Here is a 262,730-nt window from a genome sequence, read left to right as displayed (position 1 = left end):
TTTTCAAGAAATATTAGGGCACGTTTCTCAAAAAGCATAATTGTAACACACAAAATAATGCTATTTCATTGTACCATGGGTCATTATCTTCATGATTGTACATAATAAACTAATGAACATTGTCATGCGATTTATGACCAATTTTGTCAAAAAATTTGACTAGGCTTCTACCTTAAAGGGCGGTGGTCGTCGCGCAGCGCGTACTCGAATTTCATGTAAATAAACAATGTATTTTACACGCTATGAGTCCCATATCGAACAGGACGCGGCACGACGACTGCCGCTCTTTAAGAGCCTGCAACTTGAACCGTTTACGCAACATACTCCACAGATGATTCAAAATAAACACCACTTCCTAACAAATTCTTCAGAACAGAATTAGTACTTTGCGTAATTCGTTGCGAAATGCTTAAACTCATATTACGTAACTTACCATGGAAGTCATCGACATACAATGTTGCAAAAGATTGACTAATACTAATGTTAGATTTATTTATTTGTTTGTTTATTTCTTTTATTTATTTATTTATGGGTTGTTGCAGAGAACACCAGAAATGTTACATTTGAAATGACAGTAATCGATGCCAGGATCTCAACAATATGCCAACACACTGTGCCTTCTATAACCCATGGCTTGGTACGCCCCGATACCTATAATATCCACATTCATGATTACACTCAATGAATGCATGTTTTCGCAACGTTTCTGGTAATTCCGCATCAAGTGAATTACAAACCATTGGTGCGCATTCGCCACCCAATATCACGATGTGACTAGAAGCGAGAAATATCATAGACCTTAGACCTCTTTCTAAGGTCTATGGTAATATTAACATACGTATATGAGTCGTTACACTATATCTAACCGTGTGACATTTCCCTCAAATATGTCTGTTTTTTTCCAATATACGACAATTCGACGAATTCTGAAGTAAACATATCAGTTGAATCTGGCTTGATTGTTATCTAATACCTGCAGTGACTACCTGTATGACTTCTGCATGTCCAGCTGAGCATAGAATCACTACACACCGGAAATAATTCTGAACAGGATAACGCATCAGACCAAAGGTTGTAGCTGAGGTACGACCGGAAGATACTACTCAGACGTGTTTTATACAGAATTTTCTACTTCAAAAAGTATCCTTTGATAATAAAAATAACTTCGAGCTGCGGGTGCGGTTGGGGGGGGGGGTGATCGGAACGTTTTCCTCAAGTGTTTTTATGTGTAAGTTTCTCCATGGTATAACTAAAATACATTCAAGCTTATGTTGAATTTATGATTTTACGTGTTCCCATAAATATTATAGGTTTACATGGCAGAATTTTATCGATGCAGAACGATTGCTCCTCCTCCCCAAATTATAGGCGACGTAGATCGCAGTTCGACCCGGTTCGTTAACGCCCTTGAACGGGATTTCTCGTCGGTTTAACAGACGGTTGAGACAATGGAAGTGCTCAGTCATATCTCGCCTCGAGCCGGCTTCAGCTGAGCGCGTTTACACAGCCGTGATTGCTGACCAAGCTGTCGTGTAAACGAGGTAATAGTATTAAAACACAAATCCTACAGCACGGGTCTGATCAGAATCGCCTGGGTTGTTACGAAATTGTCCAAGAAACCTTGAAAACGCGTGCCTTGAATAAAAACAAACCATGACCATGAATACTGAACGAAAAAATGGCGGGTCGGGTAATAACCGTATGGAAAGGCGAATTATATAAGTAAGAATGATTAGAAGCTAAGACATTATTGGCATGAATGTTATTTTAAAGTACACGTGTCACCATTTGGACGTCTTAAAACGTAAGTACGCAGCTGTGTCTCATTATCCCGAACATTTCGCTAACACAGCGAGATCATCATAACAAAATTGTGTTTATTTTATTGGTTCTCTTTAAATTCATAATAATTGTAAAAGAAAAATCAGGTTACCGTTGTATGTATCACTGATAGTGTGTTGAGAGTATAAAACCAACACTCATACACTCCACTCTCACAATACACCCCACTCCGTCCTTCAAACCAGTCGTGTTCAGCTCTAGAAAAAGTCGCAGAACGACTTTACCCACAATTCCCGGTCAACAAACTCGTCCTTCCTCGGCGTCGACCTACATAATCTCACATTTCCCTTTGAGTTCTAAATATGTCTCACGTCAGATGCAAAGACGCAGTTTGGGAAGCGATGACGTAAATGGGTTCATTATCATAAGCACACTTCGAAATACGTATTTTCCGTTATGGGCATTATACACGCACATATCAATATCTCATAACTGGCGAATTGAATGTGCATATATATCTCAAGACTCACGTCACCGTGACGTCACTGCAAATGAGCCGATAGCCGTGACGCAATCATCATTATTGATGACGTTGGTTCATTGAATATTCATATATTATAGTCAATTGATGACTTCCTGCGTAGACAATAGAAAGTAATTTTATATTACGCACTCATTCTTGAGCTGAATTCATTTAAACGACCATAGGACTAATAGAACGAGAATCGAATTTCATCAATTGCCATGGTAATGTGTAGAAAATTTCAACTACCGCATAAATTACGCGGTAATGCTGAAAAATTAGGTCACGAAAAAACATAAATGATATTGAGAGGGGTTTGGGTATTTCAATGAATATTGGGAAGACGTTGAATCTATGGTAGGCCCCAAGAAATTTATAATCAAAATAAGGCGTATAGATATCACCCGAACACTGTTGTCCATAGCAACAACAGACGATCATTACCAAAGATGAGTGATATCGCATCATATGGCAGAAGAACCCATCGGTTTGTAGGCTGATACACCAGTTTTTAATACACGTATTATGAAATAATATTCACATTCAGTCGTTTGGCCAAGCTCAATTTGTTGTATGTAAGTATGTATGGTGTCAATGAAACATTATTTATTTATTTATTTATTTATTTATTTATTTATTTATTTATTTATTTATTTATTTATTTATTTATTTATTTATTTATTTATTTATTTATTTATTTATTTATTTATTTATTTATTTATTTATTTATTTATTTATTTATTTATTTATTTATTTATTCGGTTAACATCTGGACTAAAGTCTCTCCGCAAAGACATACAAAACATACAGACATTAAAGCATGAACTACAATATTGAAATACACTACCTATGTATAAAAAAATACTTAATAATAACCTTTTTAAAATTCTATCGAATGTATGATGACTAGGGTATGATTTAGAACGTTCGTTATATATATACAATGCCTATGCCCATACCCCTGCATTGTGTGGTCTTGTTACAGTATAATGTATAATACCTGCTATTAACATCATATTGGCGTTACCAAGAAAGTACTCTTTTCACCATCATCATTTATCATCTAATCCATGGAACACATCTTCCTCACTTTTAGATGGAGGGATGATTGGCCCGAGAGATTGGGATTAGGGACAGACGGGCGGTTGGGTGAATTTACCGCGACGTAATATTGAACATTGCTTCCAACATTTATAGTTTATCAAAATGTAGCTGTAGCGTTTTTTGAAAGTAACCGAGAACAATGCATTGTAAATTGAGATACCACGCCCTCTAGTGGCTTAGCGCGCGCGTGACGTGCGATACACGCTATTTACATTGTCCATAATGTTTTTGATCTGTGCACCCCGCCAATATTACGAAGTACTGTTTTTCATAGATGGGCTGTATTTTAATTGATGAAATTAACAAAAGACTTGTCAATTTGAAAGGCATTACTCACAACAATCTACGTAGGAATGGTGCCATTTTTTAAATAGTACATTTGTATACATATCATATAATTTATTATAACATTCAGTCTCGTTCAACGATTCGCAGCACAAAATATCGCGGGATTTCATAGATACGGTTCAAAGCCGGCATTTCCGTTCAAACAGGTAATGAATGTTATGTGAAATTTGTGTATTCAGACGCGGCTCAGCAAATAGAGAAATAAAACGCTCACCATCACCATGACGCCCCGGGGGGGGGGGCTCTCCCCTTCACACACCCTTGCAGGCGTTTAATTTGACGTGACAAATGCGAGACTTGATGGTCCGAAAAGATATACCAACAAGTACCGACAGCACCTTCAATATGAAGGGAAAGCAATGCCCGTAGCTGTTTCGAAGCCACGGTTCCATCGTAAAAAAAATCTAATTCATTTGTATTAACGCTCGTCAAATAAGACGCGGAATTGGATTAGCGAGGTGTTCAAAAAAGACAGCGGGTTTTCGATTATTTGCATGGCCGTTATCGGTAATCAAATGCATGTTCGACATCTCCCGTTTCAGCGAGTCAAGTATACGTAGAACATGTCACCAGTACGCGACTAGCTGCTCCAATAAGTAGCTTAATGCGGAGTGACATCTGAAAACAACGTGTTTTCAACAGCGGCCACATCAGATAAAATCACAGTCGATTTAGTTCAAGATTAGAATGAATTCCGCCAAATTGCTTCTGTTCTCATTTGTCTTATTTCTAATTTAAATTAGAGAGAAACGTTGTAATGCAAGTAGATTCCGTTCACATCAGAAATCTACAAGAAAGAAATGAATTTGTCGTCTTCTACATACATCTAATGTCAGATGAGGGTCAGCTCCCCGAGTCTGATCACTCTGATTTTATTATATCCCTGCGCCACGTTAGGGTAATTTTAAAGAAACGAACTAACGTACGACGAGTACGACGTCAAATCTGGATTACATGTAGATGAAAACACAATATTATGGCTTTCCCGATTTCACGGTGATTGAACTTAAACATGGCTGTTTGTATAAGGTATATAGGATGCAGTGTCGTTTTCACCAATAATTTGTATTCTCTCAAATGTTTGGTCTAAAGTAAAAAAAGGTACGATAACCAAATTTGTCAACTTCAACTCTTTGTTTTAGACTTGGTTGAAAAATTGCCGCCCGTTAGGTTCGACTATGGCCGTGCCCCAGTGCTTCTATTGAAATTACAGGAAATTTTGTCTTTGGAGGTTCTTCAAATTTTATTGGTAAAATTGGTAGGGTTGGTAAAAAAATATAATTAAAAAAGTTCTTATGCAACTCAATAGGGCTACACCAACAAGCTAAGAATAGTCTTTCTTCCTTCAGTAGTATTTCAACTATTAGTAAACTCAATTTGTTGTTTAGAATATGAAATTGACACAGAAAATAGATTGAAATATTAGAAATGATGGTCAATGAATGAACAAATCACAGAAATGTGGAATGTTGTATTGTTCATGTACTTTACCAATAAAAAATCATTAAACATAAAAAACTTTGTCCAAAAAACCTTTTACACGTCTACGGCTAAGAATGATTATAGCGAATAAGTTCAATATACTTTCGAAACCAATATGAAACGGAATGAATCTTTATCGCTCTTCATGTTTCCCAAACCCCGAGACTACCTTCTGAAGATATCTACTATTCACTAAAATCCCGATACTGCTTTGAATTCACGCGAGACTATGTAGTGAATTTGTTGTCCAGTTGATCGTTGCGGACTCGACCAAACTGCAATATGCGACTCGATACGCAAGGGTCCGGGGGAAAGAGAGTGTACACTACATTTACAGACTCGTTCCTCATCCTATGTACTCGTTGGCAAGAAACGAGTTTTACTGGGTTCAGAGCAAGTGGCATTATACATTGCGCATCCCAACTGCGCAATTGCGTCATTTCTGCAGGTCATGTAAGACTGCATTATGGGTAATTTACAGACATCATGCGTGGCAGGTGTGCTCTGTAAAACACACACACACACACACACAATTTCCCTATGCCTCGTGTCGCTCTCAGTCACTAAATTTTATTCATTCCTAGCGAATAATGTTTCACATCATCGTTATAAATTGTCCCAGTTATATACGTAAAATGTGTGTTTTCTTGTTTCAACTCCATAGACCAATCACACTGTACATATCACTACAAAAATAGCCAAAATACAGCATTTTACCTGTATATTAATAAACACCTAGGCCAGGACATGTTCGAATCGTCATGCCAACATGAATTTTGAACGTCGCGTGTTGCCTTGAGTGCCAATGTTTGATCGGAGTCAGTGAGCAGCTACATACAAGATTGTGCCTGATTGGCTACTGCAATGTCTTGAAATAAACCAATCATAACACGTGCACGTGGAACGTCACGTGCTGGTGTCCAGTTGACGCCATTTGCAAATTGTATAGAGTGTTTTGCATGATCTTTCTGGGTGTCTGATTCTGAGATATAGAATCAGACAGAGAGATGAAACGTACGCACTACACTGGCTCTGAACACCCCTTGTGGTCGACGGCGAGGGAGAAAGAAAAACGTATTGAAGGAGTGTAGGACACATTTAATTCCTCAATTTTAGACAACAATCGTTATAAGAATACTCGTCTCCGAGAACACCGTGACAGGCTACATTACTTAATTATCGAAACACTCAACGCGCGTTAGTAAGTAGCCTGTAATGGAAAAGCGGCCCTATTGTAAATCAGACCATAACCTGTAGCATGTTATGGCCTTGAATGGAACCATTACAAAAAATAATACGGTATTTCACGTAAATCCTAAGACAAGTTTTTATTTCAGTAACGTATTAAGTGTTAATTACTCATGGCTACCGGGATATGTATTTCCCAGACAGATTCATATCGAAGGCATGTAAGCCGTGGTTCGTATAGCAGCGATGACTTAGATTCGAAGATGAACTACATAAATTAATTAAATCTCTCTGTGGCGGCTTATTTAGATATTCTACGGATGTAGTGAGACAAAATCAGATTACGTAACAAGTGAGATTATCTCGCAGAAAATTTATAATCCCTGCAAATCACATGACCATCGTTCTATAGATTAATTTTATAAAATTTCCCGCAACCCCCTCTCTCCATGACAATCCGTTGCGACACGATATTTACGTTACCACGACGTGAAGCACTTTTTATTTTTCATTACATCAAAACCCAGTAGAAAATAGAAACAAGGCATCACCAAGCGTATCTTCTTAGCTGAAACCGTGACCCCTGTTGGTTTGTTTTTATATTTCTACATGAACACTCCTTTCTAGGAACGTTTGTACACCGTGATTACATTTTGCATACCTAATAACCCTCCAGTAGATGAGATGCATTAGTTTATTTCTGTGAAGACATGGAGTACTAATGGAAATGTTGACTCCAACGGTGTCAACACAGATCATGCTTTCATGCACTACCATCTCCAAGTTGTTGTTTTTTTTTACGAGAAAACAATCACATCTATGTTTTCGACTTGTGTTATATAATTGCATTATTTTATTGCATTTTAAATACAGAGGGACTATATTTTGCGCCTATTTTAATTGATTCTTCTTCTCTATCATACTATATATATGAGTACACGTCATCTGGTATATAGTCTATGTATTCTCTCCTTCTCTATCATACTATATCTATGAGTACACGTCATCTGGTATATAGTCTATCCGTATGTTGTTTTAATTATCGTATAAATTATGGCATATTATCACATTTCAATGCAAACATTGTAAGAGGAAAAATAACGAAGTCTACGTATGTGCAGTTTCTTGCTAATTTAACGTAGATTTTGCGTACTCGGTTCAGTAGCTCATTTTCTCCTAGCTGTTCGTAAAATGATCGCTGTGAGGTTGGTGCATGCATGTCACGTCGTTACTCGAACAGATAGAATTAGTACTGACCAAGTAATTTTATCAATAAATACGCTATTTACTTATTTATTTTTGACGCATTGATGACGAAATTAACATATATTCAAGGAAAATGACGCTGGATGATACATGACCTTGTACTTTCAAGTAGCTTTTTATTGCAAGCTAATAAGCTGATTCAAAATCAGTGCGCAATAACGCAGCGCCAACTTCTCTCAGCTGAAGCTATTTTCTCGACTGTACACGTCCACTGGGCGTTTATGTTTCAATTTAACTTGGATTATTTATGTGTGCTGGGTTACAACATTTCAAATTTAAAATCGGGGCAGGGGAAATAGAAAGACAATTTTATTATTTACATTTCCCACGGCTTTTTCATTTTGCAGTCGTCGTGATTTATTGTTTTTAACTCCAGTTTTACGGGAACCCCTTACTCCTTGTGGAAGAAAAAAACTGCATATGTCGACATTGAGAAACTACTAGTATATTATGAAAGTAGACAACATTGAACATTCATGCGATATTTATTACTTTTTGTTCAGCTTCACTGTCGGGCGAACTTCGTCGATTGATAATTCTGTAAAATCTGTTTACCCTTTCAACGCTAACTCTTGTCACTTTCCTCTAAATAAACCTGTGATTACGTTTTCCATATTAACCCAAAGTGACCCACCCCTGCAATCATATACAAATATATAACATAGCTCCTTGACGAGATATACAGTATGCATGTTCAACGGCAGATTTCGATTGTACAGGTGTTTTCAGCGTTGACTACGCCCTCTGTGCATCCATGGTTACACAACTAGGGCCTCGGAAAGTCAATCAGGATTTTTGGTACCTGGATGTAATTATGCATATGTTTTTCGAGTCCTGGATTCTTCAATCTTCAATACTAGTCGTAGCTCTTTGGCGATAACAGAATTGCCAACCAATGCCTTAATGTGATTACTACGCTACAAATGAGTGCAAAACAAAATAATTGTAATTTATCAGTATTTAAAATCTGGGTCTGAAAATGTTCGAGTCATGATGCTAATTCGTAGTCGTTATCATTAAAAACATCCCTGGATTGCAAGTCACTTATATACGGTTGTCATGGTAACCCCATGGAATGCACATTGACAACGTGCCGTTGTCAGCAGAATTGTCAAGGTTTTATATCAGGATTAAATCCACAGTACCTATCGGCAATTTAATTTGTTGTTGATTCGGATTTTTTAAAATGCTAGTCGTACTATGAGAATTTGGGTGGACAATAGTCACGGTTCTTCTTCAGTGTGGTCAAACATTTTGAGTTTTACTTTGATTATGGTATCCGTGGATCGATTATATCGATCTTGGGCGCCAGTGAAATCGAAAAATAACATCCCTCGTTTTCACCTTGCAGGGCCACTCCGGGCTGCGAACATGATTCAGTATAAATATAGATTTTCCATCACAATGGATCCGCCATAAGTATACATATATATTTATTACGGGAATTAGGGTTGACCAAACAAGAGCTTCTTCAAAATGCATTTCTTTTGCACAAAACGGTGAGCGTCATGGGTGTTCAATACAAAACGGCGGCGTCATGGGTGTTCAATACAAATCGGTTGAAGTGAGTGAACAAATTACCCAGACACTGAGATGGATGTTAAAACTAATGCTGAAATGGTGTCTTCCTTTACTTTCTTTCTATAATATTTTGGTTTTTAGCCTGAAATGAATAAAAGATGTAACACACCTAGAAACAACCTTGTTTGGAATTAGACAATCTCAGAAATTAATACAAAGATGTAACACACCTAGAAACAACCCTTTTGGAATTAGACAATCACAGAAATTAATACAAAGAAGTAACACACCTAGAAACAACCGTGTTTGGAATTAGACAATCACAGAAACTAATACAAAGATGTAACACACCTAGAAACAACCCTGTTTGGAATTAGTCAATCACAGAAATTAATACAAAGATGTAACACACCTACAAACAACCCTGTTTGGAATTAGACAATCACAGAAATTAATACAAAGATGTAACACACCTACAAACAACCCTGTTTGGAATTAGACAATCACAGAAATTAATACAAAGATGTAACACACCTACAAACAACCCTGTTTGGAATTAGACAATCACAGAAATTAATACAAAGATGTAACACACCTAGAAACAACCCTGTTTGGAATTAGACAATCACAGATATTAATACAAAGATGTAACACACCTACAAACAACCCTGTTTGGAATTAGACAATCACAGAAATTAATACAAAGATGTAACACACCTAGAAACAACCCTGTTTGGAATTAGACAATCACAGAAATTAATACAAAGATGTAACACACCTAGAAACAACCCTGTTTGGAATTAGACAATCACAGAAACTAATACAAAGATGTAACACACCTAGAAACAACCCTGTTTGAAATTAGACAATCACAGAAATTAATACAAAGATGTAACACACCTAGAAACAACCCTGTTTGGAATTAGTCAATCACAGAAATTAATACAAAGATGTAACATACCTAGAAACAACCCTGTTTGGAATTAGACTATCACAGAAATTAATACAAAGATGTAACACACCTAGAAACAACCCTGTTTGGAATTAGTCAATCACAGAAATTAATACAAAGATGTAACACACCTAGAAACAACCCTGTTTGGAATTAGACTATCACAGAAATTAATACAAAGATGTAACACACCTAGAAACAACCCTGTTTGGAATTAGACAATCACAGAAACTAATACAAAGATGTATTGCATCTATAAACAACCCTGTTTGGAATTAGTCAATCACAGAAATTAATACAAAGATGTAACATACCTAGAAACAACCCTGTTTGGAATTAGACTATCACAGAAATTAATACAAAGATGTAACACACCTAGAAACAACCCTGTTTGGAATTAGTCAATCACAGAAATTAATACAAAGATGAAACATACCTAGAAACAACCCTGTTTGGAATTAGACTATCACAGAAATTAATACAAAGATGTAACACACCTAGAAACAACCCTGTTTGGAATTAGTCAATCACAGAAATTAATACAAAGATGTAACACACCTAGAAACAACCCTGTTTGGAATTAGACAATCACAGAAATTAATACAAAGATGTAACACACCTAGAAACAACCCTGTTTGGAATTAGTCAATCACAGAAATTAATACAAAGATGTAACACACCTAGAAACAACCCTGTTTGGAATTAGTCAATCACAGAAATTAATACAAAGATGTAACACACCTAGAAACAACCCTGTTTGGAATTAGACAATCACAGAAATTAATACAAAGATGTAACACACCTAGAAACAACCCTGTTTGGAATTAGTCAATCACAGAAATTAATACAAAGATGTAACACACCTAGAAACAACCCTGTTTGGAATTAGTCAATCACAGAAATTAATACAAAGATGTAACACACCTAGAAACAACCCTGTTTGGAATTAGACAATCACAGAAATTAATACAAAGATGTAACACACCTAGAAACAACCCTGTTTGGAATTAGACAATCACAGAAACTAATACAAAGATGTAACACACCTAGAAACAACCCTGTTTGGAATTAGTCAATCACAGAAATTAATACAAAGATGTAACACACCTAGAAACAACCCTGTTTGGAATTAGTCAATCACAGAAATTAATACAAAGATGTAACACACCTAGAAACAACCCTGTTTGGAATTAGTCAATCACAGAAATTAATACAAAGATGTAACACACCTAGAAACAACCCTGTTTGAAATTAGACAATCACAGAAATTAATACAAAGATGTAACACACCTAGAAACAACCCTGTTTGGAATTAGTCAATCACAGAAATTAATACAAAGATGTAACATACCTAGAAACAACCCTGTTTGGAATTAGACTATCACAGAAATTAATACAAAGATGTAACACACCTAGAAACAACCCTGTTTGGAATTAGTCAATCACAGAAATTAATACAAAGATGTAACACACCTAGAAACAACCCTGTTTGGAATTAGACAATCACAGAAATTAATACAAAGATGTAACACACCTAGAAACAACCCTGTTTGGAATTAGACAATCACAGAAACGAATACAAAGATGTAACACACCTAGAAACAACCCTGTTTGGAATTAGACAATCACAGAAACTAATACAAAGATGTAACACACCTAGAAACAACCCTGTTTGGAATTAGACAATCACAGAAATTAATACAAAGATGTAACACACCTAGAAACAACCCTGTTTGGAATTAGTCAATCACAGAAATTAATACAAAGATGTAACACACCTAGAAACAACCCTGTTTGGAATTAGTCAATCACAGAAATTAATGCAAAGATGTAACACACCTAGAAACAACCCTGTTTGAAATTAGACAATCACAGAAATTAATACAAAGATGTAACACACCTAGAAACAACCCTATTTGGAATTAGTCAATCACAGAAATTAATACAAAGATGTAACATACCTAGAAACAACCCTGTTTGGAATTAGACTATCACAGAAATTAATACAAAGATGTAACACACCTAGAAACAACCCTGTTTGGAATTAGTCAATCACAGAAATTAATACAAAGATGTAACACACCTAGAAACAACCCTGTTTGGAATTAGACTATCACAGAAATTAATACAAAGATGTAACACACCTAGAAACAACCCTGTTTGGAATTAGACAATCACAGAAATTAATACAAAGATGTAACACACCTAGAAACAACCCTGTTTGGAATTAGACAATCACAGAAATTAATACAAAGATGTAACACACCTAGAAACAACCCTGTTTGGAATTAGACAATCACAGAAATTAATACAAAGATGTAACACACCTAGAAACAACCCTGTTTGGAATTAGACAATCACAGAAATTAATACAAAGATGTAACACACCTAGAAACAACCCTGTTTGGAATTAGTCAATCACAGAAATTAATACAAAGATGTAACACACCTAGAAACAACCCTGTTTGGAATTAGACAATCACAGAAATTAATACAAAGATGTAACACACCTAGAAACAACCCTGTTTGGAATTAGTCAATCACAGAAATTAATACAAAGGTGTAACACACCTAGAAACAACCCTGTTTGGAATTAGACAATCACAGAAATTAATACAAAGATGTAACACACCTAGAAACAACCCTGTTTGGAATTAGACAATCACAGAAATTAATACAAAGATGTAACACACCTAGAAACAACCATGTTTGGAATTAGACAATCACAGAAATTAATACAAAGATGTAACACACCTAGAAACAACCCTGTTTGGAATTAGACAATCACAGAAATTAATACAAAGATGTAACACACCTAGAAACAACCCTGTTTGGAATTAGACAATCACAGAAATTAATACAAAGAAGTAACACACCTAGAAACAACCCTGTTTGGAATTAGACAATCACAGAAACTAATACAAAGATGTAACACACCTAGAAACAACCCTGTTTGGAATTAGACAATCACAGAAATTAATACAAAGATGTAACACACCTAGAAACAACCCTGTTTGGAATTAGACAATCACAGAAATTAATACAAAGATGTAACACACCTAGAAACAACCCTGTCTGGAATTAGACAATCACAGAAATTAATACAAAGAAGTAACACACCTAGAAACAACCCTGTTTGGAATTAGACAATCACAGAAATTAATGCAAAGGTGTAACACACCTAGAACAACCCTGTTTGGAATTAGACAATCACAGAAACTAATACAAAGATGTAACACACCTAGAAACAACCCTGTTTAGAATTAGACCATCACAGACATTAATACAAATATGTAACACACCTAGAAACAACCCTGTTTGGAATTAGACAATCACAGAAACTAATACAAAGATGTAACACACCTAGAAACAACCCTGTTTGGAATTAGTCAATCACAGAAATTAATACAAAGATGTAACACACCTAGAAACAATCCTGTTTGGAATTAGTCAATCACAGAAATTAATACAAAGATGTAACACACCTAGAAACCACCCTGTTTGGAATTAGTCAATCACAGAAATTAATACAAAGATATAACACACCTAGAAACAACCCTGTTTGGAATTAGACTATCACAGAAATTAATACAAAGATGTAACACACCTAGAAACAATCCTGTTTGGAATTAGTCAATCACAGAAATTAATACAAAGATGTAACACACCTAGAAACCACCCTGTTTGGAATTAGTCAATCACAGAAATTAATACAAAGATATAACACACCTAGAAACAACCCTGTTTGGAATTAGACAATCACAGAAATTAATACAAAGATGTAACACACCTAGAAACAATCCTGTTTGGAATTAGTCAATCACAGAAATTAATACAAAGATGTAACACACCTAGAAACCACCCTGTTTGGAATTAGTCAATCACAGAAATTAATACAAAGATATAACACACCTAGAAACAACCCTGTTTGGAATTAGACTATCACAGAAATTAATACAAAGATGTAACACACCTAGAAACAACCCTGTTTGAAATTAGACAATCACAGAAATTAATACAAAGATGTAACACACCTAGAAACAACCCTGTTTGGAATTAGTCAATCACAGAAATTAATACAAAGATGTAACACACCTAGAAACCACCCTGTTTGGAATTAGTCAATCACAGAAATTAATACAAAGATATAACACACCTAGAAACAACCCTGTTTGGAATTAGACTATCACAGAAATTAATACAAAGATGTAACACACCTAGAAACAACCCTGTTTGAAATTAGACAATCACAGAAATTAATACAAAGATGTAACACACCTAGAAACAATCCTGTTTGGAATTAGACTATCACAGAAATTAATACAAAGATGTAACACACCTAGAAACAACCCTGTTTGGAATTAGTCAATCACAGAAATTAATACAAAAATGTAACACACCTAGAAACAACCCTGTTTGGAATTAGACTATCACAGAAATTAATACAAAGATGTAACACACCTAGAAACAACCCTGTTTGGAATTAGACAATCACAGAAAATAATACAAAGATGTAACACACCTAGAAACAACCATGTTTGGAATTAGACAATCACAGAAATTAATACAAAGATGTAACACACCTAGAAACAACCCTGTTTGGAATTAGACAATCACAGAAATTAATACAAAGATGTAACACACCTAGAAACAACCCTGTTTGGAATTAGTCAATCACAGAAATTAATACAAAGATGTAACACACCTAGAAACAACCCTGTTTGGAATTAGACAATCACAGAAATTAATACAAAGATGTAACACACCTAGAAACAACCCTGTTTGGAATTAGACAATCACAGAAATTAATACAAAGATGTAACACACCTAGAAACAACCCTGTTTGGAATTAGACAATCACAGAAATTAATACAAAGAAGTAACACACCTAGAAACAACCCTGTTTGGAATTAGACAATCACATAAATTAATACAAAGGTGTAACACACCTAGAACAACCCTGTTTGGAATTAGACAATCACAGAAACTAATACAAAGATGTAACACACCTAGAAACAACCCTGTTTAGAATTAGACCATCACAGACATTAATACAAAGATGTAACACACCTAGAAACAACCCTGTTTGGAATTAGACAATCACAGAAATTAATACAAAGATGTAACACACCTAGAAACAACCCTGTTTGGAATTAGACAATCACAGAAATTAATACAAAGATGTAACACACCTAGAAACAACCCTGTCTGGAATTAGACAATCACAGAAATTAATACAAAGAAGTAACACACCTAGAAACAACCCTGTTTGGAATTAGTCAATCACAGAAATTAATACAAAGATGTAACACACCTAGAAACCACCCTGTTTGGAATTAGTCAATCACAGAAATTAATACAAAGATATAACACACCTAGAAACAACCCTGTTTGGAATTAGACTATCACAGAAATTAATACAAAGATGTAACACACCTAGAAACAACCCTGTTTGAAATTAGACAATCACAGAAATTAATACAAAGATGTAACACACCTAGAAACAACCCTGTTTGGAATTAGTCAATCACAGAAATTAATACAAAGATGTAACACACCTAGAAACCACCCTGTTTGGAATTAGTCAATCACAGAAATTAATACAAAGATATAACACACCTAGAAACAACCCTGTTTGGAATTAGACTATCACAGAAATTAATACAAAGATGTAACACACCTAGAAACAACCCTGTTTGAAATTAGACAATCACAGAAATTAATACAAAGATGTAACACACCTAGAAACAATCCTGTTTGGAATTAGACTATCACAGAAATTAATACAAAGATGTAACACACCTAGAAACAACCCTGTTTGGAATTAGTCAATCACAGAAATTAATACAAAAATGTAACACACCTAGAAACAACCCTGTTTGGAATTAGACTATCACAGAAATTAATACAAAGATGTAACACACCTAGAAACAACCCTGTTTGGAATTAGACAATCACAGAAAATAATACAGAGATGTAACACACCTAGAAACAACCATGTTTGGAATTAGACAATCACAGAAATTAATACAAAGATGTAACACACCTAGAAACAACCCTGTTTGGAATTAGACAATCACAGAAATTAATACAAAGATGTAACACACCTAGAAACAACCCTGTTTGGAATTAGTCAATCACAGAAATTAATACAAAGATGTAACACACCTAGAAACAACCCTGTTTGGAATTAGACAATCACAGAAATTAATACAAAGATGTAACACACCTAGAAACAACCCTGTTTGGAATTAGACAATCACAGAAATTAATACAAAGATGTAACACACCTAGAAACAACCCTGTTTGGAATTAGACAATCACAGAAATTAATACAAAGAAGTAACACACCTAGAAACAACCCTGTTTGGAATTAGACAATCACAGAAATTAATACAAAGGTGTAACACACCTAGAACAACCCTGTTTGGAATTAGACAATCACAGAAACTAATACAAAGATGTAACACACCTAGAAACAACCCTGTTTAGAATTAGACCATCACAGACATTAATACAAAGATGTAACACACCTAGAAACAACCCTGTTTGGAATTAGACAATCACAGAAATTAATACAAAGATGTAACACACCTAGAAACAACCCTGTTTGGAATTAGACAATCACAGAAATTAATACAAAGATGTAACACACCTAGAAACAACCCTGTCTGGAATTAGACAATCACAGAAATTAATACAAAGAAGTAACACACCTAGAAACAACCCTGTTTGGAATTAGACAATCACAGAAATTAATGCAAAGGTGTAACACACCTAGAACAACCCTGTTTGGAATTAGACAATCACAGAAACTAATACAAAGATGTAACACACCTAGAAACAACCCTGTTTAGAATTAGACCATCACAGACATTAATACAAAGATGTAACACACCTAGAAACAACCCTGTTTGGAATTAGACAATCACAGAAACTAATACAAAGATGTAACACACCTAGAAACAACCCTGTTAGGAATTAGTCAATCACAGAAATTAATACAAAGATGTAACACACCTAGAAACAATCCTGTTTGGAATTAGTCAATCACAGAAATTAATACAAAGATGTAACACACCTAGAAACCACCCTGTTTGGAATTAGTCAATCACAGAAATTAATACAAAGATATAACACACCTAGAAACAACCCTGTTTGGAATTAGACTATCACAGAAATTAATACAAAGATGTAACACACCTAGAAACAATCCTGTTTGGAATTAGTCAATCACAGAAATTAATACAAAGATGTAACACACCTAGAAACCACCCTGTTTGGAATTAGTCAATCACAGAAATTAATACAAAGATATAACACACCTAGAAACAACCCTGTTTGGAATTAAACAATCACAGAAATTAATACAAAGATGTAACACACCTAGAAACAATCCTGTTTGGAATTAGTCAATCACAGAAATTAATACAAAGATGTAACACACTTAGAAACCACCCTGTTTGGAATTAGTCAATCACAGAAATTAATACAAAGATATAACACACCTAGAAACAACCCTGTTTGGAATTAGACTATCACAGAAATTAATACAAAGATGTAACACACCTAGAAACAACCCTGTTTGAAATTAGACAATCACAGAAATTAATACAAAGATGTAACACACCTAGAAACAACCCTGTTTGGAATTAGTCAATCACAGAAATTAATACAAAGATGTAACACACCTAGAAACCACCCTGTTTGGAATTAGTCAATCACAGAAATTAATACAAAGATATAACACACCTAGAAACAACCCTGTTTGGAATTAGACTATCACAGAAATTAATACAAAGATGTAACACACCTAGAAACAACCCTGTTTGAAATTAGACAATCACAGAAATTAATACAAAGATGTAACACACCTAGAAACAATCCTGTTTGGAATTAGACTATCACAGAAATTAATACAAAGAAGTAACACACCTAGAAACAACCATGTTTGGAATTAGACAATCACAGAAATTAATACAAAGATGTAACACACCTAGAAACAACCCTGTTTGGAATTAGACAATCACAGAAATTAATACAAAGATGTAACACACCTAGAAACAACCCTGTTTGGAATTAGACAATCACAGAAATTAATACAAAGATGTAACACACCTAGAAACAACCCTGTTTGGAATTAGACAATCACAGAAATTAATACAAAGATGTAACACACCTAGAAACAACCCTGTTTGGAATTAGACAATCACAGAAATTAATACAAAGAAGTAACACACCTAGAAACAACCCTGTTTGGAATTAGACAATCACAGATATTAATACAAAGGTGTAACACACCTAGAACAACCCTGTTTGGAATTAGACAATCACAGAAACTAATACAAAGATGTAACACACCTAGAAACAACCCTGTTTAGAATTAGACCATCACAGATATTAATACAAAGATGTAACACACCTAGAAACAACCCTGTTTGGAATTAGACAATCACAGAAACTAATACAAAGATGTAACACACCTAGAAACAACCCTGTTTGGAATTAGTCAATCACAGAAATTAATACAAAGATGTAACACACCTAGAAACCACCCTGTTTGGAATTAGTCAATCACAGAAATTAATACAAAGATGTAACACACCTAGAAACAACCCTGTTTGGAATTAGACAATCACAGAAATTAATACAAAGAAGTAACACACCTAGAAACAACCCTGTTTGGAATTAGACAATCACAGATATTAATACAAAGGTGTAACACACCTAGAACAACCCTGTTTGGAATTAGACAATCACAGAAACTAATACAAAGATGTAACACACCTAGAAACAACCCTGTTTGGAATTAGACAATCACAGAAATTAATACAAAGATGTAACACACCTAGAAACAACCCTGTTTGGAATTAGACAATCACAGAAATTAATACAAAGATGTAACACACCTAGAAACAACCCTGTCTGGAATTAGACAATCACAGAAATTAATACAAAGAAGTAACACACCTAGAAACAACCCTGTTTGGAATTAGACAATCACAGAAATTAATGCAAAGGTGTAACACACCTAGAACAACCCTGTTTGGAATTAGACAATCACAGAAACTAATACAAAGATGTAACACACCTAGAAACAACCCTGTTTAGAATTAGACCATCACAGACATTAATACAAAGATGTAACACACCTAGAAACAACCCTGTTTGGAATTAGACAATCACAGAAACTAATACAAAGATGTAACACACCTAGAAACAACCCTGTTAGGAATTAGTCAATCACAGAAATTAATACAAAGATGTAACACACCTAGAAACAATCCTGTTTGGAATTAGTCAATCACAGAAATTAATACAAAGATGTAACACACCTAGAAACCACCCTGTTTGGAATTAGTCAATCACAGAAATTAATACAAAGATATAACACACCTAGAAACAACCCTGTTTGGAATTAGACTATCACAGAAATTAATACAAAGATGTAACACACCTAGAAACAATCCTGTTTGGAATTAGTCAATCACAGAAATTAATACAAAGATGTAACACACCTAGAAACCACCCTGTTTGGAATTAGTCAATCACAGAAATTAATACAAAGATATAACACACCTAGAAACAACCCTGTTTGGAATTAGACAATCACAGAAATTAATACAAAGATGTAACACACCTAGAAACAATCCTGTTTGGAATTAGTCAATCACAGAAATTAATACAAAGATGTAACACACTTAGAAACCACCCTGTTTGGAATTAGTCAATCACAGAAATTAATACAAAGATATAACACACCTAGAAACAACCCTGTTTGGAATTAGACTATCACAGAAATTAATACAAAGATGTAACACACCTAGAAACAACCCTGTTTGAAATTAGACAATCACAGAAATTAATACAAAGATGTAACACACCTAGAAACAACCCTGTTTGGAATTAGTCAATCACAGAAATTAATACAAAGATGTAACACACCTAGAAACCACCCTGTTTGGAATTAGTCAATCACAGAAATTAATACAAAGATATAACACACCTAGAAACAACCCTGTTTGGAATTAGACTATCACAGAAATTAATACAAAGATGTAACACACCTAGAAACAACCCTGTTTGAAATTAGACAATCACAGAAATTAATACAAAGATGTAACACACCTAGAAACAATCCTGTTTGGAATTAGACTATCACAGAAATTAATACAAAGAAGTAACACACCTAGAAACAACCATGTTTGGAATTAGACAATCACAGAAATTAATACAAAGATGTAACACACCTAGAAACAACCCTGTTTGGAATTAGACAATCACAGAAATTAATACAAAGATGTAACACACCTAGAAACAACCCTGTTTGGAATTAGACAATCACAGAAATTAATACAAAGATGTAACACACCTAGAAACAACCCTGTTTGGAATTAGACAATCACAGAAATTAATACAAAGATGTAACACACCTAGAAACAACCCTGTTTGGAATTAGACAATCACAGAAATTAATACAAAGAAGTAACACACCTAGAAACAACCCTGTTTGGAATTAGACAATCACAGATATTAATACAAAGGTGTAACACACCTAGAACAACCCTGTTTGGAATTAGACAATCACAGAAACTAATACAAAGATGTAACACACCTAGAAACAACCCTGTTTAGAATTAGACCATCACAGATATTAATACAAAGATGTAACACACCTAGAAACAACCCTGTTTGGAATTAGACAATCACAGAAACTAATACAAAGATGTAACACACCTAGAAACAACCCTGTTTGGAATTAGTCAATCACAGAAATTAATACAAAGATGTAACACACCTAGAAACCACCCTGTTTGGAATTAGTCAATCACAGAAATTAATACAAAGATGTAACACACCTAGAAACAACCCTGTTTGGAATTAGACAATCACAGAAATTAATACAAAGAAGTAACACACCTAGAAACAACCCTGTTTGGAATTAGACAATCACAGATATTAATACAAAGGTGTAACACACCTAGAACAACCCTGTTTGGAATTAGACAATCACAGAAACTAATACAAAGATGTAACACACCTAGAAACAACCCTGTTTAGAATTAGACCATCACAGATATTAATACAAAGATGTAACACACCTAGAAACAACCCTGTTTGGAATTAGACAATCACAGAAACTAATACAAAGATGTAACACACCTAGAAACAACCCTGTTTGGAATTAGTCAATCACAGAAATTAATACAAAGATGTAACACACCTAGAAACCACCCTGTTTGGAATTAGTCAATCACAGAAATTAATACAAAGATATAACACACCTAGAAACAACCCTGTTTGGAATTAGACTATCACAGAAATTAATACAAAGATGTAACACACCTAGAAACAACCCTGTTTGAAATTAGACAATCACAGAAATTAATACAAAGATGTAACACACCTAGAAACAACCATGTTTGGAATTAGTCAATCACAGAAATTAATACAAAGATGTAACACACCTAGAAACAACCATGTTTGGAATTAGTCAATCACAGAAATTAATACAAAGATGTAACACACCTAGAAACAACCCTGTTTGGAATTAGACAATCACAGAAATTAATACAAAGATGTAACACACCTAGAAACAACCATGTTTGGAATTAGACAATCACAGAAATTAATACAAAGATGTAACACACCTACAAACAACCCTGTTTGGAATTAGACAATCACAGAAATTAATACAAAGATGTAACACACCTAGAAACAACCCTGTTTGGAATTAGACAATCACAGAAACTAATACAAAGATGTAACACACCTAGAAACAACCCTGTTTGAAATTAGACAATCACAGAAACTAATACAAAGATGTAACACACTTAGAAACAACCCTGTTTGGAATTAGACAATCACAGAAATTAATACAAAGATGTAACACACCTAGAAACAACCCAGTTTGAAATTAGACAATCACAGAAACTAATACAAAGATGTAACACACCTAGAAACAACCCTGTTTGAAATTAGACAATCACAGAAACTAATACAAAGATGTAACACACCTAGAAACAACCCTGTTTGAAATTAGACAATCACAGAAACTAATACAAAGATGTAACACACCTAGAAACAACCCTGTTTGGAATTAGACAATCACAGAAATTAATACAAAGATGTAACACACCTAGAAACAACCCTATTTGGAATTAGACAATCACAGAAATTAATACAAAGATGTAACACACCTAGAAACAACCCTGTTTGGAATTAGTCAATCACAGAAATTAATACAAAGATGTAACACACCTAGAAACAACCATGTTTGGAATTAGACAATCACAGAAATTAATACAAAGATGTAACACACCTAGAAACAACCCTGTTTGGAATTAGACAATCACAGAAATTAATACAAAGGTGTAACACACCTAGAAACAACCCTGTTTGAAATTAGACAATTACAGAAACTAATACAAAGATGTAACACACCTAGAAACAACCCTGTTTGGAATTAGACAATCACAGAAATTAATACAAAGATGTAACACACCTAGAAACAACCCTGTTTGGAATTAGTCAATCACAGAAATTAATACAAAGATGTAACACACCTAGAAACAACCCTGTTTGGAATTAGACTATCACAGAAATTAATACAAAGATGTAACACACCTAGAAACAACCCTGTTTGGAATTAGACAATCACAGAAATTAATACAAAGATGTAACACACCTAGAAACAACCATGTTTGGAATTAGACAATCACAGAAATTAATACAAAGATGTAACACACCTACAAACAACCCTGTTTGGAATTAGACAATCACAGAAATTAATACAAAGATGTAACACACCTAGAAACAACCATGTTTGGAATTAGACAATCACAGAAATTAATACAAAGATGTAACACACCTAGAAACAACCCTGTTTGGAATTAGACAATCACAGAAATTAATACAAAGATGTAACACACCTAGAAACAACCCTGTTTGGAATTAGACAATCACAGAAATTAATACAAAGATGTAACACACCTAGAAACAACCCTGTTTGGAATTAGACAATCACAGAAATTAATACAAAGATGTAACACACCTAGAAACAACCCTGTTTGGAATTAGACAATCACAGAAATTAATACAAAGATGTAACACACCTACAAACAACCCTGTTTGGAATTAGACAATCACAGAAATTAATACAAAGATGTAACACACATAGAAACAACCATGTTTGGAATTAGACAATCACAGAAATTAATACAAAGATGTAACACACCTAGAAACAACCCTGTTTGGAATTAGACAATCACAGAAATTAATACAAAGATGTAACACACCTAGAAACAACCCTGTTTGGAATTAGTCAATCACAGAAATTAATACAAAGATGTAACACACCTAGAAACAACCATGTTTGGAATTAGACAATCACAGAAATTAATACAAAGATGTAACACACCTAGAAACAACCCTGTTTGGAATTAGACAATCACAGAAATTAATACAAAGATGTAACACACCTAGAAACAACCATGTTTGGAATTAGTCAATCACAGAAATTAATACAAAGATGTAACACACCTAGAAACAACCATGTTTGGAATTAGACAATCACAGAAATTAATACAAAGATGTAACACACTTAGAAACAACCCTGTTTGGAATTAGACTATCACAGAAATTAATACAAAGATGTAACACACCTAGAAACAACCCTGTTTGAAATTAGACAATCACAGAAATTAATACAAAGATGTAACACACCTAGAAACAACCCTGTTTGGAATTAGTCAATCACAGAAATTAATACAAAGATGTAACACACCTAGAAACAACCCTGTTTGGAATTAGACTATCACAGAAATTAATACAAAGATGTAACACACCTAGAAACAACCCTGTTTGGAATTAGTCAATCACAGAAATTAATACAAAGATGTAACACACCTAGAAACAACCCTGTTTGGAATTAGACTATCACAGAAATTAATACAAAGATGTAACACACCTAGAAACAACCCTGTTTGGAATTAGACAATCACAGAAAATAATACAAAGATGTAACACACCTAGAAACAACCATGTTTGGAATTAGACAATCACAGAAATTAATACAAAGATGTAACACACCTAGAAACAACCCTGTTTGGAATTAGACAATCACAGAAATTAATACAAAGATGTAACACACCTAGAAACAACCCTGTTTGGAATTAGTCAATCACAGAAATTAATACAAAGATGTAACACACCTAGAAACAACCCTGTTTGGAAGTAGACAATCACAGAAATTAATACAAAGATGTAACACACCTAGAAACAACCCTGTTTGGAATTAGACAATCACAGAAATTAATACAAAGATGTAACACACCTAGAAACAACCCTGTTTGGAATTAGACAATCACAGAAATTAATACAAAGAAGTAACACACCTAGAAACAACCCTGTTTGGAATTAGACAATCACAGAAATTAATACAAAGGTGTAACACACCTAGAACAACCCTGTTTGGAATTAGACAATCACAGAAACTAATACAAAGATGTAACACACCTAGAAACAACCCTGTTTAGAATTAGACCATCACAGATATTAATACAAAGATGTAACACACCTAGAAACAACCCTGTTTGGAATTAGACAATCACAGAAACTAATACAAAGATGTAACACACCTAGAAACAACCCTGTTTGGAATTAGTCAATCACAGAAATTAATACAAAGATGTAACACACCTAGAAACCACCCTGTTTGGAATTAGTCAATCACAGAAATTAATACAAAGATATAACACACCTAGAAACAACCCTGTTTGGAATTAGACTATCACAGAAATTAATACAAAGATGTAACACACCTAGAAACAACCCTGTTTGAAAATAGACAATCACAGAAATTAATACAAAGATGTAACACACCTAGAAACAACCATGTTTGGAATTAGTCAATCACAGAAATTAATACAAAGATGTAACACACCTAGAAACAACCATGTTTGGAATTAGTCAATCACAGAAATTAATACAAAGATGTAACACACCTAGAAACAACCCTGTTTGGAATTAGACAATCACAGAAATTAATACAAAGATGTAACACACCTAGAAACAACCATGTTTGGAATTAGACAATCACAGAAATTAATACAAAGATGTAACACACCTACAAACAACCCTGTTTGGAATTAGACAATCACAGAAATTAATACAAAGATGTAACACACCTAGAAACAACCATGTTTGGAATTAGACAATCACAGAAATTAATACAAAGATGTAACACACCTAGAAACAACCCTGTTTGGAATTAGACAATCACAGAAACTAATACAAAGATGTAACACACCTAGAAACAACCCTGTTTGAAATTAGACAATCACAGAAACTAATACAAAGATGTAACACACTTAGAAACAACCCTGTTTGGAATTAGACAATCACAGAAATTAATACAAAGATGTAACACACCTAGAAACAACCCAGTTTGAAATTAGACAATCACAGAAACTAATACAAAGATGTAACACACCTAGAAACAACCCTGTTTGACATTAGACAATCACAGAAACTAATACAAAGATGTAACACACCTAGAAACAACCCTGTTTGAAATTAGACAATCACAGAAACTAATACAAAGATGTAACACACCTAGAAACAACCCTGTTTGGAATTAGACAATCACAGAAATTAATACAAAGATGTAACACACCTAGAAACAACCCTATTTGGAATTAGACAATCACAGAAATTAATACAAAGATGTAACACACCTAGAAACAACCCTGTTTGGAATTAGTCAATCACAGAAATTAATACAAAGATGTAACACACCTAGAAACAACCATGTTTGGAATTAGACAATCACAGAAATTAATACAAAGATGTAACACACCTAGAAACAACCCTGTTTGGAATTAGACAATCACAGAAATTAATACAAAGGTGTAACACACCTAGAAACAACCCTGTTTGAAATTAGACAATTACAGAAACTAATACAAAGATGTAACACACCTAGAAACAACCCTGTTTGGAATTAGACAATCACAGAAATTAATACAAAGATGTAACACACCTAGAAACAACCCTGTTTGGAATTAGTCAATCACAGAAATTAATACAAAGATGTAACACACCTAGAAACAACCCTGTTTGGAATTAGACTATCACAGAAATTAATACAAAGATGTAACACACCTAGAAACAACCCTGTTTGGAATTAGACAATCACAGAAATTAATACAAAGATGTAACACACCTAGAAACAACCATGTTTGGAATTAGACAATCACAGAAATTAATACAAAGATGTAACACACCTACAAACAACCCTGTTTGGAATTAGACAATCACAGAAATTAATACAAAGATGTAACACACCTAGAAACAACCATGTTTGGAATTAGACAATCACAGAAATTAATACAAAGATGTAACACACCTAGAAACAACCCTGTTTGGAATTAGACAATCACAGAAATTAATACAAAGATGTAACACACCTAGAAACAACCCTGTTTGGAATTAGACAATCACAGAAATTAATACAAAGATGTAACACACCTAGAAACAACCCTGTTTGGAATTAGACAATCACAGAAATTAATACAAAGATGTAACACACCTAGAAACAACCCTATTTGGAATTAGACAATCACAGAAATTAATACAAAGATGTAACACACCTAGAAACAACCCTGTTTGGAATTAGTCAATCACAGAAATTAATACAAAGATGTAACACACCTAGAAACAACCATGTTTGGAATTAGACAATCACAGAAATTAATACAAAGATGTAACACACCTAGAAACAACCCTGTTTGGAATTAGACAATCACAGAAATTAATACAAAGGTGTAACACACCTAGAAACAACCCTGTTTGAAATTAGACAATTACAGAAACTAATACAAAGATGTAACACACCTAGAAACAACCCTGTTTGGAATTAGACAATCACAGAAATTAATACAAAGATGTAACACACCTAGAAACAACCCTGTTTGGAATTAGACAATCACAGAAATTAATACAAAGATGTAACACACCTAGAAACAACCATGTTTGGAATTAGACAATCACAGAAATTAATACAAAGATGTAACACACCTAGAAACAACCCTGTTTGGAATTAGACAATCACAGAAATTAATACAAAGATGTAACACACCTAGAAACAACCATGTTTGGAATTAGTCAATCACAGAAATTAATACAAAGATGTAACACACCTAGAAACAACCATGTTTGGAATTAGACAATCACAGAAATTAATACAAAGATGTAACACACCTAGAAACAACCCTGTTTGGAATTAGACTATCACAGAAATTAATACAAAGATGTAACACACCTAGAAACAACCCTGTTTGAAATTAGACAATCACAGAAATTAATACAAAGATGTAACACACCTAGAAACAACCCTGTTTGGAATTAGACAATCACAGAAATTAATACAAAGATGTAACACACCTAGAAACAACCCTGTTTGGAATTAGACAATCACAGAAATTAATACAAAGATGTAACACACCTAGAAACAACCCTGTTTGGAATTAGACAATCACAGAAATTAATACAAAGATGTAACACACCTAGAAACAACCCTGTTTGGAATTAGTCAATCACAGAAATTAATACAAAGATGTAACACACCTAGAAACCACCCTGTTTGGAATTAGACAATCACAGAAAATAATACAAAGATGTAACACACCTAGAAACAACCATGTTTGAAATTAGACAATCACAGAAACTAATACAAAGATGTAACACACCTAGAAACAACCCTGTTTGGAATTAGACAATCAGAGAAATTAATACAAAGATGTAACACACCTAGAAACAACCCTGTTTGGAATTAGACAATCACAGAAACTAATACAAAGATGTATTGCATCTATAAACAACCCTGTTTGAAATTAGACAATCACAGAAATTAATACAAAGATGTAACACACCTAGAAACAACCATGTTTGGAATTAGACAATCACAGAAATTAATACAAAGATGTAACACACCTACAAACAACCCTGTTTGGAATTAGACAATCACAGAAATTAATACAAAGATGTAACACACCTAGAAACAACCATGTTTGGAATTAGACAATCACAGAAATTAATACAAAGATGTAACACACCTAGAAACAACCCTGTTTGGAATTAGACAATCACAGAAATTAATACAAAGATGTAACACACCTAGAAACAACCCTGTTTGGAATTAGACAATCACAGAAATTAATACAAAGATGTAACACACCTAGAAACAACCCTGTTTGGAATTAGACAATCACAGAAATTAATACAAAGATGTAACACACCTAGAAACAACCCTGTTTGGAATTAGACAATCACAGAAATTAATACAAAGATGTAACACACCTACAAACAACCCTGTTTGGAATTAGACAATCACAGAAATTAATACAAAGATGTAACACACCTAGAAACAACCATGTTTGGAATTAGACAATCACAGAAATTAATACAAAGATGTAACACACCTAGAAACAACCCTGTTTGGAATTAGACAATCACAGAAATTAATACAAAGATGTAACACACCTAGAAACAACCCTGTTTGGAATTAGTCAATCACAGAAATTAATACAAAGATGTAACACACCTAGAAACAACCATGTTTGGAATTAGACAATCACAGAAATTAATACAAAGATGTAACACACCTAGAAACAACCCTGTTTGGAATTAGACAATCACAGAAATTAATACAAAGATGTAACACACCTAGAAACAACCATGTTTGGAATTAGACAATCACAGAAAATAATACAAAGATGTAACACACCTAGAAACAACCATGTTTGGAATTAGACAATCACAGAAATTAATACAAAGATGTAACACACCTAGAAACAACCCTGTTTGGAATTAGACAATCACAGAAATTAATACAAAGATGTAACACACCTAGAAACAACCCTGTTTGGAATTAGTCAATCACAGAAATTAATACAAAGATGTAACACACCTAGAAACAACCCTGTTTGGAATTAGACAATCACAGAAATTAATACAAAGATGTAACACACCTAGAAACAACCCTGTTTGGAATTAGACAATCACAGAAATTAATACAAAGATGTAACACACCTAGAAACAACCCTGTTTGGAATTAGACAATCACAGAAATTAATACAAAGAAGTAACACACCTAGAAACAACCCTGTTTGGAATTAGACAATCACAGAAATTAATACAAAGGTGTAACACACCTAGAACAACCCTGTTTGGAATTAGACAATCACAGAAACTAATACAAAGATGTAACACACCTAGAAACAACCCTGTTTAGAATTAGACCATCACAGATATTAATACAAAGATGTAACACACCTAGAAACAACCCTGTTTGGAATTAGACAATCACAGAAACTAATACAAAGATGTAACACACCTAGAAACAACCCTGTTTGGAATTAGTCAATCACAGAAATTAATACAAAGATGTAACACACCTAGAAACCACCCTGTTTGGAATTAGTCAATCACAGAAATTAATACAAAGATATAACACACCTAGAAACAACCCTGTTTGGAATTAGACTATCACAGAAATTAATACAAAGATGTAACACACCTAGAAACAACCCTGTTTGAAAATAGACAATCACAGAAATTAATACAAAGATGTAACACACCTAGAAACAACCATGTTTGGAATTAGTCAATCACAGAAATTAATACAAAGATGTAACACACCTAGAAACAACCATGTTTGGAATTAGTCAATCACAGAAATTAATACAAAGATGTAACACACCTAGAAACAACCCTGTTTGGAATTAGACAATCACAGAAATTAATACAAAGATGTAACACACCTAGAAACAACCATGTTTGGAATTAGACAATCACAGAAATTAATACAAAGATGTAACACACCTACAAACAACCCTGTTTGGAATTAGACAATCACAGAAATTAATACAAAGATGTAACACACCTAGAAACAACCATGTTTGGAATTATACAATCACAGAAATTAATACAAAGATGTAACACACCTAGAAACAACCCTGTTTGGAATTAGACAATCACAGAAACTAATACAAAGATGTAACACACCTAGAAACAACCCTGTTTGAAATTAGACAATCACAGAAACTAATACAAAGATGTAACACACTTAGAAACAACCCTGTTTGGAATTAGACAATCACAGAAATTAATACAAAGATGTAACACACCTAGAAACAACCCAGTTTGAAATTAGACAATCACAGAAACTAATACAAAGATGTAACACACCTAGAAACAACCCTGTTTGAAATTAGACAATCACAGAAACTAATACAAAGATGTAACACACCTAGAAACAACCCTGTTTGAAATTAGACAATCACAGAAACTAATACAAAGATGTAACACACCTAGAAACAACCCTGTTTGGAATTAGACAATCACAGAAATTAATACAAAGATGTAACACACCTAGAAACAACCCTATTTGGAATTAGACAATCACAGAAATTAATACAAAGATGTAACACACCTAGAAACAACCCTGTTTGGAATTAGTCAATCACAGAAATTAATACAAAGATGTAACACACCTAGAAACAACCATGTTTGGAATTAGACAATCACAGAAATTAATACAAAGATGTAACACACCTAGAAACAACCCTGTTTGGAATTAGACAATCACAGAAATTAATACAAAGGTGTAACACACCTAGAAACAACCCTGTTTGAAATTAGACAATTACAGAAACTAATACAAAGATGTAACACACCTAGAAACAACCCTGTTTGGAATTAGACAATCACAGAAATTAATACAAAGATGTAACACACCTAGAAACAACCCTGTTTGGAATTAGTCAATCACAGAAATTAATACAAAGATGTAACACACCTAGAAACAACCCTGTTTGGAATTAGACTATCACAGAAATTAATACAAAGATGTAACACACCTAGAAACAACCCTGTTTGGAATTAGACAATCACAGAAATTAATACAAAGATGTAACACACCTAGAAACAACCATGTTTGGAATTAGACAATCACAGAAATTAATACAAAGATGTAACACACCTACAAACAACCCTGTTTTGGAATTAGACAATCACAGAAATTAATACAAAGATGTAACACACCTAGAAACAACCATGTTTGGAATTAGACAATCACAGAAATTAATACAAAGATGTAACACACCTAGAAACAACCCTGTTTGGAATTAGACAATCACAGAAATTAATACAAAGATGTAACACACCTAGAAACAACCCTGTTTGGAATTAGACAATCACAGAAATTAATACAAAGATGTAACACACCTAGAAACAACCCTGTTTGGAATTAGACAATCACAGAAATTAATACAAAGATGTAACACACCTAGAAACAACCCTATTTTGAATTAGACAATCACAGAAATTAATACAAAGATGTAACACACCTAGAAACAACCCTGTTTGGAATTAGTCAATCACAGAAATTAATACAAAGATGTAACACACCTAGAAACAACCATGTTTGGAATTAGACAACCACAGAAATTAATACAAAGATGTAACACACCTAGAAACAACCCTGTTTGGAATTAGACAATCACAGAAATTAATACAAAGGTGTAACACACCTAGAAACAACCCTGTTTGAAATTAGACAATTACAGAAACTAATACAAAGATGTAACACACCTAGAAACAACCCTGTTTGGAATTAGACAATCATAGAAATTAATACAAAGATGTAACACACCTAGAAACAACCCTGTTTGGAATTAGTCAATCACAGAAATTAATACAAAGATGTAACACACCTAGAAACAACCATGTTTGGAATTAGACAATCACAGAAATTAATACAAAGATGTAACACACCTAGAAACAACCCTGTTTGGAATTAGACAATCACAGAAATTAATACAAAGATGTAACACACCTAGAAACAACCATGTTTGGAATTAGTCAATCACAGAAATTAATACAAAGATGTAACACACCTAGAAACAACCATGTTTGGAATTAGACAATCACAGAAATTAATACAAAGATGTAACACACTTAGAAACAACCCTGTTTGGAATTAGACTATCACAGAAATTAATACAAAGATGTAACACACCTAGAAACAACCCTGTTTGAAATTAGACAATCACAGAAATTAATACAAAGATGTAACACACCTAGAAACAACCCTGTTTGGAATTAGTCAATCACAGAAATTAATACAAAGATGTAACACACCTAGAAACAACCCTGTTTGGAATTAGACTATCACAGAAATTAATACAAAGATGTAACACACCTAGAAACAACCCTGTTTGGAATTAGACAATCACAGAAATTAATACAAAGATGTAACACACCTAGAAACAACCCTGTTTGGAATTAGACAATCACAGAAATTAATACAAAGATGTAACACACCTAGAAACAACCCTGTTTGGAATTAGACAATCACAGAAATTAATACAAAGATGTAACACACCTAGAAACAACCCTATTTTGAATTAGACAATCACAGAAATTAATACAAAGATGTAACACACCTAGAAACAACCCTGTTTGGAATTAGTCAATCACAGAAATTAATACAAAGATGTAACACACCTAGAAACAACCATGTTTGGAATTAGACAACCACAGAAATTAATACAAAGATGTAACACACCTAGAAACAACCCTGTTTGGAATTAGACAATCACAGAAATTAATACAAAGGTGTAACACACCTAGAAACAACCCTGTTTGAAATTAGACAATTACAGAAACTAATACAAAGATGTAACACACCTAGAAACAACCCTGTTTGGAATTAGACAATCATAGAAATTAATACAAAGATGTAACACACCTAGAAACAACCCTGTTTGGAATTAGTCAATCACAGAAATTAATACAAAGATGTAACACACCTAGAAACAACCATGTTTGGAATTAGACAATCACAGAAATTAATACAAAGATGTAACACACCTAGAAACAACCCTGTTTGGAATTAGACAATCACAGAAATTAATACAAAGATGTAACACACCTAGAAACAACCATGTTTGGAATTAGTCAATCACAGAAATTAATACAAAGATGTAACACACCTAGAAACAACCATGTTTGGAATTAGACAATCACAGAAATTAATACAAAGATGTAACACACTTAGAAACAACCCTGTTTGGAATTAGACTATCACAGAAATTAATACAAAGATGTAACACACCTAGAAACAACCCTGTTTGAAATTAGACAATCACAGAAATTAATACAAAGATGTAACACACCTAGAAACAACCCTGTTTGGAATTAGTCAATCACAGAAATTAATACAAAGATGTAACACACCTAGAAACAACCCTGTTTGGAATTAGACTATCACAGAAATTAATACAAAGATGTAACACACCTAGAAACAACCCTGTTTGGAATTAGTCAATCACAGAAATTAATACAAAGATGTAACACACCTAGAAACAACCCTGTTTGGAATTAGACTATCACAGAAATTAATACAAAGATGTAACACACCTAGAAACAACCCTGTTTGGAATTAGACAATCACAGAAATTAATACAAAGATGTAACACACCTAGAAACAACCCTGTTTGGAATTAGACAATCACAGAAATTAATACAAAGATGTAACACACCTAGAAACAACCCTGTTTGGAATTAGACAATCACAGAAATTAATACAAAGATGTAACACACCTAGAAACAACCCTGTTTGGAATTAGACAATCACAGAAATTAATACAAAGATGTAACACACCTAGAAACAACCCTGTTTGGAATTAGTCAATCACAGAAATTAATACAAAGATGTAACACACCTAGAAACAACCCTGTTTGGAATTAGACAATCACAGAAAATAATACAAAGATGTAACACACCTAGAAACAACCATGTTTGAAATTAGACAATCACAGAAACTAATACAAAGATGTAACACACCTAGAAACAACCCTGTTTGGAATTAGACAATCAGAGAAATTAATACAAAGATGTAACACACCTAGAAACAACCCTGTTTGGAATTAGACAATCACAGAAACTAATACAAAGATGTATTGCATCTATAAACAACCCTGTTTGAAATTAGACAATCACAGAAATTAATACAAAGATGTAACACACCTAGAAACAACCCTGTTTGAAATTAGACAATCACAGAAACTAATACAAAGATGTAACAAACCTAGAAACAACCCTGTTTGAAATTAGACAATCACAGAAACTAATACAAAGATGTAACACACTTAGAAACAACCCTGTTTGGAATTAGACAATCACAGAAATTAATACAAAGATGTAACACACCTAGAAACAACCCTGTTTGGAATTAGACAATCACAGAAACTAATACAAAGATGTATTGCATCTATAAACAACCCTGTTTGAAATTAGACAATCACAGAAATTAATACAAAGATGTAACACACCTAGAAACAACCCTGTTTGGAATTAGACAATCACAGAAACTAATACAAAGATGTATTGCATCTATAAACAACCCTGTTTGAAATTAGACAATCACAGAAATTAATACAAAGATGTAACACACCTAGAAACAACCCTGTTTGGAATTAGACAATCACAGAAATTAATACAAAGATGTAACACACCTAGAAACAACCCTGCTTGGAATTAGACAATCACAGAAATTAATACAAAGATGTAACACACCTAGAAACAACCCTGTTTGAAATTAGACAATCACAGAAACTAATACAAAGATGTAACACACCTAGAAACAACCCTGTTTGAAATTAGACAATCACAGAAACTAATACAAAGATGTAACACACCTAGAAACAACCCTGTTTGGAATTAGACAATCACAGAAACTAATACAAAGATGTATTGCATCTATAAACAACCCTGTTTGAAATTAGACAATCACAGAAATTAATACAAAGATGTAACACACCTAGAAACAACCCTGTTTGGAATTAGACAATCACAGAAATTAATACAAAGATGTAACACACCTAGAAACAACCCTGCTTGGAATTAGACAATCACAGAAATTAATACAAAGATGTAACACACCTAGAAACAACCCTGTTTGAAATTAGACAATCACAGAAACTAATACAAAGATGTAACACACCTAGAAACAACCCTGTTTGAAATTAGACAATCACAGAAACTAATACAAAGATGTAACACACCTAGAAACAACCCTGTTTGGAATTAGACAATCACAGAAATTAATACAAAGATGTAACACACCTAGAAACAACCCTATTTGGAATTAGACAATCACAGAAATTAATACAAAGGTGTAACACACCTAGAAACAACCCTGTTTGAAACTAGACAATCCACAGAAACTAATACAAAGATGTAACACACCTAGAAACAACCCTGTTTGAAATTAGACAATCACAGAAACTAATACAAAGATGTAACACACCTAGAAACAACCCTGTTTGGAATTAGACAATCACAGAAATTAATACAAAGATGTAACACACCTAGAAACAACCCTGTTTGGAATTAGACAATCACAGAAATTAATACAAAGGTGTAACACACCTAGAAACAACCCTGTTTGGAATTAGACAATCACAGAAACTAATACAAAGATGTAACACACCTAGAAACAACCCTGTTTGGAATTAGACAATCACAGAAATTAATACAAAGATGTAACACACCTAGAAACAACCCTGTTTGGAATTAGACAATCACAGAAATTAATACAAAGGTGTAACACACCTAAAAACAACCCTGTTTGAAATTAGACAATCACATAAACTAATACAAAGATGTAACACACCTAGAAACAACCATGTTTGGAATTAGACAATCACAGAAATTAATACAAAGATGTAACACACCTAGAAACAACCCTGTTTGGAATTAGACAATCACAGAAATTAATACAAAGGTGTAACACACCTAAAAACAACCCTGTTTGAAATTAGACAATCACAGAAACTAATACAAAGATGTAACACACCTAGAAACAACCATGTTTGGAATTAGACAATCACAGAAACTAATACAAAGATGTAACACACCTAGAAACAACCCTGTTTGGAATTAGTCAATCACAGAAATTAATACAAAGGTGTAACACACCTAGAAACAACCCTGTTTGAAATTAGACAATCACAGAAATTAATACAAAGATGTAACACACCTAGAAACAACCCTGTTTGGAATTAGACAGTCACAGAAATTAATACAAAGATGTAACACACCTAGAAACAACCCTGTCTGGAATTAGACAATCGCATAAATTAATACAATGGTGTAACACATCTAGAAACAACTCTGTTTGAATTTAGACAATCACAGAAACTAATACAAAGATGTAACACACCTAGAACTTGGAAGATAAAGGAAAAACTGTTAAAGTTCAACTATCTGCTGAATTATTTGAAAGTATTTAACATATGTAGCTAAATGAACCACGAACAGTCAGCTGTTACGCGGTCACAGTGTTCGAGTTAGCGTTGAGGGAACTCGGCTGACGTTTTGGCAGTGGCAAACAATTAGGAGGAAGACACGTGATAGAAAATATAACAGACGGGTGTTCACCAGAAACAAATTTTAAAAGAAACGGTTCGCATCGAATTTTGATTAATTAACAAGATCGCATTATTAACACCAGTAGGAAATTTGTGGACTCGATGACGCCTTAATATGATGAAAACACGATCATAGCCGATCAAAGCCGAATCAACAAAAATGACTGGCAATGTTCGGCTGTTTTCAAACAACTTCTAACCCGGATATCTTGTGATTATTGCACATAGTGCATGGCGTATACTACTACATAAGTCACCGGATACAAACGAAGTATATCCGATAACATAACTTATAAACTTTAAAATGTCTCCGTGTTTTTAAAATCATCTAGAAGCTGCTAGTACTATATATAGTTTCCTCTGACACTTTCGGGTTGCAAAGATAATAGATTCGCTTTGATCAACTCATGTCGCGTACGTCGCTTTGTACATGCTACAGCTACCTTTCTATCGTTCAGAAATATTTGTTGAAAAGAAAATTTGCAAGCTAAACACCAAAGGGACAATTGCGTACAAGATGTTGCAGGAAAAAATATGGCACTGTCAAGAACAAATAAAATTGAGCACCTAAAGTAGGAATACCAACCTAATAAATATGATGAGGCGTCGTGACTTCAAAGCAGATCTCCATAATTCAAAGGTTTATTCTACTGTTCACAAACCGGTTGACTCATTGGCTTTGAGTGTAACATTATGCAAAGCAAAATAAAAACGTTCTTTATATATATATAGTCCGAAGTTAAATTTGTTCGTGGCCTTTCTCCTCCGTTTTTATCACATCGCATTATTGTCATATCACATGGTGAACTGAAAAATAAATTTTCAAAAGTATTATGTAATCATAAGGTACACATTTCATGGATAGAATTATATGAATTATATCTCCCATGGATTCCTTCAGGTTCTGAGATTATATGACTTAGATAACTAAACTAAAACCCAATATACGTGACATATTGTGACTTCTGGTTGTCAACTGCGAATAAAATAGCGAGATACTTTCCAGTAATGCACTGTAAGTTGTGTATTGATCATTGCACAATAGTTTAGACATTTAATGATAATTTAGTCAGTTGGTTACCCGGACGTTGCGCATATTAGCTAAAGATTAAAACCTTGGAAACACATTCTCTGGCAATCATAATTATTTTAAATGCAGACAGTTGACATTTTTGTTCAAAAACATTAAGAGATGTTATATGGTAAATTATTACTGTTATGTAGGGCAATACCGTCACGAGAGTGTGACAGGATGCATGACGTGTATGTTTTTTGGGTTATAATTATAAAATAGAATGCGATCTCAAAAAATATATTTATAAAGAATACTAGTATTATCACGAAGTAGTTAGGAAACTTATTTATATGAGAGGTACTGTCGAATTAATTATACGCTTCCATATCCTGAACAAGATGAAATAAATTTATAATTACCTGCTAAATAAAGAAGTTTCTTGTTTTCACCGTGACCTAACTATTGATTTCAACAAATGAAAATTGAAACCAAGTTAGTACGGCCATTTATATATAATTATACATGACTATGTTGTATCAATCTGATTAAAATATCAAGTAGGTATAGGCTCCATATTTTATTGTTATTTGTTTTTATTAATTATGTGGGGGGTTTACAGTTAGATAACTCAATATTAAGAAATAATCCCCAAAAACCTAATAACGGTAAATAAAACCAAAACAATAGTCACACATTAACAAATGTGGCAATAACAAAAATTAAAATAATAAAATAAAATACAAATTGAATCAGACTTGTGTTTGTATATATTTCTCATGTTCAATGTGTTTTTATTAGATTTTAGTGTCATTCTTGTATAAATTGACGCTTATTCTACACCAAAAGCACACGGTAACGATATAGATATGACATGACCCGGAAGTAAAGGATCGCCGCTACTGCATAACGGCAATTCAACAAAATGGGATCTAATTACCGTTCCTCCAAACACGCGTCTGACACATGCTTTTAAATAGTATAGATATTTCCTGTGTAGTTATTATTCAGTAGATATTATAAATAATTGCAATATTGCAAAATGTTCTTCTCTCCTAGGCTTCAGTGGTTTTTTTACTGTGATAAAAATCAAATGATAGTCAGAGCCTTCGTATATACAAAAGTTATATACAAGTCACGAATCTTGTCTTAGGTTTGTTTGTTAGTTATTTACTTCCTTGATGCCTTTATCTTGAATGATTTCAAGTTTAAGTTGCCATTCGTATACAGCCGAGAAAAAAACACAATGTACATTATACAACGCTATATGAACGTTGAGCCCATTGCATTATTGCTGTACTTATATCTAGTCATGGTTGTGTCAATTAATTAAATAAATAAATTATTTTCATGAATTCGAGACTACGAATACAATGCTACCCCCCCCCCACCCCACCCCGTCCTGCACACTGTCCAGCCCTAGATACAAAAACTAAGTTCATATATGAATACATTAATGAGCGGATACTACTAGATAAACACTATATATACAAGTACCATGGATTCACTTGTAATCCATACAGACACACACTGATACCGTCCATCACCGTGCTGGGGTCCGTTCATTTAAACTACATTAAAAATGACCTTACGCCATGGATTATTGTGTAGAATCCGAGTGCTAATAGCTAGCGAGAATACGTGTGACCTTTTCGGTAAATAATTTAGCAGAATTAAATTTAAAAAACTATAAATATTAAATTCAGGCGTTCTAGAAAAATCATTGAGAGCAGGATTGCAAATATCTGCAATCTGTTTCGAAATAGAATTTGCATGTTTTAAATAAACATATTGTCGAATATAATTTCATTAAAATTACAAATACATGCGAAATAGGTTCTTGCATGTTGGAAATCGCCATGAATACTGACCGAATGTATTCGTTTTAAGCGGATATGTTTAGCTTACTAGACGAACCAAAATAATATCGACTGCTTTGGGCACAATGGGCTGTCTATATAAGGGAATCAGTAAGCAAATTAGACAGTGACGTCAGTCAGTTGTCCATATTTACCATTAACGTCAGTTGTATCGAATCTGTTTTTGTAAAACGTTTTGTTATTGGAGTGCTTTGAGTACCGTGACGTCAATGGGTGACGTACGCATATAAAAACATGGCGCGAATCGGGGGGAGTTTAGTCGTCTGCGAACACGTAATACGGAACGGGTACCTACGCGACAGAGTCTATTTGGACCGTTTTTATGGTCGTCTGAGGGCTGTTTTTGCCGTTTCCATGTAGGAGTATCATTGGACTTAAAAGTATTGAAGATGACGAAAGCCAGTGCAAAGCGTCAGTCAGTGGGGTCATGCCGTATTTATGCCAGTTGTGTTATAGAACATGTACGTAGATGCCGTTTACTATTGTGTTATCATACGTAGTTGCGGAATACTGTTTTGTCTCCGATTGGGGAGTCGCCCCTTCTTTTTATTTTACTCCACCATTCAGCCAGGTACCATTGTGTCATCGGTTCAACAACCTACAATTTATCGACAACGGGTCTTGTTTTCGGGCAGGTTGGCGAAATAACTCCACATTCTAGCCGGTATTCGAGGCCGGCATTGAATTATTTTAATTTGATTGTACATCTGATTCCTTACGCAGTGGGTTGTTTGGGATATGCATGTGTAATCTACAGTCGTTATGGTGAACTATTTATCCCATGAAATAGTTAGAAAGTTTGAATACGCCCGGGATAAAAACAAAACAATTCAACTTTTTCAGGTTCAACTTCAATATGCTATAAAGCGTTTTACCGGGATTTGATGCGATATAAAAAGATTCTTAATATGTTCACCCTTGTTAAACCACAAACTAACGCAATCGATTTTCTGTTTTCATACAGGTGTTTCCCAGTGACTTTATTTTACATTTCCTTATGATAGTTTATGATAAAGAAACTAGTCTTCATCTTTTGGGTATTCCAACCCAACATATTGGTACAAATACTCTTTCTGATTTTGGTTCAAGAGATTCTTGTGGTGTCGATTCTATTTCAGGTTCAAGACAAGAAGACCAATCTTCAAATTGATGATTGGTCGTGTTGTCTAAAGTATATATGTAAGGTTTGTTTTGTGGGGTGGTACATTCGTATCAACATCTCTAAACTTATCACTTCTTTTCCTTCATTCGATAGGTTACCAAAGCGAGTTGACACTTCGACAAATATGAAAACGCGATAACCAAATAGAATATCGATGCTTGACGGACTATCTTTTCCAGAGAGAATGGCGAAGAAAGAAGATGTGTAATATGCTTCGATGACGTGAGGGAACAGACACATCCCATGAAATAGAATAACACAGAGCGAGGAATACATTGACTCAAAGGTAAATTCAAAAAATGATTTGAGCGAAAAGTCGCCTTTATAGATAAACAGAGCACGTATGAAACTGTGTTATAACTATGTTTGGAATATTGTGGGACTTAAACCAAGACTATAGATTATATATATATATTAGTTTTATCGGTTAATAAAACAGAATCTCCATTTTAAACAGACTATTGCCTAGTGTTGTAATTACAAGCGCTTTCTTATGAACGGGAAGGTCCATAGGTCGATTATGTTGGTAAAAGACGTGGTCATCTAAATATATTGAAAAAATAGGTCAAAATAAGCCAGTTTCCATCATTTATTTTGAAATTAGAAATACATATGAAAAACTACGAAAACAACTTATGTATTTTCGCTCGTACAACGTATACGTGCATGGTTCCAATGCGTAGAGTCTGTGACGTAGAATGACGCACATCTACTGTCATAGCAACTATCTGATCTCGTAGCAACAGAGAACAAGCGATGCATTACATTTGAATCAATGCTGTGTATATTGACAGTCGTTGCTCGTCAGGTGGCACCTACAGAGTGTGAAATACAAAAGAAATTGAGCTAGACAACTCCTAATATGGGTATATTAAATTTGCATCCCATGACGCACATGGAAAGACCGGCACACATTAAATCATGACAACATCTTGATGCATTTCGCGATAGCTGTCGTCAGTGTGTTGCCATGGCAAAATGAGACATACCATTTTAATTATGGGGTGTTATCTTGCTTCTAATGCGAAAAGCTGAGACCCTACTGAAAATAATGCCCCGTTCTAAGTCTGCAAATATATTACTGTTTATATTATGTTGTATGCCGGGCCATAGTGTGATTCAACCGAACTATTTTGAAATTACCGCTATGATATATGGGATAGATATATATGATATGAAATGTCGACTAGGGCACTTATATGGTGAGATTGAGATCCCTGCCAAGTCTATTCGTTTTCCTTGCATGCACGAACCTCGAAAACGCACAGTAGGCAATGAGTATTAATTTCGGTCTGGTTTGACTTATCATGCTGCGTATCATAGCTTTGTCTTCCTTTTATCCCCGACTTTCACCGGCTTTCTTTGATGGCCATTGGCACCTCGTTAACTGGGTCAGAAGACAATACATTAGAGCTGAACAGGAATGTAACCATAGCAACAAATTGTGATTGAAAAACTAATTTTCAATGACGTCGCTATCACGTGACAGGTGAACAAGTTCAACTCAAATGACATCAAAGTTGATCATGCGAATATACGTTGCAAAACCCGAACAAGTTACTCATTGGACCCCTAAATTATTTGCATTTCATTGATGAGGTGACGGTAATGCGGAAAAGTAAGCTTTTTGAAATTCATATGGGAAGGGGAACTTCCCATTGTACAAAATGGAAAACTACTATCATCCTGGTAACTTAATAAATTGTGTATTTGTTTTAAATGTTTCAACAATAGTAGTATCTGTGATATTAAGCAATCTTGCCTTAGAACTTGAATCCAGTGTAAAATGCCAATTGTGATAATTTTGCATTACATATTGGGGCTCTTGTATATAAGTTCAAATTTATCCGGTGACCCCCTAATAATGAAAGTACCCTCAATCCTCAATTCGGCTCGTAGTACCTCCTAGTTTTTGTTTAACGACATAGTAAAAAATCACATAAGCTGTATGTAATAAAAACAAAAACAAAATTACAAATATAAAAATAAAATGTATGAAATAAATAACACACGCCGTACAATAATCAGGTTTTAAACAGATATACTCGTTGTGTAGTTCAAAGAGCCCCTCCCCCTAAAAAATCTCACAGGCTGCTCTGACTGTTACAGGACCCTTTATATTTCTGCCATTTATTATGTGTTATTATAACTACTAGGTAAAGATAGACAGATAGTGATAAATCTTCTACTGTCGAGGAAATGTCACAAAAGATCACTGAAATGTCCATCGTGATTATAATTATACTAGTAATAATAATTTAGAAAATACCGACTGAGTATAGTGCTGTGGTGAAAATCCTGAATAAATTCATGAGCCACAGTGTGTGGCGCATCCCAGTGCCCATAGTGATTAGGAAATTTAGACGGAATAAGTTATTTCTGGGAAGAAAGTGCAGATTTTAGTTTGTTACGGCTTTCGAAGGTGATATCAATTGATTGTATGCATGCCATCCACGCTTCTATAAACAAGGCAATAATACTATCAAGGTTTGATACACGGTTGCCATAGATTATTAATTGACGTTAATGCGCATGCTCAGTCGATATGCTTGCACACGATTCTTACTTCAAAAAGTCTGATAATAATGCTTAATAACAACACGTGACTCACGAATAAAAAAAATCAATTCGCTGAAAATAGACATTTAGTTGTATTTTCAAATATGGTCGACATGAGAGCGTCGTCGTTTGTGGGTTTTCGCATATGGTGTTCAACTTATAGCCGTGCTTCATCAATATGGACGCGGGTAGAAAATGGGAATTGTTATTTAGGTGAAATACATAATGTGATATTCTGGTTATATCACTATCTGATATGTCAACACGTTTACAACTGACGCAAACTGTCTACTTGCATATAACATTAATTTGTTTAACCTCTGCAACACGTTCCACACGAGTCTTACAAATCCGAGAAAAAGATTCCTAGATAGGTGGGGATTATTTGAATTAGTATTGATTAGCACTACTGTAGTCACCATGTCACACACATGTGTACACACGTGCAGGTCTCCCATTGAAGCTATCAATTTAATTACATTGTATTCAATTTAATTTTAATTAAACTCACTGATAATTAACTTGCAATATATTGCGTTATAATTGAGTTTAATTAACTTGAATTAAACGAAGTAGAAATAAATTTAACCTAGTTGTATTTAGGGTTTCAAGAAAAGGATAAGATAGAATACTGTATATACCGACCTATCATTTTATATTACCCTAATATACACAAACGTATAAAATTCAAATTCAACATGTGCTTCACTTAAATTGGTGATTTCATTGAAATGGTCCAGACACTACATAGCGATACATACGACATTTTATAAAGCTGTACATTATGTTTTCTTCATTTTTGTAGGAATGCTGTAAACAAATATGAAAGTGGTACAAAAAACAACGTAGAAATATAAAGGTAAATCTATTTCAGTGTTCGTATAGTCAGTACCGTTTTGTATTCAGTGTGTTATTTTCTTAGCACAACGTGACTAGCAATCACTACACACGTGACTAGCATGCACTGCACAGCAGGTGAGCGAATAGTAACGAGATCCATATATAATTTTGTATTTTTCCTAGTTTCGGACGGTTCAACCATATGACCACTTGGATTTAATACATCACTAGTGACCGACAAGTGTGAACGCGTGGAACGTAGACATGAACATTCAGTGGGTGAGATGTGCGTCTGAAGTCCGAGTGAAATGAGAAACGAGGCGTAGGACGCTATAATCAGCATGTCTATATACATACAGTAAACTCACCTGCTACTCACGATGTCTCGGCAAATAGGATTGCAGGAACTCCGACCAACTTCGACACCAAGATCATCAAAAGAGGGAGTTCTGAACTGAAATGCTGTAAATATTGGAAGTGTGGACAACAAAAGTATTGTAAATCTATAATCTGCGCACTATTATAATTGTGTGATTCTGCGCATACGTCACATTGCTTTTGTCGTCACGATGAAGCCGCCTGAAACTCAGTTACCTGCACAGCGCACGCGCACACCCATCACTCTGTTTTTCATAAAGAACTACTGGATGTCGGTTCAGTTGTCATGGCTACCAAGGGAAGAATTATTTTCGAGATGCTATCGCACGTTGCAGTGATTTCCAGGAGACATAAATCATGACGTGCAAATTCTACACGCATTTACAATCGATATAAGTACTAACAATTAGTAAAAAAACAGAAAACAAACATTACGTTCGGTGCTTACGTAATTCACAACGAGTTATGCAACGTTCGGGGGCGTAGCATCCCTATCTTAGTAAGAACAGTCGTCATATGACGTGGGCGGGCGACAATTTTACAAATGACATGTGATACTCCCTTATTACTAATATAAGACATGAAAAGTGCGTGGTCGGTTTCGCTAACGGCCTTAACTTTTGAAGCAAGCAATTTAAATCGTGCTTGGCAATATATATATGTATGTATGTATGTATGTATGTATGTATGTATACATGAAATGAAACACAGTTTTGTGACCCCATCCCCCTCCACCGCCAACCGATGAAGAGGTGTAAGTCAGTAGTGCGCCCTCAGAACATCGAAACTTTTCAAAAACGCTCTTAAAAAAGACAATCTGATTCAGTTCAGCATCCAATAAGTGTTGTAGGAGTATATATTGTTATTGTCCGGTAAATGAATTTCTTTTTAAGGCGTACACATTTGGAGCATAATTATGTAAATGGCCCAGGCATTCAAATATGAACGTCGATTTTCGATACCTGAAACGTTCAAGTGTGTTCCGAGCATGCGGTGGTTATTTGAGAATACATTGTACGGCTTTGCTGTCACTGTTCTAATTGACAGTCAATATATTATGGGATGTGAGTGATTGGTATATATATTACATTGCACAAACTCCTTCCGATTTGTAATATCAACAGAAAACCGTGACTGATATATGTTTTAATCAACATAAGACAAACGAAATGTGTCATTAGTGGATCACTAATATTTGCGTTTAGATTATTCAAGTATGAAATAAACAATTAATATTTTATGTCAACATGATAAGGATTCATTTGTCTTATCATTAGTTGTTTACTAAGTATCAAATTACATGTAAATTGAAAACACTCTGGGCATGTTTTCCCAGTTGAAACCCCAAAAATATGATATAATTTACAATTTATCAAATTTCAAAGATTCGAAATTATTTTGGCAACAGAAGACACTATTTATGTAAGATCATTTCGTCAGTCGGTATAACAACGTGTCTGCGCAGAACGCGAATATTTGTCCAGATTGTAATCATACTTAAGAAATATAGATTTACAAAATATATTTTCTCCCAAAAATCAGTAAGAATATATTGCGCACAAATAACCAAGTGTATTTTTCGGCCAGCGGATCTTATTTTGTCGGTAAAAGCATACGTCAGCAGGTGAGGCAAATTAACACAGGCGGGAAATAGCGTTGGAGAAAAAAAACGTGTCATTTAAGACAGAATATCGAACGGAGGAAATATTGTTATAGGGGGACTTGCAGCGTTAAAATGTTTGAATGTATAAATATCGGTTTTGATCAATATGGAAACGCACTTAAAAACGACTGCTTGAAAACAACAAGACGGCATCAATCGAAGACTGGGACTTGTTTACATCTGCCGCGGTTAGCACGGATTGCAATGCTGTCAGCCCACTCATTGCGGCGTTCCATTATCGATCGTCGTACGCTGATAATATGTTCTTATTCTAGGTCAATGCTGAGTCAGTTTAAAATATAAGAGTCAAATTGAACAAGGTTGTACTTGCGTCCATCTTTACATTGCTACAGTGTCTAATATTTAAATCCAATATCGACAACACTGCGTTATGGTACCGTTCATTTTAATAACTCTAATATAATGCACTGTATGTATAAGTATCATTTGCCAACTGATGTAAAATATTATGTGTCACAATGGGGTTTGTTTCAACCACTGCACGAGTAATTAACGTTGATACTAATGTAAATAAACGGACAAGTCGTCCCTTGCTTAAAGTGGGACGAGGTTATCTCAGGCCAAGGCCACTGTGTAGTGATTTCAATGAGGCTATTGCAAACGCGAAGGGCAGTAATATGAATTTAACGAGGAATCAACATCAAATTTCAATCGGGCACAAAACAGATGTAAAAATAAAAACGTGCATTTGTTTGTCAGTCCGCAAGTTGAAGAATAAATTCATTATGTTTGTCAAATCGTTTTCCTTTCTGTGTTATTTCTGTATTTTTTTTTAAGAATGTTGAATGTTACGCGTGGCGGCTACTGTCATATGCTGAGTGGAGCTCGCGTGGCATCTCCGCTAACGTAACAGAATTCCAGGCGGTGATGTTCACACATCATTAGTTGTTATTTAATGAATATTTGACCCCGACTATTTATTTAATGGTTTACGTGCGGTTTGCGTTTACTTTCTGCTCGAGTATATTTGCCCCAGTCGGCCCATTACAACTGAACTTTGTGGACCCACCTCTTTAACCGCAATGTGTGCTGACAAAAATAAACAGTCCCAAAATATCGGCAATCGTTACTATATTTGGTCATGTATGGGTGAAATATTATAAAACGTCGACGGTTGAGCCAGAATTAGACCATTCAGCATATAATAATAATGTATCAACGCATAGAAACGATATATTTGGCCGTTCAGTGTACGTAGTTGGAGATTAGTTAACGCGTAATGTATTAAAAACATGGCGCACTACTCGACAATACGAGCCTTAATCGGGTCGCCGATCAGGTTACGAATCCGTCACTAGGATTGGCCGATGGTGTCCGGTGACGTCATAATCACATGTTAATAGAATGTTAATGCGTTCTTTATTTGTTCTCTGCTACCGAATAAATTACTAGCATTGTCGTGAATTGCACGCTGTGACGTCACCGGTTTGACTAGGTACACTTCTGACGACACTCGAATGGTCACCAACCGTGCTGATATCAATTAGATTCCGGCGCCCTGATTGGCCCATGCTAATTTCCCGGAATGTATGACGAAAATGTAGATTTCAGTGACGTATGGGGCTCGTTCGAAACACCCGTCAAGGGAAATACACAAATACGATGGGGCGCTCCAATTTACCCCAGTTAAGCCACTCGGCATTTGCAGTAAAACTCGTGTCTCCCTCGATGCGGCATTTGTGGAGAGAGCTTGAGGTGGATTTGGCTCAGGGTTTCAAAGGAAATTTCTCTTGTTATTCCGTGAAAGTGGAACGTCGACCAGAAGCTGTTCGCGGTAGGGCCTTATCTATTTATATATATGGTTGTATCATGCACTAGGGCTGAACATAGGCGTACAATCAGCACGCTTTGGTATCGCACCCTGTTTTGTTGTTACACACAAGGGGCATATGAACCTAGGAACACGAGTGCATCTTAAGGAAAGACAGAGCTTAGACGAAATCGACGGTGCGACTTCACGAACACCGAGAACTACACGGTAAGGCTTTGAGCTGTACCATTCAGCTGATTGTTCCCTATATTCCGCGCTATATTAGGCTGTCCTTATGCTATTTAAATTAAACTTCACAGCAACAAGCTTGAGGGGGTCTAACTAACTAACAATGTCATAATTCAACAGTGCGTTCACAATGATGTTGATCCGAATGTTGAATAAATACATAGATTTGGCGAAACCGTTGCTAAATTAATCAATTAATTAACTTTGTTGGTATATTAAACTCCTTTGGTTCATACATCACCCCGCTGTGACGTATCGATAACAAAAGTACGTGCCTTACATGTGCCAATTTATAAATTTACTCGTTGTCCGGTGCTGTATTTATTTTTTAACAATACAAATCGGAATGATAAGTGACCTACCACTATAGGTTAACTTGACTGCATGCGATGTGGTAGGTACACACGTGCCCCGTTCACAGCACACGCTGTGGATACGACGCCAGTCAAGTGTGTGGTGACCCAGTGATATGTGTTTAAGACCTGTTCGTATAGTTATTTATAATTACAGGATTGACTCGTCAAATCATGAACACAATATGCGAGCGTTACGTTATGCTGACGAATTAAAAATATATTTGTTGTGACGAAAACCAAATAGTTGGCTCCCATGACAATAAATCAATTTATAAAAATTCGAAAACAAATCGTAAAATGTTATTCTACATATCAATGCATGTTTATAGGCGATTAGTTTCCAACAAAATTCAATTACTACTACTACTAATAATAATAATAATAAAATATTGTTGTTATAATTATATTATATTATTATATTTATTATTATTACAACGCTCACAAACGATATGTTGATGGTGTGGTACACTGTCGATAAAATGCAGCTACGAGGAACGTACTGATTCGTTGTTAGTCACGTGTAAGCATTACTCAGTTACATTATAAACATCATTAATGTCGTTGATGCTGCTGTTGTTGTTGCCATTGTTGTCAGCTCATTTGGTTCTGTTGACAAAGACAAAACTCAAGATAAAACGACCTCATTTGAAATGCTTATCAAGGTTTCTCTTTTCACCCCTCCTATATTCGACGTGCAGTATCATCTACCTTAAAGACCATCAGTGTTCTGATACGACCCAATCTGATATCAGGAAACCTTACTCTCCTTCCGTACACGTGTTATGCATAAGGTGTGATAACAGGAACTATCAAACAGAAAAATCTTATCGTTTTCCATGATTTCGACAGCTCATTTTCCAAGCCACGCGCCTGTGAGGAAACCTAACGCGGTTTTCTTTATCTCTCGACAGCCGCTAATTCTAAGTTCGCGTGTGTTAGTTGGTCTACAAGATAACTTGTTGACCTTCCCATTGCACACGTGTCGTCCGCGATATGCCCGACTGTATAAACGCGCACACTGAATTGTTGCTCACATCCGTGTGTGTGTTTAAACGGTGATATACCTGCGTAGGTCATGTAAAGTAAAGGACAGTGGTGAGTAGACAAAAACGCGCTTTATAAATACGTTTTTATATACGAGTATATATATCTAATGTTCATTGCTTGTCCCATGTCCCTCAAAAAGTGTTTATAATCTGATAATCGAAACTCCATGTTAAGATCGTCGACTCGGAAATCAGTTTTAATAAGATTTTCCGCGAAATTGTTTCCTAAAAAAAAAGACAAGTACTGCGTGTGAATATTTTGAAGTGTTCTGGATTTCCACGGATTTGTACTCCTCAATCTAGATTGCGTTCTCAGTCTCGTAAATTCTCTCTCTTTACACTTTATGGCTGGCATGACGCAAACTTTTACTTCTTTTTAAAGATTTTACTCCGGTTGCGCCGGGAAATAAACTATAAACTGCCTTTCAAAGTGACGGGGCGGTGGTCGACCTTTTACTGTACTATTACTGCAAAGATCTAAGACAAACCAGACCGTCTGGACAGGAAAACGACTCTTTGTATCGCTCTGATAATCTTCATTATTCAGACTGATGTGTCCATCTCTGGCCTGACCTCACATGCCTTAGCTCAAAACAGACATGGTTGATGACAGTAAACATAATCCACACCAACAGCCCACGTCCAAGTCAAAATGTTTACAAGCCAGTACAACCAGGGAACGACTAGAATTGAATGATAGTTTCAAGTGAGTTACTTTCCGCAGAAATGTCATGATGAAAATATAAGAAATGCTGTAACCGAATTGGTCTAATATTCATATTGTCCTCTCAGTAAATATTGTTATATACCATATCATACTTTTTTTTAGAGAAAATGTTGGTATATCATTCAGGAAATGCGCCAATGACGGCGATTATATTAGACCCATACCTCTTTTGAAATCGCGCGTGGTGACGCGAAATGACAATATTTCATGTGCTACATGCTACTTGAGTATCAAAATAGCTTACCGTTTTGAATGTTTTTTCCATTTCGTTAGAAATTGTCATCAAAGCAGCAATGTTTTGTTCTACTAAACAACTGTTAACTGTTGTCCAATATCGTAATTCATAGTTCCATACCAACACACACGTAGTCTGGTAAAACGTGTTCTACAAATGTCTCAAGAATTACAACTAAGAACGCATGCACACTTTGGTAACCTTCGGTCACTGTATGTCCGAAACACAAGGTTTGATTTTTGTGGGAACAGGAAAAGATGTCAGCCCGTGGCACAACTTAAATAACATTTTACCAACAAGTACGCGTTAATGTTGTTATACGAAGCAATTGCAACAGCCTCTGGCTATGTATATATCTTGACCTATTAAACGTTCTAAAAGTTAACGCGCGCCAGGCTGTGGAGATACTTCCATGCAAACCACGATGATTTTATGTATTTTAAAACGATTTGGGCGGATTTAATTGAATTTAGCAAGAATTACCTGTGAGAAAAGAGCGCAATTGCAGCCTATTAATAATTCCATACCTACGTCAGTTGGATTTCGAACAAAACGTGTCATCTTCTAAACTCAAGGCGCATCCTCTAGAAAAAGTGTGTGAGTAGGAGGAGGAAAATGATTGGGGACCAAAACTGGGATGTGGAATGCTTTTGTTCAGCAAATAAGATTTATTCGTGCCCTCGCGTGTGTTGATGCCTGCCAAGCTTTTCTTTCTTGCAAGGTTTCTGACTCTATAACGTAAAGCAATTCAACGTGGTGCGTGATTTAGGCCGTTCCGTCACGGTGCAACGCGGACATATGTTCTTTTCTCCTGTGCGTACGAAGTGGTGCGAGTAATCAACGTCATCGAAATTAGTATGCTTGGATGTAGATGTGACAGAATGAAAGATGGCACTTTGTGTTCTAGTCGATGAACACGGCAAAACATATTCACACATGGACGAATTCGTCGTTGAATAAATCTAAGCCTCTTTCATCAAATTTCAGGCAATGTTTCCTGTCTTGTTTTCTCATCGATTGATTGGCGCTGACAACAAATCCCAACCAGCTGACACTGGCAATGTAAAACAGTATATCGCGTTATTTACTGATCCACAAATACGAATAAATATTCGGGCAATACATGTGTTATACATTCAAAAAAAAAAACTTTAACAAGTTGGCGTATCGGAGAAATCTCCAAACCTAGTATTATATACCACACTTTGATCCTAGACGCACTTTTAAATTCATTTCTTACCGGAAAAATCATATCTCTCAGAAGTAAAAGAAAAAAAGAATGATTTTAATTGCGCCCAATAGTCCACATATTGCGAAGATAATGCGTTTTATCCGGGTGCCTGGCTATTAAACGGCGGCACGTTGTTTGAAATGTGCAAGGAGAGGTGAAGTGAGGAAACAAACACCGGTGTATCGTTTAATCATGCCATGATGTCGGTTTCCTCGGCTCTGACAGATACCTGAGTGTCAGATCGCCTCCTTGCCTATTTTTTAAGTGAGAGGAGCTTGAAATCGGGGCAAATACACTGTAATTTCCGTCAATTTTGCCAGTTTGCACAGGTGTACAGTCCTCATGGAAGTGTTAATAGCAGCGTTTCTTACCATCTCAGAGCCTCTGGTGTTGGATGTGAGTTTAGCTGTTTTCCATGTATTGGGTCCCATCCGATGCCAACGGCGAGCATCTTCGCACGTTCCCCTGAAAACGACATGAAAATACGATTTCAACGAGATACGTCACTTAGATAAGGCTGTAGGTTTGTTTTAGCTGTCACTTTAAACATCTGCATATTTTACTTACTGAGCTCGCATATCACATTCTCGACTCCGGTCATGTGAAAAGTGTGTGGCATGGGGGATTTATTTTTATTTTTGAAATTTGTTGTAGTTGTTTAGTTATTCGCATAATTCACTGACCATTACTTTAACGCCGGGATAGCGAGGCAATTAAGATGAAATTTGATTTGTTGTGCAAAGAAATCACAGCTTGATGCGGAATGATCTATTTATAACGAAAAAAGAATAGACGAGGCACAGTGTACGCCCTTCGTCGGATGGTAGTAAATTCATAGCATACGTGAAATTACAATAATAGGAAAATTTGACATAAGGACTGAAGAGCAAAGTCAGATTTGATTTTATCAGGTTTGTTAAGTGTTGTATCGTCCACACGTACGTACGGACCCTGTGCAACATTTTGATGCGCAGTCAAGATAACAATACGCTTTATACTATTCATCTAAGATATTATTTATACCGAGGGGTGGTGTGCTCTGGTATTATTTCGATAAACTGAACAATCCCAACGAGACGCGCGATCATTGTTGTTTTCCAATTCGAACGTTTGGGGAGCGGATTTGCGTGTCAAAAGGGGGAATTGTTATGGGTAATGGCTGGGTTCCCGCTAGTGCTCCCTCACTGTTGCTACACCTGATCCCCCTATCTCTGAATGGAACACTCCACAGATGACCAGAGGGACCGTCGCTTAGTGGCTATTATGGTAATCACTGAGTACGAGTTTTTTCTGACTTACGCAGTCTTGCCGTACTGTGCGTAGTAGAAAGAAAGTGATGACGTAGTTCACCGGCCTTTTTTATCTACGTTGTTATTATTATATGTATCTAAAATGCCGGTCGTCAATTCACCGGCACTCTGACGTACTGTTCGTTTGCCCTTATATAGCAATTTTCTCACGTCGTTCGAATCCTTTGACGCAATCGCGGTTAAGACTAATTTCAAGTGACCGCCGCGCGTACAGTAATATTAAATATCTACTTCGTATTTACGTATGTAAGCCGCCGCTACGTACATGGGTAGCTTGTCACGTGTACACCATAACCGTCAGCGTGACTCCCCAGAGAAAAAAGTAAATCGAGCAAAACATTACATTTGCTATACTTTAACGCGATTAGCGCCTGAATCTATGGCGAATGCGCAGTACTGTGTTCTATCATATATGATTCTCGCATTACGGTGTACACCAAGCAGATTTGAAACACTATTTTGCTATCGTGTTCTTTAGGACCTATACTCATACCCCAACACACTGTGTAGTATTTTACGTTGACTTGTATGCCTTTTAATTCGGGCATGTTTTAATAACAGATCGTACTGGTAATTGTGATGTAGTTTTGCTTTAGACGTATTGAGTTTGTTTTCTTTTAAACACTGTCGACCTACTTCCGGATATTGACCTCTGACACAACTCTCGTCTTAGCCGAATAATGATTAACTGATATGAATACCAACAGAACTTATTTCTAGTCTACCGTCACTTCACACTCGGTGTAGAGATTTATAAGTTTAAAAGTCTTGTTGTAATTTCTATACTCGTCTTCGCTAATTAGGTGTGTTCCTGATCTTCGTGCTGTTTAAGACTTAAGTCTGTTGTTTCGGTATGAATCCGGGGCATTCGAAGTATGAGAGGAATTTGGCAAAAACAAATCCGGTACTCGAGTAACTCATTTGATGCGTAACACGCGTCAGAGGAAGACATTTTTAAACAGCATAAAGCGTAAATCTAAACAACAGAGCTTGTTTAGAGAGAGTATCGCGAGCACTGTCTTTTTGGGAGCCGGGAGCAAGACAAATTGTTTGTTTTTTTCATCTCGTACTTTATTAGTTTTGTGTAAACAAATATTGTTTTTACTAGCACCGGTACTTGACTGTAAGTTTAGCTAATTTTATTCGTACCTGACAGTGGAATATTGAACTTTTAAAAATTCGATAATTGTTTTAGCTCAAACGAAATGTAGCGAATTTAAGTACTTTCTCTACTATATAGTAGTCCAATAAAAATACTAATAACGGACAGTTGACGAAATATACAAGTCTATTTCTATCACATCCAAAATACGCCCCTTTTTGAAATGATATAGAATCCCGTGTGAGAAGTGGAGCATGTCGGTGTCCTGGTAATTGAGTATCTCGTGTAGAATCACATTATGGTATAGTCTAATTGAGATTCTTTTCTGTATGCGCAGGGATATCCTGGCTTTAACTATAGCTTTTTGCGTTATACCATTCATCACGTAGGTAGCATCTAATCAGAATCATCACATGCTGTGAACTGTGCTGAACACGGCAGCTACTCACTACATCCTTTCCCCGACGTCCGCCATGTTGTTGTTTCGTAGCACTGCGTTCGAAGCATTTGCCAGAACGTGAAAACGAGATGGGTTGTATAAAATAAATACAAGCAAGTGAGAGAAATTCACCGACACCGCCAATTTTCAACCCCTCTTTTTCTTGCCTCATCACATCCCCGTTTCGGGAATTACAGTGAACCAGTTTAAAGCGAGCCACTGACGTAGGCACATCGCTATAAAATGGTTAATTTTAGTCTCACTGACGCACATAGTACGCTATATATACCAACCTACGCACTTGCTCGGTTGTGATGATGTCAGAGCTGCAAAGCAGGATAAAAATAGGAGCTAATGGCCGACGCTGATTGGTCATCGATCGACTTGCCTAGTTAATATTCAAATGAGTTGACACAATGAATGGGAAACGCTGAGATCGTGGTCGTCATCAGTTGAGGATACGTAGGCTAGTACTTTAGACGTTGGTTTATTTCGCTCGTGTATGCAGACACGACCCAGCTTTCTGCGCCTCTGCAGTGGACTGACAACGAGTGCGTTTGTTATTATTTGTCCCTTCCTATATGTTTGGTATATGTGTATGGGTTGTAACGTACAGCCCGTGTTTCTTTCCCACTTATATATGTAAAAGTTAACCTTGCTCGCCGCATCTCATATACTTAGGCGCATGGTATCTCTGTTTTCAACACCTGTTTGAGTTTTTCTTTTAGTTCCACCGTGTTAGGTCTCTTAACTTTAATTTTCATGTAATATTTTTTGCAAGCAGCTTTCGCGGTTGTTTGTATGTTTGTTCATCGTTACATGTTTGCTTCATGATTGTGAGTAAGATTTAACTGTTGGCATAACCAGTGCATTTAAGTTTCTGAATATCTGTTTTACTCATTATCGTTATTTTCTTTTCTTTCACCAGGAACGGTCAACATTTCGACGGAACCATCAGCTCGGTGCAGCTCTGTTGGCAGCTCAGTGAGCAGCCCCGCACAGCCAAGCACTTCTCAGTCAGCTAGCGTAGCCACAGCAACTTACACGGAGGAAACAGGCCTGGTGGGATCTAGGACGCCCTCTAACGACGATACTCGTTCTATGCCGACTTTGCCTTCAAGCACTGATACTATGGCAACCGCTATGGAGTACGGTTACCAGGGCAGTTATATGACTGGCATGCTACCAAGTTTCCAAGACACATACGGTGAATCATTCACTTTCCGTAATACGGAGTTTGCTGAACCCCATACGGGATATGGTGAATTTTTCAGTTCTAGTTCTCCGTATGAGCACGCCGAACAATGCCACGAAGACACACCTTTCGAGTTGCCATCAATGCATGATGTGACGCCATGTGCTGTTTACAGTTATAAACCATCTTCTCAAACTTCGCCTCCAACACCAGCACAACAACAAAGTGGAGGGTATGGGTACAGTCCGAAGCCAAGTCAATCGCCTCCTCCAACGACGCCGTCTTACGGCCAACAATCTGGATTCCAGTTCAGCCCTAAGCCCAATCCACACAGTCCGCCCAGTTCACAGTCATACGCACATCAACCAAGTTATTCGTACAGTCCGGAGCCGACATCGCAAAGCACAACAGCGGGAACTGCATCGTATGCGAGCACTAGTCAACAGAGTTACCCGTATAGTCCTAAGACGAATACGCACAGTCCACCGTCGACGCCGACAGCGTACGCTAGTGGGAATCCACAGAGCGGCTTCCACTTCGCACCAATAACAAAGCAAGAGTCGTCCTCTCCATTCAGCAGTCAACAAGGTCCACAAGCACAAAATAGACTTCAGCACAGTCCGATCACGCCAACGTCTACGTCGTACGGCGGCTACGGAGGTCTGGAGTCACATGGTAGTCACGTGGACCCGTATGAGGCTGAGAACCAGGAATGCCATTGGAGCGACCGAGCGAGTCAGGGAGATATAGAGCATCGTATTCATGGATCGCGAACTCCTGAGTCTCACTCAGGTTACATACATATCGACATGAAACTTGGACAATATAGCCCGTCTGGGTGTTATCCTATTCACAGCCCTCTTCAGGGATCTCCATCACCGGGAATGTCCATGCATTTAGCAGGACAGCCTACATTTCATGGAACTTTTACCATGGCGAGTACATTAGCACCAATGCACCACGGCACAATGAAAGATATCACACCACTGCCATCCACCTCTCAACGGAATTCTCCCGGACAAGAAGGTACATGTGCCGTATGTGGAGACAGCGCTGCTTGCCAACACTACGGTGTTCGTACTTGCGAAGGATGTAAAGGTTTCTTCAAGGTAAGCTCATTTTATTTTATTTTAATTTCTCTCATCCACAATAGTTCAGAATTAGCGTAATACTTTCCCTGTTAATAATTATTTTCCAACTTTTGCACGTAATACGTCGTCGATTATCCACATTACAATTTTAGCACAGGCCTAAATCATATCTCATTTTCTCTCTGAACAGCGTACTGTACAAAAACACGCAAAATATGTCTGTCTTGCGAATAAAAATTGTCCTGTCGACAAAAGAAGAAGGAATCGTTGTCAGTTCTGTCGATTTCAAAAGTGTCTGGCTTCTGGAATGGTGAAAGAAGGTAAATATCGAGTTGGTGATATTCTTCCAATGGAGATTTTCTATACTTGTGTAAACCTATTTTTTCTCGTGTTTTTTGCGAGAAATTGACTAAAAATCTACAAATGATATATTTTAATCGTCTTTATTATGTTTACAGTTGTACGCACAGATGAGCTAAAGGGCAGACGAGGTCGATTACCATCAAAACCACGAAGTCCTCAGGAGAGCTCTCCGCCGTCGCCTCCTGTCAGTCTTATAACTGCACTGGTCCGGGCACATGTCGACGCTTCACCAGGCAAACCTAATCTGAATTACACACAGGTAATTTAACAATATTAAGCTTTCACGAAATCAGCGTTGTTATATGTGACAGGGAATGTGATGTGTGCGCGTGAGTGTTTTGCATAAAAAACAAAGTAAACCATTGTTCTTGATGAGGGCGCTATTTTCTTTTTACTAGAAATTGAGATAGATACTGTAAAATACTTTTTAGCTGGAATTAATTAAAAGACTTTTGGGTGTTTGTATTTTCACTGATTTCTTATGAGTTGAATGTAAAATATAGGAAAAAAGGTATATTTGCTGGATTTTATTTTCATGGAATAAAATAAAAGTATTTTACAGTATTATGTTTTAAACACTGTTTCTTATCCAAATAATAATTTGTCCTCATTTACTTTCAGTTTGAGATGCCTGACACTAGCAGTGAATCCAAACTGGATGACAAGGAACAACTGCAACAATTCTATGACAATCTAGTGCAGTCTATTGATGTGATCAAATCCTGGACACAAAAGATTCCCGGTTGGAGTGAGATTTGTGAGGAAGACCAAGAGCTGTTATTCCAATCTGCCTGTTTAGAATTGTTTGTTCTTCGACTAGCTTACAGGTCAGTTATATTTATTTATTTATTTATTTGTTTGTTTGTTTGTTTATTTGTTTATTACATGTGTTTGTTATTTTATTACATGTGTTTGTTATTTTATTACATGTGTTTGTTATTTTATTACATGTGTTTTGTTATGTTTGGATATATTTTGAAATATGCATAAATAATTATACATACCTGTTTAGTGAATCCTTATTTGTATATTATTGTGAGTAATCAAATACCCAACAACTAAACATTATTGCTTTTGTTTACAGATGTAGCCCTAGCGATGACCGCCTTGCATTCTGTAATGGTGTAGTTTTACATAAACAACAATGTGCTCGTGGATTCGGAGAATGGTTAGACCAAGTGGTCAACTTTGCTGAAACCATGCATGGAATGGATGTTGACATATCAGCATTTGCTTGTCTCTCTGCATTAGTCCTTGTTACAGGTGAGTTTTGCCAATCTTATTTAGGGATTACATGTCAGGGGCGAATACAGGATTTTTTTATGGGGGAGGTCCAAACTTTAAAATCTAAGTTAATGATTTTTTTTATATTATACAAAAACAAATTGAATAAATTTGAGGGGTCCGGACCCCAAGAACCCCCCCTCTAGATCCACCACTGCATGTACATTAAACAAATTTCTAAATAAAAGCTATTGCAAGTATAATTGACACTTTCTTAAAATGGACTCCTGCAGCAGAAATGAACCAGTTTGTCCACAATTACCTAGAAATAACTTAAAATATACACTAAAGATTTATGGAATACAAGGGTTATTAAGAAATGTTATTAGCTTGCATTAGTTTCCAATTATACATGTTGGATTTACATTTAATTAAATATATATAAGTATAATGTCATCTCATTAACTTTATTCTAATAATTTGGTTGTACATCATTTTAACCGCTTACATTTTTCTTGTCCGTCTTTCAGAACGTCATGGTTTAAGAGAGCCACACAAAGTTGCAGATATCCAGAATAAAATCATCGGATCCCTGCGTGACCATATCACTTACAATCCAGTGGCACATAATCGTCATAATTATCTGTCAAAACTTCTACTCAAAATTCCAGACTTGCGAACCCTGAGCAAACAGGGTCTCCAGCGTCTTTACTATCTGAAATTGGAAGGAGCTGTGCCAGCACCCTCTATAGTTGAGAGGATGTTTGCTCCTCACTTACCATACTAAGTGTAATATTGCTACATATAAGGTACGCCATTAACCCAAACTATCACTTGGAGAACTTGACGACTGCGTACCATCTTTAGTCAGTGTCTTCATATCCAACTTGCCTTGCCTGAAGTTTTTTTTAAATAAATCAGAATTTTTGACATTCTGATGTGATTTTTTTCCATAACTGTTTCCATGACAACATTTTTTACCTCTTTCTCTTTTGTTTTTTCTCCTGAATTTTTTCATAAGAATCGTGATTTTACTGTGAGTTTGGTGTCCTATTGTTTATACAAGTTTGAATTTTATACTTTAATTGAAACACACTGAAGTACAATTTCTATGTATTTTGTCTTAAGCCAACATTGTCTGTCACCATGGTAATCACTTAAGAATACCAATGTTATATTCAAAGCCACTGCCATTTTTTGAATGTAAACTGTCCTGTGCTGCACTTGTACTTTAGTTCAAACCAATGTATACTTTTTTTCCTGTGTGCAATATACATTATGGGCATTTGCCAAAATTTCACAAAATATTGGTTAAAAAGTGAAACTATTAAGTAGAAATTTTGATGTTGCACCTGTCTTGTCATGGAGTGGGTGTGTTTTGATTAATATTTGTATCACCCATCAGAAGTATAAAACTATTGTGTTTAAATTATTATAGTTGTGTACATTATAATTATGTAAATGTTTTTAACAAGAAACGCCTGCACAAATTGTGCTAAAAAGCAGCAAACGTCATGACGACATTCATAACAATTTTGAAAAGATTACTATGACTCAGAGCAGTTTGAATTGTATTCTTCATATGCTAATGAGCTGCAACATATGCTAATGAGCTGCAATAAGCTAGCATGGTTTAATCTCGATGAGGTATACTCAATAATGACAACAATTGTATGCTAATCAACACAGCCATTAAATTGAAGTCGGTGCTTGTCGTTTCATTTTTATTTATTTATTTTTAAAACGTTCTATTTTTTTCTTTTGCGTTAATTAGCTAGAACATTGTAAAATGCAAATGATGTTTGACTGCCCTATTTAACTGGTGACAACTGGGGGTTAGACTCCCTATCTTCAGGAAAAATCACATTTTGATAATGGGTGGATGAATGAACATTCTAAGGAATAATGTATAACTAAATTGCTTGATTTATTGATTATATCTTAGGGGGTTGTGTAGGAAAGGCACTCCCTAGCTTCAGGGAGAATTCACATTTTGAGAATATCAGGCTCCTTAACTAAGTTGAGGGTATATTTTCTGGTGGACTATGTATGCCAAGCATATTGAAGAATAAGGTTTTTGAGAATGTTTAGTATTTTTTTACGAAAGGAAAACCATTACAGTTTTTATACAATTTACAAATTATAGTGAATACATGCTTTGTCAATTTTACACAAAATTTTTAAAGTGATCTTTCCTTCTAAATCGTGAAATTGTGGCTCACCTTCAGAAGCTTAAGGAGTCCGTTTTTGTAAAGTTCTTGTTGTTTATGACTTTTCACTTTTACACGTCTATGTGGTGTATTTTCATACTGTTCAAAAAATTGGACGAAATCTTGTGAATTTTGTACAAATATTTTTTTTGTTTCTTCACTTTTTTTTACTTTTTTATAAAACCATCTCAAGTGGTGTGAAGTCGTGGTAATGTCGTAAACGTTATTACATTTTGACAAGTTTTTAAAAGTTTGACATTCACTGTCTATATTGGTTTCAACTTATATGTTAAACACTTATGTATGTTTCATATTTTTACTGATTTTGTTTTCTTAAAAAATCTTTAAGTTTGTCTTGATTTCAAATATTTGGATATATAATGTCGAAATGTGATTGTGTTGTTAATGTCAATGTCAAAAATATTAGTCCAAGACTACCAATCGGAATCTTTTGATTGGTCAATTGAATATTATGTTAATTTAATTTTTAATCATCTTACGAAATTGTGTCCATATTTGTTTGTCGTTGATTGGTGCTATGTTAACAGTTATTTCCTGTCTCTATTTTCAAAGTGGTTCTTTACATGTGGTTTTCTATCTTATATTCCTGATTGATTTTGCAGGGCTTTTATTTCATATGTGGCAATATTTCATTTTTTATGAAACAGTGACGAATAAAAAATCATCAGCATCTACTGAATGGTTATTGTGTTTCTCTCCCGAACCTATGAATAGCTTAATGATTGCCATAGAGGGCGATATATCATTCTAGTAAAAAATATCAAAGAAAGCTTAGGGTATTGGAGGCATGAATTAAAAATTAGGAATAATGTATTTACAATATATTCACAGCTAACACATGTGCTTCTAATAGAGCAAATATAGCATTTAACAATATATAACTGCAAGCAATGATCAAGTAGCTATGGTTTAACAATATATGACAATATATGATGACTTGATATTTTGTTCATATATCTATAGCATATAAAATTATAGCACCAGTTGCATGTTGCAACTGCAGTTGCAGTTTTGCATACTATTGGGATCACATGACCATATATAGTCATCTGAAACATTAGTCATATCACATTGATCTCAACCAAAAACTAATCAGGTTTGCACATTACCCCAGAGCATTAATGTGCCATGTTTCAATAAAATCTGTTAAATGGTTCTTGAGATACAAGTGAAAATGCTTAACTTTTGCTCAATACTATGTAGATTAGGTCATTGATAGGCATTATCATCAAGGTACTAAGTTTCATTGTAATGTGATGATTAATACTTGAGATGTCAGTGGAAAAACTGTAAATTGATTAAACATTATGCAAATGAGGTTATTAATATGCATGAATTTTTAACCAAAACTATTCAACTCTGCGCATTGTCCCAGAGCGTCTATATACCAAGTTTCATAAAAATTCGATAAGTGGTTCTTTAGATATCAGTGGAACAGTCAAGGAACAGCTAAAAATTGGCTAATTATTATGCAAATTGGTCCATTAATTTGCATGGATTTAAACCAAAATAAAATCTGCGCCTTAGTGCAGAGCATCTATGCACCAAGTTCCATCGAAACCCAACATATGGTTCTTGAGATATCAGTGTAACAGACGGCCACACACATACATACACATAAAGACAGGCACACTAAGTACAAAGACCCCCATCGAGTGATTTGCACACGGGAGTCAAAAGTAATAAGTGCTAAAAACCAAGCATACACCTAATAGGTTAAGGCCACACTGAAATTCCACCTGAAGATCAACTCTATACCACCATAATGGTGTAATAATACGCTGAGGCGCCATCACGATTGATACTTTCTGGTACAAATTATTGCATAACATCAAATACAATCAAGTTTCTGGTATTAAACTGTGGCTTAAAATCCTCTTATTCAACCAGGAATGCATGATGTTATATGTTGAGGGCGTATTATTGATACAAATTCAGGTTGCATGTCATATCCTCGGGGGCGGAGCTACGTCACGGACGTTCTACGTTGCTAAGACGCGCACCACTGTACCACGTATTTCTATGGGCTTTGTGCGCGCTGCTGTGGAACGCCGGTGGAGCCGGTGAAAACTCGAGAAAACAACACAAACTCAACTTTGAAGTAATCCTGAACAACCAAATTCATATATTTTACACACGTAGGGCTAATCTTGTTACACTGTTCAGGGAACTCTCAACAACCATTGCAAAGTACCGTTTTCTGCGAGTTTTTCGTCTTTGTTTTCACCGCGAGGGTTGCCAGGCGGTAGAAAATGCCTGGATGTCCGCCCCCCGAGGATACTCTCAGACTACTAAAGAACAGACTAGCAATGCATATTGCTATAGGAGTAAATTGGGGATTACAACTGTAATTCCTCGGCAGACCTTGCTGGTAGTTTACCCGAAGATTTCCGAAAGCACCCGCATTTACCTGCTTCGTGTGTTTTTGTAGTGTGTCACAAGGTAAATTATACGGTGAAGTACTATGGTGTGGTAGAATCGCCAAACGTAATACAGAAACGCAATGTCCAAAATAAAGTACAGTCACCGACCTTGTGGTTGGGTTCTTTACCCCCAAAATACACAATGTAAATAATGCGTAGATATAATATTGGTATATGAGCATACACAGTAATGCCAGGGTAGAACTTTGGGATAGAACACGTACACCCGCAACAAACATGAACGCACTTCAAGAAACACAAGTATATGTGGTCAACGAAATATTTAATATAGAATAAGCTCAAATAGTATTTTTTAATGCAAATCATCAAGTTTGATCACAAATAATTAAAGCAACAATTACATTATCATTTAAACACAAATAACCATGGTTAATGCCCTAAACAACATAATCAGTACATAATCTGAAAATACCATTCTAGTGCCGAACGCACAGGCGCATAATTTCAGATCTAACCTAAATGAAATCTGCGAGTGTTGAACTGTCTATTGTTGTCTTTTCTGTTTAAATCGGTCATTTTTTAGATGAGGTACGACATTTTAAATTTTTCCTACTTTCGTCTACGATATTTATGAATACATACATAATGACAACATTTTTAATTATATTTCTCATAATTTAGACTTTTCCAAGAACTTGTAGATTTTTGTTATAAAGGTCAAATAGCGGTGTTGGCGTTGACAGTGTTCCTCTGTGTGGACGCTTCGTAGGATGCGTTTGAAAACCTGATATGCTCCCGCAACTAAGTGATTGAAATCATTTAATATTCAATAGGAAGCTGATATTTTAATGGAGCATAAATGTCAATTATCTTTATTCTCGTTTTCTGTATTATTACAGAAACATGGAGAATAAACATATAAATAACTTTCATATGTTTTGTCGCATTTGTGGAGAGTGTTTAACCAAGAAAAAAAGAAAATAACTACTAAACTACGACCCAACTAATACTACTTCCTGTGTACACATCTTAGTAATACAATCTTGCTTTATTTGATGAAAAAGTAATGAATATCGCGTTATTACGTTATAGTCGCGTTAGTTCGATCGGGTTTTATTAGGTTAAAAAGTTAAAACCAAAACATACGTGGCAGGCACCTGACTAAAGGAAAAGTCGCATTGCTAGTCTGTACTTTCGTAGATATACCTAAGAATGCATGGTGTCTTGTGTTGAGGGCGCCCTGTTAATCTGGTAACAATTTAGGTAAAATATCATATAACATATAAATACATACTAGTATACCATTGACCCTGAAAAAGATATACTTCTCAATATACCCAGGAATTAATTGTATACGCTTTTTAATTTAATTTAAGTTGAGATCATTATGTTTATACCAAATGTAGAATGTACCACTGTGACGGAAACACATGCCTATCTGGCCATCCTGCTCACCATAGCAACAGCGTTACGTATATTATTTGTGATATCATCGCAAGTAGGTGTCTTGTTTAAAGCGCGGTGGTTGTCGCGCTACGCGTGTGCGACATTTGTGTTGATAAACATTGATTTTCCCACAATCCAATGCGCTCTTCAAATGGAAATCACAAGTATAAGGTTTGGCATGGGCACAGCACTAATTACCGCCGGTGACTCCTTCGATACCTTCCAATCACCTAAAAATACCTAATTAAAGCTTGGAAACGTCTTAGTTTGTACTTGTTGATCTGCGCAACAGTCAAAGTCGCCATCTTTGTTTATATGAGACCCATATATCTCGCACATGCGTGGCGCGACGACTACTGCCTCAAGTACGTGTAAACTTCTCAAGTACGGGTAAACTTTGCAAAAATGGGTAATGTCTAACTTGTGAAGATGCATCTGAACAGGCCTGGGACATGTATGTTGAGTTCTGACAGTGATAGTAATGCAATGTAGTTACATAAGATTGTAAATGTGCTAATTTATATGGGACACTGACACATCACGCGCGCTCTTTGACCCTTGACCTCTCGGTAAGATTTAAAAATATCATATTCACGATTTGAGGCGTTTGAAAAAGCACACCTTCAAATTGGCCGGCGAAGATGGTGAGAAGGGGAAGGAATGATCGTTCTCGTACAGATGGCCTTATGTCAGCTATACATTTGCCTATCTTGTAATATATATTTATTTCTATTTAACATATTCATTAGGCCCCAGATTTTTTTTCAAAAATAAGTATACACGCAAAACAGAGACTTGTATTTGTGTGGTCTCTCTCAAGACATCGCACGGGCACTGTTATCTCTAGGACTGAGAACACGAATACAACAGAGAATTTGAAAACAATATTTCATTTCGATCATAATAGTGTGAATAATAGAAAGTATTTCTAGGAAAAGTTGCTATTATCATATAATTTCCCATATGTATTGGTTAATATCAGACAAATCTTCAATCTGTCAATGGCATGTAAATATACCGCAGGTCACCACACCTTATCTATTCATGGTGTGTATAAATGCTTCGCTTGAATGGAAGCACCGCTTGGGTCACATGACTTATAGATGCACTGAGAGAACATCCAAATTGTAGTTCCCTTTACTCCTTATTATTCTGTGTTTTTATGAGCCATGCTGCCCCGCGTGCTTGCACAGTTTAACTTAATCAAAATTTAAAATGCTCGAAGAATTGACAGGGCAAATGTGGTTTAACCGCGATAAGGCCCGGTCCCATTCATATATTATCCGACGTATACTGTTAAACAATTTATTCTCATATCATTTAATTTCATTATTTTGAAGTTTTCAGCATATTCACTGTTTTTTAAGTTAAGTTAATTTAGCGATTATATTTATCATTGAAAATAGCAAAATTACTATATTTCTTAGCATACATTACCCTCAGATGGTAATTGTTGAGTAATAAAGTTATTATTATTATAACACCCAATGAATAATTGAAGTATTTACAGTAGTGCGTCGCAATAAAGGTTTGTTTGATCAAGTGAAGTTATCGTTTTATTCTCTGTAATACATGGTAATACCAGAGCACAATAGAAAAGATAAACGATACAACCGTGGCAGTTTATAACTGGCGCATATAACATACATATGCCACGTATAGTGTCAGTGCCTACCAGTGGAACAAACAAACAACAGCAAATAAACATTAATAGATTGTAAAGGCACAATCGGCAACTATTCAAATTTTAGTTAACAAAAAACAAACAAATAAAACAGTTCTATACCAAAGCGTCATAAACCTGTAGAAAGGGAAAAGTTGTTATATTCAAAAGTTTGAATGCAGACAATCCTTGATGACCACCGTTCTGCATCACATTTCACGATAATTGCCTCTAGTCGTCTTTTGTTGCTTCGTGTAAGTACGCGATAAGGTCTATTCTGTCTTGCTTTGATGGCAATGGTTTGAAAAACGTCTTGGTCCCAGGTACGTAGTTCCCTGGATCGGCCAAGTACTCATCCAGGGTCTGATCGGTCCATGTGATATCTTTCTCCGTCCACCGATCGAGGTCACGATAGGTGAAACCTTCCAACTCCCCAGCTTTGCGATTGAATAGATTCTGCAAATTCGGTCCGAATTTGTGTTCGCCTCCCTTTTCTATAGTATGACAGTGTTCACATTCTCGAACGAAGACGTCTCGACCTCTCTGGGGGTCGGACGGTCCCACGACTTCGTCTTTCTTTGATAGGCTATCTTGTTGGTATTTCGATATTTCAGTCTTTGCCTTGTTTTTTAACTTGTCCAGCTCTGCTGTTGCCTCCGGTACGGATGATGGCTTCTGTCCCATATTGACGTATTGCGTGATTAAATGCAGAATAAACAACGCACTGCGATTACACAGTCCCGGTCATGTCATTCACTACAAACGATTTACGGGCGTCGATTCACAAACAGGACGCGCTATTATGATGACCTCCAGTGACCCCAGTATTGAAGAACCTCTAAGCCAGTGTAGCTGACCAAAACATTCCCTCCAACTAACTAAAAAACAAACAAAAAGGAGTTACAACATCGTATAATAGAATATAATTTAAGTAAAATAGATAAAGAATTTCCTCCATAATTAAATCTGTCAAAATACGTAATTTTGCTAACTTGTAGACATTTCTGTTATAACTTAGAGAGTACAATCCCACAATGCAATATTCCGCGGACAGGCAGACAGACGAGAATAACTTCCGTGTTTACGTTGGTTTTAGTGATGGATGTTTTTTATTGTGTTAATACATAGATCGATACGTGCTCTTGGATCCACTGGTATTTCTGATCAAAATTATGGAATACCAGATATAGAAAATGAGTGGCGAATGAGTGAAAGGTTAGGTAACGAAAGTCGTTCGCGGAAGTTGATATCTGCATCAGGTCATAATTCATTTATTTACGTGTGTGACATCTTACATGCATGTCTATGATACAATTATACTGTATCGGCAACATTTAATTCGTGTGCCATGGCAACGTTTGAATCACTTGGCAGCCTCAGATCACTGACTGTAGAAGATATGCCGAAACAACCGATAAAACGACTGGAACATGCCATCCGAATGTTTACAAAAGTGGCGATTCCCACCGATCTACAGAGGTTGTCTCAACATAAAACTAATATTGAGAAGGTAGGTATTCTTCTATAGTGATTTTCTTTCTACATTATTTAAGAAATAATATAAGTATAAATTGGTAAAATGAAAATACCAACATGTCACGTGATGAACAACGTAAAATGATGACGTACTGATGTGTTGCAGGTGTCACCTAGCTACGTCACATGTTGAAGGGGATGGTATAAAATTTATAAACAGTTGTTTTCACAATTAAAATCCCTACGCCATCTACATTATAAAGTTTAATTTTGCAGGTCATAAATATTTGTAACGCTCATAACATTCAGCATTTTATCTTAGTCCCACGTCTAGCGGGTCTAGCGGGGCTGCATGTTAGCCCTGCGTACAGTGCTGTGTGTACGGGGACGCGTTCGGTTGATAGATGTCCCCACCACAGCCCTGCGTACAGTGCTGTGTGTACGGGGACGCGTTCAGTTGATAGATGTCCCCACCACAGCCCTGCGTACAGTGCTGTGTGTACGGGGACGCGTTCAGTTGATAGATGTCCCCACCACAGCCCTGCGTACCTCCATAGACAAAGTTCGGGAGCGCACCGTAATTGGTGCGCAAGTTAAAAATAAGTAGTTTCCCAGCCGAAATCGGTTGAAATGACGATAGTTATCCGTAACAACCATTACAAAGTTATCTGAAACTGAAATGTCTTTAAATAACAACTAGTAAAGACGGACAAATTGTAAACGCGTAGGTACCGGAGGAATTATCCACCAAACGCCGCCATTTTTAATTTCATTCACGCGAGAGAATACGTTTGTTTTTAGGGCAAAGTAGCCGATTTCATCCACAATTGGACTTCGAACTGGGAGTTCTGGATATATCCGGTAATCGATCATTATTTTTGGTACCTGGGCATGTTATTTCATTAAAAAGTTATATTTTTCAAAGTCCCAGACTTTGTCTATGGAGGTACGCAGGGCTGTGGTGGGGACATCTACCAACCGAACGCGTCCCCATACACACAGCACTGTACGCAGGGCTAGGCTGCATGTATATACTGACCACCCCACACAGTCCTATGAAGGACTATAGATTTTGTTGCACAGATTTTAGAAATTAAGAGAGGGTGGTTTTAACTAATGCCAAGGCAAATAGATTTTCCAAAATGGTGAAGTTTTTTACTAAAATATTTGACAGCTTACACTTTATGCAGGTTTAATTAATTCATCAACAATTGGTGATTGGCCCACACTTTTAGGGTCCATACCCCTCTTACTGTACACATGCCTTCAGTCATATCTGAATGTGATACTGTGACCACACACTTATTAGTCCCTGTTTGGAAGCAGTCTGAAAACGGGGACTTATGGATTGTCCTCTGTGCATACAGCCGTGCATCTATGTTGTTGTGTGTGTGTGCGTGCATCTATGTGCACCTACTGGTATATCATAGACATTCCTTGACCGATTACATTCAAACATCACACATACACCATACTTAATATTATACAAATGTATATATGCACATCAATTTGTTTCATGATCTGATTCAAGATGGCCGAATAGCGGCTATTTTTGTATTGAAAATCAAAATCAAGCATTTCTTGACTTGACATTATGGGACCTTGATGCATGTCATTTTGATTTTTAGACTGGATTAAAATGGCTGACTGGCGGCCATTGTGTTTTAATGAATGTGGTTCTAGTGCCATATCTCTGACATGCTTTGACTGATGTTCAAATTTTATATATTCATTATACATCATGTCATAGATATATAGAATATTGATTTGACGATCCGATTCTGATTGTGTTTTAATTAATGCTGCGCCGGAGCAATATCTCGTACTATATTAGAATAAACAAAATTATTTAACTTAGATTTGGTAACTTACAGTTGTTAAAATTAAAATATTTGCTGAATGGATGACATTGAACTACTGTAAAAACTTGCCCAGTGATTGAATCAGTGATTATAGTCACATTTGAATGCCATCCACATTTCATCATTTGCTGTCAGAAAGTGACATTTTCGTCAAAACAAAATCACTTACTATGGTTCATGGCCACAAAAAAAAAACAACAGATTACAAATATGACTAAATACAAGTTTTATCTCTGCAGAAAAGATTCACAGTTTTATAGGGCAAATGGGTAAATTCAGTGATTGCATTAATTCTTCTTCGTTAGAGAGGGACCTTACTTGAATACAAAAAGGGGTACCTTTTGTTCACAGATTATATTATATAAGGCCGAGCTGCAAGAAATACAATTTTCTATCAGTCACCACAGATAAGGCTACGTAATTCTTAGTGAAATCCCAGTACATGTATACACCTTCTTTACCAGTTTTAAAAAGAAACTTATATTGCTACATTGGGTGAAACAAAGAATAACTTGTAATGAATTTGTGCTCTTTACTTCCAATTATTTAATCAAATGGTAAATTTCTGGTTTATTTCAGTACCAAAGATCACAACAATGGAGTAAGTTGAATACAGAACACATTAATGCAAGTAGAACTGTACAGGTATGTTTGTCAATCCTTTAAAACTATCCGATACTAAATGTTGTAGTTGGTGATCATGTGTTGGGGTAGGGGCAGTTATATTGTTTTGACACTGTATTTGTATTGGAAATTCCACAAGTTCAAGCACACTATTGTTTATCACCAGGCAACCTAGCCTAAAGTGTTAATTTTTGACTTCATATATCAAGACAAACTAGAGAAAATTATTAGAGGTGTTCAGCCTTGTTTTCAAACTCCAGCAAGTGCCTGTATTAGAAACGGCGGCTTCTATTAAAATGGTACAATGCCATAGAGGGAATGTGGCTTCTATTAAAATGGTACAATGCCATAGAGGGAATGTGGCTTCTATTAAAATGGTACAATGCCATAGAGGGAATGTGGCTTCTATTAAAATGGTACAATGCCATAGAGGGAATGTGGCTTCTATTAAAATGGTACAATGCCATAGAGGGAATGTGGCTTCTATTAAAATGGTACAATGCCATAGAGGGAATGTGGCTTCTATTAAAATGGTACAATGCCATAGAGGGAATGTGGCTTCTATTAGAGCACCTACACATATGAGAAATAGTGAACTTTTGGTTCTCAATTATTCAAAAAGAATGGGTGCGGCTTCTATTAGGTATACAGCTTTTAATACAGATTTTATGGTAGCTGCTTTGGCTACCATGCTGTTGTTCACAAAACCCAGATGAAAAATATGGTGACAAACATTCAAGAAATTGTTGATTATTTGGCCATTTATTATTTAGGTAATTGATTGGTTATATATGGTGGAAAGAAATTATATGTAGTTATAAGATGGGTTCTGGTTGGCTGTCATGATTTATTAAGACATTCTGAAGATGAATATTGATTTTTTCTAACATGATGCTTTACGGAAATAATGCCCAAAATGTTTTTCTCCCAAAATATTGTTTGTACAGGACAAATGAAACAAATGTTGCTGACATGTGTCCAATTCAATAAACATGTAGCCCTTAAAATTGTGTTAAATTTTTATGTCCATATTTAATTATTTGAATGTATGTGAATGACCATATATAGTATGGTACTTGTATAGTACACGTTTATAATATGTGTAAACAAACATTGTACTTTAAATGTGATATGTATGTTGCATAGGACCCATATCATATTTGATGCGCTGTGATGACCACCAACTGTTGGCTTTAACATGTATTCTGTTTCCATAGCAACTGAAAGCTAATGTGCGAGAGATGGAGAAGACACGAAACCAGATTCGTGATGAGGACTTGGATGAATTTGACAGAAGAGTACAAGACATAAAAGAGGAAGCCATTAGTGCTATATTAGGCTTTATAGATTTACATGCAGTTGATGAAACTCCATTGAGTTATATAGAAAATGTAGATCAAAAGAGTTTAGAAGACCACAAAATAAACGGTGAGAATGTTATTTTGAATATGATTTGGATTTTCTACTTGTAGGTTTTAGTGACCTATGATATTTTTGTATGCATGCTGTAAACCACTTTAAGTTCGCGAGACATGATTATTCAGTATCATCGAATTTCATGAAATTTTGTCTTTCTAATAGTACAAATTAAAAGGTTTATATTATGTTATACAGTTTTGTTCATATCTGTAATACAGATCTGATTAAATTATCCTTCAAATGTCAGATAAATGCTGGGTTTGAAAGACTGACAATCTTGCATTTACTTGTTTGAATGAGACAGTGATCGTGCACATCATGAACTGACTCTGACAAGGTTCACAAACTGCTGACATAATCAGACACAATATCTCACAAAAACATAAGCTGGGTTGAGACAGTGATCGTGCATATCATGAACTGACTCTGACAAGGTTCACAAACTGCTGACATAATCAGACACAATATCTCACAAAAACATAAGCTGGGTTGAGACAGTGATCGTGCATATCATGAACTGACTCTGACAAGGTTCACAAACTGCTGACATAATCAGACACAATATCTCACAAAAACATAAGCTGGGTTGAGACAGTGATCGTGCACATCATGAACTGACTCTGACAAGGTTCACAAACTGCTGACATAATCAGACACAATATCTCACAAAAACATAAGCTGGGTTGAGACAGTGATCGTGCATATCATGAACTGACTCTGACAAGGTTCACAAACTGCTGACATAATCAGACACAATATCTCACAAAAACATAAGCTGGGTTGAGACAGTGATCGTGCACATCATGAACTGACTCTGACAAGGTTCACAAACTGCTGACATAATCAGACACAATATCTCACAAAAACATAAGCTGGGTTGAGACAGTGATCGTGCACATCATGAACTGACTCTGACAAGGTTCACAAACTGCTGACATAATCAGACACAATATCTCACAAAAACATAAGCTGGGTTGAGATTAAAAATTAAATTGACCTGTCTGTTGAACAGGATGTAAAATAAAAGTGGCTAGTTAAAATGATGATCTACCTGTCCTTGGCAAAATAAATTATTTCAAATAAAATTGACATTTTTGGTTTATCATCATTTCTTAAAAACTTTGATAGTAACAATATAGGGCTACTCAATTTGGTCAGTTAGTCAAAACTTGATATGTTTAATCACCTGTCCACGGGGCAGGTAATTTGTACATTTACCTGTCCCAGCTAAAATCCTGTCTGGGACAAGTGGACATGCCTTAATTTTTATCCCTGCTAAAAGGCTAAAAGTAATTTGTTTGATTTTAATATAGTGGTATTTACCGTAGTTGAAGAAAACATCAATGCAAACAACATAATGACCTCTAAAGAAAAAGTTCCACAAATGTAGGAGAATGCAATTTACAGTTTTTTTTATATAACTTTTCATTCTCTAGATATTCAAATTTTCATCAGTATTATGTAGTCACCCATCTTGCTTCTCAAGCAAAGGATTATGGGTAAAGTATGACATCATAGAATCTGTTGTCAGAAATTGAGGAAATGATTTCATCTGTAACATGAGAAATACTGATGCGAATTAGTTCAAATTTTTGTTGTGCATATTACTCATGTATATAATTATAGTAATGGAAATTAGAATATTACAAATACACATAAAGTGAAGATATTGCTAAAAACGTTAAAAAAATAAAAATCGATATTTTAGTCGTGAAATATAGAATGACACTTTTTTGTCCCCTTTTTGTGGTCAACATGTAATATATCACATATATAACCTACTCACATTGGTAAATTGTATACAATATAAGGAAATTTGGGCATTTGGTAGAAAAACATAAAAATAAATATTTTCAGTTCTGTTTTCATGACAACTATTTTATAAACATGGATGGCACCAGAACATGTACATGTATGCTACCAATTTCTGAACTTACAGCCAATTTGAAGTTCAACTTTTGAAGTTTTGGATGAAATCATTTTCTCAATTTCTGACAACTGATTCTTTGATGTCACACTTTACCCATAATCCTTTGCTTGAAAATCAAGATGGGTGACTACATAATACTGATGAGAAGTTGAATATCTAGAGAATGAAAAGTGATATAAAAAAACTGTAAATTGCATTCTTCTACATTTGCTGAGCTTTTTCTTTAGAGGTCATTATGTTGTTTGTATTGTTATTTCCTTTAAAGTGCTCTTTTATATACTAGTACATGTATTTAAATACTGAAAAAGTGTTTTCACTTTAGCCAGATTTCCATTTTACACAGCCCATCTGCATACTGTCATTTTACAGCCCCACTGTCGGCAAAACATTTTGAAGCTTTATTATTTTTTAAAAAATAATTCCTAATTTTGAATGTAATTTTTCACAGGTCTTGACCAAATTTCGAGAAAAAATATGAAAGGAATTATATGTGTCTGTTTCGTTGTTTGTGTTTGAAAGATTGAGCAGGTTCTTTTTTGTTTAATTTTGTAGATGTCAGGGACAATGATAGAGAGAATTATCAGATGCCAATGTCATTAGATTCACATGATCCACAACAATTACAGAAACAAGTTCAACTACACATGGACCAGACAAATGCCAAAGAATCTTGGGATAATTTAAAAGATAATTTAGTTGAATTGAATACCATGATACATGATTTCTCAGCTATGGTGCATGTAAGTACTGACTTACCAACAATACAGTAAAACCACTATGCTAGCAGTGATTGCTATCACATCAGATGTGTGTTGTAGTCAATTGCTTTCTACCTATGCATGCCAATTCTTTAATTGTCACACTATGAATTTTCAAGATTGCTTCAAAGGGAAATTTTGTGGACAAAAAGAAAGTAACCATGGCTGTGACTTTAAAAAAAAATTCTTACTGTATCTATCCTTGTAATATCCTCATAATATTACTCTGGATGTGTATCTTCCATACTTATGCTTGTTTATAATTGTCCGTTCTACAGGACCAGCAGGAGCAGGTGGACAGCATTGTAGATAATGTGGAGGAAGCACAAAGTAATGTACAACAAGGAGTATTAGATATTGGCAAGGTTTGTATCAAACACAATAATTACACTTTCTAAACAAGAAGCCTGTCAGCTGTTATCAATGCACATTTCAATAAAAGAACTGAAGATACCATCAGAAAATGAACAATATGTATAGTATTAAAGCAATCAGACTTGCTGTTTTAAAAAAAAAATTGGAAATATAATTTGTTATCAACAATATTAGATTAGGTTATTAAATTAGATAATTGAAGAACAAAATCATCACGAAATGAACAAATCTGAGAGAGGTCTACCTGTAGTAGAACACTAAACACAAGATGCATAAATTAGAACACTAAACACAAGATACATAAATTAGAACACTAAACACAAGATAAATAAATTAGAACACTAAACAAAAGATACATAAATTAGAACACTAAACACAAGATAAATAAATTAGAACACTAAACAAAAGATACATAAATAGAACACTAAACACAAGATGTGTAAATTAGAACACTAAATACAACATGCATAAATTAGAACACTAAACATAAGGTGCATAAATTAGAACACTAAACACAAGATGCATAAATTAGAACACTAAACATCAGATGCATAAATTAGTACACTAAACATCAGATGCATAAATTAGAACACTAAACACAAGATGCATAAATTAGAACACTAAACACAAGATACATAAATTAGAACACTAAACATCAGATGCATAAATTAGAACACTAAACACAAGATGCATAAATTAGAACACTAAACATAAGGTGCATGAATTAGAACACTAAACATCAGATACATAAATTAGAACACTAAACATAAGGTGCATAAATCAGAACACTGAACATCAGATGCATAAATTAGAACACGAAACATCAGATGCATAAATTAGAACACTAAACACAAGATGCATAAATTAGAACACTAAACACAAGATGCATAAATTAGAACACTAAACACAAGATGCATAAATTAGAACACTAAACATCAGATGCATAAATTAGAACACTAAACACAAGATGCATAAATTAGAACTCTAAACACAAGATACATAAATTAGAACACTAAACATCAGATGCATAAATTAGAACACTAAACATAAGGTGCATAAATTAGAACACTAAACACAAGATACATAAATTAGAACACTAAACACAAGATGTATACATTTGAACACTAAACATCAGATGCATAAATTAGAACACTAAACACAAGATGCATAAATTAGAACACTAAACACAAGATGCATAAATTAGAACACTAAACACAAGATGCATGAATTAGAACACAAAACATAAGGTGTATAAATTAGAACACTAAACATCAGATGCATAAATTAGAACACGAAACTACAGATGCATAAATTAGAACACGAAACACAAGAAGCATAAGTTAGAACACTAAACACAAGATGCATAAATTAGAACACTAAACATCATATGCATAAATTAGAACACTAAACATCAGATGCATAAATTAGAACACTAAACATCAGATGCATAAATTAGAACACTAAACATAAGATACATAAATAAGAACACTAAACATAAGATCCATAAATTAGAACACTAAACATAAGGTGCATAAATTAGAACACTAAACACAAGATACATATTAAATTAGAACACTAAACACAAGATGCATAAATTAGAACACTAAACATAAGATGCATAAATAAGAACACTAAACATCAGATGCATAAATTAGAACACTAAACTAAATGTGCATACATAAGAACACTAAACATCAGATGCATAAATTAGAACACTAATCATAAGATACATAAATTAGAACACTAAACTAAATGTGCATAAATAAGAACACTAAACATCAGATGCATAAATTAGAACACTAAACTAAATGTGCATAAATAAGAACACTAAACATCAGATGCATAAATTAGAACACTAAACTAAATGTGCATAAATAAGAACACTAAACATCAGATGCATAAATTAGAACACTAAACATCAGATGCATAAATTAGAACACTAAACACAAGATGCATAAATTAGAAAACTAAACATCAGATGCATAAATTAGAACACTAAACACAAGATGCATAAATTAGAACACTAAACACAAGATACATAAATTAGAACACTAAACATCAGATGCATAAATTAGAACACTAAACATAAGGTGCATAAATTAGAACACTAAACACAAGATACATAAATTAGAACACTAAACATAAGGTGCATAAATTAGAACACTAAACACAAGATACATAAATTAGAACACTAAACTCAAGATGCATAAATTAGAACACTAAACATCAGATGTGTAAATTAGAACACTAAACATCAGATGCATAAATTAGAACACTAAACCAAGATGCATAAATTAGAACACTAAACACAAGATGCATAAACTAGAACACTATACATCAGATGCATAAATTAGAACACTAAACACAAGATGCATAAATTAGAACACTAAACACAAGATACATAAATTAGAACACTAAACATCAGATGCATAAATTAGAACACTAAACATAAGGTGCATAAATTAGAACACTAAACACAAGATACATAAATTAGAACACTAAACACAAGATGTATAAATTAGAACACTAAACATCAGATGCATAAATTAGAACACTAAACACAAGATGCATAAATTAGAACACTAAACATCAGATGCATAAATTAGAACACTAAACATCAGATGCATAAATTAGAACACTAAACACAACATACATTAATTAGAACACTAAACATCAGATGCATAAATTAGAACACTAAACATAAGGTGCATAAATTAGAACACTAAACACAAGATACAAATTAGAACACTAAACTCAAGATGCATAAATTAGAACACTAAACATCAGATGCATAAATTAGAACACTAAACATCAGATGCATAAATTAGAACACTAAACACAAGACGCATAAATTAGAACACTAAACATAAAGTGCATAAATTAGAACACTAAACACAAGATACATAAATTAGAACACTAAACACAAGATACATAAATTAGAACACTAAACATAAGGTGCATAAATTAGAACACTAAACATCAGATGCATAAATTAGAACACTAAACACAAGATGCATAAATTAGAACACTAAACATAAGGTGCATAAATTAGAACACTAAACACAAGATACATAAATTAGAACACTAAACACAAGATGCATAAATTAGAACACTAAACATAAGGTGCATAAATTAGAACACTAAACATCAGATGCATAAATTAGAACACTAAACAGAAGGTGCATAAATTAGAACACTGAACACAAGATACATAAATTAGAACACTAAACACAAGATGCATAAATTAGAACACTAAACATAAGGTGCATAAATTAGAACACTAAACGCAAGATACATAAATTAGAACACTAAACACAAGATGCATAAATTAGAACACTAAACATAAGGTGCATAAATTATAACACTAAACACAAGATACATAAATTAGAACACTAAACACAAGATACATAAATTAGAACACTAAACATCAGATGCATAAATTAGAACACTAAACACAAGACGCATAAATTAGAACACTAAACATAAGGTGCATAAATTAGAACACTAAACACAAGATACATAAATTAGAACACTAAACACAAGATACATAAATTAGAACACTAAACATAAGGTGCATAAATTAGAACACTAAACATCAGATGCATAAATTAGAACACTAAACACAAGATGCATAAATTAGAACACTAAACATAAGGTGCATAAATTAGAACACTAAACACAAGATACATAAATTAGAACACTAAACACAAGATGCATAAATTAGAACACTAAACATAAGGTGCATAAATTATAACACTAAACACAAGATACATAAATTAGAACACTAAACACAAGATACATAAATTATAACACTAAACATCAGATGCATAAATTAGAACAATAAACATAAGATACATAAATAAGAACACTAAACATAAGATCCATAAATTAGAACACTAAACATAAGGTGCATAAATTATAACACTAAACATAAGGTGCATAAATTAGAACACTAAACACAAGATACATAAATTAGAACACTAAACATCAGATGCATAAATTAGAACACTAAACATCAGATGCATAAATTAGAACACTAAACATAAGTGTATAAATTAGAACACTGAACACAAGATACATAAATTAGAACACTAAACACAAGATACATAAAATAGAACACTAAACACAAGATACATAAATTAGAACACTAAACATCAGATGCATAAATTAGAACACTAAACACAAGATGCATAAATTATAACACTAAACATCAGATGCATAAATTAGAACACTAAACACAAGATGCATAAATTAGAACACTAAACACAAGATACATAAAAAAGAACACTAAACATCAGATGCATAAATTAGAACACTAAACATCAGATGCATAAATTAGAACACTAAACATCAGATGCATAAATTAGAACACTAAACATCAGATGCATAAATTAGAACACTAAACACAAGATGCATAAATTAGAACACTAAACACAAGATGCATAAATTAGAACACTAAACATCAGATGCATAAATTAGAACACTAAACACAAGATGCATAAATTAGAACACTGAACACAAGATACATAAATTAGAACACTAAACACAAGATACATAAAATAGAACACTAAACACAAGATACATAAATTAGAACACTAAACACAAGATACATAAATTAGAACACTAAACATAAGGTGCATAAATTAGAACACTAAACATCAGATGCATAAATTAGAACACTAAACACAAGATGCATAAATTATAACACTAAACATCAGATGCATAAATTAGAACACTAAACACAAGATGCATAAATTAGAACACTAAACACAAGATACATAAATAAGAACACTAAACATCAGATGCATAAATTAGAACACTAAACATCAGATGCATAAATTAGAACACTAAACACAAGATGCATAAATTATAACACTAAACATAAGGTGCATAAATCATAACACTGAACACAAGATACATAAATTAGAACACTAAACATAAGATGCATAAATTAGAACACTAAACATAAGGTGCATAAATCAGAACACTAAACACAAGATGCATAAATAAGAACACTAAACATCAGATGCATAAATTAGAACACTAAACATCAGATGCATAAATTAGAACACTGAACACAAGATACATAAATTAGAACACTAAACACAAGATGCATAAATTAGAACACTAAACACAAGATGCATAAATTAGAACACTGAACACAAGATACATAAAATAGAACACTAAACACAAGATGCATAAATTAGAACACTAAACACAAGATACATAAAATAGAACACTAAACACAAGATGCATAAATTAGAACACTAAACACAAGATACATAAAATAGAACACTAAACACAAGATGCATAAATTAGAACACTGAACACAAGATACATAAAATAGAACACTAAACACAAGATGCATAAATTAGAACACTGAACACAAGATACATAAAATAGAACACTAAACACAAGATGCATAAATTAGAACACTAAACACAAGATACATAAAATAGAACACTAAACACAAGATACATAAATTAGAACACTAAACACAAGATACATAAAATAGAACACTAAACACAAGATGCATAAATTAGAACACTAAACATCAGATGCATAAATTAGAACACTAAACACAAGATGCATAAATTATAACACTAAACATCAGATGCATAAATTAGAACACTAAACACAAGATGCATAAATTAGAACACTAAACACAAGATACATAAATAAGAACACTAAACATCAGATGCATAAATTAGAACACTAAACATCAGATGCATAAATTAGAACACTAAACACAAGATGCATAAATTATAACACTAAACATAAGGTGCATAAATAAGAACACTAAACATAAGGTACATAAATTAGAACACTAAACATCAGATGCATAAATTAGAACACTAAGCACAAGATGCATAAATTATAACACTAAACATAAGGTGCATAAATCATAACACTGAACACAAGATACATAAATTAGAACACTAAACATAAGATGCATAAATTAGAACACTAAACATAAGGTGCATAAATCAGAACACTAAACACAAGATGCATAAATAAGAACACTAAACATCAGATGCATAAATTAGAACACTAAACACAAGATGCATAAATTAGAACACTAAACACAAGATACATAAATTAGAACACTAAACACAAGATGCATAAATAAGAACACTAAACATCAGATGCATAAATTAGAACACTAAACATCAGATGCATAAATTAGAACACTGAACACAAGATACATAAATTAGAACACTAAACACAAGATGCATAAATTAGAACACTAAACACAAGATGCATAAATTAGAACACTGAACACAAGATACATAAAATAGAACACTAAACACAAGATGCATAAATTAGAACACTAAACACAAGATACATAAAATAGAACACTAAACACAAGATGCATAAATTAGAACACTAAACACAAGATACATAAAATAGAACACTAAACACAAGATGCATAAATTAGAACACTGAACACAAGATACATAAAATAGAACACTAAACACAAGATGCATAAATTAGAACACTGAACACAAGATACATAAAATAGAACACTAAACACAAGATGCATAAATTAGAACACTAAACACAAGATACATAAAATAGAACACTAAACACAAGATACATAAATTAGAACACTAAACACAAGATACATAAAATAGAACACTAAACACAAGATGCATAAATTAGAACACTAAACATCAGATGCATAAATTAGAACACTAAACACAAGATGCATAAATTATAACACTAAACATCAGATGCATAAATTAGAACACTAAACACAAGATGCATAAATTATAACACTAAACATAAGGTGCATAAATAAGAACACTAAACATAAGGTACATAAATTAGAACACTAAACATCAGATGCATAAATTAGAACACTAAGCACAAGATGCATAAATTATAACACTAAACATAAGGTGCATAAATCATAACACTGAACACAAGATACATAAATTAGAACACTAAACATAAGATGCATAAATTAGAACACTAAACATAAGGTGCATAAATCAGAACACTAAACACAAGATGCATAAATAAGAACACTAAACATCAGATGCATAAATTAGAACACTAAACACAAGATGCATAAATTAGAACACTAAACACAAGATACATAAATTAGAACACTAAACACAAGATACATAAATTAGAACACTAAACACAAGATGCATAAATTAGAACACTAAACACAAGATGCATAAATTAGAACACTAAACACAAGATGCATAAATTAGAACACTAAACACAAGATACATAAATTAGAACACTAAACACAAGATGCATAAATTAGAACACTAAACACAAGATACATACTCACCTCACCACTGAAGGCAGATATCATTTATAGCATTATTATTTTAGTCGTATTGAGTAATTTCTTATATTTTTTCATAATGACAGACTACACAAATGAACACAGTTGTCGCTTTGATTTCACCTATTTATATATTTCATTTATCACAGAAGCGCCACACCACTTGAAAGTATGATTTGTAGGATATGATAGGTCCTAGCTTGTCTAAATCACACATGCATATTGTGGTTGTTTTCAGGCTGCCAAATATAAAGCATTGATGTTTCCTGTTGCTGGTGCTATGCTAGGTGGGGTTGTTGGAGGACCCATTGGTTTAGTGGCGGGTGCTAAAATTGGGCTGGCTGCTGCAGTCGGAGGTGGTGTTATAGGTTTCACTAGTGGAAAGATAATTAAAAACCGTCAGGACAGAGCTAATGATATTGAACTTCAGAACCTGTCAACGAAGCAGTGGAAATCAGCGCCAGATTTGAGCACTGAAGATTTATTAAAGGACACTGACTAAGGTTTACTTTACAGTATACCCAGTAAATGCTAAGAGTGCATTCATTTTAATTGTTCAAAGCAGTCTGCCACTATTTTAACTGTTCAAAGTTTTTCAATTCATCATGTTACAATAAAAAAACTTATGTGAATATAGTGTCAAATGTTACCCGCGCTAGTAAGAGCGCCATCTATAGACCTTATCAATGAAGTCTTTTGTTTTCTGTTTTAAAGTGCACAAACTGTTCTCTCCACACAATAATTTACAAACTCTTACCAGAGTATCCATTTTGTTTTTTAACTTTGCATTGGTATGCGTGTGTGTGTTTCTGTATTGTAACTTTATCTGAAAGATGGATGGGAGGGCTCAAATTACTGTAAAATACTTTATTTTAGCTGGAATTAATTTTCCAGGTGAAAATAAATGTATTTATAGTATTCTTAAATGCAATATTATCCTCCTCTGATTTGCTGTTTTATATGTCTTTGTGTAAAAATTGATCTTATTTGTATAAAATATATAAGTGTTGTATAATTACTCATCTATTTTAGGTATAGTAAATATCAATCAGTTGCTGTCACAAATAACCCATGGTTTACAGCGAGTGTTACATGTGTTTTAGTGATTTTTGTCTCAGCAGCACCAACAACTCTGTAATGTACATGCGATTATACAGTAAAACCTGTCTATATCTTTTATCAACACCAGTTCCTCTTGTGTTGATAAAAGATATAGTAGGGCTGATTGTAATTGTCAGTAAAAAGTATGCGGACAAGATATAGCTGGAAAATGGACTTTTCTATTCAAATACAATAGTTATTAAAACTAATTTCTTTCAGTGAATGTACTTATATCAAGACAATCTAGTAAACAAGTATTGTGGTGTCATGTAAAGCCAAATTGAAGTTCAGTCTGTCTTTGCTACATTTTTTTTGATCCCTGAGCAATTATATCCATATTTCTGTCAAGTTTTTCAACTTTCTGAAAGTACATGTTTATAAAAGAATAGACGTAAAACATAAATGGCTGCAGAGATCTTGTTGGGAGTGAAGAGTCACAACTTGTTTTTGACTCAGAGTTCCATTCTGTCTTGTCATAGTTAGTGTTCGGTTACATTGACCTATGTTATTTAGTGAACACAAGGTTGAAAGAAAATGAAACAATATTTGAGACAAAAACAAATCCTGTGTCCCTTTCGTTCTTGGCAGCCATTTGAATCTAAGGTCTATTTGCATCAAAATATGAATACACAATATGTGCTACAAATAAATTGTGAATATTATCAAATATTAGTTATTACCCATTTTCCTGCACCTTGCGAGATCTTGTGCAATTCCCCAAATTAATGGGTCACAGATCATGTTCTACATGGATTGCAAAGTGATCACCATTTTAGCAATTAGTTTTAAACGACAAACTGCATAGTTATGTTCATGAAAGGGGGTATATTGTTCAGCATGGTTACCTTCCTATTGGAAGTAGAGATTCAATTTCCAGCCCAGACTGGCTGTCCAGAATGCCTTTAACTGTTTTAGTTTGTAATAGTGTGAGGTGGACCTTGAACTCACTATACCCATTATATACTGCCGTCCAATCATACACATGACAAGTAATGAGGTAATCACTGAACCAAACACTTGCATCAAATAACCCTTTTGTTAAAGGCCCAGGTATACTATAAATATGCTCCTAAACAATAGGGATTATTTCCTTGCTTGTCACGCTGTAGTAAACAGCTCCAGCCAAGCTCTGGTAAAAATGAGTTTTCTCGAACTTACAGGTCGATTATGTCGTGCCAAAGTGGATGCATGTGACTATGAATATCACAGTAGTGACTGTGTGTAGTATTTATGTCAATAGTGTACAAGCTGAGATTTTTACGGATAAAAGTAAAAAACACGAACCGAGGAAAGGGACGCACTAATAATCTTGAATAATTAACTACTTTCAATCAAGGTCACGTGACGTTGGACCGCTGAAACAGGATGCATCATAGGCTATGCAAGTGATTAACAACACTCATTAGCATAGCCACACCTCCAGTTCACACTTGCCCGGGGCAAGTGAATTGGGCCTTTAAAGCGAGAGGGTCATCACCTGCGCACATGTAAGAATAGAGTTCCAAGCGGTAACACACTAAAAACACAAAGGCTCATAGGTAGACGCTTGATTGTAAACACAAATGATTATATATATTCCTGCAAGAACCGGATGCAGGTAGTACATATATGCAAATATCTAACAATTTATTTTCATACCGAGACCAAGCACTGCCCCCTCCAAGTTACTTACCAGAGGAGCCGCAGTTTTGCTTCGGCTAGGGATTGGAACATATTTCAAACAATACTTTGGTTTAAATGTAAAAGGTTTTAATCTGATAATTAGCAGATAAATTTACATTACGCATCAAATTATTTGCCATTGATAGCAAAAAAAATGCTAGGATTATGATTAAATAATCTTTGTTATTGTAAATAAAGAATTTATACAGAGAAAACTTTTCAGTCATAGTACTCCCGCCAAGGTCACACACAAGATAATGCATATTAGCATTAATCCAAGTGAAACACGAGTAATATTCAGGAAACACTTTATACAATATAACTATCGTATAAATCAATAAATCATAGTAATTTGTATCATTGACAAACACATAAGTGCTACTAATTCAATGAAAGCTTGATATGGGTGTTCTACTGAAAAGAAACAATGTACATTAACACACCATCTTACCATTGGTGCCATTTGAATAGAGACAAGAGTATTAAAACAGAAAAGTGGGGTAATTAAAATAAATGAAAGCAAAGCTTTTGAAAAACCTATGAATTATATTGTAGATAAATGTCTTTACAGCAGGTAGTGTGCTGGTCTTGTCACAATTCGAAACTTGACATATTATATTAGCTGAACCACCATGTCAAACTTAAATAGTCCAAATATAAGGTTTATTTGCACTACGGAGTCGTGCTGGTATCCTTTGAAACACGGTAGGTGAAATAATCTATGAAGTATAGTTCCATTCCATAAGATACATGTATCCTTGTGTACAAGTAAGTTTTAATATATATATATACATTATTGGAAAAAGTGAAAGTGAAACCCAGGAAAAAAAATTTAACCTGCAAGTCAACAGGTGTAAAATATCAGGTTGAAAGCTTGGTACAAATGTTTAAAGACCTTTGAGAATATCATTAAGTTTTAAGTGTTTTATTAATGCTGAATCAATTGCGTACATCCATACCACTGCAAGTGAGGAAACTCTGCTATACTAAATCTGACCTGACAGGCCATATGAACACAGTTACCAACAATTCTATACCATATTTGCGATATTAGAAGCACATAAGCTAACATACATATCATAGGTGTGTTTTTAGCCAAAATAACTTGTATTTTAACATACAGTACTCAATGAACGTAATTTACGTTTGAGTGTGCTTTTAATAGAGCAAATACAGTAATATTTGAAATGCTTGAGCAGTGATGAAACACAAAGAGGATATACAATTAATGCATAACTGCAGGTGAATGACCCACAACATGGTAGGTATGAACACAGTACATGAGAAAACAATGACATCAGCAAGACTTGTGTTTAAAATGATTTCGTCAACATTGGCTAGTTTCAAGTAAACAATGTTGTCCACTTGTTGCATGGAAAACCAATTTAAAAAACAATGTGAAGCAATGACTAGCACTTTAATTCAAATGCTGAAATCAACACGATGGTACTCACTAGACTAGAAATCTTACATCGCCATTCAAAGGTTAGAGGTAAATCATGTGATTGATTATAGCCAATGGTAATGCATCAAATTCAATGAACCACCAATCATCTTAGATTAAATTTGTCAATACCAGATATACACATAATGTACAATAAACTTGCTGCAGAAGAAACTACAAATAATGAATATTCTCACTCAGGGCTGAAAAAGGCTGCCTAGGTACAAGACAAGTCTTAAATGACTACCTAGGCCAACTGAGAATGGCACCTGATATATTGATAACAATATTACAATAACAATCATTTGAATGTTGGGTTTAAACCATAATTACAAAATATCTTTTCATAAATCACCAAATATTGCTATACCTACCAACTATTTTATGTTTACTTATTAGAAGTGCAAACGCTCAGGCAAGTGACAAAGGTATGGTTAAAATATAAAATATTCAAATTTTAATGATCCTGTATACAATACCAGAAAATACAATAGTTGTGTTATATGTGCTTCTTTTAGAAATGCACTTCTAATGAAGTAGATGTGATATATGGAATTAATCCATTATAATTTATAATTATCGGTAATGTTAGTAATATTGGGGTGGGGGGGTGGGGTGGGGTGTGGGTGGCTGGATACAAGGCTTGATGGCAGTTGGCAGGTACACAAATGCAATACATCGCTGATAATGATATCAAAATATTTGCACCAGTAATTGTTTTTTTTTTATAAAAGACTCAATCCCTTTTCTAAATACTAATATATTTAAAATCTTGAAAAACTTGAATTGCTTCGGCTACCTTAAGAAATCTATTCACATCTTTTTTTTTTTTTTGGAAACCTACAAAAAAATCATTCAAAGGTCTTTTATTGTGTATACATAAATAAAGAAAGGAAAGTATATTCAACCATACAGACAAGGCATGAGTTGAAAAATCACCCAGTTTCAAGATAAAATTGTCTTAGTACTGTAGAATACTTTATTTTCACTTGGAATTAATTTTTGCTATTTTCGCTGAAGGGATGATTCTGTGAAAATAAAATCCAGCGAATATACTTTTTTTTCCTATATTTCACATTAAACTCATCAACAATCAGCGAAAATAAATTCCAGCGCAAATAAAGTATTCCACAGTATATAGAAATAATATGGGGAAAATTGGTATATTGGCCTTTGATGTCTCTGTGAATTTCAAGCTTTGTACAAAACTTGTACAACAGCTTCTACACACTACTTCCATTTATTACTGATAAGTAAACAGTAGAATGAAGTGAACACCTGGAAAGGCCACAATAGTTGTTGTTTACAGATCAGACATGCTGCATTAGCGATTGTCTTGAAAGACCAAATTAGTTAATTATCATAAATCAGAAGAATCGACCATCCTACCCTGTATGATAAATTTTGAGGATCATTTCACAGACCCGTGACTTTATTAGCACACCTAGGGTGTGTTCAGAAGCACAAAATCTTTTTAAACCTTCTCACATTTTTTTTATGCTGGTAAGTCACCTCATTAGCATTACTAGCGAGCGCCAGTAAAAACTGGATCATTTGAAAAGAAGATTATTGGGCACTTCCAAATACTCTACCCTTATACATTTGTATTACCCCAGGTATACCAGTACAGATGACCATGATTAAACCTTATCTAGTCAAGTCAATGTAAAATTACATAGGACTGGCAGGATTAGGGTTAATACATGTACTTGTACTACGACAGAGAACGCAAAGAGACTACCGGTAGTAACCTTTGTAATTACAGCATTTCTCAATACTTCAAGGTTATGCAAGTCACAGTAATTTTCAAAAGAAAAGAAAATAGAGCAGTTGAATTATCTTGTTCTCTTTAATTTGACACTGCCATGAATCTTTACAATTCATCCCTGAGTATAGTGTAGCGATTTTCACTTGGCTTGAGCTTTACAAACGAACTTTCTGGCGGCACTGAAGGTTCTTCCTTCTTTACTTCTTTAGTGGTGGTCTTATCAGGAAGGCCCACTCCTCCTTGTATGACAGGAGACTTAGTCGGGTCCGGACCATGATGAAATTCTCGATGAAGTTTTCCAGAATGCAAATCAGCAATAAACTGTTTTAACTTGCCAGATACGCTACAAGAAATGGTTTAATCATTAAACGATAAGCAAGACTAACATATCAGGTGGTAGTCTGCTGTCTCTGTTGGTTAGGTAATCAAGACCTTACAGGCAAATGAGACAACAAACAAAATTTCACATGAATCTGAGGTTCTGCCTTTTTACTTGATTGATTTGAAAACTGGCCATCCCAAAACATCTGAAGCAGAATTGTGTCATAGTACACTTCTTAAGCTGTGGAAATGTTCAGTAATTCAGAGATATGTTCAGCTGGCACCACCCAGCATTCTGATTGGTTAATAACCAAGTTGACCTAATAACAGTTTCAATGAATGTTCCCCTTTTTCAAAAATTAAATGCATGTATGCCTAAGAAATAGTTGATGAAATGTTAAAATATTTTTGGGACAAACATGGCAACCAGTTGATAGAATCAAAAAACAAATCAATCATAGCATTATGTCCTGCTTTTGTGTCAACTTTAAAATGGTGTGGGCATGTCAGAAATTATGTTGGAATGGACAGATGGACAGACTGACAGAATTCAAGTCACTGTTTTGGATTACATCAAATTTGTTTAAAAATCGAAAATACTGTAAAACATGTCTTTTTCACGAGCATGTCAAATTTAGTGAGAGAACTGATTCGCTAATTCAAGATGTCGCTAATGACTTTATTATAAATTCAAAATGGCCAAGGTTTGGGGGATTTGTATACAGTAATCCGGAACATAAAAATATGGGGCGCTTCCTCATAACAGTTTTTCTTTGTTTTTATGGAGGTGATAACTGCGCATTTGTTTTGGCACCCGACAGACATGTATTGTGAAAACAGGAAATAACAATGACAGATTCGCTAAATCAACATTTCGCTATTACATCATTTTACAGTTGCTTTTTCAACATGTTTTACAGTAATTCCATGTGAAAATAACATTTAGAGTGATGTAGAAATACTGAATACATACCCAAGCTGTGTGATGTCTGGAAACAGGTACATATGTTTAAAACTGTCAATTGATAATAAAGGAAGGTCTTTCACTGTTTTACCGAGATGATGTAGCGGGTGAGTGAACTTTGACCCATCAGCTGTCAAGAAATTGACGCTACCTGCAGAAATAAACCATCTGTTAGTTCCAGTTCACATTCAATAGTTGTTAGAAATTTGATTTGATCAGAATATAGATGCTAATAATAACAATAATATTTAGACATAGAAATTCCAAACAAACTGCAGTTGAGTCAAAGCACAATGCAAAATTTGATATGCTGAAAGAGCTGGTCTCTGATTGGTCTGACTGTAAGGCGCAAGTATTGAGTAGCCAATCAAGCACAATTTTGAAAGTAACTTTGCATTAAATAAAAAACTGTGCCAAGTTATTTTCTATGACTGGATTTTTTAAAACTATTAAAATGGCGACCAGAGTGGGTTAAAACTTTCAGTGGGAAATCCTCAATTTGTACGAGTTCTTTTTCATTTATTTGAAGAAACTATTCGATTAGTGCAATGTAAAAATAATAGTGATTTGGCATTTCCTCTAATTACTTGCATGAATCTTTAAAAGCTTTCATAGTTCCACCAAATGACCAAACATGAACAAAGAAATCATACCTTTCTCATGTATAAGCTCCCTTGCCACAACCTGGTTGAAAGTTTGTATTATCTCAACATCATCCGGTTTGTGGAATAAAATAACAAATGGTAAGCCTTCCTCAGTCAATTCCTGAAAACATAGAAATAAATATTTTAACCTTGTTTTTACCACAAATTCATATAAAAATATGGGCTCAGCAAATCTCATTGTTTGATGCTTAGTATTATTTCATTACTACATGTATGTGCAAAAAATGTTGTACATACTTTGTTATGTTTGCACTGTTATTTTTCATTTAATGAATGTTTAATGAAGATATAAAGTTTGCTGTGCACACATTTCAATTATTCATGGCCCCTTGTACAACTGTTTATGACCAACTGTTGCAAAATATCTAACTCTTTGAAGCCAACATTTTTCCTGATAAAATAATGATTTTACACCAAATAGACTAATTTCCTATAGTTTACATGTCAAAATTGTGGAAGAATGTAAAAAAAAATATTATATTTCATGAAAAGTGCCAAAAATTTGACTAATTAGTTGTTAGGTTCCCTTTTTACAATCACTACATTTATCCATTACAACACAACTTGATGTACATTATGTCAAGAAAGAATTACTAGATTGCCAGGATGTCATATTTGCTCTATCAGAAGTACCGGGTACATCTAAAGAAGAATCAATTGTCTACCAGATCATTATATATAATTAACGGTATATATAATTGATTATGGCCATAAACACACCTCTGTCATGCACTACGAAGTGGAGCAAATACAGCATCTGCTTTTTTTTGGCCTTTTCAAGACTTTAACAAAAATCCTTATATTTTAGATATGAGAGCCATTTTGTTATTTTTTCCTTGAAAATTAAAATAATGATTTTTTTACTGCAAAAGTACATGACACTACAGGTACATGTAAAGCCAGAGGGTAAAATTCAAAGAAACCTGGCAATAAGTTTTAATGAAATGAAAGTTGAGTACAGATAATGCTTGAGTACTGCTACTGGTACAGAGAGGAAAGAAAGATCTTTTTCTGAACACTAGAGGGCACTATGATAGGTTAAAAAATTCAACTTACCTCCCCATTTTCAAACGTAATTTCCCTGACTAAGGGAACACACTTGTCATATGACCAGGTAAGAAGCAAGTCAAAATTGGTAAGTGAACCAAGATACAACATATCTTGGTCTTTTGTCTGAAATAAATGCAAACATTTTGGAAAAATCAGTAGATCATTTGTAGAATACTTGATCTTCACTTGGAATTAATTTTCGCTATTTTCGCTGAAGGAATGAATCAGTGAATATAAAATCCAGCGAATATAACTTTTTTCCTATATTTTACATTCAACTTGTCAAAAATTAGTGAAAATAAATTCCATACAAAACACCAAAAAAGTCTATTCAGCAAAAATTAATTCCAGCTAAAATAAAGTATTTTACAGTATTATATATATGGTAAGTAGTTTTACTTTAAATTTGTATTAAACAAAGAAAAAGTTTATTTAGAGCCCTATAACGACAATATTGATTGTACTTACTCTAGGTGGCCTGAACATAATATTATTACCAGCTGTCATCTCAGGACGAAATGCATCACTGAAAAACATGGAATAACATGGCCACAACATTTTAGAATTATAATAGATATGTGTACTTTAACCCTAATATTTTCAGGTCCATGTAATTTCACATTGAGACACATTTTAAACAAAACTTCCTTTCAAACTTGGGTAATTTTGTCAAAAACCACATTCACAAAATATTCTCCTTGAATCATTCAATCAAGAAACCTCTTGATGTAAATTTGATATAATATGTTTATAGACTATTCTCAATGACATGATAATTGATATCATAAATAAGTATAAAATCCTTTAAAATAACAAGTATACACGAGATAGACTTACCCAATACCAGCATAGAAAACACAATCATCTCGAAGTGAGCTGGCAACTTTTTTGAATGTCACATAATCAGCTGAAGTTTCAGAGTTGAAAAAAGCAATAACATTTCTTTTCTTTTCCTGGAAAACAAAACAAAACAGCTTACATTTATAAAACAAAAAACGGGTTATATAAATGAAAATATCTTACTAAATCAAGATCACACAATTGTGAGCAGTGTTCATAGTGACTAGGGTGTATGATGAACTCATCAAAACAGGGAAACTTGGTACTAATACAAATTATTATTGCCAAAAATATTAATATATTGCTCATTTTGCAAGAAAACTCCCTGTGAGGAACTTGTGCATTTATTCTGGCATGGCGTTTGAATAGAATATGTGATGTCATCAACACTTGTGCTCGGTTATAATCTCTTGCCAAATATGCTACTGGTAATTTCCCCCAGAAAGGATTTGTACAGTACTAACTACTATATCCTTGCTTGCTGTTTATAACCTCTAACAAGAACAGCAGCAGCATAAACTGAGCAAGTATATAACCACAACAACCACATTTGCTTTCATGAGAACATAGAAAGCCATGGTAAATATGCATAGCAAACCAACATGTTGAATATCACATTCTTGTGTGTTGATGTGGCATTGACCAAATACCGGTAATTTAAGCAACGAGATAAATTGTTCCCAAGATGTCATGTGCCTTCAATAGTCATGAAAATGGAACCAACAAAATTTTACACTGCCTCTAGTTTTTGATACATTTTTTTTAAAGTTTTCCAACAATAAATATTGAAAAGAGCTGACTATAAATAGAACTATTGTGTGGATGCATTCTCGCCGCCAGAGTTTATTTCCGCTTCGAGACTCAATGAAATGTGTAGGCTTGCCGTAAAAAGGCCGAGGCGAGGCCGTGGTGTACGACGATGTGTGGATGGTGTCTGAAGTTGAACTTGTGCTCGAAGGTTAAAAGAAAATTTTGCAGAAAAAAAAAAAGAGATAGATCCATTGTCACACAGACAGCACATGAAAAGAACTATTTTATTCGTACCAGCGGAAAGGTTGGCTACCTGGAGCTTCAACAAGCAATTGTCATACAAGCAGCCACTAGCAATAAGCAAAAGGTGTCTGATATAGTGGTGATCTGTTTTCTTTGATATTGTATATTAAATTTTATCAAAATTCAAAGGCGATTGATGCATACCATTATATCTAGTTTTGTACAAAAATTAAACAAAATTGGGCAGAGACTGAAAAATAGTAAATCATATTCTGGTGAATGAAAATGGCTGCCGGTCAGAAGGGATAGACCTCTGAACAAAATCATGTCAACCAGGGATGAATCAATCATGTCTGTCAAAGCAAAGTACTGACAAAACACAGAATTAAAATCTATTTAAAATTCATACTTTTATTAATATGGATACAGAATGTGCATAGAAAATGGAAAATAACTCCAGGGTAACAATTGATCGCAGAAATTGTCAATATTCATTGGTTTCTATGGTGATAGTATTCCATCACATCAAGAGATTTTGCACAATGACAAAAGCCCTACCATATTATTAACATAAATCCAGATTTCAGATTTCTAGAGTGAACCAACTTGTAAGCCAGAAAATCTCCATATATACATACAGCTATTTACAATTTCAAAGGGCATCAACAAGACATTTAGGTAGAGGTGGGTGACATCTAGACAACAGTAGACTTTAGAAGTTTCATTGAATTTCTTAGCACTGTTTGATCATTCTTTAATACTGGTATTATTTTAAATTTTCAAAAGTAATATTTAATTTATCAAGATATTTTCTTTTTTAACTCGAAACACCATAATGCAAATGCCATGTACACCGTCATGGTTGGACTCCCATTGTCTTGAATAGTGCCATACATGGTTATGTGGTGAACTAAAACAAGACGTACATATAGAAACACTCTAAACAAAGTCTACAGATTTATGTCCATACTATAGAAAAAGCAACAATGCTGTAAATAATAGATACTTTAACAATATGAACAATTAATACCATATGGCCTGCTGAATGTATCATTCAATAATGAAAAATAAATCAATACAAGTGTGTGTGTCTGATTCTCAAGCATAGTGGCTACTACATAAATTAAATCTAAATAAATCAACAAAATAATTTATCACTATATAATTCAAATGTATATTAAATATTTTTACATTTAATAATAGTTACAAATTGTAACTAGGGCACTGCTAATCCTAAGCCACCCACCATGGCAACTAACATTTAGAAATGGCTACAAAAAATTACATCACTTTTGCCATGGCTAAATGTGTGACTGATGACTGATAGCAAAATAGGTGTTTACACGGTTGAATTTATTTGAACTGATCAGAAACCAGATGGCAAATTTCAAGTACGTCCTATTTTTTTAAAAATCTGATTTTGCAGTTTACATGATGTGATTCATCAGGACAGATTAGTATGATCATGTAAAATATTGTTAAGGCCAAGGAAAATTTATTTTTGATAACCCTACCTACACACATTTGAGATAAAAATCCAACTTTTTTTTATGTAAATGAGGCCAGTTTTATTTTATTTTTATGCATATTGTTCTACCCACAACATTTTATTTTGTTCATTCACTTCCTTTGATATAGTAGATAATCAAAACATAACTTTTGGAAATCCACTAAAATGACTACAGGTATCTGCTACTAGTGGTCATTCTTTCTTAACCCTTAACATGCTTCAATTTATCTGACCATAACGTTCCCCCCACTGCATTCTTTTCAAAAAAAATAAGACAGTCACTGTGGATTCAATAATCGTAACTTTTTTATTTGCCTTGCAAAAGTCAATAATGTGATATGTAAACATATCTAGAAAAAACAATCTTTCATAATATTGTATTGTTATGACCACTTATAGATTTTGTAGTATACATTTTGGGTATAAAAACAACAGTTTTAGTAAAATTTAAATAAAAATATTATTCTTCTATTATTTAATATTTATAAGTCAGATGGCTATCATTTATCTGAGGAATTTGTTGATATTCTGAAAGTATGCATTTAGAAAAAAAAATTCGGACCATATATACACAAATTAGCATATCATTTGCATATCATTTAGCACCAATGAATGACATTTTATAAAAAAGACTACCTAAATAAGTCGTTAGAGTGAATGAAATAACCAACACTTGGATTTGCAGTTTGTGATCATCAAACAGTTGCCACTCCTTATTGATGTAATTTACACAAATTTGGGACTTTATTTTGATGTAATAATGATTGTTTTTGGTAAAAAAAAAATTAAGACAGAAATTATGTAAATGTCCACGAAAAAAAACTCATGGAAGTAAAATATATAAAATATTGAACAGAACTGTAAATATATTATATGAAGAATGTGATATTTTGATAACAAAAATTGCATTGTAATAAATAAATTTGCATATCATTAGCATACCCATTAGCACCAACAACAGCTGTTTGATGAAAAACACATTTGAATGCAAGAGCTGCAAGCATTTAATACATCGCAATTTAGGGGGAAAATCTCCATTTTGTTTACGAAAGCTGTGAAAAGCATTCACGGATAATTATTTATTTACAATTGCAACTAGATCAATTTATTTGTAGTAGTTGCTTGTGTTTTCAAATATGTGTATATATAATAAACAAGCTAATGAGCTTCAGCATGCAGTAGTGAAAATTAGAGAATTGCAGGTAAGTCAAGACAAAATTTCCAAATAGAAATTATTCATTAACAATTCAGACCACAGATGCACACAATACTAAGTGAGTAACGAATTAGGTATCAAAATGGAAATCTGTTGGATCAACTGCATCAAAGTGACGTCTGCTGTGATAAATCTCAAAGCATGGGTATGTACATAAGGCAACTTCACACTTGCGGCACCACACGCGACTCTCTTGTGGACGCTTGCCATCTTGATGCTTTTTGTAGTAGGCTCTGTGAACTACACACTGGCGAGTTGGGTTTTGTTTTTTACTACCAGGGAAAGCAGGGATCGTCTTAGTGGCTGACCAACTGATCTTCGCCCTTTCGGTGCTGGGATGGGTGCAGTGGTTGCACTAGAAACAAGATCATGAACAATGGATAAACAAAATTTAGCGCGAGTTAGCTTCTTGGCACTGAACTTCCTGTGAAGGATGTAGGCATTAGTGACAAGAAGAGCTATCATGTGGAAAAAAAGCTTGATATACCACTTTGAACGTCGGCGATGCATTGTGTACGATCTGATCATCTGGTCTGAAAGATCCACACCTCCCATATTTTTGTTGTAATCAACAACACACAAAGGCTTCACAATTGGCTCTTCGGATCCCCTGGATAGGCCAACAAATTTCCAAATTGGCATGTGTACTGATGACAACATAGTGACATCACGCTTGTCTTTCCATTTCATCGCCAAGACTCCATTTCTCTGACGATAAATGACTTCACCTTGTCGCAATGGCAATTTCAGGGCTGCAGGCATTTCTTTTCTATTAATTCTAGCTGTACCAACTAACATTGTATCTTCAGCTTTTAGATGGTCAATAAGCGTAGGACTGGTGTAGTAATTGTCCGTGTACAGTTTGTATCCCTTGTTCAGCAAACTACCTTTTCTCATCAGCCCCATTACTACATTGAAAGTATGGCCTTCATTTTCACTTTCTATTGTATCGGGGTTAGGGGTGTCATTTTTTCCAATATATATATCAAAAACAGAAGTGTACCCACTTGATGATTCTGACACCATGTATGATTTCAAACCAAAACGATCTGGTTTACTTGGAATGTACTGCCTGAAGTGAATATTCCCTCTCCATGGCACCATTCCTTCATCAAGACTGATACACTGCTCACACGTATAAACTTCCGACAAACGGCGTGTTATGGTGTCATACAGAGGTCGGATTTTGAAAAGAGGGTCATATCCGGCTTCACCACGAACGACGTAGGCAGCATTATCATTGAAGTGCAGAAATTTTAAAATGAGCTCGAATCTATCCCTTGGCATCATGCTACGATAAAAAGGCGTCGAAATTATCGGATTTAGGCTCCAATAATCATCAAGATCCTTCTTATGGAGCATCGACATAGCGATTGTCATGGCAAGAAAAATCTTCATCTCGTCTATGTTTACATTCTTCCACTTCCGGAGTCTGGAGTGCGGTTCCAAGTTTTCATCGTTGCCTGCAAGATGACCATTTGCGTAAGCATTTGTCTGCTCAACAATGCAGATAATGTCCTCATCTTTAAGAAATAACTTGACAAAATCTAATGCGGTTGCGTTTTCCGGCAATTGAACATTGAGTCCCGGAACACCGGTGAACGGCGGTACCAAAATGTCGTCGCCACTTGCTTTCGATGACCAACCAAGACGAGTATCGTCGGCAACTTCCACTCCAGAATTTTGAATCTCCCACTCGGTATCATCATTCGGAATATCACCAAAATCGATCTCTTCCGCAGTAAAACCTTCAAATTCGTATTCAGAATCAGAATCTGCAAATATTTCGTCCCATACAGCTTGTATTTCAGGGTCATTGAAATGCAAATTTGGCGTCGCCATTTTGATTGCGTTGCTAGTCAAACATTCAAAGTTAGCGGTCGAGCTATGGAATTTGTACATGCAATTTGCATATTAGGCGGGGAATCCCTGGTTGAGGCAAGAATAACACACACATATACACAGGTCAAAGTTTATTTCATACGTTTTTCGGCTTTATTGATGATGTACTCCACATATACGTCATTCAAAGCAACGCAATTTCTCAGAGGGTCGTTTACGATTATTCTCGTACTTCGCTGTGGGATTCAGACGCGCTATTACGAGTATTCTTGTACATCGCGTCTTAAGGGTTAATCTTAAGTTTGTAATAAATGTACATGTATAATTGTGATAGAAATAACCTTTCAAATAAAATACCCTATCTGGTGTTTTTCTTGCTGTGTAAATTTAAAAAGGGAACCTTATCAAGTTTGTTGCGTTTTTTGACTAACATATGGTGTCATCAAAACATAAACCATGATAAAATTACATTTGCTTTCTGCACTTTTCAGCATTGGAAATAACAAAACAATAACATAAATTTTAAGAATTTTATTTTCAAACTAGATCCTATTCAAAAAAAAATCGAAGAAAGACTTTGTGTTAGGAAGAGTATAAAAACTTTGCTGGCAATGCAGCAATCAGTAATGAGGTCAAATAATGGCAAATGGATGAGTTTAGTAACGCCAGTGAGAGAGTTTTGAGTATATAAAGAATGCACTTGACCCACACTGCTATGCAAATGAACGCAGTTTTGAGTTCGCTTTGTGTGTATGTGTAATTTACATTTGTCCACAGATTAATTTTTTGTAGTGAAATACTAACAGTACTTACATTAATTTTGGTGGTTATATCAGATAGCTCAGATAATCTGTTGATAGGATCCTTTACTTGATTTCTAATATACGTCTGAAACGCATCACGTGACCTTTGACCCCTGTATTCACGTTTAGCTACACGACCATTACGAAATAGCTTCAAGGTAGGGTATTTTGATATGTGATATTTTGCAGCAATTTCACCTGCAGGAAAAACAAACAGAAAATAATTATACTTAATATACCATTCTTGTGCACATTTGTAATATAAAAAAATAATACAAATAATCAAATTGTTTGCCTGCCAATTGTTTTCCTCACAACGTCACCTCTACTTTGGCCTCCGTCGGTCAATATCACAACGTCACCACTACTATGGCCTCCGTCGGTCAATATTGACCATGGTAAAATCCTAATTGACATCAGCCCTACAGTGTTGACTGTGGCTAAACATTCCTAAACGAGAATGACAGTCTTGCATATCAGTGCTAAGAGTGTTAAAAGTTGATTGATTGGTCAATGTAATGTAATCACTCCAGATTTGGAATTCGCATTTCCTAATATGGTAGGATGAAAATACCCCGTAAAATACTGCAAAATTACGGCATGAACCCTGCAAGATACTACAACATAGGCACATTTTTAACCATGGCTTTCCTGTGGTAACCATTAAGTACTGCAATGAGATCGGGGCTTCACGATAATGAATTAATGTAAGTTCATAGTTAAGACAGACACATAGAGTAAATGTAAATATGATTACCATTAGTATCACAATCCAACTCAGCAAACAAGACTTCACCGGGCTGTGGGAATTCTTTTCTGAGAACTTCAGCTGCATCACCAAAGACTGGTTTTAACATCTGACTAAAACGACACCTGCAACACAAAAAGATGCATGTTATGATGTATACAATGATTTCATTATCCACCATGAAATTTCCATCTTTATATTGATTAGTGCCTATAGCATTTCATTATAGGTTACTAGCAACAATACAGTACAATTTATTGCCCATAGCATATGGAGTACAATTTATTGCCCATAGCATATGGAGTACAATTTATTGCCCATAGCATATAGAGTACAATTTATTGCCCATAGCATATAGAGTACAATTTATTGCCCATAGCATATAGAGTACAATTTATTGCCCATAGCATATAGAGTACAATTTATTGCCCATAGCATATAGAGTACAATTTATTGCCCATAGCATATGGAGTACAATTTATTGCCCATAGCATATAGAGTACAATTTATTGCCCATAGCATATGGAGTACAATTTATTGCCCATAGCGTATGGAGTACAATTTATTGCCCATAGCATATAGAGTACAATTTATTGCCCATAGCATATGGAGTACAATTTATATGCCCATAGCATATAGAGTACAATTTATTGCCCATAGCATATGGAGTACAATTTATTGCCCATAGCATATAGAGTACAATTTATTGCCCATAGCATATAGAGTACAATTTATTGCCCATAGCATATAGAGTACAATTTATTGCCCATAGCGTATGGAGTACAATTTATTGCCCATAGCATATAGAGTACAATTTATTGCCCATAGCATATAGAGTACAATTTATTGCCCATAGCATATGGAGTACAATTTATTGCCCATAGCATATAGAGTACAATTTATTGCCCATAGCATATACAAATGTAGAGTACAATTTATTGCCCATAGCGTATGGAGTACAATTTATTGGCCATAGCATATAGAGTACAATTTATTGCCCATAGCATATAGAGTACAATTTATTGCCCATAGCATATAGAGTACAATTTATTGCCCATAGCATATAGAGTACAATTTATTGCCCATAGCATATAGAGTACAATTTATTGCCCATAGCATATAGAGTACAATTTATTGCCCATAGCATATAGAGTACAATTTATTGCCCATAGCATATGGAGTACAATTTATTGCCCATAGCATATGGAGTACAATTTATTGCCCATAGCATATAGAGTACAATTTATTGCCCATAGCATATAGAGTACAATTTATTGCCCATAGCATATAGAGTACAATTTATTGCCCATAGCATATAGAGTACAATTTATTGCCCATAGCATATACAAATGTAGAGTACAATTTATTGCCCATAGCATATAGAGTACAATTTATTGCCCATAGCATATAGAGTACAATTTATTGCCCATAGCATATGGAGTACAATTTATTGCCCATAGCATATGGAGTACAATTTATTGCCCATAGCATATAGAGTACAATTTATTGGCCATAGCATATAGAGTACAATTTATTGGCCATAGCATATAGAGTACAATTTATTGGCCATAGCATATAGAGTACAATTTATTGGCCATAGCATATAGAGTACAATTTATTGGCCATAGCATATAGAGTACAATTTATTGCCCATAGCATATAGAGTACATTTTATTGGCCATAGCGTATGGAGTACAATTTATTGGCCATAGCATATAGAGTACAATTTATTGCCCATAGCATATAGAGTACAATTTATTGGCCATAGCATATAGAGTACAATTTATTGCCCATAGCATATAGAGTACAATTTATTGCCCATAGCATATAGAGTACAATTTATTGCCCATAGCATATAGAGTACAATTTATTGCCCATAGCATATGGAGTACAATTTATTGCCCATAGCATATAGAGTACAATTTATTGCCCATAGCATATAGAGTACAATTTATTGCCCATTGTGTATGGAGTACAATTTATTGCCCATAGCATATAGAGTACAATTTATTGCCCATAGCATATAGAGTACAATTTATTGCCCATAGCATATAGAGTACAATTTATTGCCCATAGCATATAGAGTACAATTTACTGCCCATAGCATATAGAGTACAATTTATTACCCATTGTGTATGGAGTACAATTTATTGCCCATAGCATATAGAGTACAATTTATTGCCCATAGCATATAGAGTACAATTTATTGGCCATAGCATATGGAGTACAATTTATTGGCCATAGCATATGGAGTACAAGTTATTGCCCATAGCGTATGGAGTACAATTTATTGGCCATAGCATATAGAGTACAATTTATTGCCCATAGCGTATAGAGTACAATTTATTGGCCATAGCATATAGAGTACAATTTATTGCCCATAGCATATAGAGTACAATTTATTGCCCATTGTGTATGGAGTACAATTTATTGGCCATAGCATATAGAGTACAATTTATTGCCCATAGCATATAGAGTACAATTTATTGCCCATTGTGTATGGAGTACAATTTATTGCCCATAGCATATAGAGTACAATTTATTGCCCATAGCATATAGAGTACAATTTATTGCCCATAGCATATAGAGTACAATTTATTGCCCATAGCATATAGAGTACAATTTATTGCCCATAGCATATAGAGTACAATTTATTGCCCATAGCGTATGGAGTACAATTTATTGCCCATAGCATATAGAGTACAATTTATTGCCCATAGCATATAGAGTACAATTTATTGCCCATAGCATATAGAGTACAATTTATTGCCCATAGCATATAGAGTACAATTTATTGCCCATAGCGTATAGAGTACAATTTATTGCCCATAGCATATAGAGTACAATTTATTGCCCATAGCATATAGAGTACAATTTATTGCCCATAGCATATGGAGTACAATTTATTGCCCATAGCGTATGGAGTACAATTTATTGCCCATAGCATATAGAGTACAATTTATTGCCCATAGCATATAGAGTACAATTTATTGCCCATAGCATATAGAGTACAATTTATTGGCCATAGCATATAGAGTACAATTTATTGCCCATAGCATATAGAGTACAATTTATTGCCCATAGCATATAGAGTACAATTTATTGCCCATAGCATATAGAGTACAATTTATTGCCCATAGCATATAGAGTACAATTTATTGCCCATAGCGTATGGAGTACAATTTATTGGCCATAGCATATAGAGTACAATTTATTGCCCATAGCATATAGAGTACAATTTATTGCCCATAGCATATAGAGTACAATTTATTGCCCATTGTGTATGGAGTACAATTTATTGCCCATAGCATATAGAGTACAATTTATTGGCCATAGCATATAGAGTACAATTTATTGCCCATAGCATATAGAGTACAATTTATTGCCCATAGCACATAGAGTACAATTTATTGCCCATAGCATATGGAGTACAATTTATTGCCCATAGCATATAGAGTACAATTTATTGCCCATTGTGTATGGAGTACAATTTATTGCCCATAGCATATAGAGTACAATTTATTGCCCATAGCATATGGAGTACAATTTATTGCCCATAGCATATAGAGTACAATTTATTGCCCATAGCATATAGAGTACAATTTATTGCCCATAGCATATAGAGTACAATTTATTGCCCATAGCATATAGAGTACAATTTATTGCCCATAGCGTATGGAGTACAATTTATTGCCCATAGCATATAGAGTACAATTTATTGGCCATAGCATATAGAGTACAATTTATTGCCCATAGCATATAGAGTACAATTTATTGCCCATAGCGTATGGAGTACAATTTATTGGCCATAGCATATAGAGTACAATTTATTGGCCATAGCATATAGAGTACAATTTATTGCCCATAGCATATAGAGTACAATTTATTGCCCATAGCATATAGAGTACAATTTATTGCCCATAGCATATAGAGTACAATTTATTGGCCATAGCATATGGAGTACAATTTATTGCCCATAGCGTATGGAGTACAATTTATTGGCCATAGCGTATGGAGTACAATTTATTGGCCATAGCATATAGAGTACAATTTATTGCCCATAGCGTATAGAGTACAATTTATTGGCCATAGCATATAGAGTACAATTTATTGGCCATAGCATATAGAGAACAATTTATTGCCCATAGCATATAGAGTACAATTTATTGCCCATTGTGTATGGAGTACAATTTATTGGCCATAGCATATAGAGTACAATTTATTGGCCATAGCATATAGAGTACAATTTATTGCCCATTGTGTATGGAGTACAATTTATTGCCCATAGCATATAGAGTACAATTTATTGGCCATAGCATATAGAGTACAATTTATTGGCCATAGCATATAGAGTACAATTTATTGGCCATAGCATATAGAGTACAATTTATTGGCCATAGCATATAGAGTACAATTTATTGGCCATAGCATATAGAGTACAATTTATTGCCCATAGCATATAGAGTACAATTTATTGGCCATAGCGTATGGAGTACAATTTATTGGCCATAGCATATAGAGTACAATTTATTGCCCATAGCATATAGAGTACAATTTATTGGCCATAGCATATAGAGTACAATTTATTGCCCATAGCATATAGAGTACAATTTATTGCCCATAGCATATAGAGTACAATTTATTGCCCATAGCATATAGAGTACAATTTATTGCCCATAGCATATGGAGTACAATTTATTGCCCATAGCATATAGAGTACAATTTATTGCCCATAGCATATAGAGTACAATTTATTGCCCATTGTGTATGGAGTACAATTTATTGCCCATTGTGTATGGAGTACAATTTATTGCCCATAGCATATAGAGTACAATTTATTGCCCATAGCATATAGAGTACAATTTATTGCCCATAGCATATAGAGTACAATTTATTGCCCATAGCATATAGAGTACAATTTATTACCCATTGTGTATGGAGTACAATTTATTGCCCATAGCATATAGAGTACAATTTATTGCCCATAGCATATAGAGTACAATTTATTGGCCATAGCATATGGAGTACAATTTATTGCCCATAGCGTATGGAGTACAATTTATTGGCCATAGCATATAGAGTACAATTTATTGCCCATAGCATATAGAGTACAATTTATTGGCCATAGCATATAGAGTACAATTTATTGGCCATAGCATATAGAGTACAATTTATTGCCCATAGCATATAGAGTACAATTTATTGCCCATTGTGTATGGAGTACAATTTATTGGCCATAGCATATAGAGTACAATTTATTGCCCATAGCATATAGAGTACAATTTATTGCCCATTGTGTATGGAGTACAATTTATTGCCCATAGCATATAGAGTACAATTTATTGGCCATAGCATATAGAGTACAATTTATTGCCCATAGCATATAGAGTACAATTTATTGCCCATAGCATATAGAGTACAATTTATTGCCCATAGCATATGGAGTACAATTTATTGCCCATAGCATATAGAGTACAATTTATTGCCCATTGTGTATGGAGTACAATTTATTGCCCATAGCATATAGAGTACAATTTATTGCCCATAGCATATGGAGTACAATTTATTGCCCATAGCATATAGAGTACAATTTATTGCCCATAGCATATAGAGTACAATTTATTGCCCATAGCATATAGAGTACAATTTATTGCCCATAGCGTATGGAGTACAATTTATTGCCCATAGCATATAGAGTACAATTTATTGGCCATAGCATATAGAGTACAATTTATTGGCCATAGCATATAGAGTACAATTTATTGCCCATAGCGTATGGAGTACAATTTATTGGCCATAGCATATAGAGTACAATTTATTGGCCATAGCATATAGAGTACAATTTATTGGCCATAGCATATAGAGTACAATTTATTGCCCATAGCATATAGAGTACAATTTATTGCCCATAGCATATAGAGTACAATTTATTGCCCATAGCATATGGAGTACAATTTATTGCCCATAGCATATAGAGTACAATTTATTCCCCATAGCATATAGAGTACAATTTATTGCCCATTGTGTATGGAGTACAATTTATTGCCCATTGTGTATGGAGTACAATTTATTGCCCATAGCATATAGAGTACAATTTATTGCCCATAGCATATAGAGTACAATTTATTGCCCATAGCATATAGAGTACAATTTATTGCCCATAGCATATAGAGTACAATTTATTACCCATTGTGTATGGAGTACAATTTATTGCCCATAGCATATAGAGTACAATTTATTGCCCATAGCATATAGAGTACAATTTATTGGCCATAGCATATGGAGTACAATTTATTGCCCATAGCGTATGGAGTACAATTTATTGGCCATAGCATATAGAGTACAATTTATTGCCCATAGCATATAGAGTACAATTTATTGGCCATAGCATATAGAGTACAATTTATTGGCCATAGCATATAGAGTACAATTTATTGCCCATAGCATATAGAGTACAATTTATTGCCCATTGTGTATGGAGTACAATTTATTGGCCATAGCATATAGAGTACAATTTATTGCCCATAGCATATAGAGTACAATTTATTGCCCATTGTGTATGGAGTACAATTTATTGCCCATAGCATATAGAGTACAATTTATTGGCCATAGCATATAGAGTACAATTTATTGCCCATAGCATATAGAGTACAATTTATTGCCCATAGCATATAGAGTACAATTTATTGCCCATAGCATATGGAGTACAATTTATTGCCCATAGCATATAGAGTACAATTTATTGCCCATTGTGTATGGAGTACAATTTATTGCCCATAGCATATAGAGTACAATTTATTGCCCATAGCATATGGAGTACAATTTATTGCCCATAGCATATAGAGTACAATTTATTGCCCATAGCATATAGAGTACAATTTATTGCCCATAGCATATAGAGTACAATTTATTGCCCATAGCGTATGGAGTACAATTTATTGCCCATAGCATATAGAGTACAATTTATTGGCCATAGCATATAGAGTACAATTTATTGGCCATAGCATATAGAGTACAATTTATTGCCCATAGCGTATGGAGTACAATTTATTGGCCATAGCATATAGAGTACAATTTATTGGCCATAGCATATAGAGTACAATTTATTGCCCATAGCATATAGAGTACAATTTATTGCCCATAGCATATAGAGTACAATTTATTGCCCATAGCATATAGAGTACAATTTATTGGCCATAGCATATGGAGTACAATTTATTGCCCATAGCGTATGGAGTACAATTTATTGGCCATAGCATATAGAGTACAATTTATTGCCCATAGCGTATAGAGTACAATTTATTGGCCATAGCATATAGAGTACAATTTATTGGCCATAGCATATAGAGTACAATTTATTGCCCATAGCATATAGAGTACAATTTATTGCCCATTGTGTATGGAGTACAATTTATTGGCCATAGCATATAGAGTACAATTTATTGGCCATAGCATATAGAGTACAATTTATTGGCCATAGCATATAGAGTACAATTTATTGCCCATTGTGTATGGAGTACAATTTATTGCCCATAGCATATAGAGTACAATTTATTGCCCATAGCATATAGAGTACAATTTATTGGCCATAGCATATAGAGTACAATTTATTGGCCATAGCATATAGAGTACAATTTATTGGCCATAGCATATAGAGTACAATTTATTGCCCATAGCATATAGAGTACAATTTATTGGCCATAGCATATAGAGTACAATTTATTGCCCATAGCGTATGGAGTACAATTTATTGGCCATAGCATATAGAGTACAATTTATTGCCCATAGCATATAGAGTACAATTTATTGCCCATAGCATATAGAGTACAATTTATTACCCATTGTGTATGGAGTACAATTTATTGCCCATAGCATATAGAGTACAATTTATTGCCCATAGCATATAGAGTCCAATTTATTGGCCATAGCATATGGAGTACAATTTATTGCCCATAGCGTATGGAGTACAATTTATTGGCCATAGCATATAGAATACAATTTATTGCCCATAGCGTATAGAGTACAATTTATTGCCCATAGCGTATGGAGTACAATTTATTGGCCATAGCATATAGAATACAATTTATTGCCCATAGCGTATAGAGTACAATTTATTGCCCATAGCATATAGAGTACAATTTATTGCCCATTGTGTATGGAGTACAATTTATTGCCCATAGCATATAGAGTACAATTTATTGCCCATAGCATATAGAGTACAATTTATTGCCCATAGCATATAGAGTACAATTTATTGCCCATAGCATATGGAGTACAATTTATTGCCCATAGCATATAGAGTACAATTTATTGCCCATAGCGTATGGAGTACAATTTATTGCCCATAGCATATAGAGTACAATTTATTGCCCATAGCATATGGAGTACAATTTATTGCCCATAGCATATAGAGTACAATTTATTGCCCATAGCATATAGAGTACAATTTATTGCCCATAGCATATAGAGTACAATTTATTGCCCATTGTGTATGGAGTACAATTTATTGCCCATAGCATATAGAGTACAATTTATTGCCCATAGCATATGGAGTACAATTTATTGCCCATAGCATATAGAGTACAATTTATTGCCCATAGCGTATGGAGTACAATTTATTGCCCATAGCATATGGAGTACAATTTATTGCCCATAGCATATGGAGTACAATTTATTGCCCATAGCATATAGAGTACAATTTATTGCCCATAGCATATAGAGTACAATTTATTGCCCATAGCATATAGAGTACAATTTATTGCCCATAGCGTATGGAGTACAATTTATTGGCCATAGCATATAGAGTACAATTTATTGCCCATAGCATATAGAGTACAATTTATTGCCCATTGTGTATGGAGTACAATTTATTGCCCATAGCATATAGAGTACAATTTATTGCCCATAGCATATAGAGTACAATTTATTGCCCATAGCATATAGAGTACAATTTATTGCCCATAGCATATAGAATACAATTTATTGCCCATAGCATATAGAGTACAATTTATTGCCCATAGCATATAGAGTACAATTTATTACCCATTGTGTATGGAGTACAATTTATTGCCCATAGCATATAGAGTACAATTTATTGCCCATAGCATATAGAGTACAATTTATTGGCCATAGCATATGGAGTACAATTTATTGCCCATAGCGTATGGAGTACAATTTATTGGCCATAGCATATAGAGTACAATTTATTGCCCATAGCGTATAGAGTACAATTTATTGGCCATAGCATATAGAGTACAATTTATTGCCCATAGCATATAGAGTACAATTTATTGCCCATTGTGTATGGAGTACAATTTATTGGCCATAGCATATAGAGTACAATTTATTGCCCATAGCATATAGAGTACAATTTATTGCCCATTGTGTATGGAGTACAATTTATTGCCCATAGCATATAGAGTACAATTTATTGCCCATAGCATATAGAGTACAATTTATTGCCCATAGCATATAGAGTACAATTTATTGCCCATAGCATATAGAGTACAATTTATTGCCCATAGCATATAGAGTACAATTTATTGCCCATAGCGTATGGAGTACAATTTATTGCCCATAGCATATAGAGTACAATTTATTGCCCATAGCATATAGAGTACAATTTATTGCCCATAGCATATAGAGTACAATTTATTGCCCATAGCATATAGAGTACAATTTATTGCCCATAGCGTATAGAGTACAATTTATTGCCCATAGCATATAGAGTACAATTTATTGCCCATAGCATATAGAGTACAATTTATTGCCCATAGCATATGGAGTACAATTTATTGCCCATAGCGTATGGAGTACAATTTATTGCCCATAGCATATAGAGTACAATTTATTGGCCATAGCATATAGAGTACAATTTATTGCCCATAGCATATAGAGTACAATTTATTGCCCATAGCATATAGAGTACAATTTATTGGCCATAGCATATAGAGTACAATTTATTGCCCATAGCATATAGAGTACAATTTATTGCCCATAGCATATGGAGTACAATTTATTGCCCATAGCATATAGAGTACAATTTATTGCCCATAGCATATAGAGTACAATTTATTGCCCATAGCATATAGAGTACAATTTATTGCCCATTGTGTATGGAGTACAATTTATTGCCCATAGCATATAGAGTACAATTTATTGGCCATAGCATATAGAGTACAATTTATTGCCCATAGCATATAGAGTACAATTTATTGCCCATAGCATATAGAGTACAATTTATTGCCCATAGCATATGGAGTACAATTTATTGCCCATAGCATATGGAGTACAATTTATTGGCCATAGCATATGGAGTACAATTTATTGCCCATAGCGTATGGAGTACAATTTATTGGCCATAGCATATAGAATACAATTTATTGCCCATAGCGTATAGAGTACAATTTATTGGCCATAGCATATAGAGTACAATTTATTGCCCATAGCGTATGGAGTACAATTTATTGGCCATAGCATATAGAGTACAATTTATTGCCCATAGCATATAGAGTACAATTTATTGGCCATAGCATATAGAGTACAATTTATTGGCCATAGCATATAGAGTACAATTTATTGCCCATAGCATATAGAGTACAATTTATTGCCCATTGTGTATGGAGTACAATTTATTGGCCATAGCATATAGAGTACAATTTATTGCCCATAGCATATAGAGTACAATTTATTGCCCATTGTGTATGGAGTACAATTTATTGCCCATAGCATATAGAGTACAATTTATTGGCCATAGCATATAGAGTACAATTTATTGCCCATAGCATATAGAGTACAATTTATTGCCCATAGCATATAGAGTACAATTTATTGCCCATAGCATATGGAGTACAATTTATTGCCCATAGCATATAGAGTACAATTTATTGCCCATTGTGTATGGAGTACAATTTATTGCCCATAGCATATAGAGTACAATTTATTGCCCATAGCATATGGAGTACAATTTATTGCCCATAGCATATAGAGTACAATTTATTGCCCATAGCATATAGAGTACAATTTATTGCCCATAGCATATAGAGTACAATTTATTGCCCATAGCGTATGGAGTACAATTTATTGCCCATAGCATATAGAGTACAATTTATTGGCCATAGCATATAGAGTACAATTTATTGGCCATAGCATATAGAGTACAATTTATTGCCCATAGCGTATGGAGTACAATTTATTGGCCATAGCATATAGAGTACAATTTATTGGCCATAGCATATAGAGTACAATTTATTGCCCATAGCATATAGAGTACAATTTATTGCCCATAGCATATAGAGTACAATTTATTGCCCATAGCATATGGAGTACAATTTATTGCCCATAGCATATAGAGTACAATTTATTGCCCATAGCATATAGAGTACAATTTATTGCCCATTGTGTATGGAGTACAATTTATTGCCCATTGTGTATGGAGTACAATTTATTGCCCATAGCATATAGAGTACAATTTATTGCCCATAGCATATAGAGTACAATTTATTGCCCATAGCATATAGAGTACAATTTATTGCCCATAGCATATAGAGTACAATTTATTGCCCATAGCATATAGAGTACAATTTATTGCCCATAGCATATAGAGTACAATTTATTGCCCATAGCATATAGAGTACAATTTATTGGCCATAGCATATAGAGTACAATTTATTGCCCATAGCATATAGAGTACAATTTATTGCCCATTGTGTATGGAGTACAATTTATTGGCCATAGCATATAGAGTACAATTTATTGCCCATAGCATATAGAGTACAATTTATTGCCCATTGTGTATGGAGTACAATTTATTGCCCATAGCATATAGAGTACAATTTATTGGCCATAGCATATAGAGTACAATTTATTGCCCATAGCATATAGAGTACAATTTATTGCCCATAGCATATAGAGTACAATTTATTGCCCATAGCATATGGAGTACAATTTATTGCCCATAGCATATAGAGTACAATTTATTGCCCATTGTGTATGGAGTACAATTTATTGCCCATAGCATATAGAGTACAATTTATTGCCCATAGCATATGGAGTACAATTTATTGCCCATAGCATATAGAGTACAATTTATTGCCCATAGCATATAGAGTACAATTTATTGCCCATAGCATATAGAGTACAATTTATTGCCCATAGCGTATGGAGTACAATTTATTGCCCATAGCATATAGAGTACAATTTATTGCCCATAGCATATAGAGTACAATTTATTGGCCATAGCATATAGAGTACAATTTATTGCCCATAGCGTATGGAGTACAATTTATTGGCCATAGCATATAGAGTACAATTTATTGGCCATAGCATATAGAGTACAATTTATTGCCCATAGCATATAGAGTACAATTTATTGCCCATAGCATATAGAGTACAATTTATTGCCCATAGCATATAGAGTACAATTTATTGGCCATAGCATATGGAGTACAATTTATTGCCCATAGCGTATGGAGTACAATTTATTGGCCATAGCATATAGAGTACAATTTATTGCCCATAGCGTACAGAGTACAATTTATTGGCCATAGCATATAGAGTACAATTTATTGGCCATAGCATATAGAGTACAATTTATTGCCCATAGCATATAGAGTACAATTTATTGCCCATTGTGTATGGAGTACAATTTATTGGCCATAGCATATAGAGTACAATTTATTGGCCATAGCATATAGAGTACAATTTATTGGCCATAGCATATAGAGTACAATTTATTGCCCATTGTGTATGGAGTACAATTTATTGCCCATAGCATATAGAGTACAATTTATTGCCCATAGCATATAGAGTACAATTTATTGGCCATAGCATATAGAGTACAATTTATTGGCCATAGCATATAGAGTACAATTTATTGGCCATAGCATATAGAGTACAATTTATTGCCCATAGCATATAGAGTACAATTTATTGGCCATAGCATATAGAGTACAATTTATTGCCCATAGCGTATGGAGTACAATTTATTGGCCATAGCATATAGAGTACAATTTATTGCCCATAGCATATAGAGTACAATTTATTGCCCATAGCATATAGAGTACAATTTATTACCCATTGTGTATGGAGTACAATTTATTGCCCATAGCATATAGAGTACAATTTATTGCCCATAGCATATAGAGTACAATTTATTGGCCATAGCATATGGAGTACAATTTATTGCCCATAGCGTATGGAGTACAATTTATTGGCCATAGCATATAGAATACAATTTATTGCCCATAGCGTATAGAGTACAATTTATTGGCCATAGCATATAGAGTACAATTTATTGGCCATAGCATATAGAGTACAATTTATTGCCCATTGTGTATGGAGTACAATTTATTGGCCATAGCATATAGAGTACAATTTATTGCCCATAGCATATAGAGTACAATTTATTGCCCATTGTGTATGGAGTACAATTTATTGCCCATAGCATATAGAGTACAATTTATTGCCCATAGCATATAGAGTACAATTTATTGCCCATAGCATATAGAGTACAATTTATTGCCCATAGCATATGGAGTACAATTTATTGCCCATAGCATATAGAGTACAATTTATTGCCCATAGCGTATGGAGTACAATTTATTGCCCATAGCATATAGAGTACAATTTATTGCCCATAGCATATGGAGTACAATTTATTGCCCATAGCATATAGAGTACAATTTATTGCCCATAGCATATAGAGTACAATTTATTGCCCATAGCATATAGAGTACAATTTATTGCCCATTGTGTATGGAGTACAATTTATTGCCCATAGCATATAGAGTACAATTTATTGGCCATAGCATATAGAGTACAATTTATTGCCCATAGCATATAGAGTACAATTTATTGCCCATAGCATATAGAGTACAATTTATTGCCCATAGCATATGGAGTACAATTTATTGCCCATAGCATATAGAGTACAATTTATTGCCCATTGTGTATGGAGTACAATTTATTGCCCATAGCATATAGAGTACAATTTATTGCCCATAGCATATGGAGTACAATTTATTGCCCATAGCATATAGAGTACAATTTATTGCCCATAGCATATAGAGTACAATTTATTGCCCATAGCATATAGAGTACAATTTATTGCCCATAGCGTATGGAGTACAATTTATTGGCCATAGCATATAGAGTACAATTTATTGCCCATAGCATATAGAGTACAATTTATTGCCCATAGCATATAGAGTACAATTTATTGCCCATTGTGTATGGAGTACAATTTATTGCCCATAGCATATAGAGTACAATTTATTGCCCATAGCATATAGAGTACAATTTATTGCCCATAGCATATAGAATACAATTTATTGCCCATAGCATATAGAGTACAATTTATTGCCCATAGCATATAGAGTACAATTTATTACCCATTGTGTATGGAGTACAATTTATTGCCCATAGCATATAGAGTACAATTTATTGCCCATAGCATATAGAGTACAATTTATTGGCCATAGCATATGGAGTACAATTTATTGCCCATAGCGTATGGAGTACAATTTATTGGCCATAGCATATAGAGTACAATTTATTGCCCATAGCGTATAGAGTACAATTTATTGGCCATAGCATATAGAGTACAATTTATTGCCCATAGCATATAGAGTACAATTTATTGCCCATTGTGTATGGAGTACAATTTATTGGCCATAGCATATAGAGTACAATTTATTGCCCATAGCATATAGAGTACAATTTATTGCCCATTGTGTATGGAGTACAATTTATTGCCCATAGCATATAGAGTACAATTTATTGCCCATAGCATATAGAGTACAATTTATTGCCCATAGCATATAGAGTACAATTTATTGCCCATAGCATATAGAGTACAATTTATTGCCCATAGCATATAGAGTACAATTTATTGCCCATAGCGTATGGAGTACAATTTATTGCCCATAGCATATAGAGTACAATTTATTGCCCATAGCATATAGAGTACAATTTATTGCCCATAGCATATAGAGTACAATTTATTGCCCATAGCATATAGAGTACAATTTATTGCCCATAGCGTATAGAGTACAATTTATTGCCCATAGCATATAGAGTACAATTTATTGCCCATAGCATATAGAGTACAATTTATTGCCCATAGCATATGGAGTACAATTTATTGCCCATAGCGTATGGAGTACAATTTATTGCCCATAGCATATAGAGTACAATTTATTGGCCATAGCATATAGAGTACAATTTATTGCCCATAGCATATAGAGTACAATTTATTGCCCATAGCATATAGAGTACAATTTATTGGCCATAGCATATAGAGTACAATTTATTGCCCATAGCATATAGAGTACAATTTATTGCCCATAGCATATGGAGTACAATTTATTGGCCATAGCATATAGAGTACAATTTATTGCCCATAGCATATAGAGTACAATTTATTGCCCATAGCATATAGAGTACAATTTATTGCCCATTGTGTATGGAGTACAATTTATTGCCCATAGCATATAGAGTACAATTTATTGGCCATAGCATATAGAGTACAATTTATTGCCCATAGCATATAGAGTACAATTTATTGCCCATAGCATATAGAGTACAATTTATTGCCCATAGCATATAGAGTACAATTTATTGCCCATTGTGTATGGAGTACAATTTATTGCCCATAGCATATAGAGTACAATTTATTGCCCATAGCATATGGAGTACAATTTATTGCCCATAGCATATAGAGTACAATTTATTGCCCATAGCATATAGAGTACAATTTATTGCCCATAGCATATAGAGTACAATTTATTGCCCATAGCGTATGGAGTACAATTTATTGGCCATAGCATATAGAGTACAATTTATTGCCCATAGCATATAGAGTACAATTTATTGCCCATAGCATATAGAGTACAATTTATTGCCCATTGTGTATGGAGTACAATTTATTGCCCATAGCATATAGAGTACAATTTATTGCCCATAGCATATAGAGTACAATTTATTGCCCATAGCATATAGAATACAATTTATTGCCCATAGCATATAGAGTACAATTTATTGCCCATAGCATATAGAGTACAATTTATTACCCATTGTGTATGGAGTACAATTTATTGCCCATAGCATATAGAGTACAATTTATTGCCCATAGCATATAGAGTACAATTTATTGGCCATAGCATATGGAGTACAATTTATTGCCCATAGCGTATGGAGTACAATTTATTGGCCATAGCATATAGAGTACAATTTATTGCCCATAGCGTATAGAGTACAATTTATTGGCCATAGCATATAGAGTACAATTTATTGCCCATAGCATATAGAGTACAATTTATTGCCCATTGTGTATGGAGTACAATTTATTGGCCATAGCATATAGAGTACAATTTATTGCCCATAGCATATAGAGTACAATTTATTGCCCATTGTGTATGGAGTACAATTTATTGCCCATAGCATATAGAGTACAATTTATTGCCCATAGCATATAGAGTACAATTTATTGCCCATAGCATATAGAGTACAATTTATTGCCCATAGCATATAGAGTACAATTTATTGCCCATAGCATATAGAGTACAATTTATTGCCCATAGCGTATGGAGTACAATTTATTGCCCATAGCATATAGAGTACAATTTATTGCCCATAGCATATAGAGTACAATTTATTGCCCATAGCATATAGAGTACAATTTATTGCCCATAGCATATAGAGTACAATTTATTGCCCATAGCGTATAGAGTACAATTTATTGCCCATAGCATATAGAGTACAATTTATTGCCCATAGCATATAGAGTACAATTTATTGCCCATAGCATATGGAGTACAATTTATTGCCCATAGCGTATGGAGTACAATTTATTGCCCATAGCATATAGAGTACAATTTATTGGCCATAGCATATAGAGTACAATTTATTGCCCATAGCATATAGAGTACAATTTATTGCCCATAGCATATAGAGTACAATTTATTGGCCATAGCATATAGAGTACAATTTATTGCCCATAGCATATAGAGTACAATTTATTGCCCATAGCATATGGAGTACAATTTATTGGCCATAGCATATAGAGTACAATTTATTGCCCATAGCATATAGAGTACAATTTATTGCCCATAGCATATAGAGTACAATTTATTGCCCATTGTGTATGGAGTACAATTTATTGCCCATAGCATATAGAGTACAATTTATTGGCCATAGCATATAGAGTACAATTTATTGCCCATAGCATATAGAGTACAATTTATTGCCCATAGCATATAGAGTACAATTTATTGCCCATAGCATATGGAGTACAATTTATTGCCCATAGCATATAGAGTACAATTTATTGCCCATTGTGTATGGAGTACAATTTATTGCCCATAGCATATAGAGTACAATTTATTGCCCATAGCATATGGAGTACAATTTATTGCCCATAGCATATAGAGTACAATTTATTGCCCATAGCATATAGAGTACAATTTATTGCCCATAGCATATAGAGTACAATTTATTGCCCATAGCGTATGGAGTACAATTTATTGCCCATAGCATATAGAGTACAATTTATTGCCCATAGCATATAGAGTACAATTTATTGCCCATAGCATATAGAGTACAATTTATTGCCCATAGCGTATGGAGTACAATTTATTGGCCATAGCATATAGAGTACAATTTATTGGCCAAAGCATATAGAGTACAATTTATTGCCCATAGCATATAGAGTACAATTTATTGCCCATAGCATATAGAGTACAATTTATTGCCCATAGCATATAGAGTACAATTTATTGGCCATAGCATATGGAGTACAATTTATTGCCCATAGCGTATGGAGTACAATTTATTGGCCATAGCGTATGGAGTACAATTTATTGCCCATAGCGTATAGAGTACAATTTATTGGCCATAGCATATAGAGTACAATTTATTGGCCATAGCATATAGAGTACAATTTATTGCCCATAGCATATGGAGTACAATTTATTGCCCATTGTGTATGGAGTACAATTTATTGCCCATAGCGTATGGAGTACAATTTATTGCCCATAGCGTATGGAGTACAATTTATTGGCCATAGCATATAGAGTACAATTTATTGCCCATAGCGTATGGAGTACAATTTATTGCCCATAGCGTATGGAGTACAATTTATTGCCCATAGCGTATGGAGTACAATTTATTGCCCATAGCATATAGAGTACAATTTATTGCCCATAGCGTATGGAGTACAATTTATTGCCCATAGCATATGGAGTACAATTTATTGGCCATAGCATATGGAGTACAATTTATTGCCCATAGCATATGGAGTACAATTTATTGGCCATAGCATATGGAGTACAATTTATTGGCCATAGCATATGGAGTACAATTTATTGCCCATAGCATATGGAGTACAATTTATTGCCCATAGCATATAGAGTACAATTTATTGCCCATAGCATATGGAGTACAATTTATTGCCCATAGCATATGGAGTACAATTTATTGCCCACAGCATATAGAATACAATTTATTGCCCACAATGTACAAAGTACAATTTATTTTCCATAAAAAGGAAACGTGTCTGTACTCGTCAAACTAAAATATCAAACTATAAACATAAGATGAGCACATGTGTCAAAGCATATCATCATGCTTCTATACATATCAATTATGTTGACTAATACATGTATATATCAAATTCAGATTACTATTATTATTTAAATAAATTCAAACCACAAACATGAAAAAAACGGCAAGTTGAACATCTAGTTTACAAAAGCCAGACCTTTTCATGGATATTTTGATAAGCTATTTATCAAAATGTATTGATATTTAGTATTAATTTAATATTAAGAGTTTGAATTACAATGATTTGATATGTGAAAAGCAAGAAAAAGTGATTTAAGAGACAGCCCTGACTGGGTAATCAACTCTCCAATCAGAGAAATCTTTGCATAGTCATTGTGTTTTGTATATCGGTAGATCACAACATTCCACCAATTATTATCTGAGGATTCTGCTAAACCTTTGTCAGTCGCCAATGGTAAATTTTACTCAGAATTGATTACAATAAATTGTGACACTTTCGTCACCAATGACTGAAAGTAATTTCAAACCATGAATTATTCTGAAAAAATGGTCATCATTTAAATGTATCTACAGTTCTAAGTACCGGTATACCGTACTTCCTCAAGTATAAGCCCCTCTCTGAGTATAAGCCCACCCTCTGATTTTTGACATTTAACAAGTTGAGGGTATCCCCGAGTATAGGCCCAGGGTGTTTTTACTGGGCATTGGCGACATTTATTAAAATATGCAAGTAAAAAGTGTATTTCATTGCATAATAATCATGATTGGTACGGTAGTTTGGTTTCTGCTTTTACGAGAAAACTCCATTAATTTCAGAGTGCATGGCCGGCGAACGTACGAAACATGGTTCGCACCTTTTCTATTCTGTTATTTACTCACGATGAATCCCGATGTTGCAATACTGAAGTAATTAATCCATATTCCTTTTGAGTAGTGGTTTTGGAAACGCCAAAAATGGTCATTGAACATCATTTTACTTTTCCGAATAATCGTGTCCATTGAGACCTTCGTGAATGGGATGTGAACGAGCAAACTATTTTTCGACATGACTTGTTGGCGACCCTGAAACGTTTGAATACTTCCTCCACCCTCAGTTTACTTTTCGAAAATTGCGAATCAACAGCTTTAAGGAAAAACAAATCACTGTTTTTTGTCAAAATCAGATCACATTTTAACATCGCGGTAATTCACTTCCGCATTGCGTTGAAAAAAAATACTTCGTCAATAATCGAAAATCTTCGTCTGTTTGAAACAGCATTTTGATTGGTTAACGAAAGACATGACTTGTTAGGTCAAAGGAAGTTGTTCAGGTTAAATCATGATGAAAAACACCATGGCGGAAATTGCTTTGTATCGAGAGTGTGCGAGCGATCAAAAAACATTCCACAACGAAGATAATGATAAAAATCTTTCCTTCAACAGTTTTCCCACAGACCCTACCCATTTTTGCACCGTAAATTCAGACGGGTATGCTAACCGTATTGTAATAAAATATGTGTATTTTTATGAACATATTTGTTTCTTTATTGTAAAACTGTTGTGGAAATCAAAAAGACGTAATATTTCTCCGAGACCGTCACTGTAAACGAAAAATGTAATTTTGATGATTTTTCGAGGTTGGGAAGAGGGTTACAATTTTAAACCCCCCAAAAAACTATCTTTTCTGAGGTGGTCCTCGAGCATAAGCCCACTCCCTAATTTTCAGGCATCTGGGCTTATACTCTGGGAAGTACGGTATATACTATTTCTAATTTCTGACAAATTCATAACTTTTGTTAGAGAACATATAGACACCGCCCATGTCATGTGATTGATTTTACCCTATACTATCCTTAGGCGGACATCCGGGAATTTTCACCGCCTGACAACCATCACGGTGAAAACAAGCCAAGCATGGCACAGTCCCAGTTAGTTATCAAATTTAAGATATATAGTTTTGTTTATAGCAGGGTGTGCGCTAGTGTCTCGGCAAGACGAGTCCCACTTACAAAATTTTAAGAAATTGAAATTTGACCCTTTATAACTTTATTAGAGATTGGACCCCAGCTTGCCTGAAAAACTGGGTCCCCCTTCAATAATTGGAGTCCGGGAAGCAAAATATGGGGTTAACACAATCCCTGTAAATTATAGTAATATAGCTGGAATACAACCATGTCAGGAATATGATTATTGCTTAACATTAAAATGATTGACATTTGTATCTGATCGTCAAACAAGTATTGAGAATTATTGCTTTGGAACAGCATTAATTAAAACAAAACCAGCCATTTTGAATACATGTATACTGGTAATGAATATATAAAATTTGAACAAAATCAGTCAAAGTATGTCAGAAATAAGGCTCTAGAAGCCCATTCATTAAAACAAAATGGCTGCTAGTCAGCCATTCTGAATTTGATCTGAAAAATAAAATGACGTGTATCAGGAACCCATAATGTCGAATGTATGTACCAAGTTTGAACAAAATCCATCCATAAATACTTGATATTTGATGATTTTTTTAGAACAAAAATGGCCACCATTCAGCCATTTTTAATAGGATCGTCAAACCAATATATCTATGACATGATGTATAATCAATATTTAAAAAATTTGAACATAATCAGTCAAAGCAAGTCAGAGATGTGGCACTAAAACCACATTCATTGAAAAACAAAATGGCCACCAGTCGGCCATTTTGAATCTTATCTGAAAAACAAAATGATATGCATCAAGGTCCTATAATGTCCAGCATATATACCAAGTTTGAACAAATCCTTCTGTAAACAGCTGATAAATGCTTGATTTTGATGATTTTTTAGCACAAAAATGGCCGTCATTCTATGATGTATGTGTGAAGTTTGATTGTGATTGGTCCCGGCATTTCTAAGATACAGGTACAAACGCACACAGGCACGGAAGCACAGACACATGGAGATCAAAACATAAGTCCCTGTTTTTGACGGCCAAAAACTCTCAGATAACTGTACTTTGAGATAGTTGTTGAGAGTCCCCTGAACAGTGTAACAAGATTACCCCTACATGTGTAGCATATTTACATTCGGTTGTTCAGAATTACTTCAAAGTTGAGTTTGTGATGTTTTCTCAACTTTAGTCGTTTTCAACGGCTCTTCGACCGGTGTGCCACAGTAGCTCGCGCAGAGCCCATAGAAATACATGTTACAGTGGTGCGAGCCTTAGCAACATATAATGTTCCATGACGTAGATCCGCCCGAGGATAGAGAAACACTATCTGGCTTTGCATTTCTTAAATACTATTTTCAAAGAGTACTGCATTAAGAAAAAGAAGTGCAAATAAAGAAAAAAATGCATTTATTGTACATTCAGTCTTTAAAATATGACTTCATTTTAAGTCAGACATGAAAATATGATATAATTGTTATTAATAATTTATTGTTTCTTTCATTATTTACCTAGATATTACTAATACAAGACATACCCATTTTTAAAAGCAAGCTAAGCAAGTTAAAAAGCAGCTGAAGGTCAAGTTTCACTCAGTCTCCACTACAAGTCAAATCACCCTAGAGTTAAAAGTACATTTTTAAAACTATATTTCCATTAGATAAGCACTAGCATATTTATTCTGAGACAAGAATTATGCAGTAATAGAGTGTACAGCTGTGCTTCACATGATAAGAGTTACATAGTGGAGATTTGACACAGATGAAACAAGGAAAACAGCCATTAGCACTATACTATTGTTCAAGGTAAACCCATCAGTCAATTCATAGATAATGTTACTTTGCATATCTGTTGAGTCTAACCAGGAGGAACATACACCAGATGGCTTCAACCCACTGTATTTTCTCTATTAGTAGCGCATGTTCTTACAGAAGTCTATGGGCAATTTAAGTAATATTTTAATGATTCAATATACAGTACAACAAATGCAATTCCGGGTATAAGTATATATTATATACATTAATTGGAGATGACTTCTAATATAGAAATACAGCAGTCCATATGTCCCAGTCTAAAGTACATTTGGCAAATGACAATGAGATGACAATGATAACAGGTGTCTTTGAAAACACCTGGTTTTTAAACGTTACTTGATGATATTCATTAACAGATTGATTGCGTTATTCAACATTCCCGATACGATGTGGATGCTATTAGAATAAGAACCTTTAAAATGAACGACACAAGGCAATCATTCTATTTAATATTTACAAGAGTGAATTTTTTCAGGTCAAAGATATGTCATAGATTACAAGTGCTAAATAGATATGTCATTATTGTGGTAAAAAGCTGCTTATTGCACATACAATGTATATACATTTGTGGAAGTTCTTTTTGTAAGGAATTAATGGTGGAACTTTATTGTTTAGTTAGTGTAATCACTAGAGTTAAGCATCTGTCACCACAAATATTGATCAAGTATTGGTTAAACTGCAATTGATACACATAGGGAATAAAGGGTGAAGTACATGTACTGCTTATTCCTGTATAGTATAATTACAAAGATAGCAATATTACAAAAAATATAATGTATGTGACATAGTTGAGCCTATTATTTAAAGCGATTCAGTCATCATGCTACATTGTGTTCGATGTGGGACCCATAGCAACGTGCACAATAATAATGGGAGTCTTTTCTAAAACAATAAAAATAAATATTGAATACTACTAGTATACCGATACATTGTACGCATTACTCATTTGCGGCACCCAGTGGCTAAATTTATTGATAAATGTCTGAACAAAACTAAATTCTGCAAAATAGTTTAGTATATTTACCAATATACGATAGGCCTGAAATTCTTGACAAAACAGTGACTTGATGACCAGTTTGGTTATAAAAAAAAACTTAGAATGAACTCACTAGGTTCACTAGGTACACTAGGGTACTTACAGCCATGCAGAAAAGTGTGATTAGAAACAAACACATGTCATTTTGTTCAATTTTGAATACTAATTGGGAAAACATTGCATAGTGTTGATTTACACACAATTTGGTTTATTTGTTTTATAAATAGTATGCACTGGAGGTGGTACCAATTGACCAATGAGAATGTGCCGTTTCAATACTCAGCAGTGCACAATTAAATACCGGCAATTGAGGGCGATTTTTCGGCAGTTTTTTAAGGTGTTATTTTAATCTTATCTGATGCATAAAAGTTTCGCCGTAGTCATTGATGTTCATTGATACTAGCGTGAATGGGTAAGCTTCGTTTCGACAATGAGCTATTATCACTGTAAACAATTTTAAATTATTCTTCAAATGCTCAGTTTATCTTTTGAAAACAACTAATATTTTTATTTAAAAACAAAACATGCCGCTTTTTCATCAAAATCCAAGCCAAAAGATCATACATCAGTAAATCTCTTCCGTACTGCATTCAATAACATTAACATATTTAAATGAGCTATGGTAATTTGAACATGTTGGCATCATCCATCGTTTTCATTGTTTGATTATCAATTTGACCTGTCAGGTCAAAGAACACCGTCCCAGATCTAAATATGGTGGATATTCAGTTCTACAGCACCGAGCATTGAAAATGCGATCGGAATCATTCGCCTACGATGAAATAAGTTGAAATTTATTTGTATTTCATACATGTAACAATTCAACAAATTTATTTTTTGCACATTATTATAATTATTACTAGGTAATAATCAACAATTGTAAAACGCAGCATGACCGGATTGCACTACCGTGATCATTTGCTACTAAGCAATGCAGTTGGGTTCGTTTTTATTTGAAACTTTTTTTAGAATATACTTTCGTTACTATATGATACAAAATAATTGTATTTGGCACACAAGCTTCGTTAATGTGATTCTTTTGGAGAAAGATGCGCGGTCTCCTTTTAATCCAGCAAGAAAAAAATGTATAAAATTTTAGATTAGCTCCTGCAATAGTTTCTTTCGTTTTCGGTGGTCCAACTGTCGGTGTTGAAAATTGGCGTAGGTGGATTTTTCAATAAAAATATAAGCCCCCTAAAAATATTTGATGATCATTTTTTGAAATTTTGAACCCTAAATAATGGTCCACCAGCTGTGAAACTGCCCAGGGCGATCTTTTCAATTGGATGGGTGAATTTACGGCAGAATCCGGTATAATGTAAAATAATTTATTTTTATCTGAAAACCCTAGATACATTGCACGTAGTATTTTTCTTGATTCATTTTGAAGCTATATAGAACACCATTAAATAATTCAGTTGCATAAAAAGCCAACAAGAACAATACAAATTTTTAATGAAATAAGAAAATAAACATGTGCACCTAATTTACATCTCATTAGCATGTAGTATCAAATTTATGCTAATTTTAATACAAGTAGACAACATATATATATAGTACTTGCACTTATGGCGCATGACAGGAAATATAGCAATATGGCCATTAGAAAATAAAGTGTTTTAAATTACAGACTCCATATGGTGTCAAACCTACAGTTAACAGTTTTCGTTTTGCACCACAAGGCAATAATATAAGGTTTTCAAAAACAGCTTCTATTATTAATTTTAGTAAAATGAGTTGCATAGCATGGATGTTTTGTTTTATTCAAGTTCAAGTCACAAATAATGCCCAATCAACCCACTACACACAAACCATACAGAATTAAAACAGATTTGGCAGGTGACAAGCCTTGGCTAATTTTTTAAAAAAAGGTAGAAAGTGATCCTAGAACTACATCTATAATGTAACTGATTCAACGCTGTGTTTACACAAATGAGCAAAGGTCTGAATGGAAACTTCCTCACAGTAACGTATGTAAAGTACCAGCATATTTTTATTATAAATAAAGGTGAACATATGAAAAATAGTGACAATTTTTTATAATTCTCTTGATTTTACTGTGTCATGCACACATGCATGTATGCATGCGTGGGAGTAGAGCTCCACATGGCATGATCCGAGTCTTATATGGTTGTACATTAAAATACAAAAAATGCTTACCAATATGGAATATAGTTCACTACAATATGCTACACGTGCTCTTGCATAACTTTGTCGGTTAAAAGGATGGTTGTAAACTCACAATCATGTCTTAACTATCATTAAAACATTACCATAAGCTGATTGAAAATATTATAATACCCTGAAAAAAAAATGGCTGCAAGCTGTCGATGACCTAAAACACGAGGCAGTTTGTGGTAAACTATAACATTTTCACTACAAGATCCGCTTTGCTAACATGACTGAGATAAGGTGTGATAATAGTTGATACTTAGATGAACAAAAAATGGCAACGTGTACTCAGTGGTTTGGTTCCACAGTGGTAACACCTCCTTTTGTTGTAAGCTGTATTAGATAGTGTATCGACATAAATGTGCCCTCTAACAGGATTGATATTGTAGGAATCCCAAATCAAAATAGAATACCCTCAAAATTTAAATTGAGCCAGCTTGAAAAGTCAGTCTTCAAAAAAATAAATAAAATTGAATGCAATTGTTTTAGTGACTTGAGGAACAAACAACAATATTGTGGCCCCTGATTTCCTTCCTATTACACTAATTGTGTTTATAAAATGTGAGGGCACACTGATCAACATAAATTGCTAAACTGTCTTGACTACATGTCAATTCCAGTTTCCAAAATTGATAGCGTTTACATATTTATCATTTTTGTACTTGTGCTTGCATTGTCAACAAACAGGATGCCAGTCTGTATTTCCAACTAGCAACATAAAAAATCACCTCAAAAAAGTGCCTCTGATAATTTGTGCACTATTCTGCCTAAACAAGTAACATGAGCATTGGTTATAGCAAAATATTTTTCATATTTTTGGGTATTTTTTGTGATGGAAAAGCTATATCACAATATTATTTATTCAAACACACACATACCATCTTTTCTTTAGTTTCTCTGCAAAAATAATTCTTTTTCAACTGATAACTTCCATATTATAGATATTCTAGAAGACCTTTTTGTACTCACCCATACACACTCCCGACTTTTTTAAAATACTGTTTCAAATATAAAATATTCTTTCGACTTTCGACTTTTTATATTTTTGTATTATTCTAACCTATTGCTAGGAAAAGGTTATGCATGGTAAAGAGAATCACATTGTGTCTTTCAATCATCAGTAATTATATATTTACATTTTTATCAGTATACCGGTAATTGTGGCATGCCTATGTGTAATATACAGTTTACATTATTAGGCGAACAAGACAACTTACCAATCAGCATAAAAGTTGACAAAGACCACAGAGTTATGATTGATGATAGAATCAAAGTTTTGCTTGTTCAATGATACCACATTTGGGTAGGAACCACTGCTACATGTCTGGGAGTAAGTCAACTGAAAATATACAAATACAACATTTTAGTATAATTTAAATCCCAATGCAGAGACTAGCTGAGGGAGGAGTTACATAGTACATGTAAGTACGTGGGAAAGTATTTTAGCCAATCTGTTTTTGAAGTAAAAATGTCAAATATTCTGAAAACCACTGCTAAAACATTTATATTGCTTCATTATTTCTGTAATAATTAATTCCATAAATGTATGTACATGTATAAAGAAAGTGCATTATTTTTTGTTTTGAGTAGTGTTCTACCATAAATATGTGTGAGCATAGTCCCTCTATTCCCAGTCTGGAAACGGCTATTGTCTAAGGTGTGAATTACCCGCTGTGCTCGGACTGCACTGGGTATTGCTTTCCGCGAAGCATAGACTCTTGATAGCAGAGCATTCTATTGAAACGATTGATTCATTGTTCCCTTCACGTTCTAGTTTTTACAAGCGAAAAAACCCATATATTTTGATACTTTATATACATGTAGATTTTGAAGCTCAACACAATTCTTTAGCTGGCAATTCTTTCTATAGTGGCATATTGACATTATTATTCGTGAATATTGCACTTGAATTTGAGGGACTCAGTCAGAGATTGCAACTTGGAACACTTCTATCAATCTTGACTGGTTGGCCCCTTCTATTCGTCATGTGTTTTAGAAAGATCAATGTTTTTCGTTGATTGGACAGCTTAAACCCAGGTTCATTATGCTTGTTTTATTATATTATATACAGTATACGTATCACATATAGGCATCACTTTTTCCATTCAAAATAAAGATGGCCTCTTGCCGATTCATTGCCATTCGAATTTTCTTGTCATTATTTTTGTTTCCAAGCATATATTTGGGATGCAGTTTACAATGCTGGTAATTATGTCCCTGAGAATAACATCCTGCAGTATTAATTCTTTAGCACTGCCAGAAATTTAGTGGGCAGACTTTTTTTTTTGCCCTATAAGAATTTATATATGTGTGCCCTTTTGTTTTTGATTTACTAACTTACTCAACGTGAGTCAGCCCCTTTCATAGTAAGAAAACTGCGTTCAACCATAATATTTTTTTTCAATGTGAATAGATTTGTATATTAACCTTTTGGTGATGTGGTTAGTTTTTCTTACAGATGTTCGTATTTTGATAAATCACCGCAATATTTTCTGTTCTGTTTAAAGTTTGTGATCACAATGATAAAGTTAGTGTACGCTCAGCTTTGTGGCTAATTGTCCAAGGTGTGAACAGTTTATTTACCGGCAACCACCCCTGGAACAATACACTGCGAAGCGTTTCCAGACCAGGGATAGAGGGATTGTGGTGTGACGCATGATATCAATAATTTATTGAACAAGTGCAGTAATTTTAATCGTTTTGGAGCATCTGGCAAGAAACATAAAATATTTTAACAAATCTGATATCATGGGTCACGAATTTAGATATTCTATTGATCACATACATGTACATGTATGATGCATCTATTTTGTAACAGAAACTAGTGTTTGGCGTCTTAGAGATGGTGCAAATAACAATCAAACTGTCGATAAAAGTGTGTTATATTGGGATGTGATATTAAAATTAACACAGATTTTGAATGATAGATGTGATAAAGCATATAGTAATTCAATTTTCATAAGTGAGATAAGAAAAGACGTGATTGGTTGGCAGTCAACACCTGCTTAATTAATATAAAACACTTGCTTTCATCCAATCACTTGTTTGATGTCAGAGTGTAGAGATTGATGTATGGCGGCCATTTTTTGACACTCACTGGGAATTGGTTGATATTCTTACATTTCTCTTATTATTTAATCCTGCTAGGTAGTTATAATAATGATGTTGCCAAGTCATCAGTAGTTGAGCATCAAGATTCGGCATATTTTTTATTTGAACAAGAGATTAAAACAGAATTTCCTTGTATCATTTTTTATACACAGGTTTATAAGGTTGTGGTTGAATGTGGTTAAACACTTGACACTGTTCATTTATAGCAGAGCTGGAATGACAATGGGTTCTTTTTAAATACCGTGGGTTTATATACATGTTTATGTACATACAAGGTATACATGCCTACAGGGGGTTATCATTTTGGTGTATACAAAGGAATTAATTGTGGTAAAACCTCCAGGACAGGAGGGATAGATAAAATATACATTTGTATATCATAATATTAGTGGTGAACATTTTTAGTGGCCTTCAGTCAGGGCTCAGGTGTCCAAGACCATAGATGCAACTATTGTAGTACCTATTATTATATTCTTAATCTATCTATTTTTACTAAACAACAAACAGTTTACTATTTAAAAAACACACACAATTGACACCGAGTTTTTCATGTTTAATTAATTTATATAAGTAATATGATGCCATGATAGGAAATTGAATTGCCTCAATTAAACAAACTATGAATGAGTTTTAAAATAAATGAGCCGAAATAAAATTGAATTTTACCGGGTATGTTATTACTAGCCTATCAGGGACTGCCACATGCCTACACTGGTTACCAAGCTAAGTACATTCGCCATCCCGGAAGTTAGGTTGATTTTGACACAGAAATTTTGTAAATCAAATAATAATATGGCAATTGTTGACACGAAAAAGACTCATTTTGAGGGAATCAAGAAATTTTGATGCGTACTGGCACAACAAAATAGCAATATTAAAAAAATTGCAGAGCAGTTAAGTTGTCTTGTGGTGGCCGGTGGTGACGAAACCATATTCAGAAACGGCGTGTGGTATCAAGCAAACGACGCAGAAACTTACCAAGAAGATCGTGGCTGCAATCCAATGGGAACCCATTGTCAGGGTTATCATTTCGATAATTGTATTTGTCACAGGCACGCAAGTGAAAATAAATGTCGGTGCAAGCTGCCACCAAAACACGCAGAAAAAGCCCACACTGCTGTCGCGTCTAACCCAGTTTCGGCGACAAGATGGCGTACCAGCTAGCGCAGATACATATTACAACAAAATTTATTTAAAGTATTAACAATTAAGTTTCTTTCTAATTTGAAAACAAAAGCGCTATTAAAATTATTCTAAAATGTAAGACTAGCACTGGATTGGGTTTAAAAAGTTCTTTTTCAAGTTTGTTTAACCTTTAAATAAAACATTGCGAACGAGCCTAAAGTCAACATCTGACCCCAAGAGAGCGCTATTCTTGACGAAGGAGAAAGTTTGCCGCGGCTCGGTAGATGGATTTCACAAATACTAGTATAACAAAAAATCATTAAACTATGAAAAATGCATAATGTAAACAACAACAAATTTAGATAATCCTATATCCAGTCAATGAATCAATTAAAACTTGTATATGTTGCTGACATTCATAACTTTATACTAGAGTTCTTGACTTATTATTCAAGTTGAAATAATGTAGCAACTGAACTAAACAGTATCTTTATAGTATAATTATAAACTCGTATTTAACAAATTGTCTACATATGAAAACCTAGACAAATATAAAGAGCACTAATTGTATTTTGCGTGGAAAGTGGAAGAAATTGAGCATCTATTTAACGCATATGTTCTGAGTAACATTTCTGGAAAAAAAGTTAGTTCCACTGAAGAGACTTTGAACAAATACAACCTTTCCTAGAATGATTTGTTTATCTTGAATATCGATTATATGTTTAAATATTTCAACAACAAAACATATGTAACAATAGTATCACGTAAATATATACAATGTGCAATGATTTTCAATTATATAATCGCATACACGTGTTGTTTTTTATGATAATTTCACTATAGATAGACACACTGACACCACGTGTCACCCCACTGATCAAGGAGACAGTCGCGAATAAAATTGACATGAAAACGACAATAAATCACCCGTGACCCTGGGACATACGGGACTATATAAAGATACGACCGGTAATCGCCAATCGCAAAAAAATATTGCAAATCAAAATAATGATCATCTCCGGGTCCTATACTGGATGATAGTGATTATTTGTAAGTAAAATATATAAGACTATTTTTATTTATTATTAACATCTCCTTGTCATGGCATCGATATGTTGTTAAAAATAAATATGTTTAGGAAAACGGCGGCCTGTATATCACGTGACTATTGGCGACCACGGATTTGTTGTTCAATTAGACACATGATGTTGTTTCATGTTCTCGTTGAATATAATGACATTACAGTACTTGACATTTTAGTAAAACCCCTTAGTTAGTTTATGATATCTCTTACGGTACGACGTGTAGACAGGAAGTGCGCTCGGGTGGACCGTGATGTCCTCTAGCGTACTGCAGTGCAGAGAGAGTAGCAGTCTACGTCCCATCATTACGCGCGTTGTTTATTTTGATTGATTGCATAATTGTCAGACTCTACTGACGTCTAGCTTTATATCATGTTCTTTTATGCAGTTTTAAGGTTTTTTTTTGTTTTGTTCAAAATGGCATTGCTTTATTGTATGGGTGCTGGTTTCAAGACTGCGTGGTTATACTCTCCAAATACTAGTATGCCAGTATGTCGTTCTTATGGAAATGTAGCCTGACAAGTTGGCGTAGGTGGCGCCCTAGACTGCTGCGATCCCCACCATTGTTCTCCCATGGTGGGGGATCGCAGCAGTCCAGGGCGCCACCTACGCCAACTCGTCAGGCTAATGGAAATGGCGAGCATAACAAAACCTGCGCCTCAGTATGTAATAATAATAATAATAATAATAATGCCTACCCCTTTTCAGAAAACTGTGGATATTTGATACCCCTTTCCAAACAGTAAGCATAAATGGTTAACAGCGAATCAGAGGATCCGTTTCAGGTTTATTCATTCCGGGAAATGGGGGTGGGGTGGTCAGCTATTTTTATTTACCTAGATAGACTTTTACGATCGAAATGAAGTTACAGAAAGAAAAAAATCAGCTTCATTCTCCTGATTGTTTGATCACTCAAGCTCTAAAGACAGTCTTTGGAAAATATGGACCCCCTTACAGACGGAAATAATGAAAAAAGGATACCCCTTTTCAGACAGACAGGGTAAAATAACATACCTCTTTTCAGATAGAAGTGGTGAATTTGGGACCCCTTTTGGCGGCACAGATACATATAGCACTTCAATGTGATTCATGGTCGATTCATATCTATGTATTCAAAATTATTATTGAATCAATTTAAATGATGAAAGTATATTTTGTTGTGTTATCATAATCACATCTTGTTACAACAAATCAAACTGTAAAACATGCTATTTTAGCTGGTTAACTGTTATCAAAACAGCATAATTTGACCAGAAATTATCAACATTTTAAAAATCACTACACTACTTGGTCTCAATAATGAAGAGATAATATTATCTCTGAGTTCTTGGGAACACTCAAGAATAATATTATCTTCTTTGTTCTTGGGACAACTCAAGTATACTCTTACTCTCTGTGTTCTTCAGACCACTCAGGGATAATATTTATCTCTTAAAAGGGGACGTGGCTGTCATCACACACTTAAAATGTATTCTAAACCTGATTTAAAATCCACCAGAACTTTTTAGTATACGAGATAGATGCATGTTTTTCTCACTGTGATATGGAAAATAATAAAACATAAATAAGAATGAATGAATGAGTAGAAATGGGATATACTTACCTATCTCCACGGTTCCTACAGTTAGACAGCTAGCAGCCAAAAACAGTAAAAATAAAAACAATCTTCCGAGTAAAATTAATGGAAAATCCAACAATATAACCATTAATTTAAAAAAAAAACCCTACGCGTTGCTTGAAAACAGAAGAGGTAAAAATATGAATGGAAAAAAATGGAAAAGATGCGAGTTCCTCCCCAAACGCCCTCTACAGTTCAATTGTTCAACAGTTCTATGCCACAATTCTTTGCAAAATCCAATATATCATTGATTTTCTCACAATCCAATGCACTCTTCTAATGAAAATCACAAATATGAGGTTTGATCTGGGCGAGATTTGCAATAATTACCACCCGTGACTCCTTCGATACCTTCTAATCACCTAAAAAATACCTATTTAAAATTTGGTAACCTCTCAGTTTGTACTCGTTCATCTGTGCAACAGTCAAAGTTGCCATCTTTGTTTATATAAAGACCATATATCTCGCGCATGCGTAGCGCGACGATCACCGCCCTTTAAATTCTCGTAGCACTTTCTCTGAAAGGTTGAAATAACGCATTTAACATGCGCCCTCTAGAGACATTTCCCCATACTTTATGAGAAAATAAACACCGAGTTAGGGAGTACGAAATCTCCAAGTCGCGAGTTACTGCTTGGCATAAAAATGGCGATTTCATGGAGTTGTGATGATGACTTCTCCACTTCCTCATCTTCGTGACGTAAATTTCGGAAATGTAACGCCTGTTTGATTTGACGGCACAGGTATAGTTCACTAATTTAATTCATGCGGTGTTTCATTATTCCTTAAATCTGTATGTGACTCTCGCGACTTGTCGGGTGAGCAGAGCACTTACGTCCCTCGCTTGACCCGTGACGAGCTCGCTGGAATATAAAGCGGAAGTACCATGGGACTGCTTGGCGAGACTGTGGCATGACTATGGCATGATAATGTACAGTTATTCACGATGCATATGACGATACTATGATAATTATTAAGAATATTTATTTTAAATGAGCTCTTTGGAAAATAGATATAAAAGTTAAAACATTGTTTGTATGTATGATAGAAATTGCGATTCTTGGCGGTTGTAGTTGCAATGTTTCGATTCATACTTATGTATAATATATACGCAGTAGGTACATGACATGTTGCTACAGCGAGGTACACCACCACTTCTTAGACAATTTTTAGAAAGCATAATTTCGCAAAAATTTTTGTGATTCTTTCACTTTTTGACTTGTGTTGAAATTAGTTTAAAAAAAAAGGCATTGGTTATATTTTCAGTCCCTCTATCCCTGGTTTGGAAACAAAATGTAATCTATTGTACCAATGCTCAGAATGGGTTAATAGACATGCATGTAATTCACATAATTTTAGTATCGGTGTGCATGCGTATATTCAAATAAAAAAAAAAAACATTATTATTATTATTTAGTAATCTATTTAATATTAAAACCATACCAATTTCGAAACAGGTTATTCTAACCACCAAAGACATTTTGCATGACCAAGTTATGAAATTCAGTTGTAATTGGGGCAGAAACTTGTGCTACACTTGTGTGTTCGTTGTGGAAACTGTAATACAAAATGAAAAGCACAACACTTTATTCTATGGAAACTTGATTTTTGGAACAAGCCATCAAAATTATAAATTCAACCAGTCGACCAGTTTTAAAACACTTTGCACTTTCCAAAATGAAACATTTGCAGTTGTTTTAATAGTTATAACATAACAGGGACATAAACATTGAGTACATTCACATGACGGCGACTCAAATGTCACAACGCATTGAAAAAAAATAGCTCATAGTTCCACAGGGAGAAACAACTTTGAGAATAATGATACACTCAAGAAATAAGCATTTACGGACTGGAGATAGAGGGACTGATGTGGCAAAACTGTTATAAGGGAAACCCTAAAATATTTTGATGAGGAATGAAAACCCAGAAATTTATAATAGAACTTTTGGTTTTGAAGCATTCCACCTCCGCCATGGATTGATGTGTAGAAATATTATTTACAACAAAAAAATATTTCAGAAGAACGTAACACACTTCAACTTTGGTCACTGTGTCTTGATCTAGACAATAAAATTTACGTACATGTGCTGATTTTATTGAAACATGTGTGAACTCAAGTATTGCAAAATTTCCAAAAATAGGATTTTTCTTTTCTTTGATGAGCAGAAATACTGCTCACAGGCACATGGGAAGGAGAATGGGTTATAGCCAGAAAAGAGAAAGTGCCTGTCTAAAAAGCTTTATTGAAATGAGAAATAGCAGTTGCTATCTGTAGCCTACAGTTTATCTCTAGACATCAAGTCTATATTTTAGTGATTATTAACAGGAAATCAATCAATATTAGACAGGTTTGTAAGATTTCAAATTGTGTTTCTGTCTAATATGTAAAGTGTCTGTCTACAGTGACAAGTGGCCGACTAAAAGCCTGGTACTAATTACATGTAGGTACAGGTTATTTGTCTAAAATCAGTGCGACTGTTGATAAATTCACAAATACTACATCTCCTATTTATGTTTTTTCCCTTTATAGGAATATCATAGAGTTACCGTTAGAGCTGGGAGCTGCTAAAATACTCAGCATTTTAGTGAACAGTCTATCAACCAACTAACCATGAAGCGACCAAAGTACTTGATAACGTCTCGTAGAATGGGAATCCTCCTTCTATTTCTCACCTTCCTTTGGATCTATTCCTTCATCAATTTCAATGTATTTCAACAACATAGAGACCCCATGAAAGAAAGTGAAAGACTCAAAAATGAAATTCTTGATAAAAGTAAACAGTATGTTCAAGCACTGGCAGTTGAAAATATGGATGGCAACATTGCAGAAGGTTACTTAAGTTATGGTAAGTGATATTTTTGACTCCCATGTGTGAAGCACAAAAAGAGTCTTTGCAGTTAGTGTGTCTGTCTGTGTGTGTGTGTGTGTCTGTGTGTGTGTGTCTGTTGATATCTCAAGAACCATACATTGATTTTTGATGAAACTTGGTGCATAGATGCTCTGGGCCAACGCGCAGATTTGATTAGGTTTTGGTAAAAATTCATGTATATTAATTACCTAATTTGCATGATAATTAGCTGATTTTTAGCTGTTCCATGATTGTTCCACTGATATATAAAGAACAACTCATTGGATTTTGATGAAACTTGGCACATTGATGCTCTGAACTGATGCGCAGATTTGGTTTTGGGTAAAAATCTGTGCAATATTAATTACCTAATTTGCATAATGATTAATCAATTTCAGCTTTTCCACTGATATCTCAAGTACTAATCATCTCATTTCAATAAAACTTGGTACACAGATGTCATAAGACACTGCACAGACCTGATAGTTTTTATGGTAATATCAGTACATATTAATTATCTAATTTGCATAATTATTTAATTTTCAGCTTTTGATATTTCAAGTAGTAATCATCACATTTCAATGAAATTTGGTACATAGTTACTACAGGACTATGCAGAGACCTGATTAGTTTTGGGGTAAATATTTGTGCATATTAATCACCTTATTAGCATAATTAGTTAATTTTCAGCTTTTCGCCTGATATTTCAATGAGACTTGCTACATAGATCCTCTAGGACTATGCAGAGACCTGATTAGTTTTAGGGTAAATAATTGTGGATATTAATTACCTAATTCGCATAATTAGTTAATTTTCACCATGAATGTTCCACTGATATATAAAGAACCACTAATTGGATTTTATTGAAACTTTTATAGAGTATTCATCATCACATTTCAATGAACCTAGGACTATGCAGAGACCCAATTAGGTTTATTAATCACCTAATTAAAATAATTAATTAACACTAATATCTCAATTACTGATGATCACATTTGAATAAAATTTGGTACATACATGCTTAAAACAATAGACCGATTAATTTTTGGTTGAAATTTGTTCATATTAATTCTCTAATAATAATTTACAGTTTTTTTGTTTTAATCACATTTCAATGAAACTTGGTACATAGATATTACATTACGCAGGCTTATTTGTTTTACACTCAAATCTGTTCATATCAGTTACCTGATTTACATAATTAGTTTTCAGCTATTCCATCAATATCTCAAGTACAAGTAATTTTGAATTAATTTTGATTGTGTCTTCATTACTCTCAGCACACGGGAGTTCTTTCTAAGCTTTCTTATTTATCTAGGTTGTTTTAGATTACTTTAGATTCACTTCGCATTTTAAAAGATATTTGGGCTTGATCCCATCAAACACTTATTCTTATTAGGAAATGTACAGTCTGCCCAGACCACCAAACACATAGACTGGCAAAGGGCCATTCCAGTTTATATCTGCACCCCCCTGTTGATGAGCTTGTGTGTTTACTTCATACAGGGTATAATTTCCATGGGTGTATAAGTCATACAAAGTTTTATTTCCAAATCACCATTCACCATACAGTAATAGAAATCCAAAACTATAGTTCCTACTTATGGTGTTGATAAGTTCCATTGTGCCACCATACAGAGTAGGATTTCCAAATATAAGTCTCATCATATGCTAATTTACCAAGTTCAAAATTTTATATTTGATAATGGAAATCCAAACTAGTCCTGAGTCACGGTGTTAATGAGCTCATTCGTGCCACCATCCTTATCTAATTTCAGTAATAACTATTTCATACTGGCCCAATTTTTTTACCATATACAGTCAGAATTCCAAGTTTTTTTAGTCATACTGTTGGAAATCCAACCTCATCAACCGGTATGTGGCGAGATAAACTAGGCCACATTTTATTTAGTAGCCATAACTGCCTGGATTTCCAGGAATATTTTTTCCACACTCGTCTGGATTTCCAGATTCTGTTTCTCTATATATATATATACAGTTGGAATTCCGGGGTATTTTCCCCATCATACAGTGCTGGAAATCCGACCACATAAACAGGAGGGGGGGGGGATGCAGATATAAACTGGAATGGCCCAAAGTCAGGACTTTTTTTTTTGTTTTAGAAAAAAAATAATTCATTATTTTAAGTCCTCGCAAAAACTAACGTGACCGCGAAAGAAATCCCGACTGGGCATCTGCGGGCATTTGACTGCTATTAATTATTCATGATTCATTAATTATTCATGAGTAGGTGTGTGAAAGTAAACATGACCTTTTAAAGGTTGGGTCACATTGCAAATGGCGAACTAGTTACGGAAACATGTTAATGTTCTGTCGCTAGTCGCATCTTGTAGTTTAGAACTTAAAATATAGCTGACACGGGATAAACTGTTGTAATGTAGTGTGAGTTACAATTATGGTGGTAGTGGTTTGATTCAAACATCGGAGCTGCACTCTGATTTGTTGTCAGTGCTAGTCAACAACTTTTAATTAGCATAATCACCAGAGTGATTCCGCACCGGATTTCACTACAACGCAGGGGGGTCGACTGCAGATGCGTCCAGTCTGTATTTCTTTCGCGATCACGCTAAAAGGCTAAATTGACAATTCATTTTTTTATGTAAAACAAAAAAGAAGTCCCGACTTTTCCAGTCTACCAAACACATAGCATTTCTTGCTTGGAAGAATGGCATGCATATCAGGATGTAGTAGGGTTAATTATTTATGGTTTATGTGTATATGTGAGTATGATGTTTCGTTGATAAGAATCAGTCGTTAGTGTCGTTAGTGTCGTTAGTGTTGTTAGTGTCCAAAGATAAAATAACAATACAGTATGGCAGTTACAAAGCATTGGAAAATGCCAAATGTGATTGAAACTGTAATTTCACTGTTTCTGTGCAAATTAATCCCTTGAATTACATTGAATTTAAATCATTTTGTGCTGTACCCTTCCCATAAAAAATTGTAGTCAATACTAATTTATTTAAAAAATTCAAACATAAATTATAGAAAATGCATAAAAATGTGTATCAAAATTTTAGTTTCAAGAAAGGGTTACACATGCATCAGAAAGCAAGTTTTTAATATATTTTATCCAAAATAGATTGGGCTTCCAGATCTTTAATTGGGTTCTTTCTGTTGATTGATATAAAACCCATTCAGTAAGCATGCTTGTCACCAGATTAACACATTTGCTCACCTATATAATTTATAAGAATAATGTTCATTATGAACTAATTTATGAGTTTGTACACAATAGAATATCAGCATGATATATTTGTCAAGATATACTATTTTTTAAAACAAGAAAATACCTCTTAGCGAAACTGAAATAATAATTAATTGAATGCAATTATTTTCCCTGCTAATGTTTGTCTGATACTATAGTTTGCTGTGTGTAACTGTTTTTATTTTAAATGCTAGAAATTTTCTGTGAGTCTTGATAAAACTATTTGAAAAAATAGGGAAAAATAATAATTCAGTAAGTAATATTTGCCAAAAAGAATGGTAAAAATACTGTTTATGTTTGAATGTAGTGGCTTTTCATTGGTGATGTCAATAAAGTTTAGCTATGCATTTTGAGAACATTACGGCAGAAATGCCTTGCACTACCATTGTTATTTTTGAAGTCATTGAAATTGTGAAGTAATATTTGATATTGAAAACTCCAAGGCTTAGCATTGATTTCATGACCCATGCAAACATTAGGTGTGTCCCTTTATCAAGTTAATTGTAATCACCTGTTAATCATTGATAAACCTGCTTCTCTTTGTGATTTATTGCAAGCAGTCGTGCATGGTTAAATGTTTTTACTTTATAAATGTTTCATTTTTTATGATTTGATTATTGAAGCTGTTGGTCTGAGAGGTGTAAGATGAAAACCTTTATTCATCTATTTGCTGTAAGCATTCATTGACAATATGACAATGTACGGTAAAAGCTGGTTTAATTCACAGTAGTTAAATATTTGAATAGATATAAAAATTGTGAAAATTAAAAAAATATTGTTTGATAAATTTACGTTAACAATTTTGTGTAATCTTTACTGGTACAATTGTACTGATGGTGAATGGTAAGTGTTTGTAATGAGACTAATTGGTATAAAACATGAAATGTTTGTGACACACTAAACTGTTTTTTCCGATTGTAACTGCGTTATGATTGAAATGAATCTTGTCTCCATAAAAACAATGTCACAATTTTGCAATAATTTCTACTATATCTAATAAGTGATGTTTGGACTGGATCTGGGAATTAATAAATGTACATATAAAGTAATTATATTTTTACAGTAATATTTTGATACAACAACCTCTGATCTGTGAACCAACAGTGCCACAGACCTGTTTAAAATAGATAGATAACTGTTATGGATTCAAATACCATTTTTGCTCTGTTAGAAGCACATCTACAGAAGTATGCTTATGCCAAATAATTAAAAATGTCTTACAAGTCATTTATATAAGTGCATGCACTTCTAGAGCAAGTATGGTAATTATGTTTCTGATGATGAATTACTATATGTGAAATTATTTCAACTTTAAGTTTTGGATAAATAGATTTACTTTTTGTCTGTCCAACAATGCAGCACTTGTTGTTAAGTAATACCCAGATCAAAAGGGCTACCTGATCATGTCATATTCTCATCACCAAAAAAATAGAAAAGTTCTGTGTTCCCTGGTTGCTAAGTTACTGAGTGCATGCCCAGTATTTTACCAAGGTTATAAACAGCTTGGAGGTACTGCCCAAAACTTTGTTTTACTGCCATGCCACACTGGTATGACATGCCATAGTTAATATGCAACTTATTTTCACTGTGCCATTGTTGACTTTTTAAATCAAATTACAAACAGCTGAAAACAGGAAACTTGTGTGTATATGAATCAGAGAAACTGCCCATAATATACGTGTGTCCTCAAAGACTACACCTAGTTAGTTGTTCACCACTGAACTTACCATGGTTAACCACATTGGCAACGCAAGAATCTTAAATATGTTTTTAGACTTGTCATTAGAGTATGGCCCACTGATTCTGTTGAGTCATGATAGGCTATATAGAACATCTATGGTGTCACAATACACAAAATGGTGTACACCTGCTGTTGCATGTAAAGCAAGAACAGCTCCAACAAACACACCTTGAATCAAGTGTATTTCAAAACAAAATGAGTTAAAAAGAATATTTCTCAGATTGCCACCTAGAAACTTAGGTTCCTCACTGAGACAAAAACTTTTATTTTAGTTTTAAATCTGTGTGTCTCAGTGCGTCGAATATTCAAAAAGTGGTTGATTTTAGGTATTTGAATGGATTGTTAATTTCACCTTTTTATCTCTTTTTTTTTTGTTACCGATACCATTTTCTCTACAAATCAAAGTAGAATGTTCAATAAATGTGTTTTTGATGGCATACAACTGCTGCATACATGAATGAATATCAAATACTACTTCTAATAATACCACATATTATGTCTGATATCAGCAGTGAATAACCTCTACACCTATGTAGTCTACTATAACCTGAAAATGCTTTTCCCGAGCACCGTGTTTTGTGTATTAGGAATACATATAAACAAAAGATTACAATTATTATATACTTGTCATTAAAATATGATTTAGTATGACCATAAAACATCTATGTGATTTATATAAATGCTTACAGTATACATGTATATATAAATCAAAAATGGTGTATGCATTTGGTCAAATATTGACGAGAAAATTTTTGAAAAATGCACAAAAAGTTGCATCAATATTTTGGCATTAAAATATTGCATTGAAAAGTCATTACTTAATTTATTCGAGGATTCATAGAAAGGAGCGTGTGAAATAACATGATCATAATTTTGACTTAGTAACTCAGGGGTTCAGTTTTCTTAAAATTAGCTTAGAACATTTTGTCCAAAATTGCAACTAGTGTCCTGGGACATTTCTAATTTGCAAAATTAACGGTGTGAAGCAGTAAATGTAACAGAAACACTTGAAAATCCTTACCTGAAAACAAATTTAGGATATTATTAACAAAAATAATACCAGCAAATTGCTGTTTTCGAGTGAACATCTGAATCACTGAAAGCATGTGAAAATGTCAGGCTTGATACAGTGAATAAAACATGTATGACTCCAGATGCTTTGAAGTGACATTTTTCAGTCTACATATACAAGGCTAAGTGGATTTCTAATGTTTGACCAAGAATCTATTTAATTTGTCACTTTTATTCTTTTTCTGTCTGAGATCTAACAGATTAATTTATTTTGTTGATTTTCCTTTGACAAATACATTGTACATGTAAATGCAACAGCACTGTACTATATTTTGTGAGAATCCTCTGTTGGTAGCAGTTTGATTGATCAAGATTAAAGATACACTAGCTGTAACGACCTATTTTTAGCTCCGCTGTCGACTTTGTCGAGCGGAGCTTATCATATGAGTGATTGTCCGTCGTCGTCCGTCGTCCGTGTCAATGTTTTACTTTTTCGACTTCTTCTTGAAAACTACAAGCCTGAATGCTTTGATACTTGGTGTATATGTACCTTGGGTAGACCTCTCTCAGATTTGTTCATTTCATGATGATATCTTCAATTCTCTAATTTTGGTGAATATTTTTGTCATTTTTAGTAAAAAGTGATATTTTCGACTTCTTGTTGAAAACCGCAAGTGCAATTGCTTTGATATTACATATATAGGTACTACATGTGGACCTCTCTCAGATTTGTTCATTTCATAATGATATCTTTAATTCTCTAATTTTGATGAATATTTTTGTAATTTTTGGTAAAAAGTGATATTTTCGACTTCTTGTTGAAAACCGCAAGTCCAATTGCTTTGATATATTATACATATAGGTACTACATGTGGACCTCTCTCAGATTTGTTCATTTTCTAATGATATCTTCTGTTCTTTAATTGCCATGTGCATTGCTAACAGCGGAGCTATCTCAGCCGACAGGCTGCTTGTTTTTTATTGCAAACGTGTTCTACATGAATAGCAATTATTTCCGTTCTATTAGCTGAAACTAGTTCAATTATTTGGTACCGGACTCTTCTGTATGCTTTATAAGCTCGCTAAAAGCACTGAATCAACATCGTGAAGTGTTTATTGTACGTACCCTAACCTCCGTTTGTTAAACCATCATACGTCATTACTGATTGTTTGCGTGTGCGCAATTCTGAGTACTTCGTTTTGTCGTCACTGGAAGCGCTGTCCCAGCACAAACCTGTGTCATATGACGCCTCACTAGCCGATTTGGGCTAAAATTCCGCTCCGTCGCCTCTTTACAACAGTGTTTATACGCGGAACTTGATATTGCTTTTTACAATTTGGGTTGCCTTTGAATCACATATTGTAGTGAAATATTGTTCGAAAGTAGTTGCGTTATTTCCGGTTTCAACTAGTTTGAAAATAGAACGTCCTTGAGCGCGATAAAATGACGCGTAGAACTCCCTCCGAACCAGCGTAAACTTATTGCAATTTGTGCGATTTGGGCCCAGTTTGTTCTTACAAGCTTTCTAAGTTTCATTTATCATTATTTAGTAAACAGGTCTCTGAAACGATTTAATATATCCGTAAAATACGTGGCAATCGACAATTGACTTTGAAACGTTAGAAATTTCGAACAAACTCCCGGCACACCTAGCGCGATATGCGTCAGATCGGTGTAGAAGACGCCGAACTGCAGCGTCAATGCAGTCAGACCACCTAGAAATATGGCGTTGAGTTCGATCGTGAGCATTTTCTCCGCATTCGTATCCGCACAGAGATCGATGTAAATTTTATTATAACAGGAGATAAGCAATTTCAAAGATAAATGCAACAAGTTTTCAACCCAAAATAGTTATTTAGAACGCCGTTAGAGACGTTTTCATTACAGCTACTGGGCCTTTAATTTAGAAATAATTTGATCTTTCTGGTTTTTTTTAAAGATTTTTTTAATTCACATAATACTATATGTCTGTAGAATCAATATGGTTATACTGAGCTAAAATTATCCTTGTGTTATTAAACAAACACTTGTAGTATTAGAGATGTACCAGTGTGAAGTGAATTCAATACATTCTTTTACTGAACAACTACTGTGAAATAATTAATAATTGAAAATTAATTCCAAGCGAAAATAAAGTATTTCACAGTATCATACAATCATATACCTTTTAACCACCAGTTTTTCTCTGCCAAATTTTTTTGCACTTTTTTCTTTATATGCTTCAGTATTTCCGAAATTGAGCCCTAATTTTCTAACCAACAGAAAAATTTGAGCCAATTTTTGGTTTTTACTCGTAACATTTGGCTATTTTTGTCCTAATCTTCTGAAGAAAAGTGCAGACTATAAATGGGACTATTTTGTGAATTTGTGATGAAAAGAGAGAACTGGTGGTGAAAACCTCTGCCACCTTCATCTTGTTGTATATTACTCATACTCCTTCACCGTTTTCTTCAGACATGAGAAATAATATAATTTTTTGTTCCAGATATTTTTTTACTTTCATGAGACAAATTTTCTCAGCAAAATATAAAAAGTACAAGTGACAATGTCTTTGTATCTATGTCATTTAAAACCACAAGGACCAACAGTATCACATGTACATTTTGTATGTTGACATATACACAAGTGGGAAACAAGTGAAAATGAAAACCCATATAAATGTATCAAAAATATATCAAAATATTGTTGGAATAAAAATTATAATTGTACATCTGTCATTGTATTACTAGTACCACGAGTTACATCTACCGGGGGTAATCATAATGTTACATAATTACACATGGTATCTGCATATTTTCAGATTACAAAGAATATTAAAGTTTTTAAGGACTGTATGCAGTCTTGTACACAATGGTTGAAATTTTTGTGGTATGATTTTAATAACCTCGTATTTTTATAAAGATACATTGTATCAAAGCAGATCTAATAGCTCACACACATTAATACTTAGTGCCATTTGTAGTTTATAAAATAAGTCATATTTGTGCCCCTCTCCACCCGCCACCCTCAAATATTCCACTACAATAATGTTCATGTGTTACACTTTACATATTATATCCCATAATATGATGTTGTACAATAACTATTACATGTTTTTTTTTAAATTTAACATGTACCACACAAACACCCATAAATAGTAAATGTGTCATCCACAGATAAATTAACTGTGAATATTTAATTGTATACATATATTCACATTATTACCATTTTATTACCTTGTATTATTTTGGCATAAAAAATTAATTATTTTTGGAGATGATTAATCTGTTAAAAGAAATATTGAAATTATTTTGCTTTTGAGTAGATGAGTTTGACACAGGCCAGTGGTGCTTGAAAGGCCTGGGGAGAACATTTGTTACAATACAATTCAAGCATGACTTAGCTGGTGCAGAGCCAGCTTTGTTTGCTTTCAAAATCAACATAGACATAATATAAGTAAGAATTATGGATGAAAATGATACTCACCTAAAAATGTTATGTTTTTTAAAAGGCAAAGCCAACTGACAACAAAAGTGACAGTTAAGTTATAAGTGGGCTGTGTGACTGATGAAATAGTCCAGGCAAGTTTTAACACCTAGTACAAGTAAAATTGTTATGTTGATTCACTTGCCTTGTCTTTACTGACTATAGAAAATATATAGGCAAAATACTTTTTTGAACAAGTGAATTTAACCTGTCTGAATTTATAACTGTTTCCCTGTTTTTGACACAAAAATGTAATTGCTATCGGCGAGTGTAATTTCATCTCGTTAAATATTGATAATTGTCTTCACATACATCGGTACTGTAAAATTTGTATTAGAAACCGCGGCTTCTATTAAAATGTCAAAATGCAACAGAGGGGATGCGGCTTCTATTAGAGCATCTACACATATGAGAAATGATGAATTTTTGGTTCTCAATTATTCAAAAAGAATGGGTGTGACTTATATTAGTGATGTGGCTTATACAGATTTTACGGTAGTATGTGGTCTAACAAAACGACTAAAAGTAAATGAATAATGTATTTTTATTTAGACATTTTCCATATAAATACATGTTTATTTATTTGGAAAACCAATGTCAGCAAATTTCATTTGTATGCTCTATAAAGCATCTATAAAATAAGATAAGCATTTTGTGTTACAAAATATGACAGAAAATCCAGCTAAATTCATGCAGTAACTTATTTTTGAAAAAAATCTAAAAGAGTGAAACTTTGTTTGTTATATTTTATCTTTTGTTGAATATTTTTTAAGGTTATTGAGTCTTAAACATTAAAAATAAAAAAAAAACAGAAGCCAAATAATTTTTTGGCTTCGCTGTCGACTTTGTCGAGCGGAGCTTATCATATGAGTGATTGTCCGTCGTCGTCGTCCGTGTCAATGTTTTACTTTTTCGACTTCTTCTTGAAAACTACAAGCCTGAATGCTTTGATACTTGGTGTATATGTACCTTGGGTAGACCTCTCTTAGGTTTGTTTATTTCATGTTGATATCTTCAATTCTCTAATTTTGGTGAATATTTTTGTCATTTTTGGTAAAAAGTGATATTTTCGACTTCTTGTTAAAAACCGCAAGTGCAATTGCTTTGATATTACATATATAGGTACTACATGTGGACGTCTCTCAGATTTGTTCATTTTGTAATGATATCTTTAATTCTCTAATTTTGGTGAATATTTTTGTCATTTTTGGTAAAAAGTGATATTTTCGACTTCTTGTTAAAACCGCAAGTGCAGTTGCTTTGATATTACATATATAGGTACTACATGTGGACCTCTCTCAGATTTGTTCATTTTGTAATGATATTTTTAATTCTCTAATTTTGGTGAATATTTTTGTCATTTTTGGTAAAAAGTGATATTTTCGACTTCTTGTTAAAAACCGCAAGTGCAATTGCTTTGATATTACATATATAGGTACTACATGTGGACCTCTCTCAGAATTGTTCATTTTGTAATGATATCTTTAATTCTCTAATTTTGGTGAATATTTTTATCATTTTTGGTAAAAAGTGATATTTTCGACTTCTTGTTAAAAACCGCAAGTCCAATTGCTTTGATACTACATATATAGGTACTACATGTGGATCTCTCTCAGATTTGTTCATTTTGTGATGATATCTTCAATTCTCTAATTTTGGTGAATATTTTTGTAATTTTTGGTAAAAAGTTATATTTTCGACTTCTTGTTAAAAACCACAAGTCCGATTGCTTTGATATTACATATATAGGTACTACATGTGGACCTCTCTCAGATTTGTTCATTTTGTGATGATGTCTTCAATTCTCTAATTTTCGTGAATATTTTTGTAATTTTTGGTAAAAAGTGATATTTTCGACTTCTTGTTAAAAACCAATAGTTCAATTGCTTTGATATTACATATTTAGATACTACATGTAGACCTTTCTCAGATTTGTTCATTTCGTGATGATATCTTGGATTCTATTATTTTGGTGAATATTTTTGTCATATTTGGTAAAAAGTGATATTTTCGACTTCTTGTTAAAAACCAAAAGTTCAATTGCTTTGATATTACATATATAGATACTACATGTAGACCTTTCTCAGATTTGTTCATTTCGTGATGATATCTGCAATTCTCTAATTTTGGTGAATATTTTAGTCATTTTTGGTAGAAAGTGATATTTTCGACTTCTTGTTAAAAACTGTAAGTCCGATTGCTTTGATACTATACATATTGTTCATTTTCTGATGTCTTCAGTTCTTTAATTGAAATATGCATTTCTAACAGCGGAGCTATCTCGGCCAATAGGCTGCTTGTTATGTATACAAATGGAACTCATTAGCATATTTTGTTTTGCTTGTGGCGACAGCTCTTTGCTCGTGTCTGATATTTTCTTTAAAACCCAAATCGCGTGTTGGGGCAAAACTTACTCCAATTAAAGAAAGAATCAATCACATACAGCCTCACGAACTACGTTACTGTAGCAAAGTGGAAACTACAAGAATGAACCGATTTAATTAAATAAAACAAATTTTTGCAAATGTGAGAAATTGTGCAGCTGTAGCTGGAGTTGCAGTTCTTATGAACACTATCAATAGCTATGTTCACATGGCAGCATTTTACTGGAGCCGAACTACTGCTCCTCCCATCGATTAACAGCAATGCGTTCATGCATCAGGAGTCAAACGAGAACCAAAATCTGCCATAGTTCGTTTCAGTTTGAATTAGAGCCAAACGGAACAGTGCCCACATAATTACATGTAGTATAAAAAAATCATGGATGATGTTTGTGTTGTTTATTTTACATGGCATGATGCTGTTGAGCTTGGAGAAAAAAAAGAAACAGTCATGAGTCTGAGCATAAAGGTAAAAAAGAGAATGCACTGGTGTTATGATTTAGGTACTAGTACCAGTATCTCAAATAAGCAGGAAACAAGACAGCTAAAATGTGTTACAGCCTATTCACTTAAGTTATTATTATTGTTCAACTGTTATGATATGTGTGACAGTTGTCAATGTAAACCTATGACCGCTTCTAAGATTTTTATCTCTGGTGTCTTTAAAAAGTTTCTTCAATTTTCATTAGATCTATTCAGTCCTTTCTTTCAAGTTTTCGCATAATTTCGTACGCCATTTTTCCTGTTGATCTGTCAATCTATCGCAGTGCCAAATAGATATTAGGGCGCGTAACTCTTCGTCAAGTCCGAAATTGCATGAAGTTACGAACGATGTTGTCATAATGAGAGGTTACTTGAAGAAGACAATTTGGGCCCCAATAGTTGGGTCCTATGTATACACGGTCGGCCATGTCGGGGCTCAATCCTATCGGAGTTCAACCCAAGGGTTTATTGGAGCCGAACTTGGCTCGAGCTGACTAGAGCCGAACGTGTATACACTGCCACTTTTGCTGGCTCGAGCCGTAGGGCTCTGATAAAATGCTGTTGTGTGAACGTGGCAAATGTGTACAGTGTTTCATTTGCTGAAGAGATTAAGGGGACACATTTGTGAACAACCACACAATACATGTATACAAGCTGTGTGGAGACTGTTATTGTATAATGTACATACCCAAAACCATACAATACATGTATACAAGCTGTGTGGAGACTGTTATTGTACAATGTACATACCAAAACCATACAATGCACATGTGTTTTAGAGAATTTTATTGTTTTATGTGTGCTTAGTACAAGATTAGTGTTCGCAATTCATGAAAAATAATACCTGATATATTCAACATAAAACATTTTTATTTTCAATTTATGATAAATCCATACGTTGTTAGCACATACAGCAATATGACTGTCAATAAATAGAATGAAATAGACCATGCTTGATTAATACTTTGAAGATTATTATAAAGGTTATTTGGGGGTTATTGAATATAAAAGCTTTTGAAAATAATTCATATGACTGCAAAAAATAGCAAAGATAAAGTTTATTTCATTATTTCAGAATCAAACCACATGCATGTATATACAATTAAACCTGGGTAAATTTATATTTTATAGCTTTCAAGTACGACAACTTATGCTTGGAGAGAACACTTAATTATTCAAATTTTATGTATTATGATTTTATATTTGTTTTTCTTTACTTATTTCTGCGTCCATTCCAATCTAATTTATTATGTATTTATTTGTATCTGTACATATGGCCAATGGCCACAGTACGGAATAAAGATATTATTATAAAAATAACAAATCACTGCTACTGTCAAACCTAAGTTAGTGATCACCTCTATATAAAGACCACCTGTCTACAGTGACAACCTTTAGGTAAACCCAAGGCATATAACAAGACCACCTGTCTACAGTGGCAACTTTTAGGTAAACCCAAGGCATATAACAAGACCACCTGTCTACAGTGACAACTTTTAGGTAAACCCAAGGCATATAACAAGACCATCTGTCTACAGTGACAACTTTTAGGTAAACCCAAGGCATATAACAAGACCACCTGTCTACAGTGACAACTTTTAGGTAAACCCAAGGCATATAACAAGACCACCTGTCTACAGTGACAACTTTTAGGTAAACCCAAGGCATATAACAAGACCACCTGTCTACAGTGACAACTTTTAGGTAAACCCAAGGCATCTAACAAGACCACCTGTCTACAGTGACAACTTTTAGGTAAACCCAAGGCATATAACAAGACCACCTGTCTACAGTGACAACTTTTAGGTAAACCCAAGGCATCTAACAAGACCACCTGTCTACAGTGACAACTTTTAGGTAAACCCAAGGCATCTAACAAGACCACCTGTCTACAGTGACAACTTTTAGGTAAACCCAAGGCATATAACAAGACCACCTGTCTACAGTGACAACTTTTAGGTAAACCCAAGGCATCTAACAAGACCACCTGTCTACAGTGACAACTTTTAGGTAAACCCAAGGCATCTAACAAGACCACCTGTCTACAGTGACAACTTTTAGGTAAACCCAAGGCATCTAACAAGACCACCTGTCTACAGTGACAACTTTTAGGTAAACCCAAGGCATATAACAAGACCACCTGTCTACAGTGACAACTTTTAGGTAAACCCAAGGCATATAACAAGACCACCTGTCTACAGTGACAACTTTTAGGTAAACCCAAGGCATCTAACAAGACCACCTGTCTACAGTGACAACTTTTAGGTAAACCCAAGGCATATAACAAGACCATCTGTCTACAGTGACAACTTTTAGGTAAACCCAAGGCATATAACAAGACCACCTGTCTACAGTGACAATTTTTAGGTAAACCCAAGGCATATAACAAGACCACCTGTCTACAGTGACAACTTATAGGTAAACCCAAGGCATCTAACAAGACCACCTGTCTACAGTGACAACTTTTAGGTAAACCCAAGGCATCTAACAAGACCACCTCTCTACAGTGACAACTTTTAGGTAAACCCAAGGCATCTAACAAGACTACCTGTCTACAGTGACAACTTTTAGGTAAACCCCATTGCAGGCATATAACAAGACCACCTGTCTACAGTGACAATTTTTAGGTAAACCCAAGGCATATAAGAAGACCACCTGTCTAAAGTGACAACTTTTAGGTAAACCCAAGGCATATAACAAGACCACCTGTCTACAGTGACAACTTTTAGGTAAACCCAAGGCATATAACAAGACCACCTGTCTACAGTGACAACCTTTAGGTAAACCTAATTGCAGGCATATAACAAGACTACCTGTCTACAGTGACAACCTTTAGGTAAACCCAAGGCATATAACAAGACCACCTGTCTACAGTGACAACCTTTAGGTAAACCCAATTGCAGGCATATAACAAGACCACCTGTCTACAGTGACAACCTTTAGGTAAACCCAAGGCATATAACAAGACCACCTGTCTACAGTGACAACCTTTAGGTAAACCCAATTGCAGGCATATAACAAGACCACCTGTCTACAGTGACAACCTTTAGGTAAACCCAAGGCATATAACAAGACAACCTGTCTACAGTGACAACCTTTAGGTAAACCCAATTGCAGGCATATAACAAGACCACCTGTCTACAGTGACAACCTTTAGGTAAACCCAATTGCAGGCATATAACAAGACCACCTGTCTACAGTGACAACCTTAAGGTAAACCCAAGGCATATAACAAGACCACCTGTCTACAGTGACAACCTTTAGGTAAACCCAATTGCAGGCATATGACAAGACCACCTGTCTACAGTGACAACCTTTAGGTAAACCCAATTGCAGGCATATAAAAAGACCACCTGTCTACAGTGACAACCTTTAGGTAAACCCAATTGCAGGCATATAACAAGACCACCTGTCTACAATGACAACTTTTAGGTAAACCCAAGGCATATAACAAGACCACCTGTCTACAGTGACAACCTTTAGGTAAACCCAATTGCAGGCATATAACAAGACCACCTGTCTACAATGACAACTTTTAGGTAAACCCAAGGCATATAACAAGACCACCTGTCTACAGTGACAACTTTTAGGTAAACCCAAGGCATATAACAAGACCACCTGTCTACAGTGACAATTTTTAGGTAAACCCAAGGCATATAAGAAGACTACCTGTCTACAGTGACAATTTTTAGGTAAACCCAAGGCATATAAGAAGACCACCTGTCTAAAGTGACAACTTTTAGGTAAACCCAAGGCATATAACAAGACCACCTGTCTACAGTGACAACTTTTAGGTAAACCCAAGGCATATAACAAGACCACCTGTCTACAGTGACAACCTTTAGGTAAACCTAATTGCAGGCATATAACAAGACTACCTGTCTACAGTGACAACCTTTAGGTAAACCCAAGGCATATAACAAGACCACCTGTCTACAGTGACAACCTTTAGGTAAGCCCAAGGCATATAACAAGACCACCTGTCTACAGTGACAACCTTTAGGTAAACCCAATTGCAGGCATATAACAAGACCACCTGTCTACAGTGACAACCTTTAGGTAAACCCAATTGCAGGCATATAACAAGACCACCTGTCTACAGTGACAACCTTTAGGTAAACCCAAGGCATATAACAAGACCACCTGTCTACAGTGACAACCTTTAGGTAAACCCAATTGCAGGCATATAACAAGACCACCTGTCTACAGTGACAACCTTTAGGTAAACCCAATTGCAGGCATATAACAAGACCACCTGTCTACAGTGACAACCTTTAGGTAAACCCAATTGCAGGCATATAACAAGACCACCTGTCTACAATGACAACTTTTAGGTAAACCCAAGGCATATAACAAGACCACCTGTCTACAGTGACAACCTTTAGGTAAACCCAATTGCAGGCATATAACAAGACCACCTGTCTACAATGACAACTTTTAGGTAAACCCAAGGCATATAACAAGACCACCTGTCTACAGTGACAACTTTTAGGTAAACCCAAGGCATATAACAAGACCACCTGTCTACAGTGACAACTTTTAGGTAAACCCAAGGCATATAACAAGACCACCTGTCTACAGTGACAACTTTTAGGTAAACCCAAGGCATATAAAAAGACCACCTGTCTACAGTGACAACGTTTAGGTAAACCCAAGGCATATAACAAGACCACCTGTCTACAGTGACAACTTTTAGGTAAACCCAAGGCATATAACATGACCACCTGTCTACAGTGACAACTTTTAGGTAAACCCAAGGCATATAACAAGACCACCTGTCTACAGTGACAACTTTTAGGTAAACCCAAGGCATATAACAAGACCACCTGTCTACAGTGACAACTTTTAGGTAAACCCAAGGCATATAACAAGACCACCTGTCTACAGTGACGACTTTTAGGTAAACCCAAGGCATATAACAAGACAACGTGTCTCCAGTGACAACCCTTTCATTAATAGTTTTGCACATTCATCGAAATATAAAACAATTTTAATTTCCTCAAATCAAACTGATTTGATTTTGATCAATTCAAATGTGTTTTAGTTCCAACATTACCATTTTATGTGTCAATGCTGCTGCAAGGTGAAAGTAACAAGTATAATTTAGAACACATGAATAAAAGTGGATACATTGTAGTCACATATAATATATGAAGTATTACTTACTACTGTAAACTATTTTATTTTAGCTGGAATAAATCTCTCGCTGTAAAGACTTTTTTGTATGGAATTTATTTTCACTGAATCATTCCTTCAGCGAAAATAAATTTCAAGTGAAAATGAAGTATTTTACAGTATTTACACATTTTTTTTCTCTTCTGTATAGATGCATGCAGTTCTATTAATAGTACAATTCCACCAATAAATAAAATACAATTTCTGAGAGAATTGTAATTTTTTCTTCATTCTTGGACTGTTAGTAATTTCCTTGTCTGAGTATATTATCATATTCCAGTTTCATTAATAATTTATTATTTGTTTTATGCATCACTATTCTGTACTGTTTTATTTGTTCATCATGTGGATTTTTATTATCTTCATGAAATATTATTTATATAAAATAAAGCAGCTACCGTAATTGCTCTTTTAAAAGAACTTCTCTCCAATATAGAGGCACACATTCACCAAAAACTGCATTTATTGTATTACTAAAACATTAAAATATTAATTTTGTGCCGATAGGAGCACCTGTACATAAGCACATGCCCTACTAATATAAAGTGAATACCGTTCTTGTGTGAAAATAGATATTATCAGAAATCTTCTGAACGGAGTTATTGAATTTAAAATACATAGATTTTGGGAACATTCATGTAAAACAAGTCTGATAACAAAATTGAAATTGGTGTATTGAATTTGTAGATTACAACACATGGGATTAGTAGTAGAATTTGTGTTTTGTTAAAACTACAGGGGCTAATTGGTTTGTATAGAATGTAAAGAAAATGTCACAAATCCTAAAGGTATTGTTAGTCTTGAGCATCTTTTGAGTACACCTCTGAATTTGAACAAATCAATATTACCGGTACAGTATTTGAGAGACTATATTCAATTCAATATGCTATTCTAAAAAAATGTCAAATTAAAAAATGTTGTTTTTTGCAATGTACAGTTTTGTGTATGGTTTGTCAGTCTGTTAACCTCAGCGTACACTCACAATTAATAGTAAGTACCAGCAATTCAAACCACATTTTCATTTTATACATGTATAGTTATTTTTTATTTTTTAAATATTGTTGTGTTTTCATGTGCAAACAAAATGACCTGTTACATGCACCATGAAAAAATTACCCAAGTTACAATAAATATCACTACTTGTATTTTATATTGGAAAAAAAACTGTAGTGATTAAATTTACTAAAATATTCCTTGGTCATATCACTCTGAATATCATGAGTTATCTACATGAAAATGTAGTTGTCCAATCAATTTGTTATGTTCAAGTTAATACAATGTACTTGAATTCCAATGTCAGCTTGTGTCACCCTTCACAAAATAAGCCTCAAGTGTCGGTCAAAGTCGTATTAGGAGTTTTCTAAAATTGTCAAAGGGCACTCAATTATTTTCAGCAAAAAGTGTACTTTTCATTTAAATTCAGTAACAGGTGCCAAATTCATGTAAACATGGTAAGAAAAAGGTCTTAGAAATCATCACGGCTATAAGGCAACCTTACCTCTAAAAGTACCTTTGAGAGGTCATGCATGAAGCTGATTGACTGAATCTCTGTAAGCTGCTTTGATCTCGCCTAAGACGAATGTGATCACATTTTGTAGCATTGAGGGAAACCTACAAAGTAACGCAGTGTGTTTTTCATTTGAGATATTTGAGACATAGCAACTTTAATGAACATTTGTTCTTCCTGATTCAAATGCTCTGAAACGCTTGTGAAAATAAAACTGTTTTCAGTATATTGGATGTAACAAGGTATGTTTACATCACATTACAGGCCATAATATCAGGTTTGTACAAGTATGTACGCATTTAGCGATTATTTTAAATGTAGTGTTTGGTTTATAACTAACAATGCTACCTGTACTCATGTAGGTTTTGTCATATGACGATTTTTAGTAAACAAACACTGGTTGCTAAGAAAAGGTAAATTGAATTTGTTTGGTCAGTTTTCAGTGAATGGTCAACCTCAGGGACTTTATTATAAGCTCATTGAACTGCAGGTTTGTTTTGTTATTTAAAAAGATCCTACTGTACATGTCTGTACCACCAAGTAGAGAGTGTAACCATTTTGTTCTTTAGTTGCCGTTTTTCAACATTATAGAAATAGCTGTCATTTGATTTGAATGTTTATAAACACAAAATTTCACCAAAGTCACCATCACTGGCCATCTTGTGAATCTTCACTGCTATATTACCTCACCATTACTCAACACTGTGTTGAAGGACAGTGACTTTTCACTCAAGTCATTGTGACTGCCGTGTTCAGTGTAGATTGATATTCATAACACAACATTAGCAAGACAAACAAGCATTCTAACATTCCATTCAGCTTGTAACTTCTTGGAACTAGAATCACAAACGTGTAATCTTTTGAATGTTAGATTTCAGCACTTAATATCTTCCCATATTTAAAAGCTAGTTGTAGGTTATGTGATCAATGTTTCATAAAGGCAAACCCTGCAACATAACAGTAAAATTCTTTCATTTCTGGCAACACTATGTAGTACCATATTTTTAGCTCCGTTGTCAACTTTGCTGAACGAAGCTTATCATTTGAGTGATTGTCCATTGCCATCCGTTGTCGTCTGTGTCAATATTTCTTGAAAACTACAAGCCTGAATGCTTTGATACTTGGTGTATATGTACCTTGGGTGGACCTCTTTTAGATTTTTTGATTTCATGATGATATCTTCAATCCTCTAATTTTGTTGAATATTTTTGTCATTTTTGGTAAAAAGTGATATTTTTTACTTCTTCTTGAAAATTGCAAGTCCAATTGCTTTGATATTATACATATACCGATAGGTACCTCGAGTGGACGTCTCTCAGATTTGTTCATTTCATGGTGACTATCTTTAATTTTGCTGAATACTTTTGTCATTTTTGTAAAAAGTAATATTTTCATCTACTTGTTAAAAACCAAAAGTCCAATAGCTTTGATATTGCATATATAGGTACTAAATGTGGACCTCTCTCAGATTTGTTCATTTTTGATGCTATCATTAATTCTCTAATTTTAGTGAATATTTTTGTCATTTTTGGTAAAAAGTGATATTTTCAAATTCTTGTTGAAAACAGCAAGTCTGATTACTTTCATTTTCTATTAATATCTTCAGTTTTTTAATTAAAATGTGTATTGCTATCTCAGTCGACAGGCTGCTTGTTAAACTTAAAAAAACAATTATGAAAACCAGTAACCAATAATAAATTATGTTCACACTAAGTCAAAAATTAAGTTACAGCAAAATGTTAACCAATATTTTGACGACTGGAAAGCATGTGATTGCGGAGTTAACTCATCGCCTGCTGAAGCTTTATTATATTATGTATAACAACAATGCATAATTATTCCTGTAGACTTTCAGCATTTGATGAAATGTCTGCGAGAACTCTACTCAAAGTAACGCTGCATGTTACTGCAAAATGTTATGTGTATAAAATGTAGATTACATGTATGTATTTAATCCCATAATTGTATATTTTTGTGCATACAGCTCGTTAGAACTTGTCTTTTTCAATTTTATAATGTTCCGCACATACAGCATAATACATGGAGTAAAACTTGACTCAACAGCAATTAAGGTAGCGGGATAGTTTTTTGGCATGAAAAATGTAAACATCTATAATTGGAGTAAATTTTACAAAAACCTGTACAATCTATATATGTTTGGAAAGCCCTTGACTTGTACTTGTACTTGCAATTAATTCTATAATTCAAATTCAAAAGCAAATGATATTATATGTAAAATATTAATGATACATGAACATTTTTGTTTTTTTCAACTTTATCATTTTATAAACATACACATGGAGATATGACAAAATTAATCTGTAACTCCCTTATTTCTATCTTAAATGTTACCAGAAATACACTGTTACCGGTAATTTTATTTTGGCTTAGCAACCAAGTACCATTGAATTTAAAACTGACTGTCACATGACCACTACTGGACATCATTCAATATCTCAGATGTACAATATATGTATATGTCATTTGATATGGTACAACCCTCAATGCATACAGACATACTGTTATATTGTATTTATCATTCTTAGTAAAAATTGAGTTACCGTAATAGAGGCACTGACATTTTTTTTTTTCATAAAATTCATGGAAAAGCATTATCATGTTTTAAAAATAAATTCTGTTCCTAATTCTATCTAAGGCAGTGATTATTTCAAGTTTACATGCAATATGTTGAAAGCATTTAAACTAATTTTTGGATCTTCTGGTTGCTTAGCAATAGCGTACGTTTGAGCATGGTTAGTTCATGTATTTATTGTCCTTAACTTTGACCAATAACAACAACAATCTTCTTCAAGTGGCAGTTCATTGGCCTTAGCCTTCAGCTGGACCGATGATAGTATAATATCTGTATATATTCGTATACGTAGAACAATATCGATGTGTGTACAAATGTATATACAATGTTGAAAAATATGAATATGTCCATCTTGAATGCTTGAAATTATTAAGTCTGTTCGTACATCTTGAAGCAGGGAACCAGGTAGTTTTAGAAAATGATAAGTTGAATTAGAAAATGAATTTGGTCATCGATTCTGACTACATTAATTTTCTACTATCGCACAGGTGGTTAAGAAAACTTAAATTAATCAATTTGTACATTGAGTTGGCGATGCAGGAGCCCAAATTGTTATGGGTCATTAAGCCATGAACTTCCTGGTTATTTGTGCAGTTATTGATCAGTGGGACTGTCATTGAATTCTAATGGCTTGACTACATTGTTATATATACCTTCGTGGGGGTAGGAATCAATTTATTGGTTAACTTCCTGGCATATCAATATGATTGATGAATTCTGAGTACTAATGTCAATATTTTTCCCATTTATTTTCCAAAGGAAATGTTGAAATATATCTATTTTGTCATAAATTAACAATGAAATTTAAGAAATATGCATAAAAATATGCAAAATACGGTAAGGTGGGTAATTATTCACTGGGTTTTAATTTAGCTTATTTCGCTGACTGGAAAAATGCGCTAAATTAAAACACAGTGAATATGTAATATTTAGCATAGAACACATTATCCAAATAACGAAACCGTGAATTTAAAACCCACTGAATATGCCTGAAATGGTAAATCAGTGAAATTTAAACCCAGTGAAAATTAGTCATTTTACAGTATTGCACTAAATGGGGTAAAATAATGGTGTTTATAGAATGGGGTAAAATAATGGTGTTTATAGAATGGGGTAAAATAATGGTGTTTATAGAATGGGGTAAAATAATGGTGTTTATAGGGATAATAAAGATAGTTTTCAACGATATTAACATTCATATTGGCTAAAATTGAATATTGAATATATAATTGACACCAATTAGTATACAAACAATGTACTTCGTATCGGTAGTAGTATTTGGAGAATAGTTCTGACTTCTTACATGTGTATTAATAGATCTGCATTGTTAGAGGATGGCCCCTACTTGTATGAGTAAAATTTATTGAAATGCTGGTAGTAAAAACCCACAAATGCTTGAGAAGTAGAAGATCAAATCAATCTAGTTAACAACTTATGACCTGGACAGGATTTCAGAGCAATTAATTCACTCTGCCCACCGCATCAATAGTTCTACATGTATGTGCAGTAGCTGACATGATTACGTAACAGAGCAACCTGAACTTGTTTCTATAGCGACAATGAATTTGTGAGATTCCCAATGGATAGGTGGCCATTTTGATTTGATCTTTGGTCACAATGCATACAAATTAGGGCTCTTAATTTAAAAACTTTTGCTACACTATTTTTTTTTTCTCACAGGAAGGGATTTAACCAAATCTCAAGCAATTATTGTGTCGATAATACGTTATCTCCATCCATCATTAATATCAAGCAAACATACAAATGTTATAAATAAAAGTATCAGAATATGCACTTATCGTTATTCATTCAATAGAAGCATATACATTTCATGCGTTGTATATTGAATCATTAAGATATACATTTCCCCCATAGAAATACATCTGTACTTTACAGTACATCTGATACTCGGAATAAATACGATTTATACATCAACCATCAATAAAGAGAGGTCAATACAGGTATGACGCGATGTGGAAATTAAAATCTTAAAATTAAGCTGCGTTTGTATGAATCTCAACTCTTGATTAATTCCCATCAAACTGTTCTGTGTTTTTACGTGACTACATGTACATGTATGTAGAGTATATATCTGCACTTAAAATAAAACTTTATCAGATGAGGAATTTATAAGCTTTACTAAAACTTATTGGTTTTAGTTTGTTTGCTCTCAATCCAAGTTTGTCATCTACTGGGATTTCCTACATGCATTCATGTGTGCGTACGTGCATGCATGTGTACTTGCATGTGTGTGTGTGTGTGTGCGTGCATGCGTGCGTGCGTGTGTGTGTGCGTGCGTGCGTGTGTGTGTTTGTGCGTGCATGTGTACCTGCGTGTGTGTGTGCGTGCGTGTGTGTGTGTGCGTGTGTGTGCATGCATGCATACATGTGTACGTATGTGTGTGTCTCTGTTCCACTGATATCTCTAGAATCAATTATCAGATTTCAATGAAACTTGGTACATATATGCTCTATGATAATGCACAGACCTGATTAGTTTTTGGTTGAAATCTATGCATAATATTAAGGACACATGAAACTAAGCTTTCTTTGATTGTAGATTTGTGTATCCTCTAGGACATGACATGGTGAATTTCTCACTCAGTCTGCATTTTAATGCTAGATAAAATGTTAATATGAATTATTATTTAATTAACAGAAAGATACATGAACTACTTACAAAATTAATTCAATCTAAAATCATTTTTTAAATTCACACACAAAAGTCCATTTTTCATTGCATTATTTCATTGTTGTACAAACTGTTATTTTTACCACAATTATTGGGCTATTATTATTTGTTTTCACTCTGAACTTACTAAACTGTTTTTCACTACAGGGATGACAATCTAATTATACTAAATAATGTTTCCAATATAACAATTTTACTGGCTCCTTGGAATTAATTTGTCGTAATTTGTGGGGAAATATAAGCACAATTGTTATTATAGGAAATAATAATTTATAGTGAATGTAAAATTGTAGATCTTAGTTGAAACTCCCTATGAGAAAACACATCATGTATATTTCATTGTTTATCACAGTGGGTAATAAAATACTATTTCAATTTCAGTCACAGTATGAACCAAAAATTGCAGATTTTTTGCGTAGATCAATTTGCTTGCATACAATGATAATATGATAAATGTAACAGATTTATTGATACATGTATTTACTACACAGATCCGACTACTTTAAATGCTACTTAGACACAAGTTTTGAAATGCATTTGACTCCAAAACTCAGAAGCTTCACAGTTCAAACTATAATTTTAATTTTTAAATACCCTGGAAAGATGTTCTACTTGGTTCTGTGGCTAATAAGGTGGTCAAATTCCATTGACAGATTACCTAAAGTTACCATAACGGGTCATGGACCTTTCAAACTTTGGCACACACTGGCCTGAAGCTATCATAATTTTTTTTTTTTTTTTGAGCAAAGTATTTAAAAAAATTAAAGTGTTTTAAGGTTCCTTCAAGCACGGTTCCAGTACAAACCGCAGAATGCTATTTATTAATTTATTGATTTGAAACTAATCATACATGTCGTCATTGGTGACCATCATTAGATTTTTTCACTTTGAGTACTGTGCGAGAGATACCAAGACTGCATTGGTGTAACCATGGGAACATCACATCTTTTCTGAATATCGGATAACAAGAGTTTTATAAATTGATTTTGCAATAAATTTATGTCGGAAGCAGCACATACTAATGAATTATTATTGCCTACTTTTCACACGCATGGTTGTAAAATATTTTATGATGAATATTCGTAGATGACCAAGCAGAGCTGTTTATGTAGGTGATTGTCTATCTTTGTCTGTCCATTGTTTGTCTGTCAACAATTACATTCTTATCTTCTTCTACTAACTCAATTGCTTTGATACTTGATATCTTTAGTTCTTTATTTTTTGTGAATATTTTTGTCATTTTTGGTAAAAAAATACTAGTTTCATCTTCTTGAAAATTATCTCTGTCAGATTGCTTTGATACTTGGTAGGTAAGTACCTTGGGTGGATCTCTGTCAGATTTGTTTGAAAATTATCTAGCTCAATTGCTTTGATACTTGGTAGGTAAGTACCTTGGGTGGATCTCTGTCAGATTTGTTTGAAAATTATCTAGCTCAATTGCTTTGATACTTGGTAGGTAAGTACCTTGGGTGGATCTCTGTCAGATTTGTTCTTTTCGTGACAATATCTTCAATTATCTATTTTTGGTGAATATTTTTGTCATTTTTTGTAAAGACGAGCACATGTATCCATGTACATTGTACATATACTTGTTATAATGTGTTCCTGTTCCTTTGAGTAGAATATACATGTATTCTCTATTGGAACTTGTAAATTGGTCTTACGAAGTAACAAAACTGACTCTATCCAATAATTCCTCACCAACATGTACTTTTTTGAAAATATTAGTTGTGTAAGACGACAGTTCCTGATATTGAAGCCTTTAAAACTGTTTTTTATGTTCAAATTGTAAATAAAGTTCTGAAGTTGAAAGGTGTGTAATGATGTCACAATTTTTCTATAATTAAGAATTATTGTGATATTCTGGTGTCAACTAGACTTACTTCGTGCAGATTTTTACTGAGGGTCGCCAAATCATTTCTGTCAGTCAATGAATCCCAGCCAATGGCTCAACCTCCAATTGTGTCTGTGGCACACACACTAACTCATCCAAGTCAACCCTTTTTAGTGTTCAATCCTGGTAAAACATAAACTTGGCTCTACCATTCATGGTGACCGGTACATAAACAAATTTTTACCCAGAGACGTCACCTGTTCAATAAAAATAATATTTATTTATTTATTTCACCAGAATGACCATTATAACAGAACTTATAAACAAAATACAATAGTAGTAATTCCGGTGTGAACCATGGAAATAGTCCTTATGGACTAGTCCAGTCCATGTCCCAGACTGTCAAGTAGAAATTTACAATTTACTAGTAAAGGAAAGGAAAATTAAAAGGTAATCTATATGGTTTAGATATAAAAATGACTAAAATATTATGTGTAATAACAATATAAACGAACTACTGGTACAACGAATTTATATGCAGAAAAGAGAAAATATGGCTGCAATGTCATTCATGATTGATGCTGTTCCATCTACTCTTCACATTCCCCTTCAAGAGTGTTGGCTCTTCCATTTTTATCAATTTTTTTTTTTTTTTTTATATCTTCTTGATTTCAAAAGATATAAAATCTACTTTGGCTGATATAATTTTGCATAATTTAATTAATCAAGTGTGTTCATATCGGTGACATTTCATGAAAGTCACTGTTACTTGATGTGTTAATAACCCTGGTGAAATTATTTATGTTTTCTCTGATTTAAAAAAATTCACCAAATTGTGTCACAAAATTAAAACCATTTATCGGTTTTCACCTGTGCGTCACACATTTTGTTGTTGTTGCAATTGCGCATACCAGTGAAGTGCACTACTTATAGTAGAATGGAGAAAAGTTTTATTGTGTTCCAAAGATTTGTTATTTTGTTACAGAGGTTGCATCAGAATCCTAATCAGTCCTTTAATGCCTGTACCTCTATAACTTTGTTGTACATTTCTTTAAAAAAACACATTTATCTTGTCTAAACTTAACATTACAGAAATCTGAACTGACAAAAAAATTATTGAGAAAAGTTTAGTCTAAACATTTTACATTCCTCATGATATTTAGCAATTCTAAAAAAGGAAAATAGACAGGATTCAATTTATACAGGTTTCACAAGAGATAAAATGTAGCATGTAATAGTCTTGGATGACATGAAAAAGGTTACAATCCAGATGAATAAAAAAGTACACAAGATAAGGAAGTTAGGTGGGTGTTGCTGTATATGTTATTGATATGAACTATGCAAGCAGTACTGGAATGTCGTCACTGCCCATAAAGAAATAGTGAGTAATATTGTAGCAATGCAGATTTCACTAGGGTCATCAAGACTGCAAGTCATTAAAAATTTGACCCTTGCAAACAAATATGAAAATTTAATAATTTATAGCATTGCAGGTACAATGCAGGCTTTCAGAGTAAGTTGATAGAAAAAAACTACATTCATTGGAAATAAACTTGTACTTTCATAGTGAGAAACCCTAACCAGTGAAGTAAAAATAATTTAGACAGTTTATCTACTACCTCGTCACCCCGAGTTTCTAATGGTCAAGTCTTTGGAATGTTATTCTTAGCATTTTTGAGCACATGTTGCTATGACAACCATAATATTGACAACTTATAAAGATGCTAGGTATTCACACATACATGCATGTTAATATTTGGTACATCTTTTTTCAAATTAGATAAAAATATTTGGGTTTTGAGTTTTTTCCTCCGATTTAAATATACACCCCTACCCATTACTGTTTCTAAATGGTTGCCAGGGAATTCACAAAAAAATCCATGTAACATAAAAACAAGTTCAGGTACTCCTTGGTTTTGTCATGCACTATTATATAGTTTATTGGTCAGCATATTATCGCAAATGTAAGTACAATTTTATTTTCCCAATTAAATTCTACCCCTGTTAGTAGTGAACTACTCATGAACCTCAAATACTTTATTTCAAGTACATGTATCTTTAAATTGAATTAACCCCATGAAAGAAGCACATTGATGCAAGTCACAGAGGCTGTCATGTATAAAGTATATCAAGTATAGTTCATTTCATTGTGTTATTTCACAATGGCACTATTCCTGATAGATAAGCCACAGATTTATTCCACACCAGCTATTTTGGTACACAAGCTTCATGCGATGTTTGCAAAATAAAATACACATGTACATACTGTATTATCTATATTTGTATCAGTGTGAGAGATGTGTCTATGGCAAAACTAAGTTATATTTTAATGATCCAGTATACATGTATAAATACAGTATTTGCTAGATACTGTAAAATATTTTTTTTTAGCTAGAATTAGTTTTCGCTGAAAAGACTTTTTTGGTGTTTTGTATGGAGTTTATTTTCATAGTTTTAATGAGTTGAATATAAAATATAGGAATAAAGGTATACTCGCTGGATTTTATTTTCACTGAATAACCCTTTCAGTGATGAATTTTTGCAATTTGTACATCCAAATTTCAATAATTGTCATTTAGATTTCCATTTCTTTGTTAATTAAATTTGCTTATGTTTAAAATAGGTTCCATATAATGTATGCTTTTTACCCAAAATTAGAACATGTGCTGCACGATAACCACATCATTTGAACATTAGAACGTAAACATTTTCTACTTTAACAAATTATATTTCCCAAATTATTTTGAGTGTGGCAATCATTAGGGTATGCTTTTCGTATACCTGTAGAGTGAATAAGATAGCATTTTCAGACACCAGCTACTGGTATATAGTGCATTTATTATTCCCTTCATGACAAAGTTGCCTTTATGAAAACCCATCAGAAGATTATGGTATGAAATTTAGGAAACAAATATTGCTCATTTAGCCTATTTTAAATAAAATTGAGTTTCAAATATTTGTTATTATTTGTAACATCTAATGTGATGCTTAAAGAGGAACCGATACTATAAATAGGGGCAAGATGGCCACTGCAATTAGTATGCGAATCCGAACTAAGCCGCTCACATCGTAGTGGGAGCTCCGGGAATTGTGCCATTTACGATGTTTTGAGATCAAGCTGTGATTTCAAATACATTTCTATGGGGGGCTTGAATATGTACTCTGGAGATTACACTCATCTGGTTGGGCTTTTGATGTATAAATGTTGTTGTTTTCGGTCGAAACATACTGCGACATGAAGAATTATGAGTTTAAAATGGCGACTAATGTATGCAAAATACCTGTCAATCATAGTTTGAGTAAGCGAGCATAATAAGCATTCATTTACTTAGTGGACAGAGGCGGAGTTAATTACTCATGAGCACGTGGTGCAATCCATGAGATTGAGCGGTTCCCCTTTAATGTTTAAAGTTTACTATGGTATTAAATTTCACAGACAGGACAGTGGTTTAACCATTAGAACACAACACTGCTCTAATTGTACTTTAATTTTTACAATTTGATACCATAAGGGATAATGGTCAGTTTGAAAATGGGGTGTTCACTTCTATCAATAGTATGTTGTGATATGGCTTCTTATCTCAATGTTTATTCATGACAAAAATGGAACTTGTCACCAGCGTGTACTGGATGTAATTAACTGTGAGCGATGAACATTTATAATAGATGTTATTGTTTGCATCAATGGAGCTAACATTCGCTCATGTTTCAAGATCTGAACTCTTGCCAAATATTTTGTAAGTTGACAATTGTTTGACATGACCCATGTGAAATATACAACCTATGTGTATTGAAGTGGTTGTAGTACATGTAAGAGTAAAGTATTTAAAATGCACGTGTTTGGCAAACTACTGTCAAACTGGCATGATATGATAAATGCTTGGCAACCCAAATGTAACCATGATAAATTGACATTCCAAGATAACCTTAATGAGCCCCTGATATTCAAGGTAAGCATTATAATACTTATCCCAGGGTAACCATAATATAGTCCTGTGGTTCCCGGGTATCCATGATATAGCCCTATTGTCCCAGGGTATCCATGATATAGCCCTGTTGTCCCAGGGTAACCATAATATAGTCCTGTGGTTCCCGGGTAACCATGATATAGCCCTGTTGTCCCAGGGTAACCATGATATAGCCCTGTTGTCCCAGGGTAACCATGATATAGCCCTGTTGTCCCAGGGTAACCATGATATAGCCCTGTTGTCCCAGGGTAACCATGATATAGCCCTGTTGTCCCAGGGTAACCATGATATAGCCCTGTTGTCCCAGGGTAACCATAATATAGTCCTGTGGTTCCCGGGTAACCATGATATAGCCCTGTTGTCCCAGGGTAACCATGATATAGCCCTGTTGTCCCAGGGTAACCATGATATAGCCCTGTTGTCCCAGGGTAACCATGATATAGCCCTGTTGTCCCAGGGTAACCATGATATAGCCCTGTTGTCCCAGGGTAACCATGATATAGCCCTGTTGTCCCAGGGTAACCATGATATAGCCCTGTTGTCCCAGGGTAACCATGATATAGCCCTGTTGTCCCAGGGTAACCATGATATAGCCCTGTTGTCCCAGGGTAACCATGATATAGCCCTGTTGTCCCAGGGTAACCATGTTATAGCCCTGTTGTCCCAGGGTAACCATGATATAGCCCTGTTGTCCCAGGGTAACCATGATATAGCCCTGTTGTCCCAGGGTAACCATGTTATAGCCCTGTTGTCCCAGGGTAACCATGATATAGCCCTGTTGTCTCAGGGTAACCATGATATAGCCCTGTTGTCCCAGGGTAACCATGATATAGCCCTGTTGTCCCAGGGTAACCATGATATAGCCCTGTTGTCCCAGGGTAACCATGATATAGCCATGTTGTCCCAGGGTAACCATGATATAGCCCTGTTGTCCCAGGGTAACCATGATATAGCCCTGTTGTCCCAGGGTAACCATGTTATAGCCCTGTTGTCCCAGGGTAACCATGATATAGCCCTATACAGTATTTTTGCTGCCATAGACAGACCATTTGTCATTTAAAGTTATGCACTTACAGCAAATACAGTTTAGATTAAATCATGCATTAAATGTAGATCCAATCTTTTATGCACTGTTAAATAATACCAGTAATTTATTGATATGGATTCTTATAGATCATTAATCAAGTAACTTTCTTGTCATGTTTTCTATGGCTTCTATTTTTCACATTTTGTTTAACATTCAAATGTCTTTCAATGTTCATTTCCTAGAAGACATTAATGAAGAAGCCATAATTTGTAACCAATCTGTAATTTTGAGTGTCTGTCTTTTCTCTGCAAATTGTAATCCAATTGGTTGACAAATTGCTGTACTCCGTATGCTTGGGTACTTGTTACATGTACATATGTGTATCATCAAATCAAGTTATTGCACTATCCTTGTGTCTTCTGGTCGAACACAGACTTGTACATGTCTATATGCGATAACTAAGGTTCTTCCACAGTTGTATCACTTAGTAAATTATTCTTGGTCAGTGCATTCGTTCACTATCAGAATTTATTTATACAAGTCTCTGTGCATGTATATAGTATCAGTATATGTTTTAATTTAGCAAAAACTAAAATTCTCCATCTTGTCAAGTCTTACTAATTTTTCAGCAAAATTGCTTGCAATTTCATTTTTGTGCTGTAGTGAGGTTTCCGCAGCAATGGAGCTCAGTTCATTTCAAGTCTTCCTGTAAACAACTCACATCAAGTTTCCTATCAGCTTTACAGGTCACTATTTATCCCCAAACTAGATATATGTGGCTATAAATATTACAGCAATTATTTTAGGCTATACCGTAATTATGATAATAAATTGCTGATGTGTCTAGAATTTGTCCATGAAAGATGAAATACGAAAACACAAAACAGGAAATACATCGATAACCAATAAACTAACTAGAACAGAGTCAGCTGACTTTAGTAGAGTAATGCAATAGTACATGTACTTTAGTTGTACATTTTAATGAGCTGATCAAGTATTACAACATTCGGTTCTGTGAGTTAATCTTGATTATTGCATACCAGGCTATATCATTCTAAACAGCTGCCTACTTGACCTGGCAGGCTTTTATTTTCCCTAACAGGAAATCATTTTTTAAATCTGATTGCAATTTATTCATTCATAATTGAAGTCTATGATTAAAAAAAACAAACAATCACGCATTTTCTATTAGTACATGATTCAACACATCAGTTGATTTTAACGTCTGAACACCAAGTGTTAAACTGGTCATTTTGTGTATAGTATTTATGTGATCCACTGTACATGCACTGCAAGTAACAAAGTATAAATTTCTTATCATCCTTACTTTGCCACATGTCGTATATCTTTATAGTTTGAATACAAAATCTGAAGACACAGTATTAACCATTGCAAATCGTCATTCAATTTTCTTGTAATTATAAAGTTAATGGAACTTGTAGTGACATGTACAAGTGAAGCCTGAAGTCATGGGATCATTGACGGGAGTAGACTATTACTCCTGAAAATGGCACGATTGTTGGCCAAATAATGGAGTAAACATTCCCTTTGTTGGCAGAACTCTATTGGGATGCTGGTATGCTAACAATAATTGAAACTTGTAGAATTATTTCCTGCAATTTGCACAAATTCAGATCATCAAATATTTCACATACTTGTGAATAAAGAATCGAATACCACTTTAGAAATTATTTCAAATTTTGTTGATAGTGGCAAATATTTATAGTTTACAGTGCATAATGGAGTATCTGATTCCTTACACAACTTAGACAATGAATATATTATTTGAAATAATGGAGTATCTGATTCCTTACACAACTTAGACAATGAATATATTATTTGAAATAATGGAGTATCTGATTCCTTACACAACTTAGACAATGAATATATTATTTGAAATAATGGAGTATCTGATTCCTTACACAACTTAGACAATGAATATATTATTTGAAATAATGGAGTATCTGATTCCTTACACAACTTAGACAATGAATATATTATTTGAAATAATGGAGTATCTGATTCCTTACACAACTTAGACAATGAATATATTATTTGAAATAATGGAGTATCTGATTCCTTACACAACTTAGACAATGAATATATTATTTGTAGAAATTGAAATGTACTGTCGGTGTACAAATGCATTTTACACTTGTTTGTAGTCAAGACAACATCAAAGCAAATATCTGATTATTATTATTTTACAAGAAATCAGGTGGTCTAACTAATACAGTGAAGGGCATAAAACTGTACTTTAAAGGGCGGTGGTAGTCTCACTTCACATGTGCGTCATTTTTGTTGATAAACATTAATTCTCCCACAATCCAATGCGCTCTTCTAATGGGAATCACAAGTACGAGGTTTGACATGGGTGTGACTTGTACTAATTACCATCAGTGACTCCTTTGATACCTTCCAACCATCTAAAAAACATCTAATTAAAGATTGGTAACATCTCAGTTTGCACTCGTTGATCTGCGCAACAGTCAAAGTCACCATCTTTGTTTATATAAAACCCATATATCTTGTGCATATGGGGGGGGGGTGCTACGACTACCGCCCTTTAGCTTATACATGTAGACCTATTTATAAAAAAGAAATCAGCATCTTTTATTCAAACTCGAAATTAATAGTGGTTGGCTCAAGCACTAGAGATGCCTACAATCATAAAATGCATACATGATTCACTCATGGTAAAAATGACAGAGGTTCTTCCTGAATTGATAATGTTGAACTAACTCGTTAATATTAATTAAAACTAACAATAAAGTTGCATTACAATTTCTGGATTGGTCAATTTGTAATTTAAATTTTGTGTTTATAAAAAAGCATATTTATAAAACATGTATAAAGATCACAGCTTTATGCCCTTCACTGTAAAAGGTTAATAGTAATATAATGTATAAAGGTTTTATGAGAAAAAAGTAACAAATATCTGATAGGTTCCCACTTTCATTTAATTGCGTGAATTACAGTTTGAATTTATTTATAGCATAGTGCATGTAAGGTTGCAATTGACAATCTGAAAATGCAACATGAAGTGGTACTGTGTAAAATAAAATTAATAGAATAATCACTGTGTAGCATCTATTTTTCCACTCAAATCAAATATGATCAAAAAATGATCTGTCAAGATTATATGCATGTGTGTCCATCAAAAGACTAAAATCTGATTTAAATTTGGCATTTCTATGCTTCATAACTTTTATTAATAAAATATTGTCAGTCATCTGAATGGTAATTTTTTTTACATTGAAGTTTATAAAATTTCACTGATCTGACCAATTTAAATTCAAAATGGCTGCCATTGTGGGTTAAATTGCCATGGGGATAATTGTCATGGAAATGAGCTTGATTACCCATTCATGTTCAGCTACATTTTCAACTCACTAGACAGATAGTTAAAGGATCATGAGTGGCATTTTTTTTAAATTTGTTGGATCCTTCTGAATTCTGAGCCTTAATGAATGGAGATAAAATGTACATGTATGTAAACAGCTGAAAGATGAGTTAATATGAATTGAAACAGAAAACAAAAATTAGCAAAAAATGCAGCTCGTCAAATATTTTTTTCGTGAAATCATCAAGGATCATATACTGTCCGAACATTCATTTTACTTCCATAGCAACCAGTTACATTGTAGTAACTTGATATTTTCTCAAACACTTCAGCAAAATGCTTGTAGTTCATGCTTGACGTACATTCATTTGCTCAATTCCCCTTGTATCCCTAACAACCAGATTCATATGCATATGCATGTATAACAGCACAGGAGCAGAAATAAATATTTCATAATTTCTCTTTATTTTGAACCAAATGAAATAATTTTCTCTTGTTTACAATCCTAATCCAAATCTTAAGTAAAATAATGAAGGTTTGTTTTGTGGAAAATGACAACAGTTGATTTTCCTTTCAGATGGTTATTTTCAGCTTTGTCTGGTGATGTATTCATTTTTATTGTCATTTTAAAGCGTGATGGTCGTCATGCAGCGCGTGGTCGAATTTCATGTAAATAAACAATGTATTTTACACGCGTTGTATACGTCGCTATGAGTCCCATATCGAACAGGACGCAGCTCGACGACTACCGCCCTTTTAATTTGGATTGAACGCCTAAGTCAACTTTCATCACATTTCTAAAATTTTAAACTTACAGCAAATCATTGACAGCGGTGTTAATAATTTTATTTAATTTATTTTTATCTCTATTCCAGATTTGAAAAGAACTATGGCAATACTTTTAGACAGTATTTTAGGAAGATTATCAAAGTTAGAAAAAAAAGTTGATATGGCCATCGCCAATGGTACTCTTAGTATTCAACGCAATATTTCACATAATGAGAGTCACCATCAAGCAGAGTCAAACCTACAAGTTGTGCCAAACAGTGAAGAAAAAAATAAAACTTTTAAAGATGGCTTAGTTGCAGTTATTGAAAAGCAAACAGAAGAAAAGCTACGAGCAAGAGGTTAGTATCGTGAAAGGTCAAGGGTCATAATGAAAGTTTGAAGCATTTATGCTCTTTTGAAAACTATTGTGTCACCTTTATAAAGCTTTTGAACAGTTATTGCAGCTCATTGTGCACTGTGATATTGTTGTGTGGTGCTTCTCAAGATCCATTGAGGGAATAATGCTTCTTAATAATGCTTCACTTGTCATTGCGAAAACTCTTGAAATTTACCTGAACATGAGAACGAAAGCAATATTTTTGCATGAGACAATGCTTAATCAATTGATTTACTTTTCTGGGAACTTATTTAAGTTACCAATTATTTGTTCCAAGAGCAACACATATGTGAATTAAAAAAAATGCGTATCATGTTTTGACATTTCTCTCATTCTAAATTAATAGCAAATTGATTAAGTGTTCTACTGTTTTGAATTCTTTAGACGTTAGCTCACAGGAATGTAACAGCAAATGCTATGTGTTTTGCCAACGAGAGGTGTATTTAAACTGACCAGTAACTAATTTTTCAGGGCCGAGTTATATATATTTCATCTTAGGGCTAAATAAAAATTTACGGTTCTGTAATTAAATTTTACAATATGTTCTAGGATGTGTGATTTTCAGGTCATTGAGATTGACCATGTAGCATTTATCAGACTTTTAGTTAGTCCCCGGTCAGGCGCAGCCTGAAAAGGGGACTTCTAAATTGAGTTTTATTTTCCGTTTTCCATTTTCCGTCTCCAACATTTTCTCAGAAATTCTGCAGCAGATATCAATGAAACTTGGCAGGTTGATAAACAATAATTTTTACTATGCAAAATCGGAAAATCCTAACTAGGTTTTTTCACGATTTACATCCAAAATTACCTCAGCAACATTGACAGAACAACTGAGCATGCTCAGAATAAATTGATTCGGTTAGATTCAGATTCATGAATTTATTGATGCCCTGTGTAACCAATCAATCTTTTAATGATCAGCAATTCTGTAAATGACAAATTTTTGCAAAACTTGAGATTTGATGATTTGAAGGTCATTTTCTTTAATTCAGAACACTAAAAGAACAGACCATATAAAAAGCTCTTAAAATATCTGACAAAAGTAAAAATCATGAGAAATATACAGTATAGATATTATTTTATGTTAGCTCATTATATATTCATACATGCCTGTTAACAAACATTGACAACATTCAAAGCAACACAACTCATGCAAAACTTTTTGATTGATTTGCAATTGCATGTTTGACAGAATTTCTTAATGTACATGAAGTACACAAATAATGTGTGCGTGCTTTGACAAATTTTGACTAAACTGCGAACAATGAAACACAAGGAATTGTGAGAATGTTATACTTTAACATCTTAATCTTTCACCACTAGACGTTATCGCCCAAAATTTTCTGCACTTTTTTTTTATATTCTTCAATATTTCTAGAAAAGAGCCCTAAATTTGGAGCCAACAGATAAAATCTGGGTAAATTATCAGTTTTTACTCAAAAATTTTGACTATTTTTGTCCCAATCGTCTGATGAAAATTGAAGACTATAAACGTGACTATCGGTATTTTGTGAGTTTTTGAGAAGAACAGGTGGTGAAATAGGACAACAATAGGGCTCAGATTTCTTTTAGTGATCTGAGATGTAAATGAAATTTCATAAATTAAGATTGTGTGATTTACCATGAAAATCGTCATGTAATTTTGTCTATATGTACCATATTTGCTGTATTAAAAGTGAATACACTTATTATGTGAATGAAAGACCTGTGTCTGTATTCAAAATAAGTTGTATTTTGATGATCCAGTCGGTGTAAAATATATGCAATGCAATTGTTGGTCCATGTGTTCACTTCCAAATATTATTGTTTTGATGTCAGTTTAAAAATAAAATGTTTTATTCTGTTGGTACAGATTTAATCATGGAGCCTGATCTACCCTGCCAGTATTCTGACAAGAATCTACAAGAATTTGTTCATTGTAGAGGGAAAATAGATGTAAGATTCTGCTTTTTTCATCAATTCAGCTTATCAGCATTTGCAATTTTAATTTAAGGACAGGTGGAGGTTGAAGTTTCATTAAAGAGATTACATTTCTTGTGCACTTGTTTTAATTATCCACAGCAATTTAAGTTGAGCAATTGATGAATGCAATTGTTTACTAATGCATGAAATTACAAATATTGTTCAGTCTTCATTAAATATTGAATTCCTAATTCTATGAGAGAATTTATATCGCAGTGAACATTGTCTGTAAATTGAGTATGGATAGGTGTCTGCATTATATTATGTAGCGGCAATAGATGCATGTTATTTGAGTTTCTATGTAGCTGGGACAAGATATCTTTCATTATTGTGTATATTAGTGAGGTTTGTTTTTAACCTTTGAGCTTTGACCTTTTGAACGATAAGTATCTTTTACAAAATATACCTCTGTCATCTTTCATATTATCAGACAAATTGATTATTACCTGCAACCAATTAAAAATTAAATTACCCAAAAACAATTTTAAAATGTTATGCTAAAATTATTGTTTTGTCGTTTCTATAGTGGATGGGAAAATACTGGCATACAGATTCGTGTTACAAGCATTATGGCGTGGATGGATCAATGTGTTCTATTGCTATTTACCTTAGTGAGGTGGGTGTGTGTATTTTAACTTCACTTCACTTACTTGTTGTTACTAATGTGTAATCATGGATGATAAGACTTCTATGTACATACATGAAATATGTACATGTGTGAAAGCCATAGTGTATTGCATGTATCCCACATGACAAACAAGTGGTTTTATATCTTGCCTGTTCTCGTTCATAGGTGAGTAGGGACAACATTAAAAGACTGATGCCTGATAAAAAATGTAATTCCTTTAATGCAAGATTGGGGGCTACATGCAAGTTTCTGACAAAATTATTTTAATGAAAAACTGTAAAATTATGAAGTTATTTATGTTCCAAAATATTGTTTATTATTTAACTTGCAAACACTGATCAAATGATAAACTTATTATGAAAAATTGGTGTTACACTGAATATTAGATAACATTTATGCTGATAATCAATATTAAGGAGATGGAAGGGGATTTAAGGAATTAAAGTTTGTTATCCTAAGTGGATCTTTTGTTGTCTGTTACAAATCGAGAGTATTTACCACAAACTTGTTGAATATAGTCACAGTTAGCAAATTTGGTTCTAATGAGAAACACAGCTATTAACACAGAAATGTTCACCTATTTGAAAGTGGTCTGATGAAAAAACTGTGGGTAACCTGTATTTTGATCTATTTTCAATGTAAAATAGCAACCAGAGTAGAGCTTTTAATGTTATAGAAAAATCATTAAGTCATGAAAACCAGTTCTGGCAACCACACTATTTTTGTTTATTTTAAAGAACTTTTTTGCAAGAAAATAACAAGAATTTGTTGTGTTTTTTAAAATGTTTTAACTAGTTTGTTGTGATCATCCTTAAGATGATTTACAATATGCATATCAAACTTAAAAAAAACTATCATTTCTCAAATATAATAGATTTTGTTGACAATAGACAAAATGCTAACTATTTTTGTCCCAAAAAGCATTGAAAATTCATTAGTTTCTCAGATGTGCCTGGGTTGCTTTAAATCATCATGCATCATATACTAGCCATTTCATTTTTTGAGGCTTTCATCAGTTCATGTGTTAATTCTCATCTAATATGCATTCACAACCAGTCTTAAATGTGGACTGGTCAAATTCCGTCTAAACAAATCTTATTTGTACAGTTATACAATCAAACATATTATCGGTAACTTTTATTTATTCATGGTATCTTAAGACAATGTACAATAACGTCTGTGATATTTATGTCTTGTTTATCTGTAAATTTTAGTACATGTTTTTATTTCAATGTCAGTTTATGGATTATTCATTCCTCTAATACATCATTCTAGAATCGCGTCTGTTATGCTTATGTTTTTATTTCAATGTCAGTTTATGGATAATTCATTTCTCTAATACATCATTCTAGAATCGCGTCTGTGATGCTTATGTTTTTATTTCAATGTCAGTTTATGGATTATTCATTCCTCTATACATCATTCTAGAAACACGTCTGTGATGCTTATGTTTTTATTTTAGATTGAAAACTGGTGTCCTGTGCTGCCTTGGAGAAAAGGTGTTCCGAATAATTTGCTAAGTGATCCAGAATCGGAAATGGTAAGGTTTCAATATATACACTTTTGACAAACACAAGTGAAAACAATCATAACAAAATATCACAACTGACTGAGAAAACATGCATTCAAATAAAATCAGCATCTTTAGTACATTAATATAATGGATCATCAAAATCGATCATTTTTTTCTTTCCAAAACCAGGTCTTGGTCTTGTAAGGATGGATTTTGTTGAAAATTAGTACATGTGTTTTGAGCATTGTTTTTTTGTGAATAAATTTACGATTCTGCAATTGCTTCATGTGAATGAAATAATCTATTGTGCACTGCAATTCAACCAAGGTCATGACTAGTTCAAAGCGATAATTTATGCTAATTTATTCAGAAACAAATCGTCATGTGCACAATACTAGAGTGTCTTCATCGACTAGCATTGTCCAAATTAACTTGAGGATCAGCCGTTATGCCCAGGGTCACTAATCACTCTTGGGTGTGTTTACGAAGTGGAACAGCATTCAACCCTGCGTTTCACATGAATATTGGTCTCTACGTTTTTGGGGTAACGAAAGTATATTTTAAACGAATAAATTACTTGTTGTAAAATGCTGTAAATTTTGAAGGGGGTTTATACTCGGACAACTACGGTAATACTTTATTATTGGCATGTATCAAGCCACTAGACTACCCGTAGCAGCAACACAGAAAATAACATTAGTTGTGTTCAGGGTCTCATATGTTTGCATATCGGTCATACCCAATTGCATTTATGCACGGAAGGGAACAACAGTTAGCAAGGGCTAAGTAACACCCAAAAAAAAATATACAAAGCTTCAGTTCTTCAGTAACTATTTTGATCACTCAGTACAGTAACCAGGACGGTATACATGTTGGTTCTATGATTATATGTGTAAAACAATAATAGGTTGCAGAATAACATGAAGTATCATTGTCAGTCCAATTTTTCCATCAAGAATAATGTCCCTGGAAGTGTGTGTGGTGATTGTCTTGTTTGAAATGACATACTGAAATGAATAGTTATGAATATAATTATAGTAAATCTTCCAAATGAACATTGAATGGTGCACAATTAACCCTGGGCTAGACTGGGTCTTAAAAATGTACTATTAAAAGTGTTCATGCATCTTTTTTTAGCATAGACTAAAAAATGTTTTAGTCTGTGCTAAGGAGCTTATCCATTGACTAATTTTCCTGAATGCTTTCATTAAATTTTGAAAACTTAAATAAAATGTTATGGATTAACTTTATCTCAGTGACTGCATAACTTCTTCATGACTAGTGACTAATATTTATTTGTTCAACTCTTTGAATGCCATAGATTTTTGTAAAAAAGTTGATCAGTACCTGTAGCCTTAGAGACCATTATGTCTATTTGGTTCTAAACTAACTCAAACATATTAGGAAAATGGAAAATACATAAAAAAAGTTGATCAAAAAGATATTATGCCCATTTACCCCTCCCTCCCACCAAACAAAAACATTTTAGAAAAAAACATATTGATCAAAACCTATACCAAAAAACATATATGCCTGTTTGGTCCAAAACAAACCAAAACTGTACAGAACCATTTGATAAAGCAAATCCTGTCATTCAAAGCGTTGAATACCATTTTCTATTTGCATGCATGTTGTATCTTTTCCCAAATAGAAATGTTTGAATGATACGATCCCTCAAGTGATTGCAGATATAATCTCGGATGTTGATGTAGTCTGGCAAATGGAAAAAGATACCAACAATTGTATGGTAAATTTGCTCCCATTTGTTACCAATATTATCACCAATTAACGAGGATTAGACCAAATTAAAAATGTCATTATCTTCTCACTTTCATTATTGCGGGTTCATGCCATTTGTATACATAAACATAAAAAAAAAAAAAATAATCAGAAAATTTTTGAATTTCTTCTTGTTTTTGCATTGGTTTCTATGGTAAAAATTTTTTGATCAGTGACATGGACTGAACAAGTTGTGTATTGTTATGAACAAGTTGTGTGTTGTGTATTCAATTGGATTTTATCCCATAATGCATTGCACATACAGTCAGTAATGCAAAATTAGAATTTTACTATTTACTATGACTACAAACATGCATGTATATCCTCTTGCTCACTCTTGGTTACTTTGGGTGCTGTGATTCATACATCTTTTTCTGATCAATCAACTACACATATCTAATAAAATCATTAAAATTATTCTAATGTAATCAATCTTTAATTGTATCTACTATAATTCTATAGTTTGTTTTAAATTGGTATTTGAGTATAAACCAAGATATGTACCTCTGATTGCACATCTATTGCTGGTTGTGTGGACAAGTCCATTGTGAATCAGTCACCAAATTCCAGGTTCTAAATTCAGTTAACAAAAATGACAGAATTACAAGACCCACTTCTGGATTAAAATAACTGAAAGACATCAGTCAGTTTAATGGCACATACCAGAGTATGGCTTTTCCATGGCAGTGTCCATTTCATGGTTATGGGAAGACTTGTCATACATCTATGTGTGCTTACCGTTTGTTTTGCCATGCATGGATGTTTCACAACCCATTTGATTTACAGGACCGTTGTACTGAGTTCTTCATATTATGATGTCATCAATCAATTATATTTAGCCATCATTGTTTACATCTAGTCGCACCAAGTTCTTCATATGATCTCTCATCAATGAACAAAATTAAAAAAAATTTGCTATTCCTTCTATTCAGTATTGTTCCTTTTTTCTTTCTTTACAGGCTGATATCAGAACACAAAAGGAACCATTGTTTAAGTTGATGGCTGATGACAATAAATTCTTGTGGATGAAAAACAGAATTGATAGAATGTGGGACAATAAATGGGTGCCCGCAGGGAAAGCTTTACAGATGAAACAGGATTTGAGTAACAGATCTAAAAAAAGGGTAAGAATAAATGTGTTTGATGAAAAAAATGAATTCACTTACGAAAGCAGAATCTTGGTTGAATAAAGATTTGTATGTGTTTAATAATGAAGTTGTATTGTCGGCAACATTTTGTGAAATAATATACGCAATATAATAAAAACAGTAGAAATATTCTTACCATTTTCGTTAATATTTGTGATTATTTTTCAGCATCTTAGGGTGTCACCAAATCACATGATCACAGATGGATCATATCACAAAATCAATATTTGATATATAAAATTTCCCATTAAATTTAGGCTGAAATGTAGATCTAGATTGTTGAGTTGTTTCCTTTATAATAGGTCCATCTCTTTTTGAATTTACCGGATGACCATTTCACCTGTTTGTGTATTTTACTTCAAACTAATTTGAATCAGGAATACAATTACATATTGTTTTTAATTTCGCTCCTTTCATTCATTAGTAAACTGTGCTAAATTAAATCCACATAATCATGTACAATAACTATAGAACTCATAGTTTTCCTGCCAAATTTGTGAACACAGTGAAATTGCTTAAGGTAGAGATGCAGTTTACCTGACAGGTATTTTAATTAGTTAATTAGGAAACCAAGATGACCTCCCTTGTCCACAAAACTATATATTTTCGGAAAGCTTATTGTATGAATTTTAAAATTTTGTTAATATTTTTTTTTATGGACACTGTAGTTTGAAATGTGCACAAAAATGTGCTTTTTTGGTCAAAGGTGATTTACAAAAAAATAGCTTCTAAACCATGCTTCTGTTTCCTGTCAAAATTGGTTTATGGGTACATCTGTTTACTATGAAGAAAGTGTCATCTTGAAAACTGTCTACCAGTTGTCAATTTTGCAGGGCAGCAGCTCAAATTTCACTACTTCAAGTTTATGCATAAATTAACACCCAGGCTAGTTGTCTGTATGATTGTTGTAACACTGTTCAACCAAAAACAATGCCCCGACGGCTTTTGAAGATAAACACATTGTCAATCATTTGTGAAAATTTCAAAACAAAAGGTCAAAGCGTCTAGGAGCTATTTTTTTGAAAGTTCTGGGATGTGCACTGAAAGGAAGCTAATTTGCATAACAATTCACTCAGTAAGAAGTTTGCTAATGCTCATAATTAAAATGGCTGTAACAGTTTCAAATTTAAATGTATTATCGTTTTGTTAAAAGTTAAATATAGTGCATAATATGGAGATCCCGTCATTTCTTTTTTTCACCATGTTTCTTTTTTATTATTTATGTACAGCCTTGCTAAATCTTGCTAAGCATTCAAAAGAGAGAATGTTTGCACCTGTTATCTGTATTTTAAAATCGTTTTTTTGAGTATGTTCCACTATACACAATTCTACAAAATTTTAACAGTCTATCGCCAAGATTGTTTGGATAATAATAAGCAAAAAAAAAAAAATTTCACTCCCAAGTGCCCACGAACCTGCATCTCTACCTTAAAACATCAAAATAGTGATTTTTAAATGCCAGTGAAAATAAATGGTTTTACAGTATTTACTAGGTTTGTTATGTTTAGAACATGCTTGAAGCAGACTTTAAATGGTTTTGCATGACTGGATTTATTGTAGTGAACTTGGTCATTAAACCATAGAATAAGCTCTATCACTAATAATGTGGCAAATAAGGGGAAACTTTACATTGGTTCTACACTATGTTGACTGGGGATTGCTTTACTGAACATTTTATAGTATAATAGGCAAGACATTTTAGTTTAGTGGGTATGACGATATTTTCAAATCTCTAATTTTGATATTTTTGTAAGTTTTGGTAAAAAATTGAAAGGGCTTTCAACTAAATTTTGCCATCAATACAACTTTTAAAAATGTTAATCACATACAACAACAGGATACAGTAACTTGTTGTAAACATTAAATTTGACAAGCTGAAGATACTTCCATATACTTCACACATTTTAGAGTCATTTCGATATTTTCTTTTAGTCCACAAGATAACAAGTTGATTAGTGTGATATCATAAGATTTCATTTAATAACCTCACTGTTAGTGCGTGGTTCTATTAATTATTTTTTGTGAATGTTTTTTGTGTAATTTTTGGCAAAAAATGTTATTTTTGACTTTTTCTTGAAAACTACCATCTCAATTGCTTTGATACTTGGGTGGTTTAGACAATTGAGATATTTCAACCTTGAAGTTGACAAAATGTTTGAAAAAAATATGGAAAAGAAATTGAGTATGAAAGATGACATTTAAAAGTTGACTTTTAAAGAGGTAGAATCTACTGTCTCTCATTAGTTAGTGAAATAGGTGATGCATAACACGGAGTTGATGTCGTTTAGTCTTTTTTGCCTTTGGCACAACAGTATTCATATTAATAAAATATTTGGTAAATTATTATTCATGGCTTGTGAGCAGATACAAAAAGAAATGGCGGTACCTAGTACAATTGTATTATTGTTCTAAAAAACATGTTTTAATCATAACTTGGAAACTGATCTTAGTCATAATATCAAATGTATGGTGTGTTGAATATTTCATATTGCATCAAATCCTTGGTATGTATATAGAAAATAAAATGCAGATGCATTCTGTGTTTCAAATTTCATTTCATTGAGGCGAAATAGTTAGTGTGGGCAAAATATTCTTTTGTGATATGGTTTGTATTCCTGTGTAAATTTCTCAATATTTCATGAACTTACATTGTACTAGCACCAGCCACATTATTTGGTGACCCAGCATTCATAAGTGATGAAGAAAGCAATCTAAGATTGCAAACTCAAACCCAACGTCCCATTATTATTTTAGTTTACATTTTGTATATTTTGCTGATAAACAACAAAACTGAACAACTTCTTGGTAAATGGAAAAAATTCAGAAGATTTTATAATTGAGTGCAAAATGCACCAGAAATCTGTTTTCCCCTGTCATTCTGTTTACAGGTACTAGTACAATTGGCTCATACACACAACTCTGTACTCTTACCTTGGTTGTTTGTACAACGTTTAAAAATGGGTATCTAAAACCAGTAAAATTGTTATTTATGGTGTGTATGGTTCCAGTCACAACCATATCATTTTTACATGAGTGGGGTTACATCACAGGACCTTCTATATGTTGCTTGGAGGCAAACGTTGTGAGTGGTGAAAATGGCTAAAGTGAAAAAACAGCACAAACTCAACTTTGAAGTAATCCAGAAAAAAAAATTGATATAAGTTGCACATGTAGCGACTTTTCTTGTTACATGTACACTGTTCATTACATGTACACTGTTTATTACATGTACACTGTTCATTACATGTACACTGTTCATTACATGTACACTGTTCATTACATGTGCACTGTTCATTACATGTGCACTGTTCATTACATGTGCACTGTTCATTACATGTGCACTGTTCATTACATGTGCACTGTTCATTACATGTGCACTGTTCATTACATGTGCACTGTTCATTACATGTGCACTGTTCATTACATGTACACTGTTCATTACATGTACACTGTTCATTACATGTGCACTGTTCATTACATGTACACTGTTCATTACATGTACACTGTTCATTACATGTACACTGTTCATTACATGTGCACTGTTCATTACATGTACACTGTTCATTACATGTACACTGTTCATTACATGTGCACTGTTCATTACATGTGCACTGTTCATTACATGTGCACTGTTCATTACATGTGCACTGTTCATTACATGTGCACTGTTCATTACATGTGCACTGTTCATTACATGTACACTGTTCATTACATGTACACTGTTCATTACATGTACACTGTTCATTACATGTACACTGTTCAAAAGAATCTCAACAACTAGCTCAAAGTACCATTTTTGTGCCAGTGATGTTGCCAGGTGGTTAAAAATGCCCGGATGTTTGCTCCTTGGAACAGCTGTGATTGCGTGCACAGTATAAGACTATACTTCTGTGAAAGCACTCAAGATATTAGTTGTATTCTTTACAGTCAATATGATTTACAACCATGTAAATAAATAACATTTCTATGATGGCAGAAAATGTTATTAAGGTATTATTACATAAAATGTCTAATTAGAGAGAGGAAAACATGTTACAATGATTATAGATAAAACATGATTTACTGATGTTTTCGTCTCTTATGAAACATTATTAATCATTTTTCTTTATTTTTAGATTTTAATACATTTGGGTTTATTAACCAAAGAGTCTGGTTTCAAGATTGCTGAGTCTGCTTTCAGTGGAGGTCCACTGGGTGAACTAGTGCAATGGAGTGATATCATAGCCACACTCTATGTACTTGGGCATGATATCAAAATTACTACAAGTACTGATGTACTTAAATCGTGAGTGAATTTTTATTAATCAAAGCTGGATATATAAAGAGGCACAGCGCCTGGTCACATGTGAACATGCTCTTAAGGCAGTCAGAATCAAATTCAAATTATACCCAAATGAGCATGTGTGCAATGCATTATGGGAGAGAACCTTCAATTGTATATAATGGGAAACTCAATAAATCATGTTTTTGAAATGTTTCAACAATATTATGATTCATATTAATAATGAATGATATGTCTACTAGCAAAGTAGAAAAAGAGAAGATGCTAAAAGTTTGTGGTATTTTGCAGAGTGAAATGTAAAATAAGACCTGTTTCCATGGAAACAATGAATTTGGGATTATTCATCAATATGAATGCCCAATCTGGTGGCCATTTTGAATTGGAAAAAAATATTCAGTTATTAATAATTCAAAGATTTTTATGCTTTCAAAAAATGAAAATAACTTCTTAAAAATGCTTTGTCAAATATTCATCAAATTAGATAGGTTGAAAATGGAAAGTGTCAATCATCTATGAATTGTCTGCAGCATGCATTTTCCAGCTTGCAAACGACTAGAGCATAATGTACACTTTTATAGCATGTATCTTGAATAAATTTGCATGGCTAATAAGATAAACCAGCCATTCATTCTAGGCATTTGTAGATGTCTGACAGTCAATGGAAAAGCACATAGATTCATTGTATGAGTAATGTAATATTTTTATCTTATAGTTATATGAAGGCTAAGGGCGTGAGCAATAAAAATTGTCCTGTATCAGGAGTAAGACCTGTGGATCTTATTTACATAGATATTGTAGGTTTGAAGCAGTTTAAAAAAGTAGCTGGTTCTCTCTGGAACCAATTCAGGTAAGTTGTGATAATCTTCATTGCTCAGGCTGGGTAGGGTAGATCCCTGGCTAGGGCTGGGTATGTGTGTCGGGTATGGGTTGGGGTAGAAGCATTTAGTGGATTCTGTACAATTGTCATGTTTGTCATTCATGTTTAAGTCATCGCCCTTCCATCTGTCCGTCAATTTGTCTATCTGTCTGTCAATCCATACATCCATCCATTCGTCTGTCTGTCCGTCCGTTCGTCCGTCCATCTGACATCAGCAGTTGAGTTTAAGCATATATGCAAAGCGGAAACAAATATGTCAAAAAAAAATGGTGACAAACAAGCTGCTTTCTGATTGGTCTAACTGTCAGATATTTAGGTTGGGTATCCAATCAGGTACAATCTTGTAAGTAGCTTCTCACTGACTCAACATCTATGGCTGTCTAACTCATTGTATCTATTCATCAATGTTTTACCTGGTGCAGGAAAACTATTTGTACTACAGATTAAATATTTTATTTTCCCTGTCTGCAATGCTTGCTTTGCTTGGTGTAATTCCTTGGTTGGCACTATGTTTCATAAATATTTAATAATTAGAATTTATTATTTATTGCAGCTGTATGTTACGGGTCATAGATACGTTTGGCACGGAACCAGCTTTTAACTTAGACACCTATGCAAGGAAGGCTGGCACAAAGTCAGTGTGGGGAAAATGGGGATTAGTCCCACTGCAGTTCATGACAATGTTTCGTAAGTATTAATGCTAAACTTTAGAAACTTTTCAATATGAAAAAACTGGTGTTATGCAAGAAAATGAATTTAAAAACAAAATAAACAAAAGTCTTGTAGTATTGTAGTGGCGTCAAATCATCAGATGCTTTGACATGGGAAAGCATTATTGGGGTACTTTCACAGTTTTTCTCTCATTTGTTTGTTGCATGCTCTATAATGTGTTTATACACATATGATAATGGTCATTTTGATGAAGTAAGGGTATCTCAATGTCATATTCCATTCTGAAAGGTCAGCATTTACATTGAACTTCAAAAAAAGAAGAAATTTGAATTAAAAAATGAAATCATTCAATTTCATGGATTGCGCAAGATTTTGCAGTGCACAGAACATCATCGTTGATAATTTTAAGATGTTTAAAGTGATTTGAGTAGAAAAATATGTAAACAGTTGTAGTGTCTGCGTTTATTTATAGTATGTATTTATTTTCATCCTCATGTATATTAACCTACCATACTTGTAGCTATGGCTTCCGCCATGTCTACCTTGCCAGACAGCTTCCGCTGCCTTACTAACCCTTACGTGGTCTCGGCTTACGCTGTCTCTGCTAGTATGTGCAGCCTCCGCAGCACTACTGATAACTTACTTACCTCAGGTAGTCAATAGCCTTCGCTGTTCTACCAGGTAGTCTTATCTCAGCTACCACAGCTTCACCTCATAATCATTACTGATTACTAATAGTTAACATTTATTTATCTTTATCGCAGTTTGTTTTAAGAAGTTTTCTGTATGTTTTGTTACCAGGTGCTAAAGGTCATTAGTACTGTCACTAACTAACCTATCTGGGGGGGGGGGGGCTGTTGGACACGTTATCTTAGATAGCTTAGTTACAGTTTGTTAGGCAGTCAGTCATTTTCAACTTTGTACAGGCAGATTGTACCAGCAGCGTGCCCCCCCTTGATGCCAAATAAAGTTCAGTTTACAATATTGAGTGTGCCATAAATCATTTGTTTGCATATAAAAACAGTTTCAAGAAAAAAGGGAATAGATGAATTTTGAATAATGTTTTGAATAATGTTTTATTCTCAATGAGATTAAGTACCACGGTCACTGCACCTCACTGTGTTCCATATGGGTCCCAAGCAACGTAAAACTAGTACAATTTAGCTTGCTTGCAGCCTAGTTTCTTCTCAAAATCACCAGATATATAAATTGGGCAGAGTAGTCTGCCTATGTATAGTAAACTTAGGTAAATACTACAAAGAATAAGTTGAAATTATTAATGATAATAATACTCACTTTTAAAATAGTTAATTTTTATGACAAAGTTAGCTGATTGCCTGCTGTGGAGTTAAGTTACAATTATATTTTACATGTTTGTCTATGCTTGAAGGACGGGCTTAACCAAAGAAGCTCAGCAAACAAAAAACAAAGTACAATTAGGATACCTTACGACTGGTGCTTTTAATATGAAGATAACAAAATGCATAATTTTACAAAATGCAATGGATAAAAAGTGTTTTTGTAATTTACAGCTCACACGCCAGACAACTCATTTATGGGATTTGTTGTTGAAAATGATTTACAGGATGAGGATTTTGAGAGACCAGTGCCAAAGCAAAATGATATGGCAGTCGTATATGGTAAGAAAGCTGACATGTGGCTGGTAAGTACCTCTATGTATGTAGGTATCTTGGTATATTTAAACTCCAAATAGACTCAATGATATACAGGGGTCACACTGCAGTCCTACTATATAGTAGTCCTACTATACTCTCTATGGTTAACTTCCCATAGAAAACAATATACAGGTCCTGTACTACCAGTAAACTCCCTTTAGAGAACAATGTACTGGTCTTACCGGTATACTACAAATGAACTCCCCATAGACAACAAGGGACAGGTCAGTGGGGCTATTTATTATAAGTATTACAAATGTTAAGAAAATAAAAAAGATTGGTATTACTAGTTTATGAATCCTGCTAGAAAACAGCATTGTCTCACGAGTTAAAATGATTCATTCACACTGGGACTTAGCTAAGTATCCCGCTAAATGTGTCAGAATACCACTTTGAAATTTAAATTCTATTAACAAATCTATATTATTGATTTGGGTACTCTTTTAAATACAGCTTAAAATAGGAGCATGCCATCCTTTGCAAAATGTTATTATAAAATAGAGGTGATAACCACATTCATTCATGCCCTGTGACCCCAGCATTTGATACAAAGTTTAATTGTGGCTTGAAACCTATAAACCAAGTGTGAATGACCAGTCTTTGTCAATTACACTATTTGTTATGTCTGCCATGATTAGGACCTTTTATGTTTGCACTTATAAATCATACTCCCTAACTTGATAAAATTCCTCATGCCCAAATATGTTTTATACATCAACTCGTGTTTGCTTTTTGTCTGCAGGATTCTAAGGCATATTTAGATATCATACATGAACGTTTTACATTACACGGTACGGTATATGCTAATACGAGTGATGATTTGATGAACATTCCGCGATACGTCATCAACCATGGCATACTGAGTGGTGACCAGGTTCAAGAACTACTCAAAAAAGCAAAGGTACATTTATATATCTTATATATATATTGAATTAATACTGATTATTATGTTTATTTATGCATTGATTACCATATAATTTGCATATGCCTGTGGGAGATGCATTTGTTGCCTAGCGATGCATTAAATGAAAACACAAGGTGTAATCATTGACTTCTGAACAGCAAGTCAACTTTTAACACTTTTCACAAAATAAGGCAACATCATTTTTTTGCATAATTTAAAAATGGATGGATATGTAGTGTAACTTGGTTGGTATAGCTGTTTGTTTTTATTAGAGATACCCTTCTATAGATATGTAGTGTAACTTGGTTGGTATAGCTGTTTGCTTTTATTGGAGATACCCTTCTATGGATATGTAGTGTAACTTGGTTGGTATAGCTGTTTGTTTTTATTGGAGATACCCTTCTATGGATATGTAGTGTAACTTGGTTGGTATAGCTGTTTGTTTTTATTAGAGATACCCTTCTATAGATATGTAGTGTAACTTGGTTGGTATAGCTGTTTGCTTTTATTGGAGATACCCTTCTATGGATATGTAGTGTAACTTGGTTGGTATAGCTGTTTGTTTTTATTAGAGATACCCTTCTATGGATATGTAGTGTAACTTGGTTGGTATAGCTGTTTGTTTTTATTAGTGATACCCTTCTATGGATATGTAGTGTAACTTGGTTGGTATAGCTGTTTGCTTTTATTAGAGATACCCTTCTATGGATATGTAGTGTAACTTGGTTGATATAGCTGTTTGCTTTTATTGGAGATACCCTTCTATGGATATGTAGTGTAACTTGGTTGGTATAGCTGTTTGTTTTTATTAGTGATACCCTTCTATGGATATGTAGTGTAACTTGGTTGGTATAGCTGTTTGTTTTTATTGGAGATACCCTTCTATGGATATGTAGTGTAACTTGGTTGGTATAGCTGTTTGCTTTTATTAGAGATACCCTTCTATGGATATGTAGTGTAACTTGGTTGGTATAGCTGTTTGTTTTTATTGGAGATACCCTTCTATGGATATGTAGTGTAACTTGGTTGGTATAGCTGTTTGTTTTTATTGGAGATACCCTTCTATGGATATGTAGTGTAACTTGGTTGGTATAGCTGTTTGTTTTTATTGAAGATACCCTTCTATGGATATGTAGTGTAACTTGGTTGGTATAGCTGTTTGCTTTTATTAGTGATACCCTTCTATGGATATGTAGTGTAACATGGTTGGTATAGCTGTTTGTTTTTATTGGAGATACCCTTCTATGGATATGTAGTGTAACTTGGTTGGTATAGCTGTTTGCTTTTATTAGTGATACCCTTCTATGGATATGTAGTGTAACATGGTTGGTATAGCTGTTTGTTTTTATTGGAGATACCCTTCTATGGATATGTAGTGTAACTTGGTTGGTATAGCTGTTTGCTTTTATTAGTGATACCCTTCTATGGATATGTAGTGTAACATGGTTGGTATAGCTGTTTGTTTTTATTGGAGATACCCTTCTATGGATATGTAGTGTAACTTGGTTGGTATAGCTGTTTGTTTTTATTAGAGATACCCTTCTATGGATATGTAGTGTAACTTGGTTGGTATAGCTGTTTGCTTTTATTAGAGATACCCTTCTATGGATATGTAGTGTAACTTGGTTGGTATAGCTGTTTGCTTTTATTAGTGATACCCTTCTATGGATATGTAGTGTAACTTGGTTGGTATAGCTGTTTGTTTTTATTGGAGATACCCTTCTATGGATATGTAGTGTAACTTGGTTGGTATAGCTGTTTGTTTTTATTAGAGATACCCTTCTATGGATATGTAGTGTAACTTGGTTGGTATAGCTGTTTGTTTTTATTGGAGATACCCTTCTATGGATATGTAGTGTAACTTGGTTGGTATAGCTGTTTGTTTTTATTAGAGATACCCTTCTATGGATATGTAGTGTAACTTGGTTGGTATAGCTGTTTGTTTTTATTGGAGATACCCTTCTATGGATATGTAGTGTAACTTGGTTGGTATAGCTGTTTGCTTTTATTAGTGATACCCTTCTATGGATATGTAGTGTAACATGGTTGGTATAGCTGTTTGCTTTTATTGGAGATACCCTTCTATGGATATGTAGTGTAACTTGGTTGGTATAGCTGTTTGATTTTATTGGAGATACCCTTCTATGGATATGTAGTGTAACTTGGTTGGTATAGCTGTTTGCTTTTATTAGAGATACCCTTCTATAGATATGTAGTGTAACTTGGTTGGTATAGCTGTTTGCTTTTATTAGAGATACCCTTCTATAGATATGTAGTGTAACTTGGTTGATATAGCTGTTTGCTTTTATTAGAGATACCCTTCTATGGATATGTAGTGTAACTTGGTTGGTATAGCTGTTTGCTTTTATTAGAGATACCTTTCTAACATTCATAACAAACAGAGAACTGAATATAAAAATCAATATTATTAGTTTGGTCAAAAAGTCTTTTCATCATTTCACTTGTAGAGCGTAGCCTTGCACAATAAATAAATAAAAACAAATGTAATATACATATCCCAAAGTCAACATTTTTCACATTCCATAAATAATAATATTTGTTTTCCCACATCTTGATCCAAACTACAGATATCTAAATTGGCTCTGGTCTTGTTGTCTCAGACAACCACTTTTAAAAATTGGTGAAGCATGATAAATGAATACAATATTCATTGTTATACCATCATAGTAGCACATTTTTGAAGGAGTTGTTGGACTTTTGGGGGGCTCTATTTTTTTTCTGACCTATGGTGGCGCTGTTTCTCAGTGTACCACTTGTGTACTGATGTATTGTAAACAGGTTTTATTTTGTCATGCAAATCAAAAAGAAAAGAATTTATTAATTTAATTTGTTTCTGAATTTTCAAGAACATAGACAATTATCTTTTGATGTTGATATGTAGTTTTTCAAAGTAGTTGTGGACAACCAGGTATATTTCTTGATTTTCAGTCAATAGGCAATTATGTCCATTTGTTAAAAAACAAATGTAAGACAGCAAATTACTTAAAATGTTCAACAAAAATGACCTTTAAAAGGTTAAAGGGAAGTGGTCATCGCTCTAGGTCATGTTCAATATTGGACTCATAATGACGTACGAAGTGAGTGTAAAATATGAACACTGCACGATGACCACTGACTTTTAAAGGTCATCAAAATGTCAGTGTTTTATACCAGAATCTGATTTCTATAATGATTGATTGCAGTTATTTGTTGGTTTGGGTTTTCCATATGATGGACCAGCACCACTGGAGGCCATTGCCAATGGATGTGTATTTCTAAATCCCAGTTTTAACCCACCGCTTAACTCTATGAATACAAAGTTTTTTAAGGGGAAACCTACTCTGCGAGAGGTAAGTAATAAGTATGTTGTGTTCATCTGTAGTGCCAATAGGTCAACACATGACTCATTTACCAGCTAGAATGGGTCTTCCTGCAATATGATTGGTTGAGAAACAAATGAGAGCACCAGCAAATCTGGTTAAAAGTTACAAGTTAGCAGTGTAATGACCAAGTTTGCTAACGTACCTCCCAATTACTTCTGAAGCTAGGTATATTGAACTGGCAAAGAAATTCACATTGTGCTGTTCCAGTTTGTATCTGTACCACTTTTATTATTGCATTCCCACTGGGCTGTTCGATTTTATATATGCCCTCCCTGTTTCATTTCATTTCTCATCTGGTATTATATTTGGACATTATGTTATAGTGTTGCCCATATTTGGACATTATGTAACAGAGTATTATGTTATGTCATAGATAAAGTATTGCATTGGCCCTAAATCTGTATAATCTTTTGATGTTAATAATTGTATTTCTTATTTCTGGTGTTGCTTGATTGTGATGTAAGATTAAAAGCACATCAATACATGTACAAATAAACTAAACTAAACTAACACCAACAAAGTATGTCTGAATGTTAGACATTTTTTTAATGCAAATTACATTTTTGTTCATTTGTGTTCATTTCAGTTGACATCTCAACATCCGTATGCCGAGGTATACATTGGTAAACCCTATGTGCACACTGTCAGCATTACAAACACTACAGCATTTAGAGCAGTATTGAGAGAAATCCAAGAAACTGAATACTTAAAGCCATATGTGCCACATGAATTCACACCTGAAGGAATGTTACAAAGACTGAATGCATATATTGAAAACCAGGTATGGAAATATAGTTTAGTGATAACTGTTATATAGGATGACATTGTTTGCACTGACAGAACATTTGCTCCTACCAATGTCAAAACATAATGATTGAAATATTCACACTTCTAACCATCCTGCACCTCAAACCTTCATTTCTCACTCAAATCTGTATTGCACTTGTCTTGTTCAACTAAAAATTGCTTTTCTATGGCAAGACTGTCACACACCATTTGTCATTACCGATAGTCCTGATTTTTTTTTGGTGGTAATCCCTTCGTCAAGGAAAATAAAAATGCAGTCTATAATGTCACATCAATGTAACATTCTTGAGTGTGAATAATTTCCAAGTACATGTACATGTACCGGTATGTATCAAGTGTACAACATTAATGTAACATTCTTGAGTGTGAATAATTTCCAAGTACATGTACATGTACCGGTATGTATCAAGTGTACAACATTAATGTAACATTCTTGAGTGTGAATAATTTCCAAGTACATGTACCGGTATGTATTAAGTGTACAACATTAATGTAACATTCTTGAGTGTGAATAATTTCCAAGTACATGTACATGTACCGGTATGTATCAAGTGTACAACATTAATGTAACATTCTTGAGTGTGAATAATTTCCAAGTACATGTACCGGTATGTATCAAGTGTACAACATTAATGTAACATTCTTGAGTGTGAATAATTTCCAAGTACATGTACATGTACCGGTATGTATCAAGTGTACAACATTAATGTAACATTCTTGAGTGTGAATAATTTCCAAGTACATGTACATGTACCGGTATGTATTAAGTGTACAACATTAATGTAACATTCTTGAGTGTGAATAATTTCCAAGTACATGTACATGTACCGGTATGTATCAAGTGTACAACATTAATGTAACATTCTTGAGTGTGAATAATTTCCAAGTACATGTACCGGTATGTATCAAGTGTACAACATTAATGTAACATTCTTGAGTGTGAATAATTTCCAAGTACATGTACATGTACCGGTATGTATCAAGTGTACAACATTAATGTAACATTCTTGAGTGTGAATAATTTCCAAGTACATGTACATGTACCGGTATGTATTAAGTGTACAACATTAATGTAACATTCTTGAGTGTGAATAATTTCCAAGTACATGTACATGTACCGGTATGTATCAAGTGTACAACATTAATGTAACATTCTTGAGTGTGAATAATTTCCAAGTACATGTACCGGTATGTATCAAGTGTACAACATTAATGTAACATTCTTGAGTGTGAATAATTTCCAAGTACATGTACATGTACCGGTATGTATTAAGTGTACAACATTAATGTAACATTCTTGAGTGTGAATAATTTCCAAGTACATGTACATGTACCGGTATGTATTAAGTGTACAACATTAATGTAACATTCTTGAGTGTGAATAATTTCCAAGTACATGTACCGGTATGTATTAAGTGTACAACATTAATGTAACATTCTTGAGTGTGAATAATTTCCAAGTACATGTACATGTACCGGTATGTATTAAGTGTACAACATTAATGTAACATTCTTGAGTGTGAATAATTTCCAAGTACATGTACCGGTATGTATCAAGTGTACAACATTAATGTAACATTCTTGAGTGTGAATAATTTCCAAGTACATGTACCGGTATGTATTAAGTGTACAACATTAATGTAACATTCTTGAGTGTGAATAATTTCCAAGTACATGTACATGTACCGGTATGTATCAAGTGTACAACATTAATGTAACATTCTTGAGTATGAATAATTTCCAAGTACATGTACATGTACCGGTATGTATCAAGTGTACAACATTAATGTAACATTCTTGAGTGTGAATAATTTCCAAGTACATGTACATGTACCGGTATGTATCAAGTGTACAACATTAATGTAATATTCTTGAGTGTGAATAATTTCCAAGTACATGTACATGTATCGGTATGTATCAAGTGTACAACATTAATGTAACATTCTTGAGTGTGAATAATTTCCAAGTACATGTACATGTACCGGTATGTATTAAGTGTACAACATTAATGTAACATTCTTGAGTGTGAATAATTTCCAAGTACATGTACATGTATCGGTATGTATTAAGTGTACAACATTAATGTAACATTCTTGAGTGTGAATAATTTCCAAGTACATGTACATGTACCGTTATGTATTAAGTGTACAACATTAATGTAACATTCTTGAGTGTGAATAATTTCCAAGTACATGTACATGTACCGGTATGTATCAAGTGTACAACATTAATGTAACATTCTTGAGTGTGAATAATTTCCAAGTACATGTACCGGTATGTATCAAGTGTACAACATTAATGTAACATTCTTGAGTGTGAATAATTTCCAAGTACATGTACATGTACCGTTATGTATTAAGTGTACAACATTAATGTAACATTCTTGAGTGTGAATAATTTCCAAGTACATGTACATGTACCGGTATGTATCAAGTGTACAACATTAATGTAACATTCTTGAGTGTGAATAATTTCCAAGTACATGTACATGTACCGGTATGTATCAAGTGTACAACATTAATGTAACATTCTTGAGTGTGAATAATTTCCAAGTACATGTACATGTACCGGTATGTATCAAGTGTACAACATTAATGTAACATTCTTGAGTGTAAATAATTTCCAAGTACATGTACATGTACCGGTATGTATCAAGTGTACAACATTAATGTAACATTCTTGAGTGTGAATAATTTCCAAGTACATGTACATGTACCGGTATGTATTAAGTGTACAACATTAATGTAACATTCTTGAGTGTGAATAATTTCCAAGTACATGTACATGTACCGGTATGTATTAAGTGTACAACATTAATGTAACATTCTTGAGTGTGAATAATTTCCAAGTACATGTACATGTACCGGTATGTATCAAGTGTACAACATTAATGTAACATTCTTGAGTGTGAATAATTTCCAAGTACATGTACATGTACCGGTATGTATTAAGTGTACAACATTAATGTAACATTCTTGAGTGTGAATAATTTCCAAGTACATGTACATGTACCGGTATGTATTAAGTGTACAACATTAATGTAACATTCTTGAGTGTGAATAATTTCCAAGTACATGTACATGTACCGGTATGTATCAAGTGTACAACATTAATGTAACATTCTTGAGTGTGAATAATTTCCAAGTACATGTACCGGTATGTATCAAGTGTACAACATTAATGTAACATTCTTGAGTGTGAATAATTTCCAAGTACATGTACATGTACCGGTATGTATTAAGTGTACAACATTAATGTAACATTCTTGAGTGTGAATAATTTCCAAGTACATGTACATGTACCGGTATGTATTAAGTGTACAACATTAATGTAACATTCTTGAGTGTGAATAATTTCCAAGTACATGTACCGGTATGTATCAAGTGTACAACATTAATGTAACATTCTTGAGTGTGAATAATTTCCAAGTACATGTACATGTACCGGTATGTATTAAGTGTACAACATTAATGTAACATTCTTGAGTGTGAATAATTTCCAAGTACATGTACCGGTATGTATCAAGTGTACAACATTAATGTAACATTCTTGAGTGTGAATAATTTCCAAGTACATGTACCGGTATGTATTAAGTGTACAACATTAATGTAACATTCTTGAGTGTGAATAATTTCCAAGTACATGTACATGTACCGGTATGTATCAAGTGTACAACATTAATGTAACATTCTTGAGTGTGAATAATTTCCAAGTACATGTACATGTACCGGTATGTATCAAGTGTACAACATTAATGTAATATTCTTGAGTGTGAATAATTTCCAAGTACATGTACATGTATCGGTATGTATCAAGTGTACAACATTAATGTAACATTCTTGAGTGTGAATAATTTCCAAGTACATGTACATGTACCGGTATGTATTAAGTGTACAACATTAATGTAACATTCTTGAGTGTGAATAATTTCCAAGTACATGTACATGTATCGGTATGTATTAAGTGTACAACATTAATGTAACATTCTTGAGTGTGAATAATTTCCAAGTACATGTACATGTACCGTTATGTATTAAGTGTACAACATTAATGTAACATTCTTGAGTGTGAATAATTTCCAAGTACATGTACATGTACCGGTATGTATCAAGTGTACAACATTAATGTAACATTCTTGAGTGTGAATAATTTCCAAGTACATGTACCGGTATGTATCAAGTGTACAACATTAATGTAACATTCTTGAGTGTGAATAATTTCCAAGTACATGTACATGTACCGTTATGTATTAAGTGTACAACATTAATGTAACATTCTTGAGTGTGAATAATTTCCAAGTACATGTACATGTACCGGTATGTATCAAGTGTACAACATTAATGTAACATTCTTGAGTGTGAATAATTTCCAAGTACATGTACATGTACCGGTATGTATCAAGTGTACAACATTAATGTAACATTCTTGAGTGTGAATAATTTCCAAGTACATGTACATGTACCGGTATGTATCAAGTGTACAACATTAATGTAACATTCTTGAGTGTAAATAATTTCCAAGTACATGTACATGTACCGGTATGTATCAAGTGTACAACATTAATGTAACATTCTTGAGTGTGAATAATTTCCAAGTACATGTACATGTACCGGTATGTATCAAGTGTACAACATTAATGTAACATTCTTGAGTGTAAATAATTTCCAAGTACATGTACATGTACCGGTATGTATCAAGTGTACAACATTAATGTAACATTCTTGAGTGTGAATAATTTCCAAGTACATGTACATGTACCGGTATGTATTAAGTGTACAACATTAATGTAACATTCTTGAGTGTAAATAATTTCCAAGTACATGTACATGTACCGGTATGTATCAAGTGTACAACATTAATGTAACATTCTTGAGTGTGAATAATTTCCAAGTACATGTACATGTACCGGTATGTATCAAGTGTACAACATTAATGTAACATTCTTGAGTGTAAATAATTTCCAAGTACATGTACATGTACCGTTATGTATTAAGTGTACAACATTAATGTAACATTCTTGAGTGTGAATAATTTCCAAGTACATGTACATGTACCGGTATGTATCAAGTGTACAACATTAATGTAACATTCTTGAGTGTGAATAATTTCCAAGTACATGTACATGTACCGGTATGTATCAAGTGTACAACATTAATGTAACATTCTTGAGTGTGAATAATTTCCAAGTACATGTACATGTACCGGTATGTATCAAGTGTACAACATTAATGTAACATTCTTGAGTGTAAATAATTTCCAAGTACATGTACATGTACCGGTATGTATCAAGTGTACAACATTAATGTAACATTCTTGAGTGTGAATAATTTCCAAGTACATATACCGGTATGTATCAAGTGTACAACATTAATGTAACATTCTTGAGTGTAAATAATTTCCAAGTACATGTACATGTACCGGTATGTATCAAGTGTACAACATTAATGTAACATTCTTGAGTGTGAATAATTTCCAAGTACATGTACATGTACCGGTATGTATCAAGTGTACAACATTAATGTAACATTCTTGAGTGTGAATAATTTCCAAGTACATGTACATGTACCGGTATGTATTAAGTGTACAACATTAATGTAACATTCTTGAGTGTGAATAATTTCCAAGTACATGTACATGTACCGGTATGTATCAAGTGTACAACATTAATGTAACATTCTTGAGTGTGAATAATTTCCAAGTACATGTACATGTACCGGTATGTATTAAGTGTACAACATTAATGTAACATTCTTGAGTGTGAATAATTTCCAAGTACATGTACATGTACCGGTATGTATTAAGTGTACAACATTAATGTAACATTCTTGAGTGTGAATAATTTCCAAGTACATGTACATGTACCGGTATGTATCAAGTGTACAACATTAATGTAACATTCTTGAGTGTGAATAATTTCCAAGTACATGTACCGGTATGTATCAAGTGTACAACATTAATGTAACATTCTTGAGTGTGAATAATTTCCAAGTACATGTACATGTACCGGTATGTATTAAGTGTACAACATTAATGTAACATTCTTGAGTGTGAATAATTTCCAAGTACATGTACCGGTATGTATTAAGTGTACAACATTAATGTAACATTCTTGAGTGTGAATAATTTCCAAGTACATGTACATGTACCGGTATGTATTAAGTGTACAACATTAATGTAACATTCTTGAGTGTGAATAATTTCCAAGTACATGTACCGGTATGTATCAAGTGTACAACATTAATGTAACATTCTTGAGTGTGAATAATTTCCAAGTACATGTACCGGTATGTATTAAGTGTACAACATTAATGTAACATTCTTGAGTGTGAATAATTTCCAAGTACATGTACATGTACCGGTATGTATTAAGTGTACAACATTAATGTAACATTCTTGAGTGTGAATAAATTTCCAAGTACATGTACATGTATCGGTATGTATTAAGTGTACAACATTAATGTAACATTCTTGAGTGTGAATAATTTCCAAGTACATGTACATGTACCGTTATGTATTAAGTGTACAACATTAATGTAACATTCTTGAGTGTGAATAATTTCCAAGTACATGTACATGTACCGGTATGTATCAAGTGTACAACATTAATGTAACATTCTTGAGTGTGAATAATTTCCAAGTACATGTACATGTACCGGTATGTATCAAGTGTACAACATTAATGTAACATTCTTGAGTGTGAATAATTTCCAAGTACATGTACATGTACCGGTATGTATCAAGTGTACAACATTAATGTAACATTCTTGAGTGTAAATAATTTCCAAGTACATGTACATGTACCGGTATGTATCAAGTGTACAACATTAATGTAACATTCTTGAGTGTGAATAATTTCCAAGTACATGTACATGTACCGGTATGTATCAAGTGTACAACATTAATGTAACATTCTTGAGTGTAAATAATTTCCAAGTACATGTACATGTACCGGTATGTATCAAGTGTACAACATTAATGTAACATTCTTGAGTGTGAATAATTTCCAAGTACATGTACATGTACCGGTATGTATTAAGTGTACAACATTAATGTAACATTCTTGAGTGTAAATAATTTCCAAGTACATGTACATGTACCGGTATGTATCAAGTGTACAACATTAATGTAACATTCTTGAGTGTGAATAATTTCCAAGTACATGTACATGTACCGGTATGTATCAAGTGTACAACATTAATGTAACATTCTTGAGTGTAAATAATTTCCAAGTACATGTACATGTACCGTTATGTATTAAGTGTACAACATTAATGTAACATTCTTGAGTGTGAATAATTTCCAAGTACATGTACATGTACCGGTATGTATCAAGTGTACAACATTAATGTAACATTCTTGAGTGTGAATAATTTCCAAGTACATGTACATGTACTGGTATGTATCAAGTGTACAACATTAATGTAACATTCTTGAGTGTGAATAATTTCCAAGTACATGTACATGTACCGGTATGTATCAAGTGTACAACATTAATGTAACATTCTTGAGTGTAAATAATTTCCAAGTACATGTACATGTACCAGTATGTATCAAGTGTACAACATTAATGTAACATTCTTGAGTGTGAATAATTTCCAAGTACATGTACATGTACCGGTATGTATCAAGTGTACAACATTAATGTAACATTCTTGAGTGTGAATAATTTCCAAGTACATGTACATGTACCGGTATGTATTAAGTGTACAACATTAATGTAACATTCTTGAGTGTGAATAATTTCCAAGTACATGTACATGTACCGGTATGTATCAAGTGTACAACATTAATGTAACATTCTTGAGTGTGAATAATTTCCAAGTACATGTACATGTACCGGTATGTATTAAGTGTACAACATTAATGTAACATTCTTGAGTGTGAATAATTTCCAAGTACATGTACATGTACCGGTATGTATCAAGTGTACAACATTAATGTAACATTCTTGAGTGTGAATAATTTCCAAGTACATGTACATGTACCGGTATGTATTAAGTGTACAACATTAATGTAACATTCTTGAGTGTGAATAATTTCCAAGTACATGTACATGTACCGGTATGTATTAAGTGTACAACATTAATGTAACATTCTTGAGTGTGAATAATTTCCAAGTACATGTACATGTACCGGTATGTATCAAGTGTACAACATTAATGTAACATTCTTGAGTGTGAATAATTTCCAAGTACATGTACCGGTATGTATCAAGTGTACAACATTAATGTAACATTCTTGAGTGTGAATAATTTCCAAGTACATGTACATGTACCGGTATGTATTAAGTGTACAACATTAATGTAACATTCTTGAGTGTGAATAATTTCCAAGTACATGTACATGTACCGGTATGTATTAAGTGTACAACATTAATGTAACATTCTTGAGTGTGAATAATTTCCAAGTACATGTACCGGTATGTATTAAGTGTACAACATTAATGTAACATTCTTGAGTGTGAATAATTTCCAAGTACATGTACATGTACCGGTATGTATTAAGTGTACAACATTAATGTAACATTCTTGAGTGTGAATAATTTCCAAGTACATGTACCGGTATGTATCAAGTGTACAACATTAATGTAACATTCTTGAGTGTGAATAATTTCCAAGTACATGTACCGGTATGTATTAAGTGTACAACATTAATGTAACATTCTTGAGTGTGAATAATTTCCAAGTACATGTACATGTACCGGTATGTATCAAGTGTACAACATTAATGTAACATTCTTGAGTGTGAATAATTTCCAAGTACATGTACATGTACCGGTATGTATCAAGTGTACAACATTAATGTAATATTCTTGAGTGTGAATAATTTCCAAGTACATGTACATGTATCGGTATGTATCAAGTGTACAACATTAATGTAACATTCTTGAGTGTGAATAATTTCCAAGTACATGTACATGTACCGGTATGTATTAAGTGTACAACATTAATGTAACATTCTTGAGTGTGAATAATTTCCAAGTACATGTACATGTATCGGTATGTATTAAGTGTACAACATTAATGTAACATTCTTGAGTGTGAATAATTTCCAAGTACATGTACATGTACCGTTATGTATTAAGTGTACAACATTAATGTAACATTCTTGAGTGTGAATAATTTCCAAGTACATGTACATGTACCGGTATGTATCAAGTGTACAACATTAATGTAACATTCTTGAGTGTGAATAATTTCCAAGTACATGTACCGGTATGTATCAAGTGTACAACATTAATGTAACATTCTTGAGTGTGAATAATTTCCAAGTACATGTACATGTACCGTTATGTATTAAGTGTACAACATTAATGTAACATTCTTGAGTGTGAATAATTTCCAAGTACATGTACATGTACCGGTATGTATCAAGTGTACAACATTAATGTAACATTCTTGAGTGTGAATAATTTCCAAGTACATGTACATGTACCGGTATGTATCAAGTGTACAACATTAATGTAACATTCTTGAGTGTGAATAATTTCCAAGTACATGTACATGTACCGGTATGTATCAAGTGTACAACATTAATGTAACATTCTTGAGTGTAAATAATTTCCAAGTACATGTACATGTACCGGTATGTATCAAGTGTACAACATTAATGTAACATTCTTGAGTGTGAATAATTTCCAAGTACATGTACATGTACCGGTATGTATTAAGTGTACAACATTAATGTAACATTCTTGAGTGTGAATAATTTCCAAGTACATGTACATGTACCGGTATGTATCAAGTGTACAACATTAATGTAACATTCTTGAGTGTGATTAATTTCCAAGTACATGTACCGGTATGTATCAAGTGTACAACATTAATGTAACATTCTTGAGTGTGAATAATTTCCAAGTACATGTACATGTACCGGTATGTATTAAGTGTACAACATTAATGTAACATTCTTGAGTGTGAATAATTTCCAAGTACATGTACATGTACCGGTATGTATTAAGTGTACAACATTAATGTAACATTCTTGAGTGTGAATAATTTCCAAGTACATGTACCGGTATGTATTAAGTGTACAACATTAATGTAACATTCTTGAGTGTGAATAATTTCCAAGTACATGTACATGTACCGGTATGTATTAAGTGTACAACATTAATGTAACATTCTTGAGTGTGAATAATTTCCAAGTACATGTACCGGTATGTATCAAGTGTACAACATTAATGTAACATTCTTGAGTGTGAATAATTTCCAAGTACATGTACCGGTATGTATTAAGTGTACAACATTAATGTAACATTCTTGAGTGTGAATAATTTCCAAGTACATGTACATGTACCGGTATGTATCAAGTGTACAACATTAATGTAACATTCTTGAGTGTGAATAATTTCCAAGTACATGTACATGTACCGGTATGTATCAAGTGTACAACATTAATGTAATATTCTTGAGTGTGAATAATTTCCAAGTACATGTACATGTATCGGTATGTATCAAGTGTACAACATTAATGTAACATTCTTGAGTGTGAATAATTTCCAAGTACATGTACATGTACCGGTATGTATTAAGTGTACAACATTAATGTAACATTCTTGAGTGTGAATAATTTCCAAGTACATGTACATGTATCGGTATGTATTAAGTGTACAACATTAATGTAACATTCTTGAGTGTGAATAATTTCCAAGTACATGTACATGTACCGTTATGTATTAAGTGTACAACATTAATGTAACATTCTTGAGTGTGAATAATTTCCAAGTACATGTACATGTACCGGTATGTATCAAGTGTACAACATTAATGTAACATTCTTGAGTGTGAATAATTTCCAAGTACATGTACCGGTATGTATCAAGTGTACAACATTAATGTAACATTCTTGAGTGTGAATAATTTCCAAGTACATGTACATGTACCGTTATGTATTAAGTGTACAACATTAATGTAACATTCTTGAGTGTGAATAATTTCCAAGTACATGTACATGTACCGGTATGTATCAAGTGTACAACATTAATGTAACATTCTTGAGTGTGAATAATTTCCAAGTACATGTACATGTACCGGTATGTATCAAGTGTACAACATTAATGTAACATTCTTGAGTGTGAATAATTTCCAAGTACATGTACATGTACCGGTATGTATCAAGTGTACAACATTAATGTAACATTCTTGAGTGTAAATAATTTCCAAGTACATGTACATGTACCGGTATGTATCAAGTGTACAACATTAATGTAACATTCTTGAGTGTGAATAATTTCCAAGTACATGTACATGTACCGGTATGTATCAAGTGTACAACATTAATGTAACATTCTTGAGTGTAAATAATTTCCAAGTACATGTACATGTACCGCTATGTATCAAGTGTACAACATTAATGTAACATTCTTGAGTGTGAATAATTTCCAAGTACATGTACATGTACCGGTATGTATTAAGTGTACAACATTAATGTAACATTCTTGAGTGTGAATAATTTCCAAGTACATGTACATGTACTGGTATGTATCAAGTGTACAACATTAATGTAACATTCTTGAGTGTGAATAATTTCCAAGTACATGTACATGTACCGGTATGTATTAAGTGTACAACATTAATGTAACATTCTTGAGTGTGAATAATTTCCAAGTACATGTACATGTACCGTTATGTATTAAGTGTACAACATTAATGTAACATTCTTGAGTGTGAATAATTTCCAAGTACATGTACATGTACCGGTATGTATCAAGTGTACAACATTAATGTAACATTCTTGAGTGTGAATAATTTCCAAGTACATGTACCGGTATGTATCAAGTGTACAACATTAATGTAACATTCTTGAGTGTGAATAATTTCCAAGTACATGTACATGTACCGTTATGTATTAAGTGTACAACATTAATGTAACATTCTTGAGTGTGAATAATTTCCAAGTACATGTACATGTACCGGTATGTATCAAGTGTACAACATTAATGTAACATTCTTGAGTGTGAATAATTTCCAAGTACATGTACATGTACCGGTATGTATCAAGTGTACAACATTAATGTAACATTCTTGAGTGTGAATAATTTCCAAGTACATGTACATGTACCGGTATGTATCAAGTGTACAACATTAATGTAACATTCTTGAGTGTAAATAATTTCCAAGTACATGTACATGTACCGGTATGTATCAAGTGTACAACATTAATGTAACATTCTTGAGTGTGAATAATTTCCAAGTACATGTACATGTACCGGTATGTATCAAGTGTACAACATTAATGTAACATTCTTGAGTGTGAATAATTTCCAAGTACATGTACATGTACCGCTATGTATCAAGTGTACAACATTAATGTAACATTCTTGAGTGTGAATAATTTCCAAGTACATGTACATGTACCGGTATGTATTAAGTGTACAACATTAATGTAACATTCTTGAGTGTGAATAATTTCCAAGTACATGTACATGTACTGGTATGTATCAAGTGTACAACATTAATGTAACATTCTTGAGTGTGAATAATTTCCAAGTACATGTACATGTACCGGTATGTATTAAGTGTACAACATTAATGTAACATTCTTGAGTGTGAATAATTTCCAAGTACATGTACATGTACCGGTATGTATTAAGTGTACAACATTAATGTAACATTCTTGAGTGTGAATAATTTCCAAGTACATGTACATGTACCGGTATGTATTAAGTGTACAACATTAATGTAACATTCTTGAGTGTGAATAATTTCCAAGTACATGTACATGTACCGGTATGTATCAAGTGTACAACATTAATGTAACATTCTTGAGTGTAAATAATTTCCAAGTACATGTACATGTACCGGTATGTATCAAGTGTACAACATTAATGTAACATTCTTGAGTGTGAATAATTTCCAAGTACATGTACATGTACCGGTATGTATCAAGTGTACAACATTAATGTAACATTCTTGAGTGTAAATAATTTCCAAGTACATGTACATGTACCGGTATGTATCAAGTGTACAACATTAATGTAACATTCTTGAGTGTGAATAATTTCCAAGTACATGTACATGTACCGGTATGTATCAAGTGTACAACATTAATGTAACATTCTTGAGTGTGAATAATTTCCAAGTACATGTACATGTACCGGTATGTATCAAGTGTACAACATTAATGTAATAACTGGTAGTTTGTTAAGGGGGGGGGGCATATTTTAATTAATTTTATTCAAACTTGTACGAATATCACACATGATACTGGTATTACTGATACATTTCCTTTTCTAGGGCAAGCTTTGACTATTTTTATTCCAAGTTGGCACAAAGACAAGACATAATACTATTCACATGCACATTTATTTAAACATGTCATCAATCATTTCTCTGGTGGGCCTGGTCCTGTCCCATTCAAACGTAGTGTTTCTGTTCAATTCAATTGTAGTGTTTCTGTTCAATTCAATTGTAGTGTTTCTGTTCAATTCAATTGTAGTGTTGTCTGTTCAATTCAATTGTAGTGTTGTCTGTTCAATTCAAATGTAGTGTTGTCTGTTCAATTCAATTGTAGTGTTGTCTGTTCAATTCAATTGTAGTGTTGTCTGTTCAATTCAATTGTAGTGTTGTCTGTTCAATTCAAATGTAGTGTTTCTGTTCAATTCAATTGTAGTGTTGTCTGTTCAATTCAATTGTAGTGTTGTCTGTTCAATTCAAATGTAGTGTTTCTGTTCAATTCAATTGTAGTGTTGTCTGTTCAATTCAATTGTAGTGCTGTCTGTTCAATTCAATTGTAGTGTTGTCTGTTCAATTCAATTGTAGTGTTGTCTGTTCAATTCAATTGTAGTGTTGTCTGTTCAATTCAATTGTAGTGTTGTCTGTTCAATTCAATTGTAGTGTTGTCTGTTCAATTCAAATGTAGTGTTTCTGTTCAATTCAATTGTAGTGTTGTCTGTTCAATTCAATTGTAGTGTTGTCTGTTCAATTCAATTGTAGTGTTGTCTGTTCAATTCAAATGTAGTGTTTCTGTTCAATTCAATTGTAGTGTTGTCTGTTCAATTCAATTGTAGTGTTGTCTGTTCAATTCAAATGTAGTGTTGTCTGTTCAATTCAATTGTATTGTTTCTGTTCAATTCAATTGTAGTGTTTCTGTTCAATTCAATTGTAGTGTTTCTGTTCAATTCAATTGTAGTGTTTCTGTTCAATTCAATTGTAGTGTTGTCTGTTCAATTCAATTGTAGTGTTGTCTGTTCAATTCAAATGTAGTGTTGTCTGTTCAATTCAAATGTAGTGTTGTCTGTTCAATTCAATTGTAGTGTTTCTGTTCAATTCAATTGTAGTGTTGTCTGTTCAATTCAATTGTAGTGTTGTCTGTTCAATTCAAATGTAGTGTTGTCTGTTCAATTCAATTGTAGTGTTTCTGTTCAATTCAATTGTAGTGTTTCTGTTCAATTCAATTGTAGTGTTTCTGTTCAATTCAATTGTAGTGTTGTCTGTTCAATTCAAATGTAGTGTTGTCTGTTCAATTCAAATGTAGTGTTGTCTGTTCAATTCAATTGTAGTGTTTCTGTTCAATTCAATTGTAGTGTTGTCTGTTCAATTCAAATGTAGTGTTGTCTGTTCAATTCAAATGTAGTGTTTCTGTTCAATTCAATTGTAGTGTTTCTGTTCAATTCAAATGTAGTGTTGTCTGTTCAATTCAATTGTAGTGTTGTCTGTTCAATTCAAATGTAGTGTTGTCTGTTCAATTCAATTGTAGTGTTTCTGTTCAATTCAATTGTAGTGTTGTCTGTTCAATTCAATTGTAGTGTTGTCTGTTCAATTCAAATGTAGTGTTGTCTGTTCAATTCAAATGTAGTGTTGTCTGTTCAATTCAATTGTAGTGTTTCTGTTCAATTCAATTGTAGTGTTGTCTGTTCAGTTCAATTGTAGTGTTGTCTGTTCAATTCAAATGTAGTGTTGTCTGTTCAATTCAAATGTAGTGTTGTCTGTACTCATGGAGGTTACTGATGCACTGAAGTCTATATTACTGTAGAATACTTTATTTTAGCTGGAATTAATTTTCACTGAACAGACATTTTGGGTGTTTTGTATGGAATTTATTTTCACTGATTATTGACAAGTTGAATGAAAAATATAGGAAAAAAGGTACATTCACTGGTATTTATTTTCATTGAATCATTCCTCAAGCGAAAATAGCGAAAATCAATTCCAAGCGAAAATAAAGTATTCCACAGTACTTTATAATTGGCATGAATAACATTTCCCAACTATGTCATTAAAAATTACTTGTTTTTCATGACTTGTAAACATTGGCAAAATGAGTGCAAAACTATGAAATTCTTGTGTTTTTCAGGATTTCTGTTCAGCCAATCCAAAACAATGGCCACCGTTGAGCGCATTAAAAGTCAAAATATCCAATCCTAAAGAGTCGTGTAAAGCAGTCTGCATGAAGAATGGTGAGTAGGCAAACGTATAAAGTTATCAACACTTAGTCTTGTAATGGTTATAATGGTTATTTGTTACCATAAGAAAGTGTTTGATTCTCTTGTTTTTCATAGAACCAATCAGTCTACTTGTAAGGACAGATGATCCATACTTTTGTTCTAAAACGAGCACTGATTGGTCATTTGCTCTCATGATGTTCACTCATGAATATTCAAATGAGATTCCAAACACAGGCTTGGTATTTTGCCAGAAAATGTTTGGAGTGTCATGTGGGAAAGGATGTATTGACAAACAAACTGCCAAAACCCCATGTGTTTTTGAAATGGTACATGTATGTATGAAATGAGTTTGTCATTTCTACATTTAAAATAAAAAATATTTCCTGTTCAATTTGCCCAGTTATATTAATGAAATAGTAAAGATAGTTACAGATGGACAAAAGCAATGATATTTGATATTCCATGATTAAATTCTATAACCGTATTACCCCGGGCACGCGCCCAGGGGCCTGAACATACAAAATCGGGAAAAATTGGGGGTGGGCACTTACCCGAGGACCACCCCAAAAAAGATTTTAAAAAGTTTTTTTTGTGATCGTATGATAAGGTCAAATAAAGGAATGCTTTCGTACACTTTGTACACGTACTTATTTCTTGATTTATGTGAGGTTTCAATAAACGTGAGCACTTGGTCAAGAACTGTGGGAACACTAAGACACGGGGTCGAATTTCAAGAATAAAACTTGTTTTATGTCAGCGAATGAAGTTGTATTAATCACTGAAATTGGCTACAAAATATGGTAAGTATTGTAATCAATGCACGATTACTTTTTTAGTAACCATGATCAGTGCAAGTCGAAACGGCCGGGAAAAACTACCGCTTGTAATCCAAGATGGCGATGACCTCATTAGCATAATTTTGTTCATGCACGTATTGATACATCGCATCGTAATTACTGAAGAATAGCAGACAGGGTTATGAAACAAATAAACCTTTTATTACTGATGTGAACATATCCAAATGGAGATACATAAAAAACAGACTGAAAATAAACTCTGGTCGACCTCATTAACATGATTTATTCACGCACCCACTCACGTGACAAAATTACAAAAATAACGATGATGCAACAAGTTCCCATCGTCGACATGCCTCATTATGGTTATCGTAATGGACTTGAGGTCGGCAAAATGTTTTTTCTTCAACGACAGAAAAATAATCCACATGAGCCAGAGCTGTGATGAAGGATGGAAAGAAAGTAGCAAGTTTACGACGAGATGTCTCAAAAGTGCTAGCTCCCGTTATGGATGTGAATCAGCAAAATGCTACATTTTGAAACCAAAGCTAAGTGCTTCAAACCACTCACCAAGGTATGGATCGTTGGAATATTGCAATATTGGATTCATCGTGAATGAAGAGAAAGCAGAACGTGTGCGCCACATGCTGCGTGTTTCATCTTACGTCGTTAAGTTCCAATAAGTTTTTCGTAAAAACACAAACAAAACGGCCTTTTTCAGGGCCACCACACACTCCAAAAAGAGAACTACCGTAACAAACACACTATTTAAATAAATCGAACGTGTTCGTTTTTGACAAATAAAACTTTGTTGACCCCGTTCTTAGCTAAAAATCACCCTGGGCGTTTAACCGAGGATGTCCCCAACATGTAACTTTTGTGAAAACAGGGGGGTGGTCGCTTGCCCAGGGAGGGGCGCGTGCCCGGGGTAATACGGTATGATTTCTCACAAACTAAAAGTATTATTTTTTGCGGCAAAGTCATTTATCCTGTCAGAGCAATGCTTTCTAAATCTATTTGTGTTGATTGAGGAAATTTGTTCCAATTTCCATGCACTGCTTTGAAATTGGAATTGTTGCTTGTGTTGGGGTCTCTGGTTGGGAATTGAGAGTACCGGTACATTTAGTAATTATTTTTTTATTTTTAATGATTCAAGTGCACAAATTGTCACTACTGTCAACAGTTGACTGTATGAAACTATGATTCATTTCAAAAACTTTTCCAGGGTGATCTTTCAGATAAATATGGTAATAGGCACTTGTAGTAATTGTAAAGGTACATATAAAAACAATCATTGCACATATATAAATGTATTACAGAATTTCATATAATGAATACAATGATGTTTTAGTCTGTGATAAATCAAACAATAAAATTGTTTAAAATAATGCATGTTCCATGTCCATATTGCATTGTAATGTATGTTGCACATAATCTTTGCACTTTTTTCAGGACTTATATGTGAGCCATCGTTCTTCAAATCACTCAATACACAGGAAATGATTGAGAGGTAAGAAACAACTCTGTTTTACTTAAGAATGATCACGACTAATACATTTGCAAAATTAATTTCAGTTTTAAAGTCTGAAAAAATGTCACCACTGTGTGCGTATGTGTGCCCATTCTTATTTACATTTGCAACAAGCCTGAACTTGTCACATGTAGGTACATCATACATCTTATGATACGTAGGCGCATTGACAAATGGCTGCCATTATTGTGCCAAAGAAATATCATTCCAGAACCAGAACTCGGTTGTGTATGGAAAGATTTTATTCAAACTTGGTACATAACTGGGCATTTATGTATATCACTTCGTTTGGCAGATCAAGTTCAAAATGGCCAATTTGTTTTCATCTAAAACTGAATGGGATATTACTAGCATTGTATCTAGGCATTACTGGAGTGGCGTATGGCACTGATTCTTGGCTATAAATGTTTGCATATATTTTTTGCTTCAGGGAAGGATACTTAGAATGCAAGTCTGTAATATCTGTGGAAGACATATATGCACCTTCCTTCATCAAAGAAAGTAACATCTGTCATCTAGAAAAGCAGAAACTGTTATTCAGTTGTGCTGGTGGAAGTGACACTCGGAACAGAGTGTGTCCATGTAGAGATTTCATTAAGGGGCAAGTCTCACTGTGTAAAGACTGTCTTTAGTTGCAGCAATCAAAAGGACATAAATATCCAGACTTTAAATGTATATTTCCAGTAATTCGCTCCCTTCTCTGATGAAACACTTCTGTGATGTGGCGACGATGGGTGTAAGCAACAATGTTCAAATTGTCAACTCTGTTTGGCTGTGTAATCATTCGTCATTTACAATATAGCAAATGTACAAAGAAATTGTATTTTTTACGACAGACCACACGAACAAATCAATGTTAATGCTAAGATTAGCGTCCCTTATGCCTGTTAATGGCACAGAAGTGCTTTAACTCCAGAGGTGCACTTTATAGGAATGATTTATTTTTGTATAATAGGATTTACCCATGTGGCTTCAATACCTTGAGTGGACATATGTGTTATTAAATGTCTGTACTGACTATTATTAACTAATGTCTTGTGATAAGATTGCTGATGGTGTACCTGTCTACACAATGAATGAAGAACTTTAATGCAAGTGGACCAAAAATAGCGTGACAATTTTATTTCACAAGAAGTATATTGAGAAATATTTATATGTAAAATATTTGAGGGCGCTATTTAGAAATATACTGCATATGATTTCTGTGAGGGTGCTATTTAGAAATTAAATGCAGATTGTATCTGTGAGGGCGCTCTTCTGTAATACTGTAAAATACTTTATTTTATTTGGCTGGAATTAATTTTGGCTGTTTTGTATAGTTAATTTTCACTGTTTTTTATAAGTTGAATGTGAAATGTTTATTTTCATTCTCATTCATTTAGCAAAAAAAAATTCCAAGTGAAAATAAAATACTTTATAGTATACTGCCAAATGTTTCTGGGCGCTATTCAGAAATTCCCTGCAAAATGTTTCTTTGTAAATTATCCTACAAGTTTGTTCTATGTTAGAGAGCGATCTGCAGAAGTATGGATGTAAAATAGTAAGGGATGTGTATCTGTAAAATGGAAACTTACTGCACAATAATTTCATGAGTAATTCTCACAGGGTAACAAGTTACTTCAAAAGCAAATAATGTTAATATGCAAATAATGATTGTAGTACAGTAGTGAGTGTTTAATAAAGTATTAAGATTAGATTTGCAGCCTATGATCATGCTGGATGAAACTTCGCTATACAAAAGTCTTTGGTTCCTTCTATTGTATTATTTTCACATGTGCTCTTACACCATTTGCAGGATTTCATGTCGAAATATGTAATTATTTTAATGTGTTGACTTGTTTTATCTTGGGGTGAGGTGAGGGATGTTAGTAGATTGAGCAGTGTCAGGCACAGATAGATGTGAGTTCAACTCAGATTACATTGAAAATTCATACATATTGCAGGCTGATGTGATTTCTCATTTTTTGTGCTGAGCCACGTATGTTTAATGTGATATGGGGACAATTCTGTGTAAATTACACGACAAAAATACCATTAACATTAAAGCAGATTACGCCAGACTTTTTTTATTCCTTGTTTCTCAAGTTTTTATAAGGCAATTTTTTTGAGGGCAAAAAAAAAATTAAATTAATTTTTTTTTCCATTAGATTTGTGTGATTCTCAAAGAATTGTAAGTGAGATCATTGATCGGAGAGAAGAAATGAAATAAAATGTTATTCCATGTATAACCTTGTTTCTTATCTGCGTGATACTTCAGTACTTTGATCATGATACTCCCACGAAAATGCAACTTGGATTTATTATGTGGCGGGCGGTAAAAAAAATTAAGCTAAAAATAATATTTTTTTAGCATTTTTTTGCGCTTACAAGTCAGAGGGCGCGAGAAATTACGCTGAAATAAAATTTTATTTTTATTTCATTTACGGCTCCTGTTCATTCGGCAGGTTCGCGAAACAAGGGATAATAAAAGTCTGGCCTCACTAAAGATTATGTATAAACTTACAATGCATCATGGGAAAAGGTGTCCTGTACTGAATGAGCATAGCAGGGTTTTAGGATTTGTCTGAGGTTCAAATATCTTTTTTGTTAATTCACAATATATGCATAAACATATTCACAAAATGACAATTTAGCAGCAATTTTTAGACCTCAATGAAAACATCACCTTTAATAACACTCAAATGTAAAGTCTTCAAGTACTTCTAGACAACTTATCGTTTATTTCACCTGTCACAAAGAAAAAAAGTGTTGATGTACCGGTACATGCAGAGTAAACAATGGTACAATGCCTGAAGATGGACATGCGTTTTTTCACTTAATTGTCTCTTAATAACAGTGATGTTCTGTATATCAATTTCCCTGTCTTCTTTATAACATGAAATTTCGCTATGTGAATATAAATAAAATCGCTTTATCTTTTGAGTAGCATTCAATCTAAAGTTTAATGATAGAATAGTTTTTATTCAAAACTTGCCATAATCAGATCATAGAAGTTGTATTGACTGCAACAAACATGCAATCATGTTGCTGTTTATGTCCTTGGATGTAAAGAGAATAATTCATTATAAATATTATGTGGAGCTTTACAATTTGCTGAATGTTTATTTAATACTCAGAAATGCAAATATTCCTATATATGAATCAAAGCATTTACTTGATTTTGAAACAAATTTTAGTATGTCTTGCAATACTTTTCAAAATTCTGCTAATTAGTTTTCTTGTGGTTATAATTAAACTAGAATAATTAGTATCTGATCATCTTCATTATTCTATCCATCACTGTAAAATCTAAACCTATTTAAATTTGGATGTGCCTGGCATGTGTACTGTTCACAATATAAGTGAAAATTTTGCATAAAAACATAAATACAGAGATATTTGTATTGACGCTACTAAGACCCAGTTGTTTTTGTGTTAAGATTTGTTATTTATATCGTGCAGTAACTTAATGATTGTGTAGTTAATAATTTTCCCCACCAAATTTTGGTCAGTACTTTCCCCACCAAATTTTGGTCATTATTTTCCCGCCTAAGTTTTAGCAAGTATTTGTGCCCACCAAATTGTTTTATACTGGGTAACTTTTGTATAGTTAATCTTATTCAGGATTTGTCTAGTGTTAGGTTTGGTTGTTAATTCATCCAACAAACCAAGTATATAGTTAGTCGAATGGTTCTGAACATTGAATCATATTGTCCAAGATTTAGTTGGCTTAAAATAAATGATATTTAGTGTCTAGTTAATGAAATTAACTAAATATATTAATTTGTAAAAACGCCCAAGAAATCATACATGGGATATGCTATGAGCAAGGTTATAATAGCTGTACTATGTTTTAGCCATCTTTTGAAAGCAACTGCTAACAAAACAATGCTGAAATAAGTTTGCTTATTACCTTATGAGCCCACTGCGAAATCTCAATGAGTAGAACCTTGTGTGGTAGTGTAAACAGTGAAATAATTTGTGCTTCACTGATGTTTTGGAGATGCTTCAACACATGCCATAGGAAGTGTATGTTGAGATACAGATGTAAAGTCTGGGCTAAGAACATAATGATCATAGACGAATGAGCTCCACAAATGTAGGAGAATGCAATTTGGACTTTTCATTCTCTAGATATTCAATTTTTTTCAATATTATGTACGCAACCATCTTAATTCTCCAGCAAAGGATTGTGGGCAAAGTAACATCATACCCACTGTTGTGAAAAATTAAAAAAAATATTTCATCTGTAACTTAGCAAATACTGATGTGAACTAATTCAAATTTTCAGTGTGCATATTACTTGTGTTGATAATTGTAATGTCAATACATGTACCCAGAATGTTGCAAATACAAAAACAGCAAAGAATATTGCCAATGAATGACACTTTTTTTTGTCCCTTTTCTGTCTCTCATCGAAAAATTGTACAAAATTTACAAAGAGTTCAGCCTACAGAAGAAAAATGCAAAAATAATATTGTCAGTTCTGTTGCCATGGCAACCATTTCATATGCGTGTTCGGCACCTGTACATGCTTGCTACCAAGTGTTACTTCTGAAGTTATAGATGAAATCATTTTCAATGTCACACTTCACCCATAATCCATTGCTGGAGAATCAAGATGGTGTGTTACATAATACTTATGAAAAGTTGAATATCCAGAGAATGAAAAGTAATATAAAATAAACTTCCCAGAATTTCCCTTCAATTAAATACAGATTCCTGTGGGATTTTAGTTGTGATAACTCAATATTTGAATTTTATTTCAGAGTGCTCTTTAGGTTCAACGGATGATGACTTTACACATGTCTGATATAATTGGCAATTAAATTGGAGATTAAAATGTACATAAATATTTTTCATAATTGGAATATTTTCTGTAATGTATATATATATATCATTAAAACGCATGTTAACTGCCTTATCACATTGAATTCTGAGATGTGTAAAAAAATATACCTGTAATAAGAAAGAAGTGGCATTTACTGCATTTATCAAAACTGCATTCATATTTACGTCACTGAAAATATTTTTTATGAACGGAAGGACATTTTTTTTTGAATGTGAGGTATCTTTTTCAAATATGGTTTTGTATTCATGTGTTTGAATAAGTTTGTTTTAATAATTCATATATATTCATGGTTTAATTTTTGAGATTGATACAAGCAAATAAAGCATGAAATCAAACATGCTTGTTATTTCTTTATTTTGTATGATTCACTGATATATTATATAAACTAGATAATCAGATATCTCAGCCTGATTGTCTAATCTATAAGAGAAACAACCCCTTCATATGATTCACTGATATATTATATAAACTAGATAATCAGATATCTCAGCCTGATTGTCTAATCTATATGAGAATCAACCCCTTCATATGATTCACTGATACATTATATAAACTAGATAATCAGATATCTCAGCCTGATTGTGTAATCTATATGAGAAACTACCCCTTCATATGATTCACTGATACATTATATAAACTAGATAATCAGATATCTCAGCCTGATTGTGTAATCTATATGAGAAACTACCCCTTCATATGATTCACTGATACATTATATAAACTAGATAATCAGATATCTCAGCCTGATTGTCTAATCTATATGAGAAACAACCCCTTCATATGATTCACTGATATATTATATAAACTAGATAATCAGATATCTCAGCCTGATTGTCTATTCTATATGAGAAACAACCCTTTCATATGATTCACTGATACATTATATAAACTAGATAATCAGATATCTCAGCCTGATTGTGTAATCTATATGAGAAACAACCCCTTCATACGATTCACTGATACATTATATAAACTAGATAATCAGATATCTCAGCCTGATTGTGTAATCTATATGAGAAACAACCCCTTCATATGATTCACTGATATATTATATGAACTAGATAATCAGATATCTCAGCCTGATTGTCTATTCTATATGAGAAACAACCCCTTCATACGATTCACTGATACATTATATAAACTAGATAATCAGATATCTCAGCCTGATTGTCTAATCTATATGAGAAACAACCCTTTCATATGATTCACTGATACATTATATAAACTAGATAATCAGATATCTCAGCCTGATTGTCTATTCTATATGAGAAACAACCCCTTCATATGATTCACTGATATATTATATAAACTAGATAATCAGATATCTCAGCCTGATTGTCTATTCTATATGAGAAACAACCCTTTCATATGATTCACTGATACATTATATAAACTAGATAATCAGATATCTCAGCCTGATTGTGTAATCTATATGAGAAACAACCCCTTCATACGATTCACTGATACATTATATAAACTAGATAATCAGATATCTCAGCCTGATTGTGTAATCTATATGAGAAACAACCCCTTCATATGATTCACTGATATATTATATAAACTAGATAATCAGATATCTCAGCCTGATTGTCTATTCTATATGAGAAACAACCCCTTCATACGATTCACTGATACATTATATAAACTAGATAATCAGATATCTCAGCCTGATTGTCTAATCTATATGAGAAACAACCCTTTCATATGATTCACTGATACATTATATAAACTAGATAATCAGATATCTCAGCCTGATTGTGTAATCTATAAGAGAAACAACCCCTTCATATGATTCACTGATATATTATATAAACTAGATAATCAGATATCTCAGCCTGATTATCTAATCTATATGAGAAACAACCCCTTCATACGATTCACTGATACATTATATAAACTAGATAATCAGATATCTCAGCCTGATTGTCTAATCTATAAGAGAAACAACCCCTTCATATGATTCACTGATAAATTATATAAACTAGATAATCAGATATCTCAGCCTGATTGTGTAATCTATAAGAGAAACAACCCCTTCATATGATTCACTGATATATTATATAAACTAGATAATCAGATATCTCAGCCTGATTGTGTAATCTATACGAGAAACGACCCTTTCATATGATTCACTGATATATTATATAAACTAGATAATCAGATATCTCAGCCTGATTGTGTAGTCTATATGAGAAACAACCCATTCATATGATTCACTGATATATTATATAAACTAGATAATTGGATATCTCAGCCTGATTGTCTAATCTATATGAGAAACAACCCCTTCATACGATTCACTGATATATTATATAAACTAGATAATCAGATATCTCAGCCTGATTGTCTAATCTATATGAGAAACAACCCCTTCATACGATTCACTGATACATTATATAAACTAGATAATCAGATATCTCAGCCTAATTGTGTAGTCTATATGAGAAACAACCCCTTCATATGATTCACTGATATATTATATAAACTAGATAATCAGATATCTCAACCTGATTGTCTATTATATATGAGAAACAACCCCTTCATATGATTCACTGATATATTATATAAACTAGATAATCAGATATATCAACCTGATTGTCTATTCTATAAGAGAAACAACCCCTTCATATGATTCACTGATATATTATATAAACTAGATAATCAGATATCTCGGCCTGATTGTCTACTCTATAAGAGAAACAACCCCTTCATATGATTCACTGATATATTATATAAACTAGATAATCAGATATCTCAGCCTGATTGTCTATTCTATAAGCGAAACAACCACTTCATACGATTCACTGATATATTATATAACTAGATAATCAGATATCTCAGCCTGATTGTCTAATCTATAAGAGAAACAACCCCTTCATATGATTCACTGATATATTATATAAACTAGATAATCAGATATCTCAGCCTGATTGTGTAATCTATAAGAGAAACAACCCCTTCACATGATTCACTGATATATTATATAAACTAGATAATCAGATATCTCAGCCTGATTATCTAATCTATATGAGAAACAACCCCTTCATACGATTCACTGATACATTATATAAACTAGATAATCAGATATCTCAGCCTGATTGTCTAATCTATAAGAGAAACAACCCCTTCATATGATTCACTGATATATTATATAAACTAGATAATCAGATATCTCAGCCTGATTATCCAATCTATATGAGAAACAACCCCTTCATACGATTCACTGATACATTATATAAACTAGATAATCAGATATCTCAGCCTGATTGTCTAATCTATAAGAGAAACAACCCCTTCATATGATTCACTGATACATTATATAAACTAGATAATCAGATATCTCAGCCTGATTGTGTAATCTATAAGAGAAACAACCCCTTCATATGATTCACTGATATATTATATAAACTAGATAATCAGATATCTCAGCCTGATTGTGTAATCTATACGAGAAACGACCCTTTCATATGATTCACTGATATATTATATAAACTAGATAATCAGATATCTCAGCCTGATTGTGTAGTCTATATGAGAAACAACCCATTCATATGATTCACTGATATATTATATAAACTAGATAATTGGATATCTCAGCCTGATTGTCTAATCTATATGAGAAACAACCCCTTCATACGATTCACTGATATATTATATAAACTAGATAATCAGATATATCAACCTGACTGTCTATTCTATATGAGAAACAACCCCTTCATATGATTCACTGATATATTATATAAACTAGATAATCAGATATCTCAGCCTGATTGTGTAGTCTATATGAGAAACAACCCCTTCATATGATTCACTGATATATTATATAAACTAGATAATCAGATATCTCAGCCTGATTGTCTAATCTATAAGAGAAACAACCCCTTCATATGATTCACTGATATATTATATAAACTAGATAATCAGATATCTCAGCCTGATTGTCTAATCTATAAGAGAAACAACTCCTTCATATGATTCACTGATATATTATATAAACTAGATAATCAGATATATCAACCTGATTGTCTATTTTATAAGAGAAACAACCCCTTCATATGATTCACTGATATATTATATAAACTAGATAATCAGATATCTCGGCCTGATTGTCTACTCTATAAGAGAAACAACCCCTTCATATGATTCACTGATATATTATATAAACTAGATAATCAGATATCTCAGCCTGATTGTCTAATCTATAAGAGAAACAACCCCTTCATACGATTCTCTGATATATTATATAAACTAGATAATCAGATATATCAACCTGATTGTCTAATCTATAAGAGAAACAACCCCTTCATACGATTCACTGATATATTATATAAACTAGATAATCAGATATCTCAGCCTGATTGTCTAATCTATAAGAGAAACAACCCTTTCATATGATACACTGATATATTATATCAGATACAGTTATTGGGAAATGGTACATCTCTTGTAATGCCATGTATCAGAACCTATAATTACACATGCAGTTAGCTCCGATAGATTTTTTCTATATACTGTATATTCTTTTGGTTTATGAAATCTTTAAATTGTTATTGTTTATTTGATTATTTTAGCATATGTGTCAGAACTGATATTTTATAGATCACTATTTTAACTGTCTCTGCTTGCTACCTCACTCCACTATGTTCATTGTGTTCATTTTTTGCCGTGTGAAATAACAATTTTTAACTCAGAAGAGTCCAAAATCTTAAATAATCAAAATTGTACACAAACACGAGGAATTATAATTAATACTTTGCCAACCTAAATGTTGTTATATGATCCGAAATAATATCGTGCAGATTGAATGTGTATTATTAGAATAGAATTACGCCCTCAATGCATTATCAAATAGAATCAATAGAATGGGATAGTCAAATAGAATTACGCCCTCAATGCATTGTCAAATATAATCAATAGAATAGGATAGTCAAATAGAATTACGCCCTCAATGCATTGTTCAGCCGTTCGTACAGAGGCTGTCTATTTACGCTGAAATAGGTGAGATTCAGATTATTTTTATAACGTTTAGTCGGATGTGGATGCTCAATTTCCATGAAAAACATAATTGAGAAATAGCATTTCTTTTTTAAACTTACACTGGCAAAACATCGTCCAACACATTATGTAATATGCAGCTGTTAGTTGCGTAACTGGAAGCTATCATCATGAATACCCTTAGATGTGAAGACTGTAGAGTGGTATCTGCGTCTGTCACCTGTTGTCATGGTGACAGTCTGTTATACCAAAGCTGTAATGAGAAACATTTTGAAGAGAAATTGGTGATACTGACTACTTCTTGGACGAAGAGGTTGAATCGTCCAAGAAAACCTTGTTCGAGTTATGTGGAAATGATCGCGCGCGATATATTAAACGACAAAGTCCAAATACTTTTTTATTGCGAAAGATTTTACGAAATTATCACCAATAGACATAACGCATGTAGATATTTCGGCAGTTATGAAGGAAATGACAGCCCTAAGACGAGACATGACGGAACTGAAAGATCATAGAATGTACCTTAAAAATGGACTTAAAGAGTCTCGCATGGAGATCAACTGTATGACTGATACTACAAATACAGTACCCATGTCTACTGATTGTTTACCATCTCCATATCATAAAGTGAGTTGCATTGCTGAACCGCGACATTCCTTCCCATCGGTTACATATGCAGGTGTGGTTACGTCGCACAAGTCTGAATGAAAGAAAACCTGCTCATGGCAAATTTAACATGAAGTCACGTGACAAAGACAGTGATGGTTTTATCACCGTGAACTGTAATTATTGTATTATGTGTCATACTTAATATCAAATATTGCATTTTTTGATAGCATATACGCCCAACACTTGACCTTTCACCTTTGTTATCATTTTAGTTTGATGTAATGAATTCATCTCATGCTTTCGATGTTTATTTCTAATAAAATATTATGACTGCGTTGCTGAAATGCTCTCCGAGTCCATTATTGTCAATAGTCTGGTGTAGACAGTAAGTGTGATTGGAGTTCCTCACAGTCAGTAGTCTGTTGTAGACTGTAAGTGTGATCGGAGTCCCTCACTGTCAGTAGTCTGATGTAGACTGTAAGTGTGATTGGAGTTCCTCACAGTCAGTAGTCTGTTGTAGACTGTAAGTGTGATCGGAGTCCCTCACTGTCAGTAGTCTGATGTAGACTGTAAGTGTGATTGGAGTCCCTCACTGTCAGTAGTCTGATGTAGACTGTAAGTGTGATTGGAGTCCATCACTGTCAGTAGTCTGATGTAGACTGTAAGTGTGATTGGAGTCCCTCACTGTCAGTAGTCTGATGTAGACTGTAAGTGTGATTGGAGTTCCTCACAGTCAGTAGTCTGTTGTAGACTGTAAGTGTGATCGGAGTCCCTCACTGTCAGTAGTCTGATGTAGACTGTAAGTGTGATTGGAGTTCCTCACTGTCAGTAGTCTGATGTAGACTGTAAGTGTGATTGGAGTTCCTCACAGTCAGTAGTCTGTTGTAGACTGTAAGTGTGATCGGAGTCCCTCACTGTCAGTAGTCTGATGTAGACTGTAAGTGTGATCGGAGTCCCTCACTGTCAGTAATCTGATGTAGACTGTAAGTGTGATCGGAGTCCCACACTGTCAGTAGTCTGATGTAGACTGTAAGTGTGATCGGAGTCCCTCACAGTCAGTAGTCTGATGTAGACTGTAAGTGTGATCGGAGTTCCTCACTGTCAGTAGTCTGATGTAGACTGTAAGTGTGATTGGAGTCCCTCACTGTCAGTAGTCTGATGTAGACTGTAAGTGTGATTGGAGTTCCTCACTGTCAGTAGTCTGATGTAGACTGTAAGTGTGATTGGAGTTCCTCACAGTCAGTAGTCTGTTGTAGACTGTAAGTGTGATCGGAGTCCCTCACTGTCAGTAGTCTGATGTAGACTGTAAGTGTGATCGGAGTCCCTCACTGTCAGTAATCTGATGTAGACTGTAAGTGTGATCGGAGTCCCACACTGTCAGTAGTCTGATGTAGACTGTAAGTGTGATCGGAGTCCCTCACAGTCAGTAGTCTGATGTAGACTGTAAGTGTGATCGGAGTTCCTCACTGTCAGTAGTCTGATGTAGACTGTAAGTGTGATTGGAGTCCCTCACTGTCAGTAGTCTGATGTAGACTGTAAGTGTGATCGGAGTCCCACACTGTCAGTAGTCTGGTGTAGACTTTAAGTGTGATTGGAGTCCCTCACAGTCAGTAGTCTGATGTAGACTGTAAGTGTGATTGGAGTCCCTCACAGTCAGTAGTCTGATGTAGACTGTAAGTGTGATCGGAGTCGCTCACTGTCAGTAGACTGTAAGTGTGATCGGAGTCCCACACTGTCAGTAGTCTGGTGTAGACTTTAAGTGTGATTGGAGTCCCTCACAGTCAGTAGTCTGATGTAGACTGTAAGTGTGATTGGAGTCCCTCACAGTCAGTAGTCTGATGTAGACTGTAAGTGTGATTGGAGTCCCACACTGTCAGTAGTCTGGTGTAGACTGTAAGTGTGATTGGAGTCCCTCACAGTCAGTAGTCTGATGTAGACTGTAAGTGTGATTGGAGTCCCTCACAGTCAGTAGTCTGATGTAGACTGTAAGTGTGATCGGAGTCCCTCACTGTCAGTAGTCTGGTGTAGACTGTAAGTGAAATCGGAGTCCCTCACTGTCAGTGTCAGTAGTCTGATGTAGACTGTAAGTGTGATCGGAGTCCCTCACTGTCAGTAGTCTGATGTAGACTGTAAGTGTGATTGGAGTCCCTCACTGTCAGTAGTCTGATGTAGACTGTAAGTGTGATCGGAGTCCCACACTGTCAGTAGTCTGGTGTAGACTGTAAGTGTGATCGGAGTCCCTCACTGTCAGTAGTCTGATGTAGACTGTAAGTGTGATTGGAGTCCCTCACAGTCAGTAGTCTGATGTAGACTGTAAGTGTGATTGGAGTCCCTCACAGTCAGTAGTCTGATGTAGACTGTAAGTGTGATCAGAGTCCCTCACAGTCAGTAGTCTGATGTAGACTGTAAGTGTGATTGAAGTCCCTCACTGTCAGTAGTCTGGTGTAGACTGTAAGTGTGATCGGAGTCCCTCACTGTCAGTAGTCTGGTGTAGACTGTAAGTGTGATCGGAGTCCCTCACTGTCAGTAGTCTGATGTAGACTGTAAGTGTGATTGGAGTCCCTCACAGTCAGTAGTCTGATGTAGACTGTAAGTGTGATCGGAGTCGCTCACTGTCAGTAGTCTGGTGTAGACTGTAAGTGTGATCGGAGTCCCTCACTGTCAGTAGTCTGGTGTAGACTGTAAGTGTGATCGGAATCCCTCACTGTCAGTAGTCTGATGTAGACTGTAAGTGTGATCGGAGTCCCTCACTGTCAGTAGTCTGATGTAGACTGTAAGTGTGATCGGAGTCGCTCACTGTCAGTAGTCTGATGTAGACTGTAAGTGTGATCGGAGTCGCTCACTGTCAGTAGTCTGGTGTAGACTGTAAGTGTGATCGGAGTCCCTCACTGTCAGTAGTCTGGTGTAGACTGTAAGTGTGATCGGAGTCCCTCACTGTCAGTAGTCTGATGTAGACTGTAAGTGTGATTGGAGTCCCTCACAGTCAGTAGTCTGATGTAGACTGTAAGTGTGATTGGAGTCCCTCACAGTCAGTAGTCTGATGTAGACTGTAAGTGTGATCAGAGTCCCTCACAGTCAGTAGTCTGATGTAGACTGTAAGTGTGATTGAAGTCCCTCACTGTCAGTAGTCTGGTGTAGACTGTAAGTGTGATCGGAGTCCCTCACTGTCAGTAGTCTGATGTAGACTGTAAGTGTGATCGGAGTCCCTCACTGTCAGTAGTCTGGTGTAGACTGTAAGTGTGATCGGAGTCCCTCACTGTCAGTAGTCTGATGTAGACTGTAAGTGTGATCGGAGTCCCTCACTGTCAGTAGTCTGATGTAGACTGTAAGTGTGATTGGAGTCCCTCACAGTCAGTAGTCTGATGTAGACTGTAAGTGTGATTGAAGTCCCTCACAGTCAGTAGTCTGATGTAGACTGTAAGTGTGATTGGAGTCCCTCACAGTCAGTAGTCTGATGTTGACTGTAAGTGTGATTGGAGTCCCTGTCACACGCAACGTAATATTACCGTAATTGGTATAGTACAGGTGTGATGGTTCAAATACCAAAATGGCAACAGTAACATAAAGACTTCCCTGGCGGCGATGATAACATACGAACACGGAGCCAACAGATGAGGTTTCAACTGGTACTGGTATTATTATACTCTGCAAACATCAAGTACAATAACGCGGTAAAACTCCAAACCTCCAATAACTAGATACTTAAACTCCAACACAATTCAACGAGATCTCCGATCTGAACTCAGTTGCTGAACAACTCCCCTATATATACCCCCACTGTCTATAAATAGACCATTACATCAGCATACATAATGAGTCTGGAACTTACTACAAATTTCTAGAATGTTCCATTACCTTCTATTGCCTCCTACAGTGTTATATTACCTATTCAACCATTTTCTAAAAAATATAGAATATTCCACCCAGACACAGTACGGTTCTAGAACATTCTCAGTGACACGGAAGTGGTAAATAAGTCGTATGCGACAGTCCCTCAGTCGGTAGTCTGATGTAGACTGTAAGTGTGATTGGAGTCCCTCACAGTCAGTAGTCTGATGTAGACTGTAAGTGTGATCGGAGTCCCTCACAGTCAGTAGTCTGATGTAGACTGTAAGTGTGATCGGAGTCCCACACTGTCAGTAGTCTGATGTAGACTGTAAGTGTGATTGGAGTCCCTCACTGTCAGTAGTCTGATGTAGACTGTAAGTGTGATTGGAGTCCCTCACAGTCAGTAGTCTGATGTAGACTGTAAGTGTGATCGGAGTCGCTCACTGTCAGTAGTCTGGTGTAGACTGTAAGTGTGATCGGAGTCCCTCACTGTCAGTAGTCTGGTGTAGACTGTAAGTGTGATCGGAGTCCCTCACTGTCAGTAGTCTGATGTAGACTGTAAGTGTGATCGGAGTCCCACACTGTCAGTAGTCTGATGTAGACTGTAAGTGTGATCGGAGTCCCTCACTGTCAGTAGTCTGATGTAGACTGTAAGTATGATCGGAGTCCCTCACAGTCAGTAGTCTGATGTAGACTGTAAGTGTGATCGGAGTCCCTCAGTCGGTAGTCTGATGTAGACAGTAAGTGTGATCGGAGTCCCTCACTGTCAGTAGTCTGATGTAGACTGTAAGTGTGATCGGAGTCTCCCACTGTCAGTAATCTGATGTGGACAGGAAGTGTAATTGGGATTGATAAATGACGTACCGATATGTCACATTGAAATTGACTCGCAGCAAGGCAGAATTTGATTCGTCGAAAAAGCTGTCAACAAAGAAGCTGTTAGTTTTTTGTTAGTGTTTAACCGGTGTCGTCCGTGAGAGTCGATATCGACCGTTGATTTGGCGCGACCACCGTCAGTTTGTTACAGGGTGATATAACTTGTGAGAGACAGTCTCTGAACTACTCAAATATTTCTTTTACATTGGTGGCAGCGAAGGCGGGATTGATGTCTGGTGAGTTTTGTTGTTGGTTTTCAGTTCATGCTACCGAATCTTTGTTTGTTCAACGACTTTGTCACCGATAAATTCCCGTAGTGATACGAACCTAGAAACTGACGTTCTTTTGATATTGGTCGACGTCACGGTGTTTTATTGAGGTTTTACGAGTTGCATTTAACTCATGCGCTAAGCTGGTTTTCTTGTGATCTTATTTGTATTTGCTGTCAGTTTTCATGCTGTCGAGTCGGTAACACTGAGCGCCACACTTTTCTTCTGCTCTTGATCAGAGAAAATCCATTATTTGGATTCTGATAGCATCTTTCACATTATTACTTCTATCTTATACGTGGGTCAGTATTGCCGATCGAATGGCTGAAAAGACAGTGTCGGTGGATAGGGAGGTTGCATTTAATGTTCCCGATTCTGGGATAAAAATGAGTACTCCGTTATCTGGCAAGGTGAGGGGGAGTAATAAACTTGAAAATTGGCGACAAACTTTATTAGAGGAGCAGAAACGGCTTGAAAATGACAATGCTGAATTAAAGAAAGCTTGGGAGTCGTTTCATTTGTCCGAAACTACGTTGAAGGCTTCATTTGTTGAGAATACTGACAAAAATGGCTCTGTTGTAAAATGGCGGGAACATGAACGTCCCGATAAGAGCGGGTTATTTTTAGATCAACGTAGTGTTGTTGCTAAGCAACCCAGTGAGGCTGAAAAGGCGTGCGATAGTGACGAGTTTACTTCCGCCAAAGAAAGTAAACTGGGTGGAATAAATAATCAAGTTATTGCCAGTGAAAAACATTTTTGTAATGCAGCCACTAAATCTAGTTTTCCAGAGAGTTCAATGGGTAATTTCCATCGTGCTAGATTGACCCCTCAGCTATATGATGGTAGTTTGTCATGGGACACGTATCGGATCCACTTTAATATTTATTGTGATATGCATAATTTGGGAGAGAGTCAAGGCAAAGAGTATTTGCTGGCAATGTTAACTGGGCCAGCTTTATAGTTATTAAGCACGGTTGACATAGCACAACTGACATATAAAGGTTTATGTCACCGTTTGGTCTCACGATTTGGTTCTATTGGTAAAAGAGATATTAGTCGCTTGAGTTTAAAACAGAGATATCGAAACGAGGGTGAAAGTTTACAGAGTTTGGCTCAAGATATACGTGAGCTAGTTGCTATTGGTTACCCTGAAACTAGAGGGGAGATGTTTGAACAGCTCTGCATTGACGCATATTTCAATGCTATAGATACGCCCGAAATCCGCCGTAAAGTGAAGACAGCTAGGAAGCCAGGATGTTTATTTGATGATGTAGTACGAGAGAGCATACATGAGAAAAACTATTTGACATTAACCAAACCTGGCTCCGATTTGAAAAAGCGGCCTGGTATTAGAATTGTTGGTAACAGTGACAGTGTCCCTGGTCAGCTGTCTGATTTAGTTGGTGTTGTAAAAGGGCTACAACAATGTGTAGAAACGCTGAAAACCGAGATTGTTACTCTCCAAGAGAGGTCACAAGGTCAAAGGTCAACACAGAGTAAAAGTCAGAAAGTATGTTATGCTTGCCAGCAACCTGGTCACTTTCGTAGGGATTGTCCCACCAAACAAAAACCTAGTGATTTAAACACCGACGGACTAGGTGTGAGGGTCAACCCCCAGTCCCAGTAAAGAAAACCAAAAGTGAGCAGTCCCGGGAAATCTGTCACAGTAGTGTCTTGGGTAAAGTTAGAACACGTTCAATGACCAATAATAAAAATTGGTGTGGTAAAACAAGATTGTTTGCTGATGTAGAGATTAATGGTGTTGAAGGCCGTATTCAAATAGACACTGGGGCTACCGATTCATTCCTGGCTGAGCATTGGTTTTTGAAAGTACCAGAAACGGAAAGACCACAGCTACAGGTGGTCAGGGAGCCAGTATGTGCTTTTGGTAATCACAAACAGGAAGTACTTGGTTTCTGCTATATGCAGGTCACTTTATGTGGTAAAACTGTTGAAGTACCAATATATATTGTGGAATTGGAATCTTGGGATACCGGTGTACTTGATATGTCTACACTAAGTCCATTAAAATGTAAAATTGATACATTCAATGGTGTGTTGGAACAGAAGGATCATATAATCCCATGTTTTGATAGTCCTCAGCACTCTGTATGTCTGAAGCCTTATATATCCAGGATTGTTGTTGATAAAGATTGTTGGTAGAAAAGTAAGTTTCCCAAAACAAGGTGAAATTGGCTTTGCTCAGCGCCCTCATGTGACAAGAATGGGGAAATCTTGTGTAGTTCCTGAACATGAGGTTAATTACACTGCTTGTGTTATGCCAACTCGGTCTACTGGCAGTTTTGAAAATGGCATTGCAGTGTGCCATGCTGTTGTATATCCATGGAGTGCTAGGATTCCAATCCGAACACTCAATGTGACTCCCACTGACCAAATACTTATAGCTGGGACGGCTATCGCACTTCTTAGGGTTGACACAGATAGGGTCTTACCATTCAATCTCCAGCAGGAATCCTTGGCGGATAAGAAGGAAACCATTGTAAATAATCATAGTAGTGAAAGTTCTATTAGTACACCTTCTAGTTCTATTAGATCTGATTTCCACCAGGCAAATTCAGACGATTTTGAAGCGCTTGTGCCGAGTCATCTTAAGGAGCTGTACAGGAAGAGTAGTGTGGGTTTGGATAAAACACAGAAACAACAGTTTGTTGATTTGTTGGTCAAATCTTCTAGTGTTTTTAGTTGTGATCGTAAGGATTTAGGTAAAGTGGATTTGATAAAAGATGAGATAGTAGTAGACGGAAAACCGGTGCGACAAGCTCCATACTGTACTCCAAAACATACGAAAAATCTCTTGGATAGGGGATTAATTGAAGATTCTTTAAGCCCTTGGGCTTCCCCGATAGTTTTAGTCCAAAAAAAGATGGGACACAGAGGCTATGCATAGACTGTCGTAAACTAAATTCAGTGACTGTCCAGGACAGCTTTTCTCTCCCAAGGATTGACGATGCTTTGGAATCACTCTATGGGTCGAAATGGTTTTCTACATAAGATTTACAATCAGGATATTGGCAAATTGAACTTGCGCCAGAGTCTAAACCATACACTGCCTTTTGTACGAAAACTGGGTTATACCAGTGGAAGGTGCTTCCATTTGGCTTGACCAATGGTGTAAGCACTTTTGAAAGAATTATGGAACGTTGTTTCAGTGGTTTGTCGTGGAAAATCCTAATCTTGTATCTGGATGACATTATTGTATTTGCCAGAATGTTTGAGGAGGAGTTGAAACGATTAGAATTAGTTTTTGATCGGCTACAACAGACAGGGTTAAAACTAAAACCTAAAAAATGTGTGCTGTTTGCCTCTGTAGTTGAATTTTTGGGTCACAGAATTTCGGATTATGGGGTTGAGACAGATCCTGAAAAGGTGGACGTAATACGGCATTGGCCTACACCCAGTTCTGTGACAGAGGTTCGTTCTTTCATTGGTTTGGCCTCATACAACAGACGTTTTGTCAGGTGGGTCGCAGAACTAGCACGACCCTTGCATGAGTTAACAAAGAAGAATGTTGTCTTTGATTGGATAATGCAATGTCAAAATGCCTTTGATAGTCTGAAGGATGCTTTGACATCTGCTCCTGTTTTGGCATTTCCATCTGAATATGAAACCTTTATACTAGATACCGATGCTAGTGGTTTTGGCATTGGTGCTGTTTTGTCCCAGATACAGAACGCAAAGGAAAGGCCTATTGGTTATGCAGGTCGGGCTTTGTCAGCTGCAGAGCGCAGATATTGTGTGACCAGAAGAGAGTTGCTTGCAGTTGTAAATTATGTCAAATACTATCGTCATTATTTGTTAGGAAGAAAGTTCACACTTCGGACAGATCATGCTTCTTTAACATGGTTAATGCGATTCAAAAATCCGGAGGGGCAGCTGGCTCGCTGGATTGAATTATTGCAACAATTTGATTTCACCATTGTCCAGAGGCCAGGCAAACGTCATGGCAATGCAGATGCATTAAGTAGAGCACCTACTTATAGATGTAAACAATGTGGTCAGATGCATGCTAGCACTAGTGCCTCTAAATGTGATCCAGATTCGGATGATGAATCTAGTCAGAAAGCTCCCTCAATGAACCCATTAGCTTCTGAATATGTACCGGTTGGTCAGGATTTTGTAGGAGTTGGTAGTACTCCTGGGTTACCCCCTGGAAGGGTGATGACGGTATGTTGAGATGAATCCAAGCAGGGAGGTGAGATGAATGGGCAGTCAGATGTTGGTATTTTGGTGCAATACCCAACATGGAACCACAGTGAACTCCGGGAGAAACAGCATCAGGAGGCTGGTATGAGCACTTTAATTTCTGCCATTGAGCATGCTATGCAAAGACCTGCGTGGAAGAAAATTTCTGCATTTTCTCCTGAGGTAAAAATGTGCTGGTCTTCATTTGATCATCTTCGTGCCAGTAATGGTGTTCTGTATAGATTGTTTGAAAGTGCTGATGGTACGCAACTGACCTGGCAGCTGTATTTGCCCCTAGACTGTAGACAGCATGTGTTGCATGGGCTGCACACAGCTAAAGCAGGTGGACATTTTAGAATGGATAAATCCCTCTCTAAACTGAGACAGCGGTACTTCTGGTATGGAATGACATCTGATATCAGAGCATATATCAGGTCATGTGATGTATGTGCACGTCGTCAGATGCCACAAAGACGTAAGAGAGCCCCCTTACAATCCTACCTGGTTGGCTACCCGATGGAAAGGACAGCCATTGACATCCTAGGTCCTTTCACGGAAAGTTTTGATGGTAACAAGAAAGTTTTTGCTGACTACTTTAGTAAGTGGTTGGAATGCATTCCAGTGAAGGATGAGAAGGCAACAACAGTGGCTAAAGCACTTGTTGATAATGTGTACACTAGGATTGGTATGCCTCGAGAGACTCATTCTGATAGGGGTAGAGATTTTATATCCACTGTTTTCAAGGAAGTATGTCAGTTATTGGACATTTCTAAGACGTACACTACACCTCGCCATCCTCAAAGTGACGGTTTGGTTGAAAGACATATGAAGGTTATTGTTGGATCGATTAAGACTTATCTTGATCCATTGGCACAACAACAGGACTGGGATCAGTATTTACCCTATGTCGGCATGGCTTATAGATCATCTGTGCATTCCTCTACAGGTGAAACTCCTAATTTGTTAATGCTTGGCAGAGATGTATGTTTGTCAGTGGATTTAATGTTTGAAAGTAATGATCCTGATGCCAGGGCACAGACAGACTATGTGACCGATCTGAAATCGAAGTTGCAGAAAGCACATGCCTAGGCTAGAGAACAGGTGGCTATAAGTGCCCGTGTCCAGAAGAAACACTACGATCGGCACTTGGACAGGCAGGGTTTTCAACCTGGAGAATTGTTGAGGAACCGATAATTGATCCAAAGACAGATCAGATGGACGAAACTTCCCCTTCATCAGAAACTCATGGTGAGACACCGATGTTTGAACCAGCTGGAGTTGCTGGTGACCATTCAGAGTCTGTTGAAACTACTTACGAACCCGCAACAGAAACACTTGCACCCAATATCCAGCTCCATTCTGATTCTGCTGATGGTGGAAATGTAAACGGTCCTACTAACGAGGAGACATGCACTGAGATTATGGAACCACCTAGTGATTCGCAAAGATATCCAAGAAGAGAACGTAAACCGACCAACTATTATGGATTTGGAACAATCAGAAGAATTAACCTATATGATGATGATGTTAACCATATTTGATTTGTTCAGCTATCCAAACTCATGGACAACGGACATATAATATAAAAGAGATTTGATTATAAAGCAAATAATTAATAAGACTGATATTGCTTTGTTATTGTTGATTTGTGTAATGACTAAAACCTTACTTTACAGGAACTTGTAGTTCGCTCACATATGTAAGTAGATTATAGAATCATTTGTTATTTCTTATAATTTTATTTCATACTTTATTTCACTGTTTTGTACTTCGAATTTCTCATATTTGATTGTATAGTATGACGCAAACACAGGATGTAGTTTGGTCTGGGAGGGAGGAATGTCATGGAATTATTTAGTTACTCGGACATTCGTATAGTTTCGTGTATATTCGAGAAACGTCACTGGTCCTGGAAACCTACTTTTCGCGGGAACATCGCAATCCATATATGGAACTAGTACGCGTATAATTTCTCTTAGCCGATTACGTGCTGACTTTGAAGTCATGTGATCGAATTATGAGGTCATCTTTATTGTTCGCTTAGTTTTTTTCTTTAGTAAGCGTGTGTTGTAGTTTTGAAGCGGTACTATGAAGAATACAGTTCTTTGCTGTTTTATTCCTGAATGGTGTGTGTTTCTTCATTGATTTCGTCCCCGTTACCATTCTTTGACGGATGCGAGTGCAGTGGTTGCTTGTGGTAGTTAAAGCGAGGTTTTTTGTTAGTGTTTAACCGGTGTCGTCCGTGAGAGTCGATATCGACCATTGATTTGGCGCGACCACCGTCAGTTTGTTACAGGGTGATATAACTTGTGAGAGACAGTCCCTGAACTACTCAAATATTTCTCTTACAATATTATATGTATGACTTCTGTTATGAAACGCTGTACATATAAGACGATGTGTGGAAGTGTTCAACATTAGGGAAATTGTGATTTTAGGGCTAAAGAGGGCATAGAAAGAATACAGACGTTTAATTAATAGCGTGACTTTATTACCACAATGAATATTCTATGTATGTTTATTGCGTGCAGTCTGCGTACAAACTTATCATATACAATATATATTTATCGATAAAACTCGTAATCTAAATACTACCCTAAGCAAAATACATCATAGTTTTATATTCTGGAACGATATGTTAAGGAAGATAGTGTTAGCATCTATACTATCAGTGCTGTCTAAATCCCGGTGTCTCTGGCAACATCTATATTAAATGGTTTGTATAATTGCTGTGGTGGTGGTGGCGGCGGTGGTTGTTATCGCGTACTTCCAACGAAGTCCATGTAGTCATCTACCGATGACCCTCCATCATTCTGTGAAAATACAAAGGGTTATACAGTGATGTTAACATGCATGTATTCATTGTTCCCATGATGCAATGCACACGACGTCCCTTACGTATCAACACCTAATATTCATATTGTTCAACCACTAAATATCGGAAATGTCATGGGAATGTAATTTTTTCCCTATATTATATTATATTGTATTTATACATTATATATTTATGAAAACATACTGGATATATTTTGCATTATAAAGTGTGTAATGCAAATAAAACATGTGTGTCACTATGTATCATATAAGGAAGCAATATTAAACAATTATATTTTAAACTTGTTCAAAATGTAACATAAATTAGACTGCATGCACGACCACTAACAGTCACATATCCTGGTATTGTATGGGGGAACTCCACCATCGTTATGGTTTTCCGATTATTTTATCCCCAAATTTTAGCAGTTGTAATACAAAACGTACTAGTATAATACTGATAGTATTGGTGTCAGATAATACCAGACAATACCAGAACAGTTTAGGACACATAATATTGTTTATATATTTAACTCACAGTCTCAGTGCTCGATCCTGTCAAATCACAGAATGCTTCATCACTTCCATCATGACATTGTACTTCGCCATCACATAGCCATTCCAAGTAGATGCACTGCTTGCCATCCATGCACTTTACCATCTCAGATGGACATTTGTATTCCTCTGTAAACGACAAGAAAACATAATTTGCAATGTAATAATAATAAGTAAGTAATAGATCATATCATACATGGAACGTGCCTTATTTGGTATACTACATTATCACCCTATATTTAACGGAAAATATTTTACTGTGAGCCACACATGTATAATTTTGTACATTTCATATTCTAGCTGGAGTTCCACGCTGTAGACAACAAATCGTTACTAGTCAAGGTTAACACACATGCATATTTACTAGTTTTAAATTGAGCGTGTGCAATATTACGGTTCCTCCATCAACTATAAAGTGCTTCACCCCTGTTTTCCAAAATGGTGATATTTATTATATATTTTTTTATCAAATACATTGCAAGTGATTTTCATTATTGAAGTAAAATTAACATCTTTAGGCGGTTTTATAATTTGCATATTCCAAGATTGTTCTCATCTTCAATTTTATCTTCTCAACATTTTTACACACTATTTCGTTAACAAGAATTTCGTTTTTTTTTCATTCAATTTATGATCACCAAGCTTCTACGAAAATTGAAATTTCTGAATAATTTTAATTTTCAAATTCCTAAGTTTTCTTAAATTGACAGTACGTTCTAAGTTTGTTGCGTTCATTGTTTAGATTGTACCTAATTTTTGAATTAATTTTCTCTTGCCACTCTCGTTTGTCTGTGTTTGTCTGTTTGTGTTTTACAATGTTTGAGAGTTGTTTTGTTTTATTTTGTTTCTATTATGTTTTTTCTTTATTTTCCATTCAAATTCAATTGACTGTAACATTTCAAATGAAATAACGAAATCTGCCGCGAAATCAGCTTTATTTGTCCAGCATTACACATAGATCGTTAAACCTTGTGAGATAAAGAATTGTCGCGACATTTTACTTGTGTTCTTAGTATTTCAGTAGCTTCATTCGCAAATACGACGCAATTTAAGGGGAGATTGTTTTATAACAACCTCCAAGTACACCGACGGACGACGACATATCAGAAATAATATCAACGTCTGTGAACAGCGTCCTTCACATTCATTTACGTCACGGGAGAGTGCTAGAGAGCGCGACATATACATAGGAACAGTTCTTTAGACCTGCAAATATATGCAAATACGATCTCAATACGTCACCAGCAAAATGAACCAATCATCGTGAGCTGACATTGATAACTTCTCAGACTACTAGTCTGAGGTAATTTCCATTCGTTCATGGCCGATAGTATCAACATCCTCAAGTACCCGTAGATGTTTTTAGTGACATTCAGTACCGCGAATTACTTACCACAATTCCACTCGTCACTGCCGTCACTACACGCCTCCTTTCCGTCGCACTGTAGTTTTTCCAGATAACAATGAAGTCCGTTGTCACATGGCACTGATACGCCAATCAAACACAAGCTCCAGTTTAACTCTTCTTTAAGTTCTGTAATGACACATACATGCCAAGTTCATTAATTAATGAGATAGTGAATAACGTCACATACGTCGTTGAAAGTGCAAAAAATCAAGTCAATTCTATACTTAGTGCTTGCAATATTAAACAATTGACCCAGCTTACTGCTCACTCTAAATGTATCAGTCCGCCATTTCATAACCAGTTGGTTTTCGTTAAACTCTCCCTCCACTACAATCCTAAAGCATGCTTATTCTGGTATAATATAATATAAAATAACATCAAATAACAACTAACACGACGCATTTCAGTGTTTTTAAAATAGCTTATTGTCACCTTTAGTGGGTGCCAAGTTGTCAGTTGAGTCAACTAGTAGGTCACTTGAGTCAACTAATAGGTCACTTGAGTCAATTAGTAGATCTATTGAGTGAACTAGTAGGTCAGTTGAGTCAACTAGTAGGTCAGTTGAGTCAATTAGATCAATTGAGTGAACTAGTAGGTCAGTTGAGTCAACCGTGACTAGTAGGTTAGTTGAGACAACTAGCAGGTCAGTAGGTCAACTAGTCTAGGTCAATTGATACAACTAGTCTAGGTCAGTTGATACATTGACTAATGCAATATTTTGGGTAAATCACATCGCGTCCTGTTCGATATGGGACCTATGCGACGTATACAACACATGTAAAACTGAAATACATATTTGTTTACAGGCGTTGTGCTAAACCTGTGACACTGTAAAACATACCAGCAGCACATAGTTGTTCATCACTGCCGTCGGCACAGTATTGTTTACCATCGCAAATCCACGAGCTGTTGATACACTGTTTACCATCTGCACACTTCTGCCAACCTTCCTCGCACTCGTAGGCATCTAGTGAGATATATAGAAATAAATAACTATAATACTGATTTATACTCTTCACAATCAGTGTCCCTCCGCCGAAAAATCTGCTAATTTACCATGACTGTTAAATCAAATAACAGATATAATTGTACGTAATATAATTGAAAGGATAGAATACAAAAAATTGTGGGCATGACATTTTTGAAAACTAACTTCCGACGTTTGTTTTCCCACGCGCATTCAATTGTAAATGTCAAAAGAAGAAAAGAAATCAGATACACCAAGGGGACCTAAAGGGAGCTTTTCTACTCACTACACAGCCTCGGGTTTTTAGGAGTTTTGTGTGTTATAGGCATATAGAAACAAAATATTAAATGTCATAAAATGTGATTAGTTTTATCGAGATGTTATCCTGAGGAGCTTTTTTTGATATTTGTTTACACAAGGTTTCCAAAGTAATTTCCGGTTGCACAATGTGATGTATGAGAGAAGTCCGGGGTAAGGCAGGGGAACAGTGGGCGCCGTAACTTTAGCGAATGTTATTTGAGGGCAACTAAGTCACGTGGTTCTCCCCTCTCAACGAGATCTCGACGTCCATTTGCGAAGAAAGTCATTTGAAGTCAGTTGAGAAACAAAACCATCTACGTCACCATATTTGATGCTATCTGAAGTCAACTATGTTTGCACTCTTCCACCATTTATTGATTTGGGAATCATCTTAAATATTGATTTGGTCTAGGATATAATCAGCAATTCATTCTGTAAATTATTAAATCTCAATGTGCGTTCCCAGGACTAATTCATTTATACCATCGCTTCTAGTACCGACACTTTAGCAACGGATTTGTCTGTAATCGGTGAATGTGATTTCATACTTAACTCGACGACAGTTTAGGTCTATGATAACCGCTATGGCATTTCGGGAAAACTGTACAATTCGTTAAAATCTAAATCTATTTGAACCAAAAATATTGCAAGAACAGTTTTTTTCTTGGTGTATCTGATTTCTTTTCTTCTTTGAGATAAAAGGTTTCCAAAATGACCTCACAGAACAAAAATAAGCCACAGTGATATATAAAAAGTTGTTACAATATGAAACGTAAAAAAAAACTATAAATGAAACCATAACACGTGAATGATATTTTAAAATTATTGTTGTTTTTTAAATTACAATAATTTATAATCACGCTAAATACACAAAGGCTCATGGGCAGAGACGCTTGTTTGTAAACAACAACACGCTATGGCCGTCCGCCGCAGATGACGACTTCCCCCGCTTTAAACAGATATTCAAAGGCTGAAACCGGCTAAACTAAGATGCGTTTCAACCTAGAATATTGATCGTTTGCCTTGACCTTTTACCGAATGAGAAATACCATGTATACACGTCGATAATCGTGTTCATGGCATGTATGGTACACGTATATATGTTCCTTGACGACATTCGAATACAGAGGCGTCGATGGCTGGTGTCTTATATTCAAAGATGCAATGTGAACAAGAACATGTAATTGTTAGTATTGTTGTTTGACACAGTACATTGGTAGATTGAATTATGATTTATCTTGGACTGAACAATGACAATTACTGCACATGCGCATTGAAGGCTTTGAATTTTCATGGAACGCATACTGCTGCGTTTCTGCAAATGCAACAGTTTCAGTTTATGATAAATCAAAATACGCCTTGGTCTTCAGTACGGAGTATCGAACAACAATATTATCATGATTTCGTCCATAATGCGTCTATAATCGTGTTGCTTAAGTTTACACTAGTATATTATTTTTTTTCAAAATGAAATCCAGAACGTCACATAATGCTCCACTGTTCACAACCTTGTATAGATGGTTACATTTATTTTTACATTTACATATTGTTTACATTTATTTTTACATTTACATATTGTTTACATTTATTTTTACATTTACATATTGTTTACATTTATTTTTACATTTACATATTGTTTACATTTATTTTTACATTTACATATTGTTTACATTTATTTTTACATTTACATATTGTTTACATTTATTTTTTACATTTACATATTGTTTACATTTATTAATATCTGTATGCATGTGTACACAGTTGTGTGTACGAAGTTGTGAAAATGAGACAGGTTAGTTTTATTCTACTTCTAACTTACTGAACTAATTATTCAAAACAGTTGTTGCCATGGCGACAGCTTTCACATCTTCTCCATGAAACAACAAACAAACAAACATTTGTCTGCTAAATGTTGCCGTATCTTTCGTTATATAAATTAAAGTTCACAAAATCAAACTACCACGCATTACGGGTTATGCAATTAACAATCCACAAAACAACGCCCCGGATATTATGTTTTTTGGAATTAGATATCTGCAATATTAATGATGTTATCCTTGAGATTCACGAAAGTGGACTATGCTATACAGAAATTGCCCGGCGAGAATTGTCTTCAGTCTAGTCTTACCATGGACTCGTTATCTAAAGTATAATCGCCGGAAATATGAGATTATACATGCCTCGAGCACTCTACTTCAATATGAATATACATGTAGGAAAACACTTATATTGATATGTTGCACCACAAATCGAAGATGGTTGTCCTATTGGTTCGTCGTAACAGAGACCGCCGTCATAACTACTCAGTGTGTGACATATCAACCAATAGATTCACTGGAACACTCAATGTGTGACATATCAACCAATAGATTCACTGGAACACTCAATGTGTGACATATCAACCAATAGATTCACTGGAACACTCAATGTGTGACATATCAACCAATAGATTCACTGGAACACTCAATGTGTGACATATCAACCAATAGATTCACTGGAACACTCAATGTGTGACATATCAACCAATAGATTCACTGGAACACTCAATGTGTGACATATCAACCAATAGATTCACTGGAACACTCAATGTGTGACATATCAACCAATAGATTCACTGGAACACTCAATGTGTGACATATCAACCAATAGATTCACTGGAACACTCAATGTGTGACATATCAACCAATAGATTCACTGGAACACTCAATGTGTGACATATCAACCAATAGATTCACTGGAACATTTGCCAACGTTTTAGGGTTTCTGAGTAGGATCCAAAATAATATTTGTATATTTATTTTGTTTGTATTATTAATATACTCGTTTGTATGTATTATTTGCCAATTTTCAAAAGCATATACGTTTCTTCAGCGTACAGAGGGGTAACAAAATGGTGTCCATCTTTTATGCAATCGACTTGAAGTTGACTGTTTTTGATGTCATTTTGGAATTCCTCACTATAAATCGGCGAATGTAATAATCAACAAGCTAATGTGAGGGTATTTGTTGTTACACAACGACGCCGAAAACCGACGAAGGCGGGTACTATAAATGGTTTTCACCCATCTACGTCAAATAATTGCTTCATTACTATGGAGTGTGACTTACAGACTACTTTCCCGGAAATTGAAGATGGGGTGTTACGTAAATTTGCACGCGTGATATTGTGCTTCTGTGTGTACCAATCGACGTCACAAAAATAAAATTCCCTTATCGAATATCCACAAACTGGCATGTTTATATTTTCCGTCGTGACAAAGCAGACGTATTTCTGTACCCCAGTCTCGCCACTTCCGCGAAAGTGGTCTATTGGATGATTTAATACTCTCTGTACTTACGGCAGTTTTTCTCGTCCGAACCGCTGGCACAATCGAGGACACCATCACACGTCCATCTCCTTTCATAACACTGTACATTACCGTCACATTTAATGAGACCTGGAGCACATTCCTGTTCTTCTGAAACAAACCATAACAAATATACAATAGACCCTTTGCACGTCCCTTGACATCGTTGTTTTCAGAACATCTTGTCATTTTATTTCAACCATTTTTCGACATAGTAGGGACATTTTCGCATCAACTCTAAATTTCGATTCAGATCACCGAAAACGAGAAGATTCCAGACTAGTGATACGTTCTCTAGTGTTAACATGTAAAAACATGAAACATAGCTTATTATGTGCAGATACCGTTCCACGACCATTCGAATGTGAGCATAAAAATAATATTTGTATTTGCTCCGAGGACGGTAATTTTAACACAGACAACCTTCGTTTTAAAATATAAAGTATAAATAAATATCGTTATCTATCTGAAATTTTAAACGAGAATTAAATTGCAGCATGTTGCTATCATCGTGGAAGGGTAGCTCACCACAAGTTTTATGCACTTCGTCGGAGCCATCTCTACAGTCAACGTACAAGTCACACATCCACTCTTCTGCAATGCATTGTCGCTGGTTGGCGCATTTCAATAATCCTTTGTGACAAGTGTAATTTCCTGAAATGTTAAAATTACAAGAATTATTATCGGATAATTTAGTATTTTAATTGAAAATACAACATCCACTAATCTTCAACGAGAAAACAAGAATGGAAGTACAGCCGTGCGTCAAGAAATTAATGATACTGTCATTGGTTAACACAACATTCATATAATTTTTTAGTGACGATTCGCTCGTGGGACGTCAAACTGACGTAGTTAAAATATACAGCTATATGTGTTTCTATATGTGTCTTTGGTTATTTAGTATCAAATTATTAACTCAGAAATATATTATTGGCTGACGACCACAGATAAGAAATACAACATGGATGCCTGGACCTGCTTACGTCATATAATCGCGTCGTCGCTAGGGGACGTTACTTATAACACTCTATGTCATCTATCTTCCTGTTTTCGCGGGGCATTCTTTGAACGGTTGCAACCATGTAATTCAGTTAATCTCCGGATGCGAGGCATCTAGACACAAAGCTCTGACTTTCGTCAAGATTATAAAAACTGTAAAGTCGTTGTGCATATGCACTATAATATATATATCAGAATATCAGTTTCAATTATTTGAATAATGGTGAATGTTTGGCTATAGCCCCCCCTAGCATTTATGGGGAACCATCTTTATTTGGAATCCTCTGATTGGATGAAAGTTTGAGTCTTACAAGGCGTGTAGAATTAGTCGGATTCATACCACTGAACCACTAATTTATAACGCAAGCTGTTTTAATTACCCTGTTAAATGCATTTATTGATCCACTGAAAAATCAAAATAAACTTTTATTGATCAAGGCATTTTAAAAATCATGGGTGTTAACCCCCTCAAGTTATGACCTGTGGTCTCCTATAAAATAATGGTTGCATCCAATATTAAAATAAAGATGGCGGACTATAGCGTTGATTCATCTCTTTCTATTTAGAGCAAATAAAGATCTTAGAAATGTTGTACTTATATACGTAAATGTAGTTTCGTTTGCTTGAATCAAATTCACATACAGGTATACAAGGTTACCTGTCTCTTGTGGAAATTTATTATTACCCAAAACAGGACATTTACCCTACCTTTACCTAGAACAGATAGACAAATCTGACATTGGCTAGAGCTTTTGTTTATATATGGAAATGGTCATGGTGAAGGGCAAACTTTGTTGTCAAACTTGTCAACACTTTTGATGATTTTGTGGTTCTTATAGATAACAATTTTAAACTTCTATGTTCTTGTACCCACACGTGGGAAGCCCATCATACCCAATAACAAGTGTCAAATTTACGAAGAAAATTGTACTAGTACTTCATTTAAATTTAAATTAAGTTTATCATAATGCAAGGTATTTGACCAACAGAAACAAAGCCTGAAACATGGTACACATTTTTACCAATGTCATTATTTGCACGTGAATGAGTTTCAACTTTAGGGGCATCGATTGTGTTGTTGAAATGACACAATCGATTTAATAGTGAACTACCATCGAGATTGCGCCCTCGTATTATTCAATATGAAAATAAATGCTCTTTACTTCTACACATACAGTACAAAATGTTGTTAGATCGGTTGTTTTCAGACTCTTCGTTTGTGTTTTTGTCTCAACTGAACAGATTAAGAATAGAGTTGATTTCCTAGTCACGCGCACGTACTTTCAAGGAATGATTCCAATTGGTTCCGTACATAAACATGAGTCACGTGACGAACACAAACGACATGTTGTCTTTTGACTAAATAAAGTACGTGGTAGCATGGTAAGCCATTTTTTCTTTCAAATCAAACATTATGACTGGGAATCGGTTATGATACGATATTTGTGTTGTTGGCATGTCTGTTTATGATTTGGTAAAACACACAGAATCCGCCTTACATTTTATAAGATGTGGTTCGGTATTGATCGCAATTCAATCCATGTTCAGAACAATATTCGCCTCAAACCATGACATTTCGCATAAGCTGATCAATGATTTGCGTTCATGTGGCAGACTGGCTCGTTCAAGAATATCTGTTACACACAAGTACAGACTCAGTGATACTGTAACAGCGTACCAATTACCTTGGTAATTAGGGTCAATGGCACACAATGACGTCATATTGAGCTATTGAAAACACCGGCGAATTATCAAAAGTATGGTGTAATTGGATTTCAAATTGACGAGAATGAAATAAATACCCCGATGATTGAGATGTATTGATTAATCAATTGAATGACGTTTGAACTGACACATCGCATTGTGTCAGTTGTTAAAGGACAAATGATCAAATGATGGCGGTTCACCGACAAAAATAATATTTTTCGGTAAATTGACTCTAATGAGCTGATTTTTACCCCCTACATAATACAGAGCAAAAAATAAAATTAGTGTACAAAAACATGGTAGGTCATATGGTCTATAATAATAATATCATGAATTGTCGTTCGAACAAAATTACACTCTAAATGTATTGGCGTTGTTTACCCAATTATATTTATTTAGTGAGAGTCATGTCTACATCATTATATGGATGAATAAATCTATACGAATCGACAAATACGAAGCATATTATGAGGTTCCCTTAATTCACGACGTATCGTACATATCATCCACACTTGATGCGATTCGATGAATTAACTACTGTATCTTATGTAGCTACGTACGACAGTAGGCTTGTTAGCAGGCATGTCAATAGATCATTCTCCGTTCACTGTCAGATCCCTCGTTATGCGTGAAATCGAAAGTGCAATCGGGACAAAAAAAAAATCATAGCGTTTTAGTGGCGTCAACGTAGTGACGTGTGATTCAACAATCGCGAAAATATTGTCTGGGTATTTCCAGGCATAATAATATGTTACACATTTGATGATGGTCGATTCCTGGATTAAGTGCATCGCCGCATCGCGATATTTCCTTCCGCAAAACTCCGCCTTTCGACTTTGAACTTTTGAATAGGGATCACATATTCGTTTGCTGACTGCGAAATTCAGTTATAGTTGCAACAGTAAAGGTCTTCGACAACATCTGTTAACGATTTTTATTCAGGGTCACTCAGAGTTCGGAGTCATACAATACAAGCTAACAACAACAAATGTCTCAGGAATAAAAGCGATATCTTTGAAATTTACATTGTCTAGTATAACGTTATCGCAAATAATACTTTCAAACACGTCCACTGTTTTACAATTAAGTATAATGAATATTGATGTTAAAAAATATACAATTATTATATATTGTAGTGTAATATGTAAATCGGTAGAAAGTAATTTGGTTTTTGACATTTTATTTAGCTACACATACAAGCAGTTATCGAAGTGGGTATTTGTACCCATCGTCGTTATGCGCTAACGGAATAATTAAATTACTATCGATATTGACAATGGAACTATTTTGACCTATAATATTACATTTGCTCTCGTGTTGATTTCGCAATATTGGTAAACGAGGTTTAAAATATGTTATCGATAGCTGATGATTTTACGTAAACACACTGAAAACGGTGAAGTAGTTATAATTTACAAAAGAAAATAATTTCATTGTGGAATAACAGTTATTAAATTGATACTCGGTTCATTAAGCTGACCGCCCTTTCGATCGCCAGACGAAGAAATATGAACAAAAAACGCACTCGTGGTATTGACAGCTAACGCGTGCTATTTCCACTGTGTTTGTGCCATGGAAAGTAACAAAAAAATAGTTTTTTACTCTGAAAACAACCAGAATCCACAAACAACGCGTACACTGCATGGCAATGGTGGGCGTCTTTGAAAGTACCACTCGAACACAGTCAGCTGGCGCACACGTGATAATAAAATAAATACTATATGGGGGCCGCCATCTTGAATGACGCATACAACTAAATAAGAGACAAGTTGTGAAACGCGTTTTTCATATTCCTACAAATCAGGACAAAAATACCAATCTTTCACAAAAATACGGTCCATTGGGGTTATATTAAGCCAACCGATAACAAAATTCGGCCTAATTCGTCGTTTTTGTGCGGAAAAATCTCTTGCATACGAACACCTAATTACGCGAAGAACCTAGAACACTAAGCCGGGGTATTTGAAACCGAAATTGTCATCTAAGCGTTAGGCCGTCGCTGATTGGCTGCTGAGCTGGAATGCCAATTTTTAGTTTTAAATACCCCAGGAAAGTGTTCTAGGTTCTTCGCGTAATTAGGTGTTCGTATGCAAGGGTTTTTTCCACACAAAAACGACGAATTAGGCCGAATTTTGTTATCAGTTGGTTTAATATAACCCCAACGGATCGTATTTTTGTGAAAAATTGGTATTTTTGTTCTGATTTGTAGGAATCTGAAAAACGCGTTTCACAACTTGTCCCTTATTTAGTTTTAGGCGTCATTCAAGATGGCGGCCCCATATAGTAAATATCGTATTCATGTTATTATCACGTGTGCGCCAGCTGACTGTGCACTCGAACTCCGCACAGTTCGATACGTGTTACTTATCATCACTGCACAAAGCAGTTTTGCATAGAACTCATTTGCATATTCGAATATGTTCGAACTACAAAACCCTGTCGGTTAACAAAGTTATGCGTAAGTCACTCGGTTATTTCAATCAATTTATTAAAACGTTTCAAGAACATTTTCAGTTAATTAGATTAAAATATACATAACTTGCGTTAGAAAAGTACAATCCTTTCCTAGATGCCAAAACACTAAGTTGTACAATAAATGACTAACTTATAAACTTACTAGAACATTTGTGTTCGAAATATTGAACCCGTTCAAGCCAGAAATAGTATTGAAATATTCACCAGAATACAAGATAAACGGAAATGTTAGGAAACCCCTTTCAGTGAAATTAGTCTTTAATGTTTCTTTCACAACTACTAGTATATACCTTAACAGAACGTTTTTTTTAGTGTATCACGTGCACCATTTCACTACAATAACATTATCTTGCAAAACATAGTACGCCGGCGATTCCCTATTCAGGAAATAAACTCATATTTGCATCGGTCTCTCATTTCCGATATAGTTCTGCACCGGAAGTCCGTCGGAACAGAATTCCATGTGGAAATAAGTATGTAACCTGAGATATTAAAGACGCAGACAAAATGAAATACTAAATTGAAAGATTTCGAGAAAACAGTGTTTTACTAGTTTGAGTTGATATGCGTGACTTCTTACAAAATGTTTTAATTTCTAATCGGTGGCACGTTGGTATCGTCAAATATAATCGTTTTAGCTCATGTGTAGTTCACGTGATTTCAACAACCGTTGACCTGAACTACCACCTGTACACGTGTCTACGTAGACAGTCTTCTCAGGATGTGCATGGTAAGCAAAACCTATATGTACGTGTGTCTTGGAGCATCAGTACTTACACTGTCAACTAGTAACAGCACGCCGCTTCTATAAAGCGCGCCCTAAGTGCCGAAACGCTTTAGTGACGTCATGATAACGTAGGTGGCATAGAAAATATTCTCGCTTAAAGCTGAGTATGTAGTCGTGCAACATTTATGATATAGAAAATCTTTAAAGAAATATGGACGGATTACCACGGATCAAACAAAACAAAATTTAACACTGCGAATGCCGTACTTTGAAACTATTAGCCTGGAAGCGCTAGAGGGCGCCACTTATATAAGGTATACTTTTTACTTTCCTTCAAATTTAAAATTATTCTCCGAATCAGTAGAAGTGTGGGATTCTCTCTAGTCATCACGCCATCTGTTTACTGATAGATATACTAGTTCATCATGGTCACGTGGTAGTTAGGGTACATATATTTTATTTGCCGAAATTATTAAGTGATCACAATTCATCTAACTATATCATTTAAGAGGTTTCGGACAATCACATTTTTGTTGTGATTACGCGTAGTCCAGATTGTAGTCAATTCGTCACATATTCGCTGTTGTTGGTACTCTGGTCTAACTTATCATGCCGTAACCAGATTACGACATATAAACAATAGAATTCTAGTGAGCTAATTCATTGGCCAATTAAGGACAGTCGTGGTACAACTAACAATGTTTAGAATAGTTAAGGTAGCGAGTGAAAATAGAACACATTTTGGGAACAAAAAAATAAATAAAATAATTAAGGTCTCGCGGTTCTCTCGTTCTCAACGAGATCTCACCGGCATTTACTTATAACGCTGGTGACATTGCCATATTTGTATAGAGGCAGCTTCGTCTAATTTATAACAATTCACTCAAAAGCCACATGGTTACGTCACTTCGGTATTTAGATAACCGGGCCAGTGCAACGCAATTTAGTTTTATACCTTCATCGTTGACCTATTCAGTTTTGTTGTTGATTTTGGATGTTGGAATAACAAAATGTGATTTATCTAAATCACAGTGCAACATTCGCTATGCGTTCCACGATTTGCCATAAACTAAAAACGCTGTTCTTGTAGCACATTTTTGTATTGATTCGACGAAGGTATAACATTCTCTAAAGCACGTGTGCGCTGGTTGCTACGTTCAATCACTGAACATGCGTATAAGTAGTTTTGAGTTTTTATCTAACGAATACTAAGATACGCTCTGCAATTGCAACGTGATAAATCATAGTCCCATTTGGTCTACAGTATTGAGTATTGAACACAAATATTAACACATTGAAAAGTTGAGTTAAAAAACGTTTATACTTTAAAACTGAATATAACTTACGGCAATCATTTTCGTCTTCATCTGACAGATCAGTACAATCGTAGTTGCCATCGCAGCGAGCCCAGTCGTCGATACATTGTTTCTGGTCGCGGCATTGGAATTGCCGAAGTCCACAATGTTTTGGCTCTTTCAGTTCTAGAGAGAAAAAAAAACATGATGTGAATATCTCAAAAAAGAACATGATCACTCAATTGTTCTATTTTTTATTTTAGTGATTTATGATGAATAAAACATAGGACGGACATCGTTTTATTGAAATACCGGTATCCGAAAATATGAAGCTTTTTATTCACTCCTATATTACACTGTTGTCATGACCTTCGCCTCTACAGAATTAATTGCTCGGCCTATCAATGTCATTGAGATATAATAATATCTAGCTAAAGCGAGGGAGTCGTTACCTGCGTATGCCGCAAACGTGTCGTTATTTACAAATAAGCGTCTACCCATAAGCCTTTACGCTTCAAATTTAATTCCCGCGCGTGCGCAGGTGAGGAACACTCCGTTTGGGTCAGTTTGCGCACATATGTTCCCATAGTAATGTACTGAAGTCATGGAGATAGTCAATCAGCTATGGCACATAACTATGTGCTGTCCACGGTATTTACGTGGCGATTCACCAGATTCTTCTTGAGTGCACTGCGAAGATCATTCTGAATGAATGGATTCCAGGCTAACGTAGAACGCGCTACACTGAAAATTTGGATTTTCTGTCGAATTTATTGGCCAGGAGCTGTGATCGTTATAAACGTTTTATAAATATATATATTTATATATATATATACATATATATATATATATATATATATATATATATATATATATATATATATATTTATAAACAAAATGGATGTTAGAATTCAAATTGACCCATCTGGAAAGGGTATTGTGACATCAACGTTAGTTCCAGTTAATATTAATGATATTATCCAATCAGTAAGCGTTTTATTTTGAATATGTGGGCGGTAGCAGTTATGTCACGTGATGACGTGCCCGCGCATTGTGGGCGTAGACAATGTTGAACTCTTGAACCAACCACTTTTTTTTATAAATACGTTTGTAAGCGAAGTCCTAGCTCTGTGCCTTTCACTATATTGTTGGCCAGACCCTAGCTAGTTGACGGTGTTTCTAAATTTACTGGTTTTGATTTGAGCAAAGTTTTTGTTGTGAGGGTATCATCTGATATCATTTGTTCATGAGAGTCGGCTGATATATCACGGCCTATTATTATCCAACAAACTAAGATCATCAAACCATAGAGCTCATGATGATGGTATCAATCTTGTAATAACCTCTTTATCACATGACCAACTCGGCTTACAGAGAACTTTTATTCCAGATAGTTATGACTCTGGTTAAGCCACGTGAGTAATCACCATATCGGTAAAATAAACACGATTACACGATTTGTTTTCTTCCGTGTACTTTTTCAACACACATAAAATGATGACGTTTAAAGTGAATATGGTGACGTTTGCCGTAATATATCAGCAGTGATATTTCACTCTAAACACCTTACATGACGAATAAGGACGAACACAAGTATATTTTTATACTGTTTTACGATATTCTATATTGTACACCAGATCAGGTTATGATTTATCACGAACTAAATGTTTGCGTTTGCAGAACAGACAACAGTATTCATTAGATGAAAAAACCCTAAACTAGCAATACGCATGTGCAGTGATTATTATTATACGTACCAAAACAACCGCATGCGTATTAGAGATTGTCATGGTTTAATCGTTCTCGTTGCATCTTTAAAGCGCGGTGGTCGTCGCGCAGCGCGTGTTCGAATTTCATGTAAATAAACAATGTATTTTACACGCGTTGTATACGTCGCTATGAGTCCCATATCGAACAGGACGCGGCACGACGACTGCCGCCCTTTAACAATGAATGATATGCGATATGACAGAACATGGAGGTAAAAGACAGACATGAAGAGAATGACATATACATGTTTTATTTTTGGCTTTCTGTAATACAAGCTTCTAAAACTATAGTAATAAAACACCAGAGGCATCATAATGCACAACGCTTCCACTCACCACCCATAATTCCTACATAAGACGTGGGTAGTTTATCGGCGATTCTTCCAATCATAAAACTTTCAAACTTGTCTATTCCCGAGACATTTGGATGCATGAATAATTTCATAAAAGCCGGGAATATGAAATATGATTGTATTAAATAACTGTATTGTATACGATTAATCTGAAACTGGCAATGATTTATTTACTCATTGGCTCTTCTGGTAGTTTTCTTTGTGTGCTACTATACATGCCGAATCTCTGTATACTCACGATAGTTTTCTTTGTGTGCTACTATACATGCCGAATCTCTGTATACTCACGATAGTTTTCTTTGTGTGCTACTATACATGCCGAATCTCTGTATACTCACGATAGTTTTCTTTGTGTGCTACTATACATGCCGAATCTCTGTATACTCACGATAGTTTTCTTTGTGTGCTACTATACATACCGAATCTCTGTATACTCACGATAGTTTTCTTTGTGTGCTACTATACATGCCGAATCTCTGTATACTCACGATAGTTTTCTTTGTGTGCTACTATACATGCCGAATCTCTGTATACTCACGATAGTTTTCTTTGTGTGCTACTATACATGCCGAATCTCTGTATACTCACGATAGTTTTCTTTGTGTGCTACTATACATGCCGAATCTCTGTATACTCACGATAGTTTTCTTTGTGTGCTACTATACATACCGAATCTCTGTATACTCACGATAGTTTTCTTTGTGTGCTACTATACATGCCGAATCTCTGTATACTCACGATAGTTTTCTTTGTGTGCTACTATACATGCCGAATCTCTGTATACTCACGATAGTTTTCTTTGTGTGCTACTATACATGCCGAATCTCTGTATACTCACGATAGTTTTCTTTGTGTGCTACTATACATACCGAATCTCTGTATACTCACGATAGTTTTCTTTGTGTGCTACTATACATGCCGAATCTCTGTATACTCACGATAGTTTTCTTTGTGTGCTACTATACATGCCGAATCTCTGTATACTCACGATAGTTTTCTTTGTGTGCTACTATACATACCGAATCTCTGTATACTCACGATAGTTTGCTTGGAAAGTGTTAACCATTTTGGCGCCATAATCATCTCCATCAAAATTGTGGTGCAAAGTTTTGTTTGTATTTATGTATTGTTTTATAAATTTGGTGATAATTTTGGAACAAATGGAAATTACTTATTTATTGACTACAGGTATTGAGCAACAGTTGAAAAAAAAGGTTGACCTTGGTACTCAATGAATTGATAAAAATTAATGGCTACTCGAAGCAAACACGTTTTTCTTTAACCTGCGCTTTGTGCAGACAGTATTGAATGTACGAAGCTATATCACAACATACTTCAGAAACACCCACATTACCGATAAAATACAATTATTTCCGAACGCTTTGCATAATTTGCAAGTTTGAACATCAAATCAAATCAAAAATGTAATCTGGTTTTAATAAGCGTGTCAGAAAACGTGACATTAATCGTTTTTATAAGCTAAATAAACATTTGATTAATAAATTTATAGTTATTCTTTTAACTTGTGGTTTGCAGTAGACCAGGGAGGGTTAAAGCACAAATCGCTCATAGTATTGGTTTGTTTTCTGGTAATCTTTTACACTATATTTGTTTCAGCAAAATAAAAATGCCTGGTGTTTTAGATAGTGTTCGCTGTCATGGAAACGATGCAGCAACAATGATGTTTGTTATATAATCACTTCTGCATCAATGTGTAATAAATACTTCATTTGGACAACGAAGATAATACTTTGAATCATATAAACTATTCATATGAAACTTTTTATATTTTTGAATCATTGTTTTAAGTGGTTAAAACTTAACATTTTGATGGAATACATTATGGCGTCCAAACGGTTAATGAGTATAGAGAGATACAACATGTCACGTGGTACATGAAGAAAACCTACAATGCCATTGTGGCGAACTTTGACATTTTTTACACAGAGAAGTAAAGACTGAATATAAAAGTAGACAATCTGTAGACTTTTAGGAAAGATGTATTAGATAAATAATACATCACCGGGACAATAATTTCCATATACCCTTACTCAATTTATCGAGTTTACATGCCCAATTTACTGTATGGAATCCTGCGTTTTTCAAAACGTATACTGTTAAATTACTAGTGACTTACTACCAATTAACATTAATACATTCAGTTAAACGATTCACAGATTGTATCATGAGCAATTGTTGTTGTGACGTTCTGTTCAGTAGCCTCGGGGTGGGATGTGTAATAAGTGTTTCAATCTGCGTTAATTCCGTAGATCTGTTGACATTTAAAAAACACGGCTATTAACCCACTCTGTATTGTCTACAGAGGCTTTCGTTGCGCCCACTTGTGTATTAATCATAGAATAAATGGGTGTATTAGAATAAATTGTCACGAAGTAAGTAACTAGCACAATTACTTAGTTTTACAATTAAAGTAAACTGTCTTCAATTTCCGAAATCGCTCCTCATTTTCGTGGCGTATATTACTAAGATACTTTATAATTTCTTCTTGGAGAGAATGACAGATATTTGTCGTGCGCGAGGAGAGTAGACGGGTATATCCATCCAAACAGATAAGACGCCGTTATCGCAAACAGCGTTTTCGGAGGTTTCATAGCTTACTTCAATTTAGACCACCAGTCGATTAGAGAGAAACAAACTAACAGCCTCCCAGATGTGAGCATAGCATACCAATCAAGTTATCGCAACGGGGACACGCAGAAGTGCCCGATTATAGATTAGCAAATTGCCCACGTGACCCGCCTGTCTATGAAAATCAATCAACTTAGATAGTTCTCAATGATTATGTCTGGGTAATTCATTTTTACGCGATATATGAAATTTAAAAACTACAAAACACATGCGACAAATATTGAGTATGGCGACATAGGTGAATCTTGAATGGGAATTCATTTCCTATGAAGGACCGACTTTTTTGTCTGTATGGAGCAACACATGATCTATGCTGGAAATGAAAAGTCAGAGGTGCCAGAATGTGGTATTTATTTCAATGTCAATGAATGATTCATCAAATGGGATGGACCGCTATCAATCAGATATGTTTCACTCATCGTTAAGATTCGGTAACTTCGTATGTTAATAGGGACAAGGAGAGATAGCTAGTACAAGTTACAGGAAATAAAAACGGTATTTTTACAGATAAAGCGAATTCAATATTACATTTCATTTTTTATAATATTTTTGATCATTTGTGTTTAACAATAAAAATGTAAAATTGCGTACGAATTACGACATTTTATTTGAAAAATGCTTTATACGCTTAAAAAAAATAACTGTACAAATTACGGACGAATAGAATAGCAGATTACATTTCACACCTTGTTCATGTCTTCGACTTTACGTTTTTATTTATTTAAATTACATTATTACGAAAATAAAAACAATTGATTACAGCTTACGAAAATACCCCTTGTCGACCCTCTTAATATAATCTCTAGTACTCGGCAGGAGAGGGATGAAACAATCAACGGTTAATGTGGGCGACTGGATTATTTTCCGAACACCGATGACACAAATGATACACGTGGACATTCACTGAGACATTACGGTAGATTCGGTGTATTTAGTGATTACGTGCGTTTTAGTATGTTCAGTTTGAGATCATTTATAATAAGGGATCGAATCCATAACGTAAAGACATACACAGCATTTTTTACCATACAACTTTGACACGTCCATTGAAACGTATTTCTACAATATTGCAACGCGGAAGCTAAATCCTCTCCAAATACGCACTTTAACACAATCTCAGGTAACATTTATTTTATAGTTGTTTGAAATATAGGAAACACAATTTCCATAGTCACATCATATCCTCGCAGCAATCTAAACATGGAATATGGTTTACGTGACAAAAATGATTCCCAATATAGATAAAACAACAGGAACATCAAATGTCTGTCATACAATTATCATTTAAGATTTTGATAAAACAAAAAAGGGCCATTAAAATTAAAACAAACAATAGTATATTAAAATCTAAATATCAATATTGCATATTGTTGTTCCAAAGAAAATACTAACACATTATATGAACAATGGTAACAGTATACATATATGGCTACGTGCGAACATTCTGTAGTAAGTACACCGATGCGGCATGTTCAAAGCAACAGAGAAAATAATAGCGATGTCACAACACCTAACACGTTAAAGTTACGTCATCAAACATATTAACTGATACTTCACTGACGGTGGTGACGTACTTAAATCAAATTATTGGCAGTTAGAAAAAGTACCGTTCCCCAAGTAGTCATTTTTGAGTCATCATCTTCTTTTGTCGGAAATAATATACGGTAACTCGAAGCTGACTATTTTTTTTAATCTAAGTGCAATCGACGATAATTTGTAAATGCGGACGTTGAAAATACGAACTGAGAACGTATGTAATTTACAGAAACCGAAACAGGACATTTGTACGTAACTTTTTATAGAACGTTTCACATACATGTAAAATATTTTCAAAGCATATGAATGGTAAGACCGAAAATTCACGAACATCAAACAAATTACGAGAAAAACAAAACATTACAATACATATTCAAGTTATTTAGAAATATGTTGTACATGGACACCAAGAGGAGTGATGTAAGATGTTTCAAAAATGAATTACAAAATTAAGTATTTTACAGTAGTTATAATAAAATAGATCCAGCTAGAAATGTATGATGTACATCGGAAAGCAGCATTGATTAACATATTAACATAATTAACATATTAACACATATTTCATTGTTGACATAAGCCATTTCGTATAACAATCTGGTTTTAAAACTATTTAAAAACATTCTAACTTTGTATTAAAATGCTTCGAATGCTACATCTGTAAGGACTTCTCTGAGACAAGTCAAACATAGTACAAAAAAGCTGAAATAAGTATAAAAGTTTTCATGGACACCGTAGTTTGAAATATACACAAAAATGTGATATTTTGGTCTAAAGTGATTTAAGAAAATAGCTTCTAAACCATGCTTCTGTTTCCTGTCAAAATTGGTTTATGGGTACATCTGTTTACTATGAAGAAAGTGCCGTCTTGAAAACTGTCTATCAGTTGTCAATTTTGCTGGGCAGCAGCTCAAATTTCACTACTTCAAGTTTATGCATAAATTAACACCCAGACTAGTTGTCTGTACAATTGGTGTAACACTGTAACATTGTCAATCATTTGTGAAAATTTCAAAACAAAAGGTTAAAGCGTCTAGGAGCTATTTTTTCTTAAAGTTCTTGGATGTGCACTAAAAAAAGCTGAGGTAATTGCTAATTTGCATAACAATTCACTCAGTAAGAAGTTTGCTAATGCTCATAATTAAAATGGCTGTAACAGTTCCAAATTTAAATGTATTATCGTTTTGTTAAAAGTTAAATATAGTGCATAATATGGAGATCCCGTCATTTCTTTTTCTTCACCATGTTTCTTTTTGATTATTTATGTACAGCCTTGCTAAATCTTGCTAAGCATTCAAAAGAGAGAATGTTTGTACCCGTTATCTATATTTTAAAATCGTTTGTTAGCATGTTCCACTATTCACAATTCTACAAAATTTTAACAGTCTATAGCCCAGACTGTTTGGATGATAACAAGCAAAAAAAAACAAATTTCACTCTCAAGTACCTACGAACCTGCATCTCTACCTTAAAAGGCGCACAGCACCGCTGTATCAAATTATCTTTTGTGATGCTCACTGAACTTAACCTAGAGGCAGGATTAGACAAAACCCGATTGTATCATCGGATTAGGCTTATCATTTAAACCTACATAATGTCCACTCGGTTACAGTGCCAACCTGAATGAAATCCGTCCACCAATACAGGAGAAATATTACAGTTGGTTGTGCATCCTATTCACGTTTATATTTTTTTGTGTAAAATACTCGTCTTCAGAAAATTGTCCACGAGATTTAGTGATTTTAACACACGTATAATTGAAAATGTTTGGATATTTGAAAGAAACTTCCGGCATAAATGTCGACTTTTCGACTTAGTTATTCTACCGACTACACTATGCTATATGTAACATACGGGTTTGCATCCCAGACATGTGTGCTGTATAATTTATTCATATAGACACGTGTTACCGACGTAAAACTGAAATATAATAGTTCATATAAGCGTGTTTCTCATACATCAATGCAACATGACTAGATCGTTTCCCAAATCTCCCACATTTATTATTCATAAATGGCAACTATGTGATCGAATACGACTCCCAGTATCGCCCGCTCATCGGTAATCTGACACGTGCGTCTCTATTGCGCATGAACTATTTTTTGCGATCCATCGGTAACATCATGGGACGCCATCACCAGAACACTTCTTATTACATGGTTACTTTGTCTAAGGCTATTTCGTACTCCATGTACATTATATATAATATGTAAGCTAATTTGTATTATTTAAAAAAAGTATATGATAATGCTATCATCACGACATGCTGTTATTATGTATGATTCAGTGGTGTGTCATTATATTTTGATTGTTTTACGGTCACATTATATTTAACACCCAGCCATGAACTTTTATGTTACATCGATACGGATATAACACCATTTTGAGAATAAACTTACATTAAGTTCATGTAATAAGTTCAATAACAATAAAAAGTTGTAAAAGTAATTAAAGTGAAACGATCACAACAAGCCTGACCGTCTAGTGGACAGACAGGGGCAACCACAGTGGAAATAACTGAAAGTAACACAAATTATATTATTCTCAGTCATTGAATAAAGCCTTAAATACTTAAAGTTGCAAGCAGCGTTGCATAAGTCCAACAAATTGTGCAACGAAAGTACATTTTAATTGGATCAGATGAGCGTAGTGGTTTTTGCAAAGAAGGATACGTTTTTTTGCCACAATTAACTTATTCTTTACACTCATTTAAGGTCTGTACGGCAGTTGGGGGGGGGGGGGGTTGGAACATTTGAGTGTTTTCTGTTTGTATTAAATCTGTTGTTATTTATTATACTGTTTGGCGTGAATCTAACTTGGTTTTCAACAATCACATTTCTTGTGGAAAAGATGCTAGTGTCAAACTTCCGGTTTGATGTATTTATGTTTTATGGTGTTCGGGTAAATATTTCTTAAGAAACAAGTGCTGGTCATTTTTGTTCGGAATTCTAAGTAAGCGGCCAAAATAGGTTACCGATCACAATTCTTTTATTCTTCTCGGAAGATGCTTTTTCCAGTTATGCTACATGTTATCCAGTTAGTTCGTAACAGGACTCACAAAAAAAACATCAAATTTTAGATCAATGTGTTGAGTGGTTCTGAAGAAGATTTGTGGTAAGAAGTGACTTTGGGTGAAAAGATTTGGGTATGAATTGACTATAATAACACGTTATCTAATTCAACAATATTTCCTCGGTAATTTGGTATACGTCACAATAATGCATCTATTGCAAGGCACTCCGCGTGCAAAAAAAAAAATCCTGCTAACACCCCGCTATAGATACCGATTAAAAAACGACAATAATTCCGCTACCGATCGTGTTAATATATCTTCACCCTGGTCTCTCCTAAAACCAAATGACCAGCCGTAAAATCTTTTTGTTAATTTCATAGTTATCTGGCAATAAATAGTCATTAATAATTTTTTGTTCCCATGGCAACGAAATCCAGATCCCAGTCAACCTTAGGCCAACTTGTATTTGTTTTGAATGACATCCCTCCTGAACATGTTATGAGAGTTCATCTATATTGTTTTGTGTTAATGATTAATCATTCCATCTTTCCCATAATATATGGCAACATTTTCTAAAAGTATTATGAAAGTCTACCCGTCCGTATCTGTACTAACATCTAATCAGTTGTGAAGAGAAGCCCTTCCGGAAATTTTCAATAGAGTAAAACCATAATTTTTTGCGTTGTAAGTGAAAAAAACATTCCCTTATTTCAACGCACGTTCATAGTTAAAGCAATGAAAACACTGACATATGCCGCGAAATCATCTGTACTTATCTCCTCAGCTCAGGTAAATCGACAGCACAGTGTATGTTAATTAGGTAATCCGTGTTATCAAAATACTCATAACTTATTGCTTGAGTTTCCCATTTCTTCGTTTCGTGACTCATCCGCAATAACTAATGAAATTCTGAAAAAATTATCTATCATTTTGCCAATGACTTTTAATTATATTAAAAGAATGCCATTTGTATAGAAAATGTATCAACATTTATTCGTTGTCATAGTTTAAACTTCATCCAGTAAAAAAGTATATTGGAAAGCAACTTCTAGACAATAGTCCATAAATCCCCCGCCCGAATCGATGAAATATTCATATTTCCGAGTTCGTTGTCGGTGTTTCTTTTTATTGAATCACTGGTTCTTCCCTAACGCCAGAAGCATCGAGTTAGATAGTAAATCTTTTAAAAGACTTCTGGTAGTATAAGACGGCTGGATTTGCATATACATAAATTGAATATGTAGTGGTGGACCATTGTTCTTCTATTCTAAAACTGAGTCGCCAAACAGGCCGTTACCCCTGACGATCACTTGTATTATTTATATAAGGCACGCAAGGTAACAACTTTTGATAAAAAATACAGTCCCGGAAGCCAAATTCCTCAAAAACTCACCATTGGAACACCCGCTCCTTGAGCAAATTTACAAAGAACGCCCACCCATTAAAATTATTTTTTTGCACCGTCAGAAATGTTGGTAATGTCATGAATTTGTTTTCGCGTATCTGTTAACCGACTTAATTAGCTGATTATTAGCTGAATTGCTGTGTTATGTCTGTCATCGTTTAGGTCTATTTGAAGTTTTGGACGGAACTTGGCGCAGTGATTTGGAACTAATTACAAGATACCGTCGCTATTCTGACATCCGTAGTTATTAATGTAGTGAACGATTAATCAAAAGATATGACGTATTCAGTACTTAGTGTGATTGGCTTTATGATTGAAGGTTACGCCCTAGAGTCTTTTACTGTTTTGTAATTGGTTAGAGTTTTGAAAATGAATAAAGAGAGTTTGAGTTGGTCTTGGCGAATACTCCACGACAGACGCAGACGAGTCCGAGAGAGTCCAGGGGCGAGCATTGAGGCAGTCCAGTCTTGGGCGAGTCTTGGTTCAGCCTTGCGAGAGTCTTGGGGACTTTTCCCCAGGGCGCTGTGTCTTATAGAGTGCTCGATTGACCGACTAAGACGAGAGCTGAAACGTATTTCGTTGTGTGTGCCTTATTTGACTGTAAAGTTAAAGTGACTTTCCCGATCCCGTACCTCAAGGGGACGAGATATAGAGACGAGACGAGTTTCTCCCCTGACAGTGTGGAGACCCCCAGAGAGAGAGATTTTCCCTCTGATAGTAAAATGAACTTTTCATTGCCACGTATCACACATTACATGTATTACAAGAATATCAACACAGCTTTGATTCTTGAAATGTTCAAAAGGGATCTTTTTCCCATTTTGAAACATAATTATTGATGCCTTGGGCTACTCGCATACCCGTTAGTAGGCTCCCACTCGTGTCCCCAGGCTGTTAACTACCGTTAGCATCCAAGTACTTTAACAATGTCATACCGCGAATTTGGAAAGTTTAGGCGTGTTTTATGCAGCCCCGTTGCAGGTTTTCTGTTGTCACTGTGTACGTGTGTTATGTAATTCTTCAAACCCCTACGAGCATGTTAACTAACAGCTAAAAGACGGCTACGAGATGCTAGCGGTAGTTAATGGCCTGTTTTCGGTGAACATGAGGCAAATGTTGTACTCTCCGCTTGAATTATGGTGGAACAAACTAGTTATGGAAAACAGTACTTTCCTGGTAAATGGGTACTGTTGAGTAACAGAAACTAGTAAACGGGTACTGTTTGGAACAAGGAAAGACTGAATGCGTGAATGAGTGAATATTGAACGAAAGCCGACTGCTATCATGTTAGCGGATTATTAGGGCAATAGAAACGAACCAAAAACGAGAGAATTAATGGATAGCATGTGGCGCCGGAAATTGAAAACGATAATCGATGAAAAATACGAAGTTCCACCTATCAGTTGCCGTGCGATGTGGCGAAAAATCAAACAAATATTTTGACAAGTTCCGCCATTCGTAGGCGTCACGGACGCGCGGGCGGACATCGAGATGGTAAATATAATTACATCTGATATAATGCAATACGACTTCGTTTTAAAAATTATAAGGTATAGTATGTGACTTGTCAGGATATCCCTTAGATATATTCTACATCTGCTGATACAATCATGATTGATACAGTTACAGTACATCCATCAGATAGGCCATGGGAGGGGAGACGGAATGACTTCATTGAACAAACGGGATTAAAAGTAAGCTATACTTCCAAATGAAAAATATAACATTGATTCGGTTATTCGATTCGGTGTGGGCGTGTGCTTAGCAACCAGAACATTATCCATATCACCCATTCATGCACCACGAGATTGACAGTTTATTGAACAAAAAAAATCTTCTCTGTCGCGTAGCAACCATGACCACATATACAGAAACTATTCAAACTATATTTTCTTAATCTTTTGCCATATCTAAGCTCACATAGTATGTTCGTCAATAGTGTGTCATAGGTGTATTCATAAAAAAACTTCCATAGCATTTCAAAATGACGACTGCATGTTCCATTGTAGAGTTTCAATGGAAATATTGGCCGTCAAGTAACCGCGACCACGCCTATAGCAACAAGTCCATAAATGACCAACATAAATTGTACCTACAACATTTACCTATTTAAATGAATTCATTCCTGTGGGCATAATCCTGTTTTTTCTTGTATAAGTGTAAGTGATAATTGGTAAAACGTGGATTTGTCTGTTGTTATGGGTAATACACTTTTTAAATTATAACTCCATTGGTCGGTGAAAAATTAACTTTATCTTCTTATGAGGTTTGAAATGTCAACTCACGGAATCAATTACTTGTTTAATATTAAACTGACTCTGCAGTACTAAACGTGCAGTAATTGACGTGAAAACAAAACGTGATATGCATAGGTCGTATTAGAATTTCAATTCATAGAGATTCATAGTGACTACTGAGAGTTATCACGCTCTACCGTGACGTCAGTCACGTGATGTACCTCGTGACAAGCAACTTGATATAAATTCCCTTTTATACAATTTCCGGAAGCCAAACGAGTATTACTACACGAGTTTTGTGTATTCCAGCCATTCTATCTCGGAGGGGGGGGGGCATATTCTATTCATTATATAGGAATCTAATCTGGCAAAAGTCTCATACCTTATACTATAGGCTCTATTCTAACGTAATAATCATGTACAGTATACTGGTTATTTTTGTTTTATTTTTCATGTTAATCTTGTAACTCACGTGTTATGTTGAGGATGAAAATTCAAATTATGATTATAAATATATTTAAATATCATGAGATATTGTCATTTATACTCAAACTATAACTGTATACCATCCCTGTTCTTAATCATCTTGCAGATGGTGCCCGTAGACGGCTGATTGTGTAGAATATCTTTCTCTGTGAAACCCGTTTTGCAATCAGGTTCCGAGCGAAAAAATTGGGAGAAATATTTGCTTCATAGGAGCGTTTAAGCAATTTAGGACTTTGTGATTACAATTATATAATTTAATTTAAATTCGAATACCCTGTCGTAGTTTCGATATGTAAGTTTCAAACGGTTGAATGCAAAGACGTAAAAAACATCGCTAAAAATCTTCTAATGGGTATTGCAATACTCCAAAGAAAATTGATAAGGAGATTTTCACCATCAGTTTATTTTGGCGCCCGCTTTAACTTACCGGAATTTTTCACAGGCAATACATCATTATTTTGAGAGAGAACAAGAACGCAATAAACGATGAAATATTAATCAACCAATTATGTTCAACCAATTTTGCCACATCCGGGAATTTTTATATATTAGATGTAATAGATCGGCACATTGTGATGTCAACAACTTGCGCATGTCTGCCGAATAATGTTGATTATGTGTTGTTGTATTAACCTAGATCCATACATGTATGGTTAATAAAAGTCCTTAATTAGAATGATACAATGCTAGGCCGATTGTATCACTTACTGTAATATTGCGTTTGAAACGAATGCGAATGATGTAGGTAATAACCAATCAGAGAACAGAACAATAATAATAGAACAATACAACGTGTAATGTTTATTTCACATGCGTTGACAGAAATTGCTTATAATGGAGAGAGAGACAAACAGAAACCTTTTTGTGAAGTTTACATAAAATGAAATTTCAAAATTTTAAAAACAAGCAGCCTCTTAGCTGAGATACCTCTTCTGTTATCAATCATATTTCACAAGCAATTTGTACAAGAGTATACTAAAGAAGACCTGGGTGTAGAGTGAATTGAAAACATGAATTTGATGTAGGGGATATTTACAATTTGAACCATGGGCAGCGTTATAGTGGTTCAAGCACATGAACCAATTGAAGACCCCGTCAAGTGATAGACAATCAAGACAACATGCAGTAAATATTTGAGGTCAGTTGAATGTTGAAATTATGCCCATTTCCCACACAATTTCAATAAAGTGACAAAACACGTGACTAAACCATTTTTTTCAAAAAGATCTCGTCATATTTATCCCGTTGAACCACGAAATACTGTAAAACATGTCCTTTTAGCTTACATGTTATTTTAGCTAATTAATACTTTCGCTTATTCAAGATGTCGCTAACATAAAATAAAGTTTATTCTCATAATGAGATTGTTGGCACTCTAGCTAAATTAAGATTGTTTGTAGCCATTTCAACGTGTTTTACAGTAAATGTTTCAGGTCATGTTGCTTACAATTCAAGATGGCGATCAAAACATGCAATTAAAACAAAACTATGAAATTTTCGCATGACTGGCAATGCTGTATAGATGCTGTAAGATGAATTAAAGCTCTCTTCATTAAGACATTCCTGAGAAACCAGAAGTGACGTATGCATGGCAGCCAAACCATTTTTTTTCTCTCACAAAGTACATTCAAGGTACAAATATATGTTCAAATATCGAAGCAATCAGACTTGCGGTTTTCGCAATGTTTTCAAAAATATCACTAAAAAGAAGTCAAAAAAGTTGACACGGACGACAACGAACGACGACGGACGACGGCAGACAATCAGTAATATTAGCCTCGGCCGCATCAAGGAGTCGATAGCGATTAACGATTTGAGCTATTAAACTGTGTTACTAACAATGAGGTTATGAGAAATAACACCAGTCGGTACGTGTATTCAATTATTTGACGTAATAAGGTACCGCCAGACTTTACAGTGTTATCGTTTATATAATGCCGTGTCAAACAGAGCTTAACGAGCATAAATGTAACAGGACTAGCGGGTTCTCGTGTTTTGACACAATGTCAGTGATGTCATACTTACGCTATTTGCAAATTACCCAGGATCATGTCTGATTATTTGTAATTGAAACATACCCCGCTTTGCATTCAGTTATTACGACACATTACTATCGCACACGTCTACATCGGATGTACACGAGGTACGCCACCGAGTAAACGAGATGATATAGACAACTACGATTATTATATGACAGAGAAAACAGTATTTGCTCACAAAAAATAGTGTTCGATAGTTTTACTACTGAGCGTGCGTTTCCAGTCATTACTGATACGTACAAAATCTAAATTCGAAATTAAGTGAAATAAAGAAAAACAGCTTAACTATTTTTAGTTTACGACAAATAACGAACAGTGGCATATTGACAAATGCAATATCGATCTAAAACACAATCTAACAGTCAATACATATATATTGGTGACCATGGTTGAAAACGTGTATGTGGGCTGCCTAAACACACGTGGATTAATATTGGTATAACGCTTCGAGCTGACTGGCTGACTACTTAGAGCTGTACTACGATCAATATTTTCAAACTTGAAAACATATTTGTTTCTATCAGTAGTTTACGCAAACCAAAATACATCGCGTTGACAGCACGACGTGGCAACTGAAAACGCTACAGTTTTCACGACGCGCCCACGTGACACATTTAACGCGTGCAGTATACATTATTTATTTACACAAAATTCAAACGCGCCGTGCGATGTTTTAAGTAGTTTTCCGACCCAAATGTGGAATACATCGAGATGCATGACCTAGCTTGTGAGTCGTGAGATTTATAAGATGACACGACCAGTCTGCTCGAATTAAGAGTATCAACTGGGATGTATTGTGATTCTGACCGATAGCACACCTAATCGCGGCGTCAAATACAGGCCTTCGATCAAACAGCAGCACGAACGTGTATTTTCTTCAACATTCAAGAATCCAATTAATTAATCAGAAAAAGCTTAGAAAGAGTGCGCTGAGAGTATTGGAGACATTAAAAATTAGCCTTTCAAACAAGCATCTTGGTAGCTAATATTTGTCAGCTATTTGAGACGTACATCGCGAACACAGTGTAATCCATAATATTGAAGTTTATGATACTTCTAATTTATTTCAGAGCACCTCCACGCAAGCCCAATTTAAATATGATTTTTTGAGATATCAGAAATTGGTTAATATTAATTAGATAATCAACATGCTTTGTTTTTCATTATTAAATGAATAACGTCAGTGGGTTTCCCCATAGCATCTATCAACCAAATTTTATGTGATGATTATGCACATTATGCAAATTCGGCAATTAGTATATTCGAATTTCAATCCAAAACTAATGCATTGCTCCCATATACCCAGTCTTGTTGAAATGCAATAATTGGTTGTTGAAATTAATTATTATGCAAATTAAGCAATTATTATGAACAGTTTTCATCCCCAAACGAATTTAATCTGTGTATTGTGCCATGGAACATATGTATCCTATGTAAGTTGTATTATAATGCGATGATTAATTCTTGACAAAAATGATTAGGCACTTATTATGGATGTATATAAACGCAAAACTAATTTGATTGTTGCTTTGTCCTAAGAGTATTTATGTACCTAGATGAAAATAAGATAATAAGTATTTGAGATACTGATGTAAAAGCTGAAAACTGACTTATTATGAAAATCAGGTAAATAATATGCACATATTTTAATGTGAAACTGATAAGGTCTGCGCAATGTCTAAGACCGTAAATGTACTAGATTTCATTGAAATGATGATTAGTAATTGAGATAATAATGCAAATCAAGTTATTACTATGCAGGTTTTTATTTAAAAACTAATTAGGTTTGTGCTAGAGCATCTATAAGTTTCAAAGAAATGTAATGATTAGTACTTGAGATATCAGTGGAAAGCCGAAAATAGAGTTTTATGCAAATTCGGTAATTAATATGTATGAATTTTAACCCAAAAGTAATCAGGGCTGTGCATTGTCCCATGGCATCTATGTACCAAGTGTCATCACAATCCAATGATTTTCATGCAAATTAGGTAATTAATATGCATGGATTTAAACCAAAACAGAATCAAACCTGCGGACTGATTATCTCAGAGCATCTATGCATCAAGTTTCACCGAAAACCAACATTTGGTTCTTAAGATAGCATTGGAACAGGCGGACACACACATACATACACACGTACAGACACACTAACTGCACAGAATCCCATTGTGTGCTTTGCAAAAAATATTACTTAGTCCTACATTGCATTTTGATCCGTGTACACGATATTTTTTTGCTACTTTCGTTGTTTTATGAGGTTTCTTCAAATACTGTCGTTTCATTTAATCATATACGTGAACAGTACCGTGTTAACAAGCAAATACTACGTACTAATAAATAGAAGATGTCAACTATATCAACGCTTGACATGAAATGGTAACTGAATCTATTAATTTCTAAATCATCATTGTGCACGTGTGTGCAGATCACAGACTAATCGACGCTCTCTTTGTGTAAAAAAAGTGAAAGCTTTTTTGGTAAAATACGAAAAAAAAAATTAACAAGAAACAACAATAAACTATAAAGTGTGATATGTTTCACCAATTGCTGCTGTAATTTTATTCTCCCGTTTTGTATCTTGATTTAATTTAATTGAAATAATAAAAACACACTTTTCACTTGGCATGTGACAAAATTGCGGAAACGCTCAATATTTCAACACTTTCATATTTAAAATACAGGTCACCTTTCTATTTACCTCTCTCTTCATTTTCAGTTGAGTAAGCCAATTCAGTGGGAAGTGATCCTTATAAATCAATCATCCCGACCATTATGACCATCGTCGCATGTAGCACGCGTGAAGTAGCGTGATAAGTGACGGAATAAACACGACTCACAAATTGAAACGTTAACTACTTCGATTGTATCATGACAATGCTCGTGACATTTTCATTTTCTTGGAGTTGCCGATTTAACATTGTTTAGCGGAATTGCTGCTGTCTCCAGCTCTCATATGTTCGCATTTTCCGTGCAATCAATAAAACGTTACTGAAAAGACTAGATAAACAATAAAATCAACCACATTATTCTCGTGATTGGAATTTCATAAATTAACAAATTATTGCATGAATTTTAAACATCATGAAAGTAACCAAGATATTATTAAGATTTGTCGGTATCCAGTGTCTATCCTCCGTATTTATCATCTATCGTCCATCGTTATAGTATGTATCACTTTTACCGCGCCGTATTAAAAATGTTAAAAAGTAAAACCTCACCTTTTAATAGATTTAACACCTCTTCTCCGATTTGTTCAGCTACTTGCTCATGCTCTCGCTCTTGTAGGTCATGTATCTCTGTTTCTGTCGGATCTGCAAGGACTTTGCCGGATCTATTAGCCAACGAGCGCTGGCTCGCTTCGACAGTAAACAGTGCAAGGCAGCTAGCAACTAGCAATAGGGAAATCCTAGTAGGAAGACACATTGCAAACTTGGGGAGTTCTGTAAAGATCCAAATATCTTGCGACAACTGTTCGTCTTATTAGAGATAGCTTGTGTACTAGCTGCCTTCGGTGCTGGACTCGGACTCTGTGTGCGGAGAAAAATAAAGATGTACCTATTCTTGCTTATTTATTAATGCTACTGGGGTCACGTGATCGGATATATGAAATTGAACACTGATATCATAGAAGTCCTGCCTAAAGGTGCGGTACGGTTTAAACAATATTCCTGATATTCCAATCCCGTCGAATGTCTTCAAATCACCATCAAATTAGAAAGCATAATTTACCGATTGCATGAAGCATCTTTCATTTCACTTTTTTGTATTTGTAACCGAGACGTGAACTGGTATTTTTGAATATCTACATTTGCATATCAGACACACTATTGACTGACTGGATTGTCAACTTACATCCATACACACTCAATACAAGCTGTTTCAACTAAAATCGAGAAACATTGTTCAA

At 34.4% G+C, this 262,730-nt stretch overlaps 5 protein-coding genes, 2 long non-coding RNA genes and 1 pseudogene across 11 annotated transcripts; 4 read left to right on the top strand and 4 right to left on the bottom strand.

Moving 5' to 3' along the window:
* Positions 1 to 39,798: 39,798 nt before the first annotated feature.
* On the top strand, positions 39,799 to 46,917 carry LOC102808266 (uncharacterized). The gene is made up of 4 exons (XR_438335.3): positions 39,799 to 40,018; positions 40,813 to 41,005; positions 44,084 to 44,137; positions 44,302 to 46,917. It is a non-coding gene; the product is annotated as an uncharacterized LOC102808266 (long non-coding RNA).
* LOC144353413 (uncharacterized) lies at positions 41,295 to 52,385 on the bottom strand. The gene is made up of 4 exons (XR_013420803.2): positions 52,342 to 52,385; positions 52,146 to 52,239; positions 44,487 to 44,580; positions 41,295 to 41,534 (listed from the first exon to the last, which is right to left on the bottom strand). It is a non-coding gene; the product is annotated as an uncharacterized LOC144353413 (long non-coding RNA).
* On the top strand, positions 47,723 to 61,408 carry LOC100373323 (nuclear receptor subfamily 4 group A member 2-like). 3 transcript variants are annotated; one of them, XM_002735562.4, is made up of 7 exons: positions 47,723 to 47,954; positions 55,554 to 56,929; positions 57,102 to 57,231; positions 57,370 to 57,533; positions 57,896 to 58,101; positions 58,359 to 58,537; positions 59,029 to 61,408. In XM_002735562.4, exons 1-7 carry the CDS (start codon positions 47,738 to 47,740, stop codon positions 59,283 to 59,285), a joined length of 2,529 nt encoding a protein of 842 aa, XP_002735608.2. In that variant the 5' UTR covers positions 47,723 to 47,737; the 3' UTR covers positions 59,286 to 61,408. The 3 variants fall into 3 exon arrangements, with proteins under 3 accessions (XP_002735608.2, XP_085351631.1, XP_085351630.1); XM_085495505.1 differs by lacking the exon at positions 47,723 to 47,954 and adding an exon at positions 47,994 to 48,158; XM_085495504.1 differs by lacking the exon at positions 47,723 to 47,954 and adding an exon at positions 55,008 to 55,176.
* A 5,045-nt stretch (positions 61,409 to 66,453) lies between these two features.
* On the bottom strand, positions 66,454 to 66,906 carry LOC100373476 (cytochrome c pseudogene; annotated as a pseudogene).
* A 363-nt stretch (positions 66,907 to 67,269) lies between these two features.
* LOC102808062 (syntaxin-17-like) lies at positions 67,270 to 83,737 on the top strand. Its single transcript, XM_085495682.1, has 6 exons — positions 67,270 to 67,732; positions 70,140 to 70,205; positions 71,402 to 71,612; positions 74,086 to 74,273; positions 74,570 to 74,656; positions 82,208 to 83,737. The coding sequence occupies exons 1-6, from the start codon at positions 67,571 to 67,573 to the stop codon at positions 82,469 to 82,471; spliced, it is 978 nt and encodes a 325-aa protein (XP_085351808.1). The 5' UTR covers positions 67,270 to 67,570; the 3' UTR covers positions 82,472 to 83,737.
* A 1,060-nt stretch (positions 83,738 to 84,797) lies between these two features.
* Positions 84,798 to 128,648, bottom strand: LOC100366713 (endoplasmic reticulum resident protein 44-like). The gene is made up of 10 exons (XM_002736433.4): positions 128,471 to 128,648; positions 125,599 to 125,720; positions 98,906 to 99,021; positions 98,159 to 98,346; positions 91,782 to 91,897; positions 91,413 to 91,470; positions 90,951 to 91,067; positions 89,883 to 89,994; positions 89,239 to 89,380; positions 84,798 to 88,287 (listed from the first exon to the last, which is right to left on the bottom strand). Exons 1-10 carry the CDS (start codon positions 128,519 to 128,521, stop codon positions 88,050 to 88,052), a joined length of 1,260 nt encoding a protein of 419 aa, XP_002736479.2. The 5' UTR covers positions 128,522 to 128,648; the 3' UTR covers positions 84,798 to 88,049.
* A 3,268-nt stretch (positions 128,649 to 131,916) lies between these two features.
* LOC100366560 (alpha-1,6-mannosylglycoprotein 6-beta-N-acetylglucosaminyltransferase A-like) lies at positions 131,917 to 212,296 on the top strand. 2 transcript variants are annotated; one of them, XM_085496032.1, is made up of 18 exons: positions 131,917 to 132,060; positions 133,851 to 134,166; positions 169,494 to 169,745; positions 171,636 to 171,718; positions 172,272 to 172,361; positions 173,836 to 173,913; positions 175,538 to 175,633; positions 176,625 to 176,789; positions 180,929 to 181,098; positions 181,808 to 181,942; positions 182,526 to 182,659; positions 184,177 to 184,307; positions 185,063 to 185,221; positions 188,428 to 188,574; positions 189,194 to 189,388; positions 204,712 to 204,814; positions 207,052 to 207,109; positions 207,561 to 212,296. In XM_085496032.1, exons 2-18 carry the CDS (start codon positions 133,932 to 133,934, stop codon positions 207,760 to 207,762), a joined length of 2,433 nt encoding a protein of 810 aa, XP_085352158.1. In that variant the 5' UTR covers positions 131,917 to 132,060; positions 133,851 to 133,931; the 3' UTR covers positions 207,763 to 212,296. The 2 variants fall into 2 exon arrangements, with proteins under 2 accessions (XP_085352158.1, XP_085352159.1); XM_085496033.1 differs by lacking the exon at positions 175,538 to 175,633.
* Positions 212,297 to 229,211: 16,915 nt separating this feature from the next.
* LOC102807623 (uncharacterized) lies at positions 229,212 to 262,374 on the bottom strand. 2 transcript variants are annotated; one of them, XM_006818604.3, is made up of 8 exons: positions 262,042 to 262,374; positions 243,391 to 243,525; positions 236,662 to 236,787; positions 236,125 to 236,244; positions 232,361 to 232,486; positions 231,505 to 231,645; positions 230,095 to 230,240; positions 229,212 to 229,555 (listed from the first exon to the last, which is right to left on the bottom strand). In XM_006818604.3, exons 1-8 carry the CDS (start codon positions 262,244 to 262,246, stop codon positions 229,499 to 229,501), a joined length of 1,056 nt encoding a protein of 351 aa, XP_006818667.1. In that variant the 5' UTR covers positions 262,247 to 262,374; the 3' UTR covers positions 229,212 to 229,498. The 2 variants fall into 2 exon arrangements, with proteins under 2 accessions (XP_006818667.1, XP_085351748.1); XM_085495622.1 differs by having other exon boundaries at positions 236,125 to 236,241.
* Positions 262,375 to 262,730: the final 356 nt, after the last annotated feature.

The sequence above is a fragment of the Saccoglossus kowalevskii genome, chromosome 22 (genome assembly GCF_978046115.1).
Source record: "Saccoglossus kowalevskii chromosome 22, keSacKowa6.1, whole genome shotgun sequence".
NCBI classification, from domain to species: Eukaryota; Metazoa; Hemichordata; class Enteropneusta; family Harrimaniidae; genus Saccoglossus; species Saccoglossus kowalevskii.
Note: the sequence above shows the minus strand (reverse complement) of the source record. Positions and strands in the feature narration are given on the sequence as shown.

Excerpts from the sequence above, each read along its gene's own strand:
- LOC100373323 (XM_002735562.4), top strand. The coding sequence starts at position 47,738 with ATGGGGCTCGTTCGAAACACCCGTCAAGGGAAATACACAAATACGATG. Across the intron at positions 57,534-57,895 it reads CTAATCTGAATTACACACAG|TTTGAGATGCCTGACACTAG; the intron begins GTAATTTAACAA and ends ATTTACTTTCAG. Across the intron at positions 58,102-58,358 it reads GTTCTTCGACTAGCTTACAG|ATGTAGCCCTAGCGATGACC; the intron begins GTCAGTTATATT and ends TTTTGTTTACAG.
- LOC102808062 (XM_085495682.1), top strand. The coding sequence starts at position 67,571 with ATGGCAACGTTTGAATCACTTGGCAGCCTCAGATCACTGACTGTAGAA. Across the intron at positions 70,206-71,401 it reads ATGCAAGTAGAACTGTACAG|CAACTGAAAGCTAATGTGCG; the intron begins GTATGTTTGTCA and ends CTGTTTCCATAG. Across the intron at positions 74,657-82,207 it reads GAGTATTAGATATTGGCAAG|GCTGCCAAATATAAAGCATT; the intron begins GTTTGTATCAAA and ends GGTTGTTTTCAG.
- LOC102807623 (XM_006818604.3), bottom strand. The coding sequence starts at position 262,246 with ATGTGTCTTCCTACTAGGATTTCCCTATTGCTAGTTGCTAGCTGCCTT. Across the intron at positions 232,487-236,124 it reads TTCGGACGAGAAAAACTGCC|ATGCCTACGAGTGCGAGGAA; the intron begins GTAAGTACAGAG and ends ATATCTCACTAG. Across the intron at positions 229,556-230,094 it reads CAGGATCGAGCACTGAGACT|AATGATGGAGGGTCATCGGT; the intron begins GTGAGTTAAATA and ends GTATTTTCACAG.
- LOC100366560 (XM_085496032.1), top strand. The coding sequence starts at position 133,932 with ATGAAGCGACCAAAGTACTTGATAACGTCTCGTAGAATGGGAATCCTC. Across the intron at positions 184,308-185,062 it reads AGAAAGCTGACATGTGGCTG|GATTCTAAGGCATATTTAGA; the intron begins GTAAGTACCTCT and ends TTTTGTCTGCAG. Across the intron at positions 189,389-204,711 it reads ATGCATATATTGAAAACCAG|GATTTCTGTTCAGCCAATCC; the intron begins GTATGGAAATAT and ends TGTGTTTTTCAG.
- LOC100366713 (XM_002736433.4), bottom strand. The coding sequence starts at position 128,521 with ATGATAACCCTGACAATGGGTTCCCATTGGATTGCAGCCACGATCTTC. Across the intron at positions 98,347-98,905 it reads GTTGGATTGTGATACTAATG|GTGAAATTGCTGCAAAATAT; the intron begins GTAATCATATTT and ends TTTTTCCTGCAG. Across the intron at positions 89,381-89,882 it reads GGAGCTTATACATGAGAAAG|GTAGCGTCAATTTCTTGACA; the intron begins GTATGATTTCTT and ends TTATTTCTGCAG.